The sequence below is a fragment of the Episyrphus balteatus genome, chromosome 2 (assembly GCF_945859705.1).
Source record: "Episyrphus balteatus chromosome 2, idEpiBalt1.1, whole genome shotgun sequence".
Lineage (NCBI taxonomy): Eukaryota > Metazoa > Arthropoda > Insecta > Diptera > Syrphidae > Episyrphus > Episyrphus balteatus.
The window spans coordinates 2,548,788-2,837,145 of NC_079135.1; the positions used below are offsets into that span (position 1 = coordinate 2,548,788).

Here is a 288,358-nt window from a genome sequence, read left to right on the forward strand (position 1 = left end):
GCTATAGTTTGTATACGTTTAGTTTAAGGCTTACTTACGCAAATCATCCATTTTGGAAATAAAGGAAGTCTCCTTAAGGCTATCTCGAAGTGTTTAGAAGAAGCCTTGTAAATATAAGTTAAAGAAGACCTTTATAAGACCTGTTTGAACCGTTGTTCTAAAGAAGCCTTCTATTTTTAAGTGATAGAAGGCTTTCATAAGACCTGTTCCAAGAGGTTCTTGTAAGTATGCAATGTTTTCATCTCTCAAGTATGCAATGTTTTTCACCAATAAGTATGCAAAGCTTTTATCCTGCAGATATGCAATGTTTGTAACGCTTTAGAAAAAAACTGCATTTTTATGTGAGGTTACAATTAGCTCCCTTTTTTCCCACTCATATTTAATATTCGAGTATGGTCTACTGGTAAGGTGCAGAGGTACGTGGGATCGATTCCTGGCCGGGCCATGTGATGAAAATAAATGTTGTGTTCTTTTTCAATTTAAATAATATTCTCATCGTTTCGGAACAACAGAAAAAGCAGTGGAATTTCCAAAAAAGGAAAAGAAACAAAATGGGAAAAAAATTAAAATAAATAAAATAATATGTAGAAAATACAAAACAGAAAAAATCAAAAGAAAATAAAAAAAATTAAATAAAATTCAATTAATTCTTTTTTTTATGAATTTTCTACAACATTTTCTACAACACCTTCAACAACTTCTATAAGGCCTTATTATAACATCCTACGCAAGTAATCCGGTTTGTGCATTAGATAAACCCTCTGCAGGAAGACCTCCGTAAGGCCATTTTAAGCTGTTTGTCACAAGCTATTAGCTTGTGGATTACCTGTGAAGGAAAGTCCTATGCAATTTCGGTAAAATGCGAGGTTAGAACAGAATCGTGAGAACTGTCAAATATGTTTGTTGTTGTTTTTTGTTCTAACTCACGAAACTGTTATGTCCTGTTCTGCTCTGATCTAACTATTTCCTCGTTGAACAGATCTAAAGTTAATCACCCATTTCGGACATTAAAAATGGTGGTTTATTTCATGAAAAAATAAAAAGTATAAAACGAAATTATTCTTCTACGTGTCATTCTTTTATTTAATATAGCCAAAAACTTAATTGTTAAAATTACACTCAGAAGTTAACTAAAAGCTTAAAAATATCTATTCAAAGCTGGGCTGTGTCTTATGAAGTCTAGCATAAAGTCCATCTCGGGCAATCAGTTGACGATGATTGCCTTGTTCAGCTACTTGTCCGTTTTGTAAAACACAGATGACATCTGCATTTTGAATAGTGGACAATCGATGTGCAATAACAATACAAGTTCGCCCAGAACATGCCATATCAAGAGCTTGTTGAACAACCTAAAAAAAATTTCACTTAGAATTCTTAAGTTTATTTTTTTTTACAAAATCAAACAAACCTTTTCACTTTGCAAGTCCAAAGCTGATGTTGCCTCATCTAGCAATAAAATCTTTGGATTTCTAACCAAAGCTCTAGCAATTGCAATTCTTTGTTTCTGTCCACCAGACAATTGAGTACCTCTTGAACCCAGTCGAGTGTCATAACCCATTGGCAATGATATTATAAAAGAATGGGCATTGGCATATTTCGCTGCTTCTATGATTTCAGCGATGGAAACATTTCTGGAATTGTCTCCATAAGCAATATTTTCTGCAATTGTTCGTTCGAATAAAGACGGTTCCTGAGATACCAAGCCTAACTTTGACCGAAGTGTTTCCAATGATAGATCAGTCTTAATGTCATTTTGATCTATATTCTGGGGAAGAAAAGGAAGTTTTTAACGGTTTTTTTTTTTTTCAATTAAGAAGGTGCTATCTTACAATGTTTCCATTATCAGTATCATAAAATCTTTGCAATAGTTGAATACATGTTGATTTTCCACAACCTGAATTTCCAACAAGTGCAACGGTTTTGCCTTTTAGAACTTCCAAGTTGATACCATTCAAAATCTGAGCATCAGATCTTGTTGGATATCTGAATTCTATATCCCGGTAATGAACTCCATCCATATTATGATTCACTTTGCTAATATTGTTGCATTTGTTAGTGAGAGATTGAATTTTCGGTTTTCTATCAATAACTTGGAATAAACGATGAGCTGAGACCAAAGAAGTTGTAAATGCTGGGGCAAATACAAGTGATTGAGCCAACATCAATGATCCATACAGCAATGTTTCAGAAACTCTAATTAAATGCATTGAAAAATGACCATATCGAACAATAATGGAATTCTCTTACTTGATAATGTCTTGAAATGGTATTGAACCTTGTGCAACAAGAATTCCTCCATAGGATAATGTAAACGCATATGCCAAAAAAAGAAAAGCTTGAACCAATGAATTAATGATACCTCGGTAACGAAGTTTTTTCCTAATTTCCATTTCGCCTTTTCTCATTTCTTCGTTGAACTTATTAATGAGTTCCGATTCACGTCTCAAACCAGCTATTGTTCGAATATTGACAATAGCTTCAGTTGCAATGCGACTTGCTTCCTCGAGAATTTGTTTTTCACGCAGCATTGAAGATGACATGAAACTAAAAAAAAAAATATCAAGAAAGTTCAAATAATCAAAGAGTCTTATAACCTTGCTTCGTAGATTACTGATCCAAAAATAAATGGACATGTTGATAAACACATTAAAGTGAGCTTCCAAGAATAATAAAACGCTATAAATCCACTACAAATGTAATTTGAAAAGGCCTGAATCAATCCACTTAGAGGGAAACCAATAGCTCCTTGTATATTTGCAGCATCTCCAGCTAAGCGAGCTGATAAAGCTCCTACGCTATTCTTTTCTTCATCAAACCATCCGATTTCTTGTTTCATGATTGATTTAAAAGAAAGAGATCTTATTCTTATTGTGAGCCAGGCTCCAGCAAGATTAAAAAGGTAGGTTTGGAAGAAGCAAGATATTCCAGTGATGATACCAATGATCAAACAGCAAATTGAAAGTACTGCCGTTCTACTTCGGGCTTCATTTTCATCGTTTTGTGACAAAGCTGCGTAAAATTCTCCAAAAGCTATTGCAAATGCAGGAAATGTGAAGCCATATAAAGTAGCCGCAATAACTCCAAAAATCAGATAACTATATTCCGGCCGGGACATCTTGAAAATCCTGATAAATATCTTGACAAATTGAGTCTTGTCTTCTTTTTCATCTTCGTCATTCTTTGGGTCAATGAAAACCGGTGTCTCGAAATTAGCAACATCTTTTTGATTTTTATCCAAATTATTGGCATTAAGCTCGAAGGACTTTTCATAGATTCCAAGTGGCTTATCTAGAAGATAGAAATTATATGAAATTCTGAATAAATTGTTAAAATAACTTACTTTTCTCTTCAACATCTTGATCATTTGCATCGACAGTTTGTAGATCACCAGCATGAACCATGCGATAGTACATTCCTTTCATTTTCATCAAATCATTGTGAGATCCTTCTTCGACAACTTTTCCCTGATCTAGGAAAAATATACGATCTGCTGATTTAATAGCTGACACTCGATGAGAAACGACTATTGTAGTTCTTCCTTTACTTGCAAGGTCCAAAGCTTCTTGGACAAGTCTTTCGGATTGATAATCCAAAGCTGAGGTAGCTTCGTCAAGAAGAAGAATTTTAGGGTTTTGGATCAGCGCCCTAGCAATGGCAATACGCTGTTTCTGACCACCTGATAGTTGAGCACCTTTTTCTCCAATAACAGTTTGATAGCTCTAGAGTTCAACAATTAATTTTTTTATTGAAGAACTTAAGAGTCAAATACTTACTTCTGGTAAATTGATAATAAAATCATGAACACCAGCTAACTTAGCAGCAGCTTCGATTTCCTTCTGTGATGCCGAAGACTTGCCATGTTTTATATTTTCCCCAACAGTTCCCTGAAAAAGTATTGGTTCCTGTCCAACACAAGCAATATTAGACCTCAACCAGTTTATGTTATATTTCTTTGCATCCAACTCGTCCAGCAGCACCTGTCCAAAAGCTGGATCATAGAATCTCTGTAGAAGTTGAATACAAGTTGATTTTCCACAACCGGAAGAACCAACAATAGCAACAGTTTGACCCTGTTTCACCTTAAAGTTCAAACCCCTAAGAACGGATATATCATCTCGAGAGGGATATCGAAAGAAAACGTCTTGGAACTCTATTTCACCTCTGAGTCCATTGTTCAGAACTTTTCCACCCGCTGACATGGGATCGATATCTGATTTGGAATCAATGATTCTAAATATTTTTGCTGCAGAACCTTTAGCAGTAGCAAAAGATTCTAAGAATGGTGGTAACCTAGCAATATTATGACCTCCAACTAATATTCCAAAGAATGCCTTAAAAAACATACTTGAAGATAAAAAACTCTCCAAAAAATGTCTCCAATACTTACAATCATAAGAATTGCTGGAGTATAATCTTTGTTTTCCTTATCTCGATCGGCTAAAACCAGATTCACTCCATACCAAAAAGCTGCTGCACATGATATAAAGACCAAACCTTTCAAAACTCCATCACTTAACCCAGAGAAGGCTCCTTTCTTCGAACCTGCTTTTCGAACAGGTACCAAATAGTTATCATATCGTGCGGATTCTTTATTTTCTCCAGAAAATGCAACAATAGTTCGAATGGAACTAAGAACTTCTTCAACCAGATTTCCAGCTCTTGAATAAGAATTCTGCTCGAGAATTGTCAAACGGGTTTGATGCTAAAAGAGAAAAGTTTTTTTAGGGCAATTTTTCTTGGAGAGTCTAAGACATATATATTCACTTTTGTAACGTAATAGTGCATAGCTAGTACAATTGGAATATAGATGACCACTAGCATAGTAAGCTTCCAGCCATAGCCAAACGATATGATCACCGTTGCAATAAAACCAATCACCAGATCAAGAAATTGTACTATTTTTTCAGAAATTCCATCGCGAATTTTTTCAATATCACTGAAATTTTCAAGTATTCACTGTAGCTTGATTTCAAAAACTCTTCAAAAGACTACTTACTTTGTCATATATTGGGCAAAATTTTGCTGTGTTGTAGTATCATGCCAGCTAATGTCTTTCCTAATTATAGCTCGAAAGAGTTTCATTCGAATTCGAGTTACTTGTTTAAGACCAATTGAATTAAAAATATCGATAGCAGATGTTCCTGAAATAAGGACAGTTCCAGCCATGATGGCAAATCCCAATCCACATGCAATTGAATCATTGTAGAGTTCATTATTGTTCTCTTCTCTTGTGGCATTTGTCCTAAAAAATTATCAGCTTTTTTGAGACTATAATATTCAAGAATGAGTAATATCAACTTACAATATTTTACCACCTCCTAAAAGAGGTAAAACGTAAGTTTTTGAACTTGTTCTAATAGCAAATTTTCGATCAACTAACATTGCTATAAATTCACTGTAAACTATTATAATTGCCGGTAGTGCCAAGGCCTTGAATACTGTCATTATTAATCCAAAGAAGAGCAACAATAATTCATAAGAAGTTGTAAAACGAAAAAGTTGAAAGAAGCCAACCGTTTTTATTGGTTGTGTGGGTTCTTCTTCAGTTTTTTCCGTAAAAGATTCGTCTCCCAAAGAAGGCCTTAATGGATTCAAAATTTTGTAATCATTTTCTTTGTATATATAGATTCCAGTTAGTACTTACCACTTTTTGACAAGGGACCAGATCAATTCAAATTGTTTAAGTAATTTTCGCACATTAAACAGCATTGTTAAAATAACGTGATTCTGTTTAAAATTGCTGATAAAAGTTTTGCGATCAAATTTTTAAGGATGAGTTGAAGACTAGTTTCTCAGTATTAACGATCCCAAGGATTTAACATTGCCTTAAACTAAGATGTATAACATACAAAAATTTAATCAAAGTTAGTCGTTTTTCTCCTTTAGAATCGTTTGTAAAGGAGATATTTAAACACAAAACAAATACATCGGACCTTGGAATTGGTAAGACTTTTTCAAATGAACATTTTTTTTTTCATGAAACCAATACATGAGCAATAAAAAAAGATCAAGATTAGACTAATGTCTCTAAGATTGTGAAATATGCGAAATTAAATATGAAATTGATATGAAATTCTTTTTTTATATTGATTTCTTATCAAATAAAAAATTCTTAATCTATTTCATCAGATTTGCATGCCTTGGTTATCTTTGATAAATTTTTTGGGATTTACTGTAGGCTAGGTTATGCACAGTACAAGTGGCTGTTAGGAAAACTGCTAGCATATTTTAGCTAATAATAAATCCATTATGATAGTGATAACTCATTATCACACTTGTAAAAACCAGCAGACTTTTGACAAAAAGATGGAAGTTGTAGATATCTGGTATTTATCAGATTACTAGGATTATCAATTACGAAAAAGAATAATTTTTAATGGGTGTAATTTTTGTTTAGAGTATAAAAAAGGATGAGCAGAGTAGGTAGAGCTGCCAGATAAAATTTTATTAATGTCGGGACAACAGGTCTTTAAAGTCAGGACAAATCGGGACAGCAAAAAAACACATGAAATTGAAAATTTATAAAAATAAAAAGAAATAAAAAAGTAATAGACCAGTGTGAATCCAAACTTTTCCATAGGTAAAAATTCCATGTTTTGAAAACTAAACTTAAAGAAAATAACAAAGTCTTCATCCATAATAACTAAAAACTATCAAGTGATGGATCTCTTAGTTGTAGGTACCAAGCACCAAATTCCATTAAATTTAACGTTCCCTTTTGAAAGAAGGAGTTTTAAAAATTGTATGCGATTTGACAGTTTTTTTTTTTATTTTGAATGTGGACTTTATAAATAATTGAGAATGAAAAAATTGAAGCTAAAAGCTTTTTATGTTTAAAATTTTAATACACGAAAGTAAAAAACAATAATGGACCAATCATTTTACTTTCACACATGTTCTTAGTAAGGAAATGTCAAATGTTATTCATTTAATTTCATATAGCAGTGACTTTGATTTTCTTCCCCAAAGTTTTCGAATGAAAACGGATTGTCGGGACAAAATCGGGACATTTTGTAAATCGGGACAGATATCGGGACAGGGTCCAAATGTCGGGACTGTCCCGCTGAAATCGGGACGTCTGGCAGCCCTAAGAGTAGGTGAGGAACATCTTGTAAGTCCTTACATTTTAGGTTATAATTTCATTTTCTGGAAAGACTGAACCAATTCCCCGATTTTTTAAACAAAAGCTTTGAAGCTCCGTTAGTGTATGAAGCGTTCACAGCAATTTTTTTTGCTAGTTCCACTGCTACTTTTTTTTTTCTTTTTGTATTTCGGTTTTCAAAATTTTGATACCAAAATTCTGTATTATTAATTTCTATAAATTCAAAATTTTCTATTTTAAAAAATCTGCATTTCAAAATTCTATATTCCAAAATTATGTAAATTGAAAGATCTATGTTCGGGATTCTCGAAATACTAATTGCGTAGTTTTTCATACCTTTTTCGCGCAACACGCCACAACATTGCATAACATATATATTATTGAAATTCTGGACATAGAACAATCTAGCATTTCAAGAGTTTGCCCAAGTTTGCAACCCCGAAAATAAAGACCCCTTGAATAAAAAAAAACTCCTCAAAAGCGACTTTTAATTTTAGATTTTTATAAATTTTATGTTATTAAGAAAATTTCTCCAGGGATACCTTTAAGAATATGTATAAAAATAGTGTTCCAAAGGACCATGGGCATTTTGGACCCAATTTCAACATTGCTCAACAGTGATGAAACGCATGTCAAATGAAAGGTCTTGAGAAGTAATTCAATTTATTATATGGGGGTAAAGTCGAAATCGAGCGCAAAAGTGGTGTTTTGGACCATTTTATAAAATAGTACTGAAAATGAAAAAAAAATATATTTAAAAAAAGTGGCAACACTTACTATAAAGTGTTTAACCTTTTTCAAAAGCTAGACATCCCACCTTTAATTCAGTATTAAAATAAAGTTATTTCTTTTAATAGTTTTCGAAAAAAATGATTTATAAATAAAAAAATGTAAAAAAATAAGGTAAAATCAAAATATTTAGTACTATTTTTTTTCCTCAAGACCTTTCATTTGACATGCGTTTCATCACTGTTGAGCAATGTTAAAATTGGGCCCAAAGTCCATACAAAAGTGCCCATGGTCCTTTCAAACAATCGGTGCAGTAATTTTGAAGTTATGAGGGACACCGGCTTTGAAAACATTAGTTGTGGCGAGAACGATTTAACTTAATTTACCTAATTTAATTTGAACTCTGGACTAAAACGCTCGTAAGCAAAGTATTAAAATGCTCATAACTTGGTCAATTTGGCTCCAATAGACCTACAATTTGAGCACAATATTCTTGAGATATAAAAACAAAACTTGGTTTTCCGGAACAAAAGTATGTTTCAGTTTTTTTTATTCTTAGGAACTTTAATATTTATTAGAATGAAGTCTTTAGTATTTGGCTAACAACTACCAGGTCATTAAATAATGGTATAAATATGTCCATAATATTGCAATATTTTATACAAAATCAATTAAAAAACGAAAACATTTTTGTTTTTATAAATTTCATCTTTAAAACTTAATTTCTCAAAAACTAGTGTGAAAAAAATAAAATAAAGAAAAAAATAATTACTTTAAGAAAAGTTATAGCACAGGATTGTACATGCATTTTAGGATTTTTAATATTTTTTTTTTCTCCCGGCTAATCGTGAGGTAAGTGGGTAAGCACTTAAGTGGATTTTACTGTTAGTTTTTCCGAATAACTTTTTTGTCATTTAGCACCTATTTGATGTGGAAAATGTGCCCAAATATTTTTGGCCAGGTTTTGCGTCGTTAAAATTCGCTGCTTGTCAGTCAGTCGTATGATAATTCACTTTATTTCTAACTGTTATTGCTGATTTTTTTGCCAATCCGTCCCTTGTAGGTATAAGATACTACTTTGATAGTAACTACTTTTTTTGAGCTTCTGATTACTTAAAAATGTCTTGACTTCATATGTCCTGATTTAATTGAAATGAATGATTCTGTGATTCAACTTAACGTTGTTACTTAAGTTTAAAATTGTTATATTCATAAGCTTAATTATGATTAAATAAATTAAACTGAAATTTGTAGTTTAGATTTACGATCGCTTTCTGTATAAACTGTAATAAAAATAATTCAAAACATCGCTGTAAAAGTAAATATAGACTAAAGTAGCTTTAACTATTTCACATCAAATAAAAACCTAAAAAAAAATATTGCTACAAATTTCAATATATTTTTTTCCCAATTTATGTTTTTCGAAAAAAGAAATTTTTTAATGGCCTCGTCAATCTACGCAAAATGCATAAGTATAGTGCAAATTGTTAATAAAATTTTCAGCTTGCAAAATTTGATTGGAAACTAGAATTTAAAAAAACATTTTTGTAGGTACATAGTTTAAGTTTAGCAATGTGAAACGATCTCTTTTAACTGAACGACAAGCTGATTTAAGCGATTTTTTTTTGTCTTCTTTGACTCAAAATTAAAATAAAAACTTAAAAAAAAAATTCTATTGCATTGGAAAACATTTCTCAAGCAAGCATTTTGTCGATCGTGTTTCATTTTTTAACTTTCATTATAAAGTACAAATAATAATAAACAGGTAGTTTTCCATAACAATGTTTTAAGGCAAAAGTTTTAAAATCCATTGCATTTTAGTACAACAATGAACTTTCATTTTTCATTGAACGTCGAATTCCTATCAGCCTTTTCTCTCGCTTTTTGACCTCGAACATTTCACATTCCACAAGATTTGTTAAAATTAAATAAAATATTATAAAAACCGAGGTAATTTGTATGAAATAATTGATCCGCCTTACTTAAAAAAAAAATAATAATATAAGAAGAATAAACACAAAACACAAAATTGACTTTGAAAATATTGTCGGATTCAAAGAAAATAAAAGATTTAATTAATTTTTTTTAGTTACCGTGGGTAAACACTGAAGTTTTAAAATGTGACTATTTTAATATTAACTAAGTTCGTTACTAAATTTGCCTTCGAATATTTTATTCCAATATTGTACTAAATAGTGGAGTTTAAAATTAAATTGTTTCGTATCTTCTTCACAAATCAGAATATTATGATATATTTTCCCACCTTATAAATTGCTAGAGGGATCATTAGAGTCAATCATGTCTAATATATTGCCCATTAACTGATTGTATCTGAATGTTGACAATTTTCAAAGTTATATTCTAAATTATATGTATAACAGTTTCAAAATCTTAATAATTAAACAGAGAAGGAAATATTTGAAAAAATTGTTTCAGTTTACTGAGAACTTTATGAACGAACACTTGGAAATTGCCGTTTTAGATGAATTTTTGAAAGTGTTAGAAGTTGATCTTTTCCAATATTGTTTTTCGATATTCTAAAATTCTCTTTGATTTCTGGGATTTTTTGAACTTCTACCTTAGCTTAAAGAAAGTATATATCATAACGTCTTTAAATCATTTAAAGAAGTAAAAGATTTCTTACTTTCATATATAATTTTTATTTTAACTTAAACGTGACGTTCTTTCTAAATTATTACAAAAACAAATACTTAAACTATTTAATGGACAGATTATTTGAAAGTCATAAAACTTAGACCTTTATGCATTTTTTTTTATTCAAAACTGGGTTGTGTTTTATGGAGTCTAGCATAGAGTCCATCTCGAGCAATCAGTTGATGATGGTTGCCTTGTTCAGCTACTCGTCCATTTTGTAAAACACAAATGACATCTGCATTTTGAACTGTAGACAGCCTATGTGCAATGACAATGCAAGTTCGTCCTGAACATGCCATATCAAGGGCTTGTTGAACAACCTATAAGAAGTTCACTTAGAATTTTTTTTCAGTTTTGATACTTTCAAGAAATACATACCTTTTCACTTTGCAAGTCTAAAGCTGATGTTGCCTCATCTAGCAATAAAATCTTTGGATTTCTAACCAAAGCTCTAGCAATTGCGATTCTTTGTTTCTGTCCACCAGACAATTGAGTCCCTCTTGAACCCAATCGAGTATCATAACCCATTGGCAGTGATATGATGAAAGAATGGGCATTTGCGTTCTTTGCTGCTTCCATTATTTCCGCAATTGAGACATCCCTGGAATTGTCTCCATAAGCAATATTTTCTGCAATTGTTCGTTCGAACAGGGATGGTTCCTGAGATACTAAGCCTAACTTTGATCGAAGTGTTTCTAATGATAAGTCAGTCTTAATGTCATCTTGGTCAATGTGCTGGGGAAAAAGATGTTTTGAAAAAGAGTTTTCTGAAATAAGAAAAGCGAACTTACGATATTTCCATTATCGGGATCATAATATCTTTGAAGGAGCTGAATACACGTTGACTTTCCACAACCTGAATGACCAACAAGAGCCACAGTTTTGCCTTGTAGAACTTCCAAGTTGATACCATTTAAGATCTGAATTTCGGATCTTGTTGGATACCTGAATTCAATATCTCGGTAATGAACTCCCTCCACATGATTCAATTTGTTCATATTCTTGCATTTGTTTGTGAGAGATTGAATTTTCGGTTTTCTATCGATAACCTGGAATATTCGATGAGCTGAAATCAAAGCAGCTGTGAATGCTGGAGCAAAGGCGAGTGATTGAGCCAACATCATAGAGCCATATAGAAGGGTTTCAGACACTCTAAAAAAAATGATATCGGTGAATATGTTCTAACAAAAGATGATTCTATTACTTGATAATGTCCTGGAATGGTATTGAACCTTCTGATACTAGAACTCCACCATAACACAATGCAACAGCATAGGCGAAAAACATAAACGCTTGTCCCGAAGAATTGATTATTCCTCGATAACGAAGTTTTTTCCTAATTTGTACTTCGACCTTTCTAATTTCTTCGTTATACCTTTCAATAAGTTCACCTTCTCGTCTCAACCCAGCTATAGTTCTTATATTGACAATGGCTTCAGTTGCAATACGACTTGCTTCTTCGAGAATCTGTTTTTCACGAAGCATTGCAGCGGACATGGAACTGGAATTATAAAGAAAACTTCAAAAACGGGACAAAGGAATTGCGAAGAGTCTTAACCTTGCTTCATAAATCACTGATCCAACAATAAATGGGCAAGTCGATATACACAGAAGAGCAAGCTTCCAGGAATAGTAAAAGGCAATAGTTCCACTGCAAATAAAATTTGAAAACGCCTGAATCAATCCACTTAGTGGAAAACCAATAGCTCCTTGTACGTTAGCAGCATCTCCAGCCAAACGAGCTGATAAAGCTCCTACGCTGTTCTTTTCCTCATCAAACCATCCAACTTCTTGTTGCATGATTGATTTAAAGGACAGGGACCTAATTCGTGTTGTAAGCCAGACTCCAGCAAGATTGAAAAGGTAAGTTTGGAGGAAACAAATGATCCCAGTAACGATACCAATCACCAAACAGCATATTGATAGTACTGCTGTTCTGCTTCGGGCTTCATTTTCATCATTTTGTGACAAAGCTGCGTAGAATTCTCCAAATGCAATTGAAAATGCAGGATATGTGAAGCCATACATTGTAGCCGCAATAACACCAAATATCAGATAACCAAACTCAGGCCGGGACATCTTTAAAATCCTGATAAATGTCTTGACAAATTGAGTCTTGTCTTCTTTTTCATCTTCATCAGTCTTTGGGGAAACGAAAACAGGTGTCTCGAAATTGACAACATCTTTTTGATTCTTATCCAAATTATTGGCATTCAGTTCGAATGACTTTTCATAGATTCCGAGGGACTTTCCTGGAATATAAAGGAAGTTATGTTATTCTGGAAGAAATGTTTAAAAAAACTTACTTTTCTCTTCAACATCTTGATCATTAGCATCGACAGTTTGTAGATCACCAGCATGAACCATGTGATAATACATTCCTTTAATTTTCATCAAATCATTATGAGATCCTTCTTCGACAACTTTTCCCTGATCAAGGAAAAATATACGATCTGCTGATTTAATAGCTGACAATCGATGAGAAACGACTATTGTAGTTCTTCCTTTACTAGCAAGATCTAGAGCTTCCTGAACAAGCCTTTCGGATTGATAGTCCAAAGCTGAGGTAGCTTCGTCAAGAAGAAGAATTTTAGGGTTTTGAATGAGTGCCCGAGCAATGGCAATACGCTGTTTCTGACCACCTGATAGTTGAGCACCTTTTTCTCCGATAACAGTTTGATAGCTCTAGGGTTTGAAAATATAGCTAAATAACGTTCAAGTTGAACTTAATGCTTAAAAACTTACTTCTGGTAAATTGACAATAAAATCATGAACACCAGCTGACTTGGCAGCAGCTTCGATTTCCTTCTGTGAAGCTGAAGACTTTCCGTGCTTAATATTTTCTTTAACAGTTCCCTGAAATAGCACTGGTTCCTGTCCAACACAAGCAATATTTGATCTCAACCAGCTGATATTATATTTCTTTATATCCAAGTCATCCAGCAACACTTGCCCGAAGACAGGATCATAGAATCTTTGCAACAGTTGAATACAAGTTGATTTTCCACAACCGGAAGAACCAACAAGAGCAATAGTTTGACCTTCTTTAACTTTAAAGTTCAAACCTCTGTGAACAATGATATCCTGTCGAGATGGATATCGGAAGAAAACATCCCTAAACTCTATTTCACCTCGAAGTCCATAATTGAGGATTTTTCCATCGGTTGACATTGGATCGATATTTGATTTGGAATCAATGATACTGAATATTTTTGCTGCACAACCTCTTGCTGTAGCAAATGATTCTAAGAATGGTGATGTTCTAGCAATATTATCAGCTCCAACAATGATACCAAAAAATGCCTTAAAGAATTGTTAGTTTTTTTTCGATATCATCTCCAAGAAAAGGTGATACTTACAATCATAAGAATTGCTGGAGTGTATTCTTTATCTTCCTTATCACGATCGGCTAAAATAAGATTCACTCCATACCAGAAAGCTCCTGAACATGATATAAATAGTAAGGCTTTTAATACTCCATCACTAAAACCGGAGAAGGCTCCTTTTTTCTGACTTGCTTTTCGAGCAGGTACTAGGAAGTTATCATATCGAGCGGATTCTTTCTTTTCTCCAGCAAATGAAACAACCGTTCGGATTGAACCAAGTATTTCTTCCACCAAGTTACCAGCACTTGAATAAGAATCTTGCTCGAGAGTTGTTAAACGACTTTGATACTGTTAAAGGAAGAAAGATTGGAGAGTTTTCTTGGAGACTTTTCAAAATAAATACCTTTGTAACGAAATAGTTCATAACTATTACGATTGGAATGTAAACGCTCACAGCTAAAGTAAGCTTCCAGCCATAAGCAAACGATATAGCAACGGTTATGATGAAACCAATAATCAGGTACAGAAAGTGAGCGACTTTTTCAGAAATTCCATCGCGAATTTTTTCAATATCACTGAAATAATCGAGTATTCATTACTTCGGATTCAAATTTCTCTGAAGCACTACTTACTCAGTCATATTTTGAGCAAAGTTCTGTTGTGTTGTTGTATCATGCCAACTTATGTCCTGTCTCATGATAGCTCGAAATAGTTTCATTCGCATTCGAGTCACTTGCTTCAGAGCAATTATGTTAAAAACATCAACCGAATAAATTCCGGAAATCAACATTACTATCGATGTAATAGTCAGCAACAGTCCATAAGATATCGAATCATTGTAGAGTTCTCTATTGTTCTCTTCTCTTGAGGCATTTGTCCTAAAAAATTATCAAGTGTTTTAAGGCAATCGTTCTTTAGAATACTCAATATTAACTTACAATGTCTTACCACCTCCTAAAAGAGGTAGAAAGTATGTAGTTGAACTTGTTCCAGTAGCAAGGGTTCGATCAACTAACATTGCTGTAAATTCACTGTAAATAATTACAACTGCTGGTAATGTCAAGGCCTTAATTCCTGATGTTATAAATCCAAGGAAAAGTAAAAATATTTCACATGGCGTTGTAAACCTAAAAAGTCTAAAGAAACTAATTGGTTTGATTGGTTCTGTGGGTTCTTCATCACATTTCCCTGAAGAAGTTTCTTCTCCCACGGAAGACCTTAAAGAAAAACAAAAAACAAAAAAAAAACAATTTGATTTGATCAATTAATTATTATTATTTGATTCATCCTTGAATGATGTATTTCAATCACAATCACACTTCTGAATAAATTCTTATGAGGCCGACATAATATCAAAGCAATTTTTTGTATATAAGTCTACCTACGTTTTATGATGATGATGATGCGTGTGCTCTTAGAAAGATCGCTAGAAAAGTCAACAAAGTTAGGTCATAAAAGTCAATTGAAAGTTTAATTTTCAATTAAGATTTATTAGTGCAATTTTTTTTTGTTTTAACTTTGTATAGAATAGAAGAAGATGTGAAATTATTAATGATAAAATGGTTTATGCGGATGCAAGCAATATTTATTGCCCTTGAGATGTTTTGACTTTTTTTTTCTAATACATAATAACTTATTAAATACATTTACTGTGAATATTGCTTTGAAAACAAATAATTTTGAGCCCAAATTTTTAGAAATCTATTACCGTTAACATTGAACCAAAAAGTTTTTTTTTTTTTTTCAATTGAGAGTTCATGCCCCCAATTTGATTTTTATGGTTATAAATAAGTCTTTGTAGACTAATGTTTTTATGTATAGCTACATTAATGACATTGGAATTTTCTTAGCACTTTTTAGAACATTTTTCTCTAATTAGACCTTAAAAAGTATTTCGCTAAGTTCATGCGGACTCAACCATACAATGAACCTCTCTTTTACAGAGTTTATCGAAATGGAGAGAGAAGCTGAGAATTTACAAGTAAAATAGCCAAGAAAAGTCGAATGATTAAATTATTTAGACAGTGGTAAATAATTGTTTACCATAGTCGGTCACTGTTGCGTATGTGTAACCTTTTTAACATAGAAATCAAATTCCGATTAATATAAGTCTATCTTCTACCTACCAAAAAAAAAAAAAAATACTTAACCTTTTTTAACTATTCACTGAACTTACACAAAAAAAAAAAAAATAAATAAATAAAAGTAAAAAGAAGCAAAGGAAAAATCGTTCAACATCGTTTAACATCCTGAGCTCCTGACTCTAGTTGGACTAGGATTATCCTTTAATAAGAATTAGCCTTTAAGGGGGGAAATCCCTCTGGAATTTTTTATTTTTGCATTATTTTTTTTTTGCGTAATAAATTTATTTATCAACCGAAGAAACTATTTTCAGGGGTCTTAGCCTTAAATGAAGCCTCAAAAGTGCCTAGATAGTCCCGAAACCAATGAGCTCCGAACCTACCATAGTACGAAAACGAAAACTTTAAACGCATTTTTTTCAAAACTAGTTTTTTTTCCGCGCCGTGCAATGTAACTCAAAAACTAATGAAGCTATCGACTTGAAATTTGAAGCAAATTACTCCTTAACTTATTGGCCACAACACGAACCTAAAAGTTGAATAAAATTTGTACAGTAAATATTTTTTTTTGACTACTTCTTTGTAAAAAAAAAACATGGTTTTTTTCGTTTTTTTGATTTCTAATTTTTATTTTTCATTAAAAAAAATAAATTTAGGTTCATGCAATGCGTACTAATATCATCTAACGGATTTAAGATGATTTCCTGGACCTGTGCATTGCACGGCGTAAACTAGAGGCGTCAACTTTGAAAGGCTCCAGAGCCGCCATTTTGTTATTTTTTCATTTCAAAAAAAATTTTTTTCAATACTTAATGATGTCAGTAATATCTTGTCTTTTTCCAAATTTCAATAAGTGCTTTCAGTTTTTCATAAAACAATATTGAAAAAGGTGTCGTCCAGAGGGATTTCCCCCCTTAATATGATGAATTCCAATCCATACCAAACAGCTAAGAGACACATATATCTAGGCTGAATGTCAGCATGAGTCACACTTTTTCGTGCATGCAGCCAATGTTTATCGATAAGACGTTATCACATCCAAAATATTTGGGCTCGAACATAGTTCTTCTGTTCAATGCAATATTTCTAGAAAATCTGTAGAGAAAGTTGAAATATTTGAATATCTTGGAATTACTGTTTCCATCTTTCAGCCTTTTCAAAAAGCTAAAGTCTGTACTGTGACTGTGAAAAAAATGAGCAAAAAAAAACAAATCACCGACAGAAAAATAAAAGCCATATTTTTTTTGAGAACTATGCAAATCAAGGAAATAATTTTTCACGAAAATTCTCCTAAGCCGAGTTTTTGTTGTTTGACTCTGTGAAAAATTCGTACTGACTGCATTTCAAACTTTGAAGTCTCATAAAAACGTTGAATTTGTGCTTTTTCATAGATGTCACATGATCGCTCACGGGTCGTTTGAACACGACACTACTCGAAGTGTCTTGCACTCCAGATTTTTTGATGAAGAAATGTTCCTTGGGGTCTAAATAGTAAGAAAAAAGCTTTTTTAAAATCTTTTATCGAGCTATTCGTTTTTGCGAGCTTAATTAGTTATCAAAAAAGCTTACTTTGCTTACTTTCCTTCATGTTTTGGCTCATAACTCTGTTAATAATAACGGTAAAAATTTAAATAATGGCTCTATTTTTAGAAGAAATATGTCTCTTTTCAACTGCGTTTCAATTAAACTGATATCATTTTTGTATCAGATATTCCGTTCATTTTTTCTGCCCTATTCGATTTCACTAATCGAAAGTTTTTTTTTATAGAAGTCAGGGTATAATTTTCTAATGGTTTTTTGTATGCTGAATTCAAATCCGAAGTCAAAAAAATTCTATCACATCACGTTTTTGAGATATTACCGTTAGAAAATGAAAAATACCCTTTTTTAACAGTTTTTGAGGTTATGTCCTTTTTCGTGATAATTTTTTATAATTATATTTATAGCGGTTTCTCAAAGAACTAAACTTTTTCTTTCAAAATCTGTTTCAATCTTTTTAATATCTCTTTTCCTCTCTGAGAAATCCTAAGTTGAATTCAACATGTTTGGAGCATATCTTATGTTCGTTTGGGTTTCATGGCAATTCTCAAAAAATTCTTTACCGATCGCTTTCAAATTTTGACATAATATTCTATTTGCATTCCTTTAAGTTTTTTGGCAAGTTTATAGGTAAAGAATTTTTTAAGAATTGCCATGAAACCCAAACGAACATAAGATTTTTTTTTGACTTCGGATTCGAATTCAGCATACGAAAAACCATTAGAAAATTATACCCTGACTTCTATAAAAAAAACTTTTCGATTAGTGAAATCGAATAGGGCAGAACAAATGAACGGACTAAAATTTGAATATCTGAAGATTTAAAAATGATATCAGTTTAATTGAAACGCAGTTGAAAAGAGACATATTTCTTCTAAAAATAGAGCCATTATTTAAATTGTTACCGTTATTATTAACAGAGTTATGAGCCAAAACATGAGGGAGAGTACGCAAAGTAAGCTTTTTTCATAACTAATTAAGCTCGCAAAAACGAATAGCTCGACAAAAGATTAAAAAAAGCTTTTTTCTTACTATTTAGACCCCAAGGAACATTTCTGCATCAAAAAATCTGGAGTGCAAGACACTTCGAGTAGTGTCTCGTTCCAACGACCCGTGCGCTTTCTCAACCGTTTACGTTAGTAAATATTATGAGTCTATGAAACATATTAAGTAGGTAAATTAGACAAACTCAGATTCGTGTTTGTAGCAACTTTAATCACACTAAAATGAATTATGTAAACCAGAACTTTTATAATTTTGTATGGACTAATACGAGTCTTCGAAAACTTTTTCCCGAAAACCACGTTTTAAACATGGCATGAAAAGACTGTAAGTTTGAATTAAAATTGTTAAAAAATATTGATACCATTTGTTAACATTCGAGCTGATTTTCAACTCACGCCAATCGCAACCATCTTATAATAATCCATGCTTTTTAATAAATAAAAATATACCCATTTTAAAATTGATTTTTTTGAAGTTTTTTAAGGTTTTATGATTATTTAATTTTCTAAAATTTGAATTTTAACTGAAGCAAATACTTTGCATAACTTTCATTTATCAAAAACAGAGTAAGATCGTGTATCTCATTTCTTAAAGCTGTACTATGTTTTGTTTTTACGTTTGACATGTAATGTCAACAGAAATACAAAAGTTTTAAAATAACCATAACAAAATTATGGTGGTTTCTAAAAATAATCACAATACCAAGTATTTTCTATTTGTTAAATATGCACTAAAATATTGAAATTTTAAAACAAAACTCTTGCGATAATTGGATTGATTTCTCACATTTTTAATCAAATTTTTTCTCTGTTGCCTTAATAATCCTTGTTTAAGACATTCAGACAAAAACAAAAACGATTGCCAACTCCTTTAAAACAACTCTTTATAAACGAATATACCGGAAACTTTTCTTCGATGATTGTGCGTTTTCTTTACTCCTACCGAATAGAACCGAACCGATAACATCAAATATATCACGAAGACTGAGAATTCTTCAGGTCTTGAAATTGCCTTAAATAAGATCGATCTCACTTGAGTGAATTGGAATTGGAAATTGGTTTAGATAGTTTTGTATGGGTTTGCTCATTTAACGCATGGGACAATGAAGTGTTTCAATATGAAATTGTTCCTATATCTCTACTCACAATGTATATATCTTCGAGTACATAGTTTCGTAACTATTCGAAGCTCAATAATTGTGAATTTTAAATTTCATATTGATCTATCTATATTACAAAGAATGTAGAAGCACATGTTAAAGAGTTCAGAGATCGTTGTTCATCTAAACAAGTAGTATCTAATGGTTGGAATGACGTTGAAGAAGATACACATAAATAAGAACTTTTTGATTGAATCATTCGATTTGTTTTGTTTTTGAACAAGAACAAAACATCGTCTGGCCTGATACACAATTTCTTTTGATTTTGTTTGAGAAGATATGTATTAAATAATAAAAATAAGTAAATTTAAAATTTTACAATTGGCAATAAAGGGTTAGTGTGATAATAAGTGGGTATTGATTGTTGATAAACATTGTTATCTGGCGTCATATAGTCGATTAGTGCGAATAAGTACGCCATGTTATCTTAAGTAGATTGAATAAATTAGTAAAACTCTCTAATATTTTGAAATTGATAACATATTTTACAAACAAGTGATATCTCTTGTTGAAATATCATGTATTTTATTATGTATAGGTGATCACTTTTTGCATTTACTTACTTACTTTAATTAAACGATTTTTTTAAATTTTATAACACTTACTAACTAAATTTTAAATGCTTTCTTTTGATATTCTTGGACTGCAACTAGCATTCTCAAATTTTCAAAAATAATTCAAACAAAATTGCATACTTTTCGGGATATACAAATGCATAAAGGTACACTGAGGGAAAAAATAAATTGAAGTTGAAACGTCTTTGTTTTAAAGATGAACTGCTTTGATTTATGTGACTTTTAGATACGAAACCATCCAAAATTAACTTTCTTTCCACGTTGATTTTAAAATGTTTATATCTTCAACGCAAAATCATTCCGAATAATAGTTAAATCAATGTGGTTTTCATTGATTTTATGTTGTTTTATGGTGGCTTTTACCTCAGTGTAGTGCTGCCATTTCTAAACAGTGAGTGATGATGCCAGACCACTTGCTTTGACAACATACATAAGACCATTATCTTTCAAGGGTTGTAACACGCAATGTAAAATTTAATTATGTTACCGTTGATTCAATGTTGAAAACACTAACATCAAACAGTTTTAAATTCATATTGAAATATTTTGAATTTTTGAAGTGAAAACTTCTTTAGTATCGTAGTGATTTGAAACAAGATGAAACGAAAACGCGACACGACTTCAACTTGTTATAACTTTTTTGTTTTAATAGATAGATGAATGAAATTTGTACATTAGATAGGTAATTAAATAGATTATAATTGTACAAATTTTCAATTAATTTCATATTCAAAATTCGGAGATAACGGTAAAAAGATGTTCTTTTCCAACACACGTTATATCTTTTGATCTAGTGCACATACAAATTTGATTTAACTTTAATACGCATGCTGATAACATAACCTTTTATTTGATATATCACACATAACGGTACGTGCTCTACAAGTGACACAATCCTAAATTGAAAAAATTGAAACATACCTCAAAACACCTGTGGAGGTCTGTTGGCGATGACCAGCTACCAGTGTAGGAAGTAATCTCAGTCTGGAAATTCGACATGGTTGACTTTAAAAAATTCTAACTTCTCTTGTAGACATCTTTGAAATAAGATTTATGCATCATTATACAAGGTGAAACAACAAGCTTTCACATGGTATAAAATTTTGTATAGGTTGTCAAACAAAAAAATTGAATTAATAGCATGAGAACATAAAAATAAATGGTTTTTTTGCTTTTTTTGATGAAATTTCATCGATTTTAAAAAATTCTAGCTCTTTTTGTAGATGTCTCATAGACCTGATCGATATATATATTTTGAGCTTGGACAATAAGCTTTCAGATGATATAAAATTTATATAGGTTGTCATATAAAAAACATTGATTTGAAGGTGATAGAATAAAATTAGGTAGATTTTTTCTATTTTTTACTTGCGATATAGGTACTATAGGGCAAGTTTAGGATTCGTAAAAAAAATCAAACTCGAGATAACAATTTTACATGACATTACGATGATGGAGAATGCCAAAAAAGTGGGTCCGGCAATTCTGTCTGTCTGTCTGTCTGTCCGTCTGTAAGTACCTGGAGCTGCAGCCTAAACTAATGGACCGATTTTCTTCAAACTTGGTAGTTAGCAGTTTTTGGTGATTCCCTAGAGGAGAAATTGAAATTTTTTTTTATGACCAAAACTAACGGTACCTGCCATATAACGGAAATAGAAAAGTTAATAAACGGCTCTAACGATTTTGATTAAAATTTTTGTGTATATTATTATACATACAATAAAACTTTTGAAATAAAAAAAATATTTTTTGTACCGTTATTAACGGTACCTGTCATAGAACGGTTTTTTTTATTTATGAATATCTCGTACAAGACTAACCCGATTTCAGCGAATATTTTTATACAAAAGCGTTCAAGTAAAGGTAATATAAAAATTTTAGAAAATTTTCAAAAAACACATTTTTGGATTTTGAAAAAATATTTCAAAATTTATTTTTGAAAAATCAATTTTTTGAAAACGGGTTTGTTAAAAATTTTGAAATTTCGTTTTTATGTGTAAACTTATTATTTCCTCAAAATGGCATACCCATATTTTTTTTGAAAAATGTTAGAAAATTTTTATATATAAAAAATTATTTTTTTAAAAAACGGCTCTGACGATTTTCAAAATTTTTCTTCTAAAAATTCCTTTTTATACAAGAAAGAAACTTGCTTACTTGGTTTTTTGTAAAAGATCATTTAAAACGGTGTTTAATTAATTATAAAAACAGATTTTATTTTTTTTTTAATTTTCTATAATTTTCTTGAATAAAAAGCTTTGACATTAAAGTAACTTTAAGCATAAGAGCAAGTACGTGCGACCCCAGTCATGCAATTTATTTTTTTTTTGCAAGAAAAATGATTTTTTAAGGTTTCACTTCTACCACGTGTGAATTGCACACATGATTTTTTTTTTTTTAATTTTATAAGACCGCAGCTTAGGTTTCAGTTCATAATAATAAATTTCAACAGTCAGTTGGCTTAAGGGTAAACCACTCGACAAGTAACCCATAAGAATAGCAAGATTGATCCACAGTGGCTGCTAGTACTTTTTTGTGCTAGTGGCTGCTAGTACTTTTTTTAGGTGTAGGTACTTTTTTTCAAAGACGAAAAAACTTTGGCTAAAAGATATTTTTAAGAATCTACAAAAATTTGTTGTTTCACTTTGATTTATCAACATCGAAAAAATCGAATGCCTTGTTCGATTTCACTAGTCAAAAAGTTTTTTTTTCTAATGGTTTTTTGTGCGCTGAGCTCGAAGTCTGAAGTCAGAAAAATTCTATCACATCACGTTTTTGACATATTACCATGCCAAAAATCAGAAAAATAGTATTTGGGACGTTCAAAATTTAATATCTCAAAAACTTTGCACGTTAGAGCTATTCTAGTGCTTGATTCAAAATTAAAAAGGTCAATGACCATTAGAGATGTGTAATTTGGTTTCTATGGAAAATTATTTCTCGCCAATATATTACTGTCATTTACGGAAAAATCAATCTTAAAAATCGTTTTTTTGTTTTTTTCAATTTTTCTCAATATTTTCTAAAACAAAAGTATAGTTTTTCCACACAATCTTTAAAAAACGTTTTTAAGCTAAATAATTGCATTCTAAACTTTTCAAAAATCAAAAATTTTTTCGGTAACTTTTTTGAGTGAAAAATAGGCTATTTTTTCAAATTAAATTCGTCAAAAATCCAAAAATTAACTTTTTGCTCAAAAAACATTTTTAATAGATAGAAAACATAACAAAGTAATTTTTAACCAAGTTTTGTTAAAATCCAAGAATTTTTATAAAAGATAAAAATAAAAAATTAAAAAATCGTATTTTTGCTTTTTTTTCAATATTTTTGAGGTTATAGAAAAAATTGTTTGAGTAAAAGTTGTAGACATTTATACTACCTACAACTTTTGCATTTGACTTTTTTCGATAGGACGTCTAATTTTGACAGAAATCGTAAAAAACCATGATTTTTGACACCCACCCCACTTTTTCGCCCACCCACCCCCTTTCCTCCAATTTTGTTGTGGGCAATTTATTTTTCCCCTTTCATATACCATTTATCCTAAATTTTCCCACCACCCATATGCTGCTAAAATTTTTTTTATTTTCAAAAATTATTGGCACTGGTCTATTTGCCAAAAATTTTGTTTTTATTTAATGTACTGTGGTACCGATTTATTTTTGATTCAATAGTGGATAGAGCTCTCCTTTGATCTCGAAAAATGTTTAAAACGTAAAAATATCAAAACAATGAGTACAAAAATTAGAAAGAAATCACCTCTTGACTACACAATAACTGGCCTTCTTGTGTTAAAAACAGTATTGAAAACAAAAAATGGTCGATACCAAGAATATTGATGAAATTCAAAAAGCAAAATTTTGGAAATCATTTGGCTTAAAAAGATATGGTTTTAGGCTCAAGTTATACTTATGTATATTACTAACTTAAGAGGTAATAATACCTTGTAGTTTTTTTTTTTTTACCTTAAAATAGGTTAACTATTAATTTTCAAACTCAGACCTTTAAATTTGGGTTTAAATAAATATAGCACTTTGGCTTTTTTAAAAATTTTTGTTTATCGTGCTCAAAATTTAAATTTCTAAAAATTCTGAATAATAGCAACACATGGCGCGTTAGTTATTGCGATTAACTATGGCACCAGAGGTGCGGGTTCAATTCCCAGCCTCCACAACCTAAAATAAAAAAAAAATATTTTTTTCAGTTGTACACTGCCTCTTGTAAGGAATTTGCAAAACCTGTAAATTGTAGGTCCCTTCTACTCTTGCAAATTAATTATAGGCACATCGGTTGTGAGTAACTAGGCTTTGCTCTTTCATGGGGTGCCGCATGTCTAAAATGCCAACTTTAAAAAAATTGTAAAATTTCCCACCGAAACGCTGTTATACTTTGAAAAACGAATCTTAAAAATAACACATCAAATTCCTTAACTTATACATCATCTTTATTATCATCATTTATTTTTTAATATTTTTGTTTAAAACTAATAAAATAAAATTTTTCATTTATTTTTCAATAAAAATATTTTTAACAATTTACACAAAATTTATATTAATTACAAATAATCTTATAATTAATGCAAAAAAAAAAATACTATGGCTAACTCTGCATATTTTCTAAAAATATAGAATATATTTCGAGATTCAAGTTTAAAAAAAAATTTAACAATAACGAGGACAAAAATAACATAAAATTATAACCCTAACTCATGTTTTGTCTTATGCCAGCATATATTTTGAAAATATCACAAGAATTTTTTTTTATTAAATTATTGTAAAATTAGAAAAATAAGAACGGTATATCTACACAAGCAAATTTAATAGGGAGTTCATTTTTCAAAAATTTACAAAGTCTCTCCTAAACTAAAAGGATATTTACAATATTCGAATCAAGTCACGATTTTCGAGCTTTTGAAGTCTATTAGAATTTCAAACATAAACTTCTCCATTTTTAGCTTCTGGTGTTCCACCTTTTGTCAATGTTGTCGGTGCTGATGTTGAATTATTTTCATTAACAGAATTTGGCATAAGGCTATTATTATTGCTCGATGAAATTTCATTTGAATTAATTGCAATATGAGGATTTGAGGAATTATTTCGATTTTCCATTTGATGATTGAGTGATCTTTGAGAGAGCTTCCGCTCGAGTACATAGGAATCTCTTATGAAGGCATCATTAAAACTACTCGTTCGTGAGATTGGTGTATTATTTTCGTTCTTCACAGTGAGGAATCTGTTATTCGATGGATTTTGTGCTGTTTCCGATACTGAAACAGCCGAAACCGAACGTGGAATTGTCAGGGCTAAGGGTATCGTTGACATCATTTCGTTCGAATTAGATGTGGTTATTTGAGGCATGGAAACTATATTCAGAGTTCCTGAAGGCATTGAGTCAGAAGTTGACGTAGTGACAGTGAATGGGAATGATAGGGTTGTCACCGGCAGATCTGAAAAAGAGAAGATCAATATTATTTTCGTTGTTTTTAGTGAAAACTTAAAAAAAAACTTACTTGAAGGACTCAAAGACACAGTTCCGAAATTAACATCTTGCAGATTCTTCGGAAGAACAGCTTGAGCAAGTGCAGCTGTTGCTGGATGTCCCGGAATGAGAGTGTTGTTCGATGAACAACTATCCATTTCTTTAATCGGAGAGAGCAGAAGAGTTCCCAGAACCTGCCCATCCTGTCCGCTAGTATATGGATACATATTGTGTGACGAAGCCAAATGTGAAGCCATAAGTTCAACTCCACTAGCTCCCGACGTACTGGTTCCCGTCGGAAAGATCAGTTTGTTTTCCTTTTCCACACCTTCCTTTGTTACGTCTGGTGTCGGAATGCGAGGTCTGTTTTTGGGCACAGCCACGTTAAGGCCATTAACATTAAGCCTTGAATCTATGTGTTATAATAAACAGACAATTACACTTACTTTTCTAATAGGATCTCAACTGTAAACCTACTCTGCTTGTTTAATTGCTTTTGTACACGCAATGACTTCCGATGGACAAACTTCTCATAGAGACTCGGTTTTGACTGGAGTTGCTGATGTTGTTGTTGCTGCTGCAATATGGCCAAAGGAAGTCCAGATTCTGGACTTGAGTAGACCGAATTCAAACGGTTCCGATTGAAGGCAGTTCCTCCTGAGGAATATGCTGTTGATTGACTTCTCATCGAACCCATTCGTGAGAGTTGACGTGTGAGCCAGTTGTTTTTGCGACGTTCAACCATTGGTGTATCCACACTTTCCTATAAAATGGAGACAGTTTAGTTTTTTTTTGGATAAAAAATGTTATTTTTAACTGTTTTTTCTTACATAATCTGCGTAAACATCATCAGTCATATTTCGCTTGGTGGGCATAATGTTGGCATACATAGCATCAGCAGTTTTGACCTTATATTTTTCGGCAGATCCTTTAGGTTCATTGCGACGATAGTGTTCTGAAGCAACAGTGTAAGGCAAGTCCTTTGGCACAACACACTCCCAGTACTGATCCCGCAGTAGCTCAGGATGTTCTTCGTGCATTTCGTCGACAATCATGTAGGAAGCCTAAAATTGGAAAAAAAATCAAGTATTATAAATTAGAATATCAAGTTAAAAACAAAATGCTTTCGAAATAGACATCCTTCTCTAGTTGATATTCTTTATAAACGCAATGTCTTAGATGCAAGAGTAAGAAAAATGAGCTAGGTGAAAATTACAGACACATACATGACAACGAAGAACTACACTACAACCACAGTTTATTGGGATTGAGAAGGCATTAAAGCTAACCTTCAAAGAACTAAGAAAGCCTTTGCTTTTGCCTTTGTTTTTTGTCATTTTTATCGTTAAGAAAATTATATTGTCATTTATAATTTTGCCAATTTGTTATAGTTTGTGCAAAGTTTTTTTTTTTCAAAAATATTCAAAAATCAAAAACCCGTTTTAGACCTAAAAGTAGAGTAACTAAAGCAAATTATTAGGGAACCCGGCGGAACAGCTTAGATTTTGACGATTTTTTTTTCAAACGTAGGTAATTAAAAATACTTTAAAGTCTATAGATTAAAAATTGCCGGTGTTGCCGTATTGTTTTTTAAAATTAAAATTAATTTTTTTTAACAAAACCATTTTTTTTGCTTAAATTTCATAAAACAAATGATAGCAAAAGATTCTCTAGGTAATTTAAGGAAAATATATGTATAAAAGGCAGTAAGGGACAATCTTCCAACGTTTAAACGATAAAAGCAATTTTCTAACATTCTGACCTCAAACACAAAAAAAAATATTTTGAAAACAACGGCAACACCTACAATATTTTAAAATACATTTTTAAAAAGCCAGAAGCTCATTCTTATCTCTTAAATTTAAATCCACTAAATTTAATCAAGACTTTTTAAAAAAATGGTCCTCAAACTCAGAATTCAAAAAAAAAAAATGTTATTAGAAAAATTTAAAATGACTTTTTTCCAAACTTTTTCTAATAAAATATGAATTTATTTAAAAAAAATTTTTGGCCATAAATATTATCAGTTGAATTTCGAAGCAAAAAAGGTAAAATATATCACACTTTTGAAAAAAAAAAATGAAAAATTATTTCAATTTCAATGGTTTTTTTTTTATTAAAACTGAATTTTTGCATTGAAATAATTAATTTTCTCAAAGACTGTGGTAAATAGGAACTTTAAATTTTTGCTATTTAACTTTCAACAGCGAGGGTTATGAAATTAATAAAAAATAATTTTATGTTTAGATGTTGAACTTTAAAAAAAAAATAAGTTACATTTTTTTTCAAAACTTTTATTAAAAAAAAGTTCTTCGAAAATGAAATACTTTTTAATTTTTTTCATAAACCGTAATACATATTGACATTTCTTTTTATAATTTCAAATTATAATAAATGTGGCCAAACAAATTTGAAAATAAATGCATTTTGGTCGTAATATGACCAAGTTTAAGAAACGACATGTTAAAATTTTTTCAATAATTTTTTTTTTCAAAAATCTGAGTTCAATTACCATTCTTTCAAAAGCCGTTCATTCAATTAACTTAATTTTAGTTGTACATATATGACTAAGCTTCTAGCTTTTAAAAAATGTATATTTGAATATTGTAGGTGTTGCCGTTGTGTTCAAATATTGTGTTTGAAGTCCAATTTTTAATCTATAGACTTTAAAGTATTTTTAATTACCGACGTTTGAGAAAAAAGATCATCAAAATCTAAGCTGTTCGGCCGGGTTCCCTAATATTGCCAATTTTTGAGCTGTAGTTGCTCCATTATAACTGCTTTTTCGAAAATTGATTTTTGAAAGCTGTTCTGGGTTATAAAAGTTTTTCTTAGCAATATTTGGTGATATTTTTTACTTGCGATATAGGTACTTTAGGGCAAGTTTAGGATTCGTAAAAAAATCGAACTCGAGATAACAATTTTACATGAAATTACGAGCCAACTTTATTTTTGTACCGCTATTAACCGTGCCTGCTATAGAACGGTTTTTTTTTTTTGGTTCTGAATATCTCGTACAAAATTAACCCGATTTCAATGATTTATACAAAAGCGTGTAGGTAAGAGTAATATTAAAATTTTAGTAAATTTTCAAAAAACACATTTTTGGATTTTTTTTTAAATATTTCAATGCAATTTTTTTGTTGTTGAAAAAATCAATTTTTTTTAAAACGGATCGGTGAAAAATTTTGAAGTTTCGTGTAAATTAATTATTTCTTCAAAATGGCATACTAATTTTTTTTTTTTTTTTTTTTTTTTTTTTTATATAATATACCTACCTATAAAAAATAATTTAAAAAAAAAACTTCTCTAACAATTTTCGAAATTTTTTTTTGTAAAAATTCTTTTGTATATAAGAAATCAAATGGTTTTGTGTAAAAGATAATGCAAAACGGTGTTTAGTCAAATATAAAAACAGATTATATTTTTTTTTCACTAGGTACTTATAAAATTCTTTAAAAATATCAAATTTTCCCTAATTTTGTTCAATAAAAAGCTTTAACATTAGAGTATCTATCTTTTACCATAAGAGCAAGTACGTGCGACCCCAGTCGTGCATTTTAATAAATAACGTTTCCGAGTTTTGTTTTAAATACACGTACAGTTATATAAATAGCACTGAAAATCCGAACTCATTAACCAAGTTTTGAGAAAAAATCCTTATATGAGTTTGTGAAACAGAAACTCGAAAGACTATTTTACAAATTTATCATTTCGCATTTAATCTATTTTTTTTTTTTTATTTTTTTTTTAAAAACAATGTTTAAACATGACAAGAATGTTTAAGGGGGAAAATCCCTCTGGAATTTTTTTATTTTTGCACTATTTTTTTGTTGCCTGGTAAATTTATTTATCAACCGAAGAAACTAATTTCAGTGGTCTTAGCCTTAAATGAAGCCTCAAAAGTCCCTAGATAGTGCCTAAGCCCATGGGATCCGAATCTACCACAGTACGAAAATGAAAACTTTAAACGCATTTTTATCGAAACGCGTTTTTTTCCAATTAATTTTGTACAATAAACATATTTTTTAAGAATTTGTTTATGAGAAAACATTGTGTTTTTTCGTTTTTTTTTGGTCTCTAATTTCTATTTTACACGCCTCGCAAACTCGAGGCGTCAACTTTAAAGAGCTGTAGAGCCGCTATTTTGTTTTTTTTTTTACTTCAAAAAAATTGTATCAATACTTCTTAATGTCAATAATATCATATACTTTTCCAAATTCGATAAATGCTTTCGGTTTTCCAAAAAAAAAATTTTTGAAAAAGCTGTCGTCCAGAGGGACTCCCCCCCTTAAGGGTTTTTTGAATTGCTTGGTTTGTAGTCATTACTTTTGAAATATTAAATTCAGAGGTCTTGGAAGATTTGGAACTTAACTAGGAATAAATTATTTTTAAATAATAAACTAACGGCCTTATCGAAAACTATCAATGTTGGGACTTTTTTGCACAAAAAATTGCGAAACTGCTTTTGTTTGCCAAACCCCAAACGTTTAATGTTATCTTGAGTTTATTTCTTTTTACTAATTCAAAATTAACCTCCTAAAACTTTTTGCGTCTTAGAAAACAAACACTTTTTATCAACTTAGGTATTCATTTAAAAAGCCGTAGAATTTAAAGCATACAAAATTACCCAAAAGGCATAATGACTGGAATAAATTCAATTGGCTTCCGCTGCAAAAAAACTAAAATAAATTGATTTACTGTCGCACTTAGTGTAAATTAGAGGCCAGAAATATTTTTATTTCATTAATGTTAATTTAAAATTTTAAGCTTCGCATCATCGTAAAAAAACTAAAGACTCTTGACTTTAAATAAATTTCACGAAGTGTTTTGCCAATTAAAACAAAGTCAGAGACCCAACCCAACTTTCCGTTTTAATGGTTTAATTCAGTTTTTTTTTTTTATTTTGGTTTCACTTTCAACCATCAAAAGTAAGGTGTATTGATAACAAGACGTGTTTTTTGTTTGTTTCTGGACTGCCCAATGCTATCATACACTTAAAAACATGTGAATACTACCAACACCCGCTTGTAGTTGAATTTTTGGCAAAAGTTGTATCTTTTGTAGTAGCCACATGTCGCCACATAAACATGTCAACACGCAAGGAGCCAAACTTGACTACCTGCCCTGCATTTATCAGAAAAAAAAAAAATGTTTATAACAGCTGAGTTTGAAGTCTACAAGTCATTTTTTACAATAAAAAATAAAACAATTTTTTGGTACAAATGAACTGATAATACAAATTAGTTTAAACTTAATATATTTCAACCGAATTTTCGACGCCATCAGGTCACGTCTTGAAGTTTGGATTTTGGAATAGTTAAAAAGATATAAAAAAAAAATTAAAAAATAAAAAGTGAAAATAATTCAGTAACTGTGTGTTTGTACTTTTATTTTTGTTGTGCAATAAAGCAATCTTATTTGTAGTCACGTATTTTGAAATTGCATTATAATTGAAAACAAAATATATATCTACGATAATTTATTAGTATTTTTTTTAACTACTTAAGCTCTAAGCAAGGCAAATTAAAAATTTAATGGATTTTTGTCGTGTTAATCTTTTACTTTGCAGGAGAAGTATGTTTTTGTATTTATTATAAAAACTGACAATAAATGCCAGTCAAATCAATTTGAGTTTTATTGCTTTATTTTTTTTGTTTTAAATAAATTGTTAGAATTGTATAACAATTTATATTACATGAAAGCAAGTTGTTTTTAAAGTAGACACACATCTATTTTTAGAATGAAAGATTAAGAAGAACTAGAATCAAGTGTTTGATTGACAAGTAAATGCCCTTCGGTATACTAACTTTTTCTTCGATCTTCAAGCTAAATTATTACAAGAAATGAAAACGACTTTCACGCAAATTGGAAAATAAAAATCAACTTTTGCACCCAACGCATTAGTAAAACAATAATTGTTGGGGGTTTTTATTTTTATGATGGTTTTATCGAAATAAAAATGCGGGCTTTGAAGGTTTCAAAAAGTTATAAACAAAATTAACTGTTGTATTTATTAAAAAAGACATACATGCTCGTATGTAAACTGGTAATAATGCTCTTTAATATGAATTTGTTTTCAAAATTTCAATCCAGTTTTGTTAAATGCAAAAAAATAAATCTTCATTATTTGAACTTGAGATAAACAAAAAGGTTTTATCGATAGAAGACTGGTTTGTAAAGTTGTTTTGACGTCTTGACATTCGGGTATCTATTGTTTATTGAAGACATTTTTAAGTTTGATTTATGAACTAAGATAAATATGAACGTTAATATAATGTCATAATAGGTATTATTGAAGTCAGATTTATAAAATTTTTGTCTTAGTTTGTCTATTCAGTGAAGTTCAAGGGGAATTTTAAACTATTCAAAAGTCTACATCTTAACTTGAACTCAAGCATGAACTTGAACATATTTTGTAATCACACTTTCGGCTATGAAAACCGCATCATGTTAAAATAAAAAATTGTTTTGTTATTTTTTAATCAAATGAGGATATCGTTGGCACAAGAGGACACTTCAAAAAATTTATGGAAAACAGTGGAGTATTTGTGAAATAAAATGTCTCAAAACACGTTAAAAAAAGTTAAAATAAGGTTCATAGAGACATTATAGCGGGGGTCCCGAGTAAAACTAGAAATTAAATTTTAAAGGAAAAAAAAAAATTAAAAAAAAAACCCTTGACCGCAGCACCATAGCTGCACCACCGCCATTTGGCGGAAAATTTCGGCGCACCACCTCCGCATTACAAATGCACCACGTGCACCATTTCATTTTGAATGAAAAATTCGGTCCATCACCGCCGCACAATGACTGCACCACATCCGCACCATTTAATTTTGTATTCAAAATTCGCTGCACCATGGTACATAAATCTAGATTCGAACCCGAGTATCCAGATAACTTTCAATAAGAAGTATAATGCCTTAACAACTCGACCACCAAGTCATGTTTGTACGAACTGGCAATTTGTTGCTTTAGTCAAAATAAATTTGAAGACAACTTAATCATTTGTATAAGTACGAGAACAGAATTTTTAATCATGGTGCAGACGTGGTGCGGCGGTAGTGCACCGAATTTTTCATTCGAAATGAAATGGTGCGGACGTGTTGCAGTCGTGGTGCGGCGGTGGTGCAGCGAATTTTTTTCATACTTTTTACAATTCAATCCCAAGAAGACTTAGTAGCTTCAAAATCCTCAAATTAGTCTGGTTTATCTAACTTTATAAGAATCAAACGAAGAAGTAACTATTCCTTATTCGTGACGAAGAAGCGTTTAAAATAAAAAATAAAATTGCTATAAAATTGTCACAAATCATGAATCTAAGAAGATAAAATACGGTTTGCTTATTAATTAAAATAAAATATGCTTAATCATTCATTTTACGTCAGAAAGTAAAAGTTTTTAAGATAGATCTTATGACTCAGAAATGCAATTCTTTATGTTTATTTCTCTTGAATGATCTTTTATAAACGGTATAACCAACAATTAAACAAGTACATTTAATAATGATTTAATATTCAATTCTAGACCGGTCAAGCCTTTTTCGCCCTCAATAAACTATTTTTTTTTTTTCATACTGAATAATTTTAAATTTTATTGTATACTTTGTTTCTGTAATAACTCCGAATAAGAAATAATAAACGAAATTCTTGGAAGAAATTGCTGCAAGATATACTCAGAAGGAAAATCTTTTATACGGAATTCCCCATAACTGAGATAAATAATAATTATTCAACCAAATAAGTCCCTCACGATGTGTTAATTGTTAAGATTTTTTTTTTCTTCTGAATAATTGTTATGGGTTTAATTTCTGGTTTTACTTAAGATTGTCTGGTGACTCATTCATCTTGCTCCACATGCAGTTGTTAGGTACTGGTTATTTTTGTTTTCTTTGAATTTTCAAGGATAACACTTGATTTAAAGAAAGTACACAAACAAGTTTAATGTTTTTTTTTCAACTTACCTTAATGTGTCGGTCTATCAGCCAATTCAACTCGATATCATCGTCATCTTCTCCAAATGGATTAATTAGCACCTCAGCAACTTTTAGCCATCCCACGTAAAACACGAACTAAAGAGAGAAAAGGTAAAAATAGATTTATGAGTAATAATAAATAAACTTAACTTTTTTGTAAAGAAATCAAAACATGCAACTAATTAAAACAAAAAAGCTTAAAAGTTAAAAAAAGTCAGAAAAAGAAATCATTTTCTTGAACTTTTTCTCCAATTTAAGTTCCATGAACTCTATGAACAAAACATAAATTTATTTTTGTGAATTTAAGTTCAAATTCCTAGATGAATTCAAATCAATCAACTTACTGATTGAATGATAAATTAACTCAGGAACGTGTTGATGGAAATAATAAAAACAACAATCAAAAGTTCATTCTGCGGTGAAGGTTAGATTTCTGAAGACTTTAACAAATATTGTCAAGAAATGTGCTGCGGGTAAAATTTCTCGTTGAACATGTTTCAGGGTCAGAAGTGAGAAATTTAGTATGTGTCACGTACTGACACGTGTTAGCTCAAATACTTTTCAAAACCATGTGTTTTTCACAAAAAACATTTACCGACATAATTTTTTTTGCCAATTTTGCCGGCAAAATATCTCGTTGTTTACTGACATTAATTGCATATATTTTTTTTAGCACCTTCCATCAATATTTGTCAAGTTATTATTATTTTATAGCCAATTCAACCGCATTATTAGGTATATTCTAGGTGCGCATAGCTGTTAACTAGTGAACTTTTAATGTTTCATTTTGCCCATAAATTCTTTTCCTATTGTGGATTGTGGTTAGCAACCAAACACACACGTTTCAAGAGTGATCATAAAAAAAAAATAACAAAAATAATTAACACAAATTTCCGGCACCGAGCGATCTTGAACAACATACCCGTATACATGAAAATTCTAATATTATTTTTTTTTGCATTGCGGTTACTATTGTGCTTGATATTATTTTTAATAGTTTTTTTGTACTAGATTTAAAGTTAAAAAAAAAAAACAACTTTTAATTAAAAGTGTTACGCAGAAGCAGAACAATGCGGTGTTGTTGGTGATGATGGTGTGGTTTGTGGTTGTTAAGAATTGATATTTTCAATAGGTATTTGAACCATTGTATTCGGAGAGTATAATATTATAGTTGAACTAATTCAAAATAATCATATTATAATACAAGTAGGTATGTTATGTCATATGAGACATTAAAAACAAAACCGACACAACACATAGAGGTATTAATTTCCGATAGGAGAGTTGAGGTTTTGTTTTTAGAATGATATAGTACCTTTTAAGTACAAGTTTAATGTTAAATTCAATGGCATCGTAAAATTGAATTTTAGAAAATTTATTACTATTGATATTAAAGTGATGTAAAAAATTTATATTTTGGAACTTGTATACACGTGATAACATCGTAAGAAAACAGGTTGTATGCTTATGTTTAAAATGAGTCAAACGAAGCGTTTATTTTCAAACAATCATAATTTACAAGAAAAAGCTAAAAAAAAAATTAACTTTTTTTATTTTCTTATTATATTAATTTTTTTATTTTAAAAGGTTACAAAAAAAATTATGTCATTTAAAAATCACTTCCATCATACAAAAATTCATTTTTTGATATAACAACCGATAATAAATTTTATACTATCTGAAAGCTATTGCTTCAGCTCAAAATATACATATATATAGATCATGTCTATTAGGCATCTACAAAAAGAGCTAGAATTTTTTGAACTCGATCAATTTTCATCAAAAAAGGCAAACAAATATATAATTTTATCTTCTCACGCTATTGAATCAATTTTTTTTAATGACAACAAAAATTTATATCATGCGAAAGCTCATTATTTCACCTTTTATTTGACGTTTCAATCTTATTTCTGTGATGCCTAGAAAAAAAGTTAGAATTTTTTAAAGCCAACCATGTCGAAACTCCAAACTGAGATTACGGTACGTCCCACACTGGTGGCCGTTCATGATCAACAGATCTCCACAGGTGTTTTGAGGTATTTCGTAAGTTATTTAATTTACCATTTTGTAGCTTGTAGTGAATTGTGTGTGATATATCAAATGAAACGTAATATCACCAGGATGCTGAATAACGTTAAATCAAATTTGTATCTGCTCTAGATCAAAAGATATAACTTGTTGAAAAATAGAACTTTAGTTTACCATTATCTCAAAATTGTGAATACAACGTTGATTGAAATTTTGCACAAATATATTGTGTGCTGTTTATTATCTATCTACAATATAAATTTCATTCATTTTTGTTTTGAAGAAAAAAAGATAAAAATAAAAAACGGTTAAAAACGGTCAAAAAACTTAAGACAAAAAACTTGTTTTTCTCGTTATTCGGTCAAAAATCATTTTAAAATACCAATTTTTTGTACATGTATGCGCACGGTCATAGACTACATGTTCTATAAGTTTGAAATATTTTTAACACTACGAAAAATTTAAAAAAATAAAAACTCACCCGAAAATACCCCTAACTAAGTAGGTGTTTTTCAAAAATTCATATTTGGAAACGCAGAGACTTAAAAAAAATCCGTATGACGTTTTTCAAATTTCCAAAATAAATTTTTCCTACCTATAATCTCTACTTTGTCAAAGGTCTATCTCAGGTTTTAGTTTTAAAAAACCATTTATTACTTAGTTTTGAAATTAAAAAAAAATTTGTTCAATACCATTGTCAGTCTTGCAATGAATTTATCTATCGATTAAAAAAAAATTCAGCTCTTACATTGTCGCGTTTAGAAAATAGCCAATTTTTTGAAATTTAGTTTTACCCCTATTAAAAGATGGAATTTTTTAAAATCCTTCAAATGTATTTAACTTTCAAATAAGCTATAGAAGATTTTTTTACCTCTAATAGTTTATTTTTAATTGAAACCTTTGCCGAACTGCGCAAGTGCGAGAGTGGAACGGGAGAAAATGGCGTCACTTTTTTGTGGTGGCTGTCATGGTTCATCGATTTATAACACGTTATCACGTCAAAAAAGTACTCTTTTTTTTTAAAGTTTAAGTTTATAATGCTATTAAATCTTGCATTTATTTTGGTAAGAGATAAGATATCGCACGAACTTGCTCTTATTGTTCACGTCATTTAAAAAAAAAAACTAATTTTTTATAAATAATTTTTTGAAAAAACAAAAGTTTTAAAATAAAATTGTTATACCATTTTGTAGAAATTTACTGATCAACATCTAAAACAAAAATTTCAAAACAATTCAATGTCCGGTTTTCGAAAACTTAATTTTTCAAAAAAAAATTTCAAATTTGATTTTTCAAAAAAAAATTTTCAAATTAGAAAAATTCAAAAAATTAATTTTTTCAAAATTTTATTTTTGGCTTGTATTAAAATTATATGAATGCGTTTTTACAAAAAGTTTCGTTGAAATTGAATAAGTAGTATCGGAGAAAATCGGATTAAAAAAAATACTATTAATAATGGTTTTTAAAAAAAGTTTTTTTTTTTAATTCAAAATGAGAAAAAAGATCGATGAGAAAGAAAATTTTGTATCATGCATTAAAAATGGTCACTTATTGAAATTATACAAAAAAGGTTACTCATACGTCAAAGTGACCCACATTCCATAAACAATATGCTTCTAACTTTGACTCCGAGATATCAAATAACAAAGGTACTCGTTTGATACCTTTATTGATATTCAAAGTTTTTAAACTGAAAGTAGTGAAATTAAGTCAATCTGTTGTGTATTCTGTTTGTTAACTCTATTATTATAAATAAAAGGCCATTAAAATGGGATGAAATGTGGAAATGGCAAAACTAAGTATAAAAAAAATGAAGTGACAAATTTTTATTATTAGATTCTAAGCCATCCAAAACAATATTCCTTACACAATAAATTTATTTTTTTTATAATTTAAGAAAGCAAGTCACTGCTTGGTACGAGAATCAAATAAAATTTTCTAAGAAGTGGGTATTTTTTTTTTTTCAACTCCAAAATAATTTTTCTCGAATATCATTATTCAAATTGATTGATTGTTACATCTACTAATTTTCATGTTCGAAGAAATAACATAGAAATTAACAGGAATATTTATAATTTATCTTGTGAATAATTTTTTTTCGTTGATTCTAACATTTTCGTGTGCACGAAATTTTTGTCTTCTAATTATTTCTATCTACGTGACTTCAAGCTAACTTATGATTTATTTATTTCTAGTCCTTAAATTATGGAGTTAATATGTGTTTTTTTATCTAAATAAGTGCCTATTTCTTTTTGAAGAAGATTAAAGTTTCAAGAAAATAAGGACTTTTTTCACATAAATTCTAAGCCCTCTAAAGACTAACCAAGCTTATGAATTTGTAATAAGTTTTAATTTGTTGCCTTATAATAAGAAAACTCTATGACATAATAATAATTAAGTGCTACAAATTCCACAACGAACTTGGCGTTCCAAAACTGAAAGGGATAAAAATAATAAAAAAAAGTCATGTGTGCAATTCACACGCCGGCGTAATAGAATGGAAACCTTAAAAAAAAATTATCTTGCAAAAAAAAAAAAGAAAAAAATCTACCTATTTTTTATTTTATCTCCTTTAAATACATGTTTTTATATGACAACCTATTTATTTTATATCATCTGAAAGCTTATTATTTCAGCTTAAAATATTTATATCGTGCATGTCTATACAACATCTACAAAAAGAGCTTATTTTTTTTCAAACCATATCACTTTTCATCAAAAAAGCAAAAAAAAAACAATCTTTTTTCTCTTTTAACACCATTAAATATATTATTTTAAATGACAACCTATAGTAAATTTTATATCATCTGAAAGGTTATTTCGGGTTGGGGTCGAAATTCTGTATGTTGCAAAATTCTGTATTCAAAATACTGTATGCCAAAATACTGTATGTCAAAATTCTGTATGTGCAAAATGCTGTACGAGCAAAATTCTGAAAGTCAAAATTCTGTGTAGCAAAATTCTGTTTGGTCAAAATACTGTATATCAAAATTCTGTACATCAAAATTCTGTAAAAATGCTGTAAAAAAATATCGTTTTGATAATGTAAAAAAGTGCGCGCGCACTTTTGTACATTATCAAAACGATATTTTTTTACAGCATTTTTACAGAATTTTGATATACAGAATTTTGCCGTACAGAATTTTACAAAACAGAATTTTGCAAGTCAGTATTTTGTCCATACAGTATTTTGACGTACAGAATTTTGTATTTACAGTATAATGACGTACAGAATTATGGTCTCACAGTATTTTGACCCTACAGAATTTTGTCGTACAGAATTTTGACAAGCAGAATTATGACCCGCTCCCGGTTATTTCACCTTTTATATGACGTATGAATCATATTTCTACCATGCCTAGAAAAAAAAATAAGAATTTTTTAAAGCGTCAACAATTTTTCAATTTAAGATTGTGTAACTTGTAGAGCTCGTACAGTTAATTGTGATATATCAAATGAAAGGTTATGTTATCAGCATGCGTAGTAAGGTTAAATCAAATTTGTATGTGCACTAGATCAAAAGATATAACGTGTGTAGAAAAAGAACATCTTTTTACCGTTATCTCAGAATTTTGAATATGAAATTAATTGAAATTTTGTACATTTATAGTTTATTTAATTACCTATCTATAGTACAAATTTCATAAAACCAAAAAGTTATAACAAGTTGAATGTTCGTGTCGCGTTTTCGTTTCATCTTGTTTCAAATCACTACGATGCTAAAGAAGTTTCCACTTCAAAAAAATTGAAAGAATTTGGCCTTCAGTGCAAAAAGAAAAAAGTATATTTTCTCAAAAAACAAAAAATCTACTATCAAACATCTGAAAAAATGTCACTCATTTTTGACAATGTTTACCACGTTTTAGCATTGATAGACGCATGAAGGTTTCATTAAAGTCTGTTCAGATAATGTAAAACTATTTTTTATCAACATAAAAAAAGTAAATATAAAAACACTCACTTGTAACACTGTAAACAATGGGAAGTACAAGTCTGTGTCGGCTTTTCCATTTCGACTTGGCATATTTGGAAGCATTTGTTTGCCTACAACAGCGGCAATAAAATAAATATACAACACCAATGTGACAACCTGAAATGACAAATTATAACAAAAACAAAAATATTAGTGCATATAATAAAAAAGATAGTTCCGTACAAAATTTTTCCGCTTGCATCATTTTTATAAAAAAAAACAAAGATTATGAGCTCAAAAGTCTGCATCATCTGCAGTGTAAAAAAAAAAAACTCAGCCTTACCTGTGTGTATACCAATGGCACGCAAACCGTATCGTAACCAATCAAGCCGCCAAGCCTTCGTCGGATATCAGACAATTCCACCAGAATTGTCTGAACAATATGATCGGATGAGATCAGACCGTCTTTTCTTGCACGATTAATGATGTTTGTCGCCCACACCAGAGGCATCCAATACTTGGACATGGGACTTTTAGCATTCATCGTCTCGAAGATTTTCATCTCGCTTTCGTGCATTAGCCCAGCATCCACAAGATGCTGTGTCGATGGGAAGCGTCTTTTAACGCGCAACGATATTCGCTGCAGAGTGATGACATAAGCCAAGACCATGTATCGCATAATATTACGACGCATCAGTCGTCCTGTTTCATTCTATAGACAAAAGGAAGATTGGGTTACAGAAAAGACTATAAGAGTATTATTTGTCAAGACTTACTCCTCCATTGGAGTTAGGAATGGCAGCACTTATGAAAAGGGCAAGAGTGTCTGGCCATGGCAGTAATCTGTATTGCTCCCACCATCTCTTCACCACCAGACTTACATAGAATCCGAGCACAAAGGACATTGGGATGGTTTCACTCTGTTCACCGAAGTAAACTCGGATTTTGGCAAATATTCTGGAAATTCAAGATACAAATTGTTAATAATTTTTGTTTTTTCTTTTCATTTTTTGTTTTGAAGAACTTGTTTATTTAAATCGTTCTTGTTGTGTAGCTTGGCTAGAGACACGCAGACATTGCAGTATAAAAAAAAATTAAAAACACGTTCCCGCAGGGGCAAAATGCCAATCAAAAACCTATACAAAATGTGGTTATTTAAATTTGCGAAGCGGTATTTATTTATATATCTTTTTTTCTTGTGTTATTGATTAGCACGTGTTGAGGTTTTGTATCTTTTTTTTGTTGGTAATTTATCTACGTTTTGATTGTTTTTAATTTTTATTTAGATAAAAATTAAACAAAAAATAATTATTAATAATAAATTATACTCACTGTTGTTGGTAATCATTAAGTACAAATCTATAGACTAAGTTAATGGTATAATATAAACATAAATAAGCAATCAATTCACGCCACACTAATTTGTATACACTGCCACGCCATCTGAAAAGATAGAAATAAATGATTTATTAATTTTGATAAGAAATCAATTTTCTATAGTAATAATAATAATTCAAATAATAGTAATTACAATAATAATCTTATAAAACTACTAGCTTGTCTTAAGATACGCTCTTCTGTTTTTTTTTTTTTTTATTTATAGTAAGTGCAATGCGATTAGTTTCTTAAACAAACTAATTTTGTCTTGAATTTTCTTTTAAAATTTTTGCCGAACCGGCTGCCCCCGTAAGAAACACGTTACTCTCATAATTTTAATTAATGTCCTAATAAATATTGGTAAGTATCACGGGCTACCCCAAAAAATTACAATATAAGGGAACCCGGCCGAAAATACTTTAGATTAAAAATTGCCGCTGTTGCCGTTTTGATTTTTTTTTAATGTAATTGAAGATTTTTGTGAATACAAATTTTGTTTAAATTTCATAAATTTACTAATGCCAAAAGATTGTCTAGGCAATTAAAGGAAAACAACTACATGGGAGTGAAAGACAATCTTTCATCGTTTAGGCGATAAATCCAATTTTCTCACAAATTGACTTCAAACACCAAAAAAAAAAAAAAATATTTGAACACAACGGCAAAACCTAGAAGCTTGTAAGCTTGAAAAATTAAAATTAAGTAAACTGAGGAAAGGGTTCTTGAAAAAATGGTAATTAAACTCAGATTTTTGAAGAAAAAAAAAATATTGAAAAAATTTTAACATGTCCTTTTTAAAAAAATTTTCGTAATATAATATGCATTTATTTTTTAAATTTTTATGGCCACATTTATTATGACTTCAAATTATAAAAGGTTTATGAAAAAATTGAAAAATATTTCATTTTTAAAGAACTTTTCTTAATAGAAGTCCTTATTGTTGAAAGTTAAATAGGAAAAGTTTAAAGTTCTTATTTGCCAAAGTCTTTGAGAAAATCAATTATTTCAATGCAAAAATTCAGTTTTTATCAAAAAATCCAATGAACTTGAAGTAATTTTTATTTTTTTTTTAAACTGTAATAAATATTACCTTTTCCTCTTCGGAATTCAACTGATAATATTTTTGGCCAAAATTTTTAATAACTTTTTTTTTCCAAAATTCTGAGTTGAGGACCATTCTTTCAAAAACTCTTGATTAAATTTAGTCGATTCAAATTTTACACATAGAGATTTGAAAACGTGTATGCAAATATTGTAAGTGTTGCAGTTGTGTTCAAAATATTTTTTTTTGTGTTTGAAGTCAGTTTGTGAGAAAATTGCATTTATCTCTTTAACGATGGAAGATTGTCTTTTACCCCCATATATTTTTTTTTTCTTAAATTATCTAGAGAATAGTTTGGTATTATTTATTTTATGAAATTTAAGCAAAAAATTTGGTTTTGTTAAAAAAAATTTAATTTTAATTTTAAAAAACAATACGGCAACATCGGCAATTTTTAACCTATAGACTTTAAAGTATCACGGGCACCCGGTAAATATCACAAGTTAAATCGTAAGTATAAGGATTTGCCCCAATAAATATCAAGAGTTTTTGAAGTAAGTATCACAAACAATTCCTGTAGGTCTCTCAAACTACATGACAACAAACCAGACACCTCAACGATAGTTAAACCTTCCTTACAAGTTTTGAATTCAGAAAAAAATTTTAACTAACTTCAAATGTTTAACGAACCTCTATCTGAGACTATAATTTTGCTTTCATTTGTCAATACAAAATTTACACAGACTTTATGTCTTACAAGTTTAATCCGATTACCAACTTGCAAATAAAAATAACAAACATATCAACTTTAATTACTCACACATCGTCCAGGGTCATATGGTATGTGTTTATTGGAAAACGATTGGAAAATACGATTGAGAAAATCAAATTCAAACTTTGCTTGCTTGCAGCAATCTATCTAAATATCGAATGCTTTCCGTCTATAGCGTCAGCCAGCGTGTGTAGTGCTCTAGTTTCCTGTGTGACTATCACATTCAAGCCTTATGTAAGATCGAACTCATACAACTATCCACAAAGTGTGTATGTTTTGTTACTTGTAAGATGTAAAGACTCGTGCTCGCTTACCTTGATCTTGGACGCAATTTGTATTGAATTCAATAATATGGTAGAACGCGCGACAAAGTGCTGTCGTCATAATTTATCTTATCGCACAATATCGATTTGTCTGGCGGTGATACTTGTTTCAAAATCAGTTGTGAATACTACAGGGGTTCTCTATCGATATTGGCGGGACATGAATAAAATTAAAACTTGACTGATGTCAAACAACTTTTCTAATTAAGGAAATCATAATTTATTGCACTGTCTTTCACTCTAGATTTCTGTTTGTATGTGAGTAGACATGAAGATTCCATCAATTCGAACTCGAAACCAAAGTTTATTATGATGTTATTTCCATCATTTGGCAATCATCAAGCTCAAACCACAAAAAAAAAACGATTGAAGTGCGTTTGATAGTAACATTTCTATCTTTCACAGGTGTTTTTTTTTTTGTTTATCGTTATTGGTTGTTGTTTTTGTTTATTTTGTTGTTTTTTTTTATTTCATCAGGTGGTAATTAAATGAAGATAAATGCAATCATGGAATTCGACATCGAATTTCGTGTTTTTTATGGACATCATCAATGTTCAATAGAAGTTGTTGTTATTTTGTTGATTGAGTGATGTGTTTATTATGGTTGTGGCGTTAACTTAATGAATTTTTAATAAAATAAAAAAACAACAACACGTTCCTTTAATTGATTAGTCGTTTTTCTATTTGATTTGAAACCTGACTCTGTCGGTTTTTGTTTGAATCTGAGAGAATTCAAAATATGGAAATGCACTTTCGATACATTTTGTTCAAATTGTTCAATCATTTTACAAAAAACAAAAAAAGAATTTTTAAATCTCATTTTATGTAGACAAATAAACAACATAGATATTTAATTAGCAAACAATGTGAGAAAGTGATAGGTGGGGGTTAGGGTTATCGATATTTGTCATATCGTCGCCGTAAAGCAAAATTGTTCAAAATTGTTACAAAAAGTAAATTTTACAGGGCACGATTTTTAAGTTTCAAATTGGTTTAAAGCGACAATTTTCTGCTCGTTTGCCATTCAAGTTATGTTTTTTTATAAAGTTTGTTCTTTTCTCTTTAATAATACTCGGGCTCATTTTCAAAACGCTACTTCCCTGTATTTACTGTTCTATGTCCCATTAAATTATATTATCTGTGGAATGATATTTTTTTTGACAAAAACGGTTTTTAAATTGGGAAAGAGCACCCCCAAATTAGTAAAACTGCATCATTAACTTATATTCGGTAAAAAGTGGATTTAGAACAATTTTGCTTTACGTCGACGATATATGTACGAGTAGGTACGTATAAGTACGCATAATAATGGGAGAAAGAGGTTTTGATTCAAAAATGCCTCTAGGTAGCGCTACTTTAGATAACTTTATAAAGATCATAACCAACGAACAAGCAAGACGCTTCTAACGATATCACATTTTACAATTTATAATAAGTAGTTTAGAAGTTTTAAGGGAACATACATGCTTCAAAATATAAAAAAAAGCTTAAATACAGAAATGTTTTGCTACTCTGCTACTAAGTAAAAAAGTAAGTATTTAAAATTGTTCATGATTCATACAAACTTTTCAGTTGATTCTGAACTACAACATATTAAGATTTCATTAAATCTGAATGAGACCACTTTCCCAGGTCAAGGTACTTTTGGGTACTTTAAAAAACGAAACTTTAAGAAAAACCAGAAAAAAATAAAATGCATGACTGGGGCCGCACGTACTTGCTCTTATGATAAAAGTAGCTCTTATGTCAAAGCTTTTTAAGAAAAATATTTTCAATTAGGTAGTCAAATTTGATTTTTTAACTATTTTCATAAGAAATGCAAAAATATGTACATTTTTTGTATGGTATTTCTTACGCTATTAGCTATATTATAATCACTTAAAGCATTATGTATGTCAGATTTAGTCTAAGTAAATCGTTAGACCCGTTTTCGAGAAAATTGTAATAACTTATTAACGATGTACGGGAAGAGCCGACATCAAGGATTAAAAAAAAAAATTAATATCATGTTTCCATTATCCGTAAAAATGCAGTTATGTTAGATTTACATATGTATAACATTACGTGTGTAAAATTCAATAGAAATCGTTTGAGCCATTTACGAGGAAATTGCAATAACTCATTAAGATGTACGGGAAGAGCCGACATCCGCGATTAAAAAAAAAAGTTAATGTTATATTTTCACTATCCGCATTTTTTGAGAAAAACTAAAAACGCAGTTATGTTAGAACTACGTACAGCATTACGTGTGTTAAATTTAATCAAAATCGTTAGAGCCGTTTTCGAGAAAATTGCAATAACTCGAAAATTTTGTATGGGAGGTATACGTTCTAAGCAAGAAATTAAAAACAAAAAAAAAAAAACCAACCTTGTAAATTATGAAAAAATCATCTGTACCAAATTTCAAGAAAATCCGTCCATCCGTTTAGCCTGCAGCTTCATGTACAGCTTTTTTTGACGACGCACCGACGCACTATGGGACGAAACGAGGTTAAGCGTCTCAAAAATCTGTAACTTCTTTGTTTCTTTGAATAATTGAATGAAATTTGGAACATATTATCTTGAATATATTAGGAACTGATGTACTTAAGTATTGTTCTGGTTAGTTTGTTTTAAAAGCACAATAAATATATTTAAAGTTAAAAAAATATTTTTTTCATACAAAAAATGTACGATATAATTTAATCTTTTTTCTAAGCAATGGAAAACAAAAAAAAAATGGTCCGACAGGGTTTGCCATAGTTCCTTACTTCGAAACTCTCAAGATCAAATATAACCTTTTTCATAAAATTTACGTTCCAAAACATAAAATTGTGTTTTAATAAATTCCTGTTATCATAATAGTCTTATTCTAAAGGTACATAACTCAGTACTTATCGAAGTAAACATATTATACTGTTAACAACAATAAACGATTACTTTTATTTATGAAAAATAATATTATTTTGTTGAATGAGCAAAACGCATAATTAAAGGAAAAAATTTTTCTGTATACTTTTGTTTATCGTTATCAGTCATTTGTTGACAAATGGACTAAGTTATTTCCAAATTAAAAAAAAAAAACACTTCGAATAAAGCATAGTGAGGTATCATTAATAACGGTTTTTAATTGTTTCAAAAGATGGATTATTGCGTAGTTTATATTTTAGTCTATTCAATGGACAGATAAGAATGTATTTTATTTAAAAAAATAAATAAATTATAATAGGGAAATTAATGGAATTGATTTTTTTTTAAGAACATTTCCAAACATCCAATGCAAAAATTGGAATTCTTCAGTATTCTATTAAAAACAATACCGACTAAAAATTATAAGAACAGGGGTCTAATATCTAACAGAGCCACGATTGCCACACTGCGTAAAAATTTCGTGGCAATCATTAACGAAAAATACTAAAGAAAAATCCTCTATAGTATTTTTTTTATTTCTCGGAATGACTTTGGAAATAAGGATCAGGATTTCATTTATTTTGTTTACCGTTTGGTCTGCTAAATGAAAACTATCAAGTCAATGAATGAAAACGAGTGAATTTGGTGCGTATACACCCATTAGCTTCTTCAAGAAGGCTATTATACATGTGAGCTTAATTTTACCGTTTTTTTTTTTAATTTTTAACACAAAATTATAATTATTTGCAAAGCCAATAATATGAACTTTTATTGTGCCAAATTTGAACTTTTTAAATTCAAAATTGCAAAAGTAATAGATTTTTAAAGCTCAGAATAAATAAAAAATAAATTCTCTCATTATTCAATTTCGCTTGTAAAACGAAAAAGGATGAAAATGGGAAATTTTTTATTTTTGTTTCTTAATCTACAACAAAAATAGAATACAAAACAGTCATTAACTCAGCGGAGGCAGCCGGAGCCAACATAGAAAACTCTAGTTGAAAACGAAATAATGAGAAAAAAACTCACCACACTCAATTTTTTTTTTTAAGTTTACTGTTCCATTTAATACAAAAAATTCTTATAGTTTTGGAAAGAAGAGATTACAACTCAAGTAGCACACTTGTGTATAAATTGGTGTAAATTCATTAATTTTGGTGTAAAATTGAGAAAATTGAAAAAATATGGTGTATTTCTTAAAATTAGTGGTATAAAAATTATACCACTGTCTTTTCTGTACAAAATTTCAACATTTTTTTAAGATTCCGTGCAAAAAATACACCGATATTCAGTTGTTTTTATAATATACCATTAATGGTGCATAAAATTATTTGATTCTGAAATCAACCAAAACGGTTTATTTTGTACACTCTGTTTGGTGTAGGAAGCACACCCTGTGGACATAAAATTCACCAAAATGCATATGTGGGAGACGCCATATTTTTCAATGGACGCCATTTAAAAATAGAAGACAGCGATTAATTATTTTATTAAAATAGTATATTTATCGACCTAATAGTCCCGCATTCTTAGTTTTTTCGATTCATTATAAAATAACTTTTCTTAAAAAAATGTAAAACAACACAAAAATTATAATTTTTGAAAAATGGATTCTTAAAATCGAAAAAAAAATCATTAATTCACTGACATTTTTGAGGCGCTCGATTTTTAGAGGGGGTAGCATCTAAAATTAGTAGATAGAATGTGTTTCGTTTTAAAATTTGGCAAACAAAATCATATTTAACCATTGGTTTCTTATGGCAATATTATGAAAGTGAATAAAAATTCATTTTCATTTATTTCATAAGAAATGGTGTGAATTAGAATTCATCAAACTGTTTGAGATAAAAAATAAACTTTGGTTCAAATTTTAAATCAGAATAATTTAAATGGTGTATTTTATCCATAGATTTATTGTGTATTTTTCAATTTCAAAGGGATAATTTTCACCAAAAACAGATCATTTAATATACCACTAGTGCCATTTATACACCAAAATCGGTATATTTTTTTAACCACCGGAGTTTATTTTATACGAGAAAATGGTGTATTTTTTATATTCAAAATGCATATCACGAAAGTGCAAAAAATACACCAAATATTTTGGTGTATCTTAGACTTTTGTGCTACTTGAGAAGCTTTACAAAAATATATAACATTAATAAAGTTTATTAAAAAACTAACGAAATATCTGAGTTCAAAATGTCTCTTTTCAAAAATAGCAAAATATAAAATAACAAAATGCGGTGTTTGAAGGTTGTTTTAAGTACCTAGAATAAATATTATGTAGAATAAATATACTGTATCGCAAAGAGCTCTATTTTTATATAATAACCCCATCATTAGATTTTTGAAATTGCGAAATTCGTGAAAACCATTTTTGAGACGCTCAACCCCATTTCGTCCCATTGTGCGACGCACGGACCGACGCACAGTGGGGAACCTTGTATGGGAGAGTGGAAAAAACTCCGTAAAATCTAAACTACTGGACCGTTTGTGATGAAATTTTTAGGAATGATAGGAAATATGAAGATACATCAACACCAGTAATTTCCGCCCACTGCCCCGCCCACTAAAGTGAAAAATGGCTATTTAAGTTGAAAAAAAGTTGAAAACTAGTACTTTTGTATGAAATTTAACGAAGACAACGTGACTTGCAGTAACCAAAATATACTTTTCTGAAGGTTTTCGATGTTTTTAACTCGAATCCGAAGTCATAAAAAATTAATCAGCTCCTGTTTTTGAAATATTAACGTTAGAAAATGCAAAAAAAGTTTTTTTTTTTTACTATTTCGGACCTTATTCTTTTATATAAGTAAAATTGTCTGAACATATTTACTAACGGTTTATATAATAACTGATTTCCTTCTTTCAAGACCTGTTTAAATCTTTTCGATATCTTTTTTACTGCCTGAGATATCTTGAGTTGTTTGGCATGGTATATCTACTATATAAATTATAACGTCATTATCTCCTTTATGATATATGAAGCCGAACCCACTAACTACATTTTAAGATAGGTATCTCGGGAAATAAAAAAGATATCGAATAGATTTAAACAAGTCTTGAAAGAAGGAAAATAGTTCTAATAGAAACCGTTATTCACGTTGTATGGGGAACTGGAAAAAACTCAATTAAATCTTAACCACTGAACCGATTTAAATGAAATTTTCAGGCAAAATTATTAAAAGCAAGGGGAAGCAACTCCAGAAATTACCGCCCACTGCCACGCCTACCAAAAAGAGAAAATAGGTTTAAACCCTAATTATGTTTTTTTTTTCATAAATCCAACTTTAAAAAAGGTAAACACAATAGTGTTGAAAATTATTCAAATTTATTTTGAAATTTATTTGTAAATTTGTTGCTTGTTGGAATATCTGAAAAAAAAAAAAATAAATAAATGGTATTCCCTTTTTTATTGAATTGAAATCTTTAAGTAGTGAATCTAATATTCGTACCCCAGAAAATTTTAAATAAATTGCACAAAACGTTGAAAACCGTCCATTTTGTTAAGTATTTTTCGATATATTTTGTTTTATATGTAGGTATTTTCAAACTAACGTTAGATTTGAATTCATCGGATAAAAATACATATTAAAACACATGATTTTTAAAAAAATCTTTCCATTTTTTATAACAATCTGCTTTTTTAGAAAATACGTTTTTTCACATTTGCTTAGCTTCAAATTGCTCTAAAAAGTTTATTAGGACGAACTAGGATGAGATTTTTTGTGCCAAATGTTTCTGAGATTCAACACTATCATATGATATGAGTCCGCCCACAGAGGGAAACAGAGGAAGTAGTTAAAACAATCTTTGAACTCAAAATTCCGGAAAATTATAAGTATTCTTAAAATGAAAAATCGAAAAAAATTTTTTTCCGCTAAACTTGTAACTAATATTGTTAAACAGTTTATTTTTAATATATTTACAAAAAAAATTTTTTTGAAAAGTCAAAATTTTACTGATTTTATACCATTTAAAAAATACTCATATTTACATCAGTTTTCATAATTTTTCAACTTTGAATACAAATTTCTAAATCTAGAATTTTTTTTTTGAAAGAAATGCTTTCACATCCTGATTCTACAACATAATAACTGTAAGAAAAACATCCAACATATACAAAAATCCAGCTTTCACACCAATGATTTTTTTCCACTTTTTTCCCACTGTGCGACGGACGTCATGACGAAAACCACTTTTTCGGACTTCTCCATCATCGTAATGTTAGTTTTGATTAAAACCTTGAATTATTTTTTTGACACGAAACCAATACTTGCCTTATTGAGCAAGTAAAAAACTGTTTAATGTTTAAATTATTTCGGGGTTGTATTTTTAATACATACCGTTTTTGAATTAAAATATAACAGATAACCTGATAATTAAATCATTGGATAGTTTTTATGGAATTCTCCAAAGCTTTGTTTCAAAAGAATCAAGTTTATAATTAGGTCCGCAACGGTGCATTGAGAGTGTTGAGTGTTTTTTTTTTTAACGGAAACTTTACATGTCAACGGATGACCATGGAAGTTTTATTAATTAAATTTAATATTTCTCTTGCAATACTTACACACCTGTTTTTGAACAAAGGTTGGAACCAAACTCTTTAAACCACAAAAACCACTTTTTTATGATCTCTTAAAATTTTCTCTCCCAAGTTTTATATTTTCATTTGCACCACAGCTTATGGAATCCAATAAAAAGAAATATAATGATAACTTGTCTTAAATTAGTGTAGCAGGTCAACAAAATACTTAAAATGACCTTGGGTTTTCTTAGTATTTCTACTTTTATTTTTACAAACACACAAACAGGTTGTCCACTAACGTGACCCAAAAATAAAACTTAATGAAGTGATTCTGAACGTTAATTATGTCAGCTTTTGATATTTTTTTCCGTCAACATTGCAATCATAATTTAAGTTTCATTCATAAACTGGAAACTAATTTCAAAGCTTAAAATAAAAGAAACTTCTTTACTTCAGAAATCAAAAACAAAGAAAGTCTGGTCTGGAGTATTAAAAACAATAAAAGAACCAAAACAGACACAAAAGTGTGCCCCATTAAAATTTTGACACAATAAGTTTCAAAGGAGTTCCCCTTTTTCAATCGAAAACCAGGCTATCACCATAAATTGTGATACAACACACTTAATATCCCAAAATGGCATTGCTATTTTGTCGTGTGCCGAATGAGTAATCTCTCCTTTGGCAGTCATATGTGTCCCCAAGAATTTTTTTTGTTGTATATTTTGCTTTGAGAGTAAGTAGTTGGCTGTGGTTTGAAGTTCTTAGTTGGTTAGAGTGACCATCTGTTCTGTATTACATAGACTCTGTTGGTCTTTTTATAAAATGGCAAACAAAATTGTGTGCAGCTTTGAAAATGAGAAGTTGTTAGACCAAAAATTTTTATATTTAAATGTCTCCTAAATTTCCGTAAAAATTAATGAGAACTACTCAATTGAAGTTAGTGCAATAGAATTAAATATTAATATGATTATGAAATTGCTTCACTTAAACCTCTGTAAGGCCTTATAGAAGCTGAAATGTAAGTTGGGCGTTGAAAAGAATTTTATCATGATGGATTACAAGTACAAGCAAAATTGTTAGTTGAGATATTAACCAGGTTACTTTAACTGCTCAATTTGCAATAAAAAGTGAATTCAGGAAAAAAAAGATTACATTATTTACCCTTTTCCTAAGAAATGGTCACCCAATAAAAAATATAATGAATGTGGGAGAAATATGGATTTTAATATAAATCTAAGCTACGTGACGTTACCAGGTTCGTTTACCTTAAATGACAACCAAGCACTCTCTGATTCACCTGTTTATTTTTTTCTTTTGAAATTTATTAGGTGCGGAAGAGGAGGGTAGAAAATCATTATCCACATATTTATGCGTAAATTCTTCGAAATATTTACTTTCATTCTTATCACATGTAAATGTAAGCTATAATTGTTGATGTCCAGCGATAGTCGGTATGTTGATAAATTTTGTATTCAGAAAAGCATTCGCCGCCGCTGTTCATTTTATTTCCCGTTCATATTTGCGGTAATGTTTCTGAATATTCATGACGTGCTTTTGTATATTTTATAATAAATTTTTATTTGAATATTCTCATCATAAAATGTTTTTGAAAAAAAGATAGTTTTTTTTTGTATACGATTTTCTTTTAAATCAAAAAATTGTAATTTACAAATTGTATGTAGTTTTTTTTATTCGTTCAAATTCCAATCTATGTAATTTACCTATTTATCAATTTAAAATTTACCAACTAATTTATTTATTTTTAAAAAAATTTATTTATTTAAATAAATACCCGGTTTAATACTAATCTAAAACCTTTAACTAGATATTAAATGCTTATAATTTGTATTTTTATTTTAATTTTAATTCATCAAAATTCAAAAGATGAAACTTCTATTTGCTTTCAAAGCCTTCACCTAGAATTAACAAGACGATACAAAAACTCAAACAGAAAAAAAAGAAACATTCTCGTGAGTAATAATCATAAACTCTATCTTACGAGCCCCCTTTTCAATATTATAAAACTAAATAGGCTAATTATCCTCTGGGCAGTGGCGTACGTTGAGTCGCCGGGGCCCCGGGGCAAGGCTAAATTTTGGGGCCCCTTAGATACAAGGAAAAAGTACGTATACGCCATATAGTTTTTTTTGTATGGCTTATTTATTTTAATGTTTTAATATGTTCGTAATGCACTTTGCTATACTAACTAAAAATGTCTACCATAAAAGTAGTATATACTTGTACTAGGGGCCCCCAAAATTAAATATTTAGAGACCCCTAAAATAATTTTTTTTTTAGCTTGGAATTGATAGTTCTTGGGGCCTCTGTTCTGAAGTAATATGTACACATTTGATTTTCTATCATGAAACATAGTTTGTTTCGTTTGGGGTCCCTGAAAAATTATTTTTGTTACCTCAAAATTAAGTGCTTAGAGGCCCCTAAAATATAATATAATTTTTTTGGAGCCATGAATTAATAGGTATTGGGGCCTCTGTTCTGAAGTAATATTCGGAATGCCACCAATAACAATGTTTTTATCTTGGGCCCTGATGTATTTATGTTGGGGCCCCTGAATTGATATTTAATTTTCCATTTGATTGTTTTGAACCACTGAAGTAATAGCTTAAATAAAATTATAATTTTTCTTTTAAAAAAGCAGTTTATTTTTTTGGGGCCCCTGGGGTAACCTTTTTTTAAATCAATATATATGGTGTGGCTACCAATGCATTATACATTACACTGAATAACATAATTTGTCTCCCTTGTATCCGAGGTGATTCAAATACATTTTAATTTACTTTGTAACTTAATTTATGCTAACAGTTTCCTTCTCCGCATTGTCTCCAGTGGGGGCCCTCGGGTCGGTCGGGGGCCCCAGGGCGCCGCCCCGCTTGCCCCAAGGAAGTGTACGCCCCTGCCTCTGAGAGAATAATCAGGGTAATAAATAAACAATTTCATTGTGTGTACTACTTGAAACATGGTGATGAGTTTCCCTTTGCTAATAAAAAAAAACACCCTTGTTAAACGTAGAACAAGTCTCATTTCAAATTGAATCATCAACTTAAAATAAAAACACACATTTTTCTCGCACGTTTAAGATTCATTAAAAAATACGACGACCGACGACGGACATGAGAAAATCTAAATCTCTATATTAACTATGAATTAAAAATACAACAAAACAAAAATCTATTATTTTTTTCATTCATTTGTTTAAACAAATATATTTTATACCAGACATGGACTCATTCGTATTACATTGAAACAAATAAAAGATTCTAGGTGAACCAGTAGTGTGTCGCACGACATCAATGTTGACAACGTGAAAATTATATTCGAACTTCAGCTTTTTTATGTATGCTGAACATGACAGTATATTAAAAAGTGAAAATTCTAACCTAGCAATTCATTCAATTTAATTAACTAATTAATTGCAACAAAAAAAAAACGTAACAACAAATATAATAATTATTATTATCCTCTCAACGCAGACTAAATCTATATCATTTATCTTAATCATCTTCCGCGACTTGAGTCGCATTCTAATTGGATTTAAGCCACATCTCTTTATATGGAAATGTTTCACGTCACCTCACCTGTGTGCTATAAAGTTTAAGGTAATTTTGAGGTTTTATTTTATGAATTGAAATCTAGGTTTTTTCTTTCTTTTTTTTAACATGCAATGGGTGAGGGTCAGTTAGGGGGTGGTAAAAAAATTCTATCTCTTTTCAAACTAAAAAAAAAATCATACAAATAACTCAGGACCAGACACTTGAATTTAATATTTATGAAATATTTTAATAATCATAACGGGAATTTTGTTTCAAACATAATCATTGTCATTGTCTTGATACATAGGTAACATGTCAAATCTGCCAAACGAATTCATCTCATCATTCTGGTTTCATATGAAAATAGGTCACTCGATTTTATGAGAATCAACAAGAACGAAGTTTTTGGTGACACTGATTCATGTGAATCAATAACGTACTTGCTCTTTAAGTTCAAAGCAGGTGGATCTAAATTTTAAAAAATTGATATTGGAGAAGAGCCAACATTTAGGGCAAAATTTTGTTAAATGAAAAAAAATTTTTTTTGGTATTTGACTTTGATGAGAAAAAATAAAAATGCAGTTTTATTGAAACTGCTTTAAATATTACGTATACAAAGTTTAATCAAAATCGTTAGAGCCGTTTTCGAGAAATTCGTAATATCGTATTTTTTTGTATGGGAGGTATACGTTCTAAACTAGATGTAAAAAAACAAAAAAAAACCAACTTTCAGAATTCCATAAAAATCATCTGTACCAAATTTGAAGAATATCCATCCTCCCGTTTAGGCTGTGGAAATGTGTACAGATGGACTTTTTCGGAATTCTCCATCATCGTAATGTTGGTTTTGATTAAAACCTCAATTTTTTTTTTCGACACGAAACCAATACCTGCCCTTAGAGTAAGTAAAAAAACGGATTCATCTCATAATAATCTGGTTTCATATGAAAATAGGTCACTCGATTTTATGAGAATCAACAAGAACGAAGTTTTGGGTGACACTAATTCATGTGAATCAATAAAAAAAAACGGATTCATCTCATAATATTCTGGTTTCATATGAAAATAGGTCACTCGATTTTATGAGAATCAACAAGAACGAAGTTTTTGGTGACACTGATTCATGTGAATTAATGAAACATGCTTCGTTTAGATAATTTTTCGTTGACAAAAGTCAATCAAATCAAAGGTACCTACACGTTTAAGGATAATTATGTGAGAAAATACTCAAAGCATTTACTTCAGGGCTTACTCAGTTTCGTGTTGAAATTCGTAGGAAAAGAAACTCTTTCCATAGTTTTGTTCTTTAAAGAAAAAACAAAAAAAAAAAAATGTTTTTATTTTGGATTCTAGTAAAACGCAGGAAAAAGTCCTCCGTATTTTGACGGAATCTACACGCCCTAGCCTTGTGCTTTTTGCGAATAACTCAAAATTTCATATAAGAGCAAAAATATGCGACTCAGGTGCATAACTAATTTAATTAAATTTTATTGCGTGACACACTGTTTGGCGTGGATTGGTTTGGAATCGCATATATCGAAAAATTTCCGGGGTCTGTGTCAAAACGACCTTACCAGACCATTGAACCGTGGCCGTAGCTAAATGTACTCAACTGGAACCGTGATGCTATGGTGTATGGTGTTTATTGTGATGTGATGTGATTTGATGCTATACACCACGGCGGCACGGTGGGTGCTGTTGATATATACGAGTATTTAAAATTACTAGGCTGTGAGCCTCATATATTATACTAGTATTGTCTATGAAAATATTTAAATTTTGCAATAAAAGATTACGCAATAAAGACGACGACGATGATGATGATGATTAAGTTAAAAAGTCATGGACTTTTATCTTAGTTTTTGTTGTTGTTGTGGTTTGTTGTTCAATGCGTGCCATTGCCATTTATTTGCACTCTTAAGAGGGAAATACCTACATTGTCTTTAATTGTTTACTCAAATTGTCGAGATTTAATTCAAACAAAACTTAAACAAATTTGTTTATTTTTTTCTTGTTTAATAAATTATTCTCCTCAGCATCATCATCAAAATAAAAATAGATTTTTGTTTTGATAAATAAAATATCTTTTGAATTAAATTAAATAAGAAATTCCCATAGAAAAGTATTTTCTGCTTACGCGGAGATCAATCATATCATCAATTCTTAGAATTCCCATATTAAATTTAAAAAAAAAGTTGATTCTGATTGAATCGGACACCTGCGGCTTTCTCTGGTTAGAACCGTCAACAAGGCAGTTTATTTTGTTTTTAAGTAGGTGCAAGTGCACATTACCATGTAATTAAATGATTTAATGATTTGGAAATTGGATGCTCCTTTCGTGGGGTTTATTAAAGTGTCTAGATTTTGATTTGTAAATAAGTAATTGTAGGAGTATTATAATGAATACAATATTCAAAATTATTTGTAAAAGAATAGTCATCTTGACATTATTAGGGTTTTATTTGGAGTTCCACAAGGAAGCCATATTGGACCACTTTTATTTATTCTTTTTCTAAATGATATTTCTAAGGATATTTCATTTTGTTATATTCTTAAATTTCCTGACGAATTCAAACTTTTTTACAGTTTTACGAACGTAATTACTATTTAGCTTAGTTTTCGTTTCCAAGCTTCTTAAATACATAATTATCTCAATCAATAAAGACTCTAACATAACTTTCTACTTATTGTTAACCAAGTAAACAAAAATACCCAAGGTTATTACATTCATTAGTTAAGTTATTTCTTTTTTCTTTTAGCTAAACAAAAATTCGCGTGTGTATATATAAAATAATAATAAAAATTTAACACGCAAATTATTATTTTAAAAAATTATTATTTTTGTTTTTTGAATTATTCATTTGCGAAAATAAGAAACAACGAAGACTTAATTAAATGCTATATAATTAATTACCTCAGGCATTTCCATCACTAATGGCCGAAACGGAATAAGTCAAATTTTAATATTGATGGAAGAAGTTTATTCTTTGTAACAAAATAGAAAGGTTCATACTTCAAAGTGTAAAATCTATATACAAAGTATATAAAAATGTTTATTTTTGCATAATTGAGAAGGTATAAATATGTATAAGACTGACAGACAAATATCAATTAAAACATCTAATGATTTTCAACATGCAATTTGATTTAATGATAGATCCGGCACCTTTACGCACATGGTTGTCAAATCAAATATGAACACAAAAATAATTAATTTAAAAAACAATAAAAGCCGGCTGATGCTATTTGACAGATATAAACCTTTAAACATAACATTTACTTTTTATTTTCTATTCTAACCGACGAGAAAATTTATCAACAAATTCAATTACATCTCGTTGTAGGTACGGAAGTATTACAGAGATTGATCTAAGCGAATTTTGACGAGCACAATTTTGTATTGTAAATTTGTTTCTAGTTTTCCATTCAGCAATTAAATTAACCTTAAACATCTCTCAGTGTGGAATCAAGCGATTAACACTTTTTTTTGATGATGAATGTCAACCCTTTTCTGAATGATAGTTTTTGACGTAAATAAAATTACTTAATGCTGTGGAATTTTATATGTCAGTTGGGGAATTAACTACGGGAATTAAATACGATCTGGTATTAAAAATGTTGCAATAATAAAATAATAGACCAATTTTTAAAAATAAATTTTTATTTTATAATTTTGGAATAAATGAATTCTGATGTCGGAAATGTACTTAAAATTGTTGTATTTTATATAACAAAATAGCTACTCTTAGTCAATTTTTTTGTATTGCTGGAAATTTTCAACCTAATAAGAAAAGAGTACCCTGAGAACCATTAAATTTTTGGCAAAACTACTAGAAAAAAATTAAATGATTAAGAGTTTCACACAGGTAAAAAATACCTAAGTTACCTACGTAATTAATTTTTTTTGCATAACTGGTCACTGGGTCGAACTTTTTATATAAAAATTGAATGAAAAATCTAAATAAAAAAACAACAACAACAACAACTAGGTTCTTATAATTGATGTAAGAAAGTCGAATTTAATAGTTTAGGGTAAAAGCAGATGAAATGGTGCACCTAAATTACACTGGTCAACAAGGTTTTTGCCACAAGAACCAAAATATACTTTTCTAGTAGTTTTTTGGGTGCTGAATCCGAATCTGAAGACAGAAAAGTTTGATTGGCCTTCGTTTTTGAAATATTACCGTTAGAAAATGTCAAAAAACCTAATTTTGGCTTTTTTCGAGGTTATGTTCTTATGTGGAGTAATTCATTATGAATTAATTTGTAACGGTGCCTATAAGAGCAAGTTTTATTCTTTCAAAAAATGTTTAAATCTTTCCGATATCTCTTTTATTGCCCGAGATATTTAAAATTTAAGTAGCGGTCTTTGAATCAGAAACAACACTGGCCAACCAAATTAAACTTTTTTTGCCACAAGAATCAAAATATACTTTTCTAAAGGTTTTTGGGTTGCTGAACTCGAATCCACAATCACAAAAATTCTATTAGCCTTCGTTCTTGAAATATTACCGTTATCAAATGCAAAAAAAAGGTTTTTTTTATAACGGTTATATTTCAAGAACGGAGGCTAATAGAATTTTTCCGATTGCGGTTTTGAGTTCAGAAACTCGAAAACCTTCAGAAAAGTATATTTTGGTTCTTGTGGCAAAAATTCTGTGACCAGTGACTTATACTTTAGATTAATTTTAGTTTCTCTTTGGCTTATTAAATTAAATTTAAGATATCTCGAGCAATAAAAGAGATATCGGGAAAATTTAAACAGTTTTTGAAAGAAGAATATACCGTTACAAATTTGTTTATAATGAATTACCCCACATAAAAACAGAATCTCGAAAACAGCCAAAATTACGTTTTTTTAGCATTTTATAATGGTAATATTTAAAAAACGGAGGCCAATCAAATTTTTCTGACTTCAGATTCGGATTCATCACCCTAAAAACTACTAGAAAAGTATATTTTGGTTCTTGTGGCAAAAAAAAGATACATTTTGTTGACCAGTGTTATCTTTTCATTCATTATCCAGAAATGTATAACAGCTTTTCCATTACTTTTTGGTAAAGAAAGAAAAAAAAAAAAATAAAATAAAACAAAACAAGGCGCTCTATTCTACTTTATATATATTTACAGGTAACCGGTAACGCATCATGTTTTTTTGTCAAAACCATTTTTTTTGTTTAATTTAAAGAGCGTTTTAAAAAGAAGTTTGTAGGTACTAAAATATTTATTTTTATCGTCTTATATAATAACTATTATATTAATAATTGTAGATATTTTGAAAAAAATCTTTAACTTACTTCCATAAAATTTTCCAAAAACATCCAAAGCTGCTTCCATTGGGAACTTCACCTGAATATGATACAGTCATATTGCTTTCTCGTTTTGATAAGCTCTGTTCAAAATATTATTTTAACAGGGCTCAAACGAGTTATTTCCTTCCACAAATTTATATCATTTATATTTTTAATTTTTTTAAAATCTGGTTCGAATGAAAAAAATTATAAAGAAATGCAAATCAATTTTCTGCTTGGTAACACTCTCTTTTAACTGTTTTGCAAATCTAAACACGGTCTTTTTCCACTTAATCTACCTTCGTCGTCGTTGCCGCCGTGGTAGACATTATTTATTTTTATTTACTATTTTACGCACAATGTATACACACAATGATTATTTTTTTTTTAATTTTACTTTCTGTATTTTTTATAAAGGTTGAATAATAAATAAAAAGATTTTTTTTCTTTTTAATTTACATAAATAAACACTTCACTTTTTGTTTTTTCTTTTAAAATTGGCAGACATTTTTCTTTAAGAGGTTTTTTTTTTGTTATGGTGTCGCTATCGAATGGAGGCCAGTAATGGAGATTGAATCCTGAATCAATCTGGAAAAGAAAAAAAAATTGTAGAAATGAAACATTCAATTTTAAATTTTACAAATGGTCAGAAATAAATACCACAAATTTCTAGAGTAACAGAATATAAATAAAATAGAACGAAAAAGTTATTCAATTTTTTTCTAAATGATCCTAAATTTATTCATAGTTCTCTCTGAGGTTAATTTTTTTTTTTAAATGCATCGGCAAGTTATTTTAAATTAAATAAAAAATTGCTTCGCAATAACATTCAAATAAAATACCTACATAATGTTAACACCGTGACAATTCAATGAACAAACTATCAGCACGTTCATTATTGAAAATTATTGTTGCAATAAATTTTTAAAAGTTTTAAGTGCAAACTGCAAACTCAGTCGAAATAGAATCTATTTTCTTAAATATCAGTTCACAATTTCGTCAACACTCAGTCAGTAACCAATACTTAAACAAATTCCAAGAATTACAAAAACAAAATTCAAAAAATAAAACAAGAACAAATCAAAATAAAAATAAAAAAAAAAATACTTAAATTACACAAAAGCGGTTGGTGCATATAGCAAGTCTAGAGCCAAGCTTACGTAATTAATTGTGTATTTCAATTTTTTATCGCCACCAAGTTAGCCTTTTAACTTCTAGAGTGTATCTTTGGGATATCGTATTTTCATGATAAATTTTTTTATTGTTAGATAGGTTCAATCGATGTAATTCATTTTCGAATTTGATTTGTTAATCGAATTTCGAATAGATTATGTCTGTCTTCATTAATGAATGGATTGTTGTAGATTGTAAAACACTTAACTTTGACTAATTGACAGCAAGTATGTAGATGTAGCTTCTGGAAGAATGAACAATAAATACACTGAAGTCATATCATTAGCCAACGACACATAACATCGAAATGTTGATTAAGACATTAAAATAAAGTGTTTTAAAATTTGTGTTTCTTGCTATTTTTTTTGCTTTTTATGCAGGTGTGTTTGGGAAAATTAAATGAGGCTGACAGACCAATGACGACAATGATTTGACGTCCGGTTGATGATTCGGTATATAGTAGGTACTAGGTATTTATTGCAACGTGAAATGTCAAATTTAATTCGCACTTAAAGAGAAGTAATTGATTTAGCAATCAAAAATCCATTATATTTTATTTCTTTTAAAGTTTTAATGGAACTAATACATCAATGTCTTACTTTAAGAACCAAATAAATTAAGCGCGTTAAAACAATTTCATTTAGAGACAGAGATATTTCATTTTAGTAAAATAAAAAGTTACTTTTGGGTGAATTAAATTCCTTGGAAGCATTTTAACCTAAAAATTAAATTATCAAGTGGCCCAATAAAAGAGAACTACAGGTCACTGCGGCGTATGAGTGACACTTTCTTCTGTTTATAGAAAATTATAATGTTCTGATGATTTAGTAATCAAACTATTGCCATTAGTCTTTGCATTTGAACGTAGATTTGGAATCTACTTCCTCACAACTGTTTTTTTTATGGAATTAAAAATATTTTTAATTTTAATTTTTTTGTACATTTAAATATTCAAAACTATCTATTATATATATTAAAGTTTGGTTTTGTGTACGTTCGCTAACCGGCCACACCGGCTGACTTATTTTCTTAATTTTTTTTTTTTTTTTATCAAAGAAGTATAAAAGGAGAAGGTTTAAGGCAAAAAATTTAAGATTTTATAGAATAAATAGGGGTAACACGACATTGAAAAAAGAGGCTATTTTCTAAACGGTAAGTCGTAAAGAGTTGACTTTTTTTTTAAATGATAGACAAATTTATTCAATAGTTAAAAAAGGTATTGAAAAAATTCAAAAAAATTTCAAAACAAAGTTGTGAAGGTTTTTTTGCAGTCATAGACCGTCGACTAAAGACTAATTAGAGGTACCTACGCAAAATTTTGCACAGAAATTTGAGTTACACCATGAGAAAGATATTAAAAAAAAATTAGGGGTCTAAAACGGATTTTTTTCATAGGCTCTGTATTTTGAAATAAAAATTTTTGAAAAACAACCTAATTTTTAGGGACATTTTTGAGTAGACTTTTATTTTTTTTTTTGAAATTTTTAAAGTCTGCAAAAAATCTAAAATTTATAGGAAATATAGGTTTCAATCATGCGCATGCATGTAAAAAATAACAAAATAACGGGAAAAACAATTTTTTTTTGTCCCAAGTTTTTTTTGTCCGTTTTTAACAGTTTTTTGTTTTTATCTTTTTTTCTTCAATAGATAAATGAATAATTTACAGTGTAGATAGATAATGGGCAAGACTATATTTGTACAAAGTTTTAATTATTTTTGTAATGACAAATTTGAAATAACGGTAAAATAAAACTCTATTTTTCAACATATTACATCTTTTGATCTGGAGCTTATAAAAATTTGATTTATCTTTATTGAGCATCCTGATAATATTACCTTTCATTTGATGATAACATATTTTAAGCGTGAGAAAATAAAATTACAAGTTTTTTTTGCTTTTTATATATATTAAAGTTTGGTTTTTTGTACGTTCGCTAACCGGCCACACCGGCTAACTTATTTTGCTTATTTTTTTTTAAATCAAAGGGGAATAAGAGTAGAAGGTTTTAGGCTAAAAAATTAATGATTTTATAGGTTAAATAGGGGTAACATGACATTGAAAATAGAGGCTATTTTCTAAACGGTAAGTTGTAGAGAGTTGAATTTTTTTTTTTTTAAATGATAGATAAATTTATTGTAAGGTTGAAAAAGGTATTTCAAAAATTCTAAAAAATTTCAAAACTAAGTTGTGAAGGTTTTTGTGCAGTGAAAACATCTGGTAGAACTTCGACAGAAGGCTTATTAAAGGTAGGGAACATTTTTTACGGAAACTTAAGTTACACGATTAGAAAGATACTAAGAAAAAAATTTAGGCGTCTTATACGGATTTTTTTCATTGGCCCTGGATTTTGAAATTTGAATTTTTGAAAAACAACTAATTTTTGGGGACATTTTTGAGTAGTTTTTTATTTTTTTGTAATTCTTATAAGCCTCCAAAAAATCTCAAGCTTATAGGAAATATAGGCTTTAGTCATTTAGGTAGACTTTTTTTTAGGTAATTTTTCCATATTATTTAAGTTTTTGTATTCTGAAAGGTTCTGAAAGGGTACAAAACTTGAATAATATGGAAAAATTACCTCATAAAAGAGTCGGATTTCTTCAGAAAAAAGAATTTATCTCGGTTAATTATGAAATATTCCCAACAATGTTATACCATTGAGAGAATTGAACACACCAACTTTTAAGGCAACTTGCCGAAACATCGTAGTGCATTTTTTTTACACTACGGCTCATTGAATTAGAGTCATGTAAAATTTGTTAGTACTAAGTTGGGTAAAAAAGTAATATTTTCTTTAAAACTGATGCAGCTGAGTTAAAATTTTTTAATGCATTTGATAGCAGGGTTATTCAAGGTTCCGTAACAAAAGAAAAAAAATGAGAAAAATTAAGATTTGTAGTCACGGAACATGAAAAACCGTCACAGGGTGACCATTTTTTCGACTTTTTTTCAAATGCCAATAACTCCCAAAATATATGGCTGCGATTTTTTTTATTATTTTTCTGATAACTGTCATCACCTATCCTATCTACCGTTTTCGTTTCGACGTAAACTTTTGGGACACCCTGTATACCTATATTTTAAAAGTGGAGTAGCTACATTTTAAATACTTCAACAATAATTAAATGGACGGTTTAAGTTTGGCACTGACAATTTTAATCAATCCGTATAGTTTAAATTTTAGAGGTAACTGTGGCGTATACGTAACATTTTTTTAATTGAAAGATTCTATAACCAACTAATTAGACAGGCTGGGGGAATAATAATTATATACAGTATATAATAAAGTTATTTATAGTTTTTTTACTTTTAATTATGGTAAAAACTGACATTATTTCAAATGTTATAAAGAACCAAAAGAACTAAAATGTTTATGATTGGTGTAGTATGTTTCATACATTTAAGTCAAATTAGTGCAACTCTGTTTTTTTAGTCAAACATTAACTTTTATTATTGGGTGAAATCAGATACATCTTTAATTTTTTAACAGAGTCATGGCATATTTTTCTGCTTAAAAGTTCGAGTGAAAATCTCAATTCATCATATTAATATGTGTCGTTAAACTTGTAATATAACTTTACGTGTCTGGGGAGATGAAAAATGAACCAACTTATCTCTCTCTTCTTCATTGAATGTCCTTCAATAACTTTGTGACTCAAACTTTGACTTTAATCTAAAGTTGTTATTTTATCGTCAAAGTAAAAATCCCCCTTTTTTGGAAAAACCCAAACTTTCATTGACTGCAATTATTTTGCTTTTTTTTTATTCTTCTTCGAAAAATGTTAATCACATTGTTATTCAATATTTACCATACCATCTTATTTTTTTTTTCATTATTCCTCTTTTGACGTAAAACAAATCTTTTTGTCGTAGCTCTTCTGAGATTTAAATCGTGCAAAAAAAAAACCAATTCATAACAATTAGGTACTTAAAAATTAGTTTAAAATCTTCTTGTTACTTTAAGACGTTTATTTGTTTGAAGATTTAACTACAAACAGAACAAAAATCAAGCAATTTATCAAAAGCTATTAAATTCCTTAAAAAATCAGTCTGCATCCGAAAATAACATAGGACTGCCAATAATAATAAACAATAATTTGTTTAGTGTTTGTGTGGCAAAAAAAACAATATTAATGTTATAAAAGATGTGTGAATTTTTATTTGTTTGACTCACCTACGACTCCTAAAAAAGATTTAGGACCAGCAATAAAAGTGACGAGTTGCAGCTAATTGCAAATTGGCTTTATAAGAGTGGAAACTGTTCATTATAAAAAAAAGTATGTAGAAAAATTCATTTTTTCGGTTCAATCAAAGAAAGTTTGTTTTAGGACAAGGACTTTAAAAACATTTTGAAGTTTACTGCAGCAGTATTTTTTCAACATTCTTATATGTAAATTAGTAGTTACACTTCTTCTAACGAAATTATTTGATTCGAAATAAAGCAGTGTTTTATTTTTGGAATTCAGTACAGCAACAAAATGCAGTTTAAAAAATTCTTAAATAGCATTTTTTCCTCAAATTGACAACAAGAAAAACGATAAGTAGAATCAACGTGAAAGGTATTAGGTGAATGGAGTCAATGCCTCAATATTACCTTCTACCTTACATTGGTTGTTTACTTAAGAAGTATTTTGTTTATTGATACACTTTCAAAATTAATTTGAAAAGTTCAGACTTTTTTGCAAGTGGTTTTCCTTTTATAAATTCAAACATAAGAACCTATTTTAAGAGTTAGGTAAAAGCTGTACGGTTAACAATTTTGATGTAAATTCTACGATAATTTGGGTTAAATTATGGACAACATCAAAATTTTATTTAAATGTATAATTTAATTCTAATACAAAAGGTTTTCCTGAATTTAAAGATTTAGTTTATTATAATCATATTTCTTTCTTTTTCTTTTTTATTATTTTAAGTTTTCTTTCTTACTTACTTCTTTAAAATGAAACAAAACAAGTCAAATCTTATGGCCGATCAAATTTTGTCAGTAATTCATATATTTTACTTCGAAAAAACACAAAGCGTCTTCAAAATAGTGCAAATTCAGATTTTTAATTTTCTATTTTTATCAGAAAAAAGGTTACCAAATGCATTTTTCTGAACCAAATAGTTTAATTAAGATAGTTTTTCAGACACAATCCCCTAAATCCGGGCACAAGAAAATTTATTTTTTTAAATTCTTAACAAGATAAAGTTATAATTTAGGTGCAATGGAATTAGTTTTTAATTCAAATTTTCTTATATTTCAAAACTTTTTAATACATTTAAATTTTTTTTTGTATTTGAAATTAATAAAATAAATTATTAAAAACTGTGTAATAAAATCGCAATATTAAAAACTAATAATTTTTGTTTTGAAAAACGTTTCAAAGGTTTTATTAAATTTTTGACAGACGTCTTAACCGTGTACCTTACCAGGGGGGCGTACACACCATTGGGGCAAGTGGGTCGGTGCCCCGGGGCCCCCAGCACGTCAGGGCCCCATAAGAAGACAATGAAGAAAAGGCAAATGGTTATAAAAGTATATCGGAGCAAAAAGATAAGATATTTGACATGAATCACTTCGGACACAAGGGAGACAAATTATATTTTTCAGTGAATTGGTAGCCAGCCTAATAATATTTCATCTATAAAAAAAATATCACCTCAGGGGTCCCAAAAAAATAAATAGCTTTTTTGAAAGAAAAATTACATATTACCTTGGGACCCCATAAAATATTACTTCCATAATCTTAGCGACCAACAAATGATAGGTACATCAGGGGCCCAAAAAAAAAAATAAGAGGGCGTATACGTACTTTTTTATTTGTTCTTATTTTCTATATCAAAGGGGCCCCAAAATTTTGTCTTGCCCTTGGGCCCCGACAACTAAACGTTTGCCCCCTGTACCTTACATTTTGTGTTTACTTAAGAATCATTTTGTTTATTGACACACTTAAAATCGCAAATATTTTCGCAAATGTCTGACCTTTCAAAATTATTTTGACGGGTTCAGAATTTTTTGCAAGTGATTTTATTAATTCAAATAAATTAACCTATACTCTGTTTCGGCATTTGTGTACTAATAGTTATTATTTTATGATTTTATTTTAACATACCTATAAGTTCTATGTTTCTCAAAGGTTTGGGATTTCTTAAAAAAACATTTCAGACCTTACCCAATCAAAACCATTTGAAACCCCGTTTACCAAACCTTTAACAGAAGTCAAGCCATATACGTTTCTTATCATATCAATGTCATGAAAGTTTATTCAAGTAAATAAATTAAAAAAAAAAACTTTCAAAGCGAGTTGATCTTTTTTTTGAAAAGAAAACAAAAATTACGACGTATTTGTCTCTATTACTTGAATCTACCTCAAGATTAAAATAAAAACTTGACATTTGCATTTTATCTCCAGGCCAATAGGGTTTTGTATCTTTCATTTAACAATAAATAAAATACAATAACAGTTTGGCAGAGATGAGCAAGCGCCATGTTTTCGTTTCTTGTTTCTTAACAATATTGATTGAATAAAAATCACAAAATTAAACAACAACAACAATAACAACTGTATCCATCACAATAATTACGAAGCAAAAACACCGTAAAACGACAGCGACAACGAAGACGATTTGTGATTTATTAACAAAAGTTGTGTTTTATAGTCATGATGATGTAGAGAACTTGTAATCGATCGGAATTTTATATCGTTTTAAAAGAAAACGATCCCCCCGTCAATTTTGTCAGAGAAACAAATAAAAAATAAATTAAAAAAAAAATAAAATGAAGATGAATTTCCATCGTCATTTTTAATTTAATATAATCAAAATAACAAGGAAATCGTGGGTTATTATAAAAAGAAACTGGTCATGTCAAAAGAAACTGATAATTTGTTGGACGTTTTAGGGATAGTCGACACGGATGATTCTAAGAATTTTGTTTACAAAGAAAATAAATAAAGATAACTTTGTAACAATAAAGAAGTCTAAGTCCATTATTATACATTGACTAATACTGACCATATTCATTTATTATTAATTTCATAAATTAATATGACTTACACCTTTAAAAGAAAATAAATTAATTAATTTTAATGGCAAAGAATGTGGATTTATTTAGAATTGATTTATTATAAGTAAACAATCAATAACTTATTCGAAATACAAAGTAGATTAGTTTGAATATTTTTGAATGGATATTTTAATTCCGAAAATTGATTAAACTTTGTTTACAAATTAAAATGTTGAATTTAAAATTTATGACCACACTTTGTTTATTTAAGTAGCTCTTTGCCAGAACCCTAACTAATAAAAAAAAAACACAAAATTTGTTCTTCAAAGCAATAAAAAAACATCCGAAATTAAATTGCCCTCCAAAAAAAGTATGTGTTTTATTTGATATATTAAGATGTATTTTTAGAAAAAAAATTCTAAAATCGTTGGAGCCGGTTTTAAAAAAAAACTATTTTTTTATACCTAAATATTTTTTTTGGAAAAAAAATTTTGAAATTAAATTGGTATGCCATTTTGTAGAAACGCCTAATCAATATCTTAAACCAAAATTTCAAAAAAAATTAATGTCCCGTTTTCGAAAATTTGATTTTTCAAAAAAAAATTTTCAAATGTTGGTAAATAAGAATCAGTTATTTAATCAATAGTAGAGTAACTAAAGCTCAAAAATTGGCAATATTAGGGAACCCGGCCGAACAGCTTAGATTTTGATGATATTTTTTTTCAAACGTCGGTAATTAAAAATACTTTAAAGTCTATAAATTAAAAATTGCCGGTGTTGCCGTTTTGATTTTTTAAATTTAATTGAAGATTTTTGTGAACAAAAACAAATTTTTTTCAAAAATTTTTCTTAAATTTCATAAAATAATTGATGCCAAAAGATTGTCTAGGAAATTCAAGGAAAAAAAATATATGGGAGTGAGGGACAATCTTCCATAGTTCAAGCGATAGATGCAATTTTCTTATTAATTGACTTCAAACACAAAAAAAAATATTTGAACACAACGGCAACACCTACAATATTCAAATATACATTTTTTAAAAGCTAGAAGCTTAGTCATATATGTAAAATTAAAATTAAGTTAATTGAATGAACGGCTTTTGAAAGAATGGTAATTGAACTCAGATTTTTGAAAAAAAAAATTATTGAAAAAATTTTAACATGTCGTTTTTTAAACTTGGTCGTAATATAAAATGCATTTATTTTCAATTTTTTTTGGCCGCATTTATTATGATTTCAAATTATAAAAGGAAATGTCAATATGTATTACGGTTTATGAAAAAAATTAAAAAGTATTTCATTTTCGAAGAACTTTTTTTAATAAAAGTTTTGAAAAAAAATGTAACTTATTTTTTTTTTTAAAGTTCAACATCTAAACATAAAATTATTTTTTATTCATTTAATAACCCTTACTGTTGAAAGTTAAAAAGCAAAAATTTAAAGTTCCTATTTACCACAGTCTTTGAGAAAATTAATTATTTCAATGCAAAAATTCAGTTTTAATAAAAAAAAACCATTGAAATTGAAGTAATTTTTCATTTTTTTTACAAAAGTGTGATATATTTTACCTTTTTTGCTTCGAAATTCAACTTTTCAATATTTATGGCCAAAAATTTTTTTTAAATAAATTCATATTTTATTAGAAATAGTTTGGAAAAAAGTCATTTTAAATTTTTCTAATATAATTTTTTTTTTTTAATTCTGAGTTTGAGGACCATTTTTTCAAAAAGTCTTGATCAAATTTAGTGGATTTAAATTTAAGAGATAAGAATGAGCTTCTGGCTTTTTAAAAATGTATTTTAAAATATTGTAGGTGTTGCCGTTGTTTTCAAAATATTTTTTTTGTGTTTGAGGTCAGAATGTTAGAAAATTGCATTTATCGCTTAAACGATGGAAGATTGTTCCTTACTGCCTTTTATATATTTTCCTTAAATTACCTAGAGAATCTTTTGCTATCATTTGTTTTATGAAATTTAAGCAAAAAAAATGGTTTTGTTAAAAAAAATTTAATTTTAATTTTAAAAAACAATACGGCAACACCGGCAATTTTTTATCTATAGACTTTAAAGTATTTTTAATTACCTACGTTTGAAAAAAAAAATCGTCAAAATCAGAGCTGTTCGGCCGGGTTCCCTAATAATTTGCTTTAGTTACTCTACTACAAAACATTATTTATTTTGTTCGCCATATCCCTACAAATTAGTTAGCAGTTTTAATGAAACTCAATTTCTTACTTTTATTTTATAGAGCAACACCCTAAAAAATAAATTGTACGTTTTGAAACTGGTTTATCATTTTTATAACTTGCCTAGTTATCACAGTTTTCCGAAAAAGTATAAAAGATTCGGAAATTGAAGTTAGGATGAAAGATATGTACTATAATTTGAATTCAACAAAACAAGGTTTTTCAGAGTAAAAAAAAAAAACAATAAAAAACATATTCTTTTGTTTAAACTAATTTGTAGCGAAATAATTTTTTTTATTTGTCAACTGTCCCTAATTGTCAATTATTGTTTAAGGGTGGATTTGTACAAAAACAAAAATAAATTATGAACAGGGGAAGCAAAATATTGTTTTAAAGTACGAATTTTTCGAAATTTCACAAGAAGTGCATTTAATCGAAAACCGTAAATATTTGGGATAAATAAGTTACCAAATTTTAAGAGCCCTTTAAATAGCCTATCAGAATATTTCATTTGAATCATCAATTTTGAGACACCCTGTAGATGACAGTAAAAAAAAGATTTGCAAACATTTTTGTAAAATTTTTATTTTATAAATTTTTGACCTTAAATCAAAATGGCGCAAATATGCGCAAAGTTTTATTTTTATTCCTTAATTTTGAGTAATATGAGATTCTAAATTCATTCATAACTCGACATCGGCAGTCGTCGGCAAAGGAGAAATCTACAATTAAAAATTAAAGTTGGCCAAATTACTTCCCATTAATTGTTATTTTTACTTGCGATATAGGTACTATAGGGCAAGTTTAGGATTCGTAAAAAAAATCGAACTCGAGATAACAATTTTACATGACATTACGATGATGGAGAATGCCAAAAAAGTGGGTCCGGCAATTCTGTCTGTCTGTCTGTCTGTCTGTCTGTCTGTCTGTCTGTCCGTCTGTCTCTATCTGGAGCTGCAGCCTAAACGAGTGAAGTGATTTTCTTCAAACTTGGTAGTTAGCAGTTTTTGGTGATTCCCTAGAGGGGAAATTGAAATTTTTTTTTTATGACCAAAACTAACGGTACCTGCCATATAACGGAAATAGAAAAGTTAATTTTTTTCAAAAACGGCTCTAACGATTTTGATTAAAATTTTTGTTTGTAATACTACACATAAGGGCCAACTTTTTAAATAAAAAAAATATTTTTTGTACCGTTATTAACGGTACCTGTCATAGAACGGTTTTTTTCGTTTCTGAATATCTCGTACAAAATTAACCCGATTTAAATGAAAATTTTTATACAAAAGTGTGTAAGTAAAGATAATACATATTAAAATTTTAGAAAATTTTCAAAAAACGCATTTTTGGTTTTTTAAAAAAATATTTCAAAATTTTTTTTTGAAAAATCAATTTTTTGAAAACGGATCAATGAAAAATTTTGAAATTTAGTTTTTATGTTTAAATTAATTATTTCTTCAAAATGGCATACCAACTTTTTTTTTAAAAAATGTTAAAAAAATTTTATATATAAAAAATTATTTTTTTAAAAAACGGCTCCTACAATTTTCAAAATTTTTTTTCTAAAAATACCTTTTTATACGAGAAATAAAATGGCATATTTGTTTTTTTTTTTAAGATATTTTAAAACGGAGTTTTATTAATTATAAAAACAGATTTAATTTTTTTATACTACTTATGAAATTTCTTCAAAATATCGAATTTAAAATTTCTTGAATAAAAAGCTTTAACATTATAGTTACTTTAAGCATAAGAGCAAGTACGTGCGACCCCAGTCGTGCAATTTATTTTTTTAACAATCAATTTAAAGTACATTCAAAAACAAATGACGGATTTATAAAGTAGAGATTCTATCCTTTTCATTGATATACAACACTTATAAGGTTTCTTCACAAACTTCTGAGAAAACTAAGTTTAAACTGTTATATAAAATAGGACGAAAAACAATAAAAATTGAAAATGTAAGGTTCGAGACTCATTTGAGGTACCTACTTTTATCCAAAATATATTAAAACAATGTATGCTATCATAATTGCGCAAAATTTTTTTATGTTAAACAATCATTACTTTTTTGAAATGATCAATTTGTTAAAACCAATTTTGAGATGGTTTTGGTCGTTTGGTTTCATTGTGCGTTTTCGAGAAAATTAAACTTTTATAATTTTAAATTTAAAAATGTATGCCATTTTCAAAATATCGTTTATCAACATCTAAAAAATAAAAATCATCAAACCAATTTTCAAGAAAATGTTCAAAAAATATATTTTTTTATCCATCCAATATGCGGTATTTTTTTTTAAATATATTATAGTCTTAATAATATACCTGGTAAATCGCTACTTTTACTAGAAATTCAAAATTAAAAACAATCCATTTTGTAATCAAAATTTTTGGACATTTTTCATAGAAAATAAGCTTTTTCATACTAGTCTAGTTAAACAGATATGATGGGAATTACCCAGTATCTTTTAGTAATTTAAACTCTAGGTATCGATAGTTACTTACAAATAGGCAGACATAATTCTTTTTACTTGCGATATAGGTACTATAGGGCAAGTTTAGGATTCGTAAAAAAAATCGAACTCGAGATAACAATTTTACATGACATTACGATGATGGAGAATGCCAAAAAAGTGGGTCCGGCAATTCTGTCTGTCTGTCTGTCTGTCTGTCTGTCTGTCTGTCCGTCTGTCTCTATCTGGAGCTGCAGCCTAAACGAGTGAAGTGATTTTCTTCAAACTTGGTAGTTAGCAGTTTTTGGTGATTCCCTAGAGGGGAAATTGAAATTTTTTTTTTATGACCAAAACTAACGGTACCTGCCATATAACGGAAATAGAAAAGTTAATTTTTTTCAAAAACGGCTCTAACGATTTTGATTAAAATTTTTGTGTGTAATACTACACATAAGGGCCAACTTTTTAAATAAAAAAAATATTTTTTGTACCGTTATTAACGGTACCTGTCATAGAACGGTTTTTTTCGTTTCTGAATATCTCGTACAAAATTAACCCGATTTAAATGAAAATTTTTTATACAAAAGTGTGTTAGTAAAGATAATATTAAAATTTTAGAAAATTTTCAAAAAACGCATTTTTGGTTTTTTAAAAAATATTTCAAAATTTTTTTTTGAAAAATCAATTTTTTGAAAACGGATCAATGAAAAATTTTGAAATTTAGTTTTTATGTGTAAATTAATTATTTCTTCAAAATGGCATACCAACTTTTTTTTTGAAAAATGTTAAAAAAATTTTATATATAAAAAATTATTTTTTTAAAAAACGGCTCCTACAATTTTCGAAAATTTTTTTCTAAAAATACCTTTTTATACAAGAAATAAAATGGCATATTTTTTATTTTTTTTAAGATAATTTAAAACGGAGTTTAATTAATTATAAAAACAGATTTAATTTTTTTATACTACTTATGAAATTTCTTCAAAATATCAAATTTTAAATTTCTTGAATGAAAAGCTTTAACATTATAGTTACTTTAATCATAAGAGCAAGTACGTGCGACCCCAGTCGTGCAATTTATTTTTTTATATTTTTGGTATGAAATAATAGCAATTAAAATTCAAAAGTTTTTATTTCCTGAAGGTGTTTTTCTAAAAACCTTAAATCTAACAATGAATTGATAAAATTTCCTTCAAATTTTGTTTAAACAATTTGATATAATGCTTATTCATTTCTAGTTGTCTTTTATGTGTAAAATTTTAAATGTTTTTATTTGCACAGATTGGTTTGAAAGAATTGTTGATAATATTTTTGTTTATAAACGATCAGGATGTAGATATCTACATTAATGTTAAAAGCAGTTAAACACTTTTTTTTTGTTGGTTAAAATCAACTGTGCAAATTTCTGTGAAATGAAAAAAAAAAAAAGAAAACAAAATCACCTTAAAAAGAGGTTAATCAAATTTTTAACAAAATTTTGTATAATGTTGATGTTATTGACAACAACAATATTATAACAAAAAAAAAAAAAAAATAATCACACGAAAAGACACTTTACCTTACAACCAATATGGCCTTTGTGAATTCTCGTTCATTATAACTCAATTTCTTTATTTTATATTTGAACAGAGTGTAAAACCAAGAAATTGCATGGATACAAAATATTTCTTGTAAATGAGAAAATTAATTAAAATCGATTGTTTCATAATGATTCTTCAAAAAAATAAGGGATATAAAAATAGGGGAAATAATAAACATCTTCTGTAAAGTGGAAAAACCCACATCACTTGATTAAATACAACATTGAATTTGTGTACTTTTATTCTATTGATTTTAATTAGCTTGTACGTATTTAGCTTACTTTTACAATATTTGCTAAAATATTCAGTAAAAAAATATGGTTGAAAGTATAAATATCGCATAAGTACAATTGGATCTAAAATCTTGGAAAAAATAGTTATCATACGTAATTTAAATTCTTTGAAATTATAACCAAGAAACAAATAAGACTTTGAAGAAAAAAATCATTTTAGATAACATTTGAGAATTTTGTTTTTAATAATTTGTAATATTTGTTTTTTATTTTTGAAAAATGTAATAAATTTTCGAAAATTGATCTTTCTTAAATGCAGAAACAAAACTATGGGTATTATAACGTAGCATATATACATTAGACTGATTCAAAAAAAATTTTTTTTGTTCAAAGAATTACCGAAAATATTGTTGGAAATGACGAAAAAAAATACTGTAAAAGTTTCAGCCCTTAATGTTAACATTTAGTACCGCCGCATCGCAAATTTCTATTTCCCATACGATTCGTATGGGAAAGATTGTGTATTTGTGTTTAATTTTTTTTATCTTTTTAATGGTTCATCCAAAAGGTTTGACAAAATCGTTTTCTCTTATAAAATTGTCCGTTTTACAAAAAAGCTGTTATTAATTTTTTTGATTTACCCCAGCTTTTCGAAGTTATTCAACTTTAAAATATAAAAAGTAATTTTTTCTCATTTTTTTCCGATTTTTTGACGAAATTATTAGGTTTTTCAAAAAATTTAGCAAAATTTTCGAATATTTGTATTCTATGTTGTGTTTTGGTATCACAGATCCTTTTATATAACTCTCAAACCCTTAATACTATCATATTAGATTTCTTCAATAATTCAAATTATTCATTTTTTCAACTAAAAATTATTTTAATTAATTTTTCGCGTCCGTTTTTTACGAGAAAATGATTAAATCTAGCCTTTTTGATGAACCATTAAAAAGATAAAAAATTCTAAACACAAATACACAATCTTTCTCATACAAATCGTATGGGAAATAGAAATTTGCGATGCGGCGGTGCTAAACGTTAACATTAAGGGCTGAAACTTTTACAGTATTTTTTTTTCGTCATTTCCAACAATATTTTCGGTAGTGCTTTGAACAAAAAAAAAAAAAAATTTTTTAGAATCAGTCTAATATACATACATAAATCTATGTATATTAGACTGATTCCAAAAAATTTTTTTTTTTTTTGTTCAAAGAATTACCGAAAATATTGTTGGAAATGACGAAAAAAAAATACTGTAAAAGTTTCAGCCCTTAATGTTCTAAATGTTTTTAGACGATTATGCATAAAAAGTATTTAAATTTTGATTTCAAAGTATGATGAAATTTTGTTTATTTTAAATTTTAAAGAGAGAAATAGAGATACATCCGTATCAGTTACAGTTTTAACTAATAAATTAGTAGGAAATAAATAACAACAAAACTCTATTAATATCAGGTTTTTTTCTCCGAAATATATTATTACCATAAAATTTGTGTGATTTTTGTTATGCAAATTTCTTAAAGTGTGTTTTATGTGTGCTGCTATTTTTGTAGAAAATATTATTAGGACAAAATTTTGTTTTCTGTTTAGGGTCAATGTGGGTAAATGTAAACAGGGGTAAATGAGAACATGGCTCATAACAAGCTTCAGTTAAATCTCTTTGACGCATACATAAGTACAAATCGCGGACGCATGTATCTTTTAACTTATACGTCAAACTCATTGCTGTCAAGAGAGAATTCATTCGACGAGCGTATTTTCCGTGAAAGATAATTTTTTAAAGTGTCAAACAAGTCGTTAGTCTTTCAGAAATATTAAAAATTTTTGCAGATTCAATTAAGTCAGTACAATTTGCAAACACTTTTTAGTTTCGAATTTTGATGTAGATTCTATGTGAAACAAACAAATTTTAAAATACAGGACATTTATGTCGATTTGCATGTGTTTACATTTACCCCAGAATATTTTTCATGATGGGAAAATGTAAACAACGTATTCTGGGGGTAAATGTAAACATGTATTTTTGCTGAAATTATTGGTTTTAATAAAAATAAAGTAGTTTTAGTTAATTACTATTGCTAAAGTGCCACGGAGTCACACTTTAAAGTAGCCAACACATCGTTTTCAGTGAATGTTGTTGCAAAATCGGTCATTGACGTAAAAAAAATAAAAATATGACGTTCAGAGCTGCTCAGGATGCATATTGGGTGCCTATATAAAGAATCAAAGGAAGAAAACAAAAACTTTTATTGGCATTTGAAAAAGTTTTTTTCAAATACCTTCTTGAACGTTTTTCAAGTCGTTATCCATATAATAAAGAGGAAAATCTAAATTTTAAACCACTGTTTACATTTACCCCGAATTTGTAAAAAAAACACAAACATGGTGGGGTATTTGTAAACATGCCATATTTGACAGCAATTTAAACAATTTGGTTAATATTTGTTTATATTTATAAAAAAGAATTGCCATCATTTCATATTTGCATTTGAAGATACCTGTCAAGTTGTTCCGTAAAATCATATTAAAATCTAAAGTCAAAAGAAAAAAAAAGACATGAAATTGTTTACATTTACCCACATTGACCCTACATGTAAAGTGACTATAAGAATTTTAGGTTAAAAATATTATTAAAAGATTAGGTATGTAAATTTAATGTTAAGTTAAATAGAGCGTCTAATATTAATTTTTTGAACGATCTATTTGTTTTATTTTAACAATTTATTGGAATATTTAATATTAAAATTTCTATAAGAATGTGGATCGGAGAGAACGATTTTGAAAATATTTTTTTTTTTTTTAGTTTAAAAAAAAACCTTATTTTATTTCGATTGCAACTAATGAATTACTTGATAATAAAATAGATTCAACTATATATGCAAGGCTTTTTTTTCTACGTGAAAAACATCATCTTTGCACATAATTATTGATTAAAAAAAAAAAAAAAAAAAAAAAAAACTTACAACAATTGATCGATAAAGAATTTCAAAAGCAGAAACAAAAAATAAATACCCTTTCTCAAGTGATGGGGTAACTCCACTTGCCTTCACAAGGTTAAATTTCAAATGAAAAAAGATTTTCAAATAAAAAAGGGCCTACACATGTAAATCTTTGCTGAAGTTCGAGTGAAAGTGCAGTGAGTGTCATTACATTTGTCAAAGAATATTTTGCAGCAGAACTTGTTAAAAATAGAATGCAAATACCTCAAATACTTTTTCCACATTGATTTAAAAAAATATAAAAAGTTTTTAATTTTCCACAGTGTTATCAGTAAATTATTAGAATTCAGATTGGTTTTCGGATTGTACAAAAAAAAATTAAATCTTAACAAATGCCTACAAAAAGTATGTACCTAAACTAATTTTATATTTTAAATATATCTCAGGTTTAGATTTTTTCATAAAGTAAACCCATTATGTAAGATTTCATGTTACATATAGATTAATCTTACGGTTTTTGAGTAATTAAAGTGTTAATTTTAATAAATAGGCCAAAATTTAACATAATGATTAAAAAAAAATATTTCGAATTCAAGCTTTTTTTCATTTTTTGCATTTCCCGAGAACATTTACCATAGTTTACCAATGTACATTTTTTATACCACCAGAAAGTAGAGATTTCAACTAATAAAATGCATACCGAATTTTTGAAAAAGCACATATTTTGACACGAGAATTTTCGGTTTAAAATTAGGGTACTTTTTTGATATTTAGTCAAAAAAAAAAGTGAAAAAAATAAATATTTTAAGTCAAGATTATTTTTTCACCAAACTTCGTAGAAAAATTTTTTTTTTGTTTGAAATAGATAAAAATAAAAACCAAAAACTCGGTTATTTGACGAATCGACGCATTTTATGAGTTCGGATGAGTGTTCTTCGAGATACCTATAAAAAAAAAAATATATTCATCTCCTTTTTAATGTTTTTGAAATCTTCGGCCCCTGGTCTAATTGTTTTACATAACAAGCTTTAACATAAGACCAAGTACGAGCGACCCAGTATTGAAATTTATCTAAGAATTTTTCTTCATTTTCTTAATTTTGTATCAAAAAAAAAAATATCACTATAAAAAAAAATATTGTAATATTGTTTACTTTTGACAAAAATTGAAAGAAAAAAGTTAGATATTTTTCCTGTTTAGCTATTTTTCTTCAAAATTTTTAACTTGAAAATAAAATGGTTTTCCTTAAGTACACACTAGTATTTAGAACAGGTATTTTTTTGCCAACTACCTATTTATTTATTTTTCAAATTTAACTCAAATTGCTAACAGAAATGCACTACCTAAATATTTTTTTTAACTTTTTTTGATTTTTAGACATAAATTTAAAAGTTATTTGAATTTAGTATTCAAATTTGTTTTTAATGTTCCAATTGGATCGGGTCAAAATTCTGGCTTCAAAATTCTGCTTTTTCAGCGAAAATTCTGTTTTTCAAAATTCAGCTTTTTTTCTATTCTGTTTTTCAAAATTCTGCTTTTTAAAATTCTGCTTTTCAAAATTCTGACAGCATTATATTTGAACAAAAAAATTCTGCTAATTCTGTTTTTTTTTTTTTTTTTATAGCATATGCGCTATGCGCTGGCTAAAGAAAAATACACCTCATTAATGTAATTCAACATTGGTACTTTCCTAAATTTTTTTATTAAAGTGTTGCAAATATTTTTTGAAATGCATATACTGAATTTCTTTCAAATAAAATATGTATACTAATTGGAACCGATGTGGTATATTCCTTTTCTTATTCAAATTTTTGAATATTCATCTTTATTTGATAAAGTAATAAATTTTTAGTTATTTTCGGAAATGTTTAGTATTAAAAACCTTTTCTAAATATTTTCAAATTTATTCATTTATAAAACAAAAATTAATTAGCATTTAAAAAATGACAAATTATGTAGGTAAGTAATCAAATAAGCAGATAATTTTTCAAAAAGATGATTTTACAGAATTCTGCAAAAAATTAAAAAGCGCGCGCTTTTTAACATTTTCCAAACCCTTTTTTTTAAAAAAAATGGACTACAATGTTTCTTTAATGAAATTAACTATTATCTCTAAACAATAATCAGCTTTAATCTTCTTTTTATATTATCTTAAAATAGCTTTCTTCAATAAACACTACAAGTCGAAGAAAAATAGAAGACCACCACTCTTATTGTTGCACAATCTGTACTCAAAAACAACATTGGCGGTATTGCTCTTTGTTTTTGCACTCCAATAATTACTTGTCGGTATTTTTTTTTTTTTAGTTTTCGGAACTCTCAAGGCCATTCTGAGATTTCCCCGAAAAATGAAAAAAAAACTTTAATTTAAACAGAAAGTGCGGTTTAAGTATCATGGTACGAATCCGCACTGTGCATTATCTACCTATGCTATGCATATGCACTGCACATCAATCAGTTCATGTTGCTATGTGAAATACCAACCACATTACCACCTGAATGAAAAATGTTTTTGCTGCTGCTTTAACCGTATATCAGCTAAAGAGAGAGAGAACTCTCAGCTTTGTCCACATCATCATAAAGGAACTTTATACTCTCGTAGTTAGACAGAAAGTAATAAAAAAAAAAAAAATAACAGCTGTCACCTGTGTTGATGTTATGGTCGATTTACTCTCCAAAACCGTTTAAAACGTGTGTGTAGGTGCCAAAATAATTTTAATTGAATTCCATTTGATAGTAATTTTCCGTTAATTTGTTCAAATACCTCAATCATTAGGTATTATAAAATATAATCCAATTAAATGCCTACACAATTATTTGACAAAAAAAGATGAATTCCAAAAATGGTATTGGTGTCCAGTAAAATTGTGGTTAACCAAAATTGTGATGATACAAATAAATTTATCAATTGACAGCACAAAAATTCGTTTATGCTCTTAAAATGCTCAACAAAGAGATACACAAAGAGATAAATTTGAGATGAAAAAAATTAAAAAAAAGAGACTTTAAGTGATCATTTTGGAAAAAAAAAAATCTGTCTTTTCTTTGTGATAAAAAAAATAAATAAAAATAATTAAAATTCCAGAATAAATAAATTCATGATTATTTTTCACTCACTTTGAAAAATACACACTTTAAAATATTCTTTTTATCCAAAATTAAAATATCCAACACGGATTTCTCTAAATTTTTTCCCAAAATTCACTTTGAGGAGATTTAATCTTTTTTCAATTCAAAATCACATTTTTTCTGAAGGTATCTTAAAAACCACACACAAATTGATCGAAATGATTTTAAATAAAATCTCACAAAAGATAGATTTTGTATCTGTATCTTTTATTTGTTTAGGTAAAAATCGAGACAATAACATTAAACATTCATATCCGCGGACGGTGTTTATTAACTTAAGAAGACAAGATAGATACACCACAACCGACGGTGGCTGAATTTATCGAAAGACTGAATATCTACTTTACTGAGATACACATTTGAAGTTTTAAAACGAGCCACCAGCAAGTAATAAAGGTAAATCTAGAAATCAACAGGTGAACTGAGTTCGAATTAAACTCTCGTCAGAGCTCTGCAATTCAGCTTAACGATCTATTTAACGATCTTTTCGAAGAAAAAAAAAAAAATAATAAATGTTTCTCTCTTTTTACCTGTTTATGAAATACCTGTTTTTGACAGAAAAGCTTTTTTGAGAGCTTTTGTTAAGATCGTAAGAAAAGTTTATTTGCATGCGCCTAAAACTATAATTAATTAAATTTTGGTAAATCAACTTTATCTATATTCAAATATTTTTTTTTAAGGTTGCTTGATCAAATGGGTGTTTGACCCGTTCTGTATTTCATAATGCAGAGCTAAATGTAAAAAGTGATTCACCTTTTCATGAACAGTCTTTTACTTTACGAGCAACAATCGGAATAAAATTTTGTGTGAACATTCGTTATTTAGGTTTTTTTCGAAAATCAAGTTCCTAAGTGGAAAAACTGTTTCTAAATAATACAAAAAAAAATCCCCTAAATTTTTCAGATTTTTATTTTGACGCTAGATGGCGCCCAAGAGGGTTAAAGTTTTTTCTCATTTGAAATAGATATAATGTTGACTTATTAGGCCATTTTTTTTAGATTTAGCCTAAAATACTGAAACATTTTTGAATTTTTATTTTATTTTTCATGCTAATCATATGTAGTGAGGCGGCTTAGCATTAAAAAAGAGTTCAATCGTGCAATTTGTGATAAAAGCATGAAATTAACATCGTTGGTAGTACTCAATTTAAGAGTTATTTTGAGATATTGGGCCACCTTGTATTCCATTCGGAAGGGTAGATACAAGACTTTTTCTGTGTTGCACTCGATTTGTTGCATATCGTAGTATAAGCAATGAAATATTGTATTAATATGATACATGATTTCGAGGTATTTTCTAACGCCCGATCGAATAAAATCAATACCAAAATGTCTCGACCATCATGTAAAAAGTTATTGGACTCTTTATGAATTGTCTTTTACTCAAAGAGCAAGAGTCAAAATATTATCAAGTACTCCTTGAAAAAAAGTGGTAGGTTGATAAAATTTCGTGTGGACGTTTCATATACCATAGAAAAAAATAATAAAATATGTTCATCAAAAAATTTCAGGTCAAAGGGTGTTTTTTTTAGCGAGAAAGAACACTTTTGAAATGGTACCATTGCAGCACATTGAAAATTTTTGCATTTTTTTGAACCGCATATATATTTTATACATCGTATGAGAATCAAAAATAATCAAAAAATGAATTATATTTACCATGGAATGTTGAATTTTCATGCAAAACTTAAATTGCTTGCTTTTATTTTTTATTGAATTTTCATACAAATTAATGTTTTGAAGGAGTGAGGTGCAAAAGTAAAAGTATGAAAAATAATTGTGCAGTTTGTGATAAAAGGATCAAATTAATAGGATTGTTAGTACAATATGTAACCCTCATTTTAAGATATTGGGCCTTTTAATATTTCACCTATGAGGATGTACATGAGCCATCTAATAATCACAAATTTCACAAAACTTCATTTAAATTGCTTTCTGTGCATCGTTATAAACATCTTTAAAAGTAAAATATTAAGTGGCCCAATATCTTTAAATGAGGGTTATATATTGTACTAACAATCCTATTAATTTGATCCCTTTGTCACAAACTGCACAATTATTTTTCATACTTTTACTTTTGCACCTCACTCCTTCAAAACATTAATTTGTATGAAAATTCAATAAAAAATAAAAGCAAGCAATTTAAGTTTTGCATGAAAATTCAACATTCCATGGTAAATATAATTCATTTTTTGATTATTTTTGATTCTCATATGATGTATAAAATATATATGCGGTTCAAAAAAATTCATAAATTTTCCATGTGTTGCAATGGTACCATTTCAAAAGTGTTCTTTCTCGCTAAAAAAAAACACCCTTTGACCTGAAATTTTTTGATGGACATATTTTATTATTTTTTTCTATGGTATTAGAAAAGTCCACACTAAATTTAATCAACCTACCACCTTTTTTCAAGGAGTACTTGGTAATATTCTGAATCTTGCTGTTTGAGTAAAAGACAATTTATAAAAAGTGCAATAACTTTTTACATGACGGTCCAGGCATATTGCTATTGGTTTTATTCGATCGGGCGTTAAAAATTACCTCGAAATCATTTATTATATTAATAAAAAGGTTTCATCAGCTATACTATGATATGCAACAATGCAGGTGCAACACAGAAAATCTCTTGTATCTACGCTCCTGGATGGAATACAAAGTGGCCCAATATCTCAAAATAACTCTAATATTGAGTAATACCCATGATATAAATTTCATGCTTTTATCACAAACTGCACGATTTAGATGCTAAGCCGCCTCACTAATGCTTGTTTAATAAAACATGCTTGATTTAATAAACCCAAAAAAGACATGCATGTCCTGACTAAACCCATAGTCGTAGAAAAATGGTTTATACCTTTTTGAAAAGGTTGTTTGATAAAGAATAGAATCTCATCAAAATTTTTACATTTAGGCCATATCTAAAAAAAATGGCCTAGTAAGTCGATATATACCTATTTCAAATGAGAAAAAACTTTAACCCTCTGTACACATGTATGTACATATATAGAAAATGAAATAAAATAAAATGCTCAACTGGGTCGCACGAACTTGCTCTTTTAATAAAAAAAGCTTAGAATGTTAAAGCTTTTTAAGACATTCATTAAACAAAAATTTATTTTAATAAATATTAATTTTTCATTAATTTTATGGTAGAATATTTTTGTAAGAAATGCAAAAAGGATTCAAAATTGTTTAAAAAAAAAAAAACGAAAACATCTTTTTGAATGGTTTTAACCTTCAAACTGTATTTTTTTTAAAATTCTTTGCATATTTGTTTCGAAAATTGTGAGAACGGTGTTATTTTTAAAATATTTTTTATTAAAAAATTTCAAAAATATTTCAATGAAAAAAATTATTATGATTATTCGACACATACAAAAAATTTAAAACTTTTTTTTTTAATTAGTTTTTCAAAAAATATAAAATTTATTTTGTATTAATTTTTTTTTGGATTTTTTAGGTATATATAAATTAAAAAAATATTTTCTAAGAAAACAGCTTTTTTTTAATAAAGTGTTTGTTTTGATCATTTATTTACAAATTCGTGTTTTTTTATTTATAAGCAAAAATTTTATGATTTTTGTTTCCATTTTTGTACACTACAAAAAAAAAAAGAAAAACAATTTTAGTAGGTAAACATTTTCAAATTATATCTTAAACATAAAGATAATATCAAGTTAAAAAAAATTACTTTTAGTATAATTAAAAGTATTTTTATATTTCAAACTTGGCATCTGGTATTTTTTGAGATAAGTGTTGAGATAAGTATTGCAGTTTTTTCAACCAAAGAAATCAAATCTGCCATACAACTGTTACTGGCCGAAAATTTTGAGGTAATATTAAGTTTTATGTTAGCAATTCCATTTAAAATCCAACAGTTGCGTGGGGATTTTACTCAGTTTCAAAACTAACTTTTTTGTTCATAGGAGGCCAACAATAATGACATTGATAAAAAATTAATAATACTAATACAAAAATATTACGCATACACCACAGTGACCCAATTCCATATTAATAAATTTCCTTTAAAATATCTTATAAGAGTAATTTGACTTCAAAAGTGATGATCAAATCAAACGGTCAGTACATTTTTCAGTTGAAACTCTTTACTTACACGAAATTTATATGAAATTTAATTTGTTTTTTATAAAATTAAAAAAAGTTGTACACTCACTATACAATTTATTTGATCATAACTATTTGTATGCTTCATGATTTTTCTCATTCAAATTTGATTAAAATTTTTTTTTATTTTTGTACTATAATGAACAAATTAAAACTGAAAAAAATCAAGTATTTAAATTAAAAAAATTATATTTGGTTTCACTTTCTTTTTTTTCTTGAGGAAAAAATTATAAACTAAACATTAAAATTTGTCACAATTAATTTTAAAAATATAAATAAAAATTAAATTCTTTGCTTATATAAAAAAGAGTAGGTATCTCTTAAAATAAATTTGACTTAAAATTTAAGTCCAGCTTGAACTTGATCCATCAAATTGGCTGATTTTTGAAGTTGTTCAATTTCAGTTGGAGTCAAAATTTGTTTAACAATTGATGTCACACCATTTGAGTTGAGGACACATGGCAAGGAAAGGAAGACATCTTTGTCAATACCGTGCTCACCCTAATAAAAAAAATAATTAATAAATAGTCATAAATAAAACAAAATATCTAAACTCTTACCATAACAGAAGTAGAAACAGCAACAATACTGCTGTAATTCTTCAAAATGGCGGATGTAAGCGAAGCAACGCTCAAACCAATGGCCCATGAGGTGTAACCCTTTAGCTTGATGACTTCATACGCACTGTCTACAACTTGTTTATGTAATTCATTCCATTTCTCTGGATCCTCAGCTGTTCCAATGCTTGGGTTCAACTCCCTCAAGCGAACACCAGCAATGTTAACCCCAGACCATACTGGAACACTGCTGTCACCATGTTCACCGATAATCCAACCGTGGCAGGATGTTGGGGCAACATTCAAACGTTGCGACATCAAGAAATGAAAACGCGACGAGTCCAAGTTAGTTCCACTCCCAATAACTCGATTCTTTGGTAGTCCAGATAGCTTCCATGCGACGTAAGTCATAATATCCACTGGGTTAGAGACCATTAGCAACATGGCGTCGGGACTGTTTGCCACCAACTTGGGAATTATTTGTTTCAAAATGTCAGTATTACGTTGGACTAAAGACAGGCGGGTTTCACCCTCCTTTTGACGCACTCCAGCTGTAACAATGCACAAACGTGAACCAGCGGAAGCAGCATAATCAGTGCTAGCTGTGATCTTGGGGTTCTTTAAGAAGTTGGATCCATGTTGTAAATCCATCATTTCACCCATCAACTTGTCTTCACACACATCAATGAGGCAAATTTCGTTGGAGACATTCTGGGCAAGAATACTAAAGGCACAAGCCATACCCACTTGACCTACTCCAACAATGGTGATTTTATTCCCTCCTGAAGGCAGAACATCGGACACCTTGGTAATGAGATTATCCTTAAGGGAAGTCACCTTGGGACTTAAATCTAATGATAAGTAAAATGAGTCAGTTAATTTTTTTAACACACAAAAAATGAGTAAGTTGCAAGAAAATTACTTTGTGATTCTTCATATTGGTTTACTGGTGAAATAGGTTTCGGACTCATAATGATTCTTTGTATCTATCGCCGCCGCAAAGGGGAAGTACTTTTATTATATTACCACGATGTTAACACTAGGAAATAGTCTTCTAGACTGACTCTTTGAATTTACTGTTGAACTTATATATTAATGTTTGTGATTCAAATCCAAATGTATACATTCACAACAGCACGTAATTTGGGTCTGGCTGGATACAAATGTGTAGGTGAAGGTGTAGCACTGTCAAAGTTGAAAGATACAAAAATATAATCTTCTTCGATACAATGCATTGCAATGGATAGCTGGAATTGTAGCTGTAGCTATACATTTGTGTTGTACAAGTCGATGGAACTTCAACTTTTGGGATAAAAATTTGACACTTTCTCAGATCAACTGGATAATCAACAGAAATCTAAGTATAACGAGCTACGCGTTGCAGAAGACTGTTGCTACACAGTTAGCGATAGTGACATTTTTGACTACATCGAATTTTTTAGGCTTCATTTTTTAATTTTATGCTCAATTTTGGTTATGGGTCATTAGTCCGTCATGTGCATTTTGCATAAAAACAAGCAAGCAGCGGGATCTAAAAAATAATTTCAGGTTAAAGCACATCATCTTAGGGTATTTTTCGATGCTGAACCAGATGAAAAAACACTTAATAATTTAAAATTAAGAATCGTTGTGGTTAAATTGTGAAATATTGGTGGTTTTATGAAAAATTTCATATTTGTTATCTTCGATTGATGCCCTTTCAAGCCATATGTGGCTCATTTTAATCGGTACTGGTTTTTTTTGGGCATTCTTCTTTATTTAACACAAATTAAAAAAATATACACATATATTATAAATTAAGAAAACACCATATTTATTGGTACATTTTCTAGTGGTGTACTATACTATGAAGAATGCCAAATTCTGTCTGTACCTCGAGCTACAGCCTAAACTAATGAAGCGATTTTCTTCAAACTTGGTAGTTAACAGTTTTGGGTGATTCCCTAGAGGACAAATTAATTTTTTAAGGACCGAAACTTACGCTACATGTCATGAAATAGAAACGTTAATTTTTTTTTTTTAAAAACGGCTCTTACGATTTTGATTAAAACATAAAAGCTTCCTCTGGAAATAAAAAAAATATTTTTTGTACCGTTATTAACAGTACCTGCCATAGATTGAGGTTTTTAATTTATGAATTTATCGTAAACGACGAAGCAGATTTTTTATACAAAAACTTTAAAACAATCACAATATAAAATTTTTAAAATTTTTCAAAAAACATATTTTTGGATTTTTAATAAATATTTTAATTTTTTTTTTTTTGAAAAATCAATTTTTTTGAAAACGGATTAAATGAATTTTATAGAAATTTCATTTTTATGTCTTGAATAATATTTTCTTTTATTTTGAAAAATGTTAGAAAATTTGTATTCAGGTATGTATAAAAAATAATTTTTTTAAAAAACGGCTCTAACGATTTTCAATTTTTTTTTCTAAAAATTCCATTTTATGTAAGATAACAAATTGCATACTTGGGTTTGTGAAACAGATCATTTAAACGGTGTTATAAAAACAGATTTTATTTTTTTACACTATTTATGAAATTACTTAAAAATATAAAAATTTAAATTTTTCCTAATTTTGTTCTGTAAGTAGCTCTAAAATAAGAGTTATTTTATACAAAAATATAATCTTCTTCGTTAACGTATGATCGTAGTCGTGTGTCGTGATTTGACCCCTGTTTATTTACTTTCAGATTTTCAAAAAAAAAAAAAAAACAATTAGTCCTTTATAAATATTGAAGTTTAGTTAAAAAACAAAAGCCGATCAAGAATCAGATTTGTAAGTCTTTAAAAAGCTGAAAAATTATGAAAAATCCAAATACCTGTTTTTGAATTGGAGTGATCACCGAGTTAAGTTTTACACTCGATACAGGAATTTATGAGATCTGAGGATCGTAGAGCTCTTCATTGATTGTAAAATAGCTTGTAAAACATTTATTCCATTGATTTAAGACTTTCAGAAAGTATTTTCAATATTTTAATACATATCTTCAATTAAGAAACAGTAAAAAAATAATTTTTCAGCAATGATGATTTGTTTAAAAAATTTCTTCAAAAGATGTATGTAGGTACTTTCATTGTGTACATGAATTGTAACCCCCATATGTACCTACATTCTTTTACATATTTGTCTGCTATGAACTGAATGATATTCATTGAAATTACTGAAACTGAGCAATTAAGAAACAAAAAATAAACAAATTTAAAAAATATGCTAAATTACAGAATTGATTTTGTAGTTCAGCAACATAATCTACCGAAAAACGACAAAATAAAAAAAAATGTTACACATACACCACAGTGACCAACTTCTGCATTATCAAACGCAGTTATTAAAAGACAACTTATATGATATTTTATAAAACTAGACTTATGTCGAAATTGATGATGGCAACTAACGTTCAAGACATCTTGAAACTTTAGTAAAGTATGATATGATTTTCATTTAATCAAAACCTTTTTTTTAAATAAAATTATAAACATTTTTCACACGTTAAATTTTTTTGGCCATGTAAATAGTGAAGAAGAAAACCAAGTACAATAAAGATTTATTCTGAATAAAAATTGTATTTAAATTTCCAACTACAATATTATTTAATTTATTTAACTTATAACTACTTTCAAATCCATGACGTTAGTTGTACATTTAGCAGTTTGTTTTTTTTTTTTTATTTTTTACTGTGCAAAATTAATTGCTTACGCGGTGCAGGTAAAATACTAAAATGTTTATTAAATTTTATTTGTTTAGTAATATTTTTTCTTTCATTTTAATAATTAACTATTAAAAAAAATATTTTTATAATTTTTCTAATCCATGACATATTTCCATCATCTTTCGAATTCTTCGTATTCCCATGAAAAACTTTTCCAATCAATCCATTTAGCTAATGAGGTAGTTTCGGTTGACTTATAGTATGTTTCATGTTTTTTTTTTTCATATAAATTTGATTAAAAATTTCTTTTATTTTTATACTATGATGAACATAATAAAAACTGAAAAAAAAAAAAAATTAATAAATAAAGAAAACAAAAAATTTAAATATTTAAATTAAAAAATTATATTTGGTTCCACTTTTTCTTTTTTCTTGAGGAAAAAAATTATAAACTAAACATTAAAATTTGTCACAATTAATTTTACAAATATAAATAAAAATTAAATATTTTCTTATATAAAAAAAAGAATCTCTTAAATTAAATTTGACTTAGAATTTAAGTCCAGCTTGAACTTGATCCATCAAATTGGCTGATTTTTGAAGTTGTTCAATTTCAGTTGGAGTCAAAATTTGTTTAACAATTGATGTCACACCATTTGAGTTGAGGACACATGGCAAGGAGAGGAAGACATCTTTATCAATACCGTGCTCACCCTAATGAAAATAATAATTAATAAATAGTCATAAATAAAACAAAATATCCAAACTCTTACCATAACAGAAGTAGAAACAGCAACAATACTGCTGTAATTCTTCAAGATGGCGGATGTAAGCGAAGCAACGCTCAAACCAATGGCCCATGAGGTGTAACCCTTTAGCTTGATAACTTCATAAGCACTGTCTACAACTTGTTTATGTAATTCATTCCATTTCTCTGGATCCTCAGCTGTTCCAATGCTTGGGTTCAACTCCCTCAAACGAACTCCAGCAATGTTGACACCAGACCAAACTGGGACACTGCTGTCACCATGTTCACCGATAATCCAACCGTGGCAGGATGTTGGGGCAACATTCAAACGTTGCGACATCAAGAAACGGAAACGGGATGAATCCAAGTTAGTTCCACTACCAATGACACGGTTCTTTGGCAACCCTGAAAGCTTCCATGCGACGTAGGTCATAACGTCGACTGGGTTGGAAACCATTAACAACATAGTGTCGGGGCTGTTGGCTACCAACTTGGGAATAATGTGTTTCAAAATGTCGGTGTTACGTTGGACCAAAGACAAACGGGTTTCGCCTTCCTTTTGACGGACACCAGCTGTGACAATGCACAAACGGGAACCAGCTGAAGCAGCATAATCAGTGCTAGCTGTGATCTTGGGGTTCTTTAAGAAATTGGATCCATGTTGTAAATCCATCATTTCACCCATCAACTTGTCTTCACACACATCAATGAGGCAGATTTCGTTGGAGACATTCTGGGCAAGAATACTGAATGCACAAGCCATACCGACCTGACCGATACCAACAATTGTGATTTTGTTACCAGCTGATGGCAAAACATCGGCAACCTTGGTAATGAGACTATCCTTTACTGAAGTCATGGTGGGAATATTTTCTGAAAAGAAGAATAAAACAATAAATGAGTAAATACATAACAAAAAAAGTTAATTATAGTAAAGAACATTTACTTCGAGGTAATTGGTAATGGAATAATTTATTTAAGTATCTTATTTGTGAATAAGTTGATGAGCTCATAAGAATTTTATTTAATCTAAGTGAAAACATTTTCCAATGACTACGATGCTAACACCGAGGAAAAACCTTCTTTATTGAGCAGAACTATGGTCTAACTTTAGAACTTATACGAATTCGTGTGTCTATGGTTCGTATGAATTTGAATAAATTTATATTAATTGCATAGTCACTTGATGCGCTGAAATTTATTTTCACAAGAATTTCATAATATTAAGAGACTTTCTATCATGTAAGCTTTACTATAGTATGAACTGATAAGCGCAAACTCAAAAATTTCATAACAATGTCTACTAACCGGAAATCTACTTTAAAAATTATCTTTTTTTTTGAAGTTATACTTCTTATGGGAGGGTGAGTATGAAAATTTACTTTTTGACAAGAATGTCAAAGGGATTATGACGCGATCACCCTGGGTAGCAGGGCTGTCGTTTCACCTTTAGAGTAGGCAGTACTTTAGTATTTAAAAATGCAGTACGCCGCAGTACGGCAAACATAAAACACACAACACGTTGCAAGTTACATGTTTCATGTGGCAAGTTGTATGTGGCAAGTTGCATGTGGCAAGTTGTATGTGGCAAGTTGCGTGTGGCAAGTTGTATGTGGCAAGTTGCATGTGGCAAGTTGCATGTGGCAAGTTGCATGTGGCAAGTTGTATGTGGCAAGCTGCGTGTGGCAAGTTGCATGTGGCAAGCTGCATGTGGCAAGTTGCATGTGGTAATTTCCATGTGGCAAGTTGCCAGGGTTGTAAAAAGCTCACATTTCAGCTCAGCTCACAGCTCAGCTCAAATTTGAGCTAGCCCCCAACTTCCAATGCCTATATCTCGGAATTTTGAAGAAAATGAAAAAAAAAATTTTTGATGCCAAAAGGTAGCGGGGACTCTAACCTACATTTGGGTACAACTCTCATCCCTGTAGGTCCACGCGTTCTCAAACCGGGAGAACTTAAAATTAAAAAAAAAATAGGCACGATTCTGATAAAATATGCATGATGTGGCGGTTTAACATGGAAGGCGATTTTTTAAAAATCTGATAATGTGCAAAGCGTAGGCCCATGACACAAGCTATCATTTAGCATCACTCCCAAAAATTGCTCTCAAGAGGTTTAGCTTCCAGGAGCGTTCAAAGATTCGGGGATTTTTCGAAAAAAAATTTTACCCCAACTTTCAAATGCGATTTTCTCGGAATTTTGAAAAAAATCGAAAAACCGGATTATACCACTATCGGGTAGCTGAGAATATAAGCTTTCATATGGCACCACTCCCCTGTCTCTAGATCAAAGCGTTCCAACGCCTATATCGCGGAATTTTGAAGAAAATGAAAAAAAAAATTTTGATGCCAAAAGGTAGCGGGGACTCTAACCTATATTTGGGTACAACTCCCATCCCTGTAGGTCCACGCGTTCTCAAACCGGGAGAACTTAAAAGTAAAAAAAAAAAATAGGCACGATTCTGATAAAATAGGCATGATGTGGCGGTTTAACATGGAAGGCGATTTTTTAAAAATCTAATAATGTGCAAAGCGTAGGCCCATGACACAAGCTATCATTTGGCATCGCTCCCAAAAATTGCTCTCAAGCGGTTTAGCTTCAAGGAGCGTTCAAAGATTCGGGGATTTTTCGAAAAAAAAATTTACCCCAACTTTCAAACGTGATTTTCTCGGAATTTTGAAAAAAGTCGAAAAACCGGATTGTACCGGAATTTTTTTTTATGATAAAAAAAGAAATATTTTACTAAAAAAAATAGAAATATATTTACTATTAAAAAAACCAAGAAAAAAGATCACGAAAAATTATCTGTTTTATTTATAAAAATATCCATGTGTTAAAATAATTCCATTAATAACTAAAACCAAACATCTTAAGCTATGGTGTTTTATAAAAGTTTAAAATATCTTCATATTTCATTATACTTTCCAAATAAAAATCAATGTATCCTCTCACCCATCACAGCTCAGCTCAGCTCACTTTACCTTAGCTCACCCAACAGCTCATCTCAACCATCAGCTCAGCTCAACCATCAGCTCAGCTCACTTTCAGCTCAGCTCAACTGAGCTGAGCTATGGTACATAGCTCAAAAGTGAGCTAGCTCAAAATTTGCTGAGCTGTGAGCTGAGCTCAGCTAACTTTTGAGCTTTGTAGCAACCCTGCAAGTTAAATATTGCTACTACTAGTGCTGAAGCACACACAATCCTCATAAAATTACCATTAGGGCTGTAAAAGTAACGACAAAATGAGTACCCGCATGTATACGTTACTTTTGATACTAGTACCCGCATCAATAATATCGTTACTCGTTACTTTCGTATGTTTCGCATTTTTCGCATGTTTCGTATGTTTCGTGTGTTTCGCATGTTTCGTTACTTTCGCATGCTTCGTGTGTTTCGTACATTTCGTATATTTCATGTATTTGATACGTTTCGTATGTTTGGTATTTTAAGTATGTTTCGTACATTTTGGTATAAGGGTGTAAAAATTTTTTTTTTTGAAAAAAACCAAAAACAATTTCTATAATCTAAGCTACATTTTAAGGTCATAAACATTAAAATTAGTTGCGGCATTCTCATGTAATAAGAGTTTAAAGGTAGCTAGCGTAAGCGATACAGTTATTGACACCCATAAGGAATTTTTCAGTTCACACAGCTGGCAAATATAATTGGTATGGATATGTGAAACTCTTAGTACATTTTTAAATACCTTACTCAATTGTTTTTCATTATATTTGTATTAAAATCGGTTAAGAGATTCGTGATACTGTTAAATTTTGATTTTTCTAAAACTCTACCAAAATATATATTTATTGACACTCTTGTACAGCTATTGACATCACATATTTATACAATTATTGACATACTTGTACAACTATTGACACCACATATTTATACAATTATTGACATATCTTCAAACAGACAGTTGGAAATACAAATTACGATTTTTTTGTTGAGGCTGATTTAATCATTTTCTTAAACCTTTACGCGGCACCCTTTGAAGGGTGTCGACTCAAAAATGCCTTAAACTAGCCGTTCGCCTGTTTTATGGCCCAAATGGATTTTCCTTTTTGTCTTCTTCAAGAAAACCCTTGACGGTATGAAGTACATCCTCTCCCAAATAACATTTCAGCTTCGATAAAGGTATTACCGAAGATACATTTCAGCTTTTGTTAATAGTTAGGTTGTTGGGCATGGAAAAAGGCAACGTTATACAAGTTAGACCCTTTATAACAATGTACTTATAAGGTCTAAAAGAATCTTAAACGAAGCTTTACCGAAGCTCTATCGAAGCTTTTAGATTTGACAGATAGTTTATAAATTGACTAACCAAGCTTATCCGAAAAACAAACTTTCTTCGGTTAAGTTTCTTTAGGAGTATTCAAACAACTTACTAAAAGTTGTTAAACAAGTTCGAACTTCTATAAGCAATTAAATTCTGAAGCAAGCTCAATACAAGCTGTATCAAAAGTGGTACCTGCGAGATTTCAATTGTCAGAAGCTGTTGTGTTAGTTGAGTAGTTCGAGGAATATGAAAAAATTTGGCTGCAGCCTTTTTGGACATCTTTTGTATCCGCACAGCTTCAAGAGCGTTTTTCGAGCTTAGTATTCATTTAAAAGAGTGATCTATTTATTGACACTCTTTATAAGTACAACTATAGACACAGTGTCAACGTTTGTACTCCAATACAAGACAGTTATTGACACAGGGGTGTCAATTATAGAAAATGTTAAAATCTTAAGACAGTAGTTGACACCCCATTTTATTAAATATATAATAAGAGAAAAACAATAAAAATACATTAAATCCTTCTCCAGGACATTAAATTTCATATATTATAAACTTTTATGATCATACTTTTACTAAGTACAACATAATTATCGACTTACATGTTAAGACTCCTTAACGAAATAGACACTTTTTTACCAAAAAACACACTCTCGTAACAGTGATGTTTACGTTTCAAAATTTAAAACAAAATTGAGTAGCTACCTCCCAACTAAAAACAAAGAGTGAGAGAATAAGAAAGAGCGAAGAAATTAAAAAAACGGTTTATATAAATCGTTTCGATTTTTTCCTATAAAACGTTCTTTACGAAGAGGGTGTCAATAACTATATTGAAATTTTGCAGTGTCAATAATTGTATCACTTACGCTATATTGAATTTTTTTCGTTTTTTTTTTTAATCAAACGTGGAAACTTTTTTGATTTTTTTCCAAATTTTTAGACAAAACTTTGGTAATTTTTTGTTTATATTCTTTCAGTAATCTTATCACAATTCTTTAGAGACCTTTATTTCAAAAGTGCAACACGCAGATCTCGAAATATTAACAATTCAATACAACCATGTCGAACAATTTTTCATTTATTTTTTCTATTGAGAGTGATTTTCAAACCTCGTTTTCTCTGCTTTTTTTGTGTTGAAAATTTTGCACCGAAAATAAACTAATTTTTTGAAAAACCAAAAAACTTTTGCACATTCTTAAGCTAAATATCAATACCATTAACACAAAGGCCATAAACAGATTGGTTGCGTCGTGGATATACATATTTCGACCAAATAGAGAAAATACAAAAACGTCTCTTTTGATATTTCTGTATAAATTATCGATAACACAATGATTATTGAACCTTGACACTACTGTTTTAATCGAGACAAAAGTAAACTCCAGATAATTATCTGCAGTTAGCATTCTGACTATGGTAACGATACCAACACGAGATGCGAAATGCGACAAATTGAGTGTATCACTTCATTTCGTATCTCTTACATCGGATTTAGTATTGAAACTGGAAAGTAACGTTTCGTTACTCGTTACTGAAGTGAATACCCGCATTTTAGTAACGAATACATACGATTTGCTACAGCTCTATACCGAACCGATACGAGATGCGAAATAATGCGCACACGACAAATGCAGTGTACCATTTTGTTTTCGTTTCGCATTTCGTATATCCAATCCAAATTGGTATTGGAATTGGAGTATCGTCGTTACTCGTATGTTCCGTATTTTTCGTATGTTTCGCACGTTTCGCACGTTTCGTATGTTTCGCATGTTTCGTTACTTGTTCAGTACCAGTAACGAAACATACGAGTAACGAAATTATTTGGGCAGTAACGTTTCGTTACTCGTTACTGAAGTGAATACCCGCATTTAAGTAACGAATACATACGGTTTCCTACAGCTCTAATTACCATATCGCACATTTAATGCGCAATTTATTTACTTTCGTTAACCATATACCGTACGTTCTGAACCGCACAACATGAAAAAATTTCACAGAATAAATTGAAAACTACATGGACGCAAGGAGGATGAAAGAATTAATTTATTGTTCACTTAATAAAAATGTAAAAAAACTAAGTGTGGATTAATTACTTAATAATAGAAATTAAAAATATCAAATGAAATTCATTTACATAATACTGAATGAGAAGTATAACTTCAGTCGCGTGTACATGTGTACACACACTCTTTTTTTTTTTAAAAAGAACTCAAGTGGAACTAGATCAAATTTGTGTGTTTATTATGGGAAAATGCAATATCTTTAAAATTAAAGTGATGTAAACTATTTAAAAACCATATGTATAATTAAAATAAAATGCACGACTGGGGTCGCACGTACTTGCTCTTGCAGTTTAAAACACTTTTATGTTAGTTTACTTGTAGATTTTAAGAGCTGCCTTTACCTATATAAAATTAAAGAAATTTTGTTGATGTTGGAGAAGAGCCGACATTTAGTGCAAAATATTGTTAAATGAAAAGTAAAAGGTTTTTGTTTTTACCGTTTTTTGAAAAAAAAGATGCAGTTTTATTACAATTGCTTTGAATATTACGTTTGTAAAGTTTAATCAAAATCGTTTGAGCCATTTTTGAGTTATTTGGTTTGAATTAAAAAATTTTTATGGGAGGTACACTTTCTAAAATCATCTGTACCAAATTTGAAGAAAATCCGTCCACCCGTTTAGGCTGAGGAAATGTGCACAGATGGACGCACAATCGCACAGACGTACAGACGCACGGACGGAATTGCAAGACCCACTTTTTTGGAATTCTCCATCATCGTAATTTTGGTTTTGATTAAAACCTCAAATTTTTTTTTCGACACGAAACCAATACTTGCCCTATAGAGCAAGTAAAAATGCATCTATGACTCTATCTTGATCTGATAAAATAACTCTTGAAAAATGTGAAATTCTACAAAGTCAGGCACAGTTTGTGTATTTTGAAGTTGTTGGAAAATAAAATACTCAACTGGGTCACACGAATTCTTAATTTTGAAAACTTTTTATGTACAAATTTGGTAATCATCAGCCAAAAATTATAAGGGTGTATATATGACAAAAAAATATATTTGGGATAAATGAAAACAAAATTGTGTGTTTATAATTATAAGACTAAATTAATTTCATCAAAGCTCAAAACAAAAGCTTTTAAAAATTTGAAATACGAAATTGTGTTAAAATTTTGTTTCATTTTTAATGAAAAATTTTATTTGAAATTTATTGAATATGTATTGTTTTGCTTAAAAATATCAAATGCGAATCTTTTTGAGATACACTCTTGAAAAATGTATGTGACTTTTGCTTATCATTATTTCTACATTAAAAACTGTCTTTTTAAGACGACCTCGTTTTTTCAGTTGACGAAATGTAAATTTGAAAATAACATGAAATTCGTACTAAGATGCAGTTTAAGAAAAAATCCTACAGTACCTACCTACTATAAGGTTAAAATATGCCATGGAAAAAAAATATTTTTGCCTGGAATTTAAAATAACTTGTTCAATTAGCAAAACTAAGGAACTTCAGCTGCTTTAATACACAACAATTCGTTTACAAATTTTCAGAGATAAGAACAACCCTAATGCACATATTCGAATCAGAAAAAGAAAATATTTTTTTTTTTTTCAAATTTCCATAAAAGTTATATTAATAGGTACCACATTTTATGAAAATTTTTACATACTTGCCCTATACAGCAAAGTGAAAAATGATGAAGCATATTGAAATAATGAAGGAAAACGAAAAATAATAAATAATCAAGTTTCTTAAGTTTTTCACTGTTATTCAATCCGACTTAAAACTGAAGTCATCAGAAAAACATTTTGGTCAAACGTCTAAAATTTGTTAAGCCTCACTTATCGCAAATCTAGTCCGAAGAGACTTTAGGAGACGGAAGAACTCTCCCAATAAATTCTGAAGCAGCTAGGGATAAAGAGAATTTTCGTTAAGAATTTTTGTTAAAATCTGTTTCTCGTAGAACGATTTTGAAAGCGCTTTGAAAATGTATATTGTGTAAACTTTTGGAGTTTAAAATGAATAATTTTTTTTTTAATTTCTACCAACTCAGTTATAATTGTAAGAATCTACCTAATAGAAAAAACATTTGATTTTGAGAATTTTCTAATACTTTTTGTTGTTTCTACCATAGGAACCTGCTGTTTAAGTTTCTCCTGGTGCTCTTGGCCAATCAAATATATATTCATTTAGGTATTGAATTGAAAACTTTGTACATTAATTTTTATAGTTGTTTTTAACACCAATTTTATTTGTTTATCAAATTACTGTAAATAAAGTAGGTCTTCAGTAATAAACAAAACAGATTGTTGAACTAATCTCACTTCTGCAATAAGAATTTATCTTAAATAGCAAAGTAATAAAGTAATTCAACAAATTTCTTCTCATTAAATGTTCGTTCTTGTTGATTCTCACTTTTTCAAATGACCCAACTCAATTGGTAAAATGCGTCAATAAATCAAAATTATTTAAATTGTTCCGAAATCCAAAAAGAGTACACACTCTCGCATAAAATTATGTTTGACCTTCAAAGAAGTCATATCATAAACCGCCCTTATGAAAGTCTATAAAATTTCTATGTATACAAAAATAATAACTCACAAACGCTTCGTCCGCAATAAAATGTTGAAAGTCAAATTACTAAAAAAAAAAACCATTCAAATAATTTAGTTCTTTTTTATTTTGATTAACTAAACACACATGGATAGGAAGTATGGGCCACCAAAAAAAAAAACTGTATCTGTTTATTAGTTCTAGGCGTATTTTTAAATTTCAATAAAAGAGAAAAAAAAATGCAATTTAGATAAACAGCGGAAAGAACTTTGGACATTCCAATGAATATTGAGTGTTTATGTATAAAATGAATGAGTAGGTACTTCAAATGAAACCTACACAATTTAGGTTGATAAAGTGTTAAAAATTGTAATCGATTTCTTATCTATGAGTAAACATATAAAAACAAAGTTCTAAGGAAAACAAATTGTCATTCACTTCAAATTAACCGCTCACTGGAAATAAAAAAAAAAACTTATCATCACTATCAACAAAAATAAAAATAAAAAACATTAGTTCCAATTTAACGTCCTTCAAAACTTCGTCTCAAAGTCAAACAAAAAAAAAAAAGACCAGGATAATGGAAAAGCTTTTAGAGAGTATTTGAGCTTTCTTTAAAAAGGTGAGACTCCTACTCCATCGTCATCATCATCATCATTAAAACCAGACCAAACAAAAATGAGCGAATGTTTTTCTCACCTCAACCCAGTTTCAGTTTCTGAAAGTGAGAAATTTTACATAAAAAAATTTATCTCTGTTTGGTGCATTTAAAACGCATGTCTCGATGAAAAGTGCAAGTATTCGGCTTTAAGGGTTGTTGCACTATCGCAAACACCCCCAATGAAGGTCATAGCGGTTTAGTGGCGGTTTTTTTCTATTTTTAGAAGAAAAAAAGCAACAAAGAAATTCCCTTGTTTGAGGTTTTTTTTTCTGAGTAAAAGAAGAAAGTGGTCTCCAGTTCTGGGAAGGAACAGATTTATTTATAGATTTCGATGAAAATAGATTTCGTCAACAGAAACTTTGGGGACTCACATGTTTCTAATTAAAATTGTTTTTCTGATATTTTTTCTAATTTCAATGTAATTATAACAACAAACACTGGATTGTGAGTAAGTCATACGGAACGATGCAATTTGATGAGATCACAAAATAAAAAGATTGACAGCAATTAATTGAGATAGTTTTTTAAGATAGTTTTTTTGTTCACATAATTTTATTTAAAAAAAATTAGTAGCTTACATTTTTTGTTTAGGTTTTTCAAAGGAAATATTTATCAGTTTTTTTTTTTTTATCACAAAAAGTATCTTATATACTTTTTTTTTTCTTTTGAACGTCTACACACTTTGCGGGTTCTCTGCGAACTGAATGAATGTTTTGAATGTTTTGAATGTTTATTGAAGACTCAACACACAAATGGAAGGAATACAAATTTTTTATATCTTTTTTGGAAGGCAAGGAATTGCGTTAGGGAGAATGTTAGATACACACCAGCCGGTTTTCTCTCTTGCCGCACAAAATGATGACGGAATTATATTCGAAAAGAAAGCTTTTTGTACATTAGTTCAAGGTGACCTTTGGTAATGTTTAGAAGAGTACGGCAATAATAAAATTTGTATATTTTTTTTTTTGGTTTCTGGAAGCAATGAGTATGTATTTATATAGATAAAAAAGAGGTGTGCGTGCCTTAAATCAGCCAAGTTGCATTTGTAAACTTTTGGTAACTTTTGAAATTTGAATTTTTTTGTTTGGATCATTTCTGGTTATCTTTTTTTGGAAGGGTTATTGGTAGACACTGTTGGCAGATTTGATTCATAAAAATTTTGACATTATGACGTATGAATATCTTGAGTTTGTATGAATCATTGGGACTTGGAAACAAGAAGATATTTTTTTTTTAATTAATTAATATCTACACACTCAACAGCTAGATAGATCGTGAAATTCAGCAAATAGTTTCGTGATCAAAAATAATACTCAATTAAGTGGTTGTGGTTTTTAAGATTAATAAAAATTGCAGTATTGCTCGTCGGCTAATACAAAAAGAGGAGTTTTGAGGAATTTTAATTTTAAGCGATTAATGTTTAGTTAATGTCATTTAAATAATGTTTATAATAAATTTAAAATTTTTTTTAGTTTATTTTCACATTTGTAAGTAGGAATTTGCTCTACAGGGTGTCTCGTATTGAATAAAAAAGTGTTGACACATTACATATATTGTGAAATTCATTGGCATATAAAGATTATTCCCATTTTTATTAGAAAAAGATACCCACCTCCACAGTAGCCCTTTGAACTGACATAACAAAAAATCAATTCTAATTCATTGAACACACTGAAAATTATGACTAGGTACTCGTAAAAATATTTATGCTTGCTTTTCAAATTAAATTTTCCTGTGAAACACCAATTTTATAGCTCCAACTCTTTTTGAAAAATTCAAATGTTCTTTGCCTATAAAAGAAAGCATCACATTTGAGTTTCCATAATCCTTAAAAAAATATAAAATGAATTTTTTGGCCAAAGAAGAATATAAAGTATATGGGGAGAAAAAATCCAGTAAAATAATTGCAATCTTTGATTTGGAAGTATAAAATGTGGAATTTTAAGCTTCTTTTGGGCTCATTCCAAAACAAATAGTGCATAAACAATGCAAATCAATTTTCAAAAAAAAAAAATTGTTGACTGTAATTTTTAGTTTTTCAACATAAATTTGTCTAATTTGATTACGGGACACCTTGTAATATCAACACTCTATGGTCAATACAAACAACTTCTTCGTGAACTTTTTGATTAAAATAGATTAGGAAAGTCAAAATTTTAAAGTTTTAAAAAACCACTTAAATGCCTGTTGTTTCTTATAGATAAATGTTATTAAAAATTTTATTTGTTTGCTAAACCAATCAATTCTTAGTTTCTTTTTTCAATGCAACTCAAAACTAAGCACTTATAAAAACCTAAATACATAATACCTTCCATAAATACATATAAGCTCTTACTGTTCTTATCCTTTTTCACCTTCTTCAATATTTTACATACCTATTCAGTGTTCACTGAAACAATTTATTATTAAAGATTCTACTGGGTCGTATATTCTTGCTTATAGGAATAATTTAAAACCTAAAACGTTTCCATTAATCTTGTATGTAAATCGAGTTTAATTTAGCTCCCTTACAAAATTCTCTACAAAATCTTAGATCAACTTTGTTTTGGAGAGAATTTTGAATGGGAGCTATGATTTTGCGTTACAATATGAATTAAAGGCTAAATAAAAAAAAAATCTTTTTTTTCTTTTTCCTAAATTTATTATCAGATCAGCTATTAAAATATGTCCTTCAATCCAAACGGACATAAGAAACAATTTATTTTTTTTTTAATTTTAAAATCGATTCTATATTTCATAAAAAATTAAAAGAAAAATTTTAGAAATAATTTTTTTTACTATAATTTTTTAAGGTGCTTTTTAGCTGCGTTCCTTTGGAAATATTTATCTACTTTTTATTACTTAAAACTACTTTGCTATACTGAAAAAGTAGTTCAAAGCTGCTTTAAGTACTAAAAAGTAGATAAATATTTCCAAAGGAACGCAGCTTTTATTTCATAAAAAATTAAAAGAAAAATTTTGGAAATAATTTTTTTACTATAATTTCTTAAGGTGTTGATTCTAAAAGTAATTATGTTTGTCTGCACGAAATTTAAGCATTTTTTGTAGGCTTTATGTGAGTTTAAATACAAAATTTGAAATTGTGACTTACATATCGTCGCTAAACTGCATTTTTTTTTAACTAGGTATGCAGTCTTAAGTTTTCGAGGGTCCTTTTTCAAAATCTGTTATCCGTTTTTTTTCTATCTCTTTTCGTTGCTGAGATAGGGTAGAGTTGCCTAATTCCGGCCGTCTCCAGTAGCCACCTTTTAGAAAAATCGTTATAACTAGTGATTTTGTAGGATTTATTCAAAATTGTTACTAAATATTCCTAAAATAACAATATTCTTATTATTCTTGTTATTCAGTTTTCTTAGAAAAAATAACTTTTTGTGAAGTGATCCAATCGGGTATGGTTTTTTTTTTCTAATTTTACTGCCGAAACCCACTATCGTAATTAGTGTTTTGTGGAAACAATTTTCGAGCTAATGCTTTGAAATGTTGTTTTTCTTATTAAATATATATTATTCTTCAAATAAAATAGGTTTTAATTTTAAGGGGGGGGCCGAAAAAGAACACAAAAAAAAGCTTTGAAATTCAAGAGTTTCCTGTATTCGGCCCCCTTTTATTGATAAAAGTTTAAAAAATGGGGACAAATCGATACCTTTTTTAATCATTTAATGTTATAACTTATTAACAATCAAAATTGTTTCTAAATTCTTAAAACACAAAGATTTAAATAAAAAAACATTCAATTTATTTAAGCTTGACCTAATAAAGTCAGTGGCCGGAAATAGGACACTAGATGGCCGAAAATAGGAAACAAAGGCCGGATTCAGGAGAATCGGACTAGACAAATCGGAATCGGATTAGACAAAAACTTAAATAAAATATTTTTGGGAAATATTATTAACTTTTTTTTTAACCATACCGAAAAATTGATAAATAAAGTACATTTTATTTCAAGAATTATTCAAAAATGTTGATATTTGACGTTTCTGTGCTTTATTTTTTGAGACAAAATTTTTAAGGGGCCGGCTACTAGCAACTCTACCCTACTCACGTTTTGTTTCACGTAAACACCACATTTTGACATTCACGTCAAATTTTTCATGTAACTTTTGAAAATTTTGAGAATTGTTTTAACGTACGTTATGTTTTTTTTTTTGTGACATACGTGTATATGATTAAAAAAACTTCTGATTTTCATGGCAAACTCATTTTGGACAAAAATTTATATATTTTGAAAGCTAAACGAATTTCAGATGTCCAACAACATGTACCTATATAAAAAAAAATTTTTACTATATATCATATACATACTAAAAATCAAAAAAAACCCAGCTGTTAGTTCTTTCGCAATAATCTTCCGAACATTGAAATGCACCGAAAAAAAAAACCAATATCAATTTAACATTTTTTAAATATCAAATTAACATTTTTTAAATATCAGCCAAAAATGCTCTATAAAATGTATTTTATGATATTTGAAATGTTAAAATAATATTTTTATTATCAGGATGATATTTAAATGTCACATTTATGAATTTTTTATCATTTTTTCATGCAATTCTCATTCCAAATTGTTGAAAAATATTAAAGAAAAAATTCTTAATGTGTACTATTTTAAGGCGCTTTGTGTTTTTTCGAAGTAAAATGTATGATTTACTGAGAAAATTTGATCGGCACTAAGATTTTACTTCACATAGTTTGGGAGAAAATAACAAAACAATTATATCACCTATAATAGAAAAAATAATATCACCATTATTTTGTAAAGAATATTCCCTTTCAATAATGTTTAAAAAAAAAAGAAAGAAAATTCTTAAAATAATAAAAATAATAAAAATGAAAAGGAAAGAAATAGGTTTCATTATAATAAACTAAAACGTAAAATCTAGTCAACATCGATATTTTAATTGTCAAAGTGAAATTTCTACTATCCACTTAAACTTAAAAAATTGTCAAAATGATATTTTAATTGTCAAAGTGAAATTTTGACTATCCCACCTGAAATTAAAAAATGTCAAAATGATATGATAAAATACCAAAATTATTATAATTGTTGGACGACTTTTGTCACTGAAAAATGTTAATTTGATAGCTGTTATTATCAAATTTTTTTTCGGTGTGCGATTTCCCAAAAATGTAAAAATGGCGTATACGGCACTTCAATACTAAGGCGACGATATGTCAGTTTGCTTCTGAAAGAAAAATGTGCCCACCTTAAAAAACTATTCTTTTTCAACGAATTTCGTTCTTTTAAACATTTTAATTTGTTTTTATTTTTTTATATCTACAACCTGCCTTAACTATTTACCTACTTTTCTTTTTCAAACCTGTTTTTATTTTCTTTCATAAGAATGATGACAACGACGTCATTATTGTGCATTCACCGCCTAAAGAATACAAAACACTTTAAAATACTTTCGTAATGCATGGGTACTCTACGTACACAAATTCAGTTTCCTTGTCAATTTCAAGAGGCAAGAGCATTGAGAAGTAAAAAGGTTGAATTTCATCATAACACTCTTACCTCACATAACAGGTAATATACCTCAGATTGAGAAACGGCAAACGAGGAATGAATCACGTAGGTTCAACCACACTGTGCCAATATATGCATTTTCTGTTTCTGAAAGAGAGAGAGAGAGAATTCACTATTACCGGCTTTTTTGTTTTGTTTTATTTTACAAAATATCAAGCTGACGATATGCATGTGCCTTTGGCCACATGCTGAATAAACATATCTGTCAGACAAATATTTTTATTCTCAATGTTATTACAGTTGGACGGACAGTCTGTTAATTTAATGCAAAATAATTTCAGCAAAATGCTTTAAAATTAACTCATTCAAAAGTGGTGATTCCCATTCTAGTATACAATAAAATGCTATTTTTAGCTTCGCTACGTATGCTAATGCCTACGTATTGATATTAATAAGATTAAAATTATAATAATCTTGACCATAAAGCTCTGAATGAAAATTTTAATATCAAATGTATAAATGTACCTATACTAAATGAATAGTTTGGTAACTATCCGCACAAATGTTGCACAATGTCAATTAAACTGTAACCTACAGTAGTGCACATAATTAACATAGTGACAGTGTTGACCTACTTATACAAACAAAAATATGCCAATATGTATTTTAATGTCAAACAAATGATTAATAAACATGAATTTTATAAATCTACTTCTTAGGATTATTTTGTACTAAAAGAAAAGTTTACTTTATTTCAAAAAGCTATACTTTAGAACATACTAAACATTATCAAATACAAAAACCTTTTTTATGGTTTGTGTATTAGATTGCACAATAATACTGATACATTTTTACTAGAGATGCCACTGAGTAGTTGTTTTTAAGTATTTAAATCATTTTTAAAAGTAGTTAACACAACCATCAATAGATAGCGCAGTTTCATAGCCGTTGAGTAATTTTCAATTTTAAACTTGCAACGAATATAATTAGGTATATAAACACATAATTCTTTTGAAAAATATTTTCTTATGAAAAAGAAATAGAATAATATTCTGTGCAGTTTGATTAAATGTTTGTGTGGAGATAATGCAAACAAAAAATAACTAATAATCCAGTTAAATAAGGGTTTAACCTCGGAATGAATGTTAGTAGAAATTTTTGCACTTATTCCTAAGATGAACAAGAATCTTCTTTAGTGCATATCCTAAAATTTGCTCCTCCATCAAAAAATACCATTATTTTGTAGGTATATATATTTTTTGTAATGAATTGTTTTGATTTTTAATAATGATGGATTCTAAAATCTTCATGCAAAATTTGGTTCATCTACCATAATTTTTAAGGGTTTTTCGGCAGTAAGTTTGCAACTGTTATAATAATATGAGTTGACAGATGAAAACAAGTATAACTTTTTCCAGAGACGTCAGATTGTCATGATTTTAGATTTTTTGGAATCAGCATTAAAAAATACCTTGAAATCATGTATCATATGTGTATAGACTACCATAGCCTATTTTTGCTAATTTTGAAAATCTCCATTTCGCGATTTGACCTTGAAATCGCGACAAGCGGACATGAGATTTTTCTAGACTTTTGAGATATGTTATAGAATGGCAAAAGGAAGATATTGAGCAAAAAAAATTTCTACTAACATTCATTCCGAGATTTACCCCTTTTTTCTCCTTATTTTACTGTATTATAATCTTAAAGTTGGAATTAGCAATTTTTTGAGGTAAAATTGAGGTTTAAAGGTGCTTTGGTAAATATGGTTTTATAAGTGTTTTTTTTTTAAATTTGTTATTGAAAATTTTGTATAATTTGTATAAAACATAATGTAGGAGCATATAAATTTAGGTAAAATCTAATTGCATATGATGTTCAATAATTTGCTATTCTGCTTAAAAGTTGAAAAAATCGTGTTTTTTGTGTTTATTTTTATATTAAGTGGAGAAAATTTTAAATTATTCCGCATTATTCCATTCAGAATCTATATGTATTTTAAAGCTTGATATATTAGCTTTCATTTTGCGTGTTAAATTGCTGCGCATAACTGCGACACCCATACATCTTTTTTCCATTTTCGAGCTAGCCTTCCAGAAAAATAACTACTATGGAAATAATCAAAATTATATGGATTATAATGTTAATTTGAAGCGTCTTTTGTGTGGATTTTTTTTGCCATTAACAGGTGTATTAAATGGTCTTTATTCTTGTTTGATAAAGAATCAATTGAGACAGTTGGATTTATCAATCAATTTTGTATTGACAAAAACAGTCTTTTAAAAATAGTATTCTATGTGTTTTTTTTAACGTTTTTTTCCCAAAATTTTGACTTTGAAATCGATTATTTCAAAAACTATTTATTAAAAATAAGAATTCAGTATAAAATGTTAGCTTTTGAAAAAGGTATCATTTATAACTGTGAGTGTTGCCGTCGTTTTTAAATATTTTTTTCTTTATTTTAAGTAATTTTTTTTGAAAATTGCCCCTCCCTCTTAAACGGGGGGAGATGGACCCCATCTCCCGTCACAAAAAATGCTTGTATTTAACTCCTCTTCAAGAATCCGTTACAATTTTGTACCTTCTGAGTTATCGAACTTTTGCCCAAAAATGACCCCCATTAAACCTCTTTTGGTTGATAATATGAAAAACTATTAACAAAATTGTTGTTTAATTTCATTCTGTATATATTTGTTATAAAGTCAACAAAAAAAATTCTCGAAAAATTGCGTCGGTCGGTCGTCAAAAAAGTTCTCAAATATTTTTTTTTCTTCCTGCGTTGAAATTTGATTTAGTTTATATCACTTCACGATTTACTTTGCACATTTCTCATTCTTATCTCAGAACTCGCTCTTCTTCAAGCTTACCTTCATAAATAAAGTTACCTTATTCTTGTTAACACACAACACGAGCTCATTCCTTGGACATTAAGAGATTAACATAATTCAAACTCCTCGAGGATTCCTGGTCTCCGTAGAGTTATTCCCTTTAATTGTTTGGCAATTTCATACCAACACAGCATAGTCATGCAGAATTGTGTGGATGCATCTTGTTGGCGCGTAAATCAGACCACGAAACCTTTCGCCAGTAATCCATCCATCCATAAATATTTCTGCTGTTTCTGCCTTCAGCGCATAAATAGCCACGAACTCCCTCTGCACAATGTCACACTATGGTCCAGGGAGTTCCATGTTCTGTGTGTTAATTGCCAACATAAGGCATTAATATTCATGTTTGAAATGACTTTTAATTTAAATTAGTTGGAGAAGCTACAACTACATATAACAGCAGCGCCATCTGATTTGAGATATATAAACTCCTTGTAAGGAACCGAGTAAATGCCAGCACAACCATAAATCTTAGAAAGGACATCCAAGACTACCTAACCAACAACGACCATGCTTTAAAGAAGAACAAGAACAAGAGGCGACTTGTGAGAGTGTTTTGCCGATGATTCGGTGTGAACAAATAATAGCAACGACTCCGACTCCGAACAAACACCAGCGAGAAAGGAGAAGCCATTACCAGGAGATCTGCATCTCGACATCGGCATCATGCATATCAGCTTAGCGCACATCCTTGACTCAATTTGAAAACGCATTTCATTTATATTTGCAAGGAGAAACTATCGATAAGGATCTCTCTGTTTTTAGTGCTGAATCTGAATGTCGAAATGTGGCTGCGACTCTATCTGTGGGGATGCACCAAACCAAACACGTATGTGCATTCAAATAATTCAAATTTCCCAAAGGATATTTCCAATTCAAAATTCCCTGTAGTTTAAGTTTTTTTTTTGTTCATTTTTGCATATATGAAGTAGAGAGGTGTGCTTTCACTTTTTTATTTTAATGTTTTCCTTTTAGAATATCCTCACACCACCGACTACCTCCACCACTTTTGCCGGTATCACGATACAGATCAGGAAATATAAAGTTGTTGTTGTTTTTTTTTGCTTATTTTTTTTTGAATTTGAATTCAGTTTTTAACGAGCACGGTTTTTGTATAGTATTTGCATTTGAATGGAGTATACGAGCATAAATACGGTGGTGACCCAGATAGATATGCGATGTTACGTGTGCAGAGAGTTTTCTGTATATGAATCTTTTGTTTTCGACACGTTCTAAAGTGAATATGCAATATTCTTGGATGTTTTTCAAGTTCTGTTTGGCTTTTTTTTTGTTTTTGTATTTTTTTTTTTGTAAAGTGTGTGGCGGTATGAATTTGTCTTCCATTTAGATAAACGTTGAGTCAAGGTTTTCGTTTAAAGAAAGGATCCCATTTAACAGAAGGTTTGTTTTTTTTTTGAAAGAAATGTCATTTCAAAGGAACAAGCACACAACATTTAAAATGTATCAAAGTCAAGCCTTAAACTGTCTTATATTGTTGAATTTTTACTATAATAGATATGTCAATCTAATGGATCTTTTTATTTTGTGCACAAAAATGATTTCAGTTTCTAGTTTTAGAAAAAGGCTAGAGTAGTTTTTATATTGAAAATCATGTTGACGAACAGATTTCTGACAAGTAGTGCATCCTTTGGACAATTTTTTTGTGGTGACTGAGTGATACATTTTTTAATCAGACCTAATAAATAAAATAAAAATAAAAAAAAAAAACTGAAAATTCATATATCTACAGAATTACTAAATAAAAATCTGTTGTTTTCGTAAAAAAACATCATTATTTGAATGTGTCTTAAATTTTGTTTGCATTGAGGCAAAATGTTTTAAAAAATATAAAGTAGAGTAGATACTGTTTTTATTAAAAAAAAAACGATGAAAATCGGTTAAAAACGGCCAAAAAACCTGTTTTTTAAAAACTTATTTTTCTCCGTAATCAGTCAAAACTCTTTAAACGATTCCAATTTGCTCATGTATGCGCAGCCTACATGTCCTACATGTCCCATATAACTTGAGATTTTTTGAACGCTCCAAAAAAAAGCTAATAATCAAAAACTACCCAAAAATACCCCTAAAAAGTTAGTATTTTTCAAAAATTCATATTTCGAAACGAAGAGTGTTGGAAAAAAATCCGTATGAGACACCAAATTTTTTTTCCTTCATCTTTCACCTGGCACCTTTAAAATTGTAAAAAAAAATTTCCCCTACCCATAATCAACATTTTGTCATACAACACCTGATCAACGTTCAAACAAAACGTTATAGCGGAGTTCCAGAATTTTTTAGAATTTTTTCTTAAATGCAGTTATCCTTAAATCAGTCTTCTCTATCTATAACAAAAAAAAATCAACTCTCTACGACCACGCGTTTAGATTTTAGCCCAAATTTCATCTTTCCGTTTTACCCCTGTTTACCCTATTAAATGACGGAATTTTTAAAAATCCTTCATTTGGATTAGGCTTTAGATTATTATCTTTCAAATAAGCTTTAGGAGATTTTTGTATCTCTGATAGTTTATTTTTAATTTTGAATTTAAATTTTTTGCCGCACTGCGAAAGTGCGAGAGTGTAACGCTAGAAAATGGCGTCACTTTTTTGTGGTGGCTGCCATGGTTCATCGATTTATAAGACGTTATCACGTCAAAAAAATTTTCTCAAACTATCTAATTTTTTGTTTTCTAAAAAGTAAGAACAATTCATCCCAGGGAACATTTCAGCGAGAGAAAAAATTAATCAAAAATAAAAATAAAAGCGACAAATACAAAAACGTGTCACTTCCTTAAAGAACTCATTCAAATAAATTGAACTCAAAAATTTCTTACAATAAACTGACCGAGATGACTTGTTCCATGATGATCTGTTTTGTGATATTTTTCAATAGAGATTTTGAATTTAATTATATTTTTTTCAGAAAAAATCTTTTTCAAAGAACCTGAAATCTATCTTGTAAAAACGTCCCAGAGTACCAAAATTAAATTAAATCTAACTGAAATGCAGAATATATAACACTTAAAATAAGGTAAAATGTTGGCACATAATTTTCATGCCCTAAGACCTAAATACCCATGATTTTGAAAATCTTAATACTGAAACTAAAATATCATACAAAAGCAAGAACATTTCTGAAAATTGTGTAAAATTTTTGTGTGTTCCAAAATTTGTTTGAAAGTTCCAAATTCTATGGATATAATAATAATCGTGATTCAAGAATCCTAAAGAATATAAAAACCCAAAGCAAAAACTACCTCAATAACATTTTTTCAGAATTTTTGAAAATCCAGAATTCAAAAATCCAAAATTTAGAAACACAAATTAAAAAAAAAAAATAAAGATAAACCATGAAAGGCGCAAAAATTGTGGACACAAAAATGAAATATTGGAAAATTATTGTTATCCTTAAAACTCCAAACATTAATTCAATACGAATTAATAGATAATTTAAAGTTTCCTTAAATTTATATAGTGAAACATTTCTTCAAAAATTAAAACCAAGAAAATCAAGGTAGGTACTAAATTTCAAAATAAAATTTCTGAAGACTCAGAATCACAAAAAAAATTCAATAAACTTAATGATCGAGTTTTGCAAAAATCCACACATATAAAATAATAGATTTAAAAAAAAAAAAAGATTTCTCAGAACCAAAAATACTCGGAAGCTTTCAGAATTCTTTAATAATTAGATACCTATCCAAAGTTTAAGAAAACCATAATTTTTTAAAATTATGTTATGCAGAAACTTTAGAGTATCAGAATGTACAAAACAAAAATCACGAAAACAATTTCGATAAAAAAAATGAAATTATGTAATATTTCCGAAAACCAAGAATTTCAAACAATACCTATAATATTAGCACACAATTATATAAAAAGCAGTGCAAAATTAAAATTCCGAAAAACTGAACATAAGATTTAATTTTTGAAAACTACTTATTACACTGGTTTACAAGGGTTTTTTTGCCGAAACAAAAATATACTTTTCTGAAGGTTTTCGGTGTGCTGAACTTGAATCTGAAGTCAGAAACAACTAATCAGCTCCCGTTTTTGAGATATTACCGTTAGAAAATGCAAAAAACAGTTTTTTTTTAAGTTCTTCGGATCTTATTCTTTTGTAAAAGGTAAATTGTTAAAGCATATTTAGTAACGGTTTTTATAAAAATCTTTTCCATCTTTCGATACCTGTTTAAATCTTTTCAATATCGTTTGACTGAGGATATCTCGGGCAGTAAAAAAGATATCGGAAAGATTTAAACAGATTTAAAAAGGTTGAAAATAGTTCTTATAAAAACCGTTACTAAATATGCTCAAACAATTTTCCTTATATAAAAGAATAAGGCCCGAAGTACTACATTTTCTAACGGTAATATTTCAAAAACGGGAGCTGATTAATTTTTTTGACTTCGGATTCGAGTTCAGCACACCGAAAACCTTCAGAAAAGTATATTTTTGTTTCGGCAACAAAAAAAAAAGTTTAATTTTGTTAACCAGTGTTATCCAAAATCTGTAAAAAATCCGAAATATGCAAACCAATTGATTCAATTTCAATTTTGTCGTATTCAACATGCTATTTATAGGTCAAAAAAAAAAAATTTGCATCCGACAGATTACAAAAATTTATAAAATCAAAAATTTAAATATTTCTGTTAGCTACCAATAATCTTGGTATTAATAAAAACTTAAAAATTATTTCAAACTCCGACGCCATATTTATTTATTATTTTTAAATTTTTATAAGCAAACCAATGAATGCAATAAACTCTATATTTTCTTCCACCCATAGATCATTGTAGCCACGCTAGTTGGATTATTTCATTAATAACACACCTCAACTATTACAGGTATGGCCTGAATGTGCAATGCAATGAATCCCTGATAAGGATCGTTCGGTTTATTCTTGGCAATAAATTCCACTCGATACACATATTAAAACAGTTTCCTAATAACATTTTCTCGCCTATGGATTGTCTTCTTCCACTTAAAGACTATAGACTCTTTTACTTGGAAGCCCTACTGAGCTTGCTATACACAACAGCAAGATATCCTGCAGAGCGCGGGATAACTTCCTTTCCTCACAACATCTTTGTTTTTGTTTGGTCCATCTGGACGTATACTCTAGGTATAGTAAGACCTGAGCCGTGGCATATATTATTTTGCATCTCGTGCCTCTTACAACTTAATTATTATTTGGACCGCTGTCAGGGGAATGGAATATAAGTGATAAAATTTCCACCACACATTGCCCAGGGGGGAAATTTGTTGGTGTGCCGCACTTGCATCATTCTTTATATACCTGCAATTTAATATCTTCATTCCCCCTCTCATCGTTTTTATAAGAAAAAAAAAAAAAAAAAAAAAAACTTTCAGATTTCGATCGATCTGCGCGGTAGTTTGAGTTTATCGCAGGGAAACTATCTCGAAACGAAATTAGCATAAAAACGCAATTTTCGAAATATTAGCACAAATACGCCACACTCAACACTGGTTTTTTTTATACACTCTGAGAGCTGCTCTGGGAGCTTGGAGCGAAAGAAATGCGCGTGCGTGCGAATGAATATCACCGATCGATTCGGCCAGATAAGGCGATGACTAGGAGAGTCTTCTTCCTTTCCAGAAGCTGCCAATCCCAGGTAATAAGTTTAAAAAGGACTCATTATGTGTGTAAGTTTGTATGCATCATCGATGTATATGTATGAATGGTGTATTTACAGGGTAATGTCAAATCGATTAAACTTGGCAGACAGCACTGAGCTTACGTGATTAACGAAATGCAAATGGCGTGATATCATCGATGGACTTTTACGTGTGCTGTGCGATTATCGGGTAGGAAATTTTTTCAACTTCATCGCAATGTGTAGAAGCAAGTGTGTAGGACGAAGATATGTTGTGTATAGTTCACTCTCCTTACCTCGCACTAATTGCCTTAAAAATCCATTTCATTATTTTACTTTATTTTATTTTTCTTCCTTCAGGATTGATGGAATATAGGGACTCACAGAAATGTATTTTTTTTAAGTTTGTTTTTCTTTCACTGTCGCGGTTGTTTCGCAATCCAAAACAACACTTGTATGGACTCTCTCCACTTGTGTCGACGTCTTCTTCCTTTTCACACTTTATTTAAATTTTGACATGAATTCGGCTGGTCTTGTATTTTTTGTTTTTGTTTCGTTTGCTTTGTGTATATCCACGTATTTATATCTATAGCATTTTTGTTGTTTAAATCCACATTCAATCCGTTAGTGCGATGAAAGGTTTTGAAAGGAGAATGAAATCGTTTGCAGTCTGAGCTGAAATAATTCGATTTTGAAATTTTATATATTTTTAGGTGACAGATTTACATTGATTCCGAAGCGAAAAGAGGAATATAAAAATCGTTGTTAATACCAATTTCGAAGAAAAGTTGCCTTGAAAAGTAGGAAGAGTGAATTGAAAATCTGATATCAAGTAAATAAAAGTGTCATATTTTTGCTTTGGATTATAGGGTATATTAACCCTCTGTAGGCACACCTCTTTTTTGTGACGTGATAGGCACACGGGTGCGAATTTGGCTTCTACTTTTTCATGTCGCTAGAACTTTTTTATGTCTAGTGTTTTATAGAAAAAACGTATATGAAATTGATGTAGAATATTCCGAGGAATTCGAATATTATATTCAAAATTCCAAAAAAAAAATACACTGTCACCATTATAAAGAGACTTTTTTGCACCCACATTTTTGAAAAATTTTTATTTTTTAATTTTTGTCGTGCCAAATTCGCACCCGTGTGCCGACAGAGGGTTAAGGAATAGTTAAAAACAAATTGGACTCGATTATGTATGTCCGACGCCCGTAACACCTATCTCACACTCTAGTAAACAACTACACCAAACTCAACATTTTTAGTTGACAAGTCGGTTAGTTTTTAGAAAATATGTCAGCGGAGCAACCCAGAAAATTTTTAGTCATTCTGAAAACTGTAAATAGACTTAAATTCAAATTTTGCACAGCACGTTACTCCCAAACTACTCTTTTGTCTCTCTACACTTTCGTCTCTCCTGTACAATTTTGATTTTGGGAGTAATGAGGTTTCTTTATGAAGCCGACGATGGTTTCATGTCAAAAAAAAAATTGAGGTCTTAATCAAAACTAACATTACGATGATGGAGAAGTCCAAAAAAGGGGGTTTCGTTTTTTTCGTAATTTCCAAGGTTGTTTTTTTTTGTTTCTTAATAACTCGGTTAGAACGTGTACCTCACATACAAAATTTTCGAGTTTTGCCAATTTTCTCGAAAAAGGCTCTAACGATTTTGATTAAATTTTTCACAATTAAAGTAATTACAATAAAACTGCATTTTTAGTTTTTTTCGCAAAAAGTGAAATAACAAAAAAATTTTATATTTAACAGCTAATCTAATAATCTACAAGTTAACTAGCATAAAAGTGTTTTGAAATGCAAGAGCAAGTACGTGCGGCCCAGTCGTGATTTTTTTTGTTTAAGAAGCGTCTGAGTAGCCGCAATGTTAAAATTTGGCAATTATTTGTCCAATAAACAAATTTTATATGTTAAAAAAAAGTTTAATTTTTTTCTTTTTGAAAATCGATTTTCTCAAAACTGGTCCTTGAATTTCTTGGTATTTTGTTTATATGTGTGAAATAATCACGTCTGCCGAAGGGCGTGCAAATTTTGTTTTTTTTTTGGAAAAAATTTGAAAATTTTTATATACAAAAAATATACATTTAACAACCTTACCTAATCTAATCCATTTTATAAAATTTCTGTGACCGCTTCTAAAAGACTTTTTAGAAGCTACATAAATGTTTATTAAGCTATACGTTGTGATGAAATGAAAAAAAACAGAAAAAAAAAACAAAAATGAAAGAAATATGTTGCACATACACCACAGTGACCCAACTTACTAAGCTTTTTTCCTAAAAAAAATATCCGAATCAAAAAACCAAGAGTTTCCGAAATAATAAACAACATTTCCATGATATTTAACAGTTTTTACTTGCCTCCAAAGTTTAAAAGAAAATGGCTATTTACATATGTCCGCTCTTGAATTCAGAAAAAAGTTGCTATAAAAATATAGTTTCTATAAACTGATCGGAAAAAAAGTTAAATTATGTTTTAAAACTACTGATTTCGCTTGCTTGCTAACACTTAAACTTGTATATAGTCAAATTTGGTTGAATTGGTAAGTTACGAGCATTGCTTTGCAAAACCTTGCAGACTACAGTTCAATAATGTTCTTTAAGACATGCTGCTAACTCAAGCATCTACTATGATATGAAATCTTCATTTCCTAAACATATAAAAGTACCTACATAATCTGCAAAAATTTAGATCTGTCGATTTTCATTAGCCTGTTTTTTTCTTAAAAAAATGTAAACGAAGCTACAGCCTAAACGGATGAACCGATTGATGTCAAACCTGGTATGAAGCATTATTTAGCGACTCTCCAGAGGGGTTTTTGGAATTAGTTTTTTTGTACCAAAAATAACGGTACTTGTTATATACCGATTTTGGTAAAATTAAAATTGCTCAAAAATGGCTCCAACGATTTTGTTTATAAAATTCAAATATAAGTTTAAAGACAAGGTCTAACTTCTAATAAAATTTTTTTTTTTGAAAATCATTAATAACGGTATCTGCCATAGAACCGTTTTTTTTTTTCAAATCCTATCATCTCCGAAACTGCTTATTCGATTTCAACGAAACTTTTTGTGAAGAATCATTTATATAATTTTAATATAAGCCCAAAATAAAATTAAAAAAAAAAATAATAATAATAATTTTGAAAAGTCAAGTTTTCGAAAACGGGACATTGATTTTTTTTTGAAATTTTGTATTTAGATGTTGATTAGTGATTTCTACAAAATTGCATACCAATTTTATCTTAAAACTTTTTTTCCAAAAAAATTATTTATAAAAAATTAGTTTTTTTTAAAAAACGGCTCTAACGATTTTGAAATTTTTTTTTTTCTAAAAATGCATCTTAATATATCAATCAATTTTATTTCAGATTTTATTTTATTTAAAAAAAAAAACGAATTTAATTTTTTTTTTTTGTACCTATTTAGTAGGTACCTACCTACATTTTCCAAATTTCTATATAAGAAGTCTTACAAATTTAAGCAACTTTAACTCTAAGAGCAAGTTCGTGTGACCCAGTCGTGCATTTTATTTTTAATATTCGTCGAATTTCTTACAATTTTGGTTATTTGACCATACATAAGGTTCAATATTATAATTAAAATAGCTTATGTAGGTATGGTCAAATATCCAAAATTGTAAGAAATTCGACGAATATTAAAAAAAATATTTAATGCACACATTTTGTATTGCATTTTTTTTCAATGCAGAAAATATTTTTCAATTGCAATAAATTGTTGTTTAAATGCAATTTTTTTTCATTTGCAATAAATATTATTGCTTTATAGTTTTGGTTGGAAAATTTATTTTCCGTCGGCTTTTTTTGTCGTATTAATTATTGCAATGCTGCCTTCTTCAGGGGAACTTTATTTAGAAGAACAAATTACATTATTAGTAAAGGAGATGGGGCAAAATTATATGGGACCTGGGCCATGAGCGGACATTAATGAGACTAGTCTCAAAATGAAGCTGGAGGTTAGTATATTCAATCTATGATTTTTTTTTTATTTTTTTTTTTTTTTTTTTTCAAATCGTAAGTCAGGGTCTTGAGATGCAAGGCTCCAAAGTTCGTTCTAATAACCCTTACTTGTCCCTTTTACATGCAAATATCATGAGAGCTACAAGAGAAATATTGATGTCAAATGAAAGGTTTTTAGTGTAGTTAAAGACTAACCTTTTAAACAATATATATTACACAAAACGAAGAAAAAAAAATCGATTCATGTTCGAAATTATTGGCATTTATTTTCAAATTAAATATGCTTGCGATCGACACGTACGCATGTGTAGTTATAAAACTGTTTTAATTTAAGTATGTATTTTGTAATCTTGTTTATGTAAACAAGTGAGTGTAGCCCAGAGTTCATCACAAGTAATTATAGTTTTTGTGTCTCTCTAACATAATTTGGTCAAATAAACAAGCTTCTAATCCGCATTCTTAAAAATTCAAACAGTTTTATAACTATACCTGCGTGTTGATTGCAAGCATATTTAAATTGAAAATAAATAAATATTTTGAACAAAAATCGATTTTTTTAAATAACATTTTACTTTTCTTTATTTGTTCGCCGTTTCTTTGTTTTGTGTAATATGTATTTTATATTTTTTAAAAGGCATTAAAACAACCTTTCATTTGACATCAAAAACATCAATATACCACTTGTAGTTCTCATGATATTTGCATATAAAAGGGATATGTAAGGGTTATCAGAACGAACTTTGGAGCCCTGTATCTCAAGACCCTGACTTAGGATTTGAAAAAAAATTCAAAGATTGAATATACTAACCTTCAGCTTCATTTTGAGACTAGTCTCATTAATGTACGCTCATGGCCCAAAAACGCCCCATCTCCTTTGTTAATAACCCAAACTGTTATATACAAATAGGTCAATAAAATCATCTTTAATATTTTTGTTTTAATGAAATTTTTTTTTTATTTGCAATAAATATTTTTTAAAAAATTGTAATGGAAAACAAATGTATTATTTTTTATAACATTGCTAATTCACCTGAAAAAAAAACTAGGTTTCCACATCAAAAGTGTTTAATTAGTTTGACTTTTACTTATTATTTTAATTTTTAAAGTCATCACTAAACATTAAAACAGAAAATTGATTTAAGAAAACAATGTTACACATACACCATGGTGAACCGATTTCATTAATATTTATTTCCATATGTTGTGTGACTATTTTCTATAACAATAAAGATAAGGTTATTTTGGGTGCGCTTTATAAGTGTCCAGGGGTCAACAAATGAAGTAACAATATCAAGTTTTCAAAAAAGGAACAAAAAAAAATATTTTACTCATGACTAAAAAAAAACGTTCATACTATTTTTCAAAAATATTATATATTTTATAGTCTTTGGAAGAATATTGAATAAATGGACACTACTTGGACATTTTTGAAAAAAATATTCCAATTTATGATACAAAACTCGGTTGCAAAGTGAATATTCGATTGCAATTCGTTATAAATAATCTCAATTCCCATGACCCAACGAATTCAGCACTGATTCTAATGATTACCGGCAGGGCATGCCAGCGTATCGCCTTGCATCGCGGTATGGGACTCCTTTTTTTTCTTTGTGCCGCGAAACAAACACACAAGATCCTCCACCACTCCACCCGTATCAAAAAATTTGACACTGCGACTGTGACTCGCACTGCTGGTGCTGCTTCTGCTGCTGTTACTGCTCCAATTCCATTTGAGGAGACACTAACAAAAGAAAAACAACAACAAAATCATCACCACATGCACCATACTAAGGCACTGAAGCATTGAATCATCTCTCTGTATGATGATGGGATGGGCGAGGATTTTTTTTGAATTGGTTTCACATGCTTTCATAACGACATTGAAATGGAATTTGGTATCTTTTTTGGAAAAGAAAAAAAGTTCACCCTGGCATTGTATTTTGAGCTCACTCTAGACTTCAGGCCATCATCATCATCCTCATCGATCCAACTAAGAGAGAAGAAGTGCTAAACAGGATCAGGATGGAGTGGAGTGACGTTGAAAGGACGAGGCTACCTAACAAATTTTTATATACATTTCTGTCGGTGTCATTTGGCATCAGTGTACGCTTGTTTGACCAGTGACCAATTTGAATTGAATGCCCCACGATTTTTTGGAGGCCGCTGTTTTTTCTTTGTATTCCATGCGCGCAATGGGATTATTCTATGGAAGTTTGGCCTCAAAAAAATATTAAAAAAAAAAAACAAAAACAAGGAATCATGAATGACCGTGAAAAATAGTCGTCTTTTTGCTTTGTTTTTGTCAAAAAAGTATTCGTTGCGTTTGGTAAACTTAAGTCGACAGGTAGAACCTCATCGAACACACCTTTTTTTTACACCGGCACTTTTGAATTTAAAGTATTCCTTTGCACACATAACAATCGATCGGTCGGACAAGCATTCAATATGCATTACATCATTTGGGCTTGCACTCAATCCTACGAAAACAGTAACGAAATGATGGCGATGCTGATATCGATGTGTTGTTGAAATCAAATTTTGATCGATTATTGTTCGGAATGAGACCATGTATTTATTGGGCTTGCATCATGAAGTAAAGTATTATAAAACGGAAGTCTTTTAATCTGAAACATGCATTTTAAATAGGTCTTTCACAGATTATAAAGGCAAGGGTATATTATGTGATGTCTAAAAAAGTTTCATGTTTTTTTAGATTTTCTGAAAAAAAGCTATAAGTTTCAACTTGACCTTCGTCTTTTTTGCCCTAATGCGGCATTCACTTCATTCCAAGACATCTTGTTGCAAGGACTTTCACTTATAACGGCTTCATCATCAGCAATAATTAGATAACTGATTTATTTTTGGATCCATCAAGCAGAAAGTTAAGTGTTGTGATAAAAAGTAAAGGACTCAAGACGCTTCCCTGGGGCACACCAATTTTGATTAAGAAATCTTTTTCTTAGCTTCGTTTTTACTTGCTTGTACGTTGTAATTCGCGCGTAGAACCTTTTTTGTATCAGAGAAACCCAGATCTCGTAGTTTTTTAGCCTTTTCGGAATGTTATTGAAGAAACACGATGTTTTTTCATTCTGATTCTTATACTCTGGATAGCATCTCTGTAGTTGATTTATCCGAAACGAACTCGCACTCGTAAGCAGACAAAAGAATTATTTTTCAGTGTTGGCTATCCACAATTCATTCAACGATCTTCTATGGTGTTTAAAATCCAGCCTAATCGCGGTTTTGTATATACAAATTTTTTTGCAGTTTGGGAGAAGGTCACTGAGCCATCTAGATCCGATGTTTTAACATGACAAAACTAATACAACAGAAATTTCACAACACGCACCGCAACAAAATATTTGATCGAGCGTTGTCATGGTGTTGCAAAAGTGTTGTGGCTATGTTGCTGTGGTGTTGTGGCGATATTTTGACGGTGTTGTGGATGTGATGTGGTGGTGTTGTGGTATTGTTGTGGCGGTGTTGTGGGTGTTTTGTGTCAGTATTGTGGCTGTAAAGTGAGGGTGATGTGGTGGTGTTGTGGTGGTGTTGTGGCAGTGTTGTGGCAGTGTTGTGACGGTGTTGTCGTATGTAGTGTTGTGGTGGCATTTTGACGGTGCTGTGGAGGTGTTGTATGGGTTTTGTGGCATTATTGTCCCTGTAATGTGTCGGTGTTGTGGTAGTGTTTTGGTGCTGTTGTGGTGGTGTTGTAGCGATGCTGTGGTGGTGTTGTAGTGATGTTGCGGTGATGTTATGGTGGTGTTATGGTGGTGTTTTGGTGGTGTTATGGTGGTGTTGTGGCGGTGTTGTAGGGTTGTTGTGGCGGTATTTTGGCCATGTTGGGACGGTATTGAGGTGGTTTTGCGACGGTGTTGGAGCTTTGTTGTAGCGGTGTTGTGGTGGTGTTATGGTTGTAAAAAGCCCGTGTGGTGGTGGTGAAACGAAAACAATTTTTACTTGGGTTCTGAGAACCCGTGGGGTAATCAACCATTAATGAACAAAACAAAAAAAATCTACATAAAATTGGCTTTTATCTATTTATATTATGATTTAAGCGTTCTTGTCACCTTTAAGAAGCGATTTTATTTTTTTGCAAAATATTAAAATTTCTCTTAATCTTTGACATTCTCCCGTGTTGTTTGCATTTTTAAATATCACAACGCAAACAAAAAAACATGTCTTTAAAAACAAAAAGTTGATTAAGTGTCACCCCTCATGGTTAACTCCCCCCCCCCCCCCCCCCCTACACTCTACTTACCCCCATCTTGGCATCATCATCATAGCAATTGCATACATATTGCATAGCATATATCCTTTCAACTTGTAGCTCCTGCTCAACACACGTATGTTTTCTCTAATTGCAGTCAATGTCCGAATGCAATCAGAACGTAATCCCTTGGGCGTTATAGTGTTATGGTCGTTGTTGGTCGTCCGTCCGTCGTCGTCGTCGTCGGTCGTGGTAATGGGATATAGAGTCTCTAGAACATATAAAGTTGGCGGCGGTCAATGGTTTTGTGTATATTTTCATTCAGCTAGCGGATGTAAGAGAGAGAGTCCATGAGTTCACATTCTCCATCAGTGGCGGTGGAAAAGACCGAAAAAGCATTTTTGAAGATAACAATCGTCCTGGGCTCGAATGTTGGTTTTCCGTCTCTCTGGCTTCCTGCTTCTCATTGTGTGTGGCTCTGCCTATACTATACATATAGCATGGGTCCTGATGGACCTTCTCTCATGGTAGTTTTGTGTGTTCACTTAATTTTTGTTTTTTTCTTCTCACTTTGAGGGTAGAAGTGGAATCTGCTTTGCATTGAGTTAACCCTTTTTTGAATTCATGCCAATTGGATCACTTGGCTTGGGCTTAAAAGAAGGAGGAGTGAGTTTTGTAATTTTTTGTACAAAAAAAACAAGGATGGGGGATATAAAGTTCCAACCATTCTCATTCCAATTTTTAATTTTTTTGGGTTCCGTTTGTGTTCTGTTTTTGTGTTTTTGTTATTTTTTTTTTGGTTAATTCCAAGTACAAGTACTTTAACATCTGTCTTTAAAGGGGAACTGACAAATGTATGTTTTTTCGTTGGGATCTTAAATCCATCTGGCATTGCGTGTTTTATTTTGATGTTTTTGTTTGGTTAAAGGAAGGTTTAACAAATGAAACCCATGTTTTGGTTGGAGTTTAGGGACAAAAATGGAGGTGTTTGAGTGCCACGCCTTTTTCAAAATAAAATGGTCAAAACCACAAACTTATGTCCTTATTTTCTTCCAAAGCGGAAATAACGCCATTTTTGTTGTGATGACAGTTAATATAGTTTCTATATAAGTTGCATTAAAATTGTGATCAAAAATGACAAAACCTAATGAATTAATGTTTTTAAACTTGCTGCAGGCGTTGTCCACTTAAAAATTCTTATCAAACAAACCGATACTCGTTTAACAACAACAAAAAGTCAAACAATAAATTCATTCTGCATAGACACACCAAACATTTTTCCACAACTTACTACAGACACAATAGATAGACAGCTTGGGAGAGAGACACGGAAAAATTAAACATTTTTTTATTTGTTGAAAACCTTCAAAATCTATACACCCGTTCCCGACTTGACTGGGTTTATAAATGTGACAGCCCCCAACTCTAAGCTAGCATAAAGTCGTAAATATTTTTTGAGTTAGCCAATGAAAGGGCTCTTAATGACGACGGAATGTATTTGTATGTGATCTGTGTGCAACATTTTTGTCACTGGACATGCCACAAAACTTTTGATGTTGATATGCGATATGGAGGACTTTAAAAAAAAATTGAATGAGGTTTTTGAGTCTATTATTGTGAATTTTTACAAAACAACACACGACCGATTGTGGTTGTCGGCGTTATTTTAAAATACAACACGGTCATAAAATAAATCGAAAATCAGACAGCGGTCGTTTGATATGATGCCTTTGAGTTTATAACGATGACTTGACAAAATAATAATAATGACTGTTAAATGGTTTGTCGACTTATTATTATTTATCTATGAGTTTTTTCAAAGTGACATACATTCTGGTTTATAATGCAGACATGAATTTTGAAATAAATTTTATTTATGTTTTTAAAATGTTAAACTTATTTATGAGAAATCGTGATATTTTAGAATTTAATATTGTGTTATTAATTTGAAATTATTGTAAGAACTTATAATTTAAAGCATAATTTCCTTTTGATATACATACTCGTTTATGGACATGTTGGCAAATAAATAGTCATTAAAGTTATAAAAAAAAAACAAATGTTTGGTATTGGGCTACTATTTGCCCTTATTTTCGGCTCAAATAAGCTATCTGATTATTTCAAGACCCTGCTTTCCAGGCATGGTTTAATTCGTATTAGGGTTACAAGAAATAAAGCCGATATACCCGAAACCTCACTAGCATACTAGGAACTTTATGGGAACAGAGATAGCTGAAACCTCGAAAGCGAAGAAAGGAGAAAAAATGGTTCAGCCAAATATATTAACTTCCAAGCATTCCACTGATAAGAATTCTAATTTCCATAATGTGGAATAATTATTTAGTTTAAAGTAAGTGTGAATTATAAAAATAAACGATAGTTACATACTTAAATAAATTTATTTTAATGTCATCATGTAGGTGGTTGACCAGGTTTCAGACTTCAGTTTCAAAATTTCGAAGTAGATCCGGAAGTAGATTTCAAAATAAAACTTTCAGAACATTTATTAAAAAAAAAAATATTCTAAAAATTATTTTCCAATAACATTTTTTTTGTAAACTTGTTTTTTTTTATTATCATTTCTAAAAAACACTCGCTCGTCTTCGGGTTGCAACGCTGCTGTCTGGTAAAACGGTTAGATTCAGCATAATCTACCAAAATGTTGATCAGGAATTCTTCAAAATCAGTCAAAATCATTTTGATTTATTTAATTTATATCCTGATTTCGAAATGACCTCCATTCATCTTTTGAGATTTCAGTGCAGCTTTATGGAAATGCCTCGACCAAATTCAAAATTGAAATTCCAGCTTTTCAGAATTTTTTTAAATAATCATAGCCTCAAACACATTATCAGTCTAAGACCTAATATCTGGAAAAACCCAAGATAAAAAAAAAAAAAAAACACACAAAATTGGAAAATCCAAATAATCTAAGAAATAATAAGAAATCTACAAAATCTGGAACGATCCGAAATTAAATAGTAGTACAGTAACTAAAGCAAATTATTAGGGAACCCGGCCGAACAGCTCTGATTTTGAGGATTTTTTTTTTTCAAACGTAGGTAATTAAAAATACTTTAAAGTCTATAGATTAAAAATTGCCGATGTTGCCGTATTGTTTTTTAAAATTAAAATTAAATTTTTTTTGAACAAAACCATTTTTTTTGCTTAAATTTCATAAAACAAATGATAGCAAAACATTCTCTAGGTAATTAAAGGAAAAAAAGTATAAAGGAGTAAGGGACAATCTTCCATCGTTTAAGCGATAAATGCAATTTTCTCACAATCTGACTTCAAACACAAAAAAAATATTTTGAAAACAACGGCAACACCTACAATATTTTAAAATACATTTTTAAAAAGCCAGAAGCTCATTCTTATCTCTTAAATTTAAATCCACTAAATTTAATGAAGAGTTTTTGAAAAAATGGTCCTCAAACTCAGAATTAAAAAAAAAAAAAATGTAAAAAAAAAAAAAATTTAAATGACTTTTTTCCAAACTTTTTCTAATAAAATATGAATTTATTTAAAAAAAATTTTTGGCCATAAATATTATCAGTTGAATTCCGAAGAGGAAAATTTAATATATATATTACAGTTTAAAAAAAAAATTAAAAATTACTTCAATTTCAATGGGTTTTTTTTGATAAAAACTGAATTTTTGCATTGAAATAATTGATTTTCTCAAAGACTTTGGTAAATAAGAACTTTAAATTTTTGCTATTTAGCTTTCAACAGTAAGGGTTATTAAATTAATAAAAAATAATTTTTTATTTAAAAGTTGAACTTTAAAAAAAAAAAATAAGTTAAATTTTTTTCCAAAACTTCTATTCAAAAAAGTTCTTTGAAAATGAAAAACTTTTTAATTTTTTTCATAAACCGTAATACATATTGACATTTACTTTTATAATTTCAAATCATTATAAATGTGGCAAAAAAAAAGTTTTAAAAACCACATGTTAAGATTTTTTCAATATTTTTTTTTTTTTTCAAGAATCTGAGTTGAGTTACCATTCTTTCAAAAGTCCTTAATTCAATTAACTTAATTTTAATTTTACAAATATGACTAAGCTTCTAGCTTTTTAAAAATGTACATTTAAATATTGTAGGTGTTGCCGTTGTGTTCAAATATTTTTTTTTGTGTTTGAAGTTAATTAATAAGAAAATTGCATCTATCGCTTGAACGATGAAAGATTGTCCCTCACTCCCATATATATTTTTTAATTGAATTTCTTAGACAATCTTTTGGCATCAATTAATTTATGAAATTTAAGAAAAATTTTTGAAAAAAAAATTTTTTTGTTCACAAAAATCTTCAATAAAATTTAAAAAATCAAAACGGCAACACCGGCATTTTTAATCTATAGACTTTAAAGTATTTTTAATTACCGACATTATTCCTAAAAACTGAAAATTTAAAAAATCAAAATAATAAATTCAGAGTGTCGAAACATTAAAAAAAAAAAACAAAATTTTCTGGAAACCAAAGTGTTTCGCCAATTTTCCATAAAATAAAAATAATCTCGGAAGCCCGGAAATCATGTAACAAATTTTATTAAAAAATACAGACATGATCTCAACATCACATTAAAAAAAAATAAAAAAATATTTAGAATTTAAAAGCACAAACTATTAAAAACTGAAATCCTATAAATCCAATGTTCAGAAAATAAAAAATCCCGACCACACGAAATTGAAAATATATTGAACATCCAAAAATCCAAAAACTCAAAGTAAATTACGGACAGTCTTTAAAAAAAAATTATTACAAACTATAAGAATACAGATAGAATTACAATAAACAGAGAAACCCCAAAAATGTACAATCATATTACCCTTAAAGCCTTTATTTTCAGAAAACTCAAAATCTAAAACCCAAAAAATTAGAAAATATAAAGTTAAGTACCTAATTGATTTATTACTTTCAATTCAGAAATGTCAAAATTTACAACTCCTAAGATTTTCGAGTAACCAAAATTCAGAAAACTTATCCCACAACGCAAAATTTGGAACACACAAAATAAAGGATTCTTTGAGGACGAATAACCTCTAAGGTAAAATGTTTGAATTTTGAATTTACTAAAAACCGGCTAGAGGGAATAATGAATTAGCAAAAGAGTTCCTTTAATCCGAAAAGGGGTAAACTGGGGTGAAACTGGGCTTAAATGCACCTTAATTTGTATAATTTGTAGCTTAAGTTCCCTCATGATTGCCCCTAGCCGATAAGGAAAAATGTCCAAAGTCAAAATTAAACAAAAATAAAATCATACCTCGGTATACAAAATGGGATATCGTCTCTAAAGACTAAATGGTTTTCATAAACTTGAAAGGGCACCAAATTTATTTATTAACTAGTTTGAAGCTCCAAAAAAGATTGCTGTTTTGAAGAAAAAGCAATCAAAAACTCGTTAACCTCGATCACGTTTGTAAAATCTCTGCCATTTGAGGATATAATAAAAATGCCACCAAAAGTGAGTACTTTGTGGCTACCGGTATTATTTTTTTTTTCGAGCACAGATTATAGAGGGCACCCCCATATTAAGTTGTTCCGGGGAATTCAGACTCATTGATATTCATAATGATAATCGCAAGAAAATTAGAATATTACAATGTGCAGGTACATCTTCATTTGATCGACTCTTGGTTATAAGCTGGGCTTCTCTCTCGTGATCTCTCTCCTGGATTAAGTTAATTTTTTTCGTTGTTGTTGTTTATAAACACGCGACAAGGACTCTATCTATATACAGTGCCACCATAGTAGATTGCTATCACCCAGTCAAGACATATTCTCTCAAACCGATGGCCATGTTTATGCAGATTAGCGCAGGGATACTGGGCCTCTGAGTCTTGATATTATTTCAGCCTCTGGAATCTATATAGGTAAGAAGCTTGCGCAAACAGCAAACATATATTGAGGAAAAAGGAGTATGTTTTCCCTTCGGGGCATATTATTCAGTGGTAAAGGTTTTTTCTCTCACTCCTTTGCACAGAGGCGTGCGATCACGATCGTATCTGGCGACGATCGCGGCATATTGTTTCAATGTAGCGCCTACCACGATCAACAGTCGTTACTATTATTGTGCTGCTTCCACCCTGGGGGAAGATATTGCGGCAGGTTTATCTTCTTTTTTTTTCTTCCTTTTTTATATTTTTTTTGTTGCGACATGCGACAAATAGTGGGAAACTTAAAGTAGAAAGTCGCCCTTAAATTTAGATTGCGATGGCACGTTTGACTTTGGGAACCGAATCGAACCAATGCGATCGTTTTACTATCTTATTGCGGATCTTAATGCGATCTGGTAATTTATATAGAAGATGTTGGGCAAGATTACTCAATTGCCCCCTAAGTTTGCACAGCGGCCAGCGTAGAGTGTTCAATTGGATAACGAGCATTGTGCATGCGTACTTGAATAGTTTGCTGATTCCATTCCATATGTTTGTTTGTTGGAAAAGTAAATGAGAGAAGGAGGGTCTTTTTTGGGAGATCGTGTTGTTTGGAAAATAAAATCAACCACAAAGGGGGCAATACAATACATTCACCCCCGGTAATGTGGGATTTATTTGAATTGAGAAATTGCTTACATGCGAACATACAACATATCTAACATGAATGTAAGGTCAAATAAATACCCAATTAAAAATTTAAGGCCACTTTTTAAAGCTTTATGCTTATCTAAAAATGCGAGATTCTTCGCAAAAAAATAAATCGCAAATAATTTGAACGTTTTTTAAAATAAATAGGTAACTGAATTCAAACCAAATTATTTTTTGTCATGAATAAAATAGTCGAGTAACTAAAGCTCAAAAAATGGGCATATTAGGGGACCCGGCCGAACAGCTCTGATTTTGATGATCCTTTTTTTCAAACTTCGGTAATTAAAAATACTTTAACGTCTATAGATTAAAAACTGCCGCTATTGCCGTATTGATATTTTAAATAAGATTTTTGGAAACAAAAACATTTTGTTTTCAAAAATGTTGCTTAAGTTTATTTTAAATACTTTTACATCAAATGCAGTTTTCTCAAAAATTGACTTTAAACACAAACAAAGTATTTGAACAAGACGGCAATACCTACAATATTTAAATATACATTTTAAAAAGCTAGAAACTTATGCCTATTTGTAAAATTGGAATTAAGTTAATTAAGTGAAGTGTTTTTTGCAAAACTGGTCCTCAAACTGTGAATTCTAAAAAAAAAAGTGTATTGAAAAAATTTTAACATGTCATTTTTAAAACATTTTCGTATACCTAAAATATGCATTTTTTTCAAAATTTTCTGGCCATACTAACAACTGTTATTTGAATTCAAAAATGCAAAATGTCTATATGTATTATAGTTTATGAGAAAAATTAAAAAGTTTTTCAATTTGAAGACCTTTTTACTTGCTCTATAGGGCAAGTATTGGTTTCGTGTAGAAAAAAAAATCGATGTTTTAATCAAAACCAACATTACGATGATGGAGAAGATCAAAAAAGTGGTTTTCGTCATGCCGTCCGTCGGTCTGTGCGTCTGTGCGTCTATCTGTACATCGAGCTAGGGCCTAAACGGATGGATGGATTTGCTTGAAACTTGGTACAGATGCTTTTTAGGTTATTCCCTAGGTCCGTTTTTTTTATTCTTTTAATATCTCCAATTTAACGCATATCTCCCATATAACGTTTTCGAGGTATTTCAAATTTCTCGAAAACGGCTCTAACGATTTCGTTTAAATTTGGTGTGCGCAGTACTCTTATTGATTCCAACAAAACTGCGTTTTTAGTTTTTCTCAAAAAATGCCAAGAGCGGAAATATGGCGTTGCCGTTTTTCAAAAATTGACATGTTTTTTAAGTCCATATATTTCATCAAAGCATAAGTCAATTTTTTCAAAATTTACAGACATCATAGGTGTTGAAGTGTAAAATGTAAAAAAAAAATTTAAAAAAAGTTTTTCAAAAAATTTAAAAAAAATTGAATTTTTTTAACTTTCGATTTTTTTTTTGTTTTTATTTTTTTTTTTAGATATTTAAGATAAAGTTGCTTTGAACTACAAGAGCAAGTACGTGCGACCCAGTCGTGCATTTTATTTTAATACACTTAGGGGCAAAAAAATGGAATCAAAATTTTCGTTCTGTAAAAACGATAATTGGTCAGGATGTAATTGACATACATGAATGTCAATTGCACCATTAAAAAGCTTGAAACAAAAGCTTTAAATTAATGCTAAGAATTAAGAAATCCGTTCACTTTATAAAGATCCAATCAACATAAATAAAGTATGTAAGGAAAGAAAGACTGAAATTGAAACAGTGAGTATCTGTAAAATTCAACATTAAAAAAAAATGAAGTGCAATTTATTGACAGACAACGTCAAAAGTAACGTTAGGAAAAAAAGACTGAAATTGAACCAGCGAGTATCAAGAAAATTTAACATTTATAAGAAAAAGAAGTGCAGTTTATTGACAGATAGCGATGATACTACTGTATACATTTTTATGTTTTTACCAACAATTCAAAGTAAAAAATTCAAGCTTTTAAATGAGACCATGAGACTAGAAGAAACATTGTTTTATCCATTGCAATTTTTGTTTTTAATATAAATAATTTATTTGATTCCGTTTTTTTTGCTCTTAAGTGTAGAAGTTTTTGAAACAAAATTATTTAATTTTTTTTCTAAATTCAACATTTAAATATAAAGATATTTTTTATTCATTCAGAAGCACTATATTGAATGTTAAAAATTTCAAAGTCCTAGAGAAAATCAATTATTTTAATAGGTACAACAATTCAGTGGCGTATATCCCCCTGATCCCCCCCCTCCCCATTGGGATCGATAATTGTGCAGTATAAACAGTCATGAATAAATAAGTTGAAGAAGCGCACTTTGAAAAAAACGCTATTGATTTCGAGTTCTTGATTAGCTTGAAGGTTATAAATATGGTTTACCAACTTTCGTTGCCATTAAGTCGGTGTTTCAAAGAGTGAATTTAGACTTGGTCCAAGCAATGGAGCTCGCTAAAGATTTAAGGGATCAACTAAAAATTAAACGGGCAGAAGACGACTCATTTTCGAAAGTTTTTTGTATATGGGAAAAATTAGCTGAAATCCTTGACATAGGCGTTAAACATAAGAGAATAGTGAAGCGACAAAAGAATCGTTCGAACCCTTCGGTTCAAAGTACCAGTAAAGAATATTTTCGTGTTACTGTTTTCAATCTTTTTCTCGATTTCTATGTAATGGACCTTGGAGAAAAATGTACAAACCATGAAAACACACTAGAAAGGTTTCCGGTTCTTTCTAAGGATTCTTCGTCTGAAATAGACAAAGCAGCTAAAAAATTTAATGAAACTGTTGAGTTTTACCAAAAACTAGACCACATAAAATAGAACAAAAACAATAAGATTTCCTTATAGTTTTCATCCAAGAAGGAAATATTATTTAAACAATCGGGATTTCCTAATTGTTTTACCGACTTCCAAAAAGGAGGAGTTATTCAATTCGTCTGTACTTTTTTTTTTTGTGTTTGTCACCTCATAACTTTGGACCGAGTGAACCAATTTTGATAATTCTTTTTGTAGGTATTGAAAAGCTGGTGCCTGTTCAGTACCATTAGAAAAACCATAAAACCCAGTTTTGATCCATGGAAGTCGGTTTTGTTTTTTTAATAAAAAAAATACGATCATGTACGAGATCACCTATTCCAACTAGTGCCAAGTTGGAAAAAATATGAAATTTTTACAAAAAATTTTGAAAGATTTTGTACATGAAAAAAATAAGAAATCTCTATGGAAAAACCTTATTAATTGTTGATATTAATAAGGTTTGTTCATAAAACAGTTCAATAAGGAAATCTGTTGGTATTTAGGTGGTCCTGGTCATATTTTTCTCTGTGTGAAGAATGAAAAACTCAGAAAAGATATTTGATCAGAAGGAAAAATACTTCCTCTATGAACTCATTGAAAGCGCTCGAAAGCTGCACCGAAAAAAGTTGTCATGGTATTTATATTTTATTAAAGATATTAGCTACACTGCTGGTTTCTACGTCAACTACCGAAACAACTTTCTCCAATTTAAAGAGAATAACAACAATACAAAGAAGCATTATTAAAACTTAAAAAAAATTTGCGAACTAGATCTATCCCCCCCCCCCCCCCCCCCTTAGCAAAAAGCTATCTACGCCACTGCAACAATTCAATTTTTATTAAAAAAAATCCAATTAAATCGAACTAATTTTTATATTTTTTTTTTTTTTCAAAACTATAAAAAATATATTCTTTTCCTCTTAGAAATTCAGCTAAAAATATTTATGGTCAAAAATTTTTTAATAATAAATTTATATTTTATTATTACAAAGTTTGAAAAAAAGTCATTTAAAATTTTTTTAATAACATTTTTTTTTTTCAAAAATCTGAGTTTGAGGACCATTTTTTCAAAAACTCTTGATTAAATTTAGTGAATTTAAATTTTACAGATAGAAATGGGCCCGTTGCGTCCAAATTTTTTTTGCGTTTGAAGTTAAAGATTGTCCTCTACTCCCATATATTTATTTTTTTCCTTAAAGTACCCAGAGAATCTTCAACATCATCAGTTTTTAACGTATAGAGGTTAAAGTATTTTAATTACCGACTACGCACTAGGAGTATTTGCAGTAAAAACCTGGTCATAAGTCGATTTTCTGAAAATCAAAATTGACACCAAAAAGATTGGCAAAGTGAGTGCACAATAAACCTGTGTCAATATGCTGCACTCATTTTTTTGTTTTTCGATCGTGTCTTGTTAAAAAATGAGTTTAAAGTTAACTGTTACATCTACCTCATTTTTATTTGAATTCGAAGTATTTTGGTAAGTGTTATTCTATATGCGATATCGATATAAATCTAAAAAAATTTAAATGGAGAATTCTTCTTCAGTTATTTATTAACGATATTAATAAAGTTTTGAAAATGTTAGATGGTTTTTTCTATTTTAATTCGGGCTTAGAACTAGTAACTAAAAACTTGATATTTTTGGTAAGGTATTATTTGAACTTTAATGATTTTGTTTTGGTATACCCCGTTATTCTGCGATGAATTGAAACTAATGAGTTAGTTTATATATTCTTTAACACAATGCAACAAAAATTGGGTGCTCTTAGGTGCTCTTTAGAGAATTGAGGATCAATTAGTTTTTCACTTTCTGATAGAAAATACTCCTTACTTTATGCAACGTTTTTTATTTTTAATTTATATTTACTGATGTTATTAGTGTATTTTATTTTGGGTGACACTACAAAATTGATTTCAAAAACATCGTTTTTTAAAATAAGTTAATGAAGTCAAATCAAATAATGCTTTTCTCATGAATAAAATCGATAATTTGAATTCATAAAAACAAATAGCAATCAATAAACATAATATGCATCACTCATTCGCAATCAATTTGCTTCACCATTACTCCTAAATAATTTACCACAAAATGTTTCAAAACTCATATTAAAATGTATGTATGTTCGTCGTCTACCTTCAAGCTATACATTTTACCACAAAACACAATTCGTGTTTGTATGTTAGTTGAAACCATATATTCCAATATAATATGCCTCTAATATTCGGATTGGAGAACGCAAAAAATGTCGGCGATGTCGTGACCAATTAGCCTGCAGCGCGCACTTGCTGCATTCAGCAGAGTGTCTCGCAGCTGTGGCCGTTGGTTTTGTTGTCATCGCCATCGTCGTCGATAGTCGCCATAGTAATTCCTTAGCAATATTATTAAAGTTCGGGCGTGCCCGAACTATTATGCTATCGGCGGCGGCCCATTCGACATTATTAATACTAAATTCTATAATATTCAATGACCAATTGTTAAGTAATTCCCTTGCAGTCTGTGTGTTCAAGTTTCGCACATTTAAAATCAAATAATTGTCATAATTGAAATGAAATAGGAATACACGCTGACGACGAGGTCGTGATTTGAGTGGGTGGATTGGTTTTAGTTGGAATTGGATTGGCGCCCGTAATGACACTAAAATACCTTAACCATAATTGTGTGATTTTTGCACAGGGATGTTAAAGAGGATAGGAGATCTTAAGATAATTTACATTTCTCAATAAATAGAAAGTTTGAGTTCAATTCCAACTAAATTTGAACTTCTTTAAAGTTTTGTAAGGTTGTTGATCATGGAAAAGGGAGAACCTTATACAAGTTGGACCCTTTATTACAGAAGCTTTACCGAAGCTCTACCGAAGCTTTGAGATTTGATAACAATTTCCGGGCTAGATTATTCAATATCAAGACCAAAAATCAAATACAAAACTTGGTAATTTCAGTAATGATTCTATATTTTCATTAACCGAAGCTTATCCGAAATACAAGTTTTCTTCGGTAAAATCTCTTTAACTTATTTGAAGTTGTTTAACAAGTTTGAGCTTTTATAAGCAATTAAATTCTGAAGCAAGCTCTATGCAAGCTTTATAAAAATTAGTACCTACCTGTGAGACTTCAATTTACAAAAGCTGTTGTATTAGTTGAACTTCTCAATTTTCTGAATCTTTTTTTGTAAAATAGTATGGCGTGTCCTTACAAAAAAATACCTTAAATTAAATTTTTCTTCAAAAAACTTATAACATCCCTGTTTTTTTTCAATTAATTTTTGTTTATAATGAAACCGATATGTTTGGTATTTAGCTTAATCCGATCGATTGATTGTAATTGGTTCACGCAATACCACAAGTTGACCATTGCGTCGTCGTGTCGTCCGTCGTAGTCGTCGCTAGTAGTTGTTTTGTATCTAAAAAACAGTCGCTCGCCTGACAGCTATCAACATTTTTCTATGCGACTAGAGTTGTCTGGTAACTGATAGCAAACTGTTTGGCACAGCTAAAGCCATATTCCCGCATCCTGCGTAAACTGCCAACTATTCGCAAATACCAACAAATGGCGGATATTTGTAATTCCGTTTCGGTCGCCGGTCGGCCAGAATAATGCAAATTGATTTATTGCCTACAATCAGGTTCGGTTATCAAAGATATTTGGTTTAATTAAGTGGTACGCGCGGTCACAGATTGCGTGCTACCCTACCGTCCGTTGTGATTTAAGCTCTATAAGAAGTCTCTCTTCGTTCTTTACCGCTGCCGTCGGTCGTACCGTGCACCGCCCCACCCTCATAGTCTAAGCATGAAATCGTTTATTATATTAGGTAGGCTTTCGGCCCAAGTGAGTCTTTTAAATAAGAGATTCGCACTCAGCACCATTTCAGCACCTTTTCGACTTGGGCAATGGCGCAATGGGTATAATACAGATACTTTGGAGGTGCTTGTGGTTCAAATCCCAGATTTAACCGCATCAGCGACGACGGACGTCGTCGGTCGGTCCAGCGAGGACTGTGTGCGCGTTATGCTCACGTTTTAAACGAACATTAATGTCTCACAGGTAAAAGTGATTTTTGATTTAGTGTTATTTGAATTGTGTCGTTGGTTGATTTGTGGCCAAAGCCTCAGGCCTTGGGCCAAAACGAAAACGAACAAGTTCGTAAGGACTTTTGCTTAGTCGAAAGCCAGCAAACAGCTGCCTTCTCCACTTGTAATAGCGCGATGGCGTTTAAGTTTACGTTTTCTTAGAGCCTGGCTAATTCTTATTTGATTTTCGTGTTGCCTTCGGTTTCGACTTTGGTTAGGTTTGTTTGTTTGTCTGGGGACTGCGCAGTGTTGCCTGGTTAGTCTTGGTCTTGGTTTGTTTTTGGTGGTACATCTGATCTGATGTTGTTTGGCTCACTCTCTCTGGTTTTTGCATTGGAATGTCATTAGTTGGCGTGTGGAGTAACAAGTGTTTAGCGCTAACGAATTTGGCTACTAAATGTTGTTATGTAGGTGGCTGGGCTGGCTATGGTTTTAGTGTACTGATTGGATCATTTATTTTAGAGTTTTTGGTTTACTATAAGGTTTCAAATGCATTCAATTTGACTAATGGACGTCAATTTGTTTGCTTTTCTCATATTGTGTTGTCGATTGTGTGGCGTTAAACGAGAAAACAAGAAAGTTTATATTCAAACCAGAGTAGCGGTATTAACTGACATTTTGAGTACACAAGTGCACAAAGTGTCTTGTTTTGGTGATGTTGAGAGACCTTTTAAATCGAGGTATATTAGGGTGGACCATGATTTTCGATAAAACTTGTTTCATTTATTGCGATTTTGTTTTTTAGATCTGAATAAACTGAAAAAGAAGTTTGAAAAATTGTACCAAGTGCCTTCAATCCATATAGGTACCAAATATTCAATAGGACAATAGAATTTTAAAAAAGTACTAGCTGCAACTAGAAAATCAAGTTTTGTGTACAATCAATAAAGTCATGAGTGAAGACAACAACATTAACCCTCTGTCGGCACACGGGTGCAAATTTGGCTGGACAAAAATGAAAAGTGGTCACAGAAAAGTGTCTTTAAAAGGGTGAAAATACATTTTTTTGGAATTGTGAATAAAGTATTCGAATTCCTCGGAAAATTCTACATCAATTTCATATATGATTCTCCATAAAATAGTGAGATCGAAAAAAAGTTCTAGCGCCATGAAAAGTATAAACCAAATTCGCAAAAATGATGTGTGCCTACAGAGGGTTAAATAAGAAAGATAACGTTAATAACGAAAAGATTAGAAAAAATTATATAACTGAAAAATAGAATCGAATGACAATCAACCTCTTAATGTTGTATACGAGTTAATATTCAAAACAAAAAAGTTTGTCGCACGTACTTGCTCTTATGGGAGCAAAACGAAACAAAATTTTTTAAAACTCATTTTATACTATTTTTGTCCAGACTGTGAACTTTAGTACAAAAATTACTCACACAGAAAACTGCCTCAATTGATTCCTTAAAGAACAGTGAAAACTATATGTGTTAAATTTGTCTTAATTATATGTTTCTATGTCTTCTAGTTTTTGAGAAAATTGAAAAATAAAAACAAAAAAGATTTTGAAAAAAGAAAAATCTGATAAAATAATTTTTCAATTTTCTCAAAAACTAGAAGACATAGAAACATATAGTTTTCACTGTTCTTTAAGGAATCAATTGAGGCAGATTTCTGTGTGAGTAATTTTTTTACTAAAATTCACAGTCTGGACAAAAATAGTATAAAATGAGTTTTAAAAAATTTTTTTTCGCCTATTTTTAACTTTTAAATCGATTATTTCAAAAACTGTTGGTTATATTATATTGATTTAAAAATTAAAATCAAATGTACAATTTTTCCTTTCGGAAATAGTATCATTTATTACTGTAAGTGTTGCCGTTGTTTTTTAATATTTTTTTTTTTATTTTGATATTTTTTTTTTATAAAAATGCCCCTCTCACCTAAACGGGGAGATATAGACCCAACTCCCGAAGAAAAAAATGTTTGTATTGAGCTCCTCTACAAAAACCCGTTATCAAATCCTGGCGCCCAAGTTATCCTACTACGTGCCGAAACAACATTTTTGTTCTATACCTAAAAGTTCAAATTTCTGTATCTGGGTTGAAATCGAAAATTTTTTTTTTCTAAGCCAATTTTGAAGTGATTTTCATAAAAAATACCTCGATTGATTTTGAAATAGGTAGATATAGTTTTAGAATATATTTTTTAAATAGCATGTTGTTTTGAAAACATATACTTTAAATTGATGCCGAAGTTGGGCAAATGACGAAAAAAATGGAATTTTTGATCTTTGACAGCTTATAAATTCTAAGTGGTTGAACCGAGTTACATGTTTTATATTTATAAAATTGAAAATAGGTAAAAAATTGTCGAAGCTAGAATTTTTTCAATGGGTGAAGGTCCAAAAAACCGTTTTTTGCCCGTAACTCCAGATTTTGGGGGTGGTAGGGGATTTTCAAATACCGTTTCGTAATCAGTGCGACTAGCTCTACAAAACCTGATAGGTCTCCGCCCGCGTATATTTTGAGTGTTACACCGTGATATATTATTGCATTATTTTAGTTCCCAAACTAAGTTTGCCATTTAATTTTTTGTATAACAAAGGATTTTAGTATTTTTGTTTTTGGAAACTGTAAGCAGAAAAAAAATAAGTTTTTAGTTAAAAAAAAAAATTCAAAACTGCTTAAAAAAATGGTAGTTATTTATGCTGTTCTTAATAAATTATTATTTGAAGTAAAAAACAAAATCTCAAAAAACAAATATTAAAAAAAAAACAAATAGATTTTTTTTTGGGAACGGGTCGTTATTCTGTATTTCAAAATTCTGTAAATCCAAAACTCTGCAAATTTATTATTCTCCTTTTTGGAATTCTCTATATGTGATGAAATACATATATGAAGATTTTGGCTAAATATATCTCGTATTTTGGTATTTAAGGTATGTCACTCAAATTCAATCCAATTATTTAGCTGTAAGCCATAATGCAAATTAATGAGGGACATATTTTACTTCAAAACGTTTTCTGGAAAGAAAATAAAAAAAATCTGTACTCAAAAATTCTGTTAATGATAAAAAAAAATATTTTTTTGATTATGAAAAAAGTGCGCACTTTTTTCCGTTATCAAAACAATTTTTCTTTTATCATTTACAGAATTTTGGAATACAGAAATTTTAAGTCCAGAATTTTGTCCTACAGAACTTTAGAATACAGAATTTTGAATTAAAAAAAAAAAAACAGAATTTTGAATTTACAAAATTTTTAAATACAGAATTTTGGAACATACAGATTTTCGACCCAAACCCATTTTTTTCCAAAACCGAAGACATTTTTGTGTTAAAATTGTTGTCAAATAAGTCAGAAATCAAGAAAACGGGTTTATGACAGGTAGGTCCATTTAAAAATGTTCTAAAAGCTATTTTTTTTTTTTAATTTTCAAACAAGTACGTTATATGTACTTAAAAAAATGTTAATTTTTGATGGTTTCGTATCTTAAGGTCACATAAATCAAAGTAGTTTATCTTTGAAACAACGACGTTTCAACAATAATTTATTTTAACTCAGTGTACGGTTTAACTCACGTAAAATAAGTACGATTTCTTAAAACATTTTCATGATTTCTTTAGATTTTATCATTTGTACCAAATCTAAGGTCTACTTTGTCAAAGTTTAAGTTTTGCCAGTTCGTATTTTCCATTCATTGAATTCAAGCCACAAATTCCTTAATTGCCTTTCATCACTCAACATTGTATTTGCAACAAACTCTCAAACAAGCGCTATATAATCTGCCCTTCACTACATCTCTTCAACTAAACTTGAACTCCTCATTCACCCAACACAACATCAGAACAGAAATAATAATTGTCGCACCATTCCGCTTTGATTACTCTCTTGCCACTTGCATCATCTATACCTTCGGATGTCCTTACAACATCCCATCATGATGATAAAATAAATATGCCCCCAAGAAGTGAAGAGTGCTGTAAAAAAAAAAACAAGGAGGATTCAACAAACGCGAGAAAACTATCCAAGCAATCATCACGGATTCACGGATTATTACCTCGACTATGCAAAAAATTTTCAATCCGATCAACGAAAGAAAAAAAAAAATATATACTAAAACAGTACCTTGTGACCCAAACATGCGTTACATGGGACCTTTGAAGTCTTTTGAGGTATCAAAACGTGTGGGGCTATCCTTTAACGAGCCTACAATGCAACCGGTTGATTTCAAAATTAACTCACGCTCACACACCAGGGAGCAGCCAGCAAACGATGATGATGATGACGATGATGGTGTCCAGGAGATAGAAGGGTGAATCGATTCAAAAAACCAAATGAAACTTCGTCACACAAGGGATAATCCAGAATCGAGCTCCCTCTCCCCTCTCCTCCCAATGCGATGGAGCATTCAGCATTTATCCCTGCTGCTCCTGCTGATGATGATGCTGTTTCACAATCCCAATTATTGTGTACGCAATTTTCTTGCAGCGGATAACAATGACCATCTACGGATTTTTTCTTTTGCATCTAAACTCGAGAGGAGACTCATGAGTTGCATCCATTAAGTGCGCGGCTGAATCGTCTACTTGGGGGCACCTCACAGAAGCTTGGACCGAGCAAAGGCCTGTGTGTGCTGGTTGTCTTCTGCATCACCAAACTATCGTCGTCATCATTTTCATCATCACATTAGAGCGCGTCGCTGTTGTCCGTTGTCGTATAGTCATCGGTCCTCCGCCTTGAGATGGAAAAAGAGAGTGTTCCTTGGTAATTTCTAGAGAGGTGAGCCTTTACGCACGGATAAACGCGCGTCTTCTGTCCGGCCGGCAGTCGCAGTTTCTTGCGCATATGCAGCAACCCAATCGGGAACATAAACTGCATGTCTGCTTGGTCCGTCTCTGTGCCTTGGAATGCATGCGCAATTATTTATTATTCACTTGTTAAGGGTTCATGTGCTAGAGCTGAGCAATGCAATGTTGCTTATACTTTTGGGTTGAATATGGTATTAGATCGCGCATATATCCGCTTGTAGGCTTTTTCGTGGAAGCGGTATTCTTCTGTGAAGTTTCTTTTATTCCATAGATACAATATGCCTTGTTGTATGTTGGGCTCTGTAGATAATGGTAAAGAAAAAAATGCTTTGGTCATCTTTTTAAAGGAGGAGGAACTTTATTTTGAGAGGCAGAGAAGATTCAAAAGCAAATACAATGTCGTTGGAGGCGGTATAGCAGCCAGCGCAGCGGTGGCGTGAGGGCGTTTAGAACAGAGGTTCATATACCTACTGGCAATCTTGAAAGGCAAACTTCTTTTTGGACACCAACCTTCTTTATTGAGAGGCATACTTTTGGCAAACAAACGGTATGTGTGTTTTTATGAACAAAAAATATAAATGAGTTATAATGCAAATACACTGAAAAAAATTCTGCAAACTTGCATTTTTTAAACATTTAAACAGACAAATTAAATATTTGGATTGGTATTTTTTTTTTGTTGAGAAATTAATTTTTTGAAAACGGGTCGATAATTTTTTTTGAAATTTTTTTGTATGTATCTAATAACAATTTTTTCCAGAGTGGTACACAAATTTTTACTTGCGATATAGGGCAAGTTTAGGATACGGAGAAAATCGAACTCGAGATAACAATTTTAAATAACATTACGATGATGGAGAATGCCAAAATATTGAGCAATTCTGTCTGTCCGTCTGTGTGTAACTCGAGCTGCAGCCTTAACTAAACTACTGTAGCGATTTTCGTCATACTTTGTAGTAAACAGTTTTGGTTGATTCCATAGAGGAAAAATTGAAATTTGTTTTAGGACCAAAACTAACGGTAGGTACTTGTCATATAACGGAAATAGAAAAGTTATTTTTTTTTCGAAAACGGCTCTAACGGCTTTGATACAAATTTTTGTGTGTATGCCAACTTTTGAAATAAAAAAAATATTTTTTGTATCGTTATTAACGGTACCTGTCAAAGAACGGTTTTTTTTTAAATGATTTTCTCGACATAGATAATTTCAATCGAAATTTGTATACAGTTAAAATAAACGTTATATAACAATTTTTCAAAACACACATTTTTGTATTTTTAAAAAATATTTCAAATTTTTGTTTTTGAAAAATCGATGTTTTGAAAACAGGTTGATGAATTTTATCGAGATTTCGTTTTTATGTGTTGAATAATATTATATTAAAAATGACAAACCAATTTTTTTTTTTTAATGCAAGAAAATTTTTATTTATAAAAATTTGTTTTTTTTTTTTTTTTTAAACGGCTCTAACGATTTTCGCAAATTCTTTTCAAAATATTTCTTTTTATGCAGGAAGTTAAATGGCATACTTGGTTTTGTGTAAAAGACCAGTAAAAACTGTGTTTAATTAATTATAAAAACAGATTTAATTTTTTTACGTTACTTATGAAATTCCTTAAAAATAACAAATTTTAAATTTTCTCTAATTATGTTCAGTGAAAAGCTTGATCATTAGAGTTACCACAAGAGCAAGTACGTGCGACCCCAGTCGTGCATTTAATTTTTTTGAATATTTGAAATCGACCACTTATCAATAACACGGTATAACACTGAAAATATACGCGGGCGGAGACCTATCAGATTTTGTAGAGCTAGTCGCACTGAATACGAAACGGTATTTGAAAATCCCCTAACACTCCCAAAATCTAGAGTTACGGGCAAAAAACGGTTTTTTGGACCTTCACCCATTGAAAAAATTCTAGCTTCGACAATTTTTTACAAATTTTCGATTTTTTTACAGTTTCTGATAGGAGATAAATATACCTTTTCAACAATGTATAAAACATGTAACTCGGTTAAACCACTTAGAATTTATAAGCTGTCAAAGTTCAAAAATTTCATTTTTTTCGTCATTTGCCCAACTTCGGCAATTTTCAATTTTCTCAAAAATTAGAAGACATGGAAACATATAGTTTTCACTTTTTTTTTTAAGGAATCAATTGAGGCAGTTTTCTGTGTGAGCAATTTTTTTTACTAAAATTCACAGTCTGGACAAAAATAGTATAAAATAAGTTTAAAAAAATTTTTGTTCGCCTATTTTTAACTTTGAAATCGATTATTTCAAAAACTATTGGGTCTATTATATTGATTTAAAAATTAAAATCAAATGTACAATTTTTCCTTTCGGAAATGGTATCATTTATTACTGTTTTTGTTGCCGTTGTTTTTTAAACATTTTTTTTATTTTGATTATTTTTTTTAGAAAAATGCCCCTCCCACCTAAACGGGGAGAGATAGACCCCCTAAAAAAAAAAGGTTTGTATTGAGCTCCTTTACAAAAAATCGTTATCAAATCCTGGCGCCCAAGTTGTCCTACTACGTGCCGAAACAACATTTTTGTTCTAAGCCAATTTTGAAGTGATTTTCATAAAAAATACCTCGATTGATTGAGAAATAGATATAGTTTTAGAATATATTTTTTAAATAGCATGTTGTTTTGAAAACATATACTTTAAATTGATGCCGAAGTTGGCCAATTGACGAAAAAAATGAAATTTTTGAACTTTGACAGCTTAAAAATTCTAAGTGGTTTAACCGAGTTACATGTTTTATACATTGTTGAAAAGGTATATTTATCTTCTATCAGAAACTGTAAAAAAATTGAAAATGGGTAAAAAATTGTCGAAGCTAGAATTTTTTCAATGGGTGAAGGTCTAAAAAACCGAAGGTCTAAAAAACTCTAGATTTTGGGGGTGTTAGGGCATTTTCAAATACCGTTTCGTAATCAGTGCGACTAGCTCTACAAAACCTGATAGGTCTCCGCCCGCGTGTATTTTGAAACCTCATTTTTTAACACCGTGTAATTCAGTAAACTCAGAGTCCTTTAAATTCTTGATGATAAATAAATTTTTGATGATAACCTGAATTTTTAGGAAAGTGAAAGCTAAGCATTCGAATATAAGAACGAAACCAAAAATTCTTAAAATACAAAATTTTCAAAATTTCATAATCCCAAAGAAACAATTTGTCTATGTCCCAAGATCTTGAGAATTCAAGATTATATAACAAATTTTAAAGATTAAAAAAAAAAAAGAATCTGAATTTTTAAATATTATGATAAGAAATCTACAAAATAAGAAATTCAGCACACTATTTAAAATGAAGATCCGATTGCAGGTGGCCAAGGCACAGAGGAATAGGTAGTTGGCTGCAAAGCCGGCACCGTGTGTCCAATTGTCGTTTCAGCTTTTTTTTCAAATTTTAAATTCAAAGTTCTAAAATATCAAAAACACAAGGATTCTTTTAAACAGAAAATTAATAATCTCGCAAGCCCAGAATTTATAAAACACAGAACTACCAAATAAACTCCATATTCAATATGGAGGTCGGACAGAATCCCAAAATTCTTATTTTTTTAAAATCTAAAACTGACAAAAATGAGGATAGTTTTTTAATACTTATTCTTGGAAATGTGTTTAGATATAAGGTTTAAAAAAATTGATTTTTAGAGATTTTTGGTTTCTTCGGTTTTGGTGTTTTTTAAAGCTTTGTATTGTTCATCATAATTTTTAGAGTTGAAAAAATTCCTTAATTTTTTCGGCATTTTTTCGTTTTTCAAAGTTCAGAAATTCTTATATTTTAAGTCTTGATTTTTATGTTTTTAAAGATTCTGACCTCAACATACTTTACATACGATTTTTGTCTGAAAGAGTTTTTAGATATAAGAGGTAGAAGATGTCCAGTAATTAGATTTTCACGATTTTTTGATAAAGTGTTTTTTTATATTCTGACCTAACCCAAAACATTAACTTCAGATAATAAAGATTTTCATTTAGCATGGAAAATTCGCTCTAGTCGAAATTTAGGCATGACTTTTTTAAGACTTGCAAAACTTTGGTTATTCAGGATTTTGATTTTTTTTTTTGATTTTTGGGAATTAGTTTTTAAATTTTTAGATTTGTTCGGATTATAGTTTTCAGATTACGACCACTTAACTAACTGCAAATAGTTTTCATAACGTATTTGTATGTTGTTAGAAATTTGGAAATTTTAATTTTTTAAAACAAAGAAAAAATTACTAAAGTTACATTATTTTCTCAAAAATTTGCTGCTTTTACAAGAAATAGATAACAGAAATCACAGAATCTTTTAACTGAAAAAAATAAGCTTTTACTCCATTATACCATAAGTTTTTTTTTGAGGTATAACGGTGCAAATGGTTTTACATACAAAATCAAACAATTTTGTTCCAACTTTCCCGAAATATTTTTTGTTCTTGGAAAAACCAATTTTTCTCTCCGTGCTTAACAACATACCATCACCAACCGCCAGTAGATCCATAGAGTGAAAACATTTCCTATAGATGATACTCTACCACAGTCAGCTTCGGCCTCATTCTGAATACATCAGCATACGCAATGAAACATGGATCTCATTGCAAGGAGCCAACAAAAACAGACAACGCTTTGATCGCGATCTCAGATTCATGTATTCATGTTGCAAATTTATGTACAAAAGGAATTCCACAGGCTTTTGTGTGTGTATATTCAAGAATAAAGAAGGTCCAAGCCAACAATTGGGAATAGAATATCCGCGTCTCATCCCAAAAGAAGCCCTATAAACTATAAGCAATGCCCAGCATGTGCACTATTCGCCACAAACAGAACGCGTAAACTAACCACATGTAACAAAAGGCTGAACATCTCAATTAACTGCTGCTCAGCTTTCAAAGAAAAGAACCAAACAAACAGACATCAGTATCTTTCTGTATAGGTAAAGGCTTAGGCTAGAAGACAGCCTATAGCCTGCGCAACAAAGTGCTGCACATAAAGAATAATCCTGGCATAGCAATCAAAAGAGTGTTGCCTGTTCCCAGCAGTGTTCCAAGTTCCAACAACGCAGCAACTTTCAGTTAATATTAGCATTTAGTCTGATACATGATCGTGGTGGGATCCTGCTTACGCGCTAATTATTCAAATTAATTGTACTGCTTAATAATTTGCGGAACGTGCGCTGGAGACTAGGCTGGAGCCAGTCAAGTCCGAGATCGAGGAGCTCGCTCTAGCATCCTTGTGTCTATGTGAATGCCAAATAAAGGCACAGTAGGATCCCTAACTAACGATCGGTAATTAATACAAGGCAACAGCTTCACACTGGTTACGCCAGCTAGATTCATAGCTCTTCGACTTGGCTTGACTACGACTTCGGCATCAAGACAGTTAAATGCTCTACGATGCAGCTTAATTGAGTTGTTCGGTGTCTATGGGCAATCTGCGCACAAACACTTGACTGGCTGCGACACGTCACGTTGACAATTGACATGCGAGAAGTCGTTTAACGGAAGCAGCTTCGTTATGGAGTCGATTTTTACGAATTTATTTTCGTTGGCTTGTTAGATGGCGCTCCTATCGACGAGTTATCGACTCCTATCGCGGTGGGGCTTGCGCTTGGCGAGAGCAATGTCACAGGTTTGTTGGTTTAGACGCGCGTGATGTTGGAATGTGTAGCTGTATAGTTGCCTGCCACTTGCTTGTGCGCTGTCCAAGTGTCCAATGTGTCAGAAATTACTTGGATATGTTTCGTTTAAATTCGATCTCAGTTCGATGGTGTTGGGTAGCTTAAGAGTTGTGGTGTGCAACTTTGTGTGGAAAAATTATTGAAGTCTGACAGATTCACAAGTGGAAGAGGTGTGTCTTGAGCGTGGATTGGCGCCCGCTTTATATGTTCTCACTAAGCGGATAATTTAGATAAGGGGCTCTTCGTGCGCGATAGCTTGGCGCAATCGTTTAAATTGGATTAAATCAGTAATTAGTATAAAATGAGAAGATATCCATGGAAAAAGAAGGCTGGCGAATGGGAAACTAATGTAACAGTGATTATTGGTCTGGTTTTTGTTGAATGCTCGCACTTCGTTGGGTAATGCCAACCAAATAATTATGCAAAATAACTTTTTTAAATGGTTTTTTGAAGGAAGACATCTTGAGAGAAACTATGTAAATAGAAGAAACTTAATGGAAGGTTATTTAACAAATTGAGCTAAGTCTATTTAATAGCATGTTACCAGTCAGTGTGTTCTAAAATAGGAGCAGGTATACGAAACTCAGTAACGCAGTAACGCATATTTTTGTTTTGAATTTAAAAAGAAGCAGAAATACCGAAACTAGAAACTCAAGTCAAAAGTTAAATAAAATTTAAGTGGAACATCGAAGTAAAAATGAAGACATATTTTTGATTTTTCAGAAATTTTACAGAGTAACGCATATTTATTTTGTATTTAAAAAGTATTAGAAAAACCGAATCCCGGAATCCAAAACTCAAGTCAAAAAATAAAGTTGAAAGAAATTAAAGTTAAGTATTGGAGAACAAATGAACAGACATCTTTGATTTTGTAGATGAGATGTGAGTAACGCAAAAAGTACCAGAAATACCAAAACTATTAAATAAAACTAGAAGTAAAAAAAAAAAAATCGAATTGAAACATCGAAGAAAAAATGAAGACAAATCATTGATATTCCAGAAGTTTGACAAAGTAACGCATTTTCATGTATTATTTTTTTAATTTAAAAAGAAGCAGAAATTTCGTATCCAGAAATTAAAGTTATAGCTTATAAGGTAAAAGAAGAACAAAGTGCAACATTAAAAAAAAAGAAATGAAAAAACATCTTTGATTTTGCAGAAATTTGACAGAGTAACACGTAACGCAAAAATATCAAAATCAGAAGCCAACGAAGTAAAAAATCAAAAAAGGAGACTTTGATTTGATTTTGTAGAAATTTGACAGATAACAGCTTGTTTTTTGTTTTGTATGTACAAAGTAGCAGAAATAACGAAACCAGAAAATATTGTTTGAAGTAAAAGAAATTTAAATTGGAACATCCAAGAAAAAACAATAGACATCTTTGATTTGTTCAAATTTGACGGAGTAATGCATATATTTTTTTTTGGTTTTAAAAGTATAGAAATACAGAAACCAGAAAATCAAACCAAAAGAAAGTTAAAGTTTAAAATAAATAAAAAGGGGGCATACATATTTGACTTTTTTTAAAATAAGACAGAGTAACGCAGAGATTTGACAAAGTAACGCATTTATTTGTTTTGTAATTAAAAATTAGCAGAAATACTGAATCTAGAAAATCAAGTCAGAAAGTAAAATAAAATAATCAAAGTAAAACATCGTAACATTGCAAAAGCTTGACAGAGTCACACATATTTTTTATTAAAAAAGTACCAGAAATACCAAAACCAGAAACCATGTCCGAATTAAAAAACAACAAAAATCAGAGTGGAACATCGAAGAAACAATGAACGTAGATCTTTGATTTTGTAGAAATTTGGTAAAGTAACCCATATTTGTTTTATACCAGAAATAACGAAACCAGAAAATCAGGTTAGAAAAAAAAGAAATAAAAGTTAAATCCAAGCAAAAATGAAAAAAACATTCGGAAAGTAAAATAAAAAGTTCAAATTTGAACAACGTAATATAAAATTAACTATTATCTTTGATTTTGCAAAAATTTGACAAAGTAACGCATGTTTTTTTTTTGTATTAAAAGGAAGCAGAAATACCAAAACCAGAAACACATATGGGAATTTAAAAAGTAATCACAGTGGAACACCAAAGATACAATGAGAGTACATAATTGATTTTGCAGAACAGAGAAACGCAGTAACGCATATTTTGTTTGTATTTGAATTGAACATTAAAACCTTCATTTCATCATTTGAAAGTAGCAGATGTGCAATTTTTCTTCCACTTCACTTTTCCCCTAACTTTTTTCTTCTAACAAGTGTTGAATCCATTCACTCAAAGTTCTTCTCCTTCCTCCTTCCAAATGTTGTTTTATTTTTCTTAAACACTGCTTTGTGTTAAACTTCTTTGAAAACATTCTCTATTAGCAAAAACAAATAAAAATAAACAAAAACATTCTCGAATCAAGAAAGAAAGCAAGTAGCTTACATTTCCTATAGCACGCTAATATACTCTTTTCTCTTTGCGGATTGTCAACATGCAGCCCTATTAGTCCGGGCCATGATTCATATGCATATCGTTTGGAGTAAGCTTGCAAGGTGATGGTTTGTTGTTTTTTCTTCCGCCAGTCACCACGTCGCCGCCACACCAAACGTTTCCGTTTTCCTCGACGACGCGACGAAGTCAAGGAGTATACACTATTTGCACATAAACATAAAACTTTAGAATATTAATTCTGTGGAAGACATTTCCCTCAGAGGCAAAAAATGTATACCTGCTGCCAAAGAGCGTCTTTAACTGCGCTACTTTCATCATTCCTTCCAATATATTCCTCTACAAAGGTAAAGGTATAGTTAAAATGTTGTACGATGGTAGAGGACTTTCGGAATATTCCTGAAAACGAAAATCCCATCAGGGAAAGTATATTGCAATTCTTCCAAACACCTCGAGCCAGTTAGGCACCATCATCATGCCGATACCGATGCCATATATGAATATTGCTTTACCAGACGAAGACGAGTGAGTGATTGCGAGTCAGTCCGCACTGTAGGCCATGAAATCTACGCCTCAGCCTCACATGACGTGCCCACCACATTTACACGAAAGTCGTCTTGCTTCTGAGATGCTGCTGCAGCAATATACTCTGCAACATTTGTATGCATCTCGAAGCTGCTGGTACGCCAGACAGCCAATGTTTGCTCTCCCAAGCTACTTGCTGCTCCAACCGCTGCGCTGCTGCTGTTGCAGCGATCATAATTAAACTGTAGCAAATAGATCTACATAACACGAAAATCGTGCCACACGTCTGCATTTCGTTTGGTACGGAATCACGACTTTATGCGATGCAGATGGAAAGGTACTTTTTCCTGCCTGCTCCATCCAGCCTGAAGAAGGAGAACACACAATGAAGTTGCTGAATACTGCCCTCATTCAGGTGAAACCACACACCAACAAACCAACATAACAAATGTACATATGTGAATTTCGACTTTATTAAGGTCGTCCAAATAAATGATGATGATGACGAAATGGAAAGATGTTTGTTTTATGTGGAAAACAAGGACGAAGTTTCCTGCTCCAACCAACGAACGCCACCGCAGTTAAAGTAGCAAATCAACCAACACTTCTTCTCTACATTTCGTCTTTCGTGTGTCTGTGTTGACTTGTGATGGAAGAACGAACTTTTTTTTTCTGTGGTTTGATTTCAATTAATCATTTCCTTGGTTCTTTCAAATGAAAAGAGATAACCAGCCATATTGTCGAGGACATTGGGCAAAAAAAAAAGGTTAGGCCTTCAACTTTTGTGTTAAATAGAGTATACAAAAAAAGAGGGTAATGAATTTTTGGCAAGCCTTGAATAGTCTGTCATTGAGTGTGGATTGTGGGTTTTGTCGGTTGTTGATGAAAGTTCATGAATTAAATTTCGAGCTGTGAAAAAGATTTATAAATGTCACCAGAGTTTAGTTTGGTGGTTCTTTGTTTTGTGGCAACACCCTCAAAAACGTTTAACCTTACCCACAATCAAGACCTTTTGTGTCAAAAATTGATTCTTATTTAATTATATGTTTCATCTGTTTAACATGCGATGTCTTAGGGTTGTTTAACACTGACTCTTTAGCAAAATTGATGATTAAAATTAATTGAATTCAAGACGAGTAAGGCAGGAAAATAAAAATGATGGACGAAATATAATGAGGTTAAACCAACTTTAATTTCAGCCTCGGTAAAGGTATTACAGAAGCTACATTTCAGCTTCTTTTTAACTTTAGAAAGATTGTTGGGCATGGAAAAAGGAGAACGTTATACAAGTTTGATTCTTTATAAGAATCTACTTATAAGGTGTATAAGAAAATTAAACGAAGCTTTACCGAAGATCTACCGAAGCTTTAAGATTTGACAGATAGCTTCGGAAGCTCTTTAATACATATCTTATCGAAATTAAAAACAGCAAAAAAAAATGTTTTCTTTTTTAATTTTATCTATAAATTCATTAACCAAGCTTATCCGAAAAACAAGCTTTCTTCGGTTAAGTTTCCTTCCCGACAAACAATTTTGGTTCTATAAAACTTTACAGATGCAATTGTTGCTTCTGTAAAGTATTATAGAAGCAAAATTGTTAGTAGGGTTATCTACCAGTGTTTAAAACAACTTATTAGAAGTTGTTAAACAAGTTCGAACTTCAAAAAACAATTAAATTCTAAAGCAAGCTCAATAAAAGCTTTATAAAAAGTAGTACCTGCGAGATTTCAATTTACAGAAGCTGTTGTGTTAGTTGGGTAAGACCTATGAAAATGCCCGGTTGTATCTACCTAGTTTATTTACATGATAATCCTGAATCTGTGTTGATGGAAATCTAAAACTTCCCCTGAGCTAATGATTTAAAAAGATGAAACTTCCTTTTCAACTTCTTTGCTTTGAAAAAAGTCTATATTCCAAAGGCAGTTGATTGGAAATATAACTTTTTTTTTATCAATCTCAAAGCTTTTTAGCAAACCAGGCTTGTGAAATTAACGCGTCATAAGGATATAAACATATGAGTTAATTATTTGTCAGAGGTTATTTGTGTAATTATAATTTAGATGCAAGTTATTTGTATTCTTTTTTTTAAATTGAGGACTGTTTGTATTACTTCCTTCAAACCCTCATGCAAACGAAGTATTATGCCATTCCCTTTTACAAACTGAAATATTCAATTTCCTACATAAAAGTCAAGACTTTTACAAAATAGTTATTAGACTCAATTATTGTTAAAGTTATAGTTTCTTAACAATGGAGACACTCTGGCGTATACGTAACCAAAATAAAAACAAATCCCATACAATTGCGATAAGGCAATAAATTCGTTCCAAATCAAAAGTAAGTCGAACTTACTGTTCAATATCTAATTCCTATTTGGTAATAGTCACAGTCATCGTCTGCTGGTCAAAACTCAAGCAAGCTTCCTTCGTTAGGAGTATATTTTCCAGACCAATTTTAATACTCAACAAGCTACTTATTGCCCATTATAGCCAAGGAAAACAAATCTCCCTAAAAAGGAAAAAGACACCAACTACAAAACCGCGCATAGTTAAGTTATACTACATGGAAGAGTGCGGCGCATATTAATTTTCCCCTTGTCTTTGGGTTCATCGCGGTTCGGTGGGCCAGACAAATCCACTGCATGTCAAAATAATGGCAAGACACATAACATTTACAGCCTCGCCGCCGTTACAGAGTGCAACACTATAAGTTGACTGCCAAAGTTGCAGCGCAACACAACACAAAACCCAATCTTACGACATAAATTAAGAGAAATGTAAAATCAATTTTAAATTGAAAACGACATCGAGCATGTAACGATTACTAGTCCGGTGCAGTGGTGTGGTAAGCGTGGAACACTACTCTGGCTCTCGAGTATAAACTTTGCAACGCTCAGCGGTCGTAAAAATTATCGAAATACTTTCAAATGCCGCCCAAAGAGCCCCCCAAAACAGCACAGCGCACAGAAATGCGGACCAATTGGTTTCGGGTTTATTATGACTTTCGTTGTCGATAGGACAAGGTGGCTTCTGGGACCAGCTTCTGGGACGTCAAGGGTGTGTGTGGGGCCTGGGCTTCAAAGCATTTCGTGAAGTCATAAATCTTTAACTTCAAATGGCTGGCAATGACAACTGTCATGAGCTTTGTACGCCACAGAGCCAAAAGGTACTCATAGAGTTTGAGATTTTTGTTCAGAGGATTGAAGTATCAAGCAGAACCAGCATGTTACAAGCAATGGCTATGTGACATTTTTCAAAAAAAAAACATGAAAAAAATAAAACAAAATTCACTTTTAGTATTTTTCATTTTCGATTTTCTTTAAATGTGAGCATAAAAGTTATACAAAATAGTGTCGATAGAGGGATTTTTGATAAATCAGTGATGCCACTTTACGTTTTTTAAGAATAAAAAAACTTTTTTTAATTTAAAAAAATAGAGTTGACCTCGGGCTGAAAGTTTTTAACATAAACAACATTTAAGACCGATAAAATTAAGGCTCTTATATATCTTAAAAGTTGAAATTTTACTATCAAGTGAAAATTCTTATAAAATGTCAACTCTTTTGAAGAAAGGACTAAGACTTTTTCAACAAAATTCACTTTCAGTATTTCATATTTTCGGTTTTCTTTATATGTTAGCATAAAAGTTATTACAAATAGTGTCGATAGAGGGATTTTTGCTAAATGAGTGATGCCACTTTATGTTTTCTAAGAATAAACAACTTTTTATTTCAGTATAAAAAAATTGGGTGGATCTCAAGGTTGAAACTTCTTAATATGAACAACATTTTAGAATGATAAAATTAAGGATCTTATAAATCTTAGAAGTTGAAATTTTACAACTTTTTAAGACAAAATTCTTTTACAATGTCAACTAATTTTAAAAGATAGATTATAACTTTTTCAAAATCAGTCATGCTTTTGATATTATTTGCATTTCTTCAAAAAGTTTCTTATTCTTTAAATGTGAGAATAAAAGTAATACAAATAATGTCGAAAGAGGGATTTTTGCTAAATCAGTGATGCCACTTTATGTTTTCTAAGAATAAAAAAAACTTTTTTTTTATTAAAAAAAATATGGTTGATCTCGGGCTGAAAGTTTTTAACATAAACAACATTTAAGACCGATAAAATTAAGGCTCTTATATATCTTAAAAGTTGAAATTTTACTTTTTTTTAAGTGAAAATTCTTATAAAATGTCAACTCTTTTGAAGATAGACTAAGACTTTTTCAACAAAATTCACTTTTAGTATTTCATATTTTCTATTTTTTTTATACCTATGTTAGCATAAAAGTTATTACAAATAGTGTTTTAGAGGGATTTTTGATAAATCAGTGATGCCATTTTATGTTTTCTAAGAATAAACAACTTTTTATTTCAGTATAAAAAAATTGGGTGGATCTCAAGGTTGAAACTTCTTAATATGAACAACATTTTAGACCGATAAAATTAAGGATCTTATAAATCTTAGAAGTTGAAATTTTACAACTTTTTAAGACAAAATTCTTTTACAATGTCAACTAATTTTAAAAGATAGATTATAACTTTTTCAAAATCAGTCATGCTTTTGATATTATTTGCATTTCTTCAAAAAGTTTCTTATTCTTTAAATGTGAGCATAAAAGTAATACAAATAATGTCGATAGAGGGATTTTTGCTAAATCAGTGATGCCACTTTATGTTTTCTAAGAATAAAAAAAAATTATTTCATTACAAAAAAAATAGAGTGGATCTCGAGGTTTAAAGTTCTTAATATAAACAACATTTTGGAACCGATAAAATTAAGTCTCTTATAGGTACATCTTATAAGCTGAAATTTTACAATTTCTTAAGTGAAAATTCTTATAAAATGTTGACTCTTTTCAAGACATAATACGACTTTTTCAAAATACGGCATTGCTTCAAAAAATTACATTCATTTCATCAGAAACGATACAGTCATTCTCGAGATATTCGACATTAAGTACCAAAAAATGGCAACACTTATTATTGATTCAGACAAAAGTTACCTTGGTTGCTGATAGAGACCAACCTTTAGGCATATTTAGTTCTGCGGTGTGGAACAATTGGCGGCCTCTTATTGAACGCGGGGTCAGCCGACAACTAAACACACACCGCTCCGCAGATCTTTTGAGCCTTTCTGGCTTCTTTTTGGGTTCATTTGCCGTTTAATTGAAAGTTATTGTATGCCAGTAGTATTTCTGCTAAACGAAAAGAAAAGCTCCGCAACCAGCTTCATCGAAAGGGAAAACGTTGTGAAGCTCTAAGCAACAAGATTATGGAATAGTTTAACTGTGTTGTGAGATGACAAGAGGTGGTGTATCTTGTTCGTTGCGGGAATCACGGCCGACCGAGAGACGACCGACGGACCAAAAGACGCTCTGTCATGCTGACTCTCTGGAAATTTATGAAGATGATGATTACCATTAGCGCAGTTGTGTTTTGTTGTTGTTGCAAGTATAAACATTTTGATGCATTCAATGGATTCCTTATGTGCAATAGCTATAAGCTAGGTAAGGTTAGGTATTTGGAGCTAATAAGTCTGATTGTCTGTTTTTGGTGGCTTTTGATGGCGCGATGTATTATTGAGACGGTGGGGTTCCCTTTTGTTTAATGTTTAACGTGCAAATTGTTGTCATTCAATTGCGACGATCATTTCTGGTTGCAGCATGTTGCATGTCTTGGACATGTTGTGTGTTGCCTTTCGCGACATAATGACGAGTTTCTTGTGGATTTTTGTTTTTATTTTTTATTTTCAATTTAAATGGCTACAACAACTGAATTCTGTTACCTATGTATGTTCGATTTGATAGAAGCGCCAGAGGTCTGTCGTCGTTGCCTTTTGAGCATGATGGGAACTAACAACGTTAAACAAAAATAACATGTCATTGATTGATCGCAAAATAACATATACCAAATATCAATTGTTAATTAATGAAAATATATTAATGAATAGGATTCATAAAGAAGAAGTAGATTGTATCGAAATATGATGTTTGGAGAGAGGATTGTTCAATGACAATTAACTGGATGCAATTTATACAAGTTAAGTTTTTAAGTACATACTGCAAAAAAAAGTTTCAGACCTTATACAAAAAATGTTTAGAATTTTAAGATGGACCCCATACCTTTACTGCCTGTTAAAACAAATCCAAACCATTTTAAAAGGGGTAAAATGTGACTTACAAATTTTAAATTGAAGTTACTTTTATGCCAAGGAATCATATTCAGCAATTAAAACTCTTGAAAGAATTTGTTATATTAAAAAGGGTTTATTCAATAGACTATTAAAGAATAATTTATTAAATTTTTACAATACTTGAGTAAAAAAATTTCAACTTGAACTGCAATGTAATATTGCACACTATTGACAATTAGTGGAGAATAAAGCTCAAAAATTATCAATATTAGGGAACCCGGCCGAACGGCTTGGATTTTGATGATCTTTCTTTTTCAAACGTTACTTTAAAGTCTATAGATTAAAATTTGCTGGTGTTGCCGTATTGATTTTTTAGATTTAATTGAAGATTTTTGTGAACAAAAAAAAAATTTTCTTAAATTTCATAAATTAATTGATGCCAAATGATTGTCTAGGAAATTCAAGGAAAAAAAATGTATGGGAGTTAGGGACAATCTTCCATCGTTCAAGCGATAGATGCAATTTTCTTATTTCAAACACAAGAAAAAATATTTGAACAAAACGGCAACACCTACTATATTTAAATATACATTTTTAAAAAGCTAGAAGCTTAGTCATATTTGTAAAATTAAAATTTAGTTAATTGAATGAAGGGCTTCTGAACTCAGAATTTTGAAAAAAAAAAAAAATTATTGAAAAAATTTTAACATATCGTTTTTAAAACTTTTTCGTAATATAAAATGCATTTATTTTAAAATTTTTTTGGCCACATTTATTATGATTTGAAATTATAAAAGGAAATGTCAATATGTATTACGGTTTATGAAAAAAATTAAAAAGTATTTCATTTTCCAAGAACTTTTTTTAAAAGAAGTTTAAAAAAAAAATTTAACTTATTTTTTTTTAAGTTTAACATCTAAATATAAAATTATTTTTTATTCATTTAATAACCCTTACTGTTAAAAGTTAAATAGCACAAATTTAAAGTTCTTATATACCAAAGTCTTTGAGAAAATTAATTATTTCAATGCAAAAATTCAGTTTTTATCAAAAAAAACCCATTGAAATTGAAGAAATTTTTAATTTTTTTTTTATTCAAAAGAGTGATATATATTACCTTTTTTGCTTCGGAATTCAACTGATAATAATATTTATGGCAAAAATTTTTTTAAAATAAATTCATATTTTATTAGAAAAAGTTTGGAAAAAAGTCATTTTAAAATTTTTTAATAACATTTTATTTTTTAAATTCTGAGTTTAAGGACCATTTTTTCAAAAACTCTTAATTAAATTTAGTGGATTTAAATTTTAGAGATAAGAATGAGCTTCTGGCTTTTTAAAAATGTATTTTAAAATATTGTAGGTGTTGCCGTTGTTTTCAAAATATTTTTTTTTGTGTTTGAAGTCAGATTATGAGAAAATTTATTGCTTAAACGATATGGAAGATTGTCCCTTACTCAATTATATTGTTTTACCTTAAATTACCTAGAGAATCTTTTGCTATCATTTGTTTTATGAAATTAAAGCAAAAAAATGATTTGGTTAAAAAAAATTTAATTTTAACTTAAAAAAAACAATACGGCAACATCGGCAATTTTTAATGTATAGACTTTAAAATATTTTTAATTCACTGGTCGGCAACGGATATAGAGCAAGAACCAAACCCTACTTTTCGAGAGGAATTTTGTGTGCTGAGTCCGAATCTGAAGTCAAAATTTCACTGGCACGTCACGTTTTTGAAATAATTGAATATTAATAGGTCAAAAACGCGTGTTTTTGGGTACATTTGACATCGAATTACAGCATCGTTAATTTTTTTTTTTTAAAACTACTTATGCCATCTCAAAACGCCATATCAACACGTCCTAAAGGTATTTATATTTTTTCAAAATTATTTTTTTCTCAAAGATATTGAAAAAAGAAATTTATGATAGATATCTCAAAATCTTGATTATATTTTTCAAAGTAATGAATGGTTTTTTGAATCAAATTCCATCTTGCGTCTTCTGATTTGGACTTATAAAGAGCAACATATTACGGAAAATATATATTTTTGACTAAACATAAAAAAAAACTTAGTTTTTGAAGCTTTATATAGCGAAAATAGTGATGAGTATAGCTCAAAAACTAGACGTGATAGAAAAAATCTGTAAACAGTTTTGAATTCAGCACACTTAAGTCAATCAAAATCACCTTATAAAGTTCTTGCTCCCGACTTTTTTTTAGTTTTTTGCCGACCAGTGTTACCTACGTTTGAAAAAAAAAAATCGTCAAATTCAAAGCTGTTCGGCAGGGTTCCCTAATAATTTGCATTAGTTACTCTACTAAATGTTATCACAGTAGATACAATATTTTGTTTTATAAAAACACAACATGTTTAACCTGAAAAAAATGTATTAACATAGTTTGATTGAAAATTGAATTTAAGCAAAAAAAAAAAAATCTCCCTGACTTGAAATTCCTATGCAAATGACTTGCCATAATTTTTTTTTTTTTTGCCAAAAAAGGCATCAAAAAATCCAACTCCTCACAGTCTGTCAATCAAAAAATCCTAATTTACAAGAAAAAGTCCAAATTGAGGACAAAAAACACAGAAAGATGATGTTGGCTTGGTCAATCCAAAAAGCCAATCCAGCTGCATCATCATCATCATCATCATCGTCGTGGTCGTCATCGTCATCGTTATGACTCCAATGCTAATTCACCGCTCAAAACTCCCATCTAGCAGCGAGACCAAGAGATAACGATGTAGGTACTTTGGTTGGGGCTGCGGCTGGGAATTTTATTACCGCGTCGTCGTTTAGCATACAATTTGCAAAGACTTCCATTCTTCCAATTAAACTTGCTGATCCCCAGAGTCGTCCCCTGGTTTTTCGAATTGGAGAGACGCACGGTAACCGCACTCGACTATTGTGTCCCTAAAAAAGAAATTATAATAACTGTGCACTTACAATGCGCGATGCAATGCTTGCTTGCTCTTTGCTGCTGGAATGGAAGCTTTGTTATATGGGTTCGTTGAATTTCTTCATTTTTATATGAAAGGGCCTGTGGCCCAATTGACATGTACCTACCGTGCATCAGTGCAAGCCCTGCGGCGGCTGCGGCACTGTGCGCACTCACATCATGGTCCAGTGACAGGGACAAATGTTCCAGCAACAGCAGCGATCTGCTGCTGCTGGCCAATGCAAGTAGTTGGTATGGCTAATATAACATTTTTCCAAGATGCACTCTCGAAGCCAGTAGCCAAAGAGTCTTTGGTTGTCGTCGCGTCGCCATTGCCATCGTCAGGCTCCCCGGAATTAAAAGCAACGTGTAACCTATTTTTGCCAGGAATGACAAAGGATGTCATCCTCCACAGAAAGGCATACCACCGCACTACCAAAGCCCTCCTTCTTCAACTTGGCCAATTGTTTGTATTATTTTGTTATCGACGAAGGAAATAAATTGAATTTCGTTTGCATATGAAATGGCCAACGTAACCCGTAACGCGGTACAAAGGTCCACCTCGCCTTGCCTCAAGTCCAACAAAAGCCTGTGAAAAATGAAAAATCGACAAAATAATTCGTCGAGCCTCGAATCGGCCCAAAATACAAAAATAAATAAATTGAAATGGATAAATCCAAAATTTCCATATATGGGAATAAGTTGTAAGCCTTTTGTCTTTGCTGCGCTCGCAGCGCTGCTTTCAGTCTCGAGGCGTATTCAGTAACAACCTCAGTTTTACTAACAACAACCAGCAACAACAACAACAACAACAACAATGTCAAGACCAAGGCAATCATGGATATTATTTCATTATTATTCAGTGGCTCGACAACAACTGTTATTTGGTATTGGTATTTCTGTTATGCGGTGATGGGGACTTGAACTTGACCAAGGCAGAATATAGTTGGTATCACGGTAGTGAATATAGTGGCATGAAACAACCCAAGGGCCGACTGTTTCACAAAAAAAAAAAACCACGAAGAATAAATAATTGAATAAATGTCTCAATTCGTTTAAAAAAAAAAAAAAAAAAAAACACTCGCTTCCTGATCCTGACTGCACCTTTGGCTTTAAAATATGATTTGCGAACAGTAATCCGCGGACAAAGCAGTAATCCTTGTGAAAGTTATAAAAGTTAATTGATGGCAGCTAAAAGTAAATGGAATGGTTTTTATTTTTGCAGTGCGCAGTTGAGTGCAAGTACTTTATAGGTCAGAGGCATTTTATATGGAGAATAAACTTTACGATTTGGTTGCATAAATTTAGTCTTTAAGTGAATATTTAGGTGGAGATTTTAAATAATTGTAGTAAATATGATGGATTCGGGGATGAAATATTTGCATTTTTAGATTTAAATTTTTTATCTCCGAATATTTATAGAGCAAATAAAATATTTGAATATTAATAGCTTAAAAAACCTTAAGCCAAACTTTATTCAAAATTCTGGAAGGCTCTATTAAGACTTTTTTTAATAAATCGCTCACGGAATAACAATCCTATTTTGGAATTTTCAGAAAAAAGTATTTAAAAAAAGGATTCCTTCCCGAGTAAAAATGGAATTCCAACGCTACACCACGTCCGCACCACTTTTTGACCACCGCACCACGTTTGCCCCATTTCATTTTGAAAAAAAATAAAAATGAAAAAAATAAATATGAAAAAAATTCGCTGCACCACAGCCGCACCATGACTGCACCACATCCGCACCATTTCATTTTAAATACAAAATTCGGTGCACTACCCCCGCCTCACCACGTCCGCAACATGATCAAAAATTCTATTCTTGTATATATACAAATGTTTAAGTCAATCTCAAAGTTATTTTCACTTAATCAACAAATTGCCAGTTTGTAAAAACATGACTTGGTGGTCGAGGTGTTAAAGCGTTAGACTTCTAATTAAAAGTGCTCTAGATAATCGGGCTTGAATCTCCTTCTCGTCGGTAGTTTTTTTTTTTTTTAATTTTTCAACAATCCAAAATTATGTATAATATTGCAGCGAATTTTTCATACAAAATGAAATGGTGCGGACGTGGTGCAGCGGTTAAGCGGCGGTGGTGCACCGAATTTTTCATTCAAAATGAAATAGTGCGGACGTGGTGTAGTCATCGTGCGGCGGTGTTGCGCCGAAACTTTCCGCCAAAATGCGCGGCGGTGGTGCAGCTGTGGTGCAGCGGTCAAGATTTTCTTTATTTTTTTCTTTAAATTTGTTTCAGAGGAACTCTCACGTGGAATTCACAAAACCTAAAGTTAAAGTAGTTTAGATTTTAAAATAGAAAAATTTACTTGACATTTATTTAACAAAACTAATATAATAAAAATACAGAATTACGAATTAATAAAAAAAAAAAAAACAATTAATAAACTGATTCTTTATATTTTAGTTATTAAAAGTTGATTTAGACTTACCAAAAATAAAATGCATGACCGGGTTGCACGTACTTGCTCTTATGGTTAAAGATGCTTGGAATGTTAAGACCGAACTATAAAAGACATGAGCTCCCATAAACGAGTATGTACAAATTTTAGGTTAATTTTGTCATTAGTTTTATAGGAAATGTAAAAATGGACTAAAAATTGTTTTTAAAATAACGAAAACACTTTTTTAAATGTTTTTAATTTGTAGATACATATAATAAACAATTAAAAAATTTCTATATAAAAAATTGTTTGAATAGTTTTGTTTTTAGTACCTAGTTTCTTTTTTAATAAAAAAAAAAATACATCCATCATCGTAATGTCATATCTGATTTTTATCTCGAATCCGATTTTACTTACGATTTTTATATTATAGTATCTCAAGCGAAAAAATTAATACATTATTAACGGTAACGGTACGTATCTGCTACTGCTATACAGGGTGTCCCACAGTCACCGCCCCAAATGAAAACCATGGATTCCTGAGGTCATTTTAAGTCAAAAAACTTAAGAGGTAATTTTCTCGTTTTCGTCCCGTTTTCGAGTTACCACGATTTTTATGATTTTTGCGCTCTTGTTCTTTAACTGGCCTTATCTTTGCCAAACTACGTTTGATTTGAAAAATTTTTTTTGCAACCAATCAAGAATTTATTGCAATTTAAGTTTGTCTCAAAACTTTTTTTTCTGCGGACAACCATTTCTCCACAATTTTGCATCAAACACAACTTTCTTCGTTTTTTAAGTTGTTTTTTACACTTTCATATCAGTTAAGTCAAAAAACACGTTAATGAGTATTAATTTTTTGTGCTTTTTACTAACCCCCGTTTATTTTCATAAAACAAATAGGTTTTATTTCATAAAAAAGGCTACTGAAAGTAATTAAAAAAAATAAACAAACTGAGTGAATTAAAAAAAAAAATATTTTTCAATACAAAATTAATTTAAATGAATTAAAACTTTTTCTGAGCTTTATCTATTTGTTCTTTTCTTAACCACAATTGCTCAGAAAAAGTTTTTAATTCATTTAAATTAATTTTTTATTTAAAAATTATTTTTTTTTTTCATTCACTCAGTTTGTTTATTTTTTTTTAATTACTTTCATTAGCCTTTTTTATGAAATAAAACTTATTTTTTTTTTATGAAAATAAACTGGGCTTTAATAAAAAGCACAAAAAATTAATACTCATTAACGTGTTTTTTGACTTAACTGATATGAAAGTGTAAAAAACAACTTAAAAAACGAAGAAAGTTGTGTTTGATGCAAAATTGTGGAGAAATGGTTGTCCGCAGAAAAAAAAGTTTTGAGACAAACTTAAATTGCAATAAATTCTTGATTGGTTGCAAAAAAAAATTTTCAAATCAAACGTAGTTTGGCAAAGATAAGGCCAGTTAAAGAACAAGAGAGCAAAAATCATAAAAATCGTGGTAACTCGAAAACGGGACGAAAACGAGAAAATTACCTCTTAAGTTTTTTGACTTAAAATGACCTCAGGAATCCATGGTTTTCATTTGGGGCGGTGACTGTGGGACACCCTGTATAACCGTTTTCGTGATTTCTTATAGCGCAAATTGATGGTGAAACTATAACAAATTTTGACATGAAAATAATTTTTGGGTTTGTTTAAAAAAAAAAAAATTATTTTTGTAATTCACACGTGGTAGAGTGAAACCTTAAAAAATCATTTTTCTTGAAAAAAAAAATACACCATCAAAAAGCTTATAAATTTTAATTGAATAAAGCCATACTTAAATTTTTACAATGCGCAAAAAGTTTAAAAATAATTTATTCAAAACAATCATTTTTCGTGAAAAAAGCAAAAAAAAATCTTTTTTTTTTTCTTCCAACACCATTAAATCCATTTTTTTTATGACAACTTAATATAAATTGTATATGTATCATTTGAAAGCTTATTTTTCAACTCAAAATATTTACATATGTATATCGACCATGTCTAAATGTCTATACAAAATCTACAAAAAGAGCTAGATTTTTTTGAACCTAATCAATTTTCATAAAAAAAGCAAAAAAAATCTTTTTTTTTCTTCTAACACCATTAAATCCATTTTTTTAAATGACAACCTGTAATAGATTTTTTATCATTTGAAATCTTATTATTGCACCTTTTATATGACGCTTAAATCATATTTCTACAATGACTACAAAAAAAAATCAAAGTATTATTGATCAATTTTTTGAAACAGACAAACACGAATTTGTTTGAAATTTTTTTAAGACTCTGACCAATTGAATTTACGTAAAGTAAATCGGAAAAATATGGTAGAGAGATCAAAACTGACTACATACACAAGTAAAGGTCGTATACGAAAGTGATGTATAAAGTCTTGGTAACATAGGGATTCGAAAATCGGAAAACCAACATTTTGAAAAAAAAAAAAAAAACAAGGAAAGAATTTTCTGTTGCAAGAATTTGATCGATGTGAATACAAAAAGAGAGATCCTTATCACACAATGCAAAGATCACGACTTGAGATGAGGAATGAGTTCATTGTGAAAGTGATACATTCTATAGGAAAAGAGGCTAGACAATTGCTACTGAAAAATAAATTTTTTTAAAAAACTGTACGAATTTCTATTGGGTTGGGGTCAAAATTCTGCCGGGGTCAAAATTCTTTTATCAAAATTCTGCTTTCAAAATTCTGCTTTTCATAATTCTGCTTTTCAAAATTCTGCAAAAAATTAAAAAAGGGTTTGGAAATGTTAAAAAGCGCGCGCTTTTTAACATTTTCCAAACCCTTTTTTAATTTATTGCAGAATTCTGTAAAATCATCTTTTTGAAAATTTGTCATTTTTTAAATGCGTATTAGGTAATGTTTGTTTTATGAATGAATAAATTTGAAAATTTTAAGAAAAGGCTTAATATAAAACATTTCCGAAAATAATTAAAAATTTATTAATTTATCAAATAAAGATGAATGTTCAAAAATTTGAATATAAGAAAAGGAATATTTTGTATCAAACAACATCGGTTCCAATTAGTTTACATATTTTATTTGAAAGAAAGTCAGTATATGGAATTCAAAAAATATTTGCTACACTTAAATAAAAAAAATTAGAAAAGTACCAATGTTGAATTACATTAATGAGGTGTATTTTTCTTTAGCCAGTACATATGCTATAAAAAAAAACAGAATTGGCAGAATTTTTTTGTTCAAAAATAATGCTAGCAGAATTTTGAAAAGCAGAATTTTAAAATGCAGAATTTTGAAAAACAGTGTAGAAAAGAAGCAGAATTTTGAAAAGCAGAATTTTGAAGCCAGAATTTTAACCCGATCCCTTTCTATTTTTAAATGTTTAATTCTTTTGTAATTCAACCGTTCAAGTTAAAAGTGACCTTATAACATTCCTTTCTATCCCTGCACTCAGATGCACTTACAACAACAGCAAAAATTCTATACAATAGATCATTTCAGGGGGATGATATGCACATCACTCACCCCGGATGCAATCGTTTGTGACACAGCCACAAGATAGAGCAAGAGAATCTCAAGTTAACGCCCCATTTTGGATGTGACTTGGAAAAATTTATCGTTCCCAGCCATTTGATCTTATCTCCCTCAGCAAGCAGCATAAACTGATTCCCAATACAGATTAATATAAATGGAAACAACAAAACGCTTCGAAACACGGTCAAGATTCTATATAGTATCCATCCTTGCTGTTCATCGTCATCATCATCATCATCGTCGGTGGGTCTTCGTCGTAGTTATCGTCAACCTGTAGGGGCTTTTTGGCCAACAAGCTAGGGATTGGGGGATAAACGAATAAATGCTTGATGCTAAGATGTGGTGTTTCTAGTCCTGCTGGCATGTGCATCGTCGCCGTCGACTTTGGAACAATGATGGTGTGTGGTGTGGTGTCCTCCTAGATATGTTCCAGTAATTATATGTTTGCACTAGGTGCGCTCTAGGAACATACCTTAAACTTGCTTTTGCAACTTTTGCTGCCCCATCATCAGAGAGAGAGAGAGCAGAAGATGAAAGAATGTATCTATCGATGTGTCTTGGTTGTATAGTATATTCTCTGCGTTGCACACGTTCGATATTATATTGGTCCACCTACCGATTATTGGCTACGACACTGGAGATTTATTGAAAGCCAGTTCTCACTTATTTTTCCTTCTTTATTGCCTTGGTCTTTCTCTTGGTACGTATTTTCTGTGTGTGTGATGCTGAGATGGCCTTATAGCATATCCAGGCCGGATGCTGGTCCTGGTATGCTGCGTTCAACCTATTGAGGTTGTGGGTTCATTAATTGCGCCTTCGGTAACGTTTTGGAGACAAATTGGAGTAGCCTCTTTGAACCTGAAATTAATACCCGCATCCTGTAATTGCAGTTGCTGTGTGCGATCCGGAAAATCGTCTTTATAACAACCACACACAGCTAAGGCTATACTTGGTTCATATATCGGATCGGTGTAGTTCTAAAAGCCAAAACGATTACCATCCGCTTAGGGGTTGAATTGAGTATTAATTGCTATCTGACAACGATGCAACCATTATGAGCTGATGGTTACAATCTTATTTCTACAAAATATAGCTTTTGAATTCCATGTGTGTGTGTGTGTGTTGTTAAATTAAGGAATTTAAGAAGGGAGTATTGAGAACAATTTATCTTAAAACATTTTGTTAATAACCTAGAGGTCTTTTAGTATTTTAAGTCGAATAATTGACACAATGCGTTTCGATTTAATGGTAACGGAACTCAGGACAACTCTTGTCGGATGAACAAAATATCGTCGTATTTGAGGCAATGTCCACAAAATTCAAACATTCAATATGAACGTAGATTTCTCAAGGACGTGTTATTTTGTCAGAAAAACGTATAATCTTACAAGATGCATGATTATTTTTACCAAGACCAGCTGGAATTTCAATGGACTGATCTTTGCTGTTACAAATGGTGACTCGTCATAGCCGTAGCTAGGATTTCATTTCGGGGAGGGTTAGCTTAGACCGACCAATTTTTCTTACATATTTTTACATGCGAGCGTAAGCGAGCAAAAATAATTTTCGAAGCTTTTCTTAGCCTTATAAAGAAAACTGTTTCGCAAAATATCATATAAAAAAACACTAGATACAATCAAAGGTTTAAACTGCAATAAAATGACAAATGGACTTTTCGCTTAACTAATGGTTTGTATAAAAAAAGCTATTTAGAAATAACCAAAAATTAATGTTCTTATCTCTTAGTCTGTTAATTGGGTTAAATATATAGCCAAAGACAAATTTTTGACATCCAAATATGTGTTGAATATTAAATTAATACATTTTTGACGTTTTGACGGCTTGAAATTTTAATTAAGCTGCAAAAAAAAGATTTAATGGTGTTAAAAACATATTAGCAATTCATTACAATTTCAAACTCCCAAAACGCGTTGTGCTTTGAGTTTTGTGTTTGTTCAACGTTCTTGAATTATTTTTTCAAATTTCTTCGTTTCCTAAAAATTTTGAACATTTATTTGCAAAACTACACAAAACCCCGTTTATCACAATAAACACAAATTTAATCTGCACCCAGAACATCGCAGGATATATCTTGAACAACTGAAATTTTATGTTCACCTTTATAGTGTCTATATCCTTTCCTAAATATTCAACTCAATTCACACGCGACCTCAATATCGAATTCAGGTTGAAATCTTACACCTCAAAGAATTGTTTTCATTAAATTTCAATGTAAAATATATTGTACCTTTGTATATCACGTATGAATTTGAAAAATAGAATTTTAAACCCCTAGTTCCGAAGTTCACCAATATATTTTCCTTTACACCAGTTTAAGATTCAAATATAGAAAGTACAAAAATAATCCGTTTTCGTCAATATTATAACGTAGTGGAGTAACTAAAGCTCAAAAATTGGCAATATTAGGGAACCCGGCCGAACAGCCTAGATTTTGATGATCTTTTTTTTCAAACGTCGGTAATTAAAAATACTTTAAAGTCTATAGATTAAAAATTGCCGGTGTTGCCGTTTTGATTTTTTAGATTTAACTCAAAAATTTTTCTTAAATTTCATAAATTAATTGATGCCAAAAGATTGTCTAGGAAATTCAAGGAAAAAAAATGTATGGGAGTGAGGGACAATCTTTCATAGTTCAAGCGATAGATGCAATTTTCTTATTAATTGACTTCAAACACAAAAAAAAATATTTGAACACAACGGCAACACCTACAATATTCAAATATACATTTTTTAAAAGCTAGAAGCTTAGTCATATATGTAAAATTAAAATTTAGTTAATTGAATGAACGGCTTTTGAAAGAATGGTAATTGAACTCAGATTTTTGAAAAAAAAAAAATTATTGAAAAAATTTTTACATGTCGTTTTTTAAACTTGGTCGTAATATAAAATGCATTTATTTTCAAATTTTTTTGGCCACATTTATTATGATTTCAAATTAGAAAAGGAAATGTCAATATGTATTACGGTTTATGAAAAAAATTGAAAAGTATTTCATTTTCGAAGAATAAAAAAATAAAATAAAATAAATAATAAAAGTTTTGAAAAAAAATGTAACTTATTTTTTTTTAAAGTTCAACATCTAAACATAAAATTATTTTTTATTCATTTAATAACCCTTACTGTTGAAAGTCAAATAGCAAAAATTTAAAGTTCCTATTTACCACAGTCTTTGAGAAAATTAATTATTTCAATGCAAAAATTCAGTTTTAATAAAAAAAAACCATTGAAATTGAAGTAGAGCAAAATTTTGGAATAAACCCTACGAAATCCCTAGTTACAACGATTTCCGAAAGGTGGCCGGAAACTGGAGACGGCCGAAAATAGGCAACTCTACCCTATTTTTTGTGTTTATGATGTATTATTTTAAAAGTGAACTCTTAGCGAACCCTGTAAACCCCCCCCCCCTCCCCTAAATACGGCTATGTGACTCGTGATGCTAGCGGGATAACCCGCGATTTTACCGCGCAAAACTGTGATTTTACCGGATTGATTTGAAAATTGAAAGAAAAATAAAGGAAAACCCATTTTAATGAACTATTTCTTGATTTCAAAAGAAAGATTTATTTTATTTACCGAAGAAACTAGTGATTAAAATTGGAAGATCGGTGATTTTATGTTAGCAATTTGTTATTTACAGAGTCAAATCGTTGTATTACGGGAGTAAGCCTTGAATTTATTGGAGCAATCGAATTGACCCCTGATTTTACCAAAAACTTTTTTATTTTACCCGTAATTTCTCCAGACTGATCCGTGATTTAATCAATTTACGCGTGATTTTGTCATTGGTTTAACCGAAGTGATTTCTGAATTTTATAAGGCAAATGTTGATTTTAATAAACTCACCCGTGATTTAACTGGAACTATGTTACTTAACGGTACAAAAGAGACTCTTGACCTTAGTGTACTATAAACGTGTAATTTTGTTCGGTGTTATCCGTGATTTTATCGTGTTTAGCCTTGATTTTTTGTGATAAACTCGTAATTTCACTGAGACAACCCATGATTTTGCCAAAAAAAATCCATTTTACGGAAGTTATTCCAATGATATTATCCGTGATGTAAATAAATGAAACAATCAGTGAGTTTTAGAGTGATCCGTGATTTTAACGAACCGATATGGGTTTTATCAAGAATATCAAAGATCCTTTACACCGAAGTGACTTATTGACTCAAATTCTGATTTTTTTTTTTTTTTTTCAGTGAAACAGGTGAGGTATGTGATTATACCAAGATGACTCATGGGTTTTTCTTGGTAGATCCCATGATTTTGTTGGAGAACCCTTAATTTTACTAAGACAACCTATAATTTAACGAGAACTAAACATAGGAAAAATCTTCAAAAAAAAAAACGAGTTACACAAAAATGAAAATGGGGTATTTTCATTTACCGATCTTGAGGATCCATCAGAACTTCCTATTAGTCATTGGGACTATTAGAAATATGTGGCCATACCCACTAGTATGATTTTGTTCTGGGTGAAATTAATCTAGCTACATCCAAATAAAGGCCAGCATTTCACTTTAACTGTTGATCTTTTAGTTTGAGTAAACCAAACCAGTACTGACAGTATACTACTAAATAAGTTTTTAACATCTCCCCATCGTTACTTATTCTCCAAAAACCAATGCATGCCTTCCTTGTTAATTTATTTTTTTATTTTTTTATAATTCACACTGTGTTTTGGCACTTTAAATTTGGATCGATGTTGATCTTGTGTTGTGAAAAACTATCTTCCGATTGCCAAAAAATGTACTCTGTAAGTTTGATTTACTGAGATTATATTCAAGATCACTTTAAGTCTTCAATACTCATCTTCCCGTAAAGAAATTTTGCGAGAAATTTTACTTCTTTAAATATAACTAGATAAAATTAACCAGAAATCTTTTTAAACTTCTTACAAAGAAGCTCAAATTCCTTATTTCTTTAAAACTGTTCCTTATCCCGCTTTTGATGCAGATCAATGCTGAACCCATACCAATTTGGAGTGATGCACTTAAATTCTTACTCACCTGTCAGTATGCCAGGTGATTGTTAAATTGTTGTATGGCTACAACAACAGTTTTTATTGTTGTTGTTGCTTTTGGTTGCCTCTTGACAGACCGACCACCATTTAACAATGAATTTAAATCAGAACTTCACCTTGACTTCGATATTCTAGGCGGTAGGTAAACGTCGCGGTATAATTGATGATCTTAAGTAGTTTTTCACTATCGGGTGCAGTTGAGAGTTGAATCACGAAGTGATTTAGATCGGAAGATCGTTTTTGCAATGAGCCCATCGCAGAAAAAAACTAAAACTCATACAATGGAAGTAGATGAATTCGGTGAAGGAACGACGACGAGCGTTCTTTCATCGAGCGGAGTCACTGATCTCCGTTGAACTTCCTTCCTCTATCTGAAATTGCATCAAACAAAAATGGAAAAAGAAAAAACCAACAAAAAACAACCTATTCCGTTCCTACGCACAAATGTGTGCTCGCGCGCGCGCGCGTACAATTCTCCGAAATGCACGGCAGTTTGAAAAGATCTTCAATTATGGCGTGTTATGCAATTCCAGGCGGTGTTGTGGTGCCCCAATATCGATCATAAGCCCTCGTTCGGGTGTAGATCCAAATCCGTTTTGCTAAGCCTCTCAACAAATCATCTCAGAGCTTAATTCTCTGAGCTGAGGTACTTTTCCATCATCGTCGTAGGTCAAGATCCTTATCGTTGTCGGTCGTTGTTGGTTCGTTACAAGCTGAGCTGCGCCTGCGCCTAGGCCATTGCCAGACTGAATGGATTAATAACTTGTACCAGAGCTCATACGGAAATTATACCAAAGCAAGGCAAATCCACACAACACACATGGAACAGAGCGAGTCGCTAGAGATGACATCTTCTTGACAAACTGAAGAGAATCATTCGCGGAGTCAGCTTCGCCCCTAAGGACATGGCTCACATGTCTTGATGATCATTTTCTGGAAACATTTCGACATCTTAAGCGAATCGTGTCTTTTTCTAGAATTACTTCACAAGGAGCGATGAAGTGATCCGATAGAAGACAAAATAGAAATGTAATTCTCATTGGATTTGGTCTGGTCCGGGTTTGGGATCGGGATCGGGGTTGGCTCTACTATTGCCTTGTCTTTGTACGTGAGGGCATGTTCGCGCAGAGATTTTTTTTTTACAGCTTTCCATGCTTGAGAGTCATGGATTTTTCAAGAGGACGACTCTGGATTCCCAGTCTCGCAATATTGTGGATAGAGAAGTCGTCGCAATATCATTGCAACTAAGTTAATGGAGAAAACCTACACTCATCAGACGGACAGACGCGAGTGTGTCATTCGTGTGCAGATTGGAGTCGTTGTTACCTTTATTTTTTGATTTTGCTATAGCAACGCCGCGCGGCGTTGCACCATGCGCGCCAGCCGGGTACACTATGATTTCTTCTTGTCTACCATAGAGAGGCAGCAGGAGGCTTATTATAATCTCTCTCAAGTTGTCAGGTAGACATATCTTGATTGGTTTTTGCGGATCTTGGACTGCATCTCGCATATGGGAAAGATATTGCATGGTGGTTTAGGAGATATAAATAAATACTCCTCTGGTTTTTTCGCAACATGAAACAAAATTAAAAAGTTTTTTTTTTTTTTTTAATTTATTTTATTTTTGTTCATTTTGAAGAAGTATTTTAATTTTGTTTTATAAATAGTTATTATTTCTGTAACTGATCTGCATGCGCTTATGACTAATTTTTTTAAATGGCTTTTTGGAATATGATTGATAAACTTGTGGTAAGAAATATATAAAAATAGAATCCACATGAAAACCCCTGTGGCGAGTGATAATAGTACGTAGAGTTAGTTATTTAAATATCTTTTTTTATTTTTTCAACATCTTATCAATAAGAAAAATATTAAAAGTTAAAAATTCATGTTATTTAAATAAAGAACTTTATGCAAGTCATTTATTTATTTTTCATGGTTATAGGAATATCTTACAACTTCGTTAAAAAAAAAAAACAATTTGAAAAAAAGTGTTTATACAGTGTTTTCGAAATTTCAAGTTCGCATATCAGCTCTTTCGTTTAGCTTTCTTAAAAAATGAATTCTTCACATTTGTCATTGAATTTTTAAAAGCTATATACAAAAATTATTGTGTAAGACATTTTTACTCAAAAAATTGTGATTTCAAGAACAACTAAAAAAGGGTAATATCTCGTATAATAAATATGGTTAAATTTCAATTTGACCGAAGTTTACAATATGAAATATGCATTTCTCTCAATTTTAAGAGCAAATACGTGCATCGTCTGAAATAAGAATTTCTTTTTTTCAAAAAAAAAAAGTCAAACGTCATTCAAAAGTATCTATTTAAAAACGTTTAAGAGTAGAATTGAAAAAATCACTCAAAGATAAAGTAAAACGTTTTGTTCTTAAATTACTACTTAAAAAAATTACTTTAACACTAAAAATGTGTATATAATTCGGCATAAACGTTTCATTTGCAATAAGAACCAAAAACTAAGACATTGCATCGAAATATATCTTCTATTTTGGGGTTTCATAATGCGCTGGATTTCAATCATTAATTTTTAATAAACTAACATAAATGTTAAAGGAAAAAATATGTATTTAAAAAAAATTTTTCTAGAAGCTAATAAAATTAATTAAAAAAAAATAAATAGCTAAATAAATGTATGACAAGATAAACAAAAAAAAAAGTAATGACTAAAACAAATCAACAAGTAAAATAGGCATGTAAAAAAAAAATTGTTACACTCATGAAACTTGGCAAAAAGTTTGCTTTTGGGATAAGAACCAAGTACAAAAAAAGTCTATAAAAAAAAGTTGGGTGGAAGGGTGTTTTTTCGCGGACAACAATGATTCATTTTATTTATGGTTTTTATGACAAATTAAACATTTATAAATATGTTCTTACACGTTTTACGCGAATCATTGGCTTTTTGGGACCAATTGCAGATTTTACTGTCTCTTCGAAAAAAAAACACAATTTCACCAAAATTTTTTTTATGAAAACTCTTTATTCTTGCTTTCTATCCCAAAATCAATGTTTTTTACCAAATTTCATTAGGGTGACCCATCATTTTTGTTTTCACTAAAAAAGAAAAAACACCCTAATAACCATGATATTTTTATAGACACTTTATATTCTTGTTTCTTATCTTAAAAGTAACATAATTGCTAAATTTCACTAATATTACTTTAGTAATACACACTTTTTCAAATATACCCATATTTTCTAAAAAAAAAACACCCTTTCACATAAAAAAAAATTAAAGACTTACATTATTCGTAATTCCCATGGGAAAGAGAACATATTTAATGAATTTCGTAAGGGTACCATTTATACCATTGATTTTAACGGACTTATCGGAGACTTTTCCCTATTTCCCAAAAAAACACCCTTTAACCTAAAATATTTGTATAGACTTTTTGGGTTCGTGGTTTCTGTTATAAATGAAACATTTTTACCAATTTTCATTGGTGTAATAATTTTTTCCTAGTTTTTGAGGTACTAATTCCGAATTTCATCATTTCTTAAAAAAAAAAACACCCTTTCACTGAAGATAATTTTGTACACTTTTTAGATTCTTAATTCTTATACCAACCCAAACATTTACACCAAGTTTTAAAAATTAATAAAATTTAAGTCAGCTGTTATGATACCTTCCTCACACACAACTTAACCCATCAAAAAAACACCCTTCAACCAAAAAATAATTTTAAGAACTTTATGAATCCTTTGTCCCTGCTTTATCTTAAAAATTCATCCCGAATTTTATTAGTGTAGTATGTTTTTCACATGGGTTTCGGTTATATTTTACTTGTTGAAGTCAAAAAACAAGCACCCTTGTTTTTAATCGGCAATAACTTTTCTTAGAGCAATCGTATTGACTTTATTTTTATGACATTAGACTCAGCATCACAAAATGCCTTGAAAACATCTGTCATATGATGATATTCGACAAACAATTTTTTTTTCAGTATATTTTTGACCTTCACACCCAGCCTTCCACCCAACTTTTTTTTATAGACTTTTTTTTGTACTTTTTGTCAAGTTTCATGAGTGTAACAATTTTTTTTTTATTTCTTGATTTTATGTACCTACTATTTTACCTGTACTAATTTTTGAAATTATGAAACAAACGAAAAAAAAAATGTTGCTTCTAAAAAATAAATTAACTACTCAAGAACCCTTATAAAAGACTTAAATTCTTAAACAAAATCCCTAAGGTCACACAAATTCATCTGTCGACATTAATGAGTTTTCAAATATAAATTCCCAAAATTTCATAGACCATCTTAATAATTTGGAAATACGTTAACATCGAAATTAAAATTCTGATCATTGCTGATTTAGTGGAAATTCCTCTGCAATCTACCTGTGCTGTGTTGGTCCACATCTTCCAGAAGATAAATTATTCCCTGTTTAATATTCAACAATATATCCTCAAAAGGTAATAATCACCTAACAGCACAGCAGCCACTCAGATATGGAGACGTATAAACTGAACATCTTGCGTCACATATGTTTCGACATTGTCCAACTATTCGACTAATTAACCCCCAGGGGGACTTCTTGTTCTTGTTTAAGTTTTTTTATTTTTATTTTTTGACAATTAATAACTGCATTTGTCCACACACAAACACATTTAAAAAAAAAAACAAGTGATGATCCAAAGTGACTGTGTCCTCATTTTCAATTCAAAGTCGAACTTGGTTCCAAAAAGCCCAAGCAAAAGGGAACACACCACAAAAATTTGATTAATCACTCTGATGGGGATAATAAATTAAAAATCTCAGCAATTTTGAAAGTCAATTAATCAACATTCCCTTTTAACAAAAGAGAAAGAAAAAGAGAGGGAGAGAGAGAGCCAGCGAACGCAGAGTGCGTATGGAGAATTCTAAGAACGGAATCCAAAGGGTGGCCATGGGGTCATGAAACCCCTTTTTAACTTTATTCTTACATTTGTTAAAAACTTGTTCTTTGATGAACTTCTGTTACAGGCATTATTTGTCTGTCAAAAGCCAACTCAAAAACTTCAAATAAAGCCTTCACCTTAGGATTACAGCCTTGAATCACCCCTCCAACTAATTTCCTTACTTCCGCACCTGGATAAACTAAGTAGCCTTCAGAAGAAAAATCCAAGTGCAGGCACGGATGGTCGTCTTGTAACACTCTGCAGAAAATCAGACTCTTAGTCACCACTGCAAACATTGTAAAGGTACCTTCCTTGGCTATCTGGCTATAAGGAAAAAAGGGGTATTCAATATCATTTGCTGGAGGGTAAATGATGCTCGAAGTAAGCAGGGGGTAAACATTATTTGCAATTGCGCTGTTATTTCCGTTTGTACTTCTTCGTCTTGATTTGATAAATGAAATGCTTGCCACAGAAGCAGAAACGTTTCTGATATCAAAAAGATACTAAAGAAAAATACTTATGCTTGTCCATGGGGCTCCACGAACTAAAAAGGAACATTGCATTGTTTGGTTGAGTCTTGCGGGTTATTGTGGTCACTGCTCAACTTTCAACTTAATGTGGCAATTTTAATATAGAAACTTTATAATAATTGGATAATTAAATGATGACTTAATTTTGTTGCCCAGGTGCTGCAGCAGCTGGTTGCTTCTTCTATTGATGATTGTATTCAGCTAATATTAGAGGAGGAAGGTGTTCGAGTTGATTGCTTTGGATGTGTGTGATGCGGTGTGCTTTGAATGGGCTAATTCTAATAATAATACACATTTGTGGTTTGTCTTTGAATGCACCCATTATGGTCAACTAATGTTAGCAATTAAACACGCTGTCATGGAATTAGATAGGATAAAAGATTTAACAAAATGAAGATTTTCCAATTCATTGGAGTCATTAGATACGGAATTATAATTTATAATCGACAAAGAATAGGAATTAGAATTATTAAAAGTTTAAAGTAGGGAAGTTGTTTATTCAGACATTCGAACAAATTATTTTATTATTTTTTAGAAAAAAAAAAAAATGCTAAAATTAAAATGCAATGCAATTAGGAATATGTTTATAAGACATCTTTCACGAAAAAAGTAAATAATATAAAATAAGAAACAATTTGAAAATGAAATCTTTCACAAATTTAAATTCATTATTGAGGATATTTCAAAAATTGATAGGGGTGGTTGGGGCAACACCGCCTATGGGGGCAATACTAAAACGTATTATCTTTTGTTCAGAATTTTCAATTTTTGACGTGATAGTGTCTTATAAATCGATGAACCATGGCAGCATCCAAGAAAAAGAGACGCCATTTTCTCCCATTCCAATTGAAATTTTTAGCAGTGCGACAAAAATTTCAATTAAAAATTAAAAATAAACTATTGGAAATACAAAAATTTTCTATTGCTTATTTGCAAGATAATAACCTAAAGTTGAATACTAATGAAGGATTTTTAAAAATTCAATCATTTAAGGGGGGAAATCCCTCCAGACGACACCTTTTTCACTATTTTTTTATGAAAAACTGAAAGCACTTATTGAAATTTGGAAAAAGACAAGATATTACTCACATTATCAAGAATTGAAAAAAAATTTTTTGAAATGAAAAAATAACAAAATGGCGACTCTGGATCGTGTCAAAGTTGACGCCTCTAGTTTGCGCCGTGCAATGTAACTCAAAAACTAATGAAGCTATCGACTTGAAATTTGAAGCAAATTACTCCTTAAATTTTTTGGCCACAACATGAACCTAAAAGTTGAATAAAATTTGTACAGTAAATATTTTTTTTAACTACTTCTTTGTAAAAAAAACATGTTTTTTTTCGTTTTTTTGATTTCTAATTTTTATAATATAATAATATATATAATAAATTTAGGTTCATGCAATGCGTACTAATATCATCTAACGGAAAAAATTTCCTTTTTGATTTAAGATGATTTCCTGGACCTGTACATTAGTTGACTAGAGGCGTCAACTTTGAAAGGCTCCAGAGCCGCCATTTTGTTATTTTTTCATTTCAAAAATTTTTTTTTTTCAATTCTTGATAATGTGAGTAATATCTTGTCTTTTTCCAAATTTTAATAAGTGCTTTCAGTTTTTCATAAAAAAATAGTGAAAAAGGTGTCGTCTGGAGGGATTTCCCCCCTTAAATGATTGAATTTTTAAAAATCCTTCATTAGTATTCAACTTTAGGTTATTATCTTGCAAATAAGCAATTGAAAATATTTGTATTTGCAATAGTTTATTTTTAACTTTTAATTGAAATTTTTGTCGCACTGCTAAAAATTTCAGGTGGAATGGGAGAAAATGGTGTCTCTTTTTCTTGGATGCTGCCATGGTTCATCGATTTATATCACGTTAAAAATAAAAAATTCTGAACAAAAGATAATACGTTTTAGTACTGCCCAATAGGCGGTGTTGCCCCAACCACCCCTATCAATTTTTGAAATATCCTCGATAATGAATTTAAATTTGTGAAAGAATCGTCGATTTTAATTTTTTCATTTTAATTGTTTCTTATTTTATATTATTTAATTTTGGTCTTGAAAGATGTCTTCTAAACATATTCCTAATTGCATTGCACAATGCATTTTAATTTTAGCATTTTTTTTTTCTAAAAAATAATAAAATAATTTGTTCGAATGCCTGAATTTAAAAAGTTGATTTTTTTTAATCGCTAGATAAATTTATTAAATAAATTTTCAAAAATGTCAAAACCAAGTTATGTATATGTAAATGGTTTTTAAAACTAAAACATGAGGTAGACCCTTAACAAAGTATTGATTATAGGTAGGGAGAGTTTTTTTTTTGAGAATTTAAAATATGCCATTCGAAAGACAATAAAAATAAAATGCACAACTGGGTCGCACGAACTTGCTCCTAGAGTTAAATTTGCTTAAATTTTTAAGACTTTTTATATAGAAATTTGGAAAAAAAAAATAAAATTCGTTTAAAAAAAAAAATAAAATAAAATCTGAAAATAAATTGCCCTCCAAAACAAGTATGCAGTTCTAATTGATATATTATTAACAAGCATTTTTGGAAAAAAAATTTCAAAATCGTTAAGGCCGTTTTTTAAAAAAACTAATTTTGGAAAAAAAGTTGAAAAATAAAGTTGGTAGGGTAAATTAGGGCCGTATGGCATACCTAAGCACAAACTCAAATAACTTTACTACGGACAACAATTTTTACTTCAATCATTTTTTTATATTAAATTTCATAAAAACGTAACGTAAATAAATTATTTAAGAATAAAAATTCAAGCTTTTTAACAAAAAATAAATTAAATTAAAAATAGTTAAAAAAAACCATATTGCCCTATGTAAGGGCAATATGGCGAACCCCATTTACTTCGGAGCCCTTTACTTTTTTTTACTTATATTCGGAATTTCTAAAATATAATTGTAAATAAGTTTCATGAAATAATTGTTAAATTGAGGTTATTTTCAAATTTAAAAAAATGCAGAGACATAATGTAAGTTAATTTTGAAATTAGTTTTACATAAGGAAGTATGGTAGTTGAGAGGTGCGCCATAATGCCCGGTGCGCCATAATGCCCGAAGTTACCCTATGCCATTTTGTAGAAATCACTTATCAACATCTTAAAACAAAATTTCAAAAAAATTCAATGTCCCGTTTTCGAAAATTTGATTTTTGGTTTATATTTAAATTATATAAATGCTTCTTCACAAAAAAATCGAATAAGCAGTTTCGGAGATAATCGGATTTGAAAACAAATTTTTCATTGAAAGCTAGACCTTAGCTTAAAACTAACATTTGAATTTTTTAAACAAAATCGTTAGAACCGTTTTCGAGATATTTCAATTTTACTAAAATCGGTATATGACAAGTACCGTTATTTTTGGTCCAACAAAATTAATTCCAAAAAACCCTCTGGAGACTCGCCAAATAACGCTACATACCAAGTTTGACATTAATCGGTCCATCCGTTTAGGCTGTAGCTCTTTATACAGACAGACAGACAGACGGACTTCCGGGACCCACTTTTTTGGCATTGTCTACCATCGTAATGTCATGGAAAAATGTTATCTCAAATTTTTTTTTGTACGAATGCATAACCTGATAATATAGTACCTATATCGCAAGTAAAAATTTAGAGTGTATTACGGATTTTTTTCTAAGTCTCTGCGTTTTGAAATATGAATTTTAGAAAAACACCTACTATCTTAGGGGTATTTTTGGGTTGGTTTTTATTTTTATCAATTTTTCGTAGCGTTGAAAAAATCTCAAACTTATAGAACATATAGTTTATAGTCAAGCGTATGCATTTGCAAAAAATTGGTATTCTTAAATGGTTTTTGACTGAAACAAGTTTTTTTTTGTCCCAAGTTCTTTGACCGTTTTTAATGAGAAGGACTATATTTCGTAATAACAATTTTAAGATAACGGTAAAATAAAGTTCTTTTTTTCTTTCTTGTGATCTAGAGCTTATACAAATTTTATTGAACATGCTGATAATATTACCTTTCATTTGATATGCCACTCATAACAGTACATTTACTACAAGCTACACAATGTTAATTAAAAAAAACTTTAGAAAACACCTGTGGAGATCTGTTGCCCATGATCAGCCAATAGTGTGGAAAGTACCATATATTCTCAGTTTGAAATTTCAACATGGTTGGCTTTAAAAAATTCTAACTCTTTTTGTAATCATCGTAGAAATATGATTCAAGCATCATATAAAAGGTGAGATAATAAACTTTCAGATAATATAAAATTTATTTTAGGTTGTTATATAAAAAAATGAACTCTAAGGTAATTGAAAAAAAGAAGATTGATTTTCTTGCTTTTTTTGATTAAAGGGTTCAAAATATTCTAGATCTTTTTGTAAATGTTGTGCAGACATGGTTAATATGAACATTTTGAGCTGATATAATAGGCTTTCAGATGGTATAAAATTAATATAAAAAAATTGATTTAATGGTGTTAGAAGAAAAAAAGTTTGATTTTTTCACTTTTTCATGAAAAATTATTGTTTTCAATAAATCATTTTTATTAATTTTACAAAAGTAATGGATCAAACTTAACCTGTTCAAACCTGACTTGTCCCGTAATTGCAGTTTTCAAAAAAGTATAAAATTCTCCAAAGTTGAAGTTAGATCTAACAATATTACAATTTGAATTCAAAAAAACATGTTTTTTCAGAGCAAAAAATTGGTTTTTATGTCAAATTGAACGATTTTTTACTCAAGTTCTTAGTTCTTGTTTTATAGTCTCTGTTGTTTTATAGTCTCTGTTGATTCCTTCTTCATCTTTATTGCAATGCCTCTACTGCTGCATTTTCATATTCGTGAAGAAAAACCTTACTATAAAATAAACAATTCTTAAGAATTTTTTCAAATCACCTATAGAAAACTCTTTTCAACAAACATACAAACTTCAAACTCAAAGTGTTGTTACCTTTCAATTGAAATCAAATTTGTGCAATTATGACAGAACATTAAAAACGTGGTTTGCATTTGATTTTCAAGGAGCGGGCTAAAGCCTTCAATTAGAAGCAAAAGAAAAAAGGCCAACAAGTAAAAACCTGCGGGATATCACACAACACAAAATAACTCAGCACCAGCACCATTGAGTACCTAGAATGGATTATATAGAATAAGTTTTGCCAATTGTTATGAAAAATCAATACATACGATCAAGATTTTTCATATTTATTTAAAAGCAAACAGGCACAGGTTTCATAGTGCTAAAGGAGCGGCATGAAATGTCAGGTCAATGGTTCATGAATGACAGAAAAAAGTAAATAAATACCTTTTTTTCTAACATTTTGTGTTGATACAAATAGAATGAGCATAGAATTTATTGTGACAGAAATGTTGAAGTGGTAACAACATTTTGTCCCAATTTTGTTTAACAAATCATTAGGTTTAACATAAAATGTTGCAGAACTCATAAACAAGATTTCAAGAACTCTAGCCGTGACGCAGTCATACTCAACCCTATCATTTTCTCAGGGATGTCGTGATTGTGACAAAAGATGGAGTCCAACTTTGTATCAACTCAATTCTAGTAGTCAAATTTAATTGGGGGATTTCTCTTACTATCTCTCGTTTTCTAGGTTTGAAAAAAATGTAGTTTTTTGTAGAAACAGAAAAATTTGTCCACTTCTCGTTTTATATCGCTGTCATGCTTCGAGACATGACTTATTAAAATAGCGTGACTGTCTAATCCGAGAATCTCCCCCACGTTACACTGTTGCCTTGAAGAGTCACATAACACATATGCGCCCCCAAATGACAGACGGATTCGTTTTCTTCCAATTTTTTTTTTTTCAGTTTGTTTGTTTGTTTTAATTCAACTACACTGTTTTTGTTTTTTTCTTGTATTTTTTATTTGATTTGAAAAAAATTAAACAAAAACATTTCCACCGCAAGAAAACCAAATCGCGACAAAATTCTTCCTTTCGCGTCGAAAACAATCATCATCGTCGTTCTACAGTTTTGTTGGCTCGGATCGGATGCATACCGCGAATTTCAACATTTTGTCTATTTGCTTGCCCCGGTTATATGCGGCCAGGACAGGAATAATCATCATCACGACAATCGTGTCCTTTGCGCGCGAAGTCTTCTCTCCCAAACAAACGGGGATTGGTCAAATTGGTTTGGAATTCAATCCTCCGCCATCATCATCATCATCATCGTCATCGTCGTCGTAGGAAATCCAACGACAGACACAGAGTAATCCCTCTCTGTGATGTTTCTGCTGTTGTTGTGTGTTCGGCACAACAAAAACGCGGTGACAAAACAAATCTACAAATAATTTTCGCTTTCGAAAGGCACACGGACAGCATTCCAATGCAGCGCAGCAATGTTGGAGAGGCGAGTCTCCTTCAGCCAGAGAGCCTTCAATCGCCTACTGTGAACCTAATCCTCGTGTCCTGCCTTATTAGCCAGTTAGCGGCTGTTGTTGTTGTCGCCCAACAAATGCAGATTTTTGCCAGCCCTTTGAGTTTGAATAAATTGCAATGGCAACGTGAGGATGTGCAAATATCACCTAGCACAGCATGTTGCTGTGTGATGATGCTGATGCTGCTGACTTGACTTGTGTCGTATCTTTGTGCTCTGCAACAACAAAGCATATAATTCAATTAGCCCTCTGTGTCTCCATCATAGCAAATATATAAAAAAGCCAGGCTCAAAAAGGATGTGTGGCATCTTCGCAAGAGTTGATTTGGTTGAAGGTGAATTTCACAAGGCAATAAGAAGAAACAATGGCAATGAAGTCTCATTTTTAGTGTTTCAAGACTTTATCCCAATCTTTCTTTCGTATGCTGCATCATAAATCGTAAAAGTACTTTCTAATATAGCTAAAAAGGTTATAAGGTAATGTGTTGACACTTAATTTGTGCTATCAACATATGTGACAGACCTTATGCAACATGTTGCTAGAAAAAATTTATTAATTTTTTTCTTTGTATCAAGAAGAATTTGATTCTGAAAAATATGCTAGACACTTTCAACAAATAGCGCGAGGAAATGTTGCTGGGAATCAGAGCTGCTATGTTGGCATGTTGCAATAGAAAGTTATCTAGACACAACAAAGTTTTAGTATTGAGTGGCTTTTTGTTGCTAAAGATGAAGAAGGAAAGCAAGAAGTTTAACATTCAAAAAAATACTAAAATTGATTATATACATTGTATTGAATAATGTTGCTGAAACTTAAGTTGCTCTGAAACTGAACTTCGATAAGAAATTTCACGTTAATGTTTAAATGTTGCCAGCAATTTTGTGCTTGCCGATTGATATGACAAACAAATTAACAAATTGTTAGAAATTGCATTTTAGCAACATTTTGTTGGTATACAACTAACAACACACTAACAACACTTTGAGCTAAAAAAATATTGTTTGAAAACAAAAATGAATATGTTACATATAATTTTCTTGAACATAAAAATTTGCTTTTCAAAATTCTTTTGAAACTTAAGCATCATACAAATGTTGCTCTGGAAAGTAATGATAAATTAGAGGCATAGATCAAGTTATTAATATACTATATGGAAACATCTTTAAGCTTCAAATGGCCTAAGGAAAATTTAGTCAACATGTTGCCAGGAAACATTTTTTTAAATTTTTACAAAAACCAACTGCATCCTTGTCAACATTTTGCAACAAAATGCAATTAATTTCCCTAGAGCGAATAATTTTTTGCTTTTATTGCAAAGAACTAAAAAATCATGTTTAAATCGACGATTTTTATTGTTGCAAAATGTTGCTATAGACCAAAGTTACAGTAGACAAAGCCAACCTGTGTCTTCATTTTGACTCAAAATACAGGACATTATTTTTTGAAGTCCACACAAGGATTGCAACTTACTCTTGAAGCAACATGTTGCACGAGAAATTCTGTTTAAGTATTTGTTGTATCCCATATCATACAAATTTTCTTCTGAAAAATTAGCTTGCAAAGTTGGCTATATTTTGCATTAAAGAAATGTTGCTAGAAACACAAAATCGTGTAAGACGGGAAAATTTTGTATTACGAATTGGAAACAATTCATTGGTATTGACAATAAGCGTTAAACATAGTATCTCATTGAATGTTGCTTAAGTTAAAATTAAGATTTTTCTATCATCATGTTCCCACGCAAAACAAATTTCAGCAAAAAGCATTATCCGAGAATTTGTTGCGAAATTGATGATATTTTGAATGGAATTTAATGAATTTGTTGCAGACAACTTCCTCCGTAAAAGTTTAATGGGGACCCAAAATTTTGAGTTCAATGCCCAGAATCTCAGGACCCAACGCTCTTGAGCTTGTTTCTTTATCTTTATCATGTCATTTTGAATTAACATGCTAGTGAAATTCTCTTAGCATCATGTTGCTAGTTCGCCTCAATTCGTTTAAAACTTAACGAAAGAAATAACAAGTAACAGGATGATGGCGATGTAAGGCTTTTGAATGACAATTATGACAATTACAAGGACTGGTGATGGTGAAGGTGATCTGTCTCTCCCTCTCTCTCTCTCTCTTCGAAACCCCTCCCTCTGCTGGCATCGCATGACTCCATGAATTCTGTCACTTCTTTTATGTTGTGTGAATCTGAATATTTCTGTGAAAGGGGCCTCTTTAAGTTGATTTCCTGTCAGATTGTTTTTAAGTTTATGTCTGCTTGCATCCAGCTCAAAAACCAGAGCATCATTTCGTCGTGTTTTTTTTTGTATTTTACCAAAAGGCGCTTTAGCATCTTGTTGCTGGATAAAGTGTTGTGGGGACTTGGTCGCCATAAGCAAATTTCCCGATAATTGGTTTTGTTATGTTCTCTGCGATGCACTGACTGACCATCAGTCAGACAGACTAAAACGACCAAACGCCCATCGATGCATCCGTGACCAGATTTAAAAGCTGTCAATTGTAACTCGCTCCGCTTGGCAACCATCATCCAAACCAAGTGAGTGGTGATAGTAAGACTCTGTTTGCTTCGAAATGAAGTTGTCGACGACCAACTGACTATACGACTCTGACTCTCTGCGGGCTCAAAGTGTAAACATATCCATTTGATGGGAATTATGTCAAATTGTGGGTATTGTGCTGTTTGTGCAAATTTGCATATAGAAGATTGAATTTGTCGTCATGGTCATGAACAGATCTTTTGGAGGCTTTGTATGGTCTTTTCTATATTGGAGACCTCGCAGGAAGTGTAAATCTGCATTTTTGTTCTGTCATTCAATTCACAGTGTGAGATACTTGTTTTGTTGTTTTTCTAACCTTTTTTGTATAGAAATAGAGAAGATTATAATTTAATGAAGCTCAATTTTGAAAAAAAGAGAAAAAGCCGCAAAAGGCTTAAATTAAAAATTAAAAAAAATAAAACGAAGACCGTTCCACTTCCATTTCTGCCAAAAGTACTTAGCTTTTGACCATCAGCTTCAAGCTGTTCATTTCATCCTACACGAGTACCTTCTCGTTCATACTCCAACTACCAATTACTCCAACAATTTCTATGTTCAAATTCTGGAATCTACCTTTTCAACCAGAATTGGCTGATCCGCAACAAAAATGAGAATTTGAGTTGTTGCCAAAAGCCAAAGCCACTCTTTAGTGGTCAGGATGCCACAAAACTGAATAAAAGTACATCGTTTGTGTTTGTGGTCGAGGAAAACGCGAAGGACTACAAAAAAAAAAAAAAAAAAAGCCAGAAATTCATGTTTGAATAAAAGTTTTTAGTTTGTTTTTGTGTCCGCTAGGGCATAAATAATACTTTTTTTTATCCCTGTGTGTGTGTGTATCTGTTGTTACCTGCCGCACGTTGGTCATTCATAAAACAATTGGTTTAATCCAATTTTAGTTTATTTTTTTTTTATTCATTTTTTTTTGTGCCAACAAATGATTGCATTTTGAGCATCATCCCAACCTACTTTCCTCTCCCAAAAAAAAAACACCACCACCGCATAGTGAGGGAACATTGTAACAAAATGTAACGTTCCCGATATGTGTATTGCAACGAAATTACCCAAATAAATCATTTTTCTTGACACGAAGGAAGCAAAGAGTGCGTTTCTCTTGGCCAATATAACCTAAAAAAAAAAAAATAATAATAATAATAATCGATGAATGTTGTAAGGCTTTCATCGACTTTGAGGAAACATGATTGTTATCGAGTGCACATCTCTAGATTGTTGGTTATTAATTTGTGTTTTGCATGAATCGATAAAAGCTGGAAATCTCAGTTTTATGTGATTTTCGCACGCGAATTTATGTTTATTTTTTATTTTTTTGTTACATAAATAGCCAGAGGCTTTAATTGAAACCGGCCTTAAAGTGTCATGTCTTAATCATACCTCTCTGAACACACTTTATCGATAAATTAATGAAAAAAAATCGATGATTTCTATAAAAACTCATTACCGAAATTGGGGATAAGATAGTCAGAGAAGAGTGAGAATGGATAAAGAACTTCAATGAACCATATCCAGAGAGGATATCATTTGTTCGAAGAAAATTCATCGTTGTCTGGGAAGTTCAATTGTTCGACTCAGTTCGGCGTTAATCCTTTGGAACGGTAAAAGCATTGATTTCTACTTTATCCTTCCTAAAAGTCTGGCTGCGTGAAATGAAATTCAATGCCGATTCGATAGATGACGACGACTTTGTTTTTTTTGTTTTTTTTTTCATTCTCTCTTTCCTTCTCTTTTTTTCCCTTTTTTATTGGTAGAAAATTGGATTGTGTGGTATTAGAAATGTCCTAAGGACTTAATCGCCGAAGACGCAGACAAGTGCCTTCTTTAAGAGTCAATCAGGTGGAACTAATTAATGAGAAGGGGATTAGGGATTTGGTGGCTGTTTTTTTTTTTTTTTTGCAAAGAAAGAATAAGAAGAAGAGAGCACTGCAAAAACTTTGTCGATTCGAGTGCCATTGAAAATTTTTCGTGTGTTTGTTGGAGCTTGAGAACTATACTACAGATTTTTGAATTGGATGTTGTCTTGGTAAAGTTGTGCAATTTGAAAATATCGAAAGGAAAGGGAAATCAGGTAAACAAATTTTATATAGACGATAGAAATTATTTTGGGATTCTGATAGTTCAGCAATTTCATGCGCAGAGGAAGAATTTTCTGCAATTTATTCATTTTGTAGTTTTAATGAGGATTCAATCATTAAAAAAAAAATAAAATAAATAAAATTTACTATTATATAGTTTGAAAAAATTTATGAATACCTTTTTGTCTTCTGAAAACAAATGAATTGTTAATGATTCAAACAAGAACTCTCTCAAGGCAATTTTAAAACATCGGGTAAGTGTTAAATAGTTTACCAGTTTAAAGCTACACTTGAAACTACTATTATTCAACATTTAACTCAAAAAAATTTATATACAATTTTTTGCATTGAATATTATTTGCACTTTTGTGACACATTAAATTGTCATTTAAAAGTTATGAATAAAAATAATTAAAAAAAAAAAAATAAAATAAAATTAAGTTTGATGCTCAGCTCTTTTGTTTAAGTGAAGAATAATTTTTTGCTATGCCTATACTGACTGGATATTGTAATTTTTTAATTGGAGTTGTATCGGAATAATAAACTAGCGAAAGAAAAAGTTCTAAATGGTTTATGGGCATATTTTCAGAAAAGATTTCACTATCTCTCTGCAGCATCATTTAATTTGTGGGATTCTCGAACTTGATGTCTTATCTTAGCAAAATCCTATAAATGAACTCTATAAGTTCTATTTATAAATTAATATGATTATAGAAAATAAATATAATCAAAATGTACAAAATAGTATAAATTTTAAGAATTAAATATTTTGATATACCTACCTACATTTCTTGTGTGCCTAAATATTTAAATGATGCTTTAAAAAAAATAAAATTTTAAGACATATTTTAGGAACAACGTCATAAAATATAGGTCCTAATCATAAATAAAGAAGAGTACTTTGAACATATATGTGCCCTAAATAAGGACAAAGTCTGTTAAATTTTTGAAAATTGTACCGCTTCATAACTTAAAAGGATTAGGTAAATGAGTAATTTCAACCGAAACTTCAAAAATAAATTGCACGACTGGGGTCGCACGTACTTGCTCTTATGGTAAAAGTTACTCTAATGTAAAAGTTTTTCATTGAACAAAATAAGGGAACATTTAAAATTTGATATTTTCACGGAATTTCGTTAGTGGTGAAAAAAACATAAAATCTTTTTTTATAAATAATTAAATGACGTTTTAAATGATCTGTTACAAAAAACTATGTATGCCATTTTATTTCTAGTATAAAAAGGAATTTTTAGAAAAAAATTTTCGAAAATCGTTAGAGCCGTTTTTTAAAAAAATAATTTTTTATATATAAAAGTTTTCTAACATTTTTCAAAAAAAAGTTGATATGCAATTTTGAATAAATAATTAATTTACACATAAAAACAAAATTTCAAAATTTTTCACCAACTCGTTTCCAAAAAATCGATTTTTCAAAAAAAAAATTTGAAATATTTTTTAAAAATCCAAAAATGTGTTTTTTGAAAAATTAAAATTTTTTTTAAATAATGGTTGTTTAAACGTTTCTGTATTAAAAATTTGGTCGAAATCTGTTTTGTCGTTTTTGAGAAATTCATAAATCCAAAAAACCGTTCTATGGCAGGTACCGTTAATAACGGTACAAAAAATTTTTTTTTTATTATCAAAGGAGGCTCTTATCTGTAACAGTAAGCAGAAAAATTTTAATCAACATCGTTAGAGCCGTTTTTGAAATAAATCAACTTTTCTGTTTCCGTTACATGACAGGTACCGTTAGTTTTGGTCCTAAAAAAATCACCCAAAACTGTTAACTACCAAGTTTGAAGAAAATCGCTTCAGTAGTTTAGGCTGTAGCTGGAGGTTCTTACAGACAGACAGACAGACAGAATTGCCGGACCCACTTTTTTGGCATTCTCCATCATCGTAATGTCATGTAAAATTGTTATCTCGAGTTCGATTTTTTTTACGAATCCTAAACTTGCCCTATAGTACCTATATCGCAAGTAAAAATTTGTATGCCTACAGTTGAAAAAACACTCAAAATAATTAAATTTCACCAATTTAAAAATATAGAAACGACATTTTTTAATTAAATGACTCGCGAAATATGATTCTATAAAGTTCTTGTTCTGATTAAGTTGGATTATTTAATTATTTGAAAAAATAACAGCTTTGTTAATGTTTGAATAATTTAATTATTTTCCCATGTAGGTAAATTCTTATCAGAAACTTTTGAAACACCCTGAATTTATATTTTAAAAAGAATTAAAAGAATTTCAAAAAAATAAAGTTTGCTGGTCAGCTCTTTTGTTTAAAAGAGGACAATTGGCTAAAGTGCTTATTTATCTATGCCCAAGCTTTAATCAAGTATATTAATGAAGAAATCTGGAAATTTTTAGTTTATTGGACCTCCTTGAAAGGTCACGAAATATTGAAGAAATCGCAATTATTATTGGTTTCTTTTATTTTAATATGAGATATAAGAAATGCGTTTTTCTCATTCATTCCTCTCATTACACTCCGCAGGGCCAAGTATTTTTTTTTTTTTGCTTGCTAGAAAGTCCGAAGCAAGTAATAATAATTGTGAAAATATTTTGCTTTTCCAAAATTTATTGCAGGCACCGTTAATTTTTATTTAAGGTCTTATTTTATCTATTCAAAGAACATTTACACTGCAATATTTTTGTAAATGTTTTTTTACGCATTTTTTTTTATAGATTTTATTTATTTCGGAATTGAAAAATTAGTTAGTTCGATGCTTTGTTTTTTTTTTCGCCTAAGGACAGTAATTGAAATTTTGAATACTAATCTGTCAACCCTTTTGGAACTGCAATTATTAAAATGACTGCTATAAATTCCTACGCAATATTATCACAAAACATATTTCAAACGTCAATTAATTTATGTCAATTGAAAATGACAAATGAATTTAAAAATGTCAAATGCTCAAATCTAACAAAGAAACCCAACTCCGACAAAAATTAGTCAAACAACATCTATTCACTCGTTTATTTATCACCTATATAACAATTTCTCGTCTATACAAATTCGAACATTGTCTTTGTGCAAAGCACAAAAATATACATAATTATACAAAAAGTCCATTGGTTTGGCATTTAGATTGGACATATATCAGCACATGATAAATTCGAGTACCACCATCTGTCCCGCTGTGAGTATTATGAGCCTGACAATTTGCTCAGAAAAAAACCAAAATCATTCTCAATTTTCAATAAGCAGCAGCGATCTGCCGCTTATACCGCTGCCAAACCATCTAAACTATCCGAATACCAACTTGTAAGACCGCGCAGAGTAACCGAAGAGAGAGAGAATTATCCCTATGAAAAGCACCTGACAATGACCGATGGGATTCCTTTCTTTCGGAGTGTTCAGTCTGGAATTATTGCTTCAGTGTGTGGAGTGAGTCTCTTGCATAGAATGCAGCGGCAAGGCAAGACTATGGACATGGACAGGAGGTCCATTCATTGCGCGCGTCTTTGGAGGAAATTGTGTCGCCAGATGAATGTGAAGGAACGACGCGTGTAGGTCGATATGTTTGTACCTTCTGTTCCCTCCTTAAACCTACCTTCCTCATCCATTGACCAACAAGAAACTCTTTTTGCAGCAAGATTATTGATGAGGTTATTAAATTTCCAAAAGGATGTTAATTTAAAATCGAGTCAGTGAACAGAGGAGAAGAAATAACCACCGAGATGACTATCGAACATACATGCGCTTTGGAATCAGTTAGCACTCAGAACGCGAAGCGCAGAATATGTCCAACTGGTAGACTTCGTTCAGCTGAATTGTTGCCCATCATAGACGATAGACCCTCCGTTTCATATAGATTGCCAACGCGAACGCATGTTGCCATATCGGTTGCTCTTGCCCAGATCTTCTATCTTGCTCGCAGCAGCGCGTAGCAGAAATGAATACGAATTCCTTGGAACTTCAGCAGATAGATGTTTGTCAGCAGGTTCTGCCTAACAGTTTTCTGACAGATTTATGCTAATATCAAATGAGGTTTTTTAGCCTACACTCACACAAACTAACTCTTTCATGTGGAACTAAAAAGTTATTATCTAAGTCCAGCCATACGCATAAAGTGCTGCCATTCGGACAAGACAGGACACACGGACAGGGACAGACACCCGGACTAGACAGCCCGATATAAATATAATCAAGTAGATTTGATTATTTGAACAGGGCCCTCCAGATTGAGATTCTGGTGCTGCAGCACCATTCGCTGAATGGTCAGCCGTGTAACTTGTCAAATGGAACACGGGCCCTGTTCGCATTGAAGGCAGTTTGTTATCCGCCAGAGATACTGTGCACAATGGTTGTGCGCGAGGTTGTCAGTTGAAATTATGCATCTATGAGATTTATCAAGAAAAAAATAAAAACAAGATAAAAGAAAAAAAAAACTAAAGAAAAATAAAAGAATTACCAGTAGTCAATGCGAAACATAATCAAAAAGGCGTTTACATGGCCGCCTGTGTGTGGTTGAGGTTTCAGCTTTGTGTGCGTTAAGAGCAATTTTCTGGAAGTCGTTTCCCGTAGGTGTTGGACAAGATGTACAAATAAGCGCGCGAATTGCAAAATTGTAATTTATACTATCGCATCTTAGAGTTCAGTTCGCGATGCCATGTGGAAGGCGAATTATTATATTATACCAGGTCTCTTGCTGAGCTATGATTTTTTTTTCAATTTCGTTGAACGTTGATGTAGGCTTGTAACAATGTAAAAGGGCAAGACTGCAATTAAAATTGAAGGTTTTATGGAAGAACGCGCATTATTGATTCTGATAGGATTACCTGGCATCAAAAAAGATTGCGATAATGCAATCTAAATCAACATAATAAATTTAGTCAATGAGTTAGTGGAAATTTTAGATATGGCTCAGATGTTTGTGAGTATATTGGTTGGGGGTATTTTTTAATAATATATACGAGTTGGTGTCCTTTATTTTGAACATGCAACAAGAGCATTCCTTTATTCCTTGAGACCCGAACTGTTTTTACCGGGGCAACCAGTTATTTTAAGCAGTTGCCTTTACCACAGAAAAATTCATGACTTTAAAAGAAAAGTTCATGAAATCCAGATTTTTACAGGAACAATCCTTGATTTTAGCACATTCCCTAAATTTTTCGACCCGAGTAAAAATGGAATTCCACCGCACCACCGCTGCACCACGTCCGCACTACTTTAAACATTTCTAAACCCCCACACCACCGCTGCACCACGTCCGCACCATTTCATTTTGAATACAAAATTCATTGCACCACCGCCGCACCATGTCTGCACCATTAACTAAAATTCTATTCTCGTACTTATACAAGTCTTTAAATCGTCCTCAAAGTTATTTTGACTTAAGTTCGTAGAAACATGAATTGGTGGTTGAGTGGTTAAGGCGCTGGACTTCTGATTGAAAGTACTCTGGATTATCGGGTTCGAATCTCCTTCTCGTCGGTAGTCTTTTTTTATTTTTCAATAATCCAAAATAATGTAGGTATCATGGTGCAGTAAATTTTTCATACAAAATGAAATGGCGCGGACGAGGTGCAGTCGTGGTGCGGCTGTGGTGCGCCGAAATTTTCCGCTGCAGTGGTGCAGTATTTTTACTCGGGAAGCAAAAGTGATTTTATCGAAATAGTTTCTGGGTTAACTGCCGCAATCTGTTATTTCATCAAATGACACCTTGTTTTAAAAGAAATCAAGCATTCGAAAGCCGCGTTGGTTACTAATGGCACTTTTTGCATATGAAGTACAACGGTCTTGTGGTGTTTGCTTTTACTCGAGTTCACTTTACTTTGCAGAAATAAATTTTTGATTTCAGTAAATCAGACTTTTTCTAAAATTTTTGATTTGGAAAGCCTTTACAAATGCCAGAAACCAATCTTTAATTTTGTTAGCCGTCGTTTTGTTTAGTTCAATACTTATCCGCTATGATAAAATTATTCAAAAAACAGATACAAATAGGAATACTACTGTTTAGATAAATTTTTGTCAGCAATTCAGCAAAGTTTAATTGGATAAAATAGGGAGCTATTAATGGATTTTTAAATTTCCTAAGACCGAGAAACTTCTTAACAACTTTATTGTAAGCTAATCCGTAAAAATAAAAATTTTTCTCTCATATAGGTACAAATTAAAATTCTCACCCCTTGCAAAATATTTTTCTTAAAATTGCTCAATAAATTCTTCAGATTCAATTTTTCTTTTTTTTTTCCCCTTGAAGTTTTATGCACTTGCCCTTATCGAAAAGATCGAAGTTAATAATAATCCCTTAGCAAATCCCAACTAATTTAATTTCACACCTCATAAAGTCCTCCTTGAGAGAGGATTTCTATATCCTAAACTATAGACACAAAACATAAAGAAACACACAAAAAAACAACAAGACCACAAAGCAACGCAATGCCTTTGTCTACGCTTCTCTCCTGCGGGCATCCAATAATAAAGAGTCCAACGGATTCCGATAAAAATTATGAAAATGACTTAATTCTGCTGAATTGATCTTAGCTTTGCACCACCACCAACCATACAACCGCGCACCGATACGGTCATCATCATCGCCAATTGATTGCCTTAAACGTTCTCTCGTCCATATAAAAAGCTAAGCACCATAGGTCTGTCCTAACCATTGAAACGAAACGAGATGAAAAAGAAAAAAAAGTTTCTTAATCAACGCTCCGGTAGAAACCCATCTATCTCCTAGAACGAAAACAGCAAAAATAAAAGCGCAATAATAATAACTTGGGATGATAGTCAAGGGCACGCTTGTCCCTGTAATCAAATCCTCTAGCACAGACTTCTAGAGCATACGGCGGCATATCAAATTTTGTGTTAGCTGTGTGCGCGTAAATTGCGGCAGAGAGAAAAACTCAGGACAGGTTTTCAGTTTTTATATAGCAAAAAAAAAAGGTCCACTGACTTTAGCTATACTTATGGATGTGTAGAGCCAGCGGCCATCCCTGTGTGATGAGTGCGCGATCGCTGAAACAGTGCACATATATTTAAATACGGTCTTGAGCCGAGGCAAGCGCATCAGATCAGGCCCAAAGAGTAGATCAAAAAACAGCACCACAAAACCACAACCGCACCGCAGCCGCAACTCTCATATAAGGAATGCGCGCTTTACGAGCGCAAATTATTTATCGCTCTTATCCACTCTTAATGGTGACCAATAAATCGCCTTAAGTAGATAAGGAGGATTCATTCCCTTGGCGCGCGGAATTCTACATATGAGTTGAGGCATTATACGAGTCAAGTCGAGTCGAGTATAGTTCTCGCTGGCAGCCAGCGCACCGCACCGCACATAATATGAGTTGGCTGAATGCACATTGCACATGTACACACAATGCGGCGTTGTTAGCGGAGAGCTTTGCTCGATGCGGACACCCTGTGGGACACATGGTTTGGTCTCTCGGCCAGCCGCAAGGACAACATACGACATCCTCTTGTGACATTCTGCTTGGGTACTTGTCATCTTAATTAAGCCAACAACAGGAATTATTAGAGATCGCTGTAGCGAGTTCTAACTTATGACCAGGATCAGATTTGCTAATTGGGTTGAGTGTGATTTGCAGCTTGTTCGTTTGTGTAGTGTAGTGAGTAACAGAGCGGAGGTAGAATGAGAAATTTAATTTTTTTGTTTTTTTTTTTTTTATTTTGGGTAATAAATCTAAACTCAGACTCTGCAAGAGAACTGTTTTAAAAAGTGTGAAGTCCAAAAAACAAGACAATAACAGAAAAAGTTGCATCTAGAATGGCTTGGTAATAATTGAGAAACTTGAGTACTACTACTTCCAAGAAAAAAATAAATAGAAAGTTTTTAACTAGTTCTACGGACGTAGGTAGAAGATTTGAGATTACAGTGATTTAGAGCATGCTCCGAAAAACTTTAATGAACTTCCTACCATTTCTTATTATTTTCCAGTGAGATCAGACTTTGTATAGCCCGTCTTTATACACATGAAAGGAGAGGCTTCGTTTTATAGGACTTTAGGAACTGATATATAGATAATATTGATCCCTCAGCTTTAACCAGTTTTTTCTAATTTTATAACTGACAGGTGAGTTAAGTCAGAACATTTACTTTAAGAATGACCCTCCGATCAAATATTTAAAAACTCAAAATTATTACCGGTCTTGAACTCTTGCGTTCAGTTCTAAGTTCCTCAGCCAACCACTAAAAATTTGGAAACTCGTGTCATCGTGAACTACTGTAAAGCTAACAGAAACTATTGTAAAGTTAACAAGACGTATTTTAAAGTCAACAGGAAATAGTGTGAAGTCAACAGGAAATAGTGTAAAGTTAACAAGACGTATTTTAAAGTCAACAGGAATGATATAAAGTCAACAGTAAATAGTGTAAAGTCAACAGGAACTATTGTAAAGTCAACAGGAAATAGTGTGAAGTCAACAGGAAATAGTGTGAAGTCAACAGGAAATAGTGTAAAGTCAACAGGAACTATTGTAAAGTTAACAAGACGTATTTTAATTCAACAGGAAATAGTGTAAAGTAAACAGGAAATAGTGTAAAGTCAACAGGAACTATTGTAAAGTTAACAAGACGTATTTTAATTCAACAGGAAATAGTGTAAAGTAAACAGGAACTACTGTAAAGTTAACAAGACGTATTTTAAAGTCAACAGGAAATAGTGTAAAGTCAACAGGAAATAGTGTGAAGTCAACAGGAAATAGTGTGAAGTCAACAGGAAATAGTGTAAAGTCAACATTAACTATTGTAAAGTTAACAAGACGTATTTTAAAGTCAACAGGAAATAGTGTAAAGTCAACAGGAAATAGTGTAAAGTCAACAGGAACTATTGTAAGGTTAACAAGACGTATTTTAAAGTCAACAGGAAATAAGGTTAAGTCAACAGGAAATAATGTAAAGTCAACAGGAACTATTGTAAAGTTAACAAGACGTATTTTAAAGTTAACAGGAAATAGTGTAAAGTCAAAAGTAACTATTGTACTGTTAAAAAGAATCATCTCAACAATTCGACTTTAGCTAGCCACAGTGCTTCTATGTAAGTTTTTTTTGTTTTAAATCGACGCACGAGCTTAAACATTGCAAATTTTGCATGAAACTTTGCCACAAGAAGTGAATCTATTTAAAAATTGTAAGAAAACGCCTTGCTACAATTTGCAATTGGGCAGGGTTCAAGAATGTTAAGCTAAGTTGAGTGAACTTCAATATACCGAGAAAGATGATCTCACCAAGGAGATTTTGTACGAACTTTTACACTAGAAGCATGATTGTTGGTTAACAAAATATGACGTGAAGATTATCGTAATCTAAGGTTCGAAGCAATATACGACTCGAAAAATCTCACAAAATTTCAAAGGTGTAGGTATCCGTTTGGAATCCTTAAAGTCTTCATTCTAAATGAACCTTTTTGATTTACAAAGGTTTCCAGAAAGTTGTAATGCGTTGCCATAAAAACGAAATTCCGTCATAATTGCATTAAAGTTACTTCAAGTACTTAACAATATTGTTTCTTTTTTCATAAGAATAAATTTTAATTAGACTTTTTAATTCCAAATCTCTTTAAATTTATAATTTATGATGACCTATTAATAGAGCTTTATATACGCCTTGCGGAAATGACTCTGTCTCAGACACATTCTTATAATTAATAGCTAATAAGTTCAACACGCAAAATAATAAAATTCACAAAGAACCAACAACTGAATTTCCAATTATTATTATTATTCTCGAGAATAGAAGAATAATCCTCTAGCCCTGCAGGGGCTTCTATATCTCCTCTCTATACGCCCATAAAAACAAAAAAAAACAAGCTCATCCACATGTTCAACATAATATAGAGTCACTCTCTAGTCGCCAATACGCTAGTTGTTATTATTAAATCGTAGAGTCTAAGCGCGCTCTACTCGTATCTATATAGAATAGCCCCTCTCGATCGTTTGCCATTCATCTTGATTGCCCGAATATGTTTTTAAAAGAACCCAAGCATTGCAAATTGGTCCGATATTCCAAAAAAGACCCTCAAGCGTTAGTTGAGAGAGAGAGAGGATTTGTTTTGTTTTGTTTGGTTGCATTTTATAGTAGATACCTATTCTTGCCACATAACTCTTCCTTTTTCCTGTTTCGCGCTCATCGTCATCATCATCATGGTCGTCTTCATCGTCGTAGAAAACACCAACTTCTCTAGCTTCTGATATTATGGATGACCGATGATTACCGCCAATGAATAATAAAGCCGAATGCGCGGATGAAGAACTCTCTGCGCGAAGCCGAAAGAGTGTGTGGATATGATGAGCTGCAGCAACATCAGCAGCAACTATAAGAGTGTATATGTGGACCACCAGAGGCTAAGCCCAAGCGTCGAGAGGATGATGATGATGATGGAGTTGCTGTTCCCGAATGCCCAATGTGTGTCTTTACATATGCCAAAGTGTTAAAGCAGGTTTATATCCCACCAACTGGAGCCAAATGTCTGCTTCATTCTGGCAGTGATAGTGCCGGGAATTAAGACATTTACTCCATGATGCCAAGGTACATATTTACGAACAAAATAAATAATAAAAAAAAAATAACAACAACAACAACAACGAAAAAAAGAGCACCGTGGCGTGCGATTCTCTACGGGCGCAATGAGTAGACAGAGACAGACAGACTGACTGACAGGCCGAGCTTGAGTTTGTTCAAGAAATCGTGTATCAAATAGTGAGACCAGATTGTGCATGAACATATTTTCAATCTTTTAACAAAACAATTCTCATAGGATATAAACCTATATCCATATTAACAAGAGTCTTGAAGCTATCCCCAAGCTTCCTCTCTGCTATCTTGTTTGATTGCTTAATAAAAGAGCTAGGATAGGAAGATATTTTTTTAACAAAACCATTTATTACAGTTTTTTTTTTTGTTAATCTTATTTATTAATATAGCAAAACTGCTTTAAATTGAAAAAAAAAAAATAGAAAAAATTAATTTAAGTTTTTATAACTTCAAAAAGTTTTGATCTCAACTCTTTTGTTTTTCATTTTTGATAGGTACCATATGACACTTTTAGGATTATTAAAAAAATAGGTCTCGGCATAGTAATCAGACAATTATAAAAAAAGTTTTAAAAAAAATGGGTGACGCGATTCTGCCTGTCTGTGTCTATCTTCAATTGTTACCTTAACTAGTAAACCGATTTTCTTCAAACTTGGTAGTTAACGATTTTTCATTATTCGTTAGAGGGAAAATTGAAATTATTTTTTTAAGACGAACATAAACCGTACTTTTATTGATTTTGTTGTGAAAAACAAAAACATTTTAGTAACCTAAATGTTAAAATTATGAAAAAATTTCCAAAACATTTTTTTTTTCGATTTAAAAAAAAAAATATTATTTTGGAAAATTAAATTTTTTGAAAAAGAACCATTGAAATTTCATGAAAATTTTTTTTTATGTCTTAACTTTTTTTTTCAATTTTAGTGGCTTTCAATTTTTTTTTTTAATTTTGAAATTTTGTATATTCAAAAAGCTTTTTTAAATGAAAACGGTTCTAAAAATTTTATAATTTTTTTTCTAAACATTCTTTGTCATTTGAGAAATTAAATTGATTTAAGGTTATTCTCAGTAAAATTTTCCATAAGAGGAAGTAAGATGGACCCAACCATTAACATTGTTAAGTATTTATCCCTCTTATTCAAATTAATTTAATTTATCTCCATCAACAATATATAAATTGATTCTGCAATGGTGCGAACTTGCTGAGTCTGCTAGTAGTGCTAGTATATCATATTTGGCTTGTCAGTTATAATATAAATACAAAAATCGGTTGCAGTCTTCTTCAATACTTTTGTATGTGTTATCTACTGAAAATAAAAGCACCCAATTCATTTTCATTTTGTACGGAATTTCAACCCAAAAATGACACATTTTTCGACGTTATGTGCCACAATTTCAAAACTTGAGAAAAGTTTAAAATGGTAGGCACTTATTTTTATAGGTACAAAATAGTTTTTCAAAATGTATAATTTTCTTTTCTTTGATATACAAACGTACTTGTAATTCCCGTACGACGAGATACAAAATTTGGTACATCTTTAGAAAATTAACTAAAATATAGAAATGTTAGTAATATAACAAATATTTCTTCTTATTTCTTTTAGATTTGTCTACATTTTTTCTTGTTAAATTTTGTGTTCTGTTCTTTTTTCTCAGTATTTAAAATTTACCAAAAAAATCTGATCATACGCTTTGACGAATGTATTTAGTTAACCCTCTGTCGGCAGACGGGTGAAAATTTGTCAAGACAAAAATAAAAAGTGGTCAGAAAAAAGTGTCTTTTTAAGGGTGGAAATACATTTTTTTGGAATTGTGAATACAGTATTCGAATTCCTCGAAAAATTCTACATCAATTTCATGTATTATTCTCTATAAAATAGTGAGACTGAAAAAAGTTCTAGCGACATGAAAAAGTATAAACCAAATTCGCAAAAAAGAGGTGTGCCTAAAGAGGGTTAATATTGTTTAAAAATTTAGTTCGTTTACAAGTTCTATAATTTGTACATGAAAATGAAAAAAAAATCAACATTAGAAAGTACCTACTTGTATTCGTGTGTTCTCTTTATTCTCTTTGTCATCACTTTCTAAAATAATTTTTTTTTTAATTCGTCCTAACTTACTTCAGCAATACAGACTACAAAAATGAGTACACTTATGGGCACGATTGTCAAAATCCCTTTCTTTTTCACTCTAGGCTTTCTTAAATTCTTTTTCAATTCTTTTTTAGAGGAAGCGCTCTTGAAGTCATTTAATTTTTAATTAACGTTTGCTGTACCAAAAAACATTTTTTCGATATTAGTTAATTATAAAGTTCAATTTTAAGTTTTCTTTTAATTCGCAATATATCCTCCGTTTTGCTTACAATTTTTGTAGTTATACATATGTTAAGCAGCACTAAAGTCTAAAACTCCAAAAAGTTGAAGAAAAATTAGTTTAAACTTTAGTTTTACCAGTTCAGAGTTTTGACCTCAACTCTTTTGTTTTACACTTCTATATGTGATTTGATCCTTTTTCAATGCGATCAAATTGGAATAAATAAAATTATATATTCGTGATATTGTCTTAATATTGTTCCAAAAGAAGTTGTTTACAAAATTTTGGAAATCCAATTATTACTTAAACCATAAATCACATATTTTTTTTAATTATTTTTTTAGTTTTTGAAAAAACCAAATATGATCATCATTTGTAAAACATCAACTTTAATTTTTTCTTCAAAATGTCTGTACCCTAAAATTGAGTACCAACGGTCACTCTATTTAGTTAAATCATCTTGTGTCGTTTTTCTTAGCACTTGTTTGCGAGATTCCTTAAGAGAACCCCACCATCACACACAATGCAAAGAACAGAACACTCAAGCTGTGTTGCCATAGAGAGATGAAGAATAAGATGAAAATGATGATGATGATGGTCATCATCTACACTGGCCAAGGTATCACAAAAGATCTGCGCACTGATGCAGAATCTCATCCTGGAAATCCCAGGAAAAGAGATTTCAAACTCCCTCCCCAATTTGAATGGCCTCACCTCACGTAGGTTATTTTCTTCAATAACAAAAAAAAACAACTGTACATTGGACATAAATAAGGTTTCCTGCGCGCATCATTGGAATGGCGGGCTATATACGAAACAAAAACAACAACGAAATTCATGATGATGACGACGTTGGCGGCGTCGGTGGTGGCGGCCTACAAGTGGCTTGTAATAAGCTCCAAGTGAACATCTCTTGGCGGTCGGTGGTGGTGAGAAGGTGTTGTGCAGATTGTATAGTTGGCTTTGGCATTGTTAGAGGTGCAATTTTCATTCCACATTGTTGTGGACCTCTCGATCGCCGTCTCCACCTTCTTCTCGGGCGTTCAAGTTTGAACCAAGTGCGGATCGTCGCACTGCTTGTGCGAAGTGCTTCAATTATTTTCGGCTGTCTTGTGGCATGGCACAAAAAAGAGGTGGGGTTTCAAGGGAGTGCCAGTGCTGAGAGATACTGTGAAGGAATGCTTCTTTTGCGGCCAATATGATTTTAGCCAAGATAAATTGGTATTGTGCGTTTTGAGGACGGGTTCGCGCGATAACCTCTTTGGATATCCTCGTAACCTTAAAGTTCTACTCTTCCCCTCTGAAATCTCTCCATATCTCTTTCTCTCTCTTCCATTGTCTCTCTTTTCTGTGAGTGTTTGATATCTGATTGATCTGCTTTTGGATTTTTTGGTTGAAATTAATAATAAATCGTGATATGGAGTGGTCTTCATCTCCTGTGGTTCCTGATGCAGGACTTTACGACTTGCGCACATCTCAGATGATTTGATGGAAGGAATTTTTATCGTACACAATTGGTCATTGCACTTGGCCAAGGCACTAAAGAGCGACTATTATCGGCTCGTGAGATTATAATTAACTTGGTTGGCTTTTATCACAGATTGCCAATCGACAACCGCTGAATTTGAAGTAAGTTTATGATTGCTGTGCGAGGTCAGAAGCCTGCAGGGAGATATTGAATCAAATCTTTGTCGATATATTGATGTCGAAAGCGATTCTACCACTACTCGCTTAAATCCGAAGAAAGTATATCGCGCTTTCAATTATTTTAAAATTAACAGATCATATTTATTTCGGAAAACAAGTTTGTCTGGCGGGCATTTCTCTGGAATTACCGTCAGCCAAGATTCAAATCAATATTTTTTGCATGTGAAGAGGTTATCCTAAAGGTGGATCTCGATGGATTTCTTTTGAAGTTTTTTGTTCTTCAAAAAAGATATTTGTAAGAGATTTAAACAAAAGGCGAGGATTTAGCTAGAAGCAAGATTTATAAAGTTTAAACACTGTGGATGTACAAAATTTGATGAATGGTTTATGAAATCATCAAGACGTTAAAAGAATTTGATTTGAAAAGAGGTATATTTTATGACAGACAAATTTTGCTAAAAAATAAAGTACCTACGAGCATTGTTGAAAATTAAAGTTCCCGCTTAGATTTTTGGTTAAAATCCTATATTCTGAATCAGCGTACATAGATGACTTCTTCTTTTAGACTTTATGAAGCAAACAAATCTTCATTTTTGAATCGGATCTCATGAAGCAAAAAGTCTTCATTTTAAACGGATTTCATGAAGCAAAAAGTCTTCATTTCTTAAAAAGATTTCATGAAGCAAAAAGTCTTTATTTTTGAAATGGATTTCATAAAGCAAAAAGTCTTCATTTCTTAACAAGATTTCATGAAGCAAAAAGTCATCATTTTTGAAACGGATTTCATGAAGAAAAAGTCTTAATTTTTGTAACGCATTTCATGAAGCAAAAAGTCTTCATTTTTGAAACGGATTTCATGAAGCAAAAAGTCTTCATTTCTTAAAAAGATTTCATGAAGCAAAAAGTCTTCATTTTTGAAACGGATTTCATGAAGAAAAAGTCTTCATTTTTGAAACGCATTTCATGAAGCAAAAAGTCTTATTTTCTTAAAAAGATTTCATGAAGCAAAAAGTCTTCATTTTTGAAAGGGATTTCATGAAGCAAAAAGTCTTTATTTTTGAAACGGATTTCATGAAGCAAAAAGTCTTCATTTTTGAAAGGGATTTCATGAAGCAAAAAGTCTTCATTTTTGAATAGGATTTCATGAAGCAAAAAGTCTTCATTTCTTAAAAAGATTTCATGAAGCAAAAAGTCTTTATTTTTGAAACGAATTTCATGATACAAAAAGTCTTCATTTCTTAAAAAGATTTTATGAAGCAAAAAGTCTTCAGTTTTGAAACGGATTTCATGAAGCAAAAAGTCTTTATTTTTGAAACGGATTTCATGAAGCAAAAAGTCTTCATTTCTTAAAAAGATTTCATGAAGCAAAAAGTCTTTATTTTTGAAACGAATTTCATGATACAAAAAGTCTTCATTTCTTAAAAAGATTTCATGAAGCAAAAAGTCTTTATTTTTGAAACGAATTTCATGATACAAAAAGTCTTCATTTCTTAAAAAGATTTCATGAAGCAAAAAGTCTTCATTTTTGAAACGAATTTCATGAAACAAAAAGTCTTCATTTTTGAAAGGGATTTCATGAAGCAAAAAGTCTTTATTTTTGAAACGAATTTCATGATACAAAAAGTCTTCATTTCTTAAAAAGATTTTATGAAGCAAAAAGTCTTCAGTTTTGAAACGGATTTCATGAAGCAAAAAGTCTTTATTTTTGAAACGGATTTCATGAAGCAAAAAGTCTTCATTTCTTAAAAAGATTTCATGAAGCAAAAAGTCTTCATTTTTGAAACGGATTTCATGAAGCAAAAAGTCTTCATTTCTTAAAAAGATTTCATGAAGCAAAAAGTCTTTATTTTTGAAACGAATTTCATGATACAAAAAGTCTTCATTTCTTAAAAAGATTTCATGAAGCAAAAAGTCTTCATTTTTGAAACGAATTTCATGAAACAAAAAGTCTTCATTTTTGAAAGGGATTTCATGAAGCAAAAAGTCTTTATTTTTGAAACGGATTTCATGATAAAAAAGTCTTAATTTCTTAAAAAGATTTCATGAAGCAAAAAGTCTTCATTTTTGAAACGGATTTCATGGAGAAAAAAGTCTTCATTTTTGAAACGGATTTCATGAAGAAAAAAGTCTTCATTTCTTAAAAAGATTTCATAAAGCAAAAAGTCTTCATTTTATGAATCAAAAAGTCTTTATTTTTGAAACGGATTTCGTGAAGCAAAAAGTCTTCATTATTTAAAAGGATATCATGAAACAAAAAGTCTTCATTTTTAAATGGATCCCATGAAGCAAAAAATTTTCATTTTTGAATCGGATCTCATGAAGCAAAAAGTCTTAATTTTGAAACAGATTTCATGAAGCAAAAAGTCTTCATTTCTTAATAAGATTTCATAAAGCAAAAAGTCTTAATTTAATGAATCAAAAAGTCTTCATTTTTGAAAGGGATTTCATGAAGTAAAAAGTCTTCATTTTTGAAACGGATTTGATGAAGAAAAAAGACTTCATTTTTTCAACGAATTTCATGAACCAAAAAATCTTCATTTTGGAATCAGATATTCTTTTAGTCTGTAAAAAAAGTTGGTATTTGTTTCAATCCGTACTTTAATTTGAAGACTTCTCATTGCCACATACCAAAGCAGTCTTGAGTGACATGGCTGATGTTATTTTCTGACAAGAATTAAAAATTGCATAAAATCATTAACCTGCAACCAGAGTATCTCTCTGGTACATTGTATAACAACTGCATTGAAATAAACATGACTTTTAATGTTTTCTTGTCATTCCCCCGATAGATGTTGTCAATTCTGGGAGGTTATCAAAATTTATTTTAAAAAATCAAAAAATTAAAACCGAAAATCTGTTGCAGTCTACAGTTGATATAGCATTTCCTGTCCATGTTCAGAATCTGCAAGTATCCCCGAAAATAAAATCATGAATATTTAAACTTTTATTCAATAAAATCGACTAAAAAATAAAAAAAAAAACACCGCTACTGACACCAGTCAGAGTAAAATACCAGCGGGCGGGACTGTAACTACTCAGTGTACCTACAAGAAAATAACTGACAGCATAAATATTGGTTACTCTGGAGACCAATTCGGATGCGAATGTTTTTCAATTAATTAAAATGCCGCGTTTATGAAATACCATCGGCTACTTTGCCTCATGCATGCCATTCCATATGATCTCTCTCACCATCATCAGCATCACTCAAACACTCTGGAATTGGGAATCCGCTCCAAAATTTAATACTCTCTTCTCTTTTCCCCTCAAAATTGCCACAAAATCGATTGTTTTTTGTTCCTATCTATCAGCCCCAAGCATCGTTACATATTTAACCACCAAAAATGTCCTTCTGCGCTGTCTAATTAATATTTAATAAACGGAACCCCGAGTGACAAAGGACGACAATGTGCAGAAGACATGGCAATGCAAGAGAGCTGCCGCAGGAATTTCTCTGCTCTGTCGCAGTGCTCTGATCGATTCACAATAAAACACGATTTTCGAATTTCTTTCTTGGTGAATTTAATAAATTTGAGCATTCTTAATCTCCACCTTCTCTCCTGTGGGATGCAATGGTTTTCCTACCTCTTCAAATACTTGGACAAGAGCATCAGTAAAAAAAGGTAACAAAAAACAGCGCCACCAAAATGAGAAAATGAGAAGCTTCGATCGACATTGTGGAGAGGGCCTCCGAAAAATGTTTCCCGAGTTAATAAATCACTATTTGACATTTGGGGCATCGCGTATGTGCGTCACGTTGCACGAAATTTAGTAAGCGCTCGAACATAAGACAAGGTGACAAAAAGCATATTGGGCTCTCTTGTACAACTGTCCATAAACTACCATCATCATCGTCAATATGCCTGACATTTTGTTGCTGCTGCTCTAAAGTGCTGGAGCTGGTGTTATTCGATGGACAGACGGACGGGCGGTCAACATTGTCAATACCAGACGAAACCACAAACATCAAGTTGAAAGTGGCATCAGTAGGTTAGTTTGTGTGAGTGTGTGTGTTTGTTGTCTTAGAGAATGATATTCGATTGAAGGTTTTATAGCTTTTTTTCTTGTTTGACTTTTTTTGATTTTATTGATTTCTTTTGGAATCATTTAGGGCTTCTTTTTACGGTTTTCTTGTTTTTGTTCCAGACCCCATCACCAGACACAGAGACAGAGAAAGAGACAAGACAGAAATAAAAATGTATCACAATGTTTGGCTGTTCAAATTGGAATAAATAATGTTTGAAAAGGGCTTAAATTGTGTCATTTTGGAAAAGAACCGGAACCATTTTACAAAGATGTTTTCTGATAAGAAATCAAATTTGTGTGAAGTTAAGGCAAAGCACAATGTAAAACGTGTAAAGGTGGAGTTGCTACAATTTGTTCGATTCACATATTTTTTCTTCACTTTTCAAATTGAATTATAAATAAAAAAGACATTAAACTGAAACGATTTTAAAAATATAATCAGCAAGCTCTTACAAATTTGTTAATTTTATTTCGGGCAACAAAAAAAAAAAAAACAACATAAAATTGATATGCTTTCAGAGTTCAGAAGGAAAGTTCATTCTTGTTGATTTATCATTCACTTAAGTTTTAAAAAATGAAGACATTTGATTCATGAAATTTCTTTCAAAAGTGAGGACTTTTTGCTTCATGAAATCGCTTTGAAAAATGAAGACTTTTTCCTTCATGAAATCCCTTTAAGAATGAAGGTTTTTAATTTTTTTGAAATCCGCTTCAAAAATGAAGACATTTTGCTTCATAAAATCTGTTTAAAAAATGAAGACTTTTTGATCCATGAAATCGCTTTGAAAAATGAAGACTTTTTGCTTCATGAAATCCCTTTAAAAATGAAGGTTTTTAATTTTTTGAAATCCGTTTCAAAAATGAAGACATTTTGCTTCATGAAATCTGTTTAAAAAATGAAGACTTTTTGATTCATGAAATCGCTTTGAAAAATGAAGACTTTTTGCTTCATGAAGACCCTTTGAAAAATGAAGGTTTTTAATTTTTTGAAATCCGTTTCAAAAATGAAGACATTTTGCTTCATGAAATCTGTTTAAAAAATGAAGACTTTTTGATTCATGAAATCGCTTTGAAAAATGAAGACTTTTTGCTTCATGAAATCCCTTTGAAAAATGAAGACTTTTTGCTTCATGAAATCCCTTTAAAAATGAAGGTTTTTAATTTTTTGAAATCCGTTTCAAAAATGAAGACATTTTGCTTCATGAAATCTGTTTAAAAAATGAAGACTTTTTGATTCATGAAATCGCTTTGAAAAATGAAGACTTTTTGCTTCATGAAATCCCTTTGAAAAATGAAGACTTTTTGCTTCATGAAATCCCTTTAAAAATGAAGGTTTTTAATTTTTTGAAATCCGTTTCAAAAATGAAGACATTTTGCTTCATGAAATCTGTTTAAAAAATGAAGACTTTTTGCTTCATGAAATCCCTTTCAAAAATGAAGACTTTTTGCTTCATGAAATCGCTTTGAAAAATAAAGACTTTTTGCTTCATGAAATCCCTTTAAAAATGAAGGTTTTTAATTTTTTGAAATCCGTTTCAAAAATGAAGACATTTTGCTTCATGAAATCTGTTTAAAAAATGAAGACTTTTTGCTTCATGAAATCGCTTTTGAAAAATGAAGACTTTTTGCTTCATGAAATCCCTTTCAAATATGAAGACTTTTTGCTTCATGAAATCCCTTTGAAAAATGAAGGTTTTTAATTTTTTGAAATCCGTTTCAAAAATGAAGACATTTTGCTTCATGAAATCTGTTTAAAAAATGAAGACTTTTTGATTCATGAAATCGCTTTGAAAAATGAAGACTTTTTGCTTCATGAAATCCCTTTGAAAAATGAAGACTTTTTGCTTCATGAAATCCCTTTAAAAATGAAGGTTTTTAATTTTTTGAAATCCGTTTCAAAAATGAAGACATTTTGCTTCATGAAATCTGTTTAAAAAATGAAGACTTTTTGCTTCATGAAATCGCTTTTGAAAAATGAAGACTTTTTGCTTCATGAAATCCCTTTCAAATATGAAGACTTTTTGCTTCATGAAATCCATTTGAAAAATGAAGGTTTTTAATTTTTTGAAATCCGTTTCAAAAATGAAGACATTTTGCTTCATGAAATCTGTTTAAAAAATGAAGACTTTTTGATTCATGAAATCGCTTTGAAAAATGAAGACTTTTTGCTTCATGAAATCCCTTTGAAAAATGAAGACTTTTTGCTTCATGAAATCCCTTTAAAAATGAAGGTTTTTAATTTTTTGAAATCCGTTTCAAAAATGAAGATATTTTGCTTCATGAAATCTGTTTAAAAAATGAAGACTTTTTGCTTCATGAAATCGCTTTGAAAAATGAAGACTTTTTGCTTCATGAAATCTGTTTAAAAAATGAAGACTTTTTGCTTCATGAAATCCCTTTCAAAAATGAAGACTTTTTGCTTCATGAAATCGCTTTGAAAAATAAAGACTTTTTGCTTCATGAAATCTGTTTAAAAAATGAAGACTTTTTGCTTCATGAAATCCCTTTCAAAAATGAAGACTTTTTGCTTCATGAAATCGCTTTGAAAAATAAAGACTTTTTGCTTCATGAAATCCCTTTAAAAATGAAGGTTTTTAATTTTTTGAAATCCGTTTCAAAAATGAAGACATTTTGCTTCATGAAATCTGTTTAAAAAATGAAGACTTTTTGCTTCATGAAATCGCTTTAAAAAATGAAGACTTTTTGCTTCATGAAATCGCTTTGAAAAATGAAGACTTTTTGCTTCATGAAATCGCTTTGAAAAATGAAGACTTTTTGCTTCTTGAAATTACTTTAAAAATTAAGGTTTTTAATTTTTTGAAATCCGTTTCAAAAATGAAGACATTTTGCTTCATGAAATCTGTTTAAAAAATGAAGACTTTTTGATTCATGAAATCGCTTTGAAAAATGAAGACTTTTTGCTTCATGAAATCCCTTTGAAAAATGAAGACTTTTTGCTTCATGAAATCCCTTTAAAAATGAAGGTTTTTAATTTTTTGAAATCCGTTTCAAAAATGAAGATATTTTGCTTCATGAAATCTGTTTAAAAAATGAAGACTTTTTGCTTCATGAAATCGCTTTGAAAAATGAAGACTTTTTGCTTCATGAAATCTGTTTAAAAAATGAAGACTTTTTGCTTCATGAAATCCCTTTCAAAAATGAAGACTTTTTGCTTCATGAAATCGCTTTGAAAAATAAAGACTTTTTGCTTCATGAAATCTGTTTAAAAAATGAAGACTTTTTGCTTCATGAAATCCCTTTCAAAAATGAAGACTTTTTGCTTCATGAAATCGCTTTGAAAAATAAAGACTTTTTGCTTCATGAAATCCCTTTAAAAATGAAGGTTTTTAATTTTTTGAAATCCGTTTCAAAAATGAAGACATTTTGCTTCATGAAATCTGTTTAAAAAATGAAGACTTTTTGCTTCATGAAATCGCTTTAAAAAATGAATTTTTGCTTCATGAAATCGCTTTGAAAAATGAAGACTTTTTGCTTCTTGAAATTACTTTAAAAATGAAGGTTTTTAATTTTTTGAAATCCGTTTCAAAAATGAAGATATTTTGCTTCATGAAATCTGTTTAAAAAATGAAGACTTTTTGCTTCATGAAATCGCTTTGAAAAATAAAGACTTTTTGCTTCATGAAATCCCTTTAAAAATGAAGGTTTTTAATTTTTTGAAATCCGTTTCAAAAATGAAGACATTTTGCTTCATGAAATCTGTTTAAAAAATGAAGACTTTTTGCTTCATGAAATCGCTTTAAAAAATGAATTTTTGCTTCATGAAATCGCTTTGAAAAATGAAGACTTTTTGCTTCATGAAATCGCTTTGAAAAATGAAGACTTTTTGCTTCATGAAATCTGTTTAAAAAATGAAGACTTTTTGCTTCATGAAATCCCTTTCAAAAATGAAGACTTTTTGCTTCATGAAATCGCTTTGAAAAATAAAGACTTTTTGCTTCATGAAATCCCTTTAAAAATGAAGGTTTTTAATTTTTTGAAATCCGTTTCAAAAATGAAGACATTTTGCTTCATGAAATCTGTTTAAAAAATGAAGACTTTTTGCTTCATGAAATCGCTTTAAAAAATGAAGACTTTTTGCTTCATGAAATCGCTTTGAAAAATGAAGACTTTTTGCTTCATGAAATCGCTTTGAAAAATGAAGACTTTTTGCTTCTTGAAATTACTTTAAAAATTTAGGTTTTTAATTTTTTGAAATCCGTTTCAAAAATGAAGACATTTTGCTTCATGAAATCTGTTTAAAAAATGAAGACTTTTTGATTCATGTAATCGCTTTGAAAAATGAAGACTTTTTGCTTCATGAAATCCCTTTGAAAAATGAAGACTTTTTGCTTCATGAAATCCCTTTAAAAATGAAGGTTTTTAATTTTTTGAAATCCGTTTCAAAAATGAAGATATTTTGCTTCATGAAATCTGTTTAAAAAATGAAGACTTTTTGCTTCATGAAATCGCTTTGAAAAATGAAGACTTTTTGCTTCATGAAATCTGTTTAAAAAATGAAGACTTTTTGCTTCATGAAATCCCTTTCAAAAATGAAGACTTTTTGCTTCATGAAATCGCTTTGAAAAATAAAGACTTTTTGCTTCATGAAATCTGTTTAAAAAATGAAGACTTTTTGCTTCATGAAATCCCTTTCAAAAATGAAGACTTTTTGCTTCATGAAATCGCTTTGAAAAATAAAGACTTTTTGCTTCATGAAATCCCTTTAAAAATGAAGGTTTTTAATTTTTTGAAATCCGTTTCAAAAATGAAGACATTTTGCTTCATGAAATCTGTTTAAAAAATGAAGACTTTTTGCTTCATGAAATCGCTTTAAAAAATGAATTTTTGCTTCATGAAATCGCTTTGAAAAATGAAGACTTTTTGCTTAATGAAATCGCTTTGAAAAATGAAGACTTTTTGCTTCTTGAAATTACTTTAAAAATGAAGGTTTTTAATTTTTTGAAATCCGTTTCAAAAATGAAGATATTTTGCTTCATGAAATCTGTTTAAAAAATGAAGACTTTTTGCTTCATGAAATCGCTTTGAAAAATAAAGACTTTTTGCTTCATGAAATCCCTTTAAAAATGAAGGTTTTTAATTTTTTGAAATCCGTTTCAAAAATGAAGACATTTTGCTTCATGAAATCTGTTTAAAAAATGAAGACTTTTTGCTTCATGAAATCGCTTTAAAAAATGAATTTTTGCTTCATGAAATCGCTTTGAAAAATGAAGACTTTTTGCTTCATGAAATCGCTTTGAAAAATGAAGACTTTTTGCTTCTTGAAATTACTTTAAAAATGAAGGTTTTTAATTTTTTGAAATCCGTTTCAAAAATGGAGATATTTTGCTTCATGAAATCTGTTTAAAAAATGAAGACTTTTTGCTTCATGAAATCGCTTTGAAAAATGAAGACTTTTTGCTTCATGAAATCCCTTTAAAAATGAAGGTTTTTAATTTTTTGAAATCCGTTTCAAAAATGAAGACATTTTGCTTCATGAAATCTGTTTAAAAAATGAAGACTTTTTGCTTCATGAAATCGCTTTGAAAAATGAAGACTTTTTGCTTCATGAAATCCCTTTCAAATATGAAGACTTTTTGCTTCATGAAATCCGTTTCAAAAATAAAGATTTCTTGTTTAATAGAATCGTTTTAAAAAATGAAAATTTTTTGCTTTATGAAATCGCATTCAAAAACAAAACAACTTTAAAAAATGAAGACATTTTGCTTCATGAATTCCGTTTCAAAAATGAAGACTTTTGGTTTAGTGATTCATGAAATCCGTTTCAAAAATAAAGACTTCTTCGTTCATGAAATTTCTTTCAAAAATGAAGACTTTTTGCTTCATAAAAAAACATTTAAAGAATGAAGACATTTTCCGTTTTGAAGACTTTTTGCCTTATAACGACTTTTCTTTAAATGAAGATTTTTTGGTTAATGGAGAAAAGCTCTTAGGCGATATTGAAGTTCTCTATTGTCATTATTTCACTAGTCTCCAGGCCAAATTCCAAGTTATTAATCCGTAGTTTTCAACCGAAATGTTTATTTTCAAATAAAAAATACTTGTTAAGAAAACATTCTCAATTTTTGAAATTTAATTGGCCAAACCAAAAACAAAACAAACTGAAAAAAAAACCCTCCAAAGCTACATAAAAAGGTCCAAAGTAAAATTATGCATTCTGTCAACGGTAGAAGAATTTATAATCACTGATATTCACCTCAGCCAAAACCAATTGAAGACACACAACTCTTCCTCTCGGAATTAACCAATTTACGGATGCTACGCATCATCGGTTCCAATCGCCACATAAGACTCCAGAGAAATAAGCAAACAGAAAAAAAAAAAAACTTCCAAAGATAATACAAAGATGCATTCCACGGTATATGCCCACACACTCCAAACAACTGCATGCGTATTTCGGAAGAGTCTCGAAGATTTGGTTCCAATTCCAATTTAGTTCGCCTTCAAAATCTGGCTAACACAATCGAAGACCAAATAATGAGGCTGTAGGATCGAAGCAAGAAGACCCACAGTTGCAGTCTTTTTTACCATCAGCAACCAACCTCAGTTACCTACTTAAAGGTGAGTGAAAATTATGCTCCTTCGAGTCCATTTAAAGTGAAACTTTTTAAGATAACAAATTTATTGTAAAACCTTTCGTCCCTTGTGTTTTCGATTTTTTATTTATTTTGTTTGGCAATCAGCAAGGAGAGAATCCCCTTTACTCGAAACCATCTCAATATGCAGGTATCTTTGGGTCCCCATTTAATTTTGTCATCAATGGCGGCGCGACTGATTGCTGAATCGCACTCCTTCAAGCTTTTGTTTTGGTTTTATTTTTTTCCTATACCTTGAGTCTGACCATCAATTTGGCTGCCGCCAACGACATGTTGTAGCATATCTCAAAATAATCCATCTCAGAAAAAGACGATATAGGCTGAGAAAAAGTGACCTGAAAAGTTAAAATTTATTGAATAGAGTGGAAATACCGTAAAACATGAAGATCTTTTTAAGAATCAAAAAGTCTTTTGAACGACTAGACGGATTTTGCTACTGTTTTACTATTCAAACAGAAGCTTTTACGTTTTTAAGCTGATAAAAAAGGAAGAATGTCTTTTTTTACTCTTAAAAGTCAGTCAATTACGGGTTTTTTAGGCGCCAGCTTGAACTTGACCGTAACTTCTGAAATGTCATGTTTTTTGAGAAGATAAAAGATTCTTCGATATTTTTTAAGTACGTGCTCCAAACCTTTCTTTTCTTCCTTTGATAAACTGAAGACAACAAATATTTAACCAACTAATTTTATTGCCAGTTAAACGGTAACGAAGATAAGTTCGTTGCAGGTCAAAAGTGATGCATGTTGAAGAACGAAAAAAAAAAAAAGTCCAAAACCAAACACTATCTACCTGTCTTTTAAGTAATTACTGTACATCAACCTCACAAAATTATCTACCCAAATTCGTAAGATTGTCGTCTGAAATTCGCAAAATATTTTAGCTGATTCTTGACCATCAATTCCCCTTTCTTTCTACCACACAAGTCCCCCAAATCAGCTCAAGACCCAAGCAAAGAAAGAGGTTTTTTTTGTTTTTGATTTCAAATACGATTACAAGCCGAAATGTTCAAATCCAAGGAAGACACTAATAAACTTCATTGTCCTACTCCACAAGTCCATGTTGCAAAAGAGTTCAGGAAAAAGTAAAGGATCATTGAGAGAGTCGAGAGGTCCCGAAAAGTTAAATAAATAAAAATAAACAAAAAAATAAAATCCTGCACACGTAGCGCCAAAATAAAATTCCATTCGACCATTTTTGGTCATTTTAACTTTGGTTAGTGAATTAAGACTTTTTTTTTGCCTGAGGATCTGGGAAAGGATTGAAAAAAGGGGAGAGAGAGCCTGATGATGGTTTTTCATGTCCTCAAAGTAAACAGGCATATGTATACTTTTGCTGCTGTTTGTGACTCTGGTTGACTTTTGTCATTTTTGCGATTTCGTAAATCAGCGACAGGCAACAACTAACTACTACTATACGACGATGATCATACAAATCAAGTGAAATATACAAAGAAAGCAAATCACACAAAACAGTGAAGTGCTTAAGCATTGAACAAGAAGAAGAAGAATAAAATGAGTTTTTTTTTTTTTTTTTTTTTGATTTTTTTACTTACACGCAAGTTTCGTGTTTCCAAATGTTTTGCAATCGACTCAATTTGTTATTTGAGAAGCCCGGGAGATATGTGTAGATTCGACTACAAATGAATCCAATACAGAAATACACTGAAAAAAAACAAACAATTTTTACCATATTTTTCACTAAACGGTTTTAGAAGTTATACTTTTTAAGTTTATTAGGTAATTGATAAAAATCAAGAGTGAAAAGTGAGAGGATTAGTTTCAAAAGTATAATTTCTAGGTAAATTAACCATAAGTGATAAGTAGTAAGTGATAAATAGTAAGTGATAAGTAGTAAGTGATAAGTAGAAAGTGATAAGTAGTAAGTCATAAGTAGTAAGTGATAAGCAGTAAGTGATAAGTAGTAAGTGATAAGTAGTAAGTGATAAGAAGTAAGTGATAAGTAGTAAGTGAGAACTAGTAAGTGATAGGTAGTAAGTGATTAGTAGTAAGTGATAAGAAGTAAGTGATAAGTAGTAAGTGAGAACTAGTAAGTGATAGGTAGTAAGTGATTAGTAGTAAGTGATAAGTAGTGAGAGTGATAAGTAGTAAGTGTTAAGTAGTAAGTGATAAGTAGTAAGTGATAAGTAGTAAGTGATAAGTAATAAGTGATAAGAAGTAAGTGATAAGTAGTAAGTGAGAACTAGTAAGTGATAGGTAGTAAGTGATTAGTAGTAAGTGATAAGAAGTAAGTGATAAGTAGTAAGTGAGAACTAGTAAGTGATAGGTAGTAAGTGATTAGTAGTAAGTGATAAGTAGTGAGAGTGATAAGTAGTAAGTGTTAAGTAGTAAGTGATAAGTAGTAAGTGATAAGTAGTAAGTGATAACTAGTAAGTGATAAGTAGTAAGTGATAAGTAGTAAGTGATAAGTAATAAGTGATAAGTAGTAAGTGATAAGTGATAAGTAGCAAGTGATTAGTATTAAGTGATAAGTAGTAAGTGTTAAGTAGTAAGTGATAAGTAATAAGTGATAAGTAGTACCTAATTGATAAGTGATACCAAAAGAAACGAGCCATTAGGGTTAGTTGAAAAGTGACGATTGATAAGTGATTATAGTACATGATTGATAAAGTGATTGATAAGTGATTGATACTGATTTATAAATAATTGATAAATTGATACATAAATAGTATGAAGTCAACTTAACAAACAGTTCCTAATATTTGCTTTGCGAAATCTTGCCTGGGGTTGAACATGATAAAACAAACTTACGATAAATGGTCAACAAAAGTCATTACGCCCGATAAAAAAAATTACTCATACGTCACAGTGACCAACTCAGTTAAATCGCAATAGATCTGCAAAAATATATTTGCGGAATAGAAGAATACCTATTTTTAAGAACAGATTGAATACCTACAATTCATTTCATTTTTTGTATTTTTTTATCAGAAAAGTTTTTTTTTCAGTGTACTGCTAAAAAAAAAACAGTGACACCAATTTTTGTGTTTCAGCTGAATTTGGCGACAGACGAGAAACAGAGGTGTGCGGTTTTGACCTCATATCCTTAGAACAAGCCTTACAATTGACAGTTAGTCGAGTCTCCACTGTAGATTCGAGTTTAAAGCGAAAAATTCCATCCGTTATGTCAAGTCGGTAAATCACAATCTCTAACTTACTGGCTTGTAGCTCTGTCAGCTGAGGTCGACACTGACCCAACAGCAGCAGCAACAAAACCACCACCATCAGAATCAGCACCAGTAACAGTAACCAACAACACAGTTCAAAAAGTCTCTCTGCAATGACACTTTGCGCGTATAGTGGCTCCCATTTAGCCATCATGGGACACAATAACTTACGGTAAATGCGTATTAACACGCCAACGCATAGATCCCATTAGCGCGCGAAATTTGCATAGCAAAGCAATCATTTTGGAAACTCTGGGATTCGGCTGTGAATTTCACGCCCAGGTGAATGGTGGCGATGGCGATGGCTTTTGCTGCGAATATCCCTAGCTTTAGCTTCACATAGGTTTAATATTGCCGAGGAACTAATGTGTCATTAGGAGCATTTAATTGACAAGAACGTCAAGCCAAATTAAGCCACCCGTATACGCACTATGCCACGTTAGTGTGAGTGTACAGAATTTCGGAGGAAATAGTTATTTTAATGATTATTTTGGGGCGTTCGTTTCACGGCTATTGGATGGTGATTTTGTGAGGATTAAATTGTGTGTTGTCGTTCGTGCGAAAAGATTGCTCTTCATTATGTGGAGCAGCATGTGCGAACAATTGACTTTTAAATGCGTTGATATTTAATTCTAATCAAAATGGAAATTCCTATTTTTTTTTTTTTTTTTTGGTAGGATTAAGGATTTTTGCGGAAATTAGAACAGCGTGGTGCATGTTTAGATAACATAATCAATAAATTCTAGGAAACAAATTGTAGCTTTGTTGACTATTTAAAGCTTTAAAATGATAATTAATGGAAACAGTTTTAATTTTCTGATTTACTACAAATTAGGACCTTTTTTAACGTATTTAGGGGTCTCAATAAAAAAAGTTTTTACTTTTAAAAGCTAATAAGTCAAACATGCACAAAAGGAAAAAATTGTGTACAGCTAAAAAAGATAATCAAAGTCGAATAAATTTTCACATTTTCTTGGGGTCTTAACAAAAATAACTATATTTTTCTAAGAATAAATACATAGAACATTTAATTTTTTTGTATGCTATATTTGTAACTCATTGAATGAAAGCAATTTTGCACAGCTAAATTAAAGAGTTTCAATTAAAAACAATATTTTTGTATATATTTCTCTAAGGTCTTAACAAAAAAAATCTTGATCTGAAACCGAATGCTACCTTTCAATTTTATAAAGATTTCCGTATACATTATGATGAGAATTGCGACGAGTTTGAAAACGAGTAGGTTGATATTTATTTTAAAATTTTTGTTAAGGTCTTTAGTAAGATTTGAGTAATATCAAGATTGATGTAATACAAATAGTAAATTTAAACGTGAGTCAATAAATTCCAGGAAACAGCTTTTATAGTTTTTTTTTTACTATTTTAAGCTTTAAGATGAAAAAATTAATGAAAATACTTGTTATAATTTCCTGATTTTCTACAAATTAGGACCTTTATTTTATTATTTGGTGAAGAGCACTTTTTAATCTTCCAGACATTAAAATCAGGGTTGATATTTAAATGTAATTGATTTGCAGTCAAAAAAAAAGCTACTAAAAGTATAAAATTTTCATAGGTATATAACGTATTAAGGGGTCTCAATAAAAATAATGTTTTTACTTTTAAAAGCTTAAAAGTCTAACATGCACAAAAGAAAAAAAATGTGTACAACTGAAAAAGGTCATAATCAAAGTCGAATAAATTTTCACATTTTTTTGAGGTCTTAACAAAAATAACTATGTATATTTTTTTTAAGAATAAATAGAACACTCAACTTTTTTGTATGCTATTTTTGTATCCAAATGAAGTAAAGTAGTTTTGAACAGCTAAATATAAGCATTTAAAATCGAAACATATTTTCTAAGGTCTTAATAAAAAATCTTCAAATTAGGAACTTTATTTCGGGTTCGATGTCATTAAGGAATTAAGATATTTTAAGATTTAATTTGCTTCTTTCAAACTATAACCCATTTGGCAAGCTTGAGTCACCTGTGTGCACACGTTAAGACCTCCAGATCAGTATGTTATCTTTCATGCCCACATTCAGAAGTCCTGTAACCTAACATGTTCTTCAGATATTCAATTTGTATCTTGAGATATTTAAGATGAGCTGGAGTTGCATATTACAAAATATAAGTTTCTAATCTATCTTAACAGTTATGTTGGATCTGTATTATATACCTCCATACGCAAGCGCAACGCATTGCACATAGCTTAACCTGGGCTATTCATCTACAAGAAGTATGTGAAGGCAACTTGTAAGGAATGAAAGAGGCGCACCAGCCTCTCAAATTCCTTTTTTCCCAAAACATCTAAACTAAGACCAGTGCGAATATATTGAAAAGACCCCAACAGACAACCGTTTGGTATTTTTCTTCTCTTCTCGAACTAACTAATGCAATTAATATTCACTGCCGATAGGTAAACATTATTTACGTGCTGAGCCTCTGTGTGCGCATAGTTCAGATACTTGCCCAGGTGCTCCATCCATCGCAGGCGAGAAAGGCTTAAATGGGGAGTTTATTTTGTTTGTATTCTTTTTGGGTTTGTTTTGAGGTTAGAATGGTTTGCAAAGAGAGGTATTGATTGCACATTGCAAAGTCGAACTACCTACCTCAACAATGTTTTGTGCTGCTGGAACACGTGTTGATTGTTTGAAGTTCTATGTGTTGAGGGGAGGATAATTTTATTTTGTAGGTATGAACATGGACTTGGAGGCTGTAGAGAAAACTTTTCACATTTTTTTTTAAGGTCTCAAGAAGAGAAATTTATTAATTAGCCTTTTTTTGTTTATAAAGGGTCAGTTTAAAGCTTTTTTAGACCATTTAGTTGTTATGGAAAATACAAGAAAAAAACTATAAAAATGGTCATTAGTAATTTTTTAGGACCTTACTTAGTTTTATAAAATTTTTTGATTTTAAGAAAATATTAGTTTTTAACATTTTTAGACTTTACTAAGACAACTTATCAATACAGATAGTAGAGTGGATTTAAGATGCTAACATTGACAATATTTACATTATTTTTTTGAGGTCATAAGTAATAACACGAAATTTGTTTTATTATTTGGCGGCGAGCAATTTTTAGTCTTCCATACATTAAATTCAGATTTGATATGAAAATGTGATTTTTTGCAGTTAAAAAAAGGCTTCTGGAACCTCAAAATTTTCATATATGTATCACGTATTCAGGGGTCTCAATAAAAATAATGTTTTTACTTATAAGTCTAACAGGAACGAAAGAAAACATTGTGTAGAGCTAAAAAAGATATTCAAAGTCGAATAAAATTTCATATTCTCTTGAGGTCTTAACAAAAATAACGATATTTTAGAAGAAATAGAACAATTAACGTTTTTGTATGCTATTTTTGTATCCCAATGAATGAAAGTAGTTTTGTTTTGAAACAATATTTTTGTATGCATATTTTCTAAGGTCTTAGTCAAAAATCTTGATCTGAAACCGAATGCTACCTTTCAATATTTTATAGACTTCCGTGTAAATGATGATAAGAATTGTGTTTGAAATCGAGTAGGCTTATATTTATTTTGAGATTTTTGTTAAGGTCTCTAGTAAGATTTGAGTAATAGTTAATTTTTTTGTCTAGAATTATCAAATTTCTTAAATTATGTAGTACAAATTGTGAATTTATACGTGAAGGAGAAATCACCAAGCTAGAATGTTATTTTTTAAAATTTTATATGAGGTCCCAAGAAAAATTTCAACTAATAACTTAAACAATTAACTTTCAGATAATAATGAGTTGCTTTAGAGATTAAAAAAATTTCTTGAAAGGCAGAGTAAATTAAAAGTAATTTTATGTTTTATATATTTTAAGGTCTCAAACCAAAAGATTCTATACCTATTAATTTTTTTATTTTGTTGCATAAAGGTTTGAGATTAAAACTTTTACAGAACATGGAAGCTTATACAAAAATAGCTATAGGTAAACCTAAAAAGTGGTAAGTGGAACCAACATATATTAGTGTTTCAGTTTTTCAAGGTCTCAAGAGATACAGATGCATATAGTTTCTCGATAATAGAGGTATTAAGTATAATTCAAAAAATTATATTTCCATGATTTAGAGAACCGAAGTTTTGCATAGAATTCGTTAGTTCCGATTTTATATTTTCCAAGCTGAAAAAAACAGAATCTTATTCGAAGACCATCAATCTTATACGTTATTTAAAGGTTTTCATCATTTCAAAACAAGGTTGATGACTCTATACCTGTCAAAGTATAAAAATTACCAAGCTCATAGAAGCCCTTGTTTCCCAATGTATAATAAACATTTCAAATTCAAATAGAAAACCGTTCTGAGAATGTCAATATTTATTGTGTCCCACGGAGAGGGTCTCTCCTTCTCTGTATTGTGTACTGCATCAATGATCCCTTTGTTTGTATCCAATAGCTCCTTTAAGAAAAAAAAAGCAGCGTTATAGATGACTTCCTTTGCTATTGTCTTTACTCTGATTTCATATTCAATAAGCGCGCGCATTCAATTCCAAAACCGTTTAGAATAATTCAGCCGTTAAGATTTGAATATGTGTCTTTCCTATTTTTCTATACTCCAGAATCAGTCCTTCGTCTTGTCTCTGTGATGCAACTTTGTGCGCTGAAGATTTCGTTCGAATTGTAATTGCAGAGCGCACCCAGAAATCACTCGAATAACTTTCGGAATTCCCCTGCACTATTCCACATATATATCCATTCCCAGATGATGATGCATTGGTCCTATATCCTTGCTATAAGGTTGTATCTTGCAAAAACTATTTCAGTCTCTCTCCCATAGTCTCGCAGTGAGCCACAGGAGCGATTTTCTATATTCGCTGAATTAATCACTGGCGCGCATTTTAAATATGGAAAAATATTCATTGGACATTGCGCATAGCACAGATGCAGCATTGTGCAGTGCAGAGCTCCCAGCATCCGCAAAGACTCATCTCTGGCCATTATGCGGTTCACAGCCAGTGGTCTACAATCATGAGCCTACAGCTGCTGTTGCTATTGCTGTAGCTGCTGGGTGAGCCAGTCTTATTAACCCCTTACAGTAAATCAAACGAAATTACATTTCTCAGAGGTCCATATGGAGCTATAAAGCTTGATGGCATTCGAATAGGATAATATCCTTTTTTTTCCAGCACCAACATATTCCTATTCACATACAAGATAGGGAGAATCTGGATATGACATTCGTTTTGTTGGCATATACAGAAACCCCCTTCAAACCTGGAAAAAGGATGGAATGGTCATTGCGGACGTCTTCTTGTTTTTTTTTTTTTTTCATTTGTTTTTGAACAAATTGCCGAAGCAATTCGTACGACATTATGATCGATGACAATCCATTCGGTATTCGAAATGGGAATTCCCAATGCAGAAGTGGATATTGATTGAGGATTTATGGCATTGTTGCGGCAAGGAATAATATGGCAAGCATAGGGTTGGAGTGGTGTGGTAAAGAGACAGAAGACATTTCGCTGTAGAGTTCAGATGGACTTATCCATCATCATGTTGGGGATACAGCGCCCTCTACTCCCTCTTTATTCTAAGACAAACAAAAGCAAAAAAAAAAAAAATACCCTCATCCCAATGGAAGGCAATTGAAATATGAGAAGATATCTGCGAAGAATGGAGAAGTTTACATTAGAAAATATTGAACATGGTTAAAGTAAACTGTCGTATCGCGATCGATCGATAAAAATTCGTTAAAACGAATTGTGAAGGCGTCGTCAGAGTCGTCCCGTCATCATCATCGTCTTTTGCGGTTTGCCTGGGATTGTAATTGAAAACTACCATCCCTGGGTTGACTGGAAATCGATTTTATATCGACTAATCGAATTTTTAGTCTCCTACGCATGATGATTTATGAAAGGTTCTTTATTCGCAGGTCGTTGACAAATTGATTTTAAGTTCGATAAAGATTGAAGATATTAGACTTGAACTGCTATTAAATAGCTAATGAATGGGGTCTCAAGAAATTATTAATAGCGAAAATTTGAAGGTAATCAACTCAATCAAACCAGAAAACCTCACAACTTTCCTAGTAAATATTATATAATAAAAGACAGCTTTTTACTTGAACTTACTTAAGTGTTAAAATTAGGGTCTTAAATTATTATTCATTTAAAGGGAATATCCTTTATAATAAAAAATAGCTGCTTACTTTTAATTGTAATCAAATAGAAAAAAAGCAAAGATTAGACTTGATTTTTTGGTTGTAAACAATGTTTGAGGTCCTAAGATATATGTACCTAACAAAATATACGAAAAACTGAGCTTTAATCCACCATCTTTTCTGTTAAATTGAAAAATTTGTAAGCTCTTACAAAATATGAAAATATTTAACTAATACAATTTTTTGACTATAAATATGTAATAGAGGTCTTAAGAAATCCATAACGAAATCTGTAAAGAAAAACGAATTAGTCAAACTAAAAAACTTAAACTATTTTGAGAAATTTTGAAACTTAGAAAATATTTAATTTAACTTTTATTTCCAAATTGAGGTCTTAAAATATTACTTTCAGTAAATTACAAGAAAATAAAAGTTTTCATGTCAAAAGTATCTGCTTATTTAAAATAATGCTCTAATGTTTAATTACTAAAAAGTGAAGATCTAGTTGTTCTGACTATTTTTAGATAATGATAATATCTGAGGTTTTTTTATTTTGAAAATAAAAATTTTTATTAATTCAGATTGAACTTGCGAAAAAAATTTGCTGCTATAAAAAATTCATAATCAGGGTAACTTATTTAAAATAAGGCTCTAACCTCTGACGTAAGATTACTAAAAAGAAAGACTTAGTTCTGACTATTTTTAGTTATTAAAAATGTCTAAGGTCCTAATATTTTGAAAACAAAAAATTTAGTGGATTCAGATTGAATTTACAAAAATAAATGTTTGCTGAAATAAAAAACTTTTAAACAGGGTACCTAAAAAAAAGTAAATTTTAAACTGGTTTAAAATATTAGAGGTCCTAAATTCTCCCTATTTAAACCTTGAGAAATCCAATCTAATCACACTTTATATATCTGTTGATCTTGTGTGAAGAAAATATTAAAAATATAAATATTTTAAATATAAAATTCTTAGCTTGGGGTCCTAGAATTTCTAGCAGATATTGAAATTGGGGTCTTTAATTCTATGTAACAAATGAACTTGGAAAGAAGAACCTAATAATAGAAAAAAATTAATTACGATTAAGAATTATGACATAAATACTTCTGAAACATTGACAATTGAGGTCCCAAATAAGTCCAAAGTGACAAACAAAAGAAGAAAATCATTTTGAAAATGTTTTTTCTCATGAAAATAGTGACGAAAGTCTATATAACATACGAACCGGAATATATATAGTTGAGGTCTTAAATATCATGTATTTATATTTTATTTATTTTCAGTAGGTAATGGTTGTTTAAGTTTTAAAATTTAAGTTGTGGAAAATTGTAAATATCTTCTAATTTAAAAATTCAAGAAAGATAAAAAGAAAGGTACATATAAAGTTTTAATTTAAATAATTGGTGATTAGGACCTTACAAAAACTAGTAGCAAAAATTTAGGAATTAAAAAAAATTCTTGTAAGAAAGCAAGAAACTTTTGCTAACTAAAAATTATGCTGCTTTGAAAAACTGAAGCAAATGATGCAATGATACTATTTTGAACCATGAGGTCCTAAGCTATTGTTAACCAAACAAAATTATGTAATCTTAACTTTAATACAAAAGATTCTATCAAATCCAAATATTGTGTTCAAGGAAGACCAAAGGCAATAGAAGACTGAATTGCGTACAAAACTTTAGATAACAATTGAGGTCCTAAATATTTATTAAGATGAAAAAATTCCTTCCTCTGCAATGTAACGTGTCTAGGAAACCAAATCAAGCTAACAATCTATGATATAATAAGTTCTTAGATTAAGACCCTTTCATAAGTCACAAATCATAATACCTGACATTCTTTTATCCCTTTTCATTGATTGATTTTTAGTAAATAAATATAAGAGTATTCCTCTATTATCGCAAATCACAAAACGCTAACTAGATCAAATCGCAAATCGGATACTACACTATTATCAGACATAAGACCTTCTTAAGCCCAGGCACTCCTTAACACTCCATAAATAAGATTGAAATAAGTCCGTTGCGTTGCTTTTGCCGTGTTGTCGTCGTACCACTCTACTATGTGTGTTGACTTTTGCTTTAACGACAACTTTTGCCTTAAGTATGACTCCAATTATGAGCATATCCAAACAGATGGCCAATCAGACACTAACATACGAGTTCGGTCGCGTCGTCGCAAAACCTCCTCTCCTTAGGCTTATAGTTTATATGCAATTTTATCAGCATCGTTATGGTGGACCGACGTCGAACTCATTTACGTAATACCTTAACAACACAAGATCGGCTTTACATCATCATGTTTTGAATTCCTAATCCCTATTCTGATGGGCTTACAATAAATGTATTTGACATCTACCCTGAGGGACTCCATGGTGCAGAGGAGCGAGTCTGGAAGAGGAAGACTGTCCTAAATATGCACTTCGCGCCCGTCCTGGCAGAGTATCTCATCCTGACACATCCTTAAATGATTATTTGTTCAATTGAATCGCGGTAACAAAAGTCACTTGGCGACACTGTTCCGCTGCGGTGCGTGGTGGGGGGAAGGTCTTTTGTGTGCCCAGAGTTCATGGACGTTCGAGAAGAGGTCTGCGAGTACGCGACCACCAACAGTAACACATCGTATTTCATTTTACTGGGGCTCTGGTTTTGGTCCATCGATACAACGCACCGCCATAGACCGGTGACGACGGACAAACTGCAGACCGGACGTTGTGTTGTCGCTGTTGTCGTCGTTTGCATCGATTTACCTTTAATCTGGACTGGACATTGAGCAAATTATTGCAATTGAAAGGGAATAATGACTACAAAACTACACACCACCATCGCATCTCCTCCGCCATCGCCGCCGCCGCCGATTGCGATTCTCTCAATTGTAAGTGCGGCTGAAGTGTGCAAAACTGCGGCAAAGACGATGGACAGGCATATACCGAGTTCGAATCGAGTCGAATGGAATAATAAACCTTTAACGAATGACGCTGCTGTTGGTTCTGTTTGCAGAGTTGATTTTGTTGCAAGTTTGCAAGTTTTCTAGCCCCAACGCAGGCATGCAGAGTAAATTCTTTTTAGCATATTTGCCAGAGGCAATGCTTAACATTCCACAGGCTGTTATTCTGAAGAAGATGGTTGCTTTCTCTAGGATCAAACAACAACAACAAAAAAAAACCTCTCATCGAGTACCTACAAACCAAGACGACGCGACGAACCAATCCATAATCCGAATACGAAAAACGAACTACAAATGACAATCGATGCGTAATGCTTGGACTCTTGAGTGTTCTGCGGTGTGTTTGCCTGCCTGCCGGATGGATTTCAATAAAATTTGTTGTCCTTTCGAATTGAATTCGAATTCATTGCTTAAGCCGACAAGTATGAGTAATCTCTGCAACAAGTACCCACTTTTTGCCAATCGATATGTGTATTTTTTTTTTAAAAAGGTATCCAAAGGAAAATTATCTTCTTATGGAATTCGTCTTTCAATGCCAAACAAGATGATTTTAAAAATGTGTAAGTATTTTTCAGACTTACAAAAAAAACAAAAAAAATACATTTCTTTAGGATTTTTTACTTGCGATATAGGTACTATAGGGCAAGTTTAGGATTCGTAAAAAAAATCGAACTCGAGATAACAATTTTACATGACATTACGATGATGGAGAATGCCAAAAAAGTGGGTCCGGCAATTCTGTCTGTCTGTCTGTCTGTCTGTCTGTGTGTCTGTCTCTATCTGGAGCTGCAGCCTAAACGAGTGAAGTGATTTTCTTCAAACTTGGTAGTTAGCAGTTTTTGGTAATTCCCTAGAGGGGAAATTGAAATTTTTTTTTTATGACCAAAACTAACGGTACCTGCCATATAACGCAAATAGAAAAGTTAATTTTTTTCAAAAACGGCTCTAACGATTTTGATTAAAATTTTTGTGTGTAGTACTACACATAATAGCCAACTTTTTAAATAAAAAAAAATATTTTTTGTACCGTTATTAACGGTACCTGTCATAGAACGGTTTTTTTCGTTTCTGAATATCTCGTACAACATTAACCCGATTTAAATGAAAATTTTTATACAAAAGTGTGGAAGTAGAGACAATATTAAAATTTTAGAAAATTTTCAAAAAACGCATTTTTGGTTTTTTAAAAAATATTTCAAAATTTTTTTTTGAAAAATCAATTTTTTGAAAACGAATCAATGAAAAATTTTAAAATTTAGTTTTTATGTGTAAATTAATTATTTCTTCAAAATGGCATACCAACTTTTTTTTTGAAAAATGTTGAAAAATTTTTATACATAAAAAATTATTTTTTTAAAAAACGGCTCCTACAATTTTCGAAAATTTTTTTCTAAAAATACATTTTTATACAAGAAATAAAATGGCATATTTGTTTTTTTTTTTAAGATAATTTAAAATGGAGTTTAATTAATTATAAAAACAGATTTAATTTTTTTATACTACTTATGAAATTTCTTCAAAATATCAAATTTTAAATTTCTTGAATGAAAAGCTTTAACATTATAGTTACCTTAAGCATTAGAGCAAGTACGTGCGACCCCAGTCGTGAAATTTATTTTTGGAAAAAGTGGCAACGTGATATGAAAGCAATAGGTAATTGTTTTTTTTTTTTTATTAATTTCTTGTCATCAAAATACATAAATCGCTTTCAAAAAAGCAAACATTTTGAAAAAAATTGCATTTTTTCAGTAATTTTTGCTTTAAAAAAAAAAATTTTTAATTTTGTACACTTTTAAAAATATTCAGGGTCTGCTTTATAAAAGTTTATTCTGAAGAGAGCTTTCAGATTTTTAAAAAAATGTGAAATTAAATTTTATTTTTAAATACTTGAAGTAATCTAAGCTCAGACGTTACGCTAGAGCCTCGATTTTGTAGTTCGATAAGTTTTCATGCTTTTCAAGATTCCGCGAAAATAAGACGAAACCTCATAACGGTAAAAATTTAAAAAAATTCGAATTTTCTTTTTTTTCTTAACAATGCACAAGAAATTGTAGCTTTTCGAAAAAAAAAATTTTGATGCAAACACCAATTTTTTGCTAAAACATTTTAAAAATTAGGTATTTAAGGATTTGTTAGAAAAAATTAATCTCAAAAGTAAGCTTTCTGTTGCACTTTTCAAACTTAAATTTGAAACATAAAATTACCCACGGGAGTTAAAATATTTATTTTTGATCAACAGATAAGAATTTTTAAACCTTTCGGAACCAGCGTTACTCTCATATAACATATCTTTAAAAATTCGTAAAAAAATATTCCATTAAAATATTTTTTAGGTTTCGATGGCTTAATTGAAAGATAATAATGCCTAGTTACTGGATAAGTACAAAAAGTTAGTCAAATATCATACTTTTAGTTTTTTTTTTTATCGAAAAAGGGACTGAAATCAACATTTTTTTTTATATAGGTATGGTCATAATTTTGAAAAAAAAATATAAAAAATGTTAATAAAAAAAGTGTTTTGTTAAATAGTTATTTTCTCAGTGTTCCGACTTTTTTGGTGGTCAAAGGTAGTGTATGTCTATGTATAACACATTAGTTTTGCAATTTATTATTTTTAAACGTAACTTTTTGGTATTCATATTTCCTAGTTGTGATGTTTTTGACACGATAATACTGAGAAAAAAAAACATTTTTAATATTGATTTTCATAGCTTGAGTTCGAAAGGGTTAAAAAAGCTACAATTTTAAACACGGAAAAATAATAATTGTCTTACCCTCGTCGTTTTAAGAATTTCAAAAAAGTATTTAAAAAGCTAAAAAAAACCATGCGAGCAGTGGCGTACGTTGAGTCGCCGGGGCCCCAGGGCAAGACTAAATTTTGGGGGCCCTTTGATATTTGGGGGCCGCTTAGATACAAACTCAAAAGTACGTATACGCCATACATTTTTTTTGTATGGCTTATTTATTTTTAGGTTTATTTTAATGTTTTAATATGTTCGTAATGCACTTTGCTATACTTACTTAAAATTTCTATCATAAAAGTAGTAAAGCGTTGTACTAGGGGCCCCCAAAATTAAATGTTTCGAGACCCCTAAAATAAAATTTTTTTTAGCTTAGAATTGACAGTTCTTGGGGCCTCTGTTCTGAAGTAATAAATACATAGGTATTTGATTTTCCATCATCAGACATATTTTATTTTATTTTGGGGCCCCTGAAAAATTAATTTTGGGGCCTTAAAATTAAGTGCTTAGAGGCCCCTAAAATATAATATAATTTTTTTTTTTGAGCCAAGAATTAATAGGTATTGGGGCCTCTGTTCTGAAGTAATATTCGGAATGCCACCAATAACGTAATGTTTTTATTTTGGGCCCTGATGTATTTATGTTGGGGCCCCTGAATTGATATTTAATTTTCTATTTGATTGTTTTGAACCACTGAAGTAATAGCTTTTGAGGATCCTCAAATATGTAATATTTGTCATGCCATCAGAAAATTTGATGAATATTTTTGGGCTCCTTAGTAATAGATTTTGGGGCCCCAAAACTAATATTTGATTGGCTCTCAACTAACGGGGTTCCTGAAAAATTATTTTTAGGGACCCTTCATATAATATTTTTGAAGCCCCGAAGTAATATTTTTTGGAGCTCCTAAAGTAATATTTAGTAATCCATCAACAAATGTAATTTAATTTAAAAAATAATTTTTTTTATTTAATTTTTTTTTGCCGCCCCGAAGTAAAGGCTTTTGGGGCCCCTGGCCTGAAGTTGTTTTTTGCTTTTTTGGGGCCCCTAATGTATTATTTGTGGTTGCAAAGATTTTTCAAGTAATATTTTTTGGGGCCCTAAGATAAAAGTATCTGCCAAATTAAGAGCTGTTTAAGCTCGGATTTATCCGGATAGCTAGTTACCATACGTATTCTGTAAGTCCACAAGATCCAAGAAAAAATCAATAAAAATTTGGTATTTTTTTTTTTGTTTATGTAATAAATCAATCCAAAAGTTGGAAATTTTTCACACAAAGTAGAAAAATTATATGGGCTTAGGCCATGAAATCATCATTATATACAAATAATCTTGCATTGGGTTCTAGAAATATTAAAAAAAGATGACAATTTCATAGTTGATGATGAAGCAAAAGTACCTAAATTCATACATAATATGGCCGAATTTTCCGTAAATTTTGTCAGATTTGTGCAGGAAACTACAAAATATGTTTTCCAAATGTCCAAGAAAAATATTACCTCAACTAAGACAAGAGTTAAAAAAAAGTTAAATTTTATAGTTTTCTATAAATTTGCACGGCCATAAAAAAGTTTTCGAAGTTTGAGCATGCTGCTTTTGAAAATTGTCTTAGCCATAAAAACTTTTTTATAGATCAACTAATCTAGCCATAGTTCCGTCCAGCCATTCAGTGGCGGAAAAGCGAAAATAATTGACTTTATTCGGTAACCTGGAGTTTTTTCTTAATTAGTCATTGATGTTACACGAATATACGAAACAAAGTAATAAAATTTCCTTTGAGCCTCATTTTATTACCATGAATCTGGTGGTTGAATGTGAAATTAATTGAAACATGGTTCCACTAATAATATACATAAAAATTCTATCTTGTCTCTCTATCAGATATAACCTTGTAGAATCTTTGTAACTACTCTTAACCAACTTTTTTGCATATAAAAAATAAGAAAAAAAATATATAAAAACTAATTAAATCACCCTCGATATTTAATTACATTTTTTCTTCTCTTTTCTTCGACGGAACCTAGTCACCAGCTCTACATGCAACTTCAACCAATCTCCATCTCATCATCATCAAAACCAATAAAAAGTCATTCCATCTCAAAACTCCACACCACCATGGTCATCATTAACATACCAACCGAACCAAACCGAACTCCGACAATGAGTCGGAAGGTTGGTATGAATGTTTCCTAGGGAACCTGCATCCCTTCCAACAACAACAAAAAAAAAAAGTAAAAAAAACTCAAAAACTTTGTCTCTTCATTTTACTCTTCAACTTTGCAGTTGGAAATGTTTTAATGTCGCTACGCAAATTTTTCGATTCTCGTTTTAATGTGACAACTTTTGTAGATTACACCACAAAATCCACAGCCCATGCATGAGACTAGAAGAAGTTGCATGCATCCAAAAGTTTTGTCTCATAATTTTCCTGATTTTGATTACTGCAGACTGTTTGATGAGTTTTTATAGCTCATCCAAAATGATGACCATCATCATATTACTAACATCATCATGGACCATAATAGTTTTAAGGTGTATAGTCCCTTTTTACCCCCTAATCCCCTACCCACTTTTAATAGAAAAATTGAAAAAAAAAAAACTAAAAAGTTTTGATTTTGAAATCAGAGATATTTTCACAGTTGAAGTACTTTTGGAGCATTCCATCACAGACAGAAAGAGAGAGAGAGAGAGTTTTACAATCAGGACATCATCATCATAGTAAAATGGATGAATGGATGGACGAATTTCACTACCGTTAAGCAACTCCAAATAAGTATAATATTGAACATTTTTCAGTGCACTCATGCATAGGTTATGAAATTGAATTTTGTCCCAGCTCTGTCTCTTTACTCATCGCTCTTTGTATGTGGTGGTTTTTATTGCATTTCCTCTTCCGGTCGTATATGAGTAAGGTCTGTTGGGGAATGCGCGTGTAGAAATTCTTGGATAGTGGAAAAAGTTTTGCACAAAATTTTTATTTAATTTGAAAATGGGAGGAAGTTTCGTTTGGAAATGTACATATATGTAAAAATCTGTCTCCAGAGCATGAGTAACGGAGTAACGCACAATAACGAGAGCTCTTTGCTTCTTGAATATTAAATAATATATTTTTCTTTTTTTGTCAAAGCTTTTGAGGTGCTCTTTTTGTGTAGGTTGTTAATAAATTTTATCCTGCGGGAAGTTTTATAATGTTTGCAAGGACTTATATGATGAGTTACATGAATAGATGTTTGAGTAGTTGAAGAACACGTGGAACTAAAAATAAAGTTACGTACAAAAGGAGATGAATTTTTTTTGAAGTAAAAACTTCTTTAGTACCGTAGTAGAAAAAGCGACAGAAAAAATCAATTGATTATAATTTTTTGTTTAAAAAGATAGAAATTCATACTGTATATAGGTAATAAAACAAACTAGGTATAATTGCACAGAATTTCAATTAATTTCATATTCAATATCCTGAGATAACGGTGAAAAGATGTTCTTTTTCTAAACACGTAATATCTTTTGATCTAGAGCTCATACAAATTTGAATTAACTTTAATAAGCATGCTGATAATATTACCTTTCATCTGATATATCATACATAACGGTACGTGCTCTACAAGTTACACAATCTTAAATTGAAGATGACCATTTACCAGTGAAGGAAATTTCGCCATGGTTGGCTTTGAAAATGTCTTCATTGTTTTGTTGTCATGGTAGTAATATGATTAAAACGTCATATTAAAGGTGAAATAATAAGCTTTCAGATGATATAAAATTTATTATAAGTTGTCATATTAAAAAATGAATGGATTTAAAGGTGATGCAATAAAAAAGTGAGATTTTTTCGATTTTTTTTTTTTTTAAGAAAAATGATTTTATAAGGTTTAACTTCTATCACGTGTGAATTGAACACATGATTTTTTTTATTATTTTTTTTTTAATTGAGCAAAATGACTACAATAGGTATGAGTTGGAAGGTACACAGTGCTCTTAACATGTTGAGTTGATATTTGTTTGCTGAAAATTTTTAAAATAAAAATCATTTTTCGGTTTTCTAAAAAAAAAATGCAAAAGAATTTTTTTTAATTTTAATTAAAGCCCAAAATCAATTCAAATAAAGAAATAGTTTGTTAAAGTTGAAGTTCTTTTTAGTGATACTACTTTTGACTTCAAAGTAAAAATTTCCAAAAGTTTGTGAAAAACGAGAAGTTAAAAAAGATGAGATTCTAATAGAAAAAAAAACACATAAAATTAATAAAACCAGAATCATATAAAAGGTATGAAGTAGACATACATAAGAAGACATAAAATATGCAAAATATGTGCAAAATTTTAATTAATTTCATATTCAAAATCCTGAGATAACGGTGAACAGATGTTTTTTTTTCTTTTGATCTTTTGATCTAGAGCACATATGTACAAATTTTATATGAAAAATACCCCAAAACAACTGTGGAGATTTGTTGCCGATGACCAGCTACCAGTGTAGGAAGTACCGTAATCTCAGTTTGAAATATCGACATGGTTGGCTTTAAAAAATTCTTACTTTTTTTGTTGACATGGTACAAATATGATTGAAGCGCCATATAAAAGGTAAAATGATAAGCTATAAGATGATATAAAATTTTTTATAGGTTGTCATATAAAAAAATGGATTTAAAGGTAATAGAATACAAAAAATGGAGATTTTTTTATTATAAATATAAAATATAATTGAGATTTTTTTATGTTTTTTTGCAAGAAAGTTTTAACTTCTGCCACGTGTGAATTGCACACATGATTTTTTTTGTAACAGTGTGTCTTCCTCGAGTTTTATAGTTCTGTTCAAACACACAAACGCCCCAATCCTCCTTGAATTTTCGGGCTCACAATTATTAAAAAAGGAAGTAATATCGAAGATCTTGTTGAACAGTCCAATCGATTGCGGCGTGATTCACTGAAAAGGAATAGGTACCTATACCAGTACCTATACTCTCTCTCTCTCTAAGAACTTCGCACAAAACCACAGTGATACACCACCGACTTGAACCTGTGTTCCTTGTCGTGAACTCTGGATGGATAGTTATCACCTATGGAGCTAGCGGCAGCGGTGGCGCACGGTTGTCCAAAATGACTTATCTCGTTGCAAAAATCATAACTTTTGAACGGATTGAGTTAGCGGTACAATTTTTTTTTTTATTTGAAGGACATTTCTAGGGCTGTTATATGAATGAATTTCAATAAAATTATTTCACAGGGTGTTTCGGAATCATCGGCCAAAAACAGATTTTCTTTAAAAAAAAAGTTTAAATTAAAATTGGTATGCCATTTTGTAGAAATCACTAATCCACATTTAAAAACAAAATTTCAAAAAAATACAATGTCCCGTTTTCGAAAATTTTATTTTTCAAAAAAAAATTTCAAAATTTTTTTAAAAATCCAAAAATTATTTTTTTTGAAATTTTATTTTTGGCTTATATTTGAGTTATATAAGTGCTTCTTCACAAAAAGTTTCGTTGAAATCGAATAAGCCGTTTTGGAGAATATCGGATTTGAAAAAAAACTGTTTTATGGCAGGTACCGTAAAAAATCCATTCGGTTCCATGCATTAAGCCGAATAGGGTATGTGTACCAATCAATTGTTGATTCAAAATAAAAATATTTAGCTGCGCATGCTTGCGCACTGCCGAGATTTTGTACTTTGAAAAAAAATGAAGGCAGAAGGAACAGATTTTCTTTAAAAAAAATGTTTAAATTAAAATTGGTATGCCATTTTGTAGAAATCACTAATCCACATCTAAAAACAAAATTTCAAAAAAATACAATGTCCCGTTTTCGAAAATTTTATTTTTCAAAAAAAAATTTCAAAATTTTTTTAAAAATCCAAAAATTATTTTTTTTGAAATTTTATTTTTGGCTTATATTTGAGTTATATAAGTGCTTCTTCAAAAAAAGTTTCGTTGAAATCGAATAAGCCGTTTCGGAGAATATCGGATTTAAAAAAAACCGTTCTATGGCAGGTACCGTTAATAATGATTTTCCAAAAAAATTTTTTTCATTAGAAGATAGACCTTGTTTTCAAACTTATATTTGAATTTTTTAAACAAAATCGTTGGAGCCGTTTTTGAGCAATTACAGCTTTACTGAAATTGGTGTATGACAAGTACCGTTATTTTTGGCCCAAAAAAATTAATTCCAAAAACACCTCTGGAGGGTCTCCAAAAAATGCTACATACCAAATTTGAAGTCAATCGGTCCATCCGTTTAGGATGTAGATCCTTATACAGACAGACAGACAGACGGACTTCCGGGACCAACTTTTTTGGCATTCTCTATAATCGTAATATCATGGAAAAGTGTAATCTGAACTTTTTTTAGATGTGAATTAGTGATTTCTACAAAATGGCATACCAATTTTAATTTAAATATTTTTTTTTTTAAGAAAATCGGTTTTCGGCCGATGATTCCTAAACACCCTGTAAAACAATTTTCTTGAAATTCATTGGTGTAACAGCCCTGGAAATTTCCTTCAAATTAAAAAAAAAACTGTACCGCTACCTCAATCCGTTCAAAAGTTATGATTTTTGCAACGAGATAAGTCATTTTGGACAACAGTGTGGCGGTGCGCACCACAACCGAACCAACCAACAACGACTTCGAAGTCAGAGAGTCAAAGTCAGAGTTGGCTTGCCTGCAATCCAATAATGAAACTGAAATGAAATCCAAAACGCTGACGATGAACAAGCATCTTCTGTCCAACTGTGTGAATTGGCCATTAATCATGTCTGGTTCAAGCAATATTATACCTTTGGTAAGTTTTAAGGAAAAATAAAAAAAAAAAGAAGAAAATTCACAAAGACAGGCTGAATCAGTTCTTTAGTTTTTTTTTTAGGTTTCAGTTTTTTTTTCATTTTTTTTTTATTTGATTTTATCGCAACCAATTCATCAGGAGTGGAAATTAATGAAATCTTTGCAGCTCAACTACCATATACCTCCATCTATATGTCTTATGACTTCCAACAATGCTCCAAGAGTTTTCGTTTTTATTTCATTTCGTTCGATCGATTGTTTGCGGAACAGAAGCCCAAAGTCGTAATTCGTGATCAATGTTGGTATTTTTCTGAAATATTTCGGTTCTTTGAAGAAAAAATGCATTCGAAGTTTTTGTTGTTGTGTTTTTGGTTTGTAATTTGTGTGTATCATTGACTGAATGAGATTGTTTGTGCAATATAAATACCATCCGTTAGTACTTTTGACTTATTATTATTTTTATTATTTTGTGACCTTTGAATTGAAAGAAATGTTTATTGCAAAAGAATTTCGAAATAATAAAACGGATATGTTGCGAAATAATATTGCTATTTGACAAGACGGTTTTTAAAAATATTTTTATGGTGGAGAATTTGAACCCACAACTACAAAGTCTTTTACTCAGTCGTAAATGCAAGCTAGATTCACAAATCGAAGACACAAGTTGCAGATACAAGTTGCAGATACAAGTTGCAGACACAAATCAAAGACACAAGCCAATTGAAAGTACTAATAACTGACAAAATTTGCATGCTCAAACTGCGATACAAATCCAAGACACAAGTTGCAGGCACAATTCGCAGACACATGTAGCTGACACATATCCAAAGGTAGCACAATTATGTTGGGACTCGTATCTCTTCGAAGTACGTCTACGACTTTTTTCTTTTACTGAAATAAAAAAATATTTTTTTCCTAAAATGAAGCTTTGGAATGTAAAGGTAAAAGGTTAATGTCGTGGATGCTCCATGTTCATCCAATAATTTATTCCCAATCAAATTCCTTTAATTCATGTAGGTATTCAATTTTTATTTTATATTTTTTTTTTTTTTCGATTTCACCATCAACATCGTCCTGCCAAAAACCAAACTCAATCTCGATCTCATCTCCCACAATTTTAAGCCAGACAATATGCTCCTGTTTGTTTGTAGTTTTTTGTTTATTTTTGAGATTCCCTTCTTGGTTGTAGTTCCCATGTCTGACGTGTGTTTCTGAACCAAAATCAATTGCTAAAAAAAAAAAAAAAAAACCAAAACCTTTTGGTATCCTTATAACGAGCTAAATTCGTTGAAGCGATAAATTTTGAGAAATTGACTTTTCCGCTGTTAAGAGAGTCTATAGATTGCCAGAAAAACAAAGAAAAAAAAAACATAAATCGTGATTAATTCCACCAGCATTCTGGTTGCCACCATCAAAATAGTTCATTTTTACTCTCGCGCGCTATCTTAACGACTCGACGGACGACAACAGCGAGGAATTGAAAAAATGCATATAAAAGCAACTTCAGACTTTGCACGCCACTTAAGAGTATTGCACATTCCCAATAGAGGGAATATTTTTTTGTTTATTTTATTTTTTTTGTTTGGGGTTTGTTTGTAAAAGGAGTTTGTTATTCCAGAGTATATGATAGCTTAAAAATTTACAGCTCCCAGTTGCTCCATAACCAACAGCACCATCATCACCTCAACTACCACACTTGGAATCAGCTTCAGCAGGAAGGTACTCGACAACGATTAGGAATCGGAATATGGCACGAAGTTTGTGTAACATCGCGTTCTATTTGCCACGGATTAATTTCTTATGTCATGATCTTCTAGTTTTTCGGATTTTTTTTACTTGGAGATGAAAAGTGTTTAAAAAAAATATTGTTGAACAGGTTGAAGAAGTTGATCACGCAGTGTTTTTTTTTCAGGAAGACTTCTTAATTTACTCTCTAATAACTAAAAAGGTCAGTTCTTCTAATGATCAAACAAGAAAGGACATATTTTATGAGATTAAGTATTTCTTTTGGATAAAATTCGTTCAAGGTGGTAAAAAAGCTGCTCTGGTACACAGCAGCTCTTTGGAAATCTTTCCATAAAAATTTAACTGTTTTAATTTTTTGGCTTTTTTAACATATTTCCACTGTGTGAAATGGATTCATTAAATATATTTCAAAATAAAAACCTGAATGTGTGGGAGTTCTTTTGGCAATTCTCAAATTTTTGAAACAATGTTATTCTTCAACCCTGGCAACCCTGCTCATTGAGACCATTATTATTAAATTAAATAGAAACCTTCTGGTTTTATCATATGAAAATTAGAACTCATTCAGTATCAGGTCCAAAAAGGTGCTTCATTTTGGACACATTTTTCAACAAAAGGTTTACGTTAGGTAAAATGTTTAATATTTTTTCTAGAGAAAAAAGCTATACTTAAATTTTTACAACGCGTAAAAGCTATAAATAATCCTGTCAAATAAGGGTTTAACCTCGGAATGAATGTTAGTAGAAATTTTTTTTGCTCAATATCTTCCTTTTGCCATTCTATAACATATCTCAAAAGTCTAGAAAAATCTCATGTCCGCTTGTCGCGATTTCAAGGTCAAATCGCGAAATGGAGATTTTCAAAATTAGCAAAAATAGGCTATGGTATTATATACACATATGATACATGATTTCAAGGTATTTTTTAATGCTGATTCCAAAAAATCTAAAATCAAGTCAATCTGACGTCAATGGAAAAAGTTATACCTGTTTTTCATCTGTCAACTCATATTATTATAACAGTTGCAAACTTACTGCCGAAAAACCCTTAAAAGTTATGGAAGATGAACCAAATTTTGCTTGAAGATTTTAGAATCCATCATTATTAAAAATCAAAACAATCCATTACAAAAAATATATATACCTACGAAATAATGGTATTTTTTGATGGAGGGGCAAATTTTAGGATATGCACTAAAGAAGATTCTTGTTCATCTTAGGAATAATTGCTAATAGGCTAATTTTTTCATTTTAATCTTTGTTTGGATATTCTTTAACTACCCTCAAAAATCTAAAAAAATCTCATGTCCGCAAGTCCTAATTTCTTTGGTTTGAATTGAAGATAAGGTGCAGATTTAAAAAACTTCAAAAACTACTCTTCAGATATTTGTGTCAGATCAACATGAATAATGTACATTACTTTTCAGGGGTGGTCATATTGATTTGTTTGTGGGTTTTGTTGGAATCAGCGTTAAAAAATACCTTGAAATGATATGGGTTATGTTGGTATACATATAAGAATCTAAAATTTTCTTATTATTTTTTTTAAATCTGCACCTAACTTAGTTTAACCTGGAAAATAAGAACTTGCGGTCATGAGATTTTTTTAGATTTTTGACATAAGTTATAGAATATCCAAACAAAGATAGAAACAAAAAAATTAGCCTATTAGCACTAATTCCAAGATTGTACCAGGATGTTTTTTAGTGCTCATCCCAAAATTTCCCCTTTTCTCAGAAAATAAAGTTTTGTCATAGATATAAATGTTTTTTTGCATTGCATTGTTTTGATTCTTAATGATAATGGATATGAAAACCCTCATGCAGAATATGATTCCGCTACCATTACTTTTAAGGGTTTTTCGGTAGTAAGTTAGCAACTGTTATAATAATATGGGTTGAATATGAAAAACAGGTACAGTATTTATCGCTTATAAGAAACACGCTTATAAGAAAACCTCGCTTAAAAGAAACTCGAACAAAAGCACCGTGTACTTTACCATATATTTTAATGTTGAATTATGTGTTTATAAGAAACACGTTTATAAGAAAAACACTGATAAAAGAAACATTTTTCAAACCACGAACTTTCTTGCTCACACATAAAGTTGGTTGGATTTAAGAAACTTTCAAAAAAATCACGAAACTAAAAAAACATGAACCCTTAAGAAAAAATCAATGAGCAGTGTTGCCAATAGATTTATCTGCATTTTGCAGATTTTTAACCCATTCCCAGACTTTTGAGAACTATAAATCTGCAGTGCACATTTTATCTGCAGCTGAAACTTAACCTTTAAAAGACAAAAAAGGATAACATTCCAAAAACTCCAGTAAAATGTCAATAAAATTAAAGCCAAAGACGAACTAAAACATCATTTATTTTGCCAAAAACTACCTACAATTTTTCCTATTTAAATAATAGAGTTGTCAAATCACCTGGAGTTTTTTCATAACGTTCAGTACATTTTTGATTTTATATTGGAAAAAGCCCAACAATACAATAAAGCCACACTTCCAGGGAAGAAACTAATGATACAAATTTATCAATTCAAGCGAGGAAAATTACTCTCGAAGTAATTGTTTTAGTTGAAATCAGTTCGAAAACTTTTTCAATGGGAGTCTCCCAAATTTTAAGAAATCTGCATTGCAGATTTTTTCGTCATTTTTGCAGATTTTTCCAAATATTTTCATGGCGACACTGTTTGAGTTTGACATTATTTGAAGATAATTTCAGTTCAGGGTTCAATTTGTTGTGTTTGTGTTCTTTATATCCCTGCTGTGTTTGCCTTTGCTAAAAATGTTGCGAAATAATGGCTGTGTTCCTTTGGGCTCAGCAAAGTACTGAATATCTGAATCCATCTGAATCCATTCAAAGACATTTTTTCTATTGAAGAAATGGTGTTGAATACAACCAGAACTACTTAGCAGTAGATACTTCAGGCCAAAGGAACACAGCTAATATTTCACTTAAAACTAAATTAATACATAATCCTTGAATAAATTAAATCGGGAAAAAATAGAAAAGAAATCTGTGAAAAAAAATATAAAATAGCTACATTCTATGTAGTTATATAATTGGATTGAATATTTAGGCGAGGATAAGTTTGTGGTACTACTGGGTAGGTATATTTGTATAAGAAACTTGTTTCTTATATCCGTTCTAAGAATATAAGAAACACTCGGTTATAAGAAACAAATATTGTGCAATTTTGGAGTTTCTTATAAGCGTTATGTACTGTATAACTTTTTCCATTGACGTCAGATTGACTTGATTTTAGATTTTTTGGAATCAGCATTAAAAAATACCTTGAAATCATGTATCATATGTGTATATAATACCATAGCCTATTTTTGCTAATTTTGAAAATGTCCATTTCGCGATTTGACCTTGAAATCGCGACAAGCGGACATGAGATTTTTCTAGACTTTTAAGATATGTTATAGAATGGCAAAAGGAAGATATTGAGCAAAAAAAATTTCTACTAACATTCATTCCGAGATTTACCCCTTTTTTCTCCTTATTTTACTGTATTGAAAATGATTTATTGAAAACAAGCATTTTTCACGAAAAAAGTGAAAAGATCAAACTTTTTACTTCTAACACCATTCAATCCATTTTTTTTTTATATCACAATTTTTAAAACATTTTTTACCATCTGAAAGCCTTTTGTTTCAGCTCATATTAAATATTCAATATTAATGTCAATAATGTCTATACGACATCTACAAAAAGAGCTAGAATTTTTTGAACCCAATCAATTTTCATAAAAAAAAACAAAACAAAAATCAATCTTTTTAATCTTCGAACATAATTAAATCTTTTTTTTTATATGACAACCTATAATAAATTGTATACCATCTGAAAGCTTAATGTTTCACCTTTCATATGATGCTTCAATCATATTTGTACGATGCCTAAAAAATGTTTGAATTTTTTAAAGCCAACCATCAACCATGTCAAAATTTCAAAATAAGATTACGGTGCTTCCCACAACTCACAAATATAGTCCTTTCTATTGTCTATTTACAGAAATTCCAGTCACTTACCTGTTGAAGAAAGAAAGATAAAAATAAAAAACAGTTGAAAACGGTAAAAAAAAAACTTGGGACAAAAAATTTCTTTTTAACGTTATTCGGTCAAGAATCATTTTAGAATGATCAAAATGTCCATTTAAGTTTGAACGCTCCAAAATATTGATGAAAATAAAAAAACACCCAAAAATACCCTTTAAGAAAGTAGGTGTTTTTCAAAAATTCATATTTCAAAACGCAAACACTTAAAAAAAATTCGTATTAATCAATTAGATTTTTTTTCATTATCTCTTGAGTGGCATTTTAAAAATTGTCAAACAAAAATTTCCCCTACTTATAATCACTAGGTATACCTACTTTTTCAAAGGTCTTTAAGTAAAAAAAAAAAACATTTATAACTTGATTTTGAAAATTTCTAGAATTTTTTTAATACCTTTGATAGCCTTACAATAAATTTATCTAGCGTTTAGAAAATAGCCACTTTTTGCAATTTAGTTAACCCCTGTTTACTAGGGTGTGTCAAAATGCAAAAGTATGGAATTTTCAAATGTAATAGCTTTTTAAAGTTGCATTGCTTATCTAAATTAAATCCTGCGTTTACAATTTTCATTTTAATTAATATCTTTGGCTCGCTCAAAATATAGGAAGAAATCAAAGAAATTTGGATTTTTAGAGGTTTTTGAAACATAGGTATGTTTGGATACAAAAAAAAATATATTAAATTTTTTTAAGCTTTCACGTGAAAGATAATTGCAAGAAAAAACTTTTAAGCTTACCTATATTTGTTGGAATTGAACACTTAGGCCCAATTTATTGACTCTCCATTAAACTTAAATCTTCATTAAAAATGGGAATTTTAAATTAAAAAACAAAATTCGTTTAATTCAGTCTCTTTTAAGGAATTTTTTGAAGTTTCACATCATTAATTAATTGAGCATTAAATTTTAAAGCCCTTTTAGTTAAAATGCTAATTCGACCTTTTAAGGCCCAATTTATTCACTCTCCATTATTTTTAAAGGCTCCATTAAAAATTATAAAACTGTCAAATCGCATACAAATTTTAAAATTTCCCTTTTTTAATGGCGACTTTAAATTTAATGGAGTGTGAAGAAATTGGACCTAAGGCCCAATTTATTCACTCTCCATTATTTTTAAAGGCTCCATTAAAAATTATAAAAGTGTCAAATCGCATAAAAATTTAAAAATTTCCCTTTTTTAATGGTGACTTTAAATTTAATGGAGTGTGAATAAATTGGACCTAAGAGGGATTTTTAGAGCAAATTGAGGTTTTAAACAGGATTTCTATTTATTCACTCTCCATTAGAGTCAAATGTCATTTCTTTATTGTTTAATTTTATTAATTTATTTGAAAAACGTCAAATGAGCTAAAGAATTATTAAAACATATTAAAACAACAAAACAATTATGAATAAAGTCCAGGCGCGAATTTTGTTGTACGTACATACATACATACATATGTAAATGTATTTATTCCATAAATAAGTTATGCATATATAAAATGACTGCAATTCACCAGAAATTCTTTAATTTTTATTTAGAGGGGAGAGACAACAATTCATTTTAGATTTTTAATAGACACAAGATTCAAAGAAAATGCATTTATTAGCTCAGAAAGGCACATATACATAGAACTAGATCTACTAGATTTATCTTCTCCACTTAAAAAAAAAAAAACTACTAGTAAAACCAATCCGGGTTGAGGTGCTGCATTATATAATCATTTCAAAACATTTCAGAACACTTTTGTATATCGCGACTCTCGTCTGTGGGATTTCGTCTTGCGTTTTCAGCTACAAAATAATTACGCGCCTTAGTTTTTATGTTTTTTCATATTGTTTATAATTAAAATCTTCAAATTCAATTTGACAAAATCGTTGCTTTTGACAGTTTGAATTGAAAAAAAAATAAAAATTCCCTAGGATATTTTTAACAGAGTTTTAAATTTAACGTTTCCATTAAGAGTAAAGGCTTTAACTAAAGAAGAGTGAATTAAATGAATTTTTAATGAAGTTTACTTAAAGGCGTCAATAGTTTAAAATCGCTTTTAACTAAAACGATAAATTTCAAAATTTAATGGAAGCTCAATAAATCGGCCCTTAGTAAAGAAGCTGTGAAATAATAAGTGAATAATAAAAATCATTTTTTCATATAAAATGGTTTTTTTTTTCTTAACAACTTCAACCGATTTGAGCGAGCCAAAGACGAACGATATTATAATTTTTTTTTACACATTATTAAATCTCAGACCCTAATACAACTCGCGACCTTAGAACAACAGGGTTCTAAGTACACCTAAGTGTGTTTTGAGAAAAACGCTTCTGAATATTCAAACACCTTTATACCGTCACTGTGTATGAAAAGTTTGATTTTTTGTTTGCAATTCGATGAGTTTATAGAAAATCTTCAAGATTTTAGCTTAAAAAACTTATAAAAACACATTTTTAACCCTTAAATTTGACTTTAAAAAACCGTATAGGACTTCGTTGCTCAACGATGAGACAGTTAAATTTAGAACAATAAGGTTCTATGTACAGTTTTTGTTCATGTGACCTTAGTTGTTCGATATTGAAGACTTGGAATGCGTTAAAATAAAAAGATTTAAATAATTTATTTCTTTTTGTTTAAGAGTGGTGGATTGCAGCAATTATTTATAGTTTTGAGAATAAATTCTATTTCAAAATAATAAACAAAGTCTAGTTGCTCAGCATTCAATTTTTTCGTTTAAACATGTAACAAAGTTCTGACTGCAACGTTGTTTGAAGTTAGAACCCTATTGCTCCCAAATCAAATCGAAAAAGAGGCAGATAGAACTCTGTATCTCTGGATATTTTGTGAAACAAAGTTCTAAGTGGAAGTTAGAACCATATTGTTTAAATCTCAAACGAAAATTGTGCAGATAGAACTCTGTAGCCCAGCTTATCTTCGAAACGGAAAGAGATAGAGCAAAATAGATAGCGGGAATCGAAAGAGCACCACGATTTTACCTAGATTTGATATATAACTCATTTTTTTCAAAATTGTCGGTTAGAACCTTGTTGTTCTGAGGTCGCGAACTTTTGACCACTATTACATTTGAAAATTAGCGTACACTGAGGGAAAAGCCACCATAAAACAACGTAAAATCAATGAAAACCACATTGATTTAACTATTATTCGGAATGATTTTGCGTTGAAGATGAACATTTTAAAATCAACGTGGAAAAATGTTAATTTTTGATGGTTTCGTATCTTAAAGTCACATAAATCAAAGTAGTTCATCTTTGAAACAACGACGTTTCAACTTCAATTTATTTTTTCCCTCAGTGTATTTTTTTTTTCTTTTACCCTAATTAATGATAGAATTTTTCAAACTTTTTTTTACTTTTTTTCACAAAGAAATTACAAAAATCTTGAGAAAAAGTTTTGATTTTTTCTAATTACATTGTATAAAGAATATTTTGAGCTAACAGTACAAAAGTTGAAGTTAATTTTTTAGTAAAAAAACTAAATGATAAAAATGCACGTAAAAACCAATATAATTTAACATAAAGTCTTATCAAAATAGTATATTTAGATTGGAAAAGCAAATTTTATGAATAAAAACATGTTGACATATTCCATAGATTGAAGAACCATTATAATCATTCTTTTTCAGTGTTACCGTTATTTGATTTTGTAGCTCTAAACTTACGGCTACTTGAAAAATTGATAAAAACCCCAAAAATACTGCATTTTTTTTTAACTTAATACATATTAACTTTTATGCAGATTTTAAATTTTTTGTTGGTCTTGGTCATAGTACTCATAATGCAATAGCTCATGAACTAAACCGTTTCGTGGAAATTGTTCCGTATAAAAAAAATTCAAATCAGCCTGACAAAGTTGCATCCTCATCGTCAACCCATCCTTTTTCCTACCAAATCCAACTAAAAAAAAACCACAAAAAACTTCATCAAGAAATCTCAACTTTTCTATGAAATGAATAGATCACGACATCATTTTAATTAAACATCATCGAGTATCTAATCGCAGATCAATTAAGATACTCTCCGCATCTATTTCATTTAATAAATCTTTTTCATTCGAACACTTTATTTTTTTTTCCATCTTCTTTACTTTTTTTCACTTAACAAACAAGACTAAATGACTTTCCATCACAGAGCTATAAGAGCTTTAAGAGCTCTCCGGTGACGATAAATTCAAGATGAAGACAATCTCATTGAACCCCTGACTTCTTCAACGACGACCCGCACCTGTTTCGAAGGCATCCCAATGCAATGGTTCCTATTACAAGCATCACCTCTTTTATAGAGATAGAGAGTTAGAGCAGTTAATGATGAGAAAATTGATTGAATTTGTTGTGACTAGTCTTTTGGTCCGGATGCAAGTAGCCAGGCCATCAGCAACTGCAAACGACGACGACAGAAGCGCAAAATAATTTATCACCTGCGGTTTTACACTGAAAGAGTCGAAAACTAGCTGGCAAGGAGGCCGACCGCTGCTGCCACCGTCACTGCTGTCGGCCCCAACAGCCAGCCCAGTCACAACCACCGGAACAGTGGACATGTTGTTTGCTTTTTAATGAGTCTATTCAGTCAGTCATCGAGACCACACTCCATCTAACTAGGAGGACCATTGTGACCGTTTTATGGATTTTATTCATCATGCCGCTTACAATAGGGTAGAGGGTAGGGTTGCTGAAGCTAGAGCTGGTCGATCAAATTCCATTTCGCGAACATTTCCTGGTCCATGTGATGGGACAAAGTGAAAGTGTCCCTATATCTCTCTATATACTGTAGGCCAGTCTTCCATTGGAAGGTATTCCTTCCTACTCTCCTCTATCAACGAACGGTATCACGACAATGGGTGTGTCTGACTCTGACGTCTGCCACTGTTTTGTCGTTGGATATATATTTTTTTTGAAGCCTCTCAAGCCTCACGTTTATAGTTAGTGATTAATACACATTTAGTTATAGTCCCCAAACGCCCTTCCCTTATCTCGCGTCTTCCAACCTGGAATTCTTCAACAAAGAAACGATCTAGCTTAGCGGAAAGATTTATGACCAATCGCCGACAACAACGTAAGGTTTTTTGTTTATCGTTTTCCATCTCGCAGCAGCGGCAGCAGGCTTAGCATCATCGCACGGAACGAGAGCCTAGCGTGTCAATTCTGATGATAGTACACTAGGATAAGGATATTCAAATTTTTGTCTTTTCCGGCGTTTTCATCAATTAATTTCAAATCGCATTCGATTTGAGTTGAGAGCCATTGCCAGGGATTTGGATTTTAGTGATTAAATGGTTGAATGTGATTAAACATTTTTGTTAATTTAAAGGGAATTATCTTGTTGTATAAATATAATTCCTAGTAGGCTTACAATTTTATGCTAATGATACAAAATGATACAAATGTATGTATCCTATAAGCTTTCTTTAAGGGAGTAAGTATTGGAGGTGATTTAAAAATTAATTTAAAAAAGTAATTAACTTCAGAAATATTAGCGTTACGCGTAACGCAACAAACTACTGTTAGTTTTGTATTTTTTTTGACGTGATAACGTCTTATATATCGATGATGTAAAGATGTTGTAAAGACATAGTTGATAAGAATATTTTGAGCTGAAGCAATAGGCTTTCAGATGGTATAAATTTTGTTTTAGGTTTAGTAGAGTAACTAAAGCAAATTATTAGGGAACCCGGCCGAACAGCTCTGATTTTGACGATTTTTTTTTCAAACGTAGGTAATTAAAAATACTTTAAAGTCTATTGATTAAAAATTGCCGGTGTTGCCGTATTGTTTTTTAAAATTAAAATTAATTTTTTTTTAACAAAACCATTTTTTTTTGCTTAAATTTCATAAAACAAATGATAGCAAAAGATTCTCTAGGTAATTTAAGGAAAATATATAAAAGGCAGTAAGGGACAATCTTCCATCGTTTAAGCGATAAATGCAATTTGCTAACATTCTGACCTCAAACACAAAAAAAATATTTTGAAAACAACGGCAACACCTACAATATTTTAAAATACATTTTTAAAAAGCCAGAAGCTCATTCTTATCTCTTAAATTTAAATCCACTAAATTTAATCAAGACTTTTTGAAAAAATGGTCCTCAAACTCAGAATTAAAAAAAAATGTTATTAGAAAAATTTAAAATGACTTTTTTCCAAACTTTTTCTAATAAAATATGAATTTATTTAAAAAAAATTTTTGACCATAAATATTATCAGTTGAATTTCGAAGCAAAAAAGGTAATATATATCACACTTTTGAAAAAAAAAAAAATGAAAAATTACTTCAATTTCAATGGTTTTTTTTGTATTAAAACTGAAATTTTGCATTGATATAATTAATTTTCTCAAAGACTGTGGTAAATAGGAACTTTAAATTTTTGCTATTTAACTTTCAACAGTAAGGGTTATTAAATGAATAAAAAATAATTTTATGTTTAGATGTTGAACTTTAAAAAAAAATAAGTTACATTTTTTTTTTAAACTTTTATTAAAAAAAGTTCTTCGAAAATGAAATACTTTTTAATTTTTTTCATAAACCGTAATACATATTAACATTTCCTTTTATAATTTGAAATCATAATAAATGCGGCCAAAAAAATTTGAAAATAAATGCATTTTATATTACGACCAAGTTTAAAAAAACGACATGTTAAAATTTTTTCAATAATTTTTTTTTTTTCAAAAATCTGAGTTCAATTACCATTCTTTCAAAAGCCGTTCATTCAATTAACTTAATTTTTATTTTACATATATGACTAAGCTTCTAGCTTTTAAAAAATGTTTATTTGAATATTGTAGGTGTTGCCGTTGTGTTCAAATATTTTTTTTGTGTTTGAAGTCAATTAATATGAAAATTTCATCTATCGCTTGAACTATGGAAGATTGTCCCTCACTTCCATATATTTTTTTTCCTTGAATTTCCTAGACAATCTTTTGGCATCAATTAATTTATGAAATGTAAGAAAAATTTTTGAAAAAAAATTGTTTTTGTTCACAAAAATCTTCAATTTAATTTAAAAAATCAAAACGTCAACACCGGCAATTTTTAATCTATAGACTTTAAAGTATTTTTAATTACCGACGTTTGAAAAAAAAGATTATCAAAATCTGAGCTGTTCGGACGGGTTCCCTAATATTGCCAATTTTTGAGCTTTAGTTACTCCACTAGTTGTCATATAAAAAAATTGATTTTTGTATGATGGAAGAAAAAATACGCGGATTTTTCACTTTTTTCATAAAAAAATAAATAAAAAATTATTTTTTACCTTTTGCGCATTTTAAAAATTTAAGTATGGTTTCGTTCTTGAGAAGAAATATTTATCTTTTTAGTGGTTTAATTTTTTTAAGCTTTTTATTAAAAAAAAATTAATATAGGTAATGAGAAATCTTTTTCTTGTAAATTATGATTGGATTCAAAATTTTCTTTTAGTTTCTTTAAGAAATAGCTATGCAAATTATTTTTGATCTCAAAAGGCATTAAAAACGCTCTCCATCTGACGAAACCTTTAGGTTTCCTCGATAATTTAACCCACATTGAAAATATCGACTTCACAACTTGGAAAAAGTAAATTAAGGATTAATTAGTGTGAATTTAAATGGTCACTGTGGCGTATGTGTAACTTTTTAATGACAAAACCTGAGTGCAAAATATTTTATTATTATGTAATAAATCCGACAAATAAATCTATAGGTACTTTTTGTGACTTTTTAACTAGTTTTAATCATGCGAAGATTTCAAACTGAATTGAGAACCAGAGAGTCACTCTAGACAGTGTTAAACAAATAATTTCAAGTCAAAAACTGCCAAGGATAAAGATTTCTAATTTTTGAATGGCTTGACTTTTTATGGTTGAATTTTTATCGGTACACTTTGGAATCAGAAATAATCTCGACAATTCAACCAGCCCGTTTTTTTACATTAGACATATACAGGGCCTAATTCTTTGTTCATTGTGATATAATTTATTATTCAAGTAAGTCGAAATTTGTATGGATAAACCGTTTTTTTCAGGTTAGGTTTTGATTAGTACAAATACAGACCATATTCTCCTGAATATTTTAAAATAAAATTAAAAATCTCAAGATACTGGTAAAAATCTTATCAATAATTCCACTTTCCATCTCCATCAGAAATAGCTACCAGAACCGAAAAAAAAACAATCTAAGCCAATTTATAAAAACTTAATAAATTCCCGTTCCATAAAAAGAAAATCCTTCCCCAACTACCTTTGATCCGCTTTAGGCTATAACCAACCACATTATATATGTATATTTAGTTGGCCCTAATTCACTAACGAATTCCCATATGCAATTTATTTTGATTGCACTCTTTAAACCCCATAAAGGATTCTATATACCGTTCCTTTATACGTATAAAGTTCCATCATTTATTTGACACTCGTCTTAAGGCTATCAAAGAATATTTGAGTAGAGAGAGAGCCAAACGACAACGATGACTGCTATACTTCATCTGTCCTCAAAAGGAATCAAATCAAAACAGTTATAAAGAACAAAAAGTATACAATGTAGATATAGGTATAAATCCACACCTTAAAGGCCTAAATATATCGAAGAGATGAATCTCTAACGTCAGTTCGCTCTCTCTATGCCACCGTGCCAAACACCATCTCTGAACCCTAACCAAGCTATCACCGTATAGTTCACCACCCACCCATCAAGCCTCAACAAAGCCATCATCATCATCATCATCGTCAGCATCATCTGAGCCATCACAGAGAGAGGCTAACCAGCAGCTGCAGAGGCATCTCAATTGCAAATTCATATATGCACACATCCGGCATAGATAGTCAATAGATAAGGCCACAAAAAGACCTACACCCTGTGCCCGAGATATCAGATTTTGAGGAACCCAAGTAGTAGGAGACGTCGTCGTCTGATGGTCTGGACTAGCTTCAAGAGTCTGGCTTTGCAAAATAAAAAAAAAATTATAACAATTGCGAACATGAAACGAGGCCAAACAACCATCGACGTGTGAAGTCGGAGTCTTAAATTGCTTCCTACAAAAGTGCAAAGTTTAGATCTGATTAGGAAAGGGAGCGTAGATGCAATAAAAGGGCTTCATCTATATTTTTCTAACTAATCTTCGCATAGAGCACACAAGAGAGGAAGGTATAGAGAAGACTATAAATGGATTTGGGGGTGTTATATGTGACTTTCGTTCCACTTTCCAACCAGGTGTTGCTTTGTTACTATGTAAACCTAGGCCAGACGGAGATACTGATGGCTAAGCTCATCATACGAAATGTGTCACTCGAGGATTACGGAGCAATATAGAGGGAGCCACTATATAAAGCAGCATCCGATTCTCGTTTATGATAAATGCCTTTTTCGAGCTACAAAACGGGACATATCCATATTTAGTCATATTCATATTCATGGTAACTATACTTTTGAGCTTCGCAGCCAAAGGAGTCCCGTTGCGTTCAAAGGATGCAGACGGGTAAACAAAAACTGTAGATGATATCGATTTCATTGTTATTAGGCGACAGTAATAGGACAGCGATCCGAGCGGTAAACAACCACTCTGTTCATAGGGCTAAAGTCTTTTATGGAAACGAAAGTTTATGATCCAATTTTACCTTTAAAACTTTTGGCTCAATATAACGACTCGAAAGCCTTTTATCAATTCACCGAAATTAAAAAAAAAAAAGGTTGTCTGTAAAGTCGGTTTACGGACGATAATTTTACGTGATAACGTCGTCAGAAAACAGGTTGTGTGCTTTTGTTTAAAATGAGTCAATTGAAGCGTTTACTTTTTTCAAACAATCGTAATTTAAGAAAAAGCTAAAAAAAATACCTATTTTATTTTCTCATTATATTATTTTTTTATTTTAAAAGCGTACAAAGCGTAAAAATTTATTCAATTTAAAAGCCAAGTATTTCTTCTTAAGAATAAAACCATTTTTAAATTTTTACAATGCGCAAAAAAAATAAAAATAATTTATTGAAAACAATCATTTTCATCAAAAAAAGCAAAAAAAAAACATGAATTTTTATCTTCTCACGTCATTAATTACATTTTTTCCCTAACAACCTATAAAAATCTATACTATCTGAAATCTTATTGTCTTAGCCAAAAACATATATATCGATCAGGTCTATGAGACATCTACAAAAAAAGCTAGAATTTTTTGAACTCGATCAAATTTCATTAAAAAATGCAAAAAAAAAACATTTATTTTTATGTTCTCACGCTATGGAATCATTTTTTTTGTTTGACAACCTTTACAAAATTTTATACCATGTGAAAGCTTATTATTTCATATTTCATATGACGTATCAATCTAATTTCAAAGATGCCTACAAGAGAAGTTAGAATTTTTTAAAGTCAACCATGTCGAATTTCCAGACTGAGATTACGGTACTTCCCACACTGGTGGCTGTTCGGGGGGCAACAGATCTCCACTAGTGTTTTGAGGTTTTTCGCTAGTTTCTTGAATTAACATTGTGTAGCTTGTAGTTAGTCTACAGTTATGTGTGATATACCAAATGAAAGGTAATTGTATCAGGATGCTCAAGTTTAATAAAATTTCTATCTGCTCTTGGTCAAAAGTTATAACCTGTTGAATTCTAAAATTTTATTTTACCGTTATCTCAAAATTGTGTTTACGAAAATGATTGAAACTTCGCACACATATAGTCGTGGTCATGGTCTATCATTACTCCATATATTTTATTCCTTTATCTATTAAACAAAAAAAGATAAAAATAAAAAACGATGAAAATTGGTTAAAAACGGTCAAAAAACGTGTTTTTCAAAAATTTGTTTCTTCAGTTATTCAGTCAAAACTCTTTAAACGATTCCAATTTTTTGCACATGTATGCATAAGGCAAAAACCTACATGTCCTAGTTTGAGATTTTTTAAACTCTCAAAAAAAAAAGCTAAAAATCAAAAACTATCCAAAAATACCCCTAAAAAACAAGGTGTTTTTCAAAAATTGATATTTCGAAACGCAGAGTGTTGGAAAAAAATCCGTATTAGACGCCTAATTTTTTTTCCTCATCTTTTACCTGGCATCTTTAAAATTGTCAAAAAAAATTTCCTTTACCCAAAATCATCATTTTGTCATAGCCCCAACACGTGTACAATGTTCAAACAAAACGTTATAGCTTAATTTCAAAATTTTTTAGAATTTTTTCTTAAATGCAGTTATTTTTGAATAAGTCTCATATATCTGTAGCAACAAAAATCATTTCTCTAAAACTTCGCGTTTAGATTTCAGCCCAAATTTCATCTTTCCGTTTTACCCCAGTTTACCATATCAAATAGGTAAGCTATAGAAGATTTTTGTATCTCTAAGAGTTTATTTTTAATTTTGAATTGAAATTTTTGCCGCATTGCGAAAGTGCGAGAGTGGAACGGGAGAAAATGGAGTCACTTTTTTTGTGGTGGCTGTCATGGCTCATCGATTTATAAGACATTATCACGTCAAAAAGTGGTTAACTAGATGAAATAAAAAAGAAATGGAAACTTTTCTAACCGAAATATATATATATTCCTAGATGCGTGCCTATTATTTTAGTTATCAAATGAGGAAAAACCGTAGTTGTCCTTAACAAACATTAACTTCCAGTGTTGAAATACGTACCATTGCTTATAAGTTATCTATAACATTTAATGAAAACGTCCCTTAAGGAAATTTCGAAATCCCAAAATGTTTGCCTATTTACTTAGACAACCAATTCAAACTCCCTCAAATTCAGTAAGGACATAAGTAGACATTAGGCAATCATTAACTGGCATATAATTTTCAAAAACACAGGAAACATCTCGAAAATTAAATTGCAATACCTTTTGTGTCCCTTGGGGAATATCCGCTTAATCAACCGCAATTTTGAAATTAAAAAAAAAGTGAACAATCAAGCAGAAGTAATAACTCAGTACAAATGTGTATTCAAATCAAAATTGCAGTAAGGCTTAATTAAAATGCATCGATTTTTTTTTTTTCATTTCCGTTAACAAAATCATAAAACACCCTCATCGTTTTGAGGGTGTTGAAAGTAACGCCTTATATGATGCACTTTAAGGAACGTGCTGAAAAAGGGTGCGATTGCATCAACACCCACCAAAGTGAAATGAGACAAAAACCTTTCATCTTCAATTTTATATGAATATAATGCGTTATTGCATTATATCGCCTCTGGGAGCTTAAAGGGTAAATAAAACACACGTCACCCTAATGAGGCAACTCTAGAACACTGCTCGAAAGCTTTGTCTGAATGCCAGGCACTGTCTGAGTGGTACAACTTAAAACCACTTACGAAATGCAGCTTCAGCTTTGATGTTGCAAATGAAAACAAAAAATAAAATCTTCTAACACAATAAAAAAGGTTCATTCACAGTTGAGACCGAATCTATGCGATCTTAACCTTCACTACAGACGATAATGCACCACCTGGGTAAGTTTGTGGCACATTGTTGGTTGGCTTCCAGGCATACTCAGCAGCAAGCTTGTATCAATAAAATGCCAAGTAGCCATAACAATATACCCACCCCTTAATTCTGTTCCGTTTTTTTTTTTGTGTAACTTTTAATAGATATTTAATTACCCCATACTACCAGCTTAACATGGTTAAATGAACTTTTAGGTCAGCAGCCTCAAGCTGACATTCCAATAAATTATGCATCCAAGCGTATAAACCTACAACAACATAAGCAGGAGCAGTGTGAGATGAATGTTTGATAAGCAACAAATTTCATCGATTGCACTAAATTATCCTTGGAGGCCGCAGCTGATTATGATTTATGGCCTCCTTGAGATCGAATCTCCCTCATCCCGCTTCCCAGTTATAGAGCTCACACCCCCACTCGATGGTGGACCGCACTCGTTTTCGTTCATTCGGCTCATGAAGATGGATAACAATAGAAAAAAATGTCATCTCGTCTGAACAATCAAATTTATCAAGCTGTCAGAACAAGATTATCCAGGTAATAACTTACAATGAAAGTCATTAATCCAATTGTGGAACGCGTCTGTCGTCCTACTGCGCGTCTCCATATCGCTTCAGATGAATTAATCTTCATTCGAGTTCCAGCATTCAAGCACATGAAAAACTAGGAACCTACTTTTCTTTCCCTCAAAATGTAAAGAATATGAACAAAAAAAAAAACCAATCGATAAATAGATAACAAGAGCACTTTTGACAATGTTCTTTCATTCTTTTTTGTATTTAGGTTTCTTCTCTTTATAAGGGAGATCTTTATCTTTCTAACGCCTTAAAGGTTATTAGAAGGATTGTTTGGAATAGAACTGTAAATGGTTTTTATAAGGATTGGCATGGCATGGCGCTATGTTCGTTCTGGGTGGTCTAACGAATAACATACAAAAAAAAAACAATGAAAACAACTCACACTGATAGAGTAATCATCAGTCCACATGGTCCACCGCACCGGTCAGAATTGTGTTCTTGTCGATTTGGAACAAATTTAAGGCTTCATGGGCGGTCCAATGACCGATTATGATGATGATTAAGATAAATTGATGGTGAAATTCATTTGTTTAAGTAAGGTATTTCCAGTAAGAAGTTTTCTTCTTTTTTTTTTAATTTTGAGCAAATAATTTTTGCGCAAAATTATTAATTTTATCATATATTTTTTTTTATTTTTTTTCGTCACGCAACATTGACTGTATTTGGATTAAATGCAAAAAAATCGTTTTTTGTTTCAAGGGATGAACGTAAATACGTTTCGCAAATGTTTTAATCTTTTCGCAAATTTTTAATTTTATTCGCAAATGATTTAATACTGTCGCAAATGTTAAATATATGCAATGATTTTGCTTCGCAATTTTCAAACTGGCTGCTTTTATTGTTTGCAAATCAATATTTCATTGAATTTATGACAAAAATTATGATTATTTTCATTTTTAAGATACCACGATTTTGCGTTGCTAAAATTACAATTTATTTCAAATTTGTACACCATAGCTAAGAACTATTGTTCTATTGAATCAATGCACAAAAGATAGATTTAACTTCGCAAATCATAATTTTATTTTGCATTGTTCACTTTCACATTTCACCAAACTACCACGTTTTTGCGTGACATTAATTTTATTGCTAAGTTACTTTGCACTAAAGCAAGCAAGCGCCAGTTTCTTATTTTGTTATTTTAAATAATTTGAAATTTATTCTAAAAATTTTCCATTTTCTGAATATTTTCTTGCAAAATCGGTTCGCAAACCATAAATTGCATGAATATACATACATACATATACTTTTCGAACCTGCAATTTTTTATCTTGGTAATTTGTTTGCAAAAACTGGTTCTGTTCATTTACACCTATAGTTCATCTTATTCCAATTTCAGACAATCAAACTTTTCGCAAATGAACTTATCTTTGCGCAAATATCAAATTTGTAAAATTTCAATACTTTGCAACACAAAATTTGACAGCTTATATTGTTCGCATAATATTTATGAGAAGTTGATTTTTTCCAGCTCCTTTTCAAAGAATACTCTGCTTCGCAAATTAAATAACATATACGAAGAAAAATAGTGTACTGCGTGTACATTGGAATTTTTCCAATCTTGTCTTACTTTGCATTGATTTATTTCACATTTAATTCCGTTAATTTTATTTGATATATTTTGCACTGAAGATATTTTAAAAATTACTTATTTTGTTTGCCAAATTTCATTTCGCAATTATGCTATTTACAAAATTTTTAAGCAAAAGATAAATATATTATGCGACTTTGGTTGAAATATTTGGTTTGCCTTGATAATTTTTGCAAAGTTGTTGTTGGTTTTGAATTTCACAAAGCATTTGACTTCGCAAATTTACGAATTTTGTAACATATATTATTCTATTTCGCCATTTTGTTCAATTTTGTTGATATTTACTTCGCAACTTGATGATTTTCAAAGCAGTATTTTTTTATTTTTATTTTATTTTAAAAAACATTTAATAGGTTTTAATCAGTTCGTACTTTTCTAATATATCTCACAATTTTTCACATTTCTTGATATTACAATTTTTCTATGAATAAATGCATAAGCACTGCTATTTTATTAACATCTTCTTCTTCTTCTCCATTATCGACGACAGTCATGATCTCGAATGGGATCACAGCTCTCCCACTTTACTGCTTTACACTTTATTTTTATTAACATCTTATTAATTTTAATTGCTGGAATGTGTTGAAATAATAATTTTATTTCCGAATGGTTGCCTCGCAAACGAAAAACATGTTTTTACTGTTTCGCAATAGATCTGGATTTTTTTTTAGTATTATTAACACCTTTTTCATACTAATTCTATCGAATCGATTTAATTTATTACTTGGATAAACATTTTTTTGTTTCGCAATTACTTCATAACAATTTCGCAAGCTGTAATATTACTTCGCAAATTTGTAATTTTATTTCGCAAGGGAATATTATATTTATATTTTATATTATTATTGATTTTTTGTTATATTCTTGCAACATTTCTATATGATTTTGTAAGAGTTTAGAAATATTAATTTCGCAATTTTGCAAGTTAAATTGCTAATTTATATTTTTTTAAACAATATTTTTTTTTGCAGGTACCTACCTAAATTTAAATTTCTTGTTTCTTCTTACATTGCCAAACCGATCTCATCATAGACCAATTGGTCTCTTTTTGCTCGTTACCAAAGTATATATGTCCTATACGTATAAGGATTGTAATGGTTGTTACAGGTACACATGCTACACCAGGATCATGATGACACCGAATATATTAGCAATGCCAGCGAGTGGCAATCGACCTGAAGGTAATACCAATTCCTAGCAAAAGTTTTTATTATTTTTTTTTTTTCCAAAAAACAAGCCAATCTCTTCCTCTGCCACACATCGCACCGCGCAGCACCAAAAGAATCTCGCATCATGCTCCCAGCTGTATATTGAATGTGGTGTATAAGGGCAGTCTTGTTGAAATGCACAACATTCGCTGTAATAATGCAAATTTTATTGCAATTTCACAAAATACCTCCGCCATAAATCTACGCGAAAAATGGTGTGTGTTATTCACACACGACACGAAAGAGTGCCATAGTAATAGAAGGAAGAAGAAGCCTCAAGTCAGAAAATGATTACTAAAAGGGAAGGATTTTATATGGAATTATTGAAAAAGGGCGCAGGGCGATGATTTCATTAAGTCGAAAGCAAGTTTTTGCATTCACAATTTGACAGTTAGATCCTGATTCCTTTGAAGGACCTTCTCAAAACTAAAATTTAAAGATTCTTAGCTTTTTAACACAACACGCTTTTTATACTGAGCCCAGGGCCCTTACAATATAAATCCATCCCTGGATTCTTAAAGGCTATACTTGGGTTGTTCTGAAAATCACCCCTACAATGCTTTGACTATGGCCAGTTATAGCAACTGCAGCCGGTCGGTGGTATGGTGCGATTTTGTGTTGTCGTTGTCGCAAGGATTTTCGCATATATAAAACACTTCCTTTGGTGTTGCGGCCGTTCTATGTTGCGAAGCAGGCCATAGAATGGCCCAATGTCATGATATTCATTCCACACTCACATCGCTCGCTCTTAACTTCGGCGCGTTCAATGCGCCTTCTTCGTCGAGGTATAACATTCCTCAAATAGGTGACATTAGAAGCAACATGCAAATAATTAATAGCATTATAAGATGCACTCACGAAATCTGCGAGCTACACACTCTGGCCCCCTTCCGCATACTCGTTTACTCACCCGCTTGGCTCGGTGTTTGCACAAACGATGTCGAAGTGTAGCAAAGGTGTTTTTGGTTCCGTTTTTGTGTGATTTTTTTTTTTTGTTTTTCTGTTTGTCATTTTAGATCTATGAGCTGTTACAACGAACGATATTTTCCCATCTCGAGCTGCTTCCTTCCAGCACCTTTTTAGATAGCTAGCTGATGTGTTCGCATAAATATTCCAACGACGACGACCGAAGAGACGTTGAGATGGTTGTATGGTGCCGTTTGGCAACAACTAACTCTCGGGGACATTAAGTCTAGATTCATAGTCAGAGTCAAATGCGTTATAAGAAAGGTATATTTATATGAGCCTTTCCCTTCCTTATAATATTGAGTGAGGAAGTGTGCAATGGTACCACCACCACATGATTTAGGTGGCGAAATATTTATTCCTGCGCATCCTGTGTGTACGAATAGTCGCTTTACATGGCACGATGACAGTCATTTGCATTCGAGGAATCTTCTCTCCCAAAAATGGTACCTACTCGTTTATATATTGCCATCTACTTATGTGAAAGAACAAGGATGTATACCTTCAAGTTTTATTGTTTGAATAGGAAAATCTTAAAAAAAAAATCACACTCACAGACTCTCTAATGGACGTACAGATTTATGGGGGTTTTATGTAGTTTGGCAAGAAGAAAAAAAAAAATAACAATCAATTGGTGTTAACGAGACTTTAACGAGATTTAACAAAAAAACTTTTCGACTTTTGATTTTGAAGTTTTTACACCAAAAAGGTTAAGAAAACATTTTAGTTAGTATTGAAATGGTTTGAAGTTTTGCCGATACCTATGTTTTGATTTTTAAAATTCTTGTTAAATAAATGTTTGCCTTTTAGAAAGTCTTATGGTCGATTTCATAAACATTTAACAAGCTTTTAAAATTTTAAATGACGTTTTTTGTATGGGACAAACGTCATTTTAGGATGTAAAAGCCTGATAAATATTTAAAAGGACTTTATGAAACTGGTCATTAGTTTTATTTTTGTAAACAATTGCTTCTGGCTGAATTTATCAAAGCTTTGTTGTAACAGTTAAAGGTTTTGTTTTTGAATGAAGAGTGTGCTAAATTTAATTTGAAGAGCCACATTGAGCCCATGTCTAGCAGGAAACAATGATGATTTATACAAAACCTCATTTTTTGAAATTATGATAAGTAGTTTAGAAGTTACGAGTGAACAGATGAACATTTGAGGCCCATAAAAAACTCAGTTTTGCTTACAAAATTTGCATGAAATTGAAATTATTTCTTCAATAGTTACTAACAATAAGTAACTTAGGGGAAGGGATAGTTGAACGTGGAGAGTAGGGTGGGTCAAAAAAATCGAAATTCTTTTTTTTTTTGATTTTAAAGTTAAAAAAAAAATATGAAAACATTTTTTATTTTTCAAAATTTTCTAATTCACTGAAAATTCAATATTTTCAAATTAGCAAGATGTTTTCTTGTAGGGACTTAAACGTTCTATAAAAAGTTCCTTGGCAGCAAATTAATTGCTTTAACGTTTAGAAGATATTCGTATCCAAACCAATGCCCACTGATTTCAATAGTTTTCTTATGACAAGTATGCATTGCGATTTGAATACGATTATCTTCTAAACTGTTAAAGCAATTAATTTGCTGCCAAAGAACTTTTTATAGAACGTTTAAGTCCCTACAAGAAAACATTTGAATTTGAAAATATTGAATTTTCAGTGAATTAGAAAATTTTGAAAAATAAAAAATGTTTTCATATTTTTTTTAACTTTGACCTCGAATATCTTTAGAATGGTTAGATTATTGAAAAAAATTATTAAGACCTTTCTTGTGGAAAAATTTGTTTCCTACAAGAATATGTCATGCGCGTTTCATTATTATAATTTTTCAATTTGTTACAAAATTAAGAACAAAAAACGAATTTTTAAAGATTTTCTCGATTTTTGGACCTCAAATATCTACTAAACGGTTATATAATTCAAAAAAGTGTATTTAACCTTTTTTGTAGAGCGTTCAATTTTCTACAAGAATATGTAAACAAATTGGCTAAAAAGTCAATTAATAAAAAAATTATTTTTTTTTGGTAGAAGCTTGATGCAAAAATGGAAAATTTAAAAGCGGAGGACCTTCCCATTAATATAAAGAGCTCATATTTGGTGTGTATATTCTAGAGGTGTCTAGCAATCGAATTTTTGAAGTACCAAATCAAAAAAACGAATTTCCATTTTTTTTGACCCACCCTAATGGAGAGGTTTTACTTACTGAACAATTTTAATTAATTTTTCGACCTATGTCACTTTGTCAGTTTAGTGTTTTTTAACTTATAAAAACAAAAGAGATTTTCTTGCCTGCGCCTTTTTATTGTAATATCGGAAAAATAACTCCTAATTGAATTTTCCGAACTTATACCTATCAGTGTTGTCGTATACTTTAAATTTTGAACTGGGTGCAAACAAATTCGATAACACAAAAATAGCGGATTTTTTGACTCTATATACTTATTAAATATTCGTACCGTAAATGAAATTCATTCATAGGGAGTAGTAAGGTTCGATAAACTACAAGAAATTTCGGGATAAAAAAAGTCTTCTTTTCTTAGAAACAATTTTTCCGCTTTTAAAAATGTTTTTGAATTTGATACCTTCCAACTTTAGTCGCTCCCGTTTTTTAATCTAACTTTATGCTTTTCAAAGTGAAAAAATAATGAAAATTATTTTTATTTTTAATTTTATGCTTTTCGACAGTTTTATCGATTTTTCATTTAAATTACAATTTCTTAAACCAATTGTATTATTTTTTTTTAATCGTTTTTTTTAAAACGGCATAAGAATAAGTAGGTATAGGTACCTACTAAAAAAAAAAAAAATAAACTTGTAGTTTGAATAATGGCAAGGAACATAAAAAGTACCACAAGATCTTGTGGTTCAAAAATACCTCAATATCAATATTAGGGTGGTCCTTATTTGTATGGGAGAAAAAAAATTATTTTTTTTTACTGAGCACCCGATTTTATTGTTCCTATGCATTTAAAACGTGTAAAAAAAAAATTTCAAGAAAATCGGAGAATATTAAAACGTCCCGCTAAAGCCTAAACCTAAAGCTTAGTAAATAAGAATCCAAGCAATGTCTAATTTTTTTATTTTTGAAGTGATAATTTCATAAATATTATTAGAAAAACAAATATTATTTTAAATAAATAAATTTTTGGATTATATTTTCATTAATAAATGACATTAAATAAGCCTTCGTAACGAGTTTCGAGACTTTCAACAATAAATCCTGGGTATTTTTGACGATAATTTCGCACAGGCCGAAAATGTTGAATGAAAATTACACTGTGCAAGTTTTTTTTTCAAAAAAATATTTAAGACGTCTGCACCATTGACTCAATATGTTCGGATTTTTTTCATTAACAAAATATTATTTTTTTAAAGAACACAAATTTTACCTAATAGGTACACAATAAAAATGCAGTTTATTGTACTGAATTTGCTAAAACATAATAAAAGATGTATGAGTACATATTTGTTTTAATCATGAATTTTTTCTCCGAGTAATTTTGTAATAAAAAAGAGCCTTTTTGTGATATATGATAATTTCTAGTAAACGTTTAAGCCGATTTAAACGAAAGTTTCACAGAAGTGTTTAACCTTTAAATCAAAAATTTCAAAAACTGACAAAAAAAAACACTTTTTTGGTTAAATAAATCATTATTTTTTTTGGAAAATCAATTTTTTAAACTTAGTTTTTAAATATTGATTAAAATTTTCTTATAAATGGTGTAAACTGTTTTTTTTTTTTATTCAAAATGTTGGAAAGTTTGTGTATGTCTCTAAAAAATATTTTTTAACTATTTTAACGATTATCCAAATTTTAATTCCTGTTTTTATACAAGTAATTAAACGACATAGCTACTTTAAACAACAAAACGATGTTTAAATAACTATAAAAGCTAATTTAACATTTTTTTTATTTCAAGTTTCATTAAAAAATCAATTTGTATTTGTATTTTGTAAAAAAAAAGTGGATGGTGTTAAAATGGCAGATTCTGAATATTTTTGTCACATTTCCAAATTCACGAGTTAATCTATTTTCTTCAAATTTTCTATGGAGTTCTAAAAGTTTTCTGCTTTTTTTTTTAATATAGCTATCACTTAGCCGTTTTCTCGAAAACTACTGTTCAATACCAATTTAAGCTGCTGTGCAACTTTAACTTAAATCAAAACCAAAATATTCGAATATTTTTTTTAAACACAATTTTTCGAATTTTAATATTAAATCTATTTATTTAAAACTTTTTTTTTCAAAATCCAAAAAGGGTTAAAATGTTCATCCATAGCAATAATTGAAAAAAAATAAATATGAAAATTGGATCATTTTAAGTTTGGAAAAAATTGTCTAAAGTAATATTTAATTGCTAGTTGAAAATCTAAATTATCGTACTAGTACTATGACAGCTCTGACTCTTCTGATAAAGCAAAAATCTTAACGGATAATTTGAGTCTAACTCTACTTCCACTAATTTGCAATTCCACTCAAATCAGTATGCAAATTCCAATCAATAGGAAAGTACTTACCCACAACATAAATTTGTTTAATTCAAACTTTGTGTTTAAAACACCTGTTCAATTCGGAATCTTTAAAGAAAATATAAAATTACGAGACAGTGCCTCAGAGGTAAGAATTTAAAGAATGTCCCTTAATGATTTAGAAAAAAAAACTAATAAATTAACAATAAATAATAATTTATCATAAAAAAGACAAACAAAAACAATTCCACACATTTTTTTTTCTCTTCATGTGAACTCTCGTTACTTCCAATAACTTAACAATGACAATCATATAGATTATTGAATATTCATTCCACACGCCATTAATTTACATGATGTTTACCCACAATCAATAACTCACAAGAGAAGACATTGAGGCGGCTTCGGCTTTAAATCAAAGAGTCTGTGCTCCCTCATAATCCCAGGCAACAGGTGTTTTTTTCTGTTTTTTTCTTGTAAACACTAATTACGATTCATTGTACAATTTCCTGGTAAAGGTATTCTCTCGCACTCTCAAGTCTCCGCAATCAGCCTCAGCGGCAGCAACGAATAGGCCTTGACTTTCTTTGTAAATTTGCAAGCCTGACTTGTCAACTTACCTGTCCACTTCCTCCTAAGAGTATTTTTTTAACTTGTCAAGATTTGCGCTGACATTTTGACAGCTAAACGTCAATTTAAAATAGAGGTTCTGAATAAAAACCAACATCGATCTGGGCATGTGTACATAACCTTAAAAAAAAATAGAAATAAAAATAAAAATTAGTATTCAAAACATTCGGAGGGAGTCATTGTGGGAATTGATGATTTCGGAGGCTCTGAACCCGTCACCAGCCAACGAACGTCATCGGAGCCATCGATGCACCACCGCACCGCAATAATGTAAAACGCATGATGATGGTCAGTGTGGTCACACTCACATCGAATTGAAGGGGAAGGGGGAACGAGTAGTGACGAAGGAATTTCTAATTTTTTTGGGAATCATCGAAAACACGAAACAGTGAACTGTTGATGGAGATTCCGCTGCGATATGAACCGAATCAATCCATTGGGATCATATTTCTTCAAATGGTCGTCGGTCGTTTCTCGACTGGTGCTGGTAGTGATATGTTTTTTTTGTGTGTCTTTTTTTTTGGGGGGGATAGAGACACGTCATTAAGGTGAAGACTTCACGACATATCAAGACATATTTTATGCAATGGCGCGTTGAGACATTTTTAGATAACAATCTTTTGAGGTTTTTTTTCCAACTTTTTTATGAAGACATCACGAGAAGTTTTTATTTTATCAGGGACATGTGATATACATGTAAATTTTTGAATGAGATTCCTCCAAAAGGCATTCTTTTTTATTAGAAGTGTTTTAGGTGGATTTCTTTGAGATTGTTGTCATGAAAAGAGTGATGGGGTTGAATTCGATATAAATAAAGAAGCTCCGATTGTGACCTACGCATATTATGTTTCGAAAATTATGGAATAAAAATGTAAATCACTTTGGAGGTGAGTGATAGAAAAAGGGGTGATGTTTTTGGATGAAGACACTCTTCTCGAATTTAGACAGATACCTACGTTTATTTGACGTCGCTTTTTCGAATAGAAAAACGTGAAGGTAGGTGCAAATTATGACTTTACAATGTAGGGGGCCATCAAAAAACAATATTTGACAGTAAATGTATAACATTGAGAGGTGTCTTATCGCTGGCAGAGATCTTTGAAAAGGGTTTATGAAAAACTTTGGAATTTACCATCGAATGAAAATGGGATGTGTACTTATTTTAAGTGGGAAACGTATATAGATTTCTGCGGGTTTTGATTATTTTTGAATTTTCAAAATAGTACGTGTGATTGATTTGATATAGGTACAAATGCATAAATATGATTTTTTTGGGGATTGCCACCTTCGTTGTTAGAATTGTAAGCTAAGATAAGAGTAACAGCAATACAATTATGCTTCTTGGAATTTGTGAATCATAAAAAAAGGGAAAAATGCGAGATTTCATGTTAGGAAAGACACTCCTTGACATTTCGGGACTTGAAATGAATTTAAAGAATTTTTATCAATTTCATGTAAAAGGAGTCCTACAATTTTGATTTTCTGCTCCGAAGGAATTTACACTAAATATTCAAAACTAACATTAATTCTTGAAACGCATTCTCCAATTTATTTATTTATTATGTTCAATTAATTTTAAAGAAATAATGAACAAGGGAAATTATCTGGATTATATAAAAATATACAATTTACAAAATTAAAATTTTTAACGACGGAAGTTAACGGAGTGTGATATAATTTATTATCTAATTGAAGTTTAAACAGAAACCTGGAAAATTTTAAAATTTTGCGTCATAATTCAGAAATCTCACTCGATGTTGTCTTTTTCAAGCACTTAACTCCATAGCCGTAGCTAGGATTTCATTTCGGGGGGGGGGGGGGGGGGGTTAGCTCAGACCAAACAAAATTTTTTTTAGAAATCACAATACTTTGTATCAACTATATGTAACTGCAGTCAATTCTAAATCCCGCTAAATCAAATAGTCATTTTTAGGAGAGGAATTCGTAGTTAAAAGTTTAAAAAAGCCCTGCTTACGGTAAACGAATTTAAAAATGGCCGAATATTCAGCGGCATCTCTAGTTTTGTAGGTACAAAGAGTGATAAGTTGGTTGATATAAATTGCGAGCGTTAGCGAGCAAGAAAATTTTTTTTAAGAAACAAATTTTAACCATTCTAAGGCTTTATAAAAAAAATTATTTCGTACAATTTAATAAATAAAACATTGAAAAATGGACTTTTTCTTGCACTGAAATTTTGTAGCAGAAAATTGACAGGTACATTCTATCTATTGAGTTCTAAATGATATTAGCAATACTTAAAAACCAAAATTTTAAATAATCCAAGTTGTTTGACATGAGATAATTACACTGGTCAACAAGGTTTTTGTTACAGAAACCAGGGTATACTTTTCTATAGGCTGAGCTCGAATCCGAAGTCAGAAAAATTCTATCACATCACATTTTGGAGATATTCGAAAATGCCGATTTTTACCCAGTTTTCAAAGTTATTTTTTAGAGTTTACTTATTTTTTTTTTAAATTAAATTTGTAACAGTTTCTAAAAGAATTGTGTAAAAATTTGAAAGCGATTGGTACAGAACTTTTCGATATTTGCTATTAAAAGCAAATAAATATGAGATGCCCCAAACACTTTGATTTCAAGTCATGATTTCTCGAGGAAGAAAATAGATATTTAAAAGATTTAAACGGATTTAGAGAGACAAAACTTAATTCTTTTAGAAACTGTTACAAATTCAATTTAAAAAAAAAAATAAGTAAACACTAAAAAATAACCCTGAAAACTTGTAAAAAGCGGCATTTTCGATTTTCTAACGGGAAAATCTCAAAAACGTGATGTGATCGAATTTTTCTGACTTCGGTTTCGAGCTCAGCACACAAAAAAGCTATAGAACAGTATACCCTGGTTTCTGTAACAAAAAAGAAGTATAATTTTGTTGACAAGTGTTATACTTCACTTTGAAATTTAATAATAAACTGAAATTGTTTAATTTTATAATTTGAAACAAAAGAATAACGAAATGTTGTAAATACAGTGCTTTGCAAAAGTATAATCGCACCATATAAAAATGCTATTTATATAAAACCGAGTATTGCAGCGACACCCTACTATTTTTTTATTAAAGGGGATCAAAAAACAAGAATATTGAGAAGAACAAAATGTCCCGTTACTTTCTCTTATAATTTTTAGAAATAAAAACAAGTTTTTCTTCCATTGCAAAAGTATAATCGCATTTTTTTTATTTTGAGTATGGCCAACAAGGTTTTTGTTACAGAAACCAAGATATACTTTTCTAAAGGTTTTTTATGTGCTGAGCTCCAATCCGAACTCAGAATAATTCTATCACATCGCGTTTTTGAGATATTCCCGTTAGAAAATCGAAAATCCCGCTTTTTACCAGTTTTCGAGGTTATTTCCTAGCGTTGGTAGGTACTACAGTCTCTGAATAAATCGATACATTTATTTTCGCTTATATACTGGATTTAAGGTTAACATAGAACAAAAGTGGGTAATAAGCAACTGAAGATATCTCGGACAGTAGAAAAGATGTCTGAAAGATTTAAATAGATTAAAGGGTAATATTTCAAAAACGAGATGTGATCGAATAAGTCCGTCTTTGTATTCGAGTCTCGGCACCAAAAACCCTGCATAAGTACTTGTGGTATTTAAAGGGTTCTTAAAAGAGCATTTTAAGGTGTTAACATAGTGCTTAAGGAAATGGTCAAAGAGATAAAAACTCTTTGTAATGGACCAAACAATTTTTGTTTTCCTTTATACAAACTTCATCGACAGCTTCTGCAACGATGCAAAATTGGTAGTGATTTTAAGGGAGATTTTCATATAAGTAATCAAATCACTAAAATACAAAAACAAATCATTTAGTGCTGCACATATTAGACTTGTATATGTTTATAATATAGGTATCTTTTGATTTTCTGAAAAAAAATTTCGGGGGGGGTTAAACACCCAAACCCCCCCCCCCCCCCCTAAATACGGCTATGCTTAACTCAATCTGATTTATCCTGAAATCCTGAAAATTTTGGGGTAAGGCAGTATAAAACCTCAAAATCAACAGAAATGAGTAACATATTAAGCGGATAAAGGACAGCATTCCCAAATTATTTCTTCACAATCAGAGGTCAAACACTGTTAAATTATGAAAACAAATTATTTCAAGCTACCTACCTACTCCTTTTGTATGGCCGAAAAAAAAGTAGGTACCCTAATTTTGCAATGTAATAATAGTGGTCAAAAGTTTTATAAGGGTCTAAGGTTTAATAATATGTAAAAAAAAAAATATAATATCGTTTGTCTTTGGCTCGCTCAAATCGGTTGAAGTTGTTAGGAAAAAAAAACGATTTTATATGAAAAAATGATTTTTTTTCTTCGCATATTATTTCGCAGCTTCTTTACTAAGAGTTAAATTCCAACAAATATAAGCTTAAAAGTTTTTTCTTATAAAAATATATATTTAATATATTCATTTTTGTATTCAATCGGCGCAGTTTAAAAAAAAAAACATATATTTCAAAAATCTCTAAAAATTCAAATTTCTTCGATTTCTTCTTATGTTTTGAGCGAACCAAAGATATTAATTAAAATGAAAATTGTAAACGCAGGATTTAATTAAGATAAGCAATGCAACTTTTAAAAGCTATTACATTTGAAAAATCCATACTTTTGCATTTTGACACACCCTACTGTGTATTTCAAAAAATATTGGGTTCCGTTATTTTTGTAGTAGATCTCTTAGACGACCTCCAAAAAAAGGTGTCCTACGGTGAACAATATATCTCTGATCCAAATCACCTAAAATTAGAAAACCCAAAAGATTCATTTCCAGAATAGACGAATGCAGGTAATGAATGAAGGAATAGTCAAAATTTTGATTTTTGACAAAATGGCATTTGAAGCACATTTTAAAGTGGCTTAAAAAATCGCATTATGACAAAAGTATCTAAGAAAATTGTGTAAAAATTTCAAGCCGATCACTCCAGCCGTTTCGAAGAAATTTTTCTCACCGACTTTGAAAACACAGTTCCGAGAAAAACGGGTTTTAACATTTTGGGAACCATGTAAATTAAGTCTTCACAAATACGCTTTTTTTCCAAAACTAATTGCAGTATCAAAGTGAAATTTTCGTTCAACATTGTTATATATTATGTAGATTCAAAATATGCAAAAAAAAAAATTATTTGATTTTTTTCAAAATTACAACTAGGTATTACGCCTTAAGATCAGGTTTGTTAAAATATCAATTGACAAAAAAAATACATTTGAAATTAAAAAAAAAATATTTATTGCACATTAAAAAAATTTGCATTCCAAGAAAATGTTATTGCAAATGAAAAATATTTGCATTGAAAAAAAAAATAATAAAATGCACGAATGGGTCGCACGTACTTCCTCTTGTAGTTCACAGTATCTTTATCTTAAATATCTATTGGAAATTTAAGATTTTGTTTACTGCAGAGAAAAAAATCAAAAAAAAAGAAATCCAAAGCTTAAAAATTAAATTAATTTTTTTTTTCAAAAATATTTTTTTTGTACATTATATACTTCAAAATGATGTCTGTAAATTTTTAATAAAATTGACTTATGCTTTGATGAAATATATATGAACTTAAAAAATATGTAAATTTTTGAAAAAAACGGCAACGCTATATTTCGTTAGAGCCGTTTTCGAGAAAATTGCAATACCTCGAAAACGTTATATGGGAGATATGCGTTAAAAAAGAGATATTAAAAAAATAAAAAAAAAACGGGTCTAGGGAATAACGTAAAAGGCATCTGTACCAAGTTTCAAGCAAATCCATCCATCCGTTTAGGCCCTAGCTCGATGTACAGATGGACGCACACACGCACACACGCACACACGCACAGACCTAAGGACGGCAAGACGAAAACCACTTTTTTGATCTTCTCCATCATCGTAATGTTGGTTTTGATTAAAACCTCAAATTTTTTTTCTACTCCAAACCAATACTTGCCCTATTGAGCAAGTAAAAAAATTAAATGCAAGTAAAAATATTTTGCATTTGCTTAAAATTTTTTACGAGATCAATTTTCAATATTGAAACTTATTTCTATTATAAACAATACAAAAAAAGTATGTTAAAAATATTAAAGCTTCCAAAAAAAATTAACTGTATCGTAAAATAATACGGTTCTGCTGTAATCCAACGAATAATTCGTTACGATACGAGTACCTAAGTGATATCTGAATGTTTTCAAAACCCACAGTCATCGATCTTGATATTATTAACCTAAGGCCATGTTCTTGTTATGTACAAGTAAATATATTGACATATCATCTTATGAGTCAACTACTATCTTTTAAAACACAAATTCAACTAATTTGAGAACCTCCAATACTCACTTCCATTAATTTGTATTAAAATAAATTCATACGCATTGCCATCTGTAGGGAACCGTTGTTCGTTTGACTACAAAATCAGATAGAACTCCGCAAACAGTCCATAATATACCTCTACATTCAGGCAATTTCATGTATGAGCTCATTTTATATGCGCAAAAACTTATCCGCAATATCCGACTAACGGAGAGAAGAATCTCAGGTGTCCACCAAACAATATATCGGATCCCGAAATTCCACAAAAAAAGAGGAACAAACGAAACAAAAAAAACTCTTCACAATAAAAATGAGTGTGTGTGTGGGTAGAACGATAGTTCTATGCCATATATACATACAAGCTCAAAAGCATTCCATAATTGAAGCATACCTCGCGCCTCACGTTCAGCTTTCCTGCATTTCAGCAACAGTAGCACAAACGCAAATAGCCAATAATCATAATAATAATTTTTTTGTGCACATCCGCCAACCGAACCGCCAATGCAACTCGAATTTGTGCAGTTATTCCGATTCACCCAAGACCATTTGTAGCTATTTAAATCGCCTAAAGAGGGCGGCAGTTGCTGTGTTAGCTGTTGGGTGCAGCCTCAGAAGAGCAAGAGCATCACCCAGCAAGGCTAAACGGAAACGTAACAAAAGTGTCACACTGGTCAATGCCTGCGAGGAGTCATGGCTACAATGAAAACGATTCTATCGCACCAAAGCTGGATAACAAAGGACAAGTGCGGGCATTAACAGTTAAATGCAATCGATAGGAATCTTTACAGCTTCGTTGGTGCCTTGGGTTGGGACTCAAATGCATGGTGAATGCAGTTAAATTTACATAGCGAACGAATTGAATTGACAATGTGTGTTTTCTTCTGTGCTGGATTAGACAATAGCTGAAGAGGCTAGAAAAGCCAGCCACAGTCAACACAATATAAAGGCGAGAAGCTGGAAGGTACTAGGTATCCCAGGAAGCGCTGGTCTGTATGGTGACCCGATCAGGCGAAGATTAAGCGGCCTACAAACTGCTTCCATTCGCCATCTGGCAATGGGCTTCCCAGCCCAGACAAACCTAGGAACGCTCCTCTCAGCTCAGCAGACGACCGAAGACAGACGCAAATCGGAAAGATCGATCGGGATATGCAGGATGTTGCTGCTTCTCCTAGAAGAGCTCCAACTGAAGACTTGAGGAGTCTTCATCTATAAGAGCTGTGGAATAAATTGCTGTTTACGTAACTGTCCTGGCAATTCTTGCAACTTTGATTAACATGTGTAGATCGAGACGTCCGCGCTGACAGCTCAATCCGCTGACGAGACTTCTTGAGTTTTTATTTGACGATTTATTGCTGGCTTGCTGCGCTTGCTTCAGCTTCAACTCCGGTTGCTTTTGCTGTTTTCTTCTCTCAAACTGCTGCTGGGCTTAGGGGGATTCGATCTCGTTCGAATGATAGGCGAGAGGACGTGTTGGCTGGCTGTGCGCGATTCGGTCATGAAATTCACGAACTGGTTTATGCCACTGATATGCAGATATCAAAGACGAAGTTATACGAACTGCGTACGCACAGTTTGGCAGAAGCATTACTTTTATCCGGCAAAGTGATCGGATTGTTCTTATATTATATTTTTGTTGTTGTTGTTGTTGAAAAGAGTTAAGGCCCCTTGGTTCAGACACAGACATCAGGTAAGATATATTTTAATACTCTATCGAGTATACAGGTGCTGGGAACGTGTCATTATTGTGACTACTCTTGTAACATGAGTGAATTCAAAAGGGACCAAAAAGTTGTGTATCCGAGAGTCTAAAGAGTCAGACCCAGATCAGCACACAGGAAGCCATAATTAATGTATCGATGATGGTGCGCACGAGCGATCCGATTGAAATAAATATTCATACAAGTTCGTTTTGCTGGGCTTTTCGGTCATGTTTCCATCATGATCTTGAGAATTTTTTTTTTTTCATTCAACACCAACAACCTTATTTTGGAAATCTGTTCGATCTTAATTACAGACGTCTGGTTGCAGTGGATGTGTTAAGAAATAAGAGGTTTTCCAAGGAGGTACTACTTTTGGGAAATTTTTTTCTCAACATGTTAACTCGATATGGAGAAGGTAGTTGGATTTGATGAAATCAGAGTTAGGAATGATCTCCTAAGTACTTATTGCAGTGTCCCTTTTACTTAATTCTATCAAAGCTTGATAGAATTAGAAGTACAAAGATCCGAGGAAGCCTTCATGTTAAAAATACCATCTCCCAAAAAATTGAACACGACCGACTCAGTTGGTATTGCCATGTTCAAAGGAGAGATCCTGAGAACCCCGTCAAAAAATATAACGTTCCAACACGAAATAAAAAGAAAGGTAGGCCTAAAAACTCCTGGTACAAGCAAATGCAAAAACACCAGCATTCAGTTGGCCTCAGAAACGGAACAATACAAAACCGGGAGGCTTGCCGCCGATTTCTGAGGTCAACCCGGCGAACCCCACAGGCGGATCACTAGTGTGAAGCAGTAACGTGGGAATGTTATGACCCCCTCGACATCGAGATCATAACAGCGCCGAGAAAAAGGAAGAAGAAGAAGAAGAAGAAGTCCCTTTTACTTAAGAATTACTTATAATTCTAATCGAAAAAGCACTTCAAAGCTAAATTGCCATATCGGTTCAAACAAAAATAATGAATTGAAAATACATTTTTCGAAAACGAATTATTTCGTTTTTTGAAATTTTTGCTTATCAAATTCTTTAAAATATATAAAAAATATTATGTTATTAAATTTTTATACTTAAAAACGCTTTTGACCAAAGTTAAGTTCTTTACGTATTTATTAATTTTACACAATAGGATCACAATTGAAAAAAAACATAACTACAATGCAGTTCTGTTCTGCTTAAAAAATCTCCACACCGAAGAGCTAAACTTTGGCCATGCAATCATCCACTTTTTTATCACGAATCACGATACACCGAAAAAAAACCAATATCAATTTTACATTTTTTAAATATCAGCCAAAAATGCTCTTTAAAATGTGTTTTATGAAATTTAAAATGTTAAAACAATATTTTTATTATCCTGATAATAAAATTATTGTTTTAAATGTCACATTTTAGAATTTTTTTTTTGATATTTTATTATCATTTTTTCATATCAATTTCTCATTCCAAATTATTGATAAATATTAAATACAAAATTCTTAATGTGTACTTATTTAAAGGCGCTTTGTGTTTTTTCGAAGTAAAATGTATGATTTACTGAGAAAATTTGATCGGCACTAAGATTTTACTTCACATAGTTTGGAAGAAAATAACAAAACCCTTGTAAACCAGTGTAATAGAAGATAATAATCACCACTATTTTGTAAAAAAACTTTCACTTTCAGTAATGTTTTGAAAAAAGAAAGAAAATACTTTTATTAATAAAAATAAAAAAAAGAATGAAATAGGTTTCATTATAATAAAAACGTAAAATCTAGTCAACATTGATATTTTAATTGTCAAAGTGAAATTTTCACTTATCCACTTAAACTTAAAAAAATGTCAAAATGCTATGATAAAATATCAAAATTGATATTTTAATAATTGTTGGACGACTTTTGTCACTCAAAAATGTTAATTTGATAGCTGTTATTATCAATTTTTTTTTTCGGTGTAGTTTTAAAGTCAGTGTAAGCTCTTAACCTTTACTGGTTATGGTAGCGTACTAAGTGTGGTTTTTTTAATTTTCATCCCGGGCTCGACAATATCTCGAGAGTGCAAAAGCCCAAAACTCCGAAAGCACAACAACAATTCATAATAAATAGCTGAAGTTGCTTAAATTTTAAATTATTAAATAAAATATATAACATAGAGGAAGATTGAAAAGAAAGACGGTTACAATTCCGAAATTCTGAATCCAGAAAACCTTAATTTCGAAATCGAAAAAGCCATAAAAAGAGTAAAAATAAATTAATCTATTTAAAATAAAATGCACGACTGAGTCGCACGTACTTGCTCTTGTTGTTGAAACCATCTTTATATAAAATGTCTATGGAAATTTAAGATTTTGTTTAGTTTCGAGAAAAAAAAATCAAAAAATTAAAATTGAAAATATAAAATTTTTTTCAAAACCTTTTTTAAATTTTTTTTTAAATATAACTCTCTAAAATGATGTCTGTAAGTTTTGAATAAAATTGAATTATGATTTGATGAAATATATGATCTTAAAAAAATGTCAATTTTTGAAAAACGCCAACGCCATATTTCGGTTCTCCGAATGAGGAAAACATGACGAAAACCACTTTTTTGTATCTGCTCCATCATCGTAATGTTGGTTCGAATTTATTTTTTCTACACGAAACGAATAAACTTGCCCTATAGCTATAGAGCAAGTAAAAATATATCCATTTAAAATAAGATGCACGCCTGATTCACATTTAGCATGTGAAAAATTAATTTAAATTGAAAAAATAAATTTGTTTTAAAAAGTGCAAAAACATAAATTTTTAAATGGGTTGTACATCCAAACTAGAACGCCATTTAATTTTATGTATAGTAAACATTTTTTTTTTCTTAACTAAATGGTTTTTTCGAGTTTTTTTTTTAATATTCTTAATAAATCTGTTTTCTTTTTTTTTTTAAACAAAAATTTGAAACACTTTTCAAAAAAAACAAAAAGAATTTGTAATTATTAAAAAGTTAGTTTTCGAAGTACTAAAACAAATTTTCATATTAAACAAAAAACAGAGTGTTAATTTGCCCTTAGCCAATTTTGCCAACGTTTTTAAAAATTTTATTATTCATAAATTTGATATTCAAAATATTATTTCAACTTTTTAATAATAATGATAACACTGGTCAACAAATTTGAATTTTGCCACAAGAACCAAGATATACTTTTCTAAAGGTTTTTGGGTTGCTGAACTCGAATCCGCAATCAGAAAAATTCTATTAGCCTCCGTTTTTCAAATATAACCGTTATAAAAAAAAACCTTTTTTTTGTATTTTCTGACTTCAGATTAGAGTTCATCAGCACATAAAAAAACCTATATAGAAAAGTATATTTTCGTTCTTGTAGCAAAAACCTTGTTGACTAGTGTAATTGATGTTAATATTCTTGAGTGACTAAATTTTCTTAGTTTGTTATCATACCTATTTTTCTAAACACCCCTTAAGTTCCACCATAAAATTCAAGTCAAATCCAAAGTCATCATCATTTTCATAACTTTTATCATCTTGATCCATCTCCATATAATCTGCAACAATGCATAATTCAATGCAAGTGCGGGAAACCAGAACAACATCGTGTTCCTTTTTAAAGATTCACACAAAGACACGGTTCGATGAAATTCTCAGATATCGACTTGATAGATACTAAAAGTTATAAAAAAATAGTAGAAGCCATCGAGATGTAGGAGGCAAAAATATCAGCATTTTATCTTGTTGCAATGCAATACGGGTATAAAATGCTAGTTGAAAATTCCTTTCGTGTTTTTTCAAAAAAAAATACGGGCACACATGTTGTATATACGGTATCTAAACTCTTTAGCTTGACTCGCGAGCTCCTGAGGTGGTAGCAACTAGCAGCAGCGTACAACATCTCTCCTCGAAACATACAACAACTACAGTTTGTTGTTTGCTAGCAATTTTTGTTGAAGAATTCGACCTGATATATACCTGGCAACGGCTTCTGTTCCTGTTGTTGCAACATGGCTGCATGGTTCCCGTTGATGGTGGTACTTTGTGATCTCTGGACACGTAACGTATATTATGATAATAAAATATTATTCCTCACCATACATCATTGGATTCGGATTGGGTTGGGACTGAGGATGATGATGGGAATGTATAGTTTTTCATCCTTCGATCAATGATGGCTCTGATGGCTACTTTTGTGGTTATGGTTCATTTGGTAAGACTTTTTGATTCGGGTGATGGCTTTTAAAAGTTCTTAGGAAGGACAGTCTTGTTATATGTTGCAACTTATTATTATGCTAATCAGTTTTTTTAAGCTTCCTATTGAATTGTATCTGATTTGACTTTGCTTTTAAAAATCACATCTCAAAGGCTTAAGGGAATTTCTATTTTTGTGTTCCAGTCCAAGAATTATGTGTTCCTTATGAATTAGAATTTACTCTAACTGTTCTTCTTTCTTTACAGCTGACAAAATTCGACTGAAAAAATGGCTCTTCCTTACTATTATCCACCATCTGTTCCTCTGGGACCTGGAGTTGCTTCTATGTCATCTGAAAGGGTCACTCAAATTTACCAACAACATAACCTTCAAACAATGGCTTATTTACAGAACGTTCAATATTTTCCTCCGATTCGTTACAATTTTACACCAATTCCATTTAAACCTTATTATACAGCACCAATTAATAGTTTGTTGAAACCACCAACTTGCTACCCGGATAACCTGCCATTTCCTCAGACAGTTCCGAATATGGCTTATCCAGTAGCACCTGTGCCGTTTAGACCTGTACATTATACTCCAACAGCTCCGAGCTTTCAATCTCAGCTTAGACAAGTTGTGAAACGTGTAGCTGAATCTGATGCTCGAATGAAAGCTGAATCGAAAAGACTGAAGGCTAGTGAAAGTGAGTTTAGACCTGTAAGTTCAAATGGATCATTGGACAATAAAAGACCCTCAGATTTGATAGTAATATCTGATGACGAAATTCCAACACCAATTTTGGAATCACAAAAACCCCTCTATGTTGGAAATAACCCCACTGTTATTCCAGATCCTGCCTACGAACAACAACTTTTACAGCAACCAGGACTTGGGCAGCAGTATATTACGAAAATTCGAAAACTTGTCGAAGGATTTCCTGAGACGGTTGAAATTAAGAAAAGTCCATCGAACAAATCTTCTACAAAAGAGAAAAAAGTTCGTCAAAAGTGCACCAAAACCAAAGAAACTATTTCTAAAAAGAAGACAACTCCTGAACCTAGTGAACCATCAAATGAATCAAATTCAATGCCAATCACTTGGCAAATTGATTACAACTCACAAGACAAGGATCATGTGGTTTTAGGATCAAATGGGACATTAATATCAAGAACTTTCTACGAAACTATTCCATGGAATAGTTTTAAGTTGAGTACCAGAATTTTAGTGCAGTACTATTTTACTCCGTTTGCCTTGGCAACACAAAAGATAAACGGGGACAATCAATTGGATAAAAATATCATTGATGATATTGTGAATCATATTATGGTCAAATGTGGAGTTGGAAGAGTTTCGGTTAGACATAAAATTGAATGGATATGCGCTGATGAGGCTCTTAAGAGAAAACAAAAGGTTGAAGAATTATGTTGAAAACTTTAATTTTTATTGTTGTAATATTTGACATTTTAATGTTATCGTTTGATTTTTGAATTCGTTTCAAGAATATTTAAAAAAAAAGAAATTTTTGTAAAATTTTCCTTTAATTATCTAAAAATGTAATGATAATTTTTTTTTGTTAAGCAAAAATCAAATAAGCAAGTATAACTCGCACAAAAATTATTAATATTCGTTATTAAATAAATTATAGTTAATTACTGTAAGTGATTTTAACTGATAACTGATTCGTAAGATTTTTAACTACCTACATGCTTTCAAAAAAATAATATATTTTCGTATTGTATATGTGTACCTAAGTTTAAAAATTTCGTTTTTGATGTGTGTAATGTATAAAATCACAAATCGGTTGTTTTTTTTTATAGAAATGCAATTGTTATAAGATATATAAAATTTAAATATAACTTAAGTTGACTAAATATATTTTGTACTTAATAAATTGTGGTTTACAGAAATATAACTGTTATAAGCAAAAACTTAAACCTAATATAGGTTTTAAGAACTCTATTATTTAATGAACACAATTTCAAAAACAATTTCAATTTTCTGTTGTTTTTTTTTTCACAATTGATAGCTATGTTGTAATCTTAAAAAAAGGTTTTTAATTAATTAATTTTTTGAAATTAAAAATTTTAGAATACAAATTTTCTATATTATTTATTTATTTATTTTTGACGTGATAACGTCTTATAAATCGATGAATCATGGCAGCCACAATGGTATTGAAAAAAATTCTAAAAAAAATTTCAAAACCAAGCTACTAATGGTTTTCTAAAACTAAAACATGAGGTAGACCTTTGACAAAGTAGTGATTATAGGTATAGTGGATTTTTTTTTGACAATTTGAAAAACGTCATTCGAAAGATAATAAAAAAAAAGTTAGGAGTCTGATACGGATTTTTTTTTAAGTCTCTGAGTTTCGAAATATGAATTTTTGAAAAAAACCTATGTACTTATATTGGGGTATTTTTGGGTGAGTTTTAATTTTTTTTTTTTTTTTGTAGCATTCAAATAATCTCAAGCTTATAGAACATGTAGTTTATGACTGTGCCCATACATGTGCAAAAAATTGGTATTTCAAAATGGTTTTTTTTTTACCTTTTTTAACCGTTTTTTATTTTTATCTTTTTTTTCTTCAACAGATAAATAAATGAAATTTATATTGTAGATATTGTAGATAGACAGGTTCTATCTTTTGATCTAAAGCAAAAACAAATTTGATTTATCTTTATTGAGCATCCTGATAATGTAACCTTTCATTTGGTATATCACACATAACTGTTCATTTACTACAAGTTACACAATGTCAAATTAAAAAACTTGCGAAATACCTCAAAACACCTGTGGAGATCTGTTGATCATGCACAGCGTGGGAAATTCCGTAATCTCAGTTTGGAATTTCGACATGGTTGGCTTTAAAAAATTCTAACTTTTTTTCTAGGAATCGCAGAAATAAAATTGAAACGTCATATGAAAGATGAAATTCTAAGCTTTCACATGATATAAAATTTTGTATATATTGTTAAATTATATGTTTTTTTTTTTGCTTTTTTTTGATGAAAATTGATCGAGTTGAAAAAATTCTAACTCTTTTTTGAGATGCCTAATAGACATGATCGATATATATATTTTGAGCTGAAGCAATAAGCTTTCAGGTGTTATAAAATTTATTATAGGTTGTTAAATCAAAAAAATGAATTTTTGGATGATGGAAATGACTGTTTCACTTTTTTCATAAGAAATGATTGTTTTTAATAAATTATTTTAATATTTTTTGCGCATTGTAAAAATTTAAAAATGGTTTTATTATTTAGAAGAAATATTTGGCTTTTTAATGGTATAATTTTTTTTGTAAGCTTTTAAAATAAAAAAATTAATATAATGAGAAAAGAAAAAAGGTAATTTATTTTTAGCTTTTTCTTGTAAATTTTTATTAAATTATTAAATTTGACCGAAGCATACACTTTCAAAAATATACATTATTTAGTTATTAAAGTCCAGAATTAGCAAGTTTCTTGTATAGTCTAGGCAAATGGTATACTGGCAATCTTCAGAAATTATTTGAAATGAAAACTTAAAGGTTATGAAATAAAATTCTAAAGTCATATAAACGATTTAAAAATATGGAATTGGTACAAAACTACACAGACATAAAATTTCGTTGAAATATTAGTTGCAATTATTTTACTTGAAGCACAAAAACTAAATTATGAAGAAATATGATATGTTATTACTTCATAAAGGAAAATGAAGCTATTTTTTTTAATTGATTTTCGAAATACCGCTCAGTCACAAAAGTAAGTATACCTATAAAGGCTGTACCTATGCCCTTACTTTGCTAAACCAAGACCTAACAGATTTTTGAAAAAAAAAAAAAATCAAATTTAAGAAAACACTTTCTGGATTTTCATTTTTTATATCTTTTTTTTTCAAAATTATGACCATATAAAAAAAAACTTTTATCAAAGAAAAATTGTTAAAAAAAAAATTAAAAGTATGATATTTACCAAACTTTTATAATAATAATAATAATAATTTAACTATATGCCTGTAAGACCTAAGGTCTTTTAAATGCAACTGCACGGCACTAGTTAGAAGGAATAGAAAGATAGGAAAGATTTTTTGTTGGTACAGTGAATTGAGAATAAGATGATTATTATCTCATATAGTCCCACTTTTTGTACTAATCCAGTAACTAGACATTATTATATTTTAATTAAGCCATCGAAACCTATAAAAAGCTATAAGAATTCGTGCACCTAAAAAGTCCAAAAACCATAAAAAAAAATTATGAATTTATTTTCATTATTTTAGTTTTCTGTTTTCTTTTCTTATAACTTCAGCCAGACCACGGGCAATATTTTTTAGGTTAACGAATTTTATCAAATTCCACTAGAAATGTTAAAATTCACAGTATGTTTATGATCAAATTTTAATAAATCTCGGTAATCATCGACCAAAATTTTGCGTCTTACAAAGGGTACAAAAGCATCTAACTGATGAGCCCAACTGTTTTACCTGGGCGAAACACACATTGGACTACAACAGGTCATAAAAAAACTTTTTAAATTGATTATTTTTTTTCAAACATTTATACAAATGATTAAAAAACTATTTTCCGAATTTTGAGCTTTATTGGCGCTAAAATTTCCTAAAAAGGCAAAATTGATCTTTAACTTTAAAAGTTTGAATATTTAATTTTATGACCACGCGCTTTTGAAGGTTTTTAGAAAAGGAAAAATTAAAATTAAGAAGTGTTCAAATTATAGTGAATCAGAGAGCAAAGCGCGGGTTTCATTGCTGACCAGATTCCCAACAAGAAGTTAAAAAAATCTATGTTTTGATATTGAAAAATTTTTAATTCATGACGAAGCTGTCTATTAATTTAAAAGCTCGCAAAGCCTCGTCCAATACATTTTTAAAATGTTTTTTTCTTATGATAAAATTCTAAAAATTCTATTTTTGTATCTTTACTCGTATTTTAGATTTCTGCTAATCGCTACATGTATCAACATTTACTCAATAAATAATTTTAGAATTTCAAAACAACATTCATCTGAAATCTGCTTTTGGAAAAGATTTCCAGGAAAATCTTTGTAAATATTTTAAAAATCCTTAATAAAATTTTAAACCAACACAAAAAAAATTTTCAGAATTTTCATTCACTCACAACGGTGTCTATTCCAATCGTTGTCATTTATTCTCTGCAATTCCATGTTAAAGCAAAGATAATACCTGTCAATTTAACAAACTAAGCTCTTTTCTGAAAAATATTAATGCCTTACCCAGAAAACCACCATCCATTGATGCGTAAATAAGAGGATTTTCAGTTTAAAAATAAAAATGCAAAAAAAAAAATGATTTTTTTTTTATTTTCTGTGTTCACTCGATTTCACAACAATCATTAATAACGAACCACTATACCTACTATAACGGAATTTTCAACAACAACAATAAATTTTAGACTCTGCTCTCACACAGAGGAATATAAAATCAAACAAAACAACAACAAAAAAAATCCTTCAACCACAAAAATAGCAAGCAATACTCCCGCAGGACTAAAAATAATCAAAAAAAAAAACGAAAATTGCCAGTTCCAGGAACAGACGAATCCACAACAACAGAAAAGCGATTTCGATAGCGATATAGCGAATCTAGTTAGTTACCTGAATATTGCATTGTTCCATTTTTGTACAGAGCACAAGGTTCTTCTCTCTTGTTGAGGACATAACTCTACAAAAACTAGCAAATAATATTCCTGACTTCTCTTATATTATGTATATTTAGGTGTAGGTACCAAAAACTATACAACTACAACTCTAGAAAAAGGATCATAAGGACCAAGAAGTCAGAAGTGCGGTTTGGATGGTGTACAGTGGTTCTTCAAACTTTCAACTCTTGACTATGAATTCTGTTCTGGCTTTTTGGCTCCTACTTTTGCTCTTGCTCCTCTGCTGCTGGTATAGTGGTCTAACCTTAGTCGGGTTACGGGTTGAATGTCATTGTCCGGAACTATAATACAAGTCCAGGTCGATGGTGTTATTGGGTGGAAGTATTCCAACCCAACCTATAGCCACCTATAAGAAGGGGTAACATTTTAAACTGTTTCTGGTGGATTGTGCCTCTCCAGCGGCAGCTTTGTTTAATATTTATTAAGTTGGCCATTTTTTTGTGGGAGTGCTTTTTTCTTCTTTTTTTTTTATTGTGTTGGTGAAAGGTGTTAAAAAGTTTTGCGACGAATATTTTAATAAAATTCTTTGCCCTTTAGGGTTGAAAAAGTTTTCTTTTTCTATTTTTATTTAACATAAACTTTTTTAAGGACTCTAGTTTTTGCCTTTTTCAGATTCAGAAGGACTCTCCATTGCGGTTGTTTGTTTTATCATAGGACTTATTGTAGAAGTAAAATTGTCATAAAAAAAAAATACAAAATAGACGAAAAGCAAAAGTTACCTAAAAAAGGCATTGACAGATTCTTACCAATTTGATAATTTTTTCTTTGAATTCCCGAGTAAAAATGAAATTCCGTCGCACCACCACTGCACCACGTCTGCCCCATGATCAAAAATGTCTAAACCACCGCTGCACCACGTCCGCACCATACCACTTTGAATGAAAAATTTGGTGCACCACTGCCGCACCACGACTGCACCACGTCCGCACCATTTCATTTTGAATACAAAATTCGGTGCATTACTGCCGCCAAACCACAACTGCACCATGATCAAAAAGTCTATTCTCGTACTTATACAAATGTTTAAGTCGTCTTTAAAGTTATTCTGACTCAAACAACAAATTGCCAGTTCGTAAAAACATGACTTAGTCTTCAAGTGGTTAAGGAGTTGGACTTTTAATTGAAAGTGCTCTGGATACTTGGGTTCGAATCTCCTTCTCGTTGGTTTTTTTTTTTTTTTATTTTTCAATAATCCCAAATTATGGATCATGGTGCAGCGAATTTTTCATACAAAATGAAATGGTGCAGTCGTGGTGCAGTGGTGGTGCACCGAATTTTTCATTCAAAATGAAATGGTGTGGACGTGGTGCAGTCGTGGCGCGGTGAAATTTTACGCCAAACATCGGTGGTGCGCACGGTTAAAACTTTTTTTTATTTTTTTCTTTAATAATTCAATTTCTATTTTTACTCGGATTCTAAAAAATTTCTTGTAACGGATTTGTATTAGCCTTGAAGTTCACTTTTAACCTCTGTGTAATTCTCATCAATTGCTGACTATCCCTCTTTAGCCTCACTTTGAATGGCTATTTATTTTTCCCATCCAAATCGGGGTCTTCATCAATTTGTGTGCCAAACACCACATCGCTTTGCTGTCCAACCACAGAGAGTTAGCAACCATCAAGACAATTTCTTAAGATTAAAATCTATCATCATCATCATCGATAGCTTTTTAATACCAGTATTATAAACTCAGCAATGTGTTTTTGTTCTTTTAGGTGAACAACCTCGTTACGAGTGTAACCCAAGACGAATGACAGACTTTTCCAAATACCATTTATCCTATTCCATACACACAAAATGCCCCTGGTAGTTAACCACAAAACATTCCATTCTGGCACTGCGGTATTTCTATTCCTCGACCTGGGCAAGCCTCCAGGTTCCCAACACCAGCATCCTCTTTTCCTCTTCTTTTAGTAATGGGTATGGCGGCAGCACCAACAACCAGCAGAAGCAATTCGGCGCACCACACAAACCTTCGATCACAAGTAATTCAATGCAAAAATTAACAATTAAAAGCTGTAAATTGATATTTTCCCTTTTGTTTGGTTGAGGAGATGCGCGATGCAATGGTTTTGGTTTTTGCCTTTGACTTCAAAGCCCCCTGGCTTGGTCATTGTAAACATTGGTATTTTCATTACACGGCTATAAAGCGCCGGCACTGGAAACTCACCTTCCCCAGTCATCATGGTTCACCTTGTCCGGTCGTCCGCCAACCTATTGACGACGACCATGGCGACGAATCTTCGATGGGAAGATGTTCTGCGGTGGATAACTCTCTGGTTAATGGTAACTGGTAACATACCACAAAACAGCGAAACTGATTGCCGCTGAATGTTTCTTTGGGTTAGCGTCATTCCTATGACAAACAAAACATAAAACACCATTAGAATGCTATGGGGCTGGGAATATCGCAGAGTGGCCTTGGGTGCTCAAAATAAATTAGTGTGACCAGAATGTGCTTTTTGCAAATGTTTCCATTTCCCAGAAGTAAGAAATCGCAGTCAAAACTGGTAAATCGGAGCTAAAACTGAAAAATCGCAGCCGATAATATAAAAATGGTGGTGAAAACTGGTATATCGTAGCTGAATCTAGTCAAATGTTGGTGGAAACTATTGAATTGCCTTTATAACTGTTAAATCGCTGCCAAAAGGTGACAAAAAGTATGCAAAAGCTGTTAAATCGTCAGAGAAACTAGAAAATCGCTTCCGAATATAGAAAAGTGTCTTTAAAAACAGGAAGATCGTAGCTGAAATTGGTTAAATGTAAGAGGTAATTTGTTGATTCGTCCCTGAAACTAGTATATTGCAGCCAAAACAGGTAATCAAAAATGTTAGTGAAATATGTTAAATCGGCACTGAAACTGGCAAATCGCAGCCGAAAATACAAAAAAGGTGGTGAAAACTGGTATATCGTAGCTGAATCTAGTCAAATGTTGGTGGAAACTGTTGAATTGCCTTTATAACTGATAAATCGCTGCCGAAAAAGATAAAAAGTTTGTGAAACCTGTTAAATCGTCAGTGAAACTGGAAAATCGCTTCCGAATATAGAAAAATGTTGTTTAAAACAGGTAGATCGTAGCTAAAATTGGTTAAATGTTAGTGCAAGTTGTTTAATCGTCTCTGAAACTACTATATCGTTGCAGAAACTGGAAGAAAACTGGTGAAAAAAGTCAAATCGTTACTGAAACTGAGAAATCGCAGCCGAAAATAGAAAAACGTCGGTGAAAAATAAAGATTTTAATTGAAACTGGTTAAATGATAGTGGAAACTGTTGAATCGCCTTTAAAATTGGTAAATCGCTTCTGAAACTGGTTAATCATAAGTGAAATTGGAATATTTTAAAACTGGTAATCACGCAGCCAAAAATATTAAATCGTATAGGAAACTGGTAATTTATCGCTGAAATTGTTAAATTGAAGCCTAAACTGGTTAAATTGCCGCTGAATAATAAAAAATGTTACTAAAAACATTTAAATTTGCGCTGAATCTAGTAAATCGCAGCCACAACTGAAAGCGCTGACGGTTTAATTGCCGCTGAATTTACAAACTCGCAGCAGAATCTGGTAAAATATTAGTTTAACTTGTTAAATTTATGCTGAATCTAGTAAATCGCAGCCGAAAATGTTAAAATGTTATCGACAACACTTAAATCGCTACTGAAGAACGTAAATCGCAATGTTAACTGATTAATCACAGCCGAAAATAAAAAAATGTCGGTGAAAACAGGTAGATCCTAGCTTAAACTGGTAAAATGTTATAAAAACTGTTAAACCGCCTCTGAAACTTGTAAATCGTTCCAGAAACTGGACAAAATTTGGTGAAAAATTTTAAATCGTTACTAAAACTGATAAATCGCAGCTGAAAATAGCCTTTGAAATTGGTAAATCTCTTCCGAATCTGGTTAATCACAAGAAAAATTGTAATATTTTGGCAACAAAACTTTAAATTGAAGCCTTAACTGGTTAAATTGCCGCTGAATAAAACAGAATGTTAGTAAAATCTATGTATCTAAATAAATTTAGGCTGAACTTAGTAAATCGCAACCGAAAATGGTAAAATGAAATAGACAAATTGATTACACAAGCAGCTGCCCTGCAAGTATGAAAACTACACAAACCTCTTTTAATTGACAACAGTTAAATAACTGCTGTCAAACACAAATCGCAGTGTAAACTGATTAATTGCTCCCGAAAATAGAAAATTGGTGTTGAAAACTGGTAGATCACAGCAAAAAATTGGGAAATCACGCCAAAAATCTATTAAATCGCAACCGAAATCGTAACTGAATTGAAGTTGTAGCTTTAATCGTCTTTCCACTCAATTTATCAATAAAATTAAACTCTAAAAGACTTTTTTGATTTTGATTTAAGTTTTCACACGTGACTGGTCACCCCAAAACAATAGTTATTGTCAACATTTTTACCCTGTCCAATCTATCGAAATCGTCATATCATTGCATTGGCTTGGGCTGATGTTGCTGTTGAATGCTGCTGTTGTTGCTTCGCTTTTCAATTTGAACAGATGCACCTATTGGAATTGCAATTGACAGGGGACATGATTCCTATCCGTTGCACTGGCGGCGGAGGTGCGGTGGCCACCAACAACAACAACAACAACAAACAACAACGACATTTCGACGACTATGAAGTTTTTTGAAAGACCCAACTTTTCTCTCTTCGACCACCGACCGACAGCGGAGAACAAACAAAACACAAACATTGAAGAGCTGCGCTAGCCCTAGCTCAACATCAGAGCGAGCGATGACAATGACAAAGAACGACGACTAGACGGATTATCTTAAATTGCCAGATTAGATGCTATAAAGCGACAATTTAATGTGACAAGCGAATCTTCGCTCGCTCTCTGTGTGTGTTGCAGCGCGGTGGATGGACGTTTGGAGGCCGCCAAGATGACTGCACTGGCCCATAGGCTCATCTGCGCGTCTGTATGTTACCAGGCAGTACCTAGAGCCGCGTGTCGTAGTTGTCGTTGTTTTCTTTTCGCAAGTCTTTGGGCCATGGTCAGGCCCGCAAGCCTTCAGCCATATCATCATCAGCAGTAGAGGACTACTTCTTCTAGAGTATTAAAGGCAATCAAATCATTTGCCAGGCGCGTTTGATGCTTTCGCCCCAACATTATCTTTTTCTATACAACAACAACAACAACAGCTCTAGTGAAGGCAATGTCACATGTTGACAAGCCCGCAAATTGTAGGACGACCAAGACGACAATTGTCGAAGAGTTCTTGATGCTCTGATGATGATGATGGGATCCTTAAAGGTGGCGCAAATGTTTGCATTGTTCCATCTCAAATGTGACATGATTGCTGGCTGGCGCGGATAAAATACAATGTGTGTGATCAGAAAATACTCCTATAGCGACTGTATAAAAGCTTTATAGATGAAATGTTTTGTGTGCGCAGCAATTAAGGATGCCGAATACTTCGTGTAATTTGACTTTGAACATTTCATTCAATTCAAAAATGAAAGGAAAACATTGCTACTTGAACGACAGCGTACGCACAAGCAAAAGTGATGTGATTGTTGAGGCAAATGGTAGTTGTCAGGTAATCTAGTACTATTTTTTTTGTGGATAGGAAACCAGCTTTTATTTCGACAGCGACAGTGTTATTGTGGTATAATTTTATTCGAGTAGTCTTCTTATACCAAATTATTTACAAGCGTAGAAATGATTCCAAAATGGCGACCAAAAGAATTGGTTCCTGTCAAAATTGAAAGCCAATCCAATATCCTAGGTAATTCCTACGCTAGTAAAAATAGAAATTGAGTTTTTAAAGAAGAAAATAAAAAATATTGAAAGCCGCACGAGAGCTGCACCACGCCTGCACCACGTTCGCACCATTTCAATTTGTATGAAAAATTAGCTGCACCATGACACATTTTGGATTATTGAAAAATAAAAAAAAAAAAAAAACTACCAACCAAAAGGGGATTCGAACACGAGTATCGATACTCGGGCACTTTCAATTAAAAGTCCAACGCCTAAACCACTCGACCACCAAGACATGTTTGTACCAACTGACAATTTGTTGCTTAAGTCAAAATAACTTTGAAGAACGCTCAAACATTTGTATAAGTACGAGAATACAATTTTTGATCATGGTGCAGACGGGTGCGCCGGTGGTGAACCGAATTTTTCATTCAAAATGAAATGGTGCAGACTTGGTGCGGTGGCGATTTATAATTTTTTTAAATGGTGCGGACGTGGTGCAGCGGTCAAAAAGTGGTGCAGACGTGGTGCGCTAAAATTCCATTTTTACTCGGGTACATGGCAACTCTGTTTCTGGATATTCTGTGCCTGAAACTCTACTCCAAGTGTTAAAGAAAGAATTTTCTATTTTTGAGGGAAACCGACACTTCCGTCAACCATATTGAATTTAGTACCGAACAGTGGTCCGTTTTGATTTTTTTGGTTGCAAAAATAGTGTTGCCTGCCACCGGTGAATCCGTAGGAATTCATTAATTCTTTTCAAAAATAAGCAACTTCCTTGCATTAATCATTCCGAGAGTAATACCCCAACACTATGTCTTAAAATCCTTCCCAAAAGCCTTTACTGTCAAGACTTCCAGAGTTTCAGTATACATTAGGTAGGTTTTTTCCTAAATGGCCCATGTGTCATGTTTGCCAAAACGTATGGCTTAGACAGCACCAGAGAGTGCCCTTAATTAATGAGAATACAACACCAGGTCAACACTAAATAACTTGTAACTATGTGTTATGTTCCTACAACAACAACAACATCCACTGACTGTGATAGCAATAAATAACATACCTTCACAAAATTCCACCATCATGCACTGCACATGCACAAATCCATGCTTACATCTGTAATCGTCCGTGTTCACAAAGACTAATTCTTTTTTTTTTATCGTCTTGTTGGTTTTTGTGTATTCAATTTTTTTTTGTTTGGAAAGGGAAGAGGGTTTGAATGAAGCTTAAATGAAAATACATCTTCGCCAAAACTCCAAATGAATTGTAGTAACTCGAGGCTTAGCTCGTAAATCTTCACCAAATCGGTTAATCGCATTTCAATATCCAGATATGCAAATTTTTTGCCACCTTTTGCTCGAAAGGGTTCCTTTTTGAGAGCTGAGAGCAAGAGCAAACACAGTGGCAGCAAGCCTCCTTCCATCTAAATGAATATCTGTATAGATATTCACTTCCATATAGGTACATAAAAGCCTTTAACTTTGAATCCTATTGTTATTTCGGGAAGTCGAAGAGTAAGAGAGAGAGAAACTGCAGCAGCAGATAGAGAGAGAGAGTGTATATAGCAGAGCAGAGCATAGTAGCCAAACACAACTCAAGCCTTTTATGCAAATCGGCCCCAAGTCTTAGATACTGAAGCGTTGGAAATTTGTCTTAAATGTCACACCGAGTATCTGTGCCACATAACTCTTCTATACAAAAAACTATGAGGTGGAAACTGGGCCTGCTGTTGCAATACAACATATAGCTTCAGTTACGTTTAGGTAGAAAGAGAGACGTATGATATGCTTGCAATACAATATCTTGCAGTAAAAATTCAAATTTGATGCCGAATTGCTTTTTCTTTGTTGGAAGAATATTTCTATATGGAATATAACCTTTCGTCCTGAGTTCCTTGGGTTATTTATACTTTTTTTTTCCTTTGGACGAGATCTCAAATCGATTAAGAAAAAAATAAAGAAAACAAAAAACTGACTGTCAAGTATAAAATGAATGCAGTCGACATACAAAAAGATGCGAAGTTATTTTAAGAGACATTTTGCAGTGAAAATAAAACTAAAATTATTGATTTTCTTTCATATTTTAACGCAACGATAGAAAAATTTGTTTTTTTTTTTTTTTTTTTTTTCAAAATTCAACTAAGCTGAGGTTAAAATTTTAAAATGTTATAACTTATAAGTAAAAAAATGTAGAAATTGTAGGTCAATAACATTTCTGATGATGATTTTATACGAATTATTGGAAATACCTACAAATTAGTACACCAACATGATTCCCTTGTGGGACACCAAAGGTTTTAGGAAAAAAACGGTCCGAATGAGGGCTTTTGGTTCCAAAAAAAAAAACGGTAGGTATTGGACATAGCTCCACAAAACTTAAGTCCATAACTCCATAATAGTTATAAATGCAACTATGTAGGTAAGTCTACAAAACAACATGTGGAGTTAAATCCCAGTTGATATTTGTTTTGAATGGAATTCTCAAAAATGAAATTTGGGCTCTGTGAAAACAGTAAGATTGGTATGAAAAGGGCTTGCTGCCGTTTTATAAGCCCCCTGCTTGGGCTCACTATAGGATTTGGGGTAGGTGCAAATCTGGGTATATGAAAGGTTTTCAGTCCACGAAGGTGGGGGCATAATTCCATTATGAACTAATATTTTGAGGACTTATTTTCCTGCTTCACAGTTTTATCTATCTGCTGAAATTGAGTCCAACTTGAGATCAGCTATTTTATGGAATAGGTTGCTTTGAACGTCTTGTTTCATTTGGAGTCAGAATGGTAGGAAAATTTTGGACCCAAATTTATTGACATAGAAGCTTCAAAAAACTTTTCTGTGAAAAACTACCAAAAATTGGTGAAAGGTTACAATTTCAAGTCTTACTAAGTAATAGTCAAATAACAGTGTAGTTTCTGAAGTGCAAGACTGTTAAATCTAACAGTTCTATTTTTTGTAATAGTTGTTTAAGGTTATGGGGCAATCAACGTAACTATCTAGTTTTTGGACTTGGATTGGAGTTTCGACATAAATTCGTCAAAAATACATAAAATGCTTGAAAATAACACAGAATGTTGGTGATTGTACTATTAATAATTTATTGTTGACAAAAACGAGGTATAACCGCTTTAAAATTAATAAAATTTCTTATAATTTCAACCAGAAGTTTTCTCTGTGGGAATAATAATGGTTTCCAAAATATTTCTTATCAAACACCATCAATTTTAACGAAAGGGAAAGTCTGTCCCAGATTAAATGCACATTATGTTCTATTAGAAAAGCTCGACGATTTTCTATACATAGCAAAAACAAAGATTTATAACCTCAGTAGCGAGATTATAGCGATAATAATATAAGTTTGAATAATAAATGTCATAAAATGCCTAGAAATCGGTTATTTTGTAACTTTAAAGCTGTAATTTTTCGTTAAAAAAAACCCTAAAATCAATTAAGAAACTTACGTTTCAAACTGGATTTAAAAATTCTTATTTCGTAGGTATCAGATTTATTTTTACCATTTATTAACTTTTTTTTAATTTTTTTATGGTTAATTTATAACCAATTCTAAACATCAAGTTATAGCTTATAGTGGAGTAACTAAAGCTCAAAAATTGGCAATATTAGGGAACCCGGCCGAACAGCTTAGATTTTGATGATCTTTTTTTTCAAACGTCGGTAATTAAACATACTTTATAGTCTATAGATTAAAAATTGCCGGTATTGCCGTTTTGATTTTTTAAATTTAATTGAAGATTTTTGTGAACAAAAACAAATTTTTTTCAAAAATTTTTCTTAAATTTCATAAATTAATTGATGCCAAAAGATTGTCTAGGAAATTCAAGGAAAAAAAATATATGGGAGTGAGGGACAATCTTCCATAGTTCAAGCGATAGATGCAATTTTCTTATTAATTGACTTCAAACACAAAAAAAAAATATTTGAACACAACGGCAACACCTACAATATTCAAATATACATTTTTTAAAAGCTAGAAGCTTAGTCATATATGTAAAATTAAAATTAAGTTAATTAAATGAACAACTTTTGAAAGAATGGTAATTGAACTCAGATTTTTGAAAAAAAAAAATTATTGAAAAAATTTGAACATGTCGTTTTTTAAACTTGGTCGTAATATAAAATGCATTTATTTTCAAATTTGTTGGCCGCATTTATTATGATTTCAAATTATAAAAGGGAATGTCAATATGTATTACGGTTTATGAACAAAATTAAAAAGTATTTCATTTTCGAAGAACTTTTTTTAATTAAAGTTTTGAAAAAAAATGTAACTTATTTATTTTTTTTAAAGTTCAACATCTAAACATAAAATTATTTTTTATTCATTTAATAACCCTTACTGTTGAAAGTAAAATAGCAAAAATTTAAAGTTCCTATTTACCACAGTCTTTGAGAAAATTAATTATTTCAATGCAAAAATTCAGTTTTAATAAAAAAAAAACCATTGAAATTGAAGTAATTTTTCATTTTTTTTTTCAAAAGTGTGATATATTTTACCTTTTTTGCTTCGAAATTCAACTGATAATATTTATGGCCAAAAATTTTTTTTAAATAAATTCATATTTTATTAGAAAAAGTTTGGAAAAAAGTCATTTTAAATTTTTCTAATAACATTTTTTTTTTTAATTCTGAGTTTGAGGATAATTTTTTCAAAAAGTCTTGATTAAATTTAGTGGATTTAAATTTAAGAGATAAGAATGAGCTTCTGGCTTTTTAAAAATGTATTTTAAAATATTGTAGGTGTTGCCGTTGTTTTAAAAATATTTTTTTAGTGTTTGAGGTCAGAATGTTAGAAAATTGCATTTATCGCTTAAACGATGGAAGATTGTCCCTTACTGCCTTTTATATATTTTCCTTAAATTACCTAGAGAATCTTTTGTTATCATTTGTTTTATGAAATTTAAGCAAAAAAAATGGTTTTGTTAAAAAAAAAGTTTAATTTTAATTTTAAAAAACAATACGGCAACACCGGCAAATTTTAATATATAGACTTTAAAGTACGTTTGAAAAAAAAAATCGTCAAAATCAGAGCTGTTCGGCCGGGTTCCCTAATAATTTGTTTTAGTTACTCTACTATTAAATGAAAGCTGAAAGCTTAAATACAAAGTTTAAACAAAAAACATTTTTGAGATTTAAAACGAAATATCTTGTTTTGTTGCCCAATTTTAATATAATTTTATAACTGGTTATGAAAAACCTTATTAGCTTATTTTATTGTTAATAATATTACCAATTTAATTTCTAATGTTAAATCAGTTTTGAAATAAATTGTTTTATTGGTTATTTTTATTTGAAATGTGGAATAGATTTGCAAAAAGCTAAGTTTTTGTGGTAAAACGTTTTTTTTTTTTGCAGAAAGAAGCTAAATAGTCAAAAAATTACTTTTTTTTTAACTTATGACATTGATTTTTCGTTAGAAAATAAAACCAATTTTTGTGAAACCAATTTTTCAAATACTCGTTTTTTAATACCTATTTTTTAACAAGTATATTTTACTAACACAAGATTATTAACTTTTTATGACAAGTTTCGAGTTATTATTTATTAATAACATTTATTTTACTGTTTCCAAACCACATGAAATAATAACAAAGAATAAGTCGGATAGAAAATTCATCTGAAATTTGTTGCTATAAAAAAATTTCCATTTATTACTCGAGCAACCATTATGATTTTAATAAAACAAAAAATAGGTTTGTTTTTAATGTTTCACAAGCATGTTATCGATTTAATCAAATTATTTCAGTGTTAATCGTTAAAACAGTCAATAAAAAGTTACAAAAATACTTTTTAATTATTCGATATGCATGACTGCAACTATTAATTGATTTAAACAGCCTCGTTAAATTACTGCCACACACCATAATTTCCCAAGAAAAACAAAAACCATTTGAGTGATCACTCAGTTGTAGCTGCATAAATCAAAAAATTGATTTTCAACTTGATGGGGGCTTAATACTATTGGGAATCGAAAAAAATGTCCCAACATCGCATGCATGGGCGGTCGTGCAAAGACAATCAAAAAAAATGTTCAATATTTTCCAGAGTAACCTACCTTTTACCTAGTTACAACTATGCCCACTTAAGGCC

General features: G+C 30.7%; 6 protein-coding genes across 11 annotated transcripts; 1 reads left to right on the forward strand and 5 right to left on the reverse strand.

Annotated features, from left to right (window-relative positions):
- Window positions 1–1,101: 1,101 nt before the first annotated feature.
- LOC129912617 (multidrug resistance protein homolog 65-like) lies at window positions 1,102–5,445 on the reverse strand. The gene is made up of 11 exons (XM_055990925.1): window positions 5,303–5,445; window positions 4,997–5,242; window positions 4,765–4,936; window positions 4,388–4,702; window positions 3,774–4,331; window positions 3,341–3,719; window positions 2,595–3,288; window positions 2,248–2,544; window positions 1,830–2,193; window positions 1,409–1,765; window positions 1,102–1,349 (listed from the first exon to the last, which is right to left on the reverse strand). The coding sequence occupies exons 1-11, from the start codon at window positions 5,443–5,445 to the stop codon at window positions 1,149–1,151; spliced, it is 3,726 nt and encodes a 1,241-aa protein (XP_055846900.1). The 3' UTR covers window positions 1,102–1,148.
- A 5,022-nt stretch (window positions 5,446–10,467) lies between these two features.
- Window positions 10,468–19,434, reverse strand: LOC129908423 (multidrug resistance protein homolog 65-like). The gene is made up of 12 exons (XM_055984885.1): window positions 19,224–19,434; window positions 14,751–15,029; window positions 14,445–14,690; window positions 14,216–14,387; window positions 13,846–14,160; window positions 13,232–13,789; window positions 12,793–13,171; window positions 12,045–12,738; window positions 11,691–11,987; window positions 11,278–11,638; window positions 10,865–11,221; window positions 10,468–10,806 (listed from the first exon to the last, which is right to left on the reverse strand). Coding segments are annotated over exons 1-12 (3,861 nt in total). The 5' UTR covers window positions 19,226–19,434; the 3' UTR covers window positions 10,468–10,605.
- Window positions 19,435–24,751: 5,317 nt separating this feature from the next.
- On the reverse strand, window positions 24,752–80,388 carry LOC129908998 (bestrophin homolog 15). 4 transcript variants are annotated; one of them, XM_055985879.1, is made up of 11 exons: window positions 80,014–80,388; window positions 59,351–59,932; window positions 40,901–41,011; window positions 40,345–40,525; window positions 39,912–40,280; window positions 39,617–39,745; window positions 33,616–33,723; window positions 26,480–26,713; window positions 26,096–26,412; window positions 25,681–26,012; window positions 24,752–25,617 (listed from the first exon to the last, which is right to left on the reverse strand). In XM_055985879.1, exons 2-11 carry the CDS (start codon window positions 59,419–59,421, stop codon window positions 25,100–25,102), a joined length of 2,370 nt encoding a protein of 789 aa, XP_055841854.1. In that variant the 5' UTR covers window positions 59,422–59,932; window positions 80,014–80,388; the 3' UTR covers window positions 24,752–25,099. The 4 variants fall into 4 exon arrangements, with proteins under 4 accessions (XP_055841854.1, XP_055841851.1, XP_055841852.1 ...); XM_055985876.1 differs by having other exon boundaries at window positions 24,753–25,617; window positions 25,681–26,061; window positions 26,127–26,412; window positions 80,014–80,384; XM_055985877.1 differs by lacking the exon at window positions 80,014–80,388 and adding an exon at window positions 60,191–60,309 and having other exon boundaries at window positions 24,753–25,617; window positions 25,681–26,061; window positions 26,127–26,412.
- A 3,928-nt stretch (window positions 80,389–84,316) lies between these two features.
- On the reverse strand, window positions 84,317–85,776 carry LOC129909152 (L-lactate dehydrogenase-like). Its single transcript, XM_055986137.1, has 3 exons — window positions 85,632–85,776; window positions 84,713–85,560; window positions 84,317–84,653 (listed from the first exon to the last, which is right to left on the reverse strand). Exons 1-3 carry the CDS (start codon window positions 85,678–85,680, stop codon window positions 84,489–84,491), a joined length of 1,062 nt encoding a protein of 353 aa, XP_055842112.1. The 5' UTR covers window positions 85,681–85,776; the 3' UTR covers window positions 84,317–84,488.
- Window positions 85,777–88,748: 2,972 nt separating this feature from the next.
- Window positions 88,749–210,819, reverse strand: LOC129909153 (L-lactate dehydrogenase). 3 transcript variants are annotated; one of them, XM_055986140.1, is made up of 3 exons: window positions 210,801–210,819; window positions 89,141–89,988; window positions 88,749–89,081 (listed from the first exon to the last, which is right to left on the reverse strand). In XM_055986140.1, the coding sequence occupies exons 2-3, from the start codon at window positions 89,972–89,974 to the stop codon at window positions 88,917–88,919; spliced, it is 999 nt and encodes a 332-aa protein (XP_055842115.1). In that variant the 5' UTR covers window positions 89,975–89,988; window positions 210,801–210,819; the 3' UTR covers window positions 88,749–88,916. The 3 variants fall into 3 exon arrangements, with proteins under 3 accessions (XP_055842115.1, XP_055842113.1, XP_055842114.1); XM_055986138.1 differs by lacking the exon at window positions 210,801–210,819 and adding an exon at window positions 99,206–99,344; XM_055986139.1 differs by lacking the exon at window positions 210,801–210,819 and adding an exon at window positions 98,015–98,031.
- Window positions 210,820–258,034: 47,215 nt separating this feature from the next.
- Window positions 258,035–272,883, forward strand: LOC129911713 (uncharacterized). The gene is made up of 2 exons (XM_055989587.1): window positions 258,035–258,178; window positions 271,106–272,883. Exon 2 carries the CDS (start codon window positions 271,128–271,130, stop codon window positions 272,268–272,270), a length of 1,143 nt encoding a protein of 380 aa, XP_055845562.1. The 5' UTR covers window positions 258,035–258,178; window positions 271,106–271,127; the 3' UTR covers window positions 272,271–272,883.
- The last annotated feature ends 15,475 nt before the right edge of the window (window positions 272,884–288,358 follow it).

Excerpts from the sequence above, each read along its gene's own strand:
- LOC129912617 (XM_055990925.1), bottom strand. The coding sequence starts at position 5,445 with ATGACAGTATTCAAGGCCTTGGCACTACCGGCAATTATAATAGTTTAC. Across the intron at positions 2,545-2,594 it reads TCAGTAATCTACGAAGCAAG|TTTCATGTCATCTTCAATGC; the intron begins GTTATAAGACTC and ends TTTTTTTTTTAG. Across the intron at positions 1,350-1,408 it reads TGGACTTGCAAAGTGAAAAG|GTTGTTCAACAAGCTCTTGA; the intron begins GTTTGTTTGATT and ends AATTTTTTTTAG.
- LOC129908423 (XM_055984885.1), bottom strand. Across the intron at positions 14,161-14,215 it reads TGAACTATTTCGTTACAAAG|TATCAAAGTCGTTTAACAAC; the intron begins GTATTTATTTTG and ends TTCCTTTAACAG. Across the intron at positions 13,172-13,231 it reads TTATTGTCAATTTACCAGAA|AGCTATCAAACTGTTATCGG; the intron begins GTAAGTTTTTAA and ends TTCAAACCCTAG.
- LOC129908998 (XM_055985876.1), bottom strand. The coding sequence starts at position 59,421 with ATGACTGTATCATATTCAGGTGAAGTTCCCAATGGAAGCAGCTTTGGA. Across the intron at positions 33,724-39,616 it reads CATTGTTTACAGTGTTACAA|TTCGTGTTTTACGTGGGATG; the intron begins GTGAGTGTTTTT and ends TTCTCTCTTTAG. Across the intron at positions 25,618-25,680 it reads TGTGTCTTTGAGTCCTTCAA|ATCTGCCGGTGACAACCCTA; the intron begins GTAAGTTTTTTT and ends TCTCTTTTTCAG.
- LOC129909152 (XM_055986137.1), bottom strand. The coding sequence starts at position 85,680 with ATGAGTCCGAAACCTATTTCACCAGTAAACCAATATGAAGAATCACAA. Across the intron at positions 85,561-85,631 it reads CCAATATGAAGAATCACAAA|ATTTAAGTCCCAAGGTGACT; the intron begins GTAATTTTCTTG and ends ACTTATCATTAG. Across the intron at positions 84,654-84,712 it reads CTGTTTCTACTTCTGTTATG|GGTGAGCACGGTATTGACAA; the intron begins GTAAGAGTTTAG and ends TTTTTTTATTAG.
- LOC129909153 (XM_055986140.1), bottom strand. The coding sequence starts at position 89,974 with ATGACTTCAGTAAAGGATAGTCTCATTACCAAGGTTGCCGATGTTTTG. Across the intron at positions 89,082-89,140 it reads CTGTTTCTACTTCTGTTATG|GGTGAGCACGGTATTGATAA; the intron begins GTAAGAGTTTGG and ends TATTTTCATTAG.
- LOC129911713 (XM_055989587.1), top strand. The coding sequence starts at position 271,128 with ATGGCTCTTCCTTACTATTATCCACCATCTGTTCCTCTGGGACCTGGA.